The 276292-nt window shown below is 39.7% G+C and overlaps 9 protein-coding genes, 2 long non-coding RNA genes, 9 other non-coding genes and 3 pseudogenes across 26 annotated transcripts; 5 read left to right on the forward strand and 18 right to left on the reverse strand.

Moving 5' to 3' along the window:
- Positions 1-5515: 5515 nt before the first annotated feature.
- LOC122641690 lies at positions 5516-17213 on the reverse strand (annotated as a pseudogene).
- Positions 17214-22776: 5563 nt separating this feature from the next.
- On the forward strand, positions 22777-126029 carry LOC122641852 (structural maintenance of chromosomes protein 5). 3 transcript variants are annotated; one of them, XM_043835166.1, is made up of 31 exons: positions 22777-22935; positions 23190-23367; positions 23447-23600; positions 39645-39718; positions 40924-41073; positions 41281-41385; positions 41452-41597; positions 62138-62246; positions 62386-62541; positions 75475-75596; positions 75682-75826; positions 75914-75979; positions 84927-85055; positions 85137-85235; positions 85387-85552; positions 85633-85778; positions 85907-85970; positions 86072-86196; positions 86376-86453; positions 91128-91205; positions 94972-95073; positions 116900-117016; positions 117093-117170; positions 117624-117723; positions 117810-117864; positions 121723-121771; positions 121861-121948; positions 122031-122103; positions 125549-125652; positions 125764-125917; positions 125961-126029. In XM_043835166.1, the coding sequence occupies exons 1-30, from the start codon at positions 22901-22903 to the stop codon at positions 125817-125819; spliced, it is 3147 nt and encodes a 1048-aa protein (XP_043691101.1). In that variant the 5' UTR covers positions 22777-22900; the 3' UTR covers positions 125820-125917; positions 125961-126029. The 3 variants fall into 3 exon arrangements, with proteins under 3 accessions (XP_043691101.1, XP_043691102.1, XP_043691103.1); XM_043835167.1 differs by having other exon boundaries at positions 91128-91200; positions 94970-95073; XM_043835168.1 differs by having other exon boundaries at positions 62138-62222.
- On the reverse strand, positions 121471-136383 carry LOC122641854. Its single transcript, XR_006329973.1, has 3 exons — positions 136204-136383; positions 135474-135475; positions 121471-121484 (listed from the first exon to the last, which is right to left on the reverse strand). It is a non-coding gene; the product is annotated as an uncharacterized LOC122641854 (long non-coding RNA).
- Positions 134314-142117, forward strand: LOC122641853 (C-type lectin receptor-like tyrosine-protein kinase At1g52310). The gene is made up of 5 exons (XM_043835169.1): positions 134314-134416; positions 134537-134683; positions 137702-138127; positions 138328-138898; positions 141435-142117. Exons 2-5 carry the CDS (start codon positions 134608-134610, stop codon positions 142021-142023), a joined length of 1662 nt encoding a protein of 553 aa, XP_043691104.1. The 5' UTR covers positions 134314-134416; positions 134537-134607; the 3' UTR covers positions 142024-142117.
- Positions 142118-145656: 3539 nt separating this feature from the next.
- LOC122644344 lies at positions 145657-145817 on the reverse strand. Its single transcript, XR_006330283.1, has one exon. It is a non-coding gene; the product is annotated as a U1 spliceosomal RNA (small nuclear RNA).
- A 1654-nt stretch (positions 145818-147471) lies between these two features.
- On the reverse strand, positions 147472-147668 carry LOC122644373. The gene has a single exon (XR_006330309.1). It is a non-coding gene; the product is annotated as a U2 spliceosomal RNA (small nuclear RNA).
- An 8694-nt stretch (positions 147669-156362) lies between these two features.
- On the reverse strand, positions 156363-156523 carry LOC122644342. Its single transcript, XR_006330281.1, has one exon. It is a non-coding gene; the product is annotated as a U1 spliceosomal RNA (small nuclear RNA).
- A 2249-nt stretch (positions 156524-158772) lies between these two features.
- LOC122644372 lies at positions 158773-158968 on the reverse strand. Its single transcript, XR_006330308.1, has one exon. It is a non-coding gene; the product is annotated as a U2 spliceosomal RNA (small nuclear RNA).
- A 2647-nt stretch (positions 158969-161615) lies between these two features.
- On the reverse strand, positions 161616-161776 carry LOC122644360. Its single transcript, XR_006330298.1, has one exon. It is a non-coding gene; the product is annotated as a U1 spliceosomal RNA (small nuclear RNA).
- A 1752-nt stretch (positions 161777-163528) lies between these two features.
- On the reverse strand, positions 163529-163667 carry LOC122644385 (annotated as a pseudogene).
- Positions 163668-165357: 1690 nt separating this feature from the next.
- LOC122644384 lies at positions 165358-165489 on the reverse strand (annotated as a pseudogene).
- A 954-nt stretch (positions 165490-166443) lies between these two features.
- Positions 166444-166604, reverse strand: LOC122644341. The gene has a single exon (XR_006330280.1). It is a non-coding gene; the product is annotated as a U1 spliceosomal RNA (small nuclear RNA).
- Positions 166605-168556: 1952 nt separating this feature from the next.
- LOC122644378 lies at positions 168557-168754 on the reverse strand. Its single transcript, XR_006330314.1, has one exon. It is a non-coding gene; the product is annotated as a U2 spliceosomal RNA (small nuclear RNA).
- Positions 168755-184957: 16203 nt separating this feature from the next.
- LOC122644450 lies at positions 184958-185107 on the forward strand. Its single transcript, XR_006330379.1, has one exon. It is a non-coding gene; the product is annotated as a small nucleolar RNA snoR137 (small nucleolar RNA).
- A 1804-nt stretch (positions 185108-186911) lies between these two features.
- Positions 186912-187063, forward strand: LOC122644449. The gene has a single exon (XR_006330378.1). It is a non-coding gene; the product is annotated as a small nucleolar RNA snoR137 (small nucleolar RNA).
- A 3935-nt stretch (positions 187064-190998) lies between these two features.
- LOC122642652 lies at positions 190999-192121 on the reverse strand. Its single transcript, XM_043836189.1, has 2 exons — positions 192006-192121; positions 190999-191909 (listed from the first exon to the last, which is right to left on the reverse strand). The coding sequence occupies exons 1-2, from the start codon at positions 192078-192080 to the stop codon at positions 191205-191207; spliced, it is 780 nt and encodes a 259-aa protein (XP_043692124.1). The 5' UTR covers positions 192081-192121; the 3' UTR covers positions 190999-191204.
- Positions 192096-193037, reverse strand: LOC122642355 (disease resistance protein RPV1-like; the record flags this gene model as incomplete). Its single annotated transcript, XM_043835794.1, has 1 exon — positions 192096-193037. A coding segment is annotated over one exon (942 nt), but the record flags the coding sequence as incomplete, so codon positions are not given.
- Positions 192972-196007, reverse strand: LOC122642651 (disease resistance protein RPV1-like). The gene is made up of 4 exons (XM_043836188.1): positions 195507-196007; positions 194116-195214; positions 193196-193471; positions 192972-193112 (listed from the first exon to the last, which is right to left on the reverse strand). Exons 1-4 carry the CDS (start codon positions 195968-195970, stop codon positions 193041-193043), a joined length of 1911 nt encoding a protein of 636 aa, XP_043692123.1. The 5' UTR covers positions 195971-196007; the 3' UTR covers positions 192972-193040.
- A 1800-nt stretch (positions 196008-197807) lies between these two features.
- On the reverse strand, positions 197808-201170 carry LOC122642649 (disease resistance protein RPV1-like). Of its 2 annotated transcripts, XM_043836187.1 has the most exons (4): positions 200918-201170; positions 200002-200277; positions 198803-199918; positions 197808-198727 (listed from the first exon to the last, which is right to left on the reverse strand). In XM_043836187.1, exons 1-4 carry the CDS (start codon positions 201017-201019, stop codon positions 198011-198013), a joined length of 2211 nt encoding a protein of 736 aa, XP_043692122.1. In that variant the 5' UTR covers positions 201020-201170; the 3' UTR covers positions 197808-198010. The 2 variants fall into 2 exon arrangements, with proteins under 2 accessions (XP_043692122.1, XP_043692121.1); XM_043836186.1 differs by lacking the exon at positions 200918-201170 and having other exon boundaries at positions 200002-200717.
- LOC122642356 (disease resistance protein RPV1-like) lies at positions 201023-202773 on the reverse strand. The gene is made up of 2 exons (XM_043835795.1): positions 202310-202773; positions 201023-202016 (listed from the first exon to the last, which is right to left on the reverse strand). The coding sequence occupies exons 1-2, from the start codon at positions 202771-202773 to the stop codon at positions 201023-201025; spliced, it is 1458 nt and encodes a 485-aa protein (XP_043691730.1).
- Positions 202774-224806: 22033 nt separating this feature from the next.
- LOC122642239 (disease resistance protein RUN1-like) lies at positions 224807-272009 on the reverse strand. 3 transcript variants are annotated; one of them, XM_043835681.1, is made up of 5 exons: positions 271498-272009; positions 268310-269393; positions 267310-267579; positions 266346-267200; positions 224807-225546 (listed from the first exon to the last, which is right to left on the reverse strand). In XM_043835681.1, exons 1-5 carry the CDS (start codon positions 272004-272006, stop codon positions 225280-225282), a joined length of 2985 nt encoding a protein of 994 aa, XP_043691616.1. In that variant the 5' UTR covers positions 272007-272009; the 3' UTR covers positions 224807-225279. The 3 variants fall into 3 exon arrangements, with proteins under 3 accessions (XP_043691616.1, XP_043691615.1, XP_043691614.1); XM_043835680.1 differs by lacking the exon at positions 224807-225546 and adding an exon at positions 265519-266264 and having other exon boundaries at positions 266346-267197; positions 267307-267579; XM_043835679.1 differs by lacking the exon at positions 224807-225546 and adding an exon at positions 265520-266264.
- Positions 239068-241536, forward strand: LOC122642255. The gene is made up of 3 exons (XR_006330025.1): positions 239068-239082; positions 241239-241241; positions 241400-241536. It is a non-coding gene; the product is annotated as an uncharacterized LOC122642255 (long non-coding RNA).
- On the reverse strand, positions 245690-259562 carry LOC122642238 (disease resistance protein RPV1-like). Of its 2 annotated transcripts, XM_043835678.1 has the most exons (6): positions 259071-259562; positions 248122-249217; positions 247710-247997; positions 247424-247584; positions 246871-247216; positions 245690-246771 (listed from the first exon to the last, which is right to left on the reverse strand). In XM_043835678.1, exons 1-6 carry the CDS (start codon positions 259553-259555, stop codon positions 245692-245694), a joined length of 3456 nt encoding a protein of 1151 aa, XP_043691613.1. In that variant the 5' UTR covers positions 259556-259562; the 3' UTR covers positions 245690-245691. The 2 variants fall into 2 exon arrangements, with proteins under 2 accessions (XP_043691613.1, XP_043691612.1); XM_043835677.1 differs by having other exon boundaries at positions 245690-247216.
- Positions 272010-276292: the final 4283 nt, after the last annotated feature.

A 276292-nucleotide genomic window follows, 5' to 3' on the forward strand; every position in this document is an offset into this window, starting at 1 on the left:
CATAATCTCTCTCTCTCTCTCTCTCTCTCTCTCTCTCTCTCTCACTAGTAATATAGATTAAAACATACAAGGTAGACCAATTCCAAAGAACCGTAATGACCGAATCCTCTGGCCTCGAGACCTTCAACCCTTTGGAATCAGCCAACTTATGCAAACGACAGAATACGAGACATCAAACCCTCAACACCCTATTATAGTCTCTTGGTAATCCCTGATTTTTCCAATACCTTATTTTATAAACTCAAGATTGGACATTAAATAAGCGAGCAGAGGACTTTTAGATCCATCTTACACACATTTTCAACCCCCATCGTAACAATCATATGAAAGTTATTGAAAGATTACCTTCTGATAAGGGCGTTTTGGGACAACCGGCCCACACTCCAACTCCCTTACGTTTACAAAAAAAAGTACATAATATGTTGAAAGTTACTTTCATTCATGGTTCTAAGTAACGGTATCGTATCGCCCATATTGGGCGATATGTATCGGTTTTGCTAGTCATCGATACTGATATTGCATCGATAGTACGGTACAGACAAGGGATAAAATGGTCAAAAAACTCATTTGTTTAAGGAATTTCAGAGATAATTTTATCCAATACAACTGATCCAGACCGATACCGTATCAATTTTACATATTACCGATACATATTCCGATACTATGCACTAAAACCATGCTTTCATTGCTGTGTCAATATTAATTTTTATCCCCAAATAATTGCAACATTGCCGGCCATTTTTTGCTTTGGGAAATTGACAATCGGCCCATTCTCCCCCACACAAAATAAAATTAGCTTAGCTGCAAGAGTGGTAGGTACTAGGTACTATTGGTTGGATTTTTCAACTTCTAGTCCTTTCTTCATTTTTATTTTTTCTTCTCCTTATTGATGCTACCATTGTTGTCAAATTACATTCTCATTATTTTAATTCATCCATGAGACCCTATTGCGTGAGAAGGAATTACAAAATACAAAATGAGCATCAACATAGCCAGAGAACAATTAAAATAACAAAGGGAGAATGTTCTGTGCCGCAGCGCAGGCTGCGCCCAGGCACATGGGCAGCCTGTGCATGGAAGCAGGGTGATTATTGCGCCTAACCCCATGTACCTGAGCTGCACTGCCGCAGAGAGAACAGCACCACATCTCAACCCAACTAGTTTTTTTTTTAAGGGAGTGTTGTGGGAGGGAAGCTACTCTAAGGTCTTAGTTATGATTTAGATTTCAAAATAGAGTTTTAGAACTCAAAATTGGACACAAATTCAGCCCCAGTTGATTCCAATCCGGGTCGGTGGGATCGCACAATTCTGCCTCGCTGATCCACTTAATTGGATCGGGATCAAATTAGCCATAAAAAAAATTTTGAAATTTTAGAAAGGATCTAATTATATATGATCTAGCTAATGACAAGGAGTTGGGTTGAGAATTTGTTGAGTTTAGCTGAGCCCATCTCAGAAGATGGTTCATTCATTATATAATTGCAACAAGGTATATTCCTATTCCTAACGTCACACTAAGGCTGTGTTTGGTATTGCATTTTCAGAATATCAGAATATATTCTAGATCTAAAATATATTCTGAAATCCAATGCTTCTCTCATTTCTCACTTCAAAATGTGATCTAAGCATAGAATCTATTCTGAGAATGCATACCAAACATAATTTAAATATTCCGAACAGCAAATTAAATTGTAGCATGCTAATTTGGTGGAACTAACACTTTTATAATCCTGAATGATGGTGTTGGAAAATATTAACCATTGGACTGGTGAACTCCATCTATCTTCTTTTTTCTGGTTCTTTTGTTTTGAAAGAATTGGGATATGTGCTAACAGGTCATTTGGACAAATTCTACATCTCCAAAGCAATTGGATCCTCTCTTGTCAAGTTATCCAACAGGATCATGCTGTCAAGACACAATGAGACGTGCAATGACCGTCTTAACTGAACCGGACAGATATCAATGTCCATGGAACTCTTTCTTCATCTTTTTGAAAATTTCTTGATTGTTTTCTAGTAATATTTTTTGTAATCAGAGCCTACTGATCTGGTTTTTCTTTTAGCGCATGGCTAAAAAGGCTCCGAAGGAAAAGTCAAATTTATCGACTTCAAGCTCGCTGGAAAACATTCTCGTTTTATTATTTGTGTTTTCTTTATTTTTCACTTAAAAAGATAATAGTCATAGTTAATTTAGTCAAGTCAATCAATAATTAATGGATAAATCAAAAAAGTTCTCAATTATAGTTTCCACCATTTCACTGGACCCATTTTATTCCTTTGAGATAGAAACCTGAGGTGGTGCTACTAAATCTGCAATCAGCTAGAACACTACATGTGACTGTAAGGAGATACACTTTCCTCACTACATCAAAAGAAATCTTTAATCTCACATTATTTAGTATAATCAAGTCAAATCAAATATCTCATTTAGTGCTCTCCATTGGACTTGTTCTTTTTCCTTTTTGGATGAATAAAAAATTCTATTATCAAAAGGAGAAAGAGGGGGTGGGGGGAAGGATACAAGCAAACCCGACACAAATCCCTACCAAGAGCAACGACAATACAAAGGATTAAAGTCCAACCCAAATAAAAACTCAAAAATAAAAAACTCGGAAGACAAGACAGGCAACCAAAGAACCAAGCCCGGTTCGCAAAGGGCAACAGCCATTCAAACCAAGCAATCTCAAGCACTAGCTAGCCCGGGTCAATCGACTCACCTCTTAGAGCAAAATTTCTGAAATCTAAATTGAGCGATGAATGCAACTCCGGAGCTGGCAGGGAGTAAGAAAAGTAGGGACGCTTCTTAGGGAAAGGAGGGGAGGCCGGGTAGAAATAATGGTTGAGAGAGGAGGGGGGACTGTCCCATTAGAACTAGATGGGCCAAGGAGAAAGGAGCAACGAGTTGGCTGGGTCGAAGAGAAAAAGGGAATGGGAGAGGAGGCTGGCCCATCTGGTGCAGGGACCAGTGGGATGGGCTATAGAGGGAAACTGGGGGGGCCCACCATGAGAATCGAGGAGGGAGAAGGCGAAAGGGAGATAAAACTCTTAGTTATTGATTTGAGAAAAGAGGATATCCCGAGGTGAGGGACTTCTTCTTAGTACAAGCTGAAGAGATTCTTACCAGGTCGTTTGCGCCTAACTACAACTATTCATATCACCTAAATATCTAATCATAAGAAGAATAAAAAAGGATAGGTTTTTTTTTTGGGTCACCTAAATATCTAATCATAAGAAGAATAAAAAAGGATAGGTTTTTTTATTGGGTGAATAAAAAAAAAGAAACTCTCTCTCTCTCTCTCTCTCTCTCTCTCTCCTTTGAGCCAAAAAGGATAGGTTTTTTTTTGGGTGAATCAAAATAAAATAGAACCATCCTTTTTGGCTCAGAAAAGGATAGCAAAGAACTGTTTAATTTTTTTGTTTCAAACACTTACTATCAGTTGCCTAATGCCTAACTGACTTGCTATAAGCAAATGAGAGCTTTTGTTTTTTTTCCAACCTTAGTTATTGCTTTCAGGTGGGTTTATCAATTGGTCATGTAGGTATATTCCAGAATATATTTGGTTAGCTCCTGGCCTTCCACCACAAGTCCACTAAGTCAATTATCCAATGTTCACATCCCACTGTCACCAAAAGCACCTTCTCAGCTTGTAAATTAAGGATCCTTTTTTGAACTGTAAGTCTGTAACCTAATATGCCCATGCAAGTAGAAAGCGATGTCTCAATGCATGTATCAGTAATTTTAGTACACCAACATGATTATGACAATTACAAGAACAAGAAAAGTGGAGATTGAACATCAACTTTTCCAGATAGGAATAACAATAAAGACAATGTTTGGTAGTCCAACAAATCACTGTTAAGCCAATTATGATAGTGGGTTTTGGTGGCTGTCCTAACCCTGTAAGTTCTTAATTATGGCTTCCATGGTTATTAAGGCCTATCGAGAGAATCGTTTTAGCCAATTCCAAGTAGTTGGGTCTGAAAGTGTCTTCTGTTTGTTGAGCTTTGTATTGTATGATATGAAGTTTACAACTGATTTCCTGAATCATAAAAGATCTTAAACATCAAAATCTGATGTGATCAAGCTAAGTAACAATGGGCACAACTGGATTGTTATCCATAAAAGCTTTTCTGTGGATTTCTGCTCTGTTCAACCTGAACTTGAAGCATTTTAAAGTTTGTAGCAAACTAGAATATTAAATGCATCATCCCTCTACTCTTGTTATTAAGAGGATTAATTGCAGAAACAGACAATGAATGTGGGAATTTCCTTTTCAAATACATTAAAACATTGAGCTAGTCATCTGGGTTCACTGTAACTTTCACCAACAATCAAAGACAGAAGGTGATTTCAGACTTCAAGATTATTTTAGCTAGGTTAAGGCATCTCATTCAAGCCTGAAATTCTAGGTAGGAATGTGATTCATCATCACTGGTTAGATCTTTTATTGCCTCTATTACATGGAAAACTACACACTTTCAGGGAAACTAATGGAGTGACAGACATCCTTACTAAAGAGGCAGCTATTCATGGAACATCTGACACTTTTTCTAATCTAACTCCTCGTGTGTGGAATGAGCTGATTTGAGACACTCAATCTCGTCCCAGATTTTAATTTGTCTATTTAATTTTGATAGTTTTGTTGGGGTCTGAGTTCCTGTTGATGGCAATACCAAAGGTGAGATCTCAGATTTCTTTGTGATACTTCTTGTATACGTCTGAGTATGCCTAGACATTAATAGACCAAGTTGGGTTGATGCTTGGGCTGAACTGATAACCACAAATTTGAGCTGGGGGGGGGGGGGGAGGGGGGGAAGGAAATGGCAGATTGAGCTAGATTGATGACCTAGTTTTTCGGCAATGTTTGGGCTGCAATATAAGCAGGCAACCCTGAGGAACAGATAAGAGACAGGTAATTGGTTGTTTGCTTTTTGGCCTGCAGAGGAGCTCAGGGATGATAATAGATAATGGTTTTGTGTACCAAATCATGTTTTGCTTGCAAAGATCTTAAAGCAGTCAAAAAGGGAAGCGAGGGGAAGAAATCCACTAACCAAGATGAGACTCAAAAACTTCAAAAGCCTGAGATTCCCTCCCACTATCTTTACAGCTAGGAATGCAGAGTGAAAGCAAATCCTATTCGTAGATTTGCTATCTGAATTTGATTTGACAGCAGATAGATATTTCATCTCAGTATGCAATTAATTGAGGCTCTTTTAAGCAAAAAATAAATAAATAAAATTGATGCTCTATTTTTAACGGAAAACGATTTTTTGTTTGAAGTAAGAACATATATCATCTTATCCAAAAAAACAGAACACATCTTCTCACTCTAGCGAACTTTTGATCTTTAGGTCTTGTTTGTTTTCCACAAGTAGGACTCTGCTCACCATTCTAAGCAAATCCTGATACCACTGAAAATTGGAAAAAATGGGGGGGGGTGATGGAAATGAAAGGACAGAATGAACAGAGAATTTAGAAAAGAATCATATCATCCAAATGCCAAAAGCCGCAGTGTCAAAAGATTCTGCAAACCTAATCGACTTCCATATCAGAAATGGCTTCATTGAGAATCTTCTGGAGCTCCTTCACTCTATGCCTTGCAAGCGCAATGCAATCCTACAAAGATTGGATGATTTTACCAGTCAGAACCAACAAACAAATCAGTTTTCAATTTAAATGGATAAAATTATATTGGTGTCCCAAGAACATAACTAATGATGTACTGTAGACTCTAGTATGGTGCTTCACATGGTTCTTTACTCGCAATCCATCCACTCGGAAAATATCAATTGCAAGTCCAGAGGCATTATTACAAAGTAACTGTATTAAATCAGCACACGGTTCTTTCATAAAAATTACTACAGAAGCAATCTATCAATTAAAAACGCTATGCATTTGGAACCAGGGCAACTCTAAAGCAATCCAAGGTTTTTCTTGGGACGTCATGATTACCAAAACGGTGCAGGCTAGAACTGACCTAAGGCATGGCTGCCTCCTCAGTATTTATCTGCATCTTTCCTGCTATTTACGGTCATGGATCAACAAAGTAGTATGGAGGTCCACTTGTTTTTCCCCTAAACCAAATGAGCCTTCTAGTTTCTCAGCAACCACTAAGTACTGATTCATGAGATTTAACGACCCTGAAGAGCTGATGTATAGGCCAGAACTGGTCCCCCTGGCCTGTAAAAGGACACAAGCCGACTAGATGAATCCATAACCACTGTCACAAGAGTTTCCATGACAGACTCTTCCTCTGCAGTAGGAATCCATAACCAAGATGTACTTCTTGTGAAGAATGCATGTTAACGAAATGGAATGCAGCTCAGAGTTAGTTTCCTCTTTGCTTTATTAACTGGATCTTGTGCTAGCTTGGCATCCCCATCCTCTCCAGAAAGAGTGACTACCCTTCCATCTTCATTGATTGAAACAGCCGGAATTTGTACTGCAGGAGAAAAAGGTATTAGGTTAAAAAAAAATACATTTTGGTGCAAAGTAACAATTTAATGATTTGAAACATTTTTAGGAGATAAGCTGCTGTAAATCACAGACAAACCCAATCCAATTAATAAAAAAAAACTATTAGCACCATCACCATGTTCTCAGGGGGAGTAAACCTCAAGAAATAGGCCAAATACAAAAGTTTCTGTGTACAAGCCAAGAAAAATTACTACTCACATGTTGAAGAGTTTCTATTCAAGCAAAAGATTTCTATGCTCCAACAAAGTCACATAGTCAATGGATAATCATGAGATACCAAAAATCCAATGGCCCCATTGACCATGATAGAGGTGAACAGTATTCAAATATCAACAAGAAGGGGTTCTGTATTACGAAGAAATTTTCCACAGATGAATAAAAATAGTGAATTAGTCAGCTCAATGCCAAAAATGCCTCTCACCATGAACTTATTCCAAGACTAAATCATCCAAAATAGAAGTTAAAGCCTTCTACTAGATGGTCCAAAAAAATATCCCCAACCCAAACATGCAGGCCAACTGATTGACGGCCAACTGATTGACAACAAAGAATGGTTGCTGATACTACAAACTGTGATACTCCAAAGATCAAAGCTGCACATAAAACTGGACTAGCAATTTCATTTTGTTTCCCCCTTGTAAAACTGGACTAGCAGTTTCATTTTGTTTCCCCCTTGCATGATAAATGCATATTGAATCTAAAGGCCTAGGGCACATCATACCCTACAAGGGGTCTCAACTCAACTCAGCCTTGTCCCAACTAAATGGGTTGGCTACATGGATCCATTTTCCCCAATCAGTTCTATTCAAAGCCATACTCGTTACTAGTCCTAAGCTATGAACATCTTTCCTCACCACTTCTCCTGGTATCATTTTAGGCCTACTCCTAGCTCTTTTAGGTCCTTCAATCTGAATCAAATCACCACTCCGTACTGCAGCATTCAAAGGTATCTATTGCACATGTCCATGCCACCTCAAACAACTTTCTCACAACACATCATATATCAAAGCTATTCCCAAATTAGCTTTAATTTGCACATTCCTTATTTTATCTTTTCTAGTTTTACCACTCATCTATCTCAACATCCTCATTTCAGCCACACTAAGTTTGTTTGTATGTTGTTTCTTCACTGCCCAACATTCAGTCCCATATATCATTGTTGGTCATGTAACTATCTTACAAAATTTTTCTTCAAGTTCTAAAGGAATACGTCAATTACACAACACTCCAGACGCACCCCTCCACTTCATTCACCTTATTTTAATTCGGTGTGCAACATTTATCCTCTATTTTCTCCTTCTTCATTTATGATTGAACCTAGGTATCTTAAATTTCCACTTTGCAGTCTCCCTATCACCAATTTTCACCACCTCACTTTCAGTCATATTGTTCTAAAGTTACACACCATATAATCTTTTTTTTTTTTCTACGTATCTAAAACCTTTTGATTCCAAGATTGATCTCCATCATTTCAACTTTGTATTTATCCCTGCTTTTGTTTCATCCACCTAAACATTATCATCAGCAAAAGAATACACCAAGGAATCTAATCATGAATGTCTCTAGTCAGCTTGCCTATGATTAGCGCAAACAAATATAGGCTTAAAGTTGATCTTTGATATAATCCAATTGTAATTGGGAATTCATAACCCTGCCCCCAGTCATTAAACTAGTCACTGCACCATTATGCATATCATTGACAATGTCCACATAGTCACTCGGAACACTTATCTTCTCTAATACTTACAAATTAACTCTCTTGAGACTCTATTATAAGCCTTTTCTAGATCAATAAAGACCATATAGATATCCTTCTTATATTCTCTAAATCTATTTATTAGTCTCCTGAGCAAATATATAGCTTTTGTGGTTGATCTTCCTGGCATAAAACCAAATTTGCTATCCAAAATATTACTTTCTTGTCTCAGGCAGGTTTCAACAATTCTCTCCCATAATTTCATAGTATGGCTCATAAGTTATATTCCACTATAGTTATTACAGATTAGAATATCACATTTATTTTTATACTTAGAACCACAGTACTTCTCCTCCATTCATCTGGCATTATTCTTGTGCTCATAATTTTATTAAACAACTTAGTTAGCAAAGATATTCCACAAATTCCTAAGCCCTTCCAAACCTCTATTGGAATACCATCCGGACCTATTGCTTTACCTTTTTTTCACCCTCTCTAAAGCTTCCTTCACTTCAAACACTGTAATTTTTTGTATTTATCTAAGAGTTGTGATTTCTTGATGGTTCTTACAACCTTCTAAAACACTATTACTTGTATTGTTTTCATTTAGTAAGTCGTAGAAATAGTTTTTCCATCTCTCTTTAATATCCTCATCATTTATTAATACTTTCAGCTTCACTTATAATGCATCTAATATGGTCGAAATCCCGACCAAGTGGTCATAGGTTCAAATATCTGGAAACAGCCTCTCTGCGAAGTGGGGGTAAGGCTGCGTACATTATGACCCTCCCCAGGCCCCACAGTGGCAGGAGCCTCATGCACTGTGTATGCCCTTTTATGGTTGAAATCTCGACCATAGTTATCAAGGCGTCCAGGCAGAAATCTGGGGGTATGGCGATGGGGCGCCTTATGGTATGTAAGAAAGGCGACCGCCTTGGTCACCAAGGTGTCTCCTAGGTGACGCCTTAGGACGCCTTGTGAGCAAGGCAGTCGCTTTTTGGTGTTTTTTTTTATATTTTTGTTTTTTAACTTTTTTTTATGTACTTTTAAGTTATTCTAATTGAAAATATGTCATTGGTTGTACATTTTTGGTTCCATGCTGTGAGATGCATGGAATCATCTGTTAAACTAAAAAAAAAACAAACAAAACCTAAATACCAATGCCAAACTCGATTCACCTAATCACCTTCGCGGGAAATACCAAAATCAAAAAGAAAAAAACGAAAGAGAAAAGAAGCAGCGCAGCAGCGACTCCGACGGAGCTCAGCTCAGACCTCAGTCCTTCAAGGCTTCGACTCCTTCTCAGACCTCCCTCTCAGTCCCCATCCTCCACCGGCGTCCGGCGAGGCGGCGACTTGCAGCGACTCTGTCAGAGTTCAGACCTCAGTCCTTCGACTCCTTCTCAAGTTCTCAGTCCTCCCTCTCAGTCTCCATCCTCCACCGGCGTCTGGCGAGGCTAATTGTAAGTTCCGTGTGTTTTTTTTCCCTTTTTCCTTCTAAAATCTAAACCCCTTTCCCCTTTTTAAGTTCTAACTTCTAACCTCTCCTCCACCGACACCCCCATCTCCAGCATCCACCCCCACCGGCGAGAGAAGCAACCTCCACCCCACCGGCGACGTCTCCAGCAGTCAGCTTCCACGGTCCCTCTCAGTCCCAGAAGGTTCCACCGGCGTCCGGTGAGGCAGCGACATCTCCCGCCTTGTAAGTATTGTGCTTTTTTCTTTTTTTCTTTTTTTCCTTCTATACCTAAACCCCTTCTAACCTCTCCACTCTCCATCGACGTCTCCATCTCCTCCAGCCTTAACCTCCACTGGTGTCCGGCGTCCGGCGTCCGGCGTCCGGGGTCCGGCGAGGCGGCAACATCTCCAGCCTTGTAAGTATTGTGCTTTTTTCCTTCTAAACCTAAACCCCTTCTAACCTCTCCACTCTCCATCGACATCTCCAGCCTTGTATGTTCTTTTGTTTGTTTCTAAAGAGGACCGTGGACTGTGGAGTAACAAACAGTTCCTTTAACTTCATTCAATCTTGTCTTTCTTTCTTTTCCTCCTTTTTTTATCACAGAATTGAATGATTTCTTTATTGGACTAAAATGAAGTGATCACAAGACCAGAACTTGTAAATATTTCATATTTATGAATGGTTTTGAACTTTTGATTGGGCCGCTCTCTTGGCTGCATTTGGATGGACTTAGGAGAGAGGTCTTTTCATTTTGTTTTATCTTTCCCTCTTTTCCATGGAGGTCTTTAAGGTGTTTGTAGATATGCCCTACCCTTAGCCGACATGTCATGATTATGCTACTTTGCAATTCCTTGATTATGTACTTCAATTCTTTCATATTTATTTAGGATACAAGTAGAATTATATAAAAATTAATATGCTATTTATGCCTAATAAAATGGTTATATAAAAAAAAACACTAGAACGCCTTGTTCGCCAAGGCGACGCCTTGAGGCCGCCCTATCGCCAAGGCGCTTAGGAAGGCCCTCAAACGCCATGGTCGCCTTGCCACCTTGATAACTATATGATCTCGACACTTCCTTTCCCTCATTTTACCTATAGATACATTTTTCCCCTTCCTTTGTGCTCAAATCGTTATAGATATCCTCATATTTCTTAGTCCTTGCTTTCCCTACTATCTTCCTAGCTTCATTTCTAGAAAATCTATACCTTTTTAAATCCTCTACATCCTTAGTCCTTTGCCAAATTTAAAAACAAGATTTATTAGCCTTGCTGGCTGCTTGAACTTCATCATTTCATCACCATGGTATTTCTCTAGATGAATGTTGTTTTCCTTTAAATTCTCCTAGAACTTCTTTACATCCTACGAGGGGTCTAATTTAAGTTCTAAATCAATGCACAGACCTAACTACAAAAAGATTGTGTAATGGAGCCATTTGAATCCCATCTGCAGAGCAACCAAGAAGAATAAAATTTCAATCCCCTACAAAACAATACATTAGCCAGTTGATACATTGAAATCATAGAGAAGGGAATCTTGAGACAAAGAATCAAAATGGAACATAAACAAGACAAAAATAGGGAAAAGTTAAGCAAAAGCTCTTACAATGAGAGAATGCAGCATCAAAAAGAGTACCATCCGCATAAAGGCAGTATATGTCCTGCAAGATAAGGATTCTTTGTCATCCAAAACAAAGGAAAGAAATAGGCACTGGTGCTGCTTTTTTCCCTGTTTTTATTTTTGGATAAGTAGTGGATCTGTGGTCAAAGCTTAGTAGATGAAGCCAGGTTTCATACCCAGATATAGGGTACAAATCTCCCTACACGTTACCAACTTAGCTAGCTGGCATATTATTTTCTCAGCCATTGGCTAGAAATCAACTTTTGAGCAACCAACACATTTTGAAAAGAAACACAAGGTAGGCGAAAATAAGAACCAAAGAAAGAGCTTTAAATTTAGACAATAAGTAAGAGCAAAGCTCAAACATGGAGTGCATTGAAGCAATGCTTAGAGAATTTTTACATAAGGAATTGAAGAATAACAATATTAGAACCCATTACCAGGTATGCCATCCAAGCAGCCTTGCCATTGATTAAGGATAGTTCCTTTAAATTGATCATTCCAGAACTGCAAGCAATAACTAGTCCATCAGAATATGTACAGCTAACGCAGAAATTAACTGGCAGGGAAAGTTTTCTAAATTGTACATCGAGCAACCAAGGAATCATCACAAAGATTAGGTCACAAGACCCAGGCAAGTGTAAGAAAAATATCTGCTTTAATATTCCATTGGATTATAATTAAATTGAAAAATTAATATTAAATAAGGATTGAATTTATTTTTTAGTAAAATTTCCAAATGATAATGAGTAGCCCAGGATTTGAACCTGCAACAAATCAGATGGTATAGATAACTTCCTTTTTGAAATAAGATAAAACCCTCCCCAAACCATGCTTGCATTTTCCATTGCACACAAACGCAGTTCCCTAGACAAACCTGTAAAATGCTGAATGAGTATTTCAGAAAGGAAATGAATGCAATCTTTTTATTATTTGTTCATCTTTTCAATCATTATTGAAATATTGAGATAAACTCAAATTCCTCATGAAATGTTTTAGTTTTTATTCCACAACAATCAAAGAAACCTCACTGGATATGGTAAATATCAAAGTCCACAGGCTGTGAAAAAGAAATTCAGAAATTCACTAAGAGGTAAATAAATTAATAGATTGCATACAGAATGGATTTTTATCCTCTCAAGTGCGGTGCACTGCCAGTGCACCTCACTTGAGAACCCAACAGTACACCCAACACTTAAGAAGATAAAAAGACGCCACTGCCCATGTTTTAATGGTTGGATTCTCAAGTGTGGTGCACTGGGCAGTGCACCGCACTTGAGAGGATAAAAATCCATACTGAATCATGTTCTTTCCGATGAACATTAAGTGTTTCGATCGAAAAGCATACCGTGTTCAAACGATTTATTACTAAAAAAAATCAAAAGGTTCAAAAATATACCTCAATGGAAAAAAAAATTGTTACGTCCTGCCTAGCTTCTTCCCCCCATATGATTGGAAAAGAAAAAGAACACTTGTAGCATATAGGTGCATTTCATTCCATTGTTCTGACTTTTAGCTTCTGCACCTATCTGATTGACAATTATTCAACTTCTCCTAATTTACTTTTCCTTTTAGTCTGTAAAAGCAGTAAAGATTGAAGAGCTCTGAGAAAATATCCTATCTACATAATTGATCAGAGAACTCAATGAAGTGAGAGTCCAGTGAGGATATAAATAACACACAAACAATGTTGTCTCACCATCACCATTCTTATCCTGAAAATCTAGGTTTAGCTTGTTTCACCAAGCACTTTATCCAAAGTTGTTTCTTTTGTTAAAGCATATAGTCTTGAAATCTTTTCCCACCAGTCCACATTCTCCCAGGCCTTTCTTTTGTACTTGAAGAGCCCTCAACTTGCACCGCACAAAGCCACTCCTCATAGGAGCAATCACATGTTAATATACTTTGCTCTGAGCTTAATAAAACCATATTGAACCACCATCCCCAAATCCTATCTAAGTGAATACACGCATCCTGATTTTCTAAAACTCTGCTCTACAGTGCATAACCTCTCCTAGTAGCTATTTGATAAAGTTTTCCCTTCTAAGTCACATCTCACTTCAAGAGCAGATTCATCGACCAAACATTCATTTTATAGGCACCATCCTCCTTAAGTCACAAGGAGATCGAGATATGATACCATCAAGTTTTCTAATGACTACTTTCTACAGTACTACTGATGTTCTCACCGAAGTTGTCGCCTTAGGTTGGCTATCTTAAATCCTTTAAACACCAGACAAGGAGACCATCGTCTAATTTTGCGTTATTCCCTTGTCATGTCAATCAAAACTGAATCATCTAGAGATGAGATGAAAGGAATCAGTTCCAGCCCGAAGGTGCAAGGCAGACCCTTATTGGTTTTAAAATGCACTTAAGGGCTGGTACTCCTTGAGAGAGGCCTTTATCCAAACTCAACCATGCCGCTTTCTCAGACAAGCAGCCAGGATCCCATCTTTCCATAAAGTCTACCATAACTTCTTTTCGATCCTTCGATGGATTTTGAATTTGCAAGAAGCCTGCAGTACTTTTTACCCATAAAATCTCTCTTTTCCACAGTAAGCCAACATATTGTCATAATAGCCTAACCACAGATTCCCTCGCGTAGTTCTATCATCCTAGACCCTTATTTAATACTTCGACAGTCCAAAACTTGAAGATCTTGCATATGTGATTGTTCTTTTTTCTTTGCTTTGGGTGGTTCAGGCCCAACCCGTTTGGATTTGTACTACTACTTCATTATGTACCAAGAGATACACCAAGGGATCCACAACCAATACAATAGTATGACCCTAATCCACCTCCCAAAGCAAACCAACTGTTACTGTAAACTCATTTACCCCTTCTCATATTCTTAAACAAACCAGTTCGCCTCCATAAATACATTTAAAAATGCTTCCACAATATTTAACCCTCCCCCCCCAAAAAAAAAGTTCCTCAGTATAAATGCCATGTGTGGAGATTTTTTTCCCATTTTTTATCTCATCGTTGATATTTATTTTACGTAAAATAAAAAGATAGCCTCACAATGGCCGATTTCGCTGTTATAAAAGCCAAACTAGTATTCTTATTCTCTCGTTCTTTTTCAGTATTAATTTAGCTCCATCAGTTACCAATCTCCCCCATGTTTTTGCAGTTTGGACTAAATGCCATATTCTTTGGCTTTAATCTTTCTGGACAGCCTACTCAACAAAGACAATCCCATTTATACCGTACATTTCCTATCTCTACAAGGATGTCATCTGACTCCCAAGCCTTCCCACTTTACATTTTTGGGCACTTGATTTAGCCTACTCAGATTCAATCGCGTATCTCTGCTCTTTTGTGTTAATACAACCTTTAAGTGTATATGGATCGTACAATCAAGTTTCCCTAACTATTTTAAAGGGATATTACTAATGCGGTTGGAGGATAATTCTTTACTCGGGGCCAGGTCTGATCAAGAAAATATGCACTTAAATAAGGACAAATGGGAACAATTATAAATTTACATTGTGCGATTGAATCTCTGGATTTACATGAGTTCTAGAAAAACTTACAAAGAACAAATTTAGAGAAACATTCTTTTTGCTCAATTTGTGGGCAAATTTGACATGTAAAGGAATAAACTGAAGCTGAACTGAGTTTATGAAGCATAGAAAATCTTTCTTCCTTGCTACAGTTGTGCAAGGAGTTGGACGGTGTTCTACTACTATTTCTCTCTACCCATATAGAAGCATGAGCTGCCAGAAGGATTTGTTTATTTTGGAGTTATCACTTCTGCTCTTTAAACAACAAACTCAGTCTTGTCCCAACTAAATGGGGTCGGCATCAGTCCTGCTCTTTCAATGAGGTAAATTAGAACTCTATGTCGAATTTTCGATAGACAAATGAGTAGAATGTTGGATTTGAACTGTAGTCCTATACTGGTTTGCCTTATCCAAACCAATTTCATTCAAAAACAAGTCAGAACTAAAGCTTATAAGGCTAGCAGCCCAAGTTGAGTTTAGGCCAGGCAGTAGGCCCTGCCTAGCCTGTCCCTATGTATCACCACAATTGCAATTTTGAATCCACCTCTTGCAAAAACTCCTTCACACTCTCCTATAACCCTCCTTGAGAAGCTGCACTACTCCATAGCACAATCTTAATGAATATTAGCCAATCACTACTTTGTCAAACCCTGCAGCTACATCTGTCAAATACTTATTGTTACTAACCCTGCCTACTTTCCATTATTGTCCTTCACTAGGTAATAAAGTTCTAAATCTAGACCACCTTATTTTGTGTATCCATCTTTTTGGCCTACCGTTAACAAGCTATTTTTATCTGTAGTTGTATCCACCAATTCCATGCGTGTATCTACCAAGGTTTCTATAGTGCAGTTTTAACAAGGAAAATCATCTCCCATAGCGGCTTCTCCATTAGCAGCAATAAAAAATGCCATGGAAGCTTTGGTCATCTTTTGCATCAACCTGGATTAGTGAGTAACAACCTCAACATTACCCTTGAAGATTCTAAGTATGGAGAGAGGGTACATAGACATTCATAGGAGGATGTGTCATTACATACGAGGGAACATGATTGAATCTGAGCCTAAAATTTGATATGTGGCTAATTCACACCTAAGCGTGGAGAGGGGGTACATAGACATTCATAGGAGGATGTGTCATTACATAGGAGGGTATATGATTGAAAAGTCTAAAATTTGATGTGTGCCTAATTCACACCATTACCTAGATAACCATATGGTGCCACATAACCTTCCAAGTAGCAAAATTCAGGCGCTGGTGTAGATATACCCTTTACACCCGCTGGTGTGGAGAAACTTTTCACTTTACTTCTTGATAAGAAGGATTCAGTCGAAATCTTCCACACAAGGCCTGTAAAATGAAATTTCCATTCATTATGGATGGCAAAAGCCCGACACTAGCAGAGATAAGCACAAATAAACATCAAGCATGTAACAAAACCAAAACTATGCATTTGCACACATAACAATAGTTGCTTCAACAGACACATATCCACACTAGTAAAAATAATGGTGATGAATCTTCAATAAGGATTCGCCAAGGATAATTCCATTTGTACCTAATTCCGATACTAGATCAACAGTAGAAAGAAACTAAATCAAAATACCAAGTCACATAGAGATTAACATGCCTGGATATAGCATCAGACAACTGCTTTGCGATGACTGGTGCCACCTCAGCCGGCCTTCCAGGCCTAACTAGTGGAGAGCAAATCGGAGGCATGTGGAAATCAATAGCTGTAACGAACTGCACTTCAGAAACGATTGCAAGGGGGAAAGAAAGAACCAGATTACAAAGGGTAAGTCAAAAGACAATCAACCTAAGGCCTAACTAGTGGATAGCAAATCGGAGGCATGTGGAAATCAATAGCAGGAACGAACTGCACTTCAGAAACGATCGCAAGGGGGAAAGAAAGAACCAGATTACAAAGGGTAAGTCAAAAGACAATCAACCTAAGCAGCCTTCATCTGGGGATTCCATTAAGGGAGTCATTACTTCCATCTTGATAGCAGCCAACATGGTCTGCACAAGAAACAAGCAATCAAACACTTCAAATAAAACCACAAAAATAATAATAATAACAATGTCAGATATTTAGGAACTTGGGATAACAAGAAAATACAGCACTTACAGCGTGACCAACTTTTGCCAATGCTGATCCATCAGCAGATGCAACCGCCCCTGAAAATAAACAACAAATGGTTATCCATTTGAACTAAAACATGAGATTATACGTGAAACATAGAATGATAATGGATTGGGAAAATTGTAAGACAAAACAAGGTCAAACGAACCAAAAGCCACACTGGTCTCCCTAGCTCTTCCCAGTGGTCTGGCATCAAGGCGTATGGACTCGAGGAGATGGCGTTCTTGGAAGCGAAGTGGGAAGAGGCGCCTGAAAGCGTCCACCTCCATCTCCCCTGCCAAGTCTCCCGAAGCACCAAACGATTCCATTCTGCCTCCTCTTCTTTCTTTTCCGAATAACTGAAGCAGCGAAGCTCCTTACTACACCCTGATGGAAAGAAACTGCAACTATCACATGTATTTTAATCCTCTGCAGTTTCTAAAAGTGTGCAGTGCGACAGTGCTAGGTGGAGATGTCGACACCTGACCGCTCGGATATCCAACGATAGATATCAATGATGGAATAAATAGAAAAAACAGTTACAGACCTTTTACAGTAGTTTTACACCTCAATGCTCTGTGCTGTACATAAAACTGCTCGAGGATTTCTTTCGTTTTGTTCTTGTGAGAATGTTCTTCTTTAAACAGTTACAAGTTTATTTTTATTTTTTTGGTAAAACTACGTTACAACCATGGTACAAAATTTCGTGATATATCGCAAAATTTCAGTAATTTCGATAGGATCAAGATGAGATGTGAAGGCAAAATCAAAAAAGACAAAATTTTAACGATATTTCGTAATATTTTGGGACATTTCGGCGATATACCGAAATATCGTCGAAATGTGACAAAAGACCTCACGTGACTCATTAAACCATGGTTATAAATACCATATTTCACTAGCTAACAGTCGAAATATCGACCAAGAGCTAGGCAGAAGCTGTTTTTGGCCAGCTACACTGGTTTCTTCTCCGAAATAATACCATGGTCCACATATGTCCTTCAAACAGAGAGCAATCGACGTAGACTACAGCGGACCATGAGTGGGATTGAGCCAGGAAGGCACAGCAACTATTATTAGCACTTGTGACTTGTGACTTGTGACTTGTGAGTGTTGTGAGTCTTATCTCTTGTATCTCTTGTAAGTTGTAAGTTGTGATTTTACTGATTTGTGAACTTGTGAGTTGTGACTTTGTGTATTGCCTATTAAAGTATTGACTATTGAACTATTGAGTATTAACTATTGAGTCATTGACTATTATGGAGTTTATGAGAATATGATTTATGAATTATGTCTTATGAGTTTTAATTAGTTTGGTTAAATTTCTTTTATGTCTTTAACTGCCTAATCAATGTGTATTTAACTATTTCTTTACATTAGGATCGGCAACCGTATACTGTCAATCAAGGGTGCAAGCCCAAAACACCACTTTGAGTTCATTTTTTTGCAATATGAAGGCTTAAATGTGTTTATTTAGCTTTAATACGGATGTCCATGAAGTATTAGGCCTAGATATGGCAAAAAAAACCCACCAAGATGGACTCCAGAAATATTGCAGAAAAAATGCAATATTTCGGTGAAAATTCCCCATATTTCTGATATTTCAGATATCTCAGTAGGCCCGAGATACCGATATATCGCAAAATTTAATACCTTGGTTACAACCACAAGTCCCCAAACTCTCAATCCAGTAATTTGTAAACAGATCGAATTCGATCGGGTAATGATTATATTCGAACAGATTCGGGTAGTGAATTTATTTTTTTTTAAGGGAAAATTACATTATTAGCTACTTTTGGGTTTTCATTTACAAAACTATCCACCCTATGTTTGAGTTAACAAAAATAGACAAAAACAAGTTAAGGTTTACAAAACTGGACAAAATAGTATCTGTCCCACACTTTACTTTTTTGGACATTTTTATCCCTGTCATTGCCTTCTCGCCCAGGCATCCTCCATTCCCTGCAACCCTACCCTTGTCCCATCCACCGACATTCTCTGCTACCCCAAGTAATAGAGGGAAAAAAAGGAGAATTTTTCAGAGGGTAACTGCCGAGGAAGGAAGGAGAGTCACTGTTTTGTCTAGTTTTGTAAAACTAAACTTGTTTTTGTCTATTTTTGTTAACTCAAACATAGGGTGGACAGTTTTGTAAATGAAAACCCAAAAGTAGCTAATCATGTAATTTTCCTTTTTTTAATATGGATTCTCCTAAGTGAATATGAACGCAGATCAACAAATTTCCGACTATCCATTGACATCTTTGTCGTTTTGTTGATGAGGGTTAGGGTTGAGACTAAAGAGTTCAGCAACTACCTTTTCTTTTAAGATATGTGATTCCATGTATCAAAATGCATAAAACAATATATATAAACCAATAAAAATCTAAAAAAAGAATCATGTTATGTATGCTTTAACTTTCAGTATATTAACGTTGCAGGTAAAGCTGGATCAAGGAACGTCATCCCTCTGTCCTTCCTTTTATGAGTGTAAAATTTCAGGATATTTGTTTCCATTATTATTTTGGCTCATTCACAACACATTAACATGGGGTAGAAGTCTGGTTTCTATCAAAAACCCTAACGCAACTTGCTGCCGCAGCCTCTGTTTGTTGTCTCCGCCCTTGTGGCGTGTTCTCTCTCCATCTATGTGACGTGCTACCTTTAGCCATGACTCTTGGAGGTTCATCGGACGTCGATGCTACCGACGACGATGATGACTCACGTGTGCAACTTCGCCCCTCCTGTGCCCTTCTCCCTTACCCTCACCGGCGTCGCTGCTTTCATCGCCACCCCCTCCTTGTCCCTTACTGCCCTGCTAATCACCAGCGTCACAGCCTCCCCCTTCCTCACCGGCGTCACCGCCCTCACCGGCGTCGCCACCCTCACCACCACCCCCTGCCCCTCCTCCTCACCTATTCCATCTTCCCTTTTCCCCATCCCTTCTCCCCTCACCATATCTCTCCCCTTTTCCCGGTCCATGTCCCCTCCCCCTTCCACCCTTTCCCGATCATGTTATCTGTCCTTTTTTATTTTCTTTTTTAGTTTCTAGTTTTGCAGGTTACGCCGGTTCTGGCGTTGGTGTCGCTATGGAAATGGCCGGCTCCGTTACCCCTCTCGTCGTTCAGATCTTGTGGCCCTGTCACCGTTCACCGAAGCTCCTCTCGGCGCGGCAACGTGCCGGCTCGCGTGGGCATGATGGCGCAGATCTTCTCGGCACTTATGGGGTCCTTTCTTTTGGCACGAGAGTGCATGCGCTTATCAGTTGCTGTGTTGACAACACTTTATCTGGGGCAATGGCTTTCACCCATCCCCCTCTCCGGAGGACTCAGTCTATGGCATGCGAGACCGGGTCACTTTTCGCTTCGTCGGTCTAGGTTCTGTATATCCAAACCTTCTGTTGGTCATGCTATCTATCTTTTTTTAGTATCGTTTTATGTATCCTATTTTTCTGTTGGCGTTGGGCGCGCATGAATGAATAGCCCGATTATCTACAAAAAAAAAGAAAAAGAAGTATGGTTTCTATCGGGTGGACTGGGGTGCCTAACACATTCCTTGTACCATAACCTGACATGGACCCTAACCTTTGGACTAAATCAGTTCAAATGGAGTATTCTTTATTTATTTCTTAGTAAGGGTCTTAGACCATAATCTAGGTGGCGAATGTCGACTTTTTTTCAATAGAGACCTTGATGGCAGTTTTACCTGAAAACCCATTATCCTCACAATGTGCCAACGATGTTCAAAAGAGGCATTTGGATGCTCCAATACAGAGGAATGATTTGATTCAAATTGAAAGAACTAAAAAAACCAAGGACTAACCTAAAATGAGCCCGGATTAAGTACATGTACTTGAACCATCATTGAAACCCGATCTCCAGCCACATGGGATCCACTAACCCCTATGTGGAACTCTTGGATCCCATGTGGGTGGAGATCTGATCTCAAGGACGGTTTACATACGTGGAGCTGATCTGTACTCACCTAAAATGTGTAGGTGAACTACAGTCCATGGGATCAATAACACATGAATCAATTATGGATCATGTTGGATTCACAACTATTTGAAATTCCAGGGTTACCCCATGGTTGCCCCATGGGCACCCTATTTAAATTTTAGGGTTTCCCATGGTCTCTCATGGGAATCCTACTGTGACCCTATTAGGGTTTTGGTATAAACTATCTTACTAAAACTACTCTTTCTTGTCCCGTAAAATAAAATTATGGGATCCACAAGAGAGAGAAAATTCATATTTTTTCCATCCCATGGAAAGAGGGATCCATATCATACCCGAATGCTCAGCGGAAAGAGATTAATTCGGGTTTCTTTCACATCCCAAGATTATCAAAATAATTATAACACTTATCCGAATCAATCAACCAAACCCTAATCCGGATCTCCTTGATGTAGTAGAAGATCCCAAAACCAAACCAAAATCTTTTCTCAGAACCTTGGATCCAATCCAAAAAATCAGGTTTCCAAAAGCCTAACCAGATCTCAAAACCCTAGAGAGCAATAGATCAAAAGAGAAGAACGATAGAGGAGAGAGAGTGTCTGCTGTTTTTTCAAAGAGGGGGCTGAAAATTTCGTCCAAGCTTGAGTGCTCAAAAAAAAAATCGTTGCCCCCTTTAGTCCTTGTTGTGTTTAAATAGGAGAAGCTCTTATGAGCTTCCCCATTCCTTATGAGAGCCTGACACTCTCTCTCCTGGTTTGACCTGAAACACTAATGGGCTTAAGTTGTGGGCTTCTAATTAGTGAAGAAGCATAATCTAAAAGAGAAAAATTATAATTAATAAATTTAAACACTAATGGGCCTTAAATAATTAGTATCAAACCCCATACTTGTTTAAATAAATTTACTAATTAGCAAATCCTAGAAATACCCCTGCATATCAAATATGCACCAACCCTCCACTAAATAACATATCCACAATGGAATCTAGGGCATGTACACTAATACTGCCAAACCTCATTCCATGGTACATGTCCACCTCGGAGTATCTGTGTACATGATTAGAATCTGCAAAAATACGTTTTTGCAAAAACCATTTATCAAAACGGTACAGGGTCCTGTTCATCTCTGACCAACCACTAGATTAACTCCCCGTGATGTTTCTCAATCGAGTAGTGGAAACCATGTTGAGTGACTCTTTCACTCAGATAATATTTATGTATTTCCAAAATACCGGTTAGTTCTCTTGAACCGCAGTCATTGGTAAACCAAAGAATACACTCACATCATGCACTGACAAGGCCCTCTCAAGTACTAGGTCTCGGTGACACATGTCTATCTCAAACATACATCTGATAGTAATACATGAAGGAATCGACTAAGTAAGATTCTTCACCAATACACACATCAACACGTGAGTATTCAGATTCGTACCCTGACATCAAACATGTCTATGCATACCCAATGCGACAACTATATGATAAGGGTTGTCTAACCCAAACCCTAGTCATAACTACTAGTTTAAAGTAAAACTTATGGACATGCATTGCTCATAATTTTATATCGCATGTGATCATATTAAATAAAAATATATGAAATATTTAATACATAATAAATTGGGTTGAGCCGAATTGAACTGGATTTGATGGACACACATATCCAACAAAATGACCTTAGGAGAAGTGGTGAGAAAAGACACGCATAGTTTAGACATGTTTCAAATATGAGCCGAATAGAGTTGATCGGAGGGCAAATATCCGTGTCTACGGATAAGGCTGAGTTGTTCTTGTTGATCCTAAAACAAAAAAGATTCCAATCCAATGGGTTGAGCTACGAAGAACAATCTTTGTTCTGCTGCTGGTGCACAACCCGAAACTTGAAAGCCTCCCAATCAGACTGACCCAAACGGGACGGAAATTATCTTACATATGAGTACCGCTTTCCCGCCATTTTAATACCAGTTGTCACTTCCCTTCCGCAGAAAATTTTGCTCTTCGTTCATCCTAATGTCGTACGAACCTAGGGTTCCGCTAAGATCTTAGACCTCCATCGTCGAAACATCTTCAATGGAGCCTTCTGCTAAACGCATCAAACTCAGCAGGTATGAACATCTATTCGCCTGCACCCGAAAAGGAAAATAGAACCTTCCGCCTTTTGTGTCCTCATTGTGGGGGGTTTTGTGGAATTTTCTCTCCACATCTACGTTAGGGTTTGATAATATGATCGAAGAAGATATTTTTGATCTTTCATCTTGCTGCATCAGCATGCTGGAACATTTTTATGTTGTTTTTAAATTTCTCTCTTTTTTTGGGGTTTAAATGAAAAATTTCAACCATCGTTTGCTGGATTCTTCAGAGGCCAGGATGATTACTTGCCGGGAAACATTATCGAGATCGAGCTCTGTAATTTCATGACATTTGATGAACTGATAGTCAAACCCGGTTCGCGTCTCAACCTAGTAGTGGGACCCAATGGATCGGGGAAGAGTTCTGTGGTATGCGCGATCGCCCTTGGTCTTGGCGGCGAGCCTCAGGTTGGAACACTGATCTCCTTAATTTCAATGATTCAGTGGTTTAGGGCTGTAACTAAGTCGGAAGTTTGCCTCTTTGCAGCTACTTGGAAGGGCTTCCAGTGTTGGTGCTTATGTGAAACGCGGAGAGGAGTCTGGTTATATTAGGATTTCTTTGAGAGGTGAAGCTTTAGAGGAGCAGATTAGTATCAAGCGAAAGATAGACAGGCATAACAAGTCTGAGTGGATGTTGAATGGTATGATATGTAACTCCCAATGTTGAACTTATCTTTTTCGTGTTCAAGGACTAAATGTTTGGATGAACTATTGTTTTCCGCAACTGGATGCTGCAAATTTGACATTCTCACTAGACATAGTTAAAGAGTGAAAGGAAATGACACGAAAGAAAAGAAAGAAAAAGGAAATACTACAAGATAAAAATCGCATTGTATCTGTAAAAGAAGGGGTTAGAACTTAGAAGGGCTGAACACTGGGAGGATCAACATTGCTTATAAGCCAGAACATTAGAAACTACTCTTAGCGTGTCTATGAAAAAGCCCTGTATGAGAAGCAACCACTAGGCTAAGTATATGAATAATTTAATTGAACTTTCTACTACTCTGCCAATGCAGCACCAGAGTTCATTAATTGATTTCTGTTGACTTTCAAGATAAGACCAGCATTCAACTATTGTGCCTTGCACAATTTTGGTTTCCATCGAATCATGAACTGCTTACCAAGAATGAAAAAAAAAATCATAAATTAAATCCTCATTTTAAATCTAAATGCCTTTTCAGAAAAACAGTTCAATCATGATCTGAATTTATGTTTCTGTTGCATCTTCCAACCAACGTTCAACAAACCGATCTGTGCATTTTGGTGCTTAAACTGTTGAATTTTGCCTTGAAACTTCAGGGCAAGCCTATTTAAGCATGATTACACATATTCAAACCATTAGATTGAATAAAACACACTAAAACTAGTAGTTTAGCTTCAGACCTAGGTTGCTATTGTACGTTGTATCCTACTGATGCAGATTTATCACCAAACTGGGCTTATTTTATTAGGAATAAGTCTAAGGTTGGGTTATATACATGTTGGGCCTTTGATCCCATGGGTTTTAAATGTAATAGGCCAATTTTATGGGCCTAAACTATAGGTAATAAGATTAAATACGGGATTAGTTAGTAGATTTATTTTTATTTGGTTAGTGGTCATGTGACTTGGTTAAGTGATCATGTGACAATTTAATTGTTATTTAAGTTGGGCTGGATTAGAATTCTATAAGTCCAGCCATGTTTTGAGTCTATTTCCTTTGTTATTTCAGTTTCCTAGTCAATTTAAGTTACCTAATAGGTTAAGGATTGGGTTAGGCCTTTCCTTTTTAATGTAGGAGTCTATTTTTGAGTCTTTTATATAAGGTTGTAAGGTGGGCAAGCATTGAACACGAATTTTGATATTAATGAAAAGCTTTTGCTGCTCTTCTTCTCCATTGAAGATTTTTGTCTTGTGTTTGTCTGGTGAGATGGGTGTTTGATCCGATTGACACCTTGCGGTGGGAAGCCTGGGTGGTTCGTTGGTAGGATTGGTGTATGATCCAATCGATACCTTGCGGTGTGAAGCCCAGGTGGTTCTTTTGAAGATTTCCTTCGAGTTCTAGTTAAAGATTCATTTTATTCAAGTTTCTCAATCAAACAAGCTGCTGCCAAGGAATTTCTGCGACAATAGTGAGTTTGATTCATCCCAACCCTAACCTTTCTTCATCTAATCCTCTAAACTACCTAAACCCTAAAATCCCCTCCATCACTGAACAACATTCCCATTACCTAAATTCTTCCCAGACCAAACCAGCCAGCAAAATCCTACCTTTTTTAGATCAAACTCTCTACCCTGCCCCTATAGCACTCGATCCAAACCCTAGCGCCATCCTCCCTCTTCAAACCCTAGATCCCCTATTTTACTCTTTTCAAAAACCCGAAACCCTAACCCTATATTGCTGTTAATTCAAATCAGCATACTTCCCTCCATTAAAATATCTCACGATCTTCACTGATAGACTCCCCTACCTCAACTTGACATAACCCTAACATCAAACCCTAATCCTTATTTCACCAAAAACCCTATTTTGACTTAGTCGATTCACCTGTTCATAACAGATCCTAGTTTACTGGCTCCTAGTTGGTCTTCTACCAATCTAGGACTACATTACCTACTATATCCTTTCTCTTAGATAACCTATTCTACACATAATTTAGTACTAGAAAACATAACATTTAATAAAAGTAATTGAAATATGTGTTAAGAATGAAGAAAAGCCATTTAATAGTACACCAATTTCAAAAAGTGTCATCGTAGACACTAGACAATAAGTACAACTGTGAACTGTACAAGTACCACTATTGATGCTTCTACGCCTATGTCAGTACCACATAGAGTTCTGGGGAGTCTCAAAACTACTTGAAGATTGTTGTTGTTAATGGTACCATTCCTCCAACTATATGACAAATGATGCTCATGTCATTGCTTGCTTGAAAAAGCGCTCGAAGTCCAACACAACAACCTTATAAGTGTCATTGTCAACATATTCTAGGTAAGCCAACCAAGGATATATATCATCGGTTCGTGAAGGTGATTCAAAGGTTTTCTCACCGTAGTTACTAGGTGGACTAAGTTGATATGGTTAGGGGGCGGGGTAGTCCTAGAGCTCCTCTTTGATGGGGGCAAATAGACATTCAGAAGCTCATATCCTGTGGGCCCCTTCATTCCTGGGCTGACTTCCCTACAATGTCTAATATGTTTTGATAGTATGATCTCTTAGTGGCGTTTGCTGGGATACTATGGTAGAAGAACCACTTGGACATAATGTCACCAGCTTTGCCCTTTTAGTCAGCCCACAACCTCTTATGCTTCGTGTGTCCTGAAGATGGTAGGATCCTGCTCAAGGATGTCATTGACACCCTCTTTTACTGCGGTCTGATATTTTGTGATCGATGGTAGGGAATTCTATTTGCTTCTGCTTCTGCCTACTTCTCTACCCTATGTAGAGCAACTACTACTAGGTTTGGTACAAGTGGTCTAGAGTAACCATGGTTTTTGGAATCGTTATCGGATCAGCCATATCGGTCGATCTGTATCGGCGATACAGGGCCGGTATCGGATCGGTGTTACCATGGTTTTGGGGGTTAAAATAGTAAAAAAAAGATATCGGAATGTAATGGGCAAAATCGTCTGATCCAGCCCAATACGGTCGATACTGATACAATACTGTGACCCTAGCAAGTCGTATATGTCTCGTTTTTGCTTCTGTTTCCACATCAACAGGCATATGCTTCTCACTACTACCATTTACATCCACTGGTGCTGGGTGTCTCTCAAGAATTGCCTCCTCAAACTACTTTAAAGCCTTCTGCCTGTCCAATGTCCTCTGTCTTCCTCCCTTCATGAGGGCAGTAATGTAGTTCTAGATTTGATTTATTCAAACTAGAAACCAAACCAAATCTGTCTTCAAAGGATGACTCAATTTAGGGCTTAAAACCAGGAAAAAAGCTAAATTGGTTTAGGGTTTTATGGGATTTAAGGTATGGCGGTTAGGGTTAATGCTAGGTTTTAATTTATTAATTTAGTGATGTAATAAACTGAATTCAGCAAACCAGTGAGGTGTAAAACAGAATCGGCAGCAGGGTTTTTTGGAGAAATGGGATTTCCTAGGGTTCGGCTGGTCAGAACCAGCCACAAATTGGATCGAGTTCTCCAATGGGGCAAGGGAGCACTTGATCAAAATATGGGATGATTCCCATGGCTGGTTTGGGCTGGAATGAATGTTGGACTTGGGAATAAAAGGGGAATCTCGGGTTTGGAAATTTGAACTTATTTGCTGGTGATAAATAAACCTTGAGATCAGATTGCTGGACTGCAGAACAGTAATGGAGATGCAAAAGAGAACCAAACGAACCACCCGGGCTTCCCACCGCAAGGTGTCAATCGGTTCAAACACTGATTCTGTCAGCCTTGATCAAACACAGGACAAATCTTCAGCAAGGAAGACAAAGTTGCAGAGTTGCAGCTTGAAGATGTTCTTTCTAAATTCTGTGAGGTAAAGAAGGCCATGTCCTAATCAGACTAGGAGTGGAAAAGATCCTCTAGCCGACTTATCTAAGCACCACACTCCCTCTTAAAAATTGTGGAGAGGAGTGGACCCAAATTTAAAACATAAAAAGACATAACTAAAATCTACTAAAATCACTTAAATTGAATCACTTGTTGGACCAGCTTGGACCCGGTTCAATTTAAGAACATAAATTACATAAAAAATAAAAAAATAAACCGAGTATGGAACTAACTCAAGACTAAACAGCTACTTGGACTTCTTCTTCTACAAGGTGTCGATTGGATCAAATACCAATACCACCAACGAACCACTCGGGCTTCACACCGCAAGGTGTCAATTGGATCACACACCAATCCCACCAGCTTTGATTACACATAAAGCAGATCTTCAATAGAAGAAAGGTTGCAGCAGCTTGCAAGAGCAGATTTCATAAAACAGTGAGATAAAGAGGAGCCCCACGGTTGTTCTTTATTTATATTTGTCACACCCCGGCCCGGTTAATAAGGGCCAAGTGTGACTGGATGTCTCAGACACCCAATCAATCTCACCAGGATCGCAAATGCAGTGTTGTATTCGCAATTTCATCCATAATTATCAGAATTAAAATGCAGCGGAAGCAATAATAGAGCATTAAAACAATAAATAAGGAAAAACTAGTGATAGCATTATATTCATATGAACTTGTATGTACATCAGTTACGTTGTGTTTCCCAAAAAGACAGTAACTCAAGAACCCAAAAAGTTATATATACTATCACATTTACAAAAGTGTTATACACAAAAAAAGAAAGAAAGTAGCCTGATCAGTCTAGACGTTCAGGAGAACGCGCAGTCGTCGCAGGAGCACGAAGTAGCGTGCTCTAACAAAGATAGGAGTATCAATTCCAGCAGTAGGAGAAGCATCCTGATCAGGAGCAGTCCCCACAGAACCAGCAACAACAACGGTAGCAATTTCATCTGTAAAAGAAGGACATCCACGGGGGTGGGCTCTCTACTGAGCCCAATAAGGGGGGTACAAGCATACAAACACAATAATTCCATGATGCATGCCCTAAACTAACATGTTCCTAGCACAAGTACTAAGTCTCATGAGGTCTAAGTACTACTGGTGATAGATGCTAACCTCGGTCCCGGAATTAACATATCGGTCACCCGAGTAAAACCACCACGGTGAGGACCCGCTAGATCGGCATAACACCAAGCAGCGGATCCGACAGACCCCCAAAGACCAACCCTGTCTGTTTATTCCCACAGGGAGCGGACACGCTAATATGGGACAGAAGATGGCACCACGGCATGTCCCTTCGGCTGTACCATGGGTTGTCCAACACCTCTCCCTCTGTTGGTAAGGGGCGTAGTACTGGGTAATGAATATCAACCTAACCCAGTGCAGTCTAATTATGATGATACAAGCATGGATTGAGTTATAGAGTATTGATTTCCACCATCAACAATTCCACATAAATAAAATATCAATGCAATGCAATGTAGCATGCCCATATGCAGCCTAGCTCACGTGCATTCTAATGCATTAAATCAAAGCTAGAAAACTATATGCATCAGATATAGTTGTAATGGTGCATGGCATGGCAATCAGCACAACATTGAAATTAAAATGATAAACACACAGAAATTAAGGTCAAGGTCCCCTTACCTGTAGCGTAGCCTATCCCTAGTCAACCAAATCTCCAATAAACCAGCAAAGCAGACAAAAACAGCAAAAAACAGACCTAATCAACATGTAAAAATAGCATTTATTAGGTCCCACTAGAAGTTAGGGCATTTCCTAACATAATAGGGCAGCAGGGACACCAAAAAGGACCAGCCGGATGCAGGGAGCTTCAGGGCCGGATCATCCGACTTGGGCTTGCAACTCCATCCGGGAGCTTGTCCGAATCTGGGGTTTTTGCTTCATTTGGGCAGATCCTTACATGCATGGCCCAAATTTGGGGTTTTAGCATCATTTCAAGGTGGGTCAGCCTAAATGGGGGTTCAATTTAATGTTTGGTTTCCAAATTTGGAAATCTCATCATTAAATCCTAAATTAGTTAGCTTAGGGTTCATGTTTTGGCCATTAGAAACAGCAATTAGGCTCATTAGAGGTACAGCCATGAAGATTCAGGCATGGCTGAATCCCAATAGCAGTAAAACAGGTTTAAACTTATAAAATTTCTATTTTTTAAAGCTTGGTTTACATGCTACAATGGCTGCCATGGTTAGGACTGCAGCTAGATAGGTTTGAGAGGAGAATTTAGATAAGTATAGGTGAGGGCAGCAGGAGTTGGGGCTTACCTAATTAGTACAGCAGCAGAGATGGATGAGATAGCTTGGAATTTCTGCTCCAAGGGCTCTAATGGAGACTTCTCAGCTTCAAAATCAACTAGGATCGAATTCCTTTAGGTAAGCTCCCTCCTTCTCCCTTCACTTGTTCTCTTTTCCTCTTTCTTCTTTCTTGTTCTCCAAGAGAGAAATTCGTTTCTGATTTCTAAGCTTAGAGTTGTAAATAGTGTTGATTTTAGAATAGGTTTGATATATATATTTAGCTTAAACACTAGAAGGCAATTCTGTCCTTTGGACAGAAATTAGATTTAAACTAATTTCTAAAATAGTTTATAAACCTGAATTTGTATTTATTGGTCTATTCTATCCATAACTTGATGCCGGGCGACATTAAAGGTCATCCGAACACGGGTAATTGTCTGGAACAGCATTCCCCACTAGGGAAATAGGTCCCACGGGGGCAATTTGACTAAAATGCCCCTGAATTTCTATTTGGTCGTACAAACAATATATATAAATTACACTTACAATAATTTTAATTGAGGGAGAGCCTCTGCATAGTCTCCAGGCAACAGATCCGGCACAGGTAACTCTGGTGCGGGGTCTCACTGGGGTCCTCTGACTCCAGAAGGGCAAATTGGGAAAGATCCTTGGAGTCCTCCATAGGTGTGTCGAGTATTTCTTCTGTGTCCTCGACCGATGCAGCCTATAGCATCAATGCTATCATAGACTGAGAGCTGGAACCTGTAATCACACAAGTTCCAAAAGTTCAAATTTATTCAGAAATTTGACCGGGTTTCACAATATTGGCCAAAGGCCTAAATTCCTATGCAGCCTAGGCTGAGTTTAAATACAAAACACTCCCTCTCTAAAATTTGTGTAGAGGTGTGGACCCAGAAATATAACTTGAAGTTAAAAAGATTCTATTCTAAAAGAATATTCTAAAATCACATAAATTGGACCAATGGTTCAACCGGTTCAATTTAGAACACTAAAACATGAAAATAAACTAAGTATAAGGCTAATCCAGCATGCAACTTATGTATCCCTACTTTAGGTCCATAAAAGTGACTTATTACATTGAAAACCCATGGGCCGAAAGGCCCAACATGTCTATAACCCAACCTAGACTTATTTCTAAGGAAAGAAGCCCAGTTTGGTGATAAACCTGCATCACTTCGAAAGTAGCAAGAAACCTGATACAAACCAGGACCTAACTAATCAGTAGAGAAGAGAAGATAGGAGTAGAAGAAGAGAGGGGAGGGCACACATTGCCGATGGAAGAAGGGAGAAGGCAGCCTGCGATAGAAAGGTTGGAGTACAATATTGCTGGCCCTTCTCTCAACTATATATAAGTTTAATACAAAAAAGAGTGTAAATAAGTTAGAGGTTTACAATATTATCCCTAACCTATTACAAGTACAACCTTATAACTAAGGACAAGAAAATACTTAAAATACATAAAAGACCCAAAGCCCAAAGTTGTAGGACTAAAATACCCCTAATTTTCAATACTTCCCCTCAAGCTGGAGCATATAGGTTACCCATGCTCAGCTTGTTACCACAAGTGCGAAAACTAGGAGCAAACAACGGCTTGGTGAACACGTCAGTGAGCTGATATGAAGAGGAAACAAACGGAGTCTCAACAAGCTTCTTTATGACTGCATCACGAGCAAAATGACAATCCACTTCAATATGTTTAGTCCGTTCATGGTAGATAGGAGTACTAGCAATATATATGGCTGCCGATTATCACAATACATCTTCATTGGAGTGGGTACAGAAAACCCATCTCAAGAAGGAGAGACCTGAGCCACATTAACTCTGCTGTAGTATGGGCCATAGCTCTATACTCAGCCTCAGTGTTGGATTTAACAATAGTAGTCTGCTTCTTACTACGCCATGACACTAAATTGCCCCCAACAAACGTACAATAGCCTGTGGTAGAAAGACGATCTCCTGCGGAGCCAGCCGAATCAGCATCAGAATATGCAACCAGATCCATGTGCCGATTGGGACGATAAATCAATCCTCTACCAAGAGCACCCTTCAAGTAATGAAGAACGCGGGTAGCAGCATTCCAATGTGCTTTTTGTGGAGTCTGCATGAACTGACTAAGGACTCCCACAATAAAAGAAATATCTAGTCTGGTAACAGTAAGGGAAATCAGCTTCCCAACCAAGCTTCTGTACTGGTGAACATCCTTAAGAGGACGACCATCATCTACCCTAAACTTCTTGTGAGGATCCGTGGGAATATCCATTGGCTTTGATGCAAGCATATTAGTGTCAAACAAAAGATCTAAAACATACTTCCTCTGGGATAGACCGATACCTTTCCTGCTTCTCACAACCTCAATACCAAGAAAGTAGTGAAGAGCACTTAGATCCTTGGTCTGAAAGTGCTGCTATAAATAACACTTTACCTCTGCAATGCCTGCTACATCATCACCCGAGGCAATAATATCATCCACATAAACTACTAAGACAACCAACTTGCCATCACGAAGACGAACAAACACAGAGTGATCAGAGTAGCATTGTGAAAACCCACACAACACCACTATGGTACTAAACTTCTCAAACCATGCTCTGGGAGACTGTTTGAGTCCATAGATAGCCTTCTGCAATTTACATACTCGAGTACCATTCTCCCCCTGCGTAAGGTTTCTCCTTATAAACCTCCTCATGAAGATCACCATATAAAAAACATTCTTAATATCCAACTGAAACAACGGTCAATCAAAGTTAACAGCTAGAGAAATAAGTAGACCAACAGAATTCAACTAAGCAACAGGGCTGAAGGTCTCGAAATAGTCAACATTATAAGTTTGGGTATACCCTTTGGCAACTAGACGGGCTTTGAGCCGCTCAACAGATCCATCGGGAAGGTACTTGACAGTGTACACCCAACGACACTTAACAAGGTCCTTACCAGGAGGTAAATTTACCAAACTCCAAGTATTACGGGACAAAAGAACCACCACTTCCACATTCATAGCCGTTTTCCAATCAGGAAGACAAAGAGCCCCAGTATGATTTTTGGGTATGATAGTTGCCGATAAGAACAGCGCAAAGTTGTGAATAGAAGACAGAAGGTGGGAAAGAGAAATATACTTATCAATGGAATAGACAACATTAGACCTTTGAGTGCAAGAACGAGTACCTTTGCGCTGGGCAATCGGCAAGTCATCAGAGGATGAGAAAGTTTGAGCTTCACCAGGAGGAGTTGGTGGAGGTAGAGAAACGGTTGGAGCTGGGGGAATCTCATCCTGCGGAACTACTCGTTCTTGCCACTGATAAAACTGTAATGGTGCTCCGGAAGCACCAGGGAAGTGAACTAAGATAGGGACAGGAGGAGGAGTAACAACATGCCAATCAACTATAGATATTGAGGGAGGCGATGGATAATAAGAACTCCCCTCAAAGAAGGTAACATCAGCACTGATAAAATACCTATGGCCACAAGGTCGTTACACTTATACCCTTTCTGGGTATTGGAATAACCAAGAACAATACACTTAGTGGACCTAGGTAACAGTTTGTCAGTGGTAACATGCAAATTATGGACAAAACAAACACAGTCAAAGACACGAGGTGGTCACCGAAAAGTGGTTGCCCGGGAAACACAACAGAAAATGGTGATTTCTCGTCAAGAATTGACAAGGGCATTCGATTAATCAAGTCACATGCAGTGAGCACTCCTTTACACCAAAATTGCTTTGGAACATGCATATGCATCATTATAGTACGAGCAACCTCAAGTAAATGCCTATTCTTGCGTTCGGCCACCCCATTCTGTTGTGGAGTGTACGAACAACTAGTTTGATGAATAATACCACGGGCAAAACAAAATTCAAAAATCTCATTTTGCACAAATTCTAGGGCATTATCAGAATGAAAAACTTTAATAAACATGGCAAACTGAGTTTTTATTGTGGTAACAAAATTTTGGAATATAGAGGGAAACTCAGAACGATCCTTCAAGAGGTACAACCATGTAAGACGAGAGTGATTGTCCACAAAAGTAACAAAGTATGCAAACCTACTCTTATTCCTGACTCGACAAGGACCCCAAATGTCCGAATGGACCAAGGAAAATAAAGATGAACTACGACCCACAGAGCGAGAAGGGAAAGAAGCATGATGATGCTTACCCAACTCACAGGCTTCACGCTCAATCTTAGACAAAGACTTAAAAGAAGGAAATAATAATTAACCTATCTAAGGACAAATGACCTAACCGACAGTGCCACTGGAAAGGAGTAACACCACCAACAGAAGCAGCAACAGTAGAAGAAATAGCAGCACCATAATCAAGATAGTACAGTCCATCCTTTTCACCCCCTCCGCCAATCGTCTTCCTCGTGTGAAGATCCTAAAAAATAGTGAGTTGGAAAAAATGTCACGGAGCAATGTAAAGGCTTAGTTAATGCACTTATAGATAGAAGATTCAATGGTAATTGAGGAACATGTAACACAGAGGAGAGAGTAAGGGAGGAAGAAGGCGATACTGTACCATGCCCAGACACTGGGGTAGAAGAACCATTAGCTAGGATAGCTGGTAAAGACTGAGTATTATGGGAAGAAGATTTAAACAACGAAGACTCACCTGTCATATGAGAGAAAGCCCCAGAGTCAATGATCCAAGGCGAAGTAGTAGTGGAAAAGAAGGTTGGTGTACCTGCATGGGTTAGAGTAGCAGAGGAAGACGGTCCAGTGGATGTATGAGTGGAGGCCTCTAGACTCTGTAACTGCCATAGTAATTGAGAAAATTCATCACGAGTAGGAATTGTAGTGGAGCTGCCACCTGTTATTGGACCTTATGGAGAATCACCAGGAGAGACACCATCATGACCACCATCTGTCAATGCATGATTGGCTGTCTGAGATGCCCAATCTGGCTTACCATGTTTGTCCCAACAATAATCAACAGTGTGGCCATTCTTCCCACAATGAGTACACTTCCGAGGGGGTTTGTAACCTGAGAAACCACCAGAGCCACTATTACCTCGACCACCACCACTACGGCCTCCACCTGAGCCACGGCCACAGCCTCGACCATGACTGGCAGTAAAGGCAGAATTGTCTTTGGGAGAGGAATCGTGCTTCACAGGAAAAGCTATATGCTGAAGTCGAGAAAAAGTATCTGTAAGGGTAAGCACGGTTTCACCAGCAAGAATATGGCCCTTAACCTTTTGCAGATCAGAATCCTGGCCAGCTAGGAACTTGGAAACGAAGAACTCATTCCACTGTGCCTTGAGTTTTTCAATGTCAGTTGTGAGGGGCTGAAAGATATTTAACTCCTCAACAAGACCTTTAAAGGTACTGTAGTAGTCTTGGAGAGGTTAACCAGATGGACGTAGCTGAAACAATTTCTCATAAAGGTCATATACCCGATTCATGTTTTTCTCTTGAGAATAGGCGTCTTTCAAATCATCCCAGACACCCTTGGCAGTAGTATGAAACATCACATTTGCAGCAATATCAGGTTCCATGCTGTTCCACAATCATATCAAAATAACTGCATTTTCTTGCGTTCAATCCTCAGAATCACGAGAATCAGAGGTAGGAGGATCGGTGGTAATATATTTGAGCTTCTTTTTGGCCATGATATACACCCTCACAGCCTGAGCCCATAACAAATAATTGGAACTGCCCTTCAGTTTGATGGAATTAATGGTAACATTCACAGTATCGGTCGAAGGAGTAGCTGCAGAGGTAGCTACAGTCGAAACTTTATCCCCAGTCATGGTAACGATAACAAAACAGCAGCAAAAAAGGAATGTCTTCCAACAATCATTAACAAAAAATCCCAACACCAAGTAAATCGATTTGATCACAGTATTGAAGAGATCTAAATCGAGAAGAATGACAATAGGTAGAACACTACCAAATCAGCAACCAATAATCCTTAGGACAGACACCACCACCAATTCTGGGACAGGAAGATTGTAAAAACAGTAGCAAGGGCTTCCACAAACCACCCAGAAGCAGCAACAATTGATTTTCACAATAAAAAAAATAAAATTGATTACAGGGTTGGAAAAAAATCCTGACAATAATCGTTCTCTAAATTTGGGAAACAAAACTTGAATCTGACCTGAGTTCAAACCACCATTAATCAGACATGAGGAACTCCTTCAACAACACTCGAACCAGCAGCAATTATCAAGCATACGAGTGGCATCCCACCCAGCAGCAGCAACCATCGAAAAACAGAGCATAAAAAATATCGATCTCAAGAGAAGAAGAGTCCCTTGATGCTTCAACCATAAATCTCCATAGCAACAGCAGGAACATAGAAGAGGATTAATTTAGTACTCCATCCATCAAAAAGGGGTCTCTAATCCATCAGAACAATAACCACAGCAACAGTGGCTGCACACCACAAAACAAAAGAACTGGAAAACGAAAAAGTAGATCAGCAGAAGAGGATTTGTGGGGATCTCTTCTACTGATTAGTATGGCTCTGATACCATGATAAAAACCAGAACCTAACTAATCAGTAGAGAAGAGAAGAAAGAAGTAAAAGAAGAGAGGGGACAGCACACACTGCCGATGGAAGAAGGGAGAAGGCAGCCTGCAATAGAAAGGTTGGAATACCCTATCGCAGGCCCTTCTCTCAACTATATATAAGTTTAATATGAAAAAGAGTGTAAATAAGTTAGAGGTTTACAATATTACCCCTAATCTATTACACATTACAGGCTTATAACTAAGGACAAGAAAATACTGAAAATACATAAAAAAACCCCAAATCCCAAAGTTGTAAGACTAAATACCCCTAATTCTCAACAAAACCTATTTGTTAATTTTTTTTCATAATTAAAAATTGAAAGTAATTACATAATTAACAAAGATTAATAAAGGAACAACACAATAATAATTATCAGTTCAAAATACATGAACAATATTTTCACAAAATTTCCTAATTTTTCAAGCCAAATTAGAAAAAATTTTCATATTTTTTTGGATTTTTAAAACCCAAAATTTTAAAATTATTTTTTATAGAAAATAAATTCAGACTCCATGGTCATAGATCGGGCAATGGTGTCTAACATATAAAAATTAAAGGCCTACCAATACATATTGATCTTATTTTTCGCAAAAATTGATTTTGGGGAAAAGGGTTTACTTTCAAATTTGAATTTTACACAAATCTTCACTCAAATCCAGCAAATGATCTATTGAGATGCTCCAAAGTAGTCTACACGGTCACGATTCACCAAGAGATTGAATTTTTTTATTTATTATTTTTTTTGGGGGGGGGGGGGATCCAGTTTTCTGGGAATTTCTTGGGGTTTCTGTCGAGACAGGGAGTTTGATTGATATAGTGTATTTTATATACATGTAACATTTTCAATGGTAATATCGAAACATATTGCGGTAATGAACATTTCGGTCCAAAATTTCACCAAAATTCTGTATTCCTATAGAGTTGTACTTGGTTTAGTTTCGACCTTCGACAAAACCGAAATAAGTCGTCGAAATTTTGGTATTTCGACTGAAAGTTCCAACATTGCTTACATGGTTTTGGTGAAATCATTTCACCCAATGTACTAAATAGAAAAGCGATTTCATATTGAAGTTAATTGAGGCTTTGTCGATTTAAAAAAAAAAAAAACCCCTTAAATTGATTCTTTATGCCTCAATGAACTTTCCTCCAACCGGATTTACATACAGATCCTCTGTGCTTTTGTTTTTGCTCTGGGTTTTTTGGAAGTGATTGGACAGTTATTTTGGAGATTGGATTCTTCACTGCCTACATAAATTTTTGAATTACTTTTCTATATGATGTATAAAGACTAAAAAGGGCGTACCCAGTCATGAGCCTCCCGCCATTGCGGGGTCTGTGGAGGGTCATAATGTACGCAGCCTTATCCCCACTTTGCGGAGAGGGTGTTCCCCTGCTGTATATAGACTGCATAGTTTATTTTTGTTCTCTTGGATATGTATTTTTTCTGTGTCTTTTGCTAAGCAGCGATACCTTTCGATCATAAGTTAAAAAAATGGTGTTTCTTCTGCGAAACACTGTTTTCAACTCAAGAAAGGTCATGCATGCATGGAGCTGCATGTGCACGTTTTTTAACAATTTCGAGCCATTATTTGGATTATCTCTTTCACTATAAATTGGGCCTATTATTGAAATGTTGAAACTTTTCTATTTAGTGTGATTTTGGTGCTGTATGAAATTTGTTAGTTATATTTCCAACAATACCATAATCTTGGCCTTGTGAGCTGATTTGGATAAATATGATTAATTTACTGGCAGAATTTTAGGATTTTGATTATGAGTTTGATTTAAATTCTTTTTCTTAAATTATTATTTTTTGTTTGTTTGTTGGGAAAGGGATTAAGCACTCATGGGAGTTATTAGAATTGTAAATATGATCAAGTTGGCATGTTGCCCCTGCCTTGGCCCAGCAGGCTCACCCCACTGTAGCCCATTTGTCTCTCATCTCCCGGCAGCCCTCCCCTTCTGCAGAAGCCCAAGTCCATCATTGTGCCACTTCTCCCCTCCCTCGTCCTGATGCTGCCCCTTCCCCGCTATGTGCTTTGAGTGGCTCAACCCCTAATCCTCTCTTGTACTCTATTACCCCTAAGCCCTCCATTTGTGTCTACCACCGGCGATACAAAAGTTCCCTTCCCTATCCCAAGATGCGGTCCCACCTGGACTTTTCTTTGGCCATGAATGAGAAGGTTTTACCTCTAGTATGGATATCTGTAGTCATATCCTTTGCCGAGACAACTAGTTGTGATCCTTGCATTTTTACGGCTTCTCTATCTCATGATTCGTGCGATCTTAGTCTATTGTGGTGAATTTGGGGTTCTTCCCCTTCTTTCTTTCAGGCCCATGCCTTCTTATTTGTAAAGGCAGGGTCTTGCATTCGGTTTGCGGATTGTTTGTTCTCTCCCCCCTTTCTTTCCTTTGGTATTGAATTTTTTATTCATCCAAAAAAAAAATTGGGATGTTTATTCTTAGGTTAAAAATTAGAAAGGTGTTTTAGAGATTGTTTTTTAGTAGTGGTGTAATGTGATTGCTTTTGTTGAACTTCTCATTTGGTTTGCCAGTTGTTTGTTTTTGACTGGGTGGACTTTTATTCAGAAATGGGCCCTGTTGGGCTTGGCCTTTGATTTGAGAAGTGGATTTGGATTTCTATAAGATGTTAGGAGAACTTTATAAATAGCTCTTTGACCATTCAATGGAGGCATATGAGAGGAGAGGTGGGTTTGTGAAGTTTTCTAGGATTTGAAACCGGAAAGGGAAGGTGAGATAACGCATTTAAGTGGGGAATCTTCATTTGCTTCAAGCCACAAGGCATAAGTTCATGCTTTTGAATCTATATATGTGTGCGATCTCTCAGGTTTTACTGGAGGATCATCTTCTCTCCCATGTGGACATGACTAGTTTTCTGAACCACGTCAAATTTTTAATTTTTCTCGTGATTGTTTATTTGGATATTATTATTCTTTATCCAATTGTGTTTGGGTGTGCTAGCAAGCGCAACAGCTTTAGCAAATTGAAACGGAGTTATTGCTGCTCTTCTGGTTAGTGTCTTTTGTATTTCTTCTGTGCTAATTTTAGCTTGCACTGGACCCTAAGGTTAGATGTAGCATCTCTCTCTTCTTTACTTATTATCTTTTTGTACAAGTAATAATTTTGCTTAGTGAATTCGCTCTTTGGTGTTTGGGAAATTTCAACTACTCAAGAGGGATAAAAGAAAGTACAGAAAGCAGATAATGATTCCATTGTCATTCAACTTAAATTTTGCTGCTCATACGTTGTTTAAGTTGTTTTTCTTTTCCTAACTATTTTGTGTTCTTCAGTTCGTTTGCAGAGGTTTTAAAAGAAGGAATGTTAAGTGTAAACTGATTTTAGCATTTATATATTACGTGGTTTACCATTTCAGGCAAAGTAGTGCCAAAAAAGGATGTAGTTGAAATAATTCAAAGGTTCAATATCCAAGTCAACAATTTGACACAGGTAACTTTAATCTTTTCCTCCAAAGGGTCAGCTTCTTACCTTCTTCAAAAAAGAAAGAAAATGATCCTTTCTTCCAAATGATAATACTGCAATTATTTAGAACTTCCAGATTGGAGTTGCTGACTAACAGTATGTGCTTGAAAATATTGCTTCTTAATACATTTATATTTTTTTGATATTCTTGATTCTATGGATTACCGTACTGTGTTACATGCATGTTATTGAAGTGGAGTCAAATAGTTGTTGCATCATGGGACTAAAGTATGCAGCAAACTTCTTACTTTTTGTGTAGATCATATTTTTAGTCATTTTTACATTTGGCTAAAGAGTGTAGTTTTCTCTGTAAGTAGTTTCTTTAATATGATAAATATGTGACGTTTTATGGACCTGGAATAATGGCTTACTACTTTTCTGGATATGATTTGGAAAATGCAGTAAGATATATGGAGTGATGACTACCTTTTGCGAAACCTCCTGGACGTAAAAGGGCATACCCAGTGCATGAGGCTCCCGCCACTGCAGGGTCTGGGGAGGGTCATAATGTACGCACCTTATGCCCTTACCCCTGCTTTTGCAGAGAGGCTGTTTCCAGATTTGAACCCATGACCACTTGGTCACAATCGACTTTTGAAGGAGGACCTTTGTTAGTGAGATGTAAAGTATATTAATGGTGAATACAACTATTGACTTGATGTAGATCAGCTTGATTTACATCAGCACTATACTATTATAACTTAGACCTGCGAGTACATGACAGGGGAGAACCCAATACCTGCACTTTTTGGGTTGTTTCCCAGATTGTTGGTCATGGTATGCCCTTCCCATGCCCAAGGCTGTAAGAAAGAATTGTTAAAGAGCTTCCCAATTCTGTAATCAAACTAGCAGCATAAAGCACCACTGCTGCAGATGTGAACTCTGGAGAACTGATATAATCAAGTTTAAGTGTGGTGGCACTAGACAATACATTGGCTTCAAGCTTAGGGAGAATTTTCACTGCTTGCGTTACCTAATTTGGAAGCTGATGTTCTAATGCCAGTAAGCTAAAATCTTCGTTTCTGATATAGATTCTGTTATTAGGTCTGATTATTTGTGATTAATGGAAAGTTTTGACTTTATATTACCGTCTAACTGGATTTTTTAATGCTATTAATGAAGAGCCCCTCAGACTGTTCATTTTAACTTCTTTTTGTTTGTTTGTTTGTTAGTTCTTACCACAAGATCGTGTCTGTGAGTTTGCTAAGCTAACTCCTGTACAACTTCTAGAAGAGACCGAAAGGGCAGTTGGTGATCCACAACTACCAATTCAACATCATTCTCTTGTTGACAAAAGTCATGAATTGAAGAGACTTGAAGTTGTGAGTTTCTAAATTCTACTAGACATTATTGTGTTTTTTTGCCTAGCAGATAATGTTCTAAGGATCTATGATCTGGCATAAAATTTGTTCCACTCTTTTGTTTATTGCTCATATTTAACAAAAGACATCCATTTGCTTTAGCTTCCTTGGAAAAAAAATGGTATGAACTTTCTTTATAGTGTTTAAAACTCTTCAATTGTTTTGTAGACTGTCAAGCAAAATGGAGATACCTTGAATCAGCTTAAAGCACTTAATGCTGAGCAAGAAAAAGATGTAAAGCGTGTCCGTCAAAGAGAAGAACTTCTGGCAAAGGTTTGTCACGAGGTCATTAAACTAGTTTCAAACCAGTACTTTTGATTCCTTTTCCTTCTCTTGCAGGTTGAGTCTATGAGAAAGAAATTACCATGGCTTAAGTATGATAAGAAGCAAGATGAATGGAAGAAAGCAAAAGAGAATGCGGATAATGCCAAAAGAGAACTGGCTGAAGCTGCTAGGGTTGCGAATGATCACAAAGAACGTTTAGAGTATGATAGCTTGGTTGATTCCGCTGCTCTTTTCAATCTCAAGCATGATCCTTAACAATATATTTAATTAGTCTTGCATTGTCTTCTAATTATTTATTGTTTTCAACATTAGTTGTGACTTGTGAGCATTTTCACTATATATTCTACCTTTTGCTTTACAAAGCCACTTCACTTCTTTTTTTGAGGTGAATCTCTCAATTCTTAAATAAAAGGTTCTTAGCTTGGGATATATGGACTTGTGAATTTCATGTGAATTCTATTGTCCTTTAATCGTTGTGGCTGGCTCTCCGATTCATTTATATTAATGGTGAGTGTAGCTGTTGACTTGATGCATTGTACAGATCATTGGGCTGTGATTTTTTAAAATTAATGGGTCTGTGATTGTTGAATTTGAACTGAAAAAAGTTTATATTATATTATATGGAAAGAGAATGCCACCCGGTCATGCCAGACACGCCGGCCCTGACACAGGGGCACGCAAAATGACTTCTGTACCCCCTGGAACCCCGGAAATGACCAGGGGTGCGATGGTCATTTCGCACGCCTGTGTCAGGGGCAGCGTGTCTGGCGCGACTGAGTGGCGTTCTTTCTCCTTGCATGATATTTCTTGGATTCTGTTTAATGTTTTGATTACTTGAAGTCAAGAATCAAGTTGCCTATCTTGTGATGCAATGAGGTTGAAGACATCACTAGTCTATTTTTGGGTTCTTGGCTGAAGTCACAGTAGGTGTTCCAACGTTAGCAGGAAAAGTTAAATTTCACCAAATTAATTCTTGTGAGAGTATCATGCCTTGGTGCTATTCTTTTGTAAGATGCAGCAATTGCTTCGGCTGTTGAGATGTTCTACTGTATTATTTGATCAAGCACATGCATATCCAATTTAGCTGACATAGGAGCCAAGTACATAGCATTAACATAAGAATAAGTGGAAGAGTGTATCCATGAAATTACATGTATAGTTGGTTCTTCCGGGACAGTTACCTTGGTTGTTTTTGTTTGTTTTTTTAAATGCAACCCTTCAGGGGAACAAGCTGGACCTTCTGGTGTTTTGTGGCCTTTCTATGTACTGAAATAAAAATAAGTTCTTTATGATGGCTATGGTTGTTGATTTCTCAAGTATGCTAGTATATTGGGTTGTAAGGTGGGATTGGGAAAGCTCCAAGCTTTGTTGCGGTTTCCTTGATTGCTTGCTATTGCCGCCTGTCCAAGGCTATTAGAGTTGCGGCTACTGAGTCTTTGAGAAATAGATCTGCAAAATAAAAAAAAAATTTTATATTTTAGGGCTGGAAAGATTGCTCCTTATTTAAGCATGTTTTTAGCCCTGCCTATCTCACATATTGCTTTCATCTAAGCCAGTATTGGCACTAGAGATACTTGAAGAGCTTGACCATGATCTTCTGTCGCTAAAAGATCCATTTAGTATATGTACGCAGTTGGTGTGTGTCAAGGGACCTAGATGGTTCACTTTTCAGCCTTTTGAAGGTTTCAGTTTCTTGAGTTCTTGGAAAAGCAGTGTTCTTTTAGATATTGATAGGACTAGTCAGTCAGACTGGCAGACCATCTCATGGCCATGCTTGCGGGTGGATTTACTACTTCTCCTGAAGTTTTTCAAAACCCGGTAGAACAGTTAAAATTGTTCAGTCTTTATGGTTAAGTGTTTGAACTAGGTCTGCGGATATGAGGTTGGCTTCCACTCGCATGTTGACAATGGTATGGAATGCTATAGAATCCTCATCATGCGGTTACGTACCCTTCTGCCAAAAAAGAGGAGCTTTCTTTATCAGTCCACTGGAGAAGAAAGTTAGACTAGCCAAGTTGGATTTAAAACTTAACCTTGTCATCAAGACCATAATCGTTGTCATCATCTGGATCAGGAGGATGAGGATCATAATAATACACATCATCCTTCTTGTATCTCACCTACGTTCACATGGCACTCTAGTAGGGACACCTGTTATCGAGTGACCTATCTTGCCACAATTGCGACACTCTAATGTTTTTGAGCCACTTATTGCCCTTGGAGACCTCGGAGTTCTTTTCCTCAACCTTGAATGTCTCAAATTTCTTCTTTTATTCCTGGGTGTGGGCTTGTAAGCTGAAGAAGTCTTGAGCATCTTCTTCAAGTAGCTGTACTTTTCTTTGGTTGTCTTAGCATATGCAGTTGCCACATAGACTCGTCCAAAATCCCCATTAACAAGCTCTAATCAGAATTCTCTGTTCAGCCTACTGATGTACCTGAATACATTGCTGATCAGCCTGATCTGTCTCTTGGAGTTGCATCTGGAAGACAATTTGTGGAACTCCATGGTGTAGGTATCCACATCTTTACTGTCTGGATGGAAGTTGACCATCTTGTGGAAGAGAACCTTCTCAAAATTAGGAGAAATAAACTTCTCTCTTTTTTTTTTAATAACAATTACATTGCAGCTCCCTGGTGGTTCCCGGTTCCGGCTTGCCTGGCCGGCCTGAACTTCTTCCCCTTTCTGTACTCCTCCCTCCTGGGGTATGCCGACATCACCTAGACCTTCTCCTCTGCCTTCTCCCTTTCCCTCTTCCCCTGTTAACCAACCTCTCACTTCTTGGAGTTCCCTGTTCGGTTCGATCTCTGGTTCTCGTTCTGATGGCCTTCCTCCCCACTTTGTCTTTCCTGCTTTTGTTGGCTCAACAAAGGTGCTCATTGCTCTCCGGATATCCTTGAGGCTGAAGCCAAACTGTGGGAGAATTGCCTTGTTGGCCATTTTCTTGGCTCTAGACCTCCCTTTCTTACTGTCAAGTTTTGCCTCACCAAGCAATGGTGTGCTCAAGGAAGTGTGGATATTTACCTCCTTGATAACGGGTTTTTTATTTTCAAGTTCTCTTTTGCTCCTGATAAGGTTTGTGCCCTTGAGGGAGGTCCTTGGCTTGTTGGGAAGAAGCCCATTTTCCTGCGACAGGGGCACCGTCATTTGCAGCTCAGGCGAGTGGATCCTTCCTTTATTCCTCTATGGGTTTCTCTCCCCAGGTTGCCGCTCCACTATTCGTGTACTGAGGGCCTCAATGCTGTTGGCTCTGTGCTTGGTCAACCTTTATTCTCTGATGTGAGAACTATGAGAAAGGATCATCTGGCTTATGCGAGGATCTGTATTGAAGTTTCAGCACAAGACCCTCTCCCCTCCTTTATCGTGGTGAAGGAGGGCGATGATTTCTCCTTTGAGCAAGAGGTGCATTATGAATGAAAACCTCCACAGTGTTCTGTTTGCAAATCCTTCGGCCATAACTCTAGCCTCTATAAGCCATTGGAGCAACCCACTGAAGCTCAAAATATCCCTACTCGCAACACGGGTTCTAGCCGTGAGGAAGGGGTGACTGAACATCGCCGATTTGCCAATCGCTCTCAGTCTCGAGGCAGGCCACACTCCAGATTCTGTCATCCGAACCATCGCCGGAATAAAGCCCAGCCTGTTGCGACTCCAGCGGACTTGCTGCAGTCGAACCATCACCTTTCCCCTGTTGTTCAGAACAGGTGCAGTCTGTTGGCTGCTGCCGAAGACTCTGTCCTTATCTCTTGCCCCGAGAAGCTTCAGTTTGAGGCTCTTCCTCGTAGCAGGTCTCGGATGTCAGAAAGTCCATCAGCTGACCCTTCAATTCTTGGCACTCTTGGTAAAGCTCTTGGCGAAGCTCTTGGTGAAGCTCCTTCTGACGTCGCATTGATGTCGAGATCTGTCCAGGAAACCAGCTCTTGTGCTTTTGGTTCGCTTCTTCCCCAGGTCTCGACTGAGAGAAGAAAAAGTGCCTTTATCCCTGTTGTTGTGGGTCTATCACCTTGCTCATCTCTTGTGGCTCCCTCGCTTGAGTCAACCGTGAGAAATTTGAACTCTTCTACCCCTGTGTTAGATTCTCTCTCTCACAACTCCTCTCTTGTCCTTGAACCAACGGGTCTTCGGGTCAATCTTCTTGCGGGTTTTGTTTCTAACATATTTTCCACTTCTAACCCGAATTCTACGACGTCTAGGCCAACATTTTGCTAAGATCCCCTCCCAAATAGCCAAGGATAATGGGCAAGCAAAGAAAAGGTGCTCAGTGTCTTCCACATAGTTCCAGCAAAGGCAGCATGAAGGAGAAGCAACAATCTGGTGTTGGCGAAGGAAGGACTGAGTTGGAAGGCAGTTGGAGAGCGCTCGCTAGGCAGTGAAGCAGTGACGGGGGATGTGATGCTTGAACCAAAGAAGCTTTCTCAAAGGAGCAGGAGAATTTTGATGCGAATATAATCCCAGGCAGCTTTTGCGGAGAAGGAACCGTCTTGGAAGGCGACCACATGACATAATCACCTCTCCCAAGATTGATTGTTGGAAGAGCAGACCAAATGTTGGAGAGAGTTTGATGCGAAGGAGGCAGGTCCCAACTAGAGGCGTCGAGGATATCGGCAACCTGAGCATTTCTGGGGATGCTTGACCTGTAGATAACTCTGGGGCTAACAAGATGGAGAAGGATGCCCATAGGATGCCAATAATCCAGCCTGAGGGAAGTAGTGGAACCATCACCAATGCGGGAGCATATAGCTCCTTGAACGAGTGGCTAAAATCTTCCGCCAGATCCAAGAGGCATCAGTGGAAGGGGAGACAGTCCAAATAGAGTCTTGCTGAAGGTGCCTTGAGTAGATCCAATCAACCCAAATACTTCTTTTTTTTGAGGATATCTTCCAAATCAATTTGATGATGCCGACCAAGGTAACCTCCTTGATTCTTCGGATACCCAAGCCACCCTCTTCTTTTGGGTGGCAGACTAAAGCCCAGTTGATTGGATGGAGGAATCTAGAGGAGTCAGTGCCCTTCCAAAGGAAGGAGGCCATAAGGGATTCTAATGCCTTGATAGTAGAATGAGGCAATCCATAAATACCCGACCAGTAGATGTAGGAAGATTCCAACACTTATTTGATAAGAACTAGCCGACCTGCATAAGATAGAAGCTTTCCTTTCTAGAGTTGAAGTCTTTTCCTGATAAGATCCAGCATAGGAGTGCAATGGTGAGCTGAGAGCCTAGCATGGATCAGAGGAAGCCCTAAATATTTGACAGGGAGCTGGCCAACTAGAAAGCCCACTTTCTCAATCAGGGCTGCTCTGTCTAAGTCAGGAACTCCAGCAAGGAAAAGAAGGGATTTAGAAGAATTGAAGCGATGCAGACAAGCCATAATGGTTTCAAAGGAACTGATGGAGGCCTTGGAGAAGATCATGAGGTCGTCAGCAAAAGCCAAGTGGGAGAGCTTGAGAGCTTTGCACTTGGGAATGGGAGATATAAGATTCTGGTTCGTGCATATTTGAATGTCTCTTGAAAGAACTTCTAAAGCCAAAGTGAAGATGTAAGGGGAGAGGGGGCACCCTTGTTTGATTCCTTTTGATGTTGAGAAGTTACCTGCTGGGCTGCCATTGACTAGAACTGAGAGCCTTGTAGTGGAGATACAAACATGGATCCAGTGAATAAAAGCAGGAGGAAAGCCCATCTTATTCATCACATTGATACTGAAGTCCCTTCTTAGAGAGTCAAAAGCCTTGTGAATATCTATCTTCATTAGGGCTGCTTGGCAGTGACTAGATCTTTCAAAACCTCTAACAATCTCATTACAAAGGAGGATATTGTCCGAAAGACATCTACTTGGGATGAAAGCCGACTGGTTTTCGTTGACAAGCAAATCCACAACACCTATGAGTCTGATGGCAAGAATTTTGGCAATAAACTTGTATATCAGATTGCAAAGGGCAATGGGCCTGAAATCTGACATCACAAAGGCCTCTTCCTTTTTGGGAATCAGACAAAGAAAGGTGTGGTTTACCCCTTTGATTTGACATGGATTGAAGAAGAAGCTCTGAACAGCTTTGATGAGGTCTGTCTTAATAATATCCCAAGCTGCTAAGTAAAACCCCATGCTGAAACCATCTGGGCCAGGAGCCCCATTGACCTTAAGAGAACGAATAGCAGCTTCAATTTCTGATTCATCAGGAATAGCCCGAAGAGAAGGGAGCAGCTCCTCAGGGATGAACTTGTTAAGCAGGCTATTGGGGAAAGAGCCCAGATCATCTAATGGACTATTGAAGATATCCTTGAAGTGATTGACAGCCAAGTCTTTAATATCTTTCACAGTAGTAATAGCCGAACCATCAGGAGCCCTTAGCATGAGGATACAATTTGCATTTGTCCTGGCTTTCAAGGGCCGATGAAAATAAGCTGAATTTGAGTCACCCAACTCCAGCCATTTGATCCTGGATTTTTGCTTAAGGAAGCATTTTTCTTGAGAGAGGAGGGATGAGAGCTCAAGGGAAACCTCCTTTTCTTCTTCAGCCCATAGTATAAAATCTCGCGAAATATCGGCGATATATCGCCATATTTCGTGAATCTCGATATGTCCGAGATACGAAACACTTCCGAAACATAAAAATACAATATCTCGTCGATATATCGTGGATCTCACGATATATCGCGAGATATTGTAAAAGTGACAAATAGTGTCACATTAAGAGCCTTATAATTCCATATTTCGCAGCTCTTGGTCGATATTTCGACCGAGAGCTGCTGAAATTCAAATTTTTCTCTTCTTCCTCCCTTCCAAGCCTCATCCAAGCATTGTTGAAGCTCCTTGTCACGGGAAGACATCGGAGGGTCATCTAAGCTCATCATCCAAGCCTATTTTCATTATTTAAGGTAAATTCTATTTCTCTAAAACTATTTTTTTAAAAAATTTGTACAAATGTTGTTGGATGTTGATGATATTAATATATGTTAGACACAGGAGGCCGATCTACGACCTCACGGTGTCGAAATTTTTTCCCATATGTATTTTTTTCGGTTTTAAAAATTCATTTTCCTACAACTAAAATAGGAAATAATTAGGGGTAATATGACTTAGATGGTAATGAATTAAATATATGTTAGACACCAATGGCCGATCTACGGCTTCAGTGTCGGATTTATTTTTCTGCTCTTAAATAATTCTTTTAATTTTCAAAATTAAGAAAAATATATAAAAAATAAAAAAACAGAAATAAATAAGGAAAAATATGAGTTTTAAGTTTAAAAATAATGAAAAATATGAAAGTTATTTCTTTATGTTTTGAGATGCATTACATGTATATTATGTTTACTAATTTTTGGTTTTTGTTGTGTTAGGTCAATACTTATATTAACATTATATATAAAAATTAGTTTTAATTATGTGAAAAGTATAAGGGTTAGGGAAAAATATTAAATAACTATACAAGTGTATTAGTAATCTAAAAGTGCCGATTGAAGTGCATCTACATTAAGTTTTTTAATTATTTGTGTTATTTACATTGCGTTAAACAAGTATCATTATGGCGGATCGTGATAGACAACGTGCAAAGGGCAAGCAAAAGGTGGGGAAAGTAGTCAACAAAAGGGGCAGAGGGAACAAAGAGAACAGAGGGAACAAGAGAGACCAGCCCCAAAGATGGGGTGACATTGCGTGGTTACATGGTACTCCCATTGATGGGGATAAGAGAAAATCTATATGTAACTATTGTCACATGCAATTTATGGGAGGTGGGTCCAGTGAGACTTAAACAACATCTCGATGGAGGATCTAAAGATGTTGTAGGTTGTCATATGGTCCCCTCGCAAGTAGCCAGGAGATTGGTGATAGTTTGAGGGGAAGAAAGAAGAGGAAGGCCGACAAGCAAAGGATAAGAGAACAACTTGAGGATACGAGTGAGGAGTTCGATGGGAGGAGGAAGACGATACAATGATGATGATGATGATGATGATGATGATGACTCTCTCGATGATGACATTGCGATGACGATGACATACAAACAAGCAGAGGAGGCAGGGATTTTAAGGCGGACTGTTTCAAGGAGCGAGTAAGTTTTCAAGATGATCCAGAGACAAAGAGTAGGGGGTAGTGGAGGAGCGGCGCCTGGAGGTCCTAGAACTTTGAATCCTTTTAAAAGATCACAAAGTGTGAGGGCAACCCCAACACCTCTACCACAGTTCAAGACCACCATCAACATCGATCCTAAATTGCATAAGAAGAAAGGAAGCAAGCCAACCCAGAATCGAAAGGAGCATGGAAGGGGATGAAGGGATTGGTTAAAGAATCGATAGCTAAGTGGATGCTATACCATACCATCCCGTGAAACATCGCACAAGGCCCCCATTATGATACCATGATAGATACCATTGCAGGTGGCCCAGGATTCAAGGGCCCCACCCCTATGAGGTAATGAATGTTTATCTACCTCAACAAAAGAGTGAGATTGATGAGTACATTAGTGAGATGAGGAATATGGGGAGACATATGGGGTGACTATAATGGCAGATGGATGGGACTGGGCCTCAAGAAAGTCCATCATAAATTTCATGGTTTATGTGATGGGAGGACGTGTTCCTCAATCGTGGATGCATCCAAAGAGATAAAGGATGCAAAATATATTTCTGATTGTTAAAGGAAGTAGTGGAAAAAGATGTGGGTATTGAGAATGTTGTCAGTTATTGTAACTGACAATGGAAGTAACTTTGGCGGTGAGAAGATGATGAACAATAGTAAGTACCGCTCTTCTGGACTCCTTGTGCAGCCCATCGTTGACTTAATGCTAAAAGATATGGGAAAGTTAAAGTTGGTGAAGAGCGTGGTTGAAAGTGCAAGACAAGTCACCAACTTTGTATACAACCACTCCTATGCACTCAATCTATTGAGGGAAAAATGTGGGGAGTGACTTGGTTAGGCCTGGCATCACAAGATTTGCCACCAACTACATTGCTCTCAAAAGCATTGAAACAAAGAAGGCCGGGTTGAGAAGCATGTTTGCTTCGAGGAGTGGTTTGAATGGAAGGGTTCCAAGACTCGCAAATGGGAGGGAAGCACAAACAACGATGTCATCGAGGACTTGGACCAAACTAAGCAAAGTGGTGAAAGTTTTAGAGCCGTAGTTAAAGTTCTACACGTTGCCGACTCCGCTCCGAAGGGCCCAACCACGCCACAGTCCTATATGCTTTGCCAATAGACTTGATGAAAGATAGTGTCTATAGTGTGGCTCCTCGCAGATGCAAACACTTCTTAGATATCATAAATGCTCATTGGGAGAATCAACTTATGCATCCACCGCATAAGGTGGTGAGTAAATTTGTTTTATGTTTACTAATTCATAGTATTATTATTTACTAATTACCTATGCATTTGATAATACCTCTATTCTATATGTCATATTTCAGCATACTACTTGAACCCTAAGTATCAATATAACAATAGGCTTGGGTTGGAAACTCAACTTATTGATCTTTGTGAAACAAGTAGTGAAGAAGTTGGAGCGGATGGCACTACAAGCAATTTGCAACAAGAAGTGAGTTCATTTGGAAACTCAACTTATTCATGCTTTCAAATAAGTAGTGAAGAAGTACTTACTAATTTTCCCACGTGGGTGTAGATCAAGGTATTTAGGGATGCGTTGGGAAGTTTTGGAACCGAGGTCTGCGATCTGGCAGCAGCGTGGCGATGCTGGTAATTCTTTTAAGTTTTAAATTACATATGTATTGAAATTTGAAATTTGAAAGTTGAACGACATTTGACACGTCTTTTTGTTGTAAACTTGTAATGCAATTGAATGGTGGGTGTTGTATGGGAATCGGCTGAAAACTTAAGAAGAATAGCAATTAAAGTCCTCGCCCAAACATGTTCTCGCATCCGGTTGTGAGAGGAACTCGGAGTACCTTTGCCTCATCCACTCAAGAGGCGCAAGCAGATTGGGGTCTCAACGTTTATCCGAATGGTGTATGTGCACTACAACTCGAGGCTGAACCGCAACACATACGCATGGGACATATGGGACAGAGGGCACCATTGATCTGCCTGACATCTTTCAAGTTGACTCGACCGATGAGGACCCTATTGTGGATTGGGTGAGGGATAGAGGTGAGCCAGTGTTGGATAAGGAGGGAGGTAGGCCCGACCCATGATAACTTCGAGATTGGTGCGATGTGGACGAGTATATGGGCGACGAGGGTCGGATACATGCGAGGAAGCCTCACCCATACCATTCCAGCCCAGCTGGTGGCAATGTTCGGCGATGATGAAGACTGGTCTAAGTCCTCAAATGATGATGATGATGATGATGATGGTGATCTTGGTGGTGGTGATGTTGGTGGTGGTGATCTTGGTGAAGAATTTGACGACATGCGAGAGCGTTATGTGGTAGGCCAGGAGGCCCGAGGATACGGCACTGTAGAGCCGCTCCGATTCAGCTGAGAGGCAGTTTGATCATGCCACACAAGATACGGACCACGAGCACGTGCCCCGCACCCCCACCCTCGAGAGGCCCCCTACATACATACAACAGAAGCGTAGGGGTCGACAAACACAGCTTGCAACCTCGATCACTGGACATTGATAACCTATCTAGCTCTGTTGGTGGTTTGAGTATGGGTGATAGGGAGGGAGGACCGATGGACATTGGCGTGCCCCATCTTTTGACGCACATGCCACTCCATTGGCCCGGATTATGGTGCATCACAACCTTACGGTGGATATGGATATGGATCATCATCATATGGGCGTTTAGTGGGGTAGGGAACTATGACTACCTACCCCGACCCCAGGGACATCTTGGATCATCTTTTGTAGATAACATCTTTGCATACCTAGCGGACCTAGCTACCAACCTCACCGGCCATACATGCGCCAATGCCATCGCCTCTTTGCGCCGGCGCCAACATCATATCATAGTGGATCATCTTCTTCACGGATGGATCGATTGGTAACCCTAGTTTATATCCTAGGATAGGTTATCTACGTATGTTGATGATTCCATTTACTCAACACTTGTGGATGACTACACTCGCTTCTTCTCCGATTCTATACCGTGGTCCCATATGTCCTTCAAACAGAGCAATGGACGTCGACTCCGAGAGGCATGAGTGGGATTGATCCAGGAGGCAGAGAATTACTATTAGCGGTTTAGCACTTGTAATTTGTAACTTAAGTTGTGATTTCATTAATCCATGTGTATTTAACTATTTATACATTAGGGTCGGCGACCGTATGTCAATCAAGGGTGCAAGCCCAAAACACCAATTTGAATTCACGCACTTTACAATTTTATGGTTTAAATGTGTTTATTAAGCTTAAATAAGGCTGTCCATGAAGTTTCAGTGCCTAGATATGGCCAAATACCCCCGAGATGGACCCCCGAAATATTGCAGAAAAATGCAATATCTCGGGCATATTTTCGCGATATCTCGGATATTTCAGATATCTCGGTAGGCACGAGATACCGATATATCGCGAGATATAGTACTATGCTTCAGCCAAGGAGACATTGAGAGTATCATATTGTAACTGCAGCTGAATAGTAGAGAGCTTATCTTTGCAAAGCAAGACCTACTGGGAGATGTTTCCAAAAGAGCTCTTGTTCGAACTTTTGAGGGCATCCTTTACATTGCGAAGTTTCCTGGCAAAAGCAACAAGAGGGGAGGAGAAGGCATTTACATTTTTGTTCCAAGCCTCCTGAACTGTGGGCAAAAAAGAGGAATTTGATGTCCACATGTCAAAGAACTTGAAAGGCTTAGGACTAAAGGAAATGCAAGGTTGGATGGTAAGAGTGATAGGGGAGTGATCCGAGATCCCTGGAGTATCAAAAGTGGCAAGAGATGAAGGGTGGGAAGACAGCCACTCTTCATTGACCAGAATTCTGTCCAACTTACAGGTTATACGAGCAGAGCTTGATCTTTTGTTATTCCAAGTGTAAGGAGGACCAGTCCATCTTAGATCATTAACCCCAATGTTTTCAATGCAGTCATTGAAAGAATTAATAGCATCCATGTGAAGATGAACTCCACCCTGCTTCTCATGACTGAATCTAATAACATTAAAATCACCCCCAAGCCCCCAAGGGGCAGTTCCAATCAGATTTGCAATGGAGCGCAAGTCAGTCCAAAGAGAGAGTCTTTGAGAGGGGCAGTTTGAAGCATAGATAACAGTGAAAAAAGAAAGGATTGGCTAAGGATATCATAGAATTTAAGGTGCAGGAATTGAGAGGAAGAGGAGAAGTGGGAGACAACAAACTTTGAAGGATCCCATAAAACCCAAATTCTGCCATTTGGGTGGGGAGAATAGTTGGAGAGAGAGGACCAACCAGGGGCAATGGTGGCCATGATACTAGCAGAATTGGACTCCTTGATATGAGTTTCAATTAAACAACAGAAGCTTGCATCAGAAAGCTTAAAACGAACCGCAGCTTGTTTAGCCAAAGAATTTAAGCCCCTAGTATTCCAGAGGAGGCCTTGATTTATTTGGACAGAGGTGGAAAGGGCATCACAGGCTCACAAAGCCTGGAGAGGACAGATAGGGGCTGAGAAGAGCTTCGTTGCCTCCTCTAGTAAGAGCAAGCAGGGGAAGAAATGGCCAAGGGGGAAGGGAGGTTTTGGTTCACAGGGTTTGAAAGGGAGATGGAGTGAACCGGGGTTAGGTGGTTCGATGGAGGGTCATTTGGGTTAAGAAGGTTTAAGTGAATATGGGAGGATACCCGAGAACCCGGAAGGGGATTAGGAGGTCCAGGTCCAAGAATAGAAGGGTTTGAGAAGTAGTGGGGACCACAGGTTGACAGGTGGAGGGGAGAGAAGAGGGGGTTGAGCCAAAAGGGGGAAAAGGCGAAGGACTTTTTGGTAAAGTACCTAGTCGAGAAGAAAGAGGTAAGAGATTGGAACTCGCAGAGGGGAAACCATCGAGAGGACCTACGCCATCGCCAGTCTGAAACGCCGACAGGGGCTTAGTAGTACTAGGATCAGATGAAGCTTCAGCAGAGGGGATGGCGTGAGGATTCGGTGACATGCGAGATCGACTGCGATTCGATATCTGGAACTGGAGCACCTTGGGGCAGGCATTAATTTCAGCTGCATCGTCAGAAGAGGCTAGTAGAGAGAACCTGTTGTGACCAACGTGTAAAGACCAGGAGAAGCATCAGCTAGAGAACTTTTTCGATGAGGATTCCGGCGCCTGATCTTGTTTCGAGTCCTACCACGAGAAGGAGCACGAACCGCAGATGGTAGAGGAAGGCTGAGAGGGCTAAACTTCACGATGAGGGCTTACAGCTTTTGGGGTGCAAATCTTGGAGTCGTGACCAAAGGATTTGCAGAAGAGACATTGAGGTGGCTTCCAGTCGAAGTGGACCTCTTGCTCAAAAGTGTAATCGTCACCTTCATGAACCGTGACGAAAGAAGGACGTGGATCAGCAGCAGAGACTTCTATGCAGATACGAGCATAGGCAAGTCGATCTTTTCTGGAGGTTCGAAGGTCAGAAAAGAGAGGGGTTCCTAGAACTGAACCCACAGTGCTAAGGCCTTCTGAACACCAGTAATGCAAGGGAAGTTTGGGAAGAGAGACCTAAAGAGGAAGAGAAGAGATGTCCAGCCGCCAGAGCCGAAGATGCCGGTGCCATTACCTAAGAAAAATTGGCTTCTTTGCCACTAGCCAAGGACCTCCCTCCAGAGCACGCAGCTTGTCAAGTTCATCAGAGAACTTAAAAATAAAGAAACCATTGTCCAGAAGTGAAGTCTCCATATTTCCTTTTGGTCTCCATTGCCTGAAGAGCGAGAGCTTAACAGTGTGGAAAGGTGGCCTAGAGCCAAGGAAATTGCCAACCAGACAATTTTCCCAAAGCTTCGCCTCATCTTTAAGGAAGCCCACAGGGCAAAGGGCTACTTGTGTTAAACCAACAGTTGAAGGGGCGATAAAGTGCAAAGGCAGGCCATCGTGAGAGGATGAGGGGGCACTGAACAGAGCTGACCAGGTCGAAGAGGCCTTAGGTAAGGTTTGAGTTTGGGGAGCTGTTGGTAACAGCGGAGGTGGAGACTGGGTGGCTTGCGGTGGTGGTGGTGACGGAGAGGTAGGGGGTGGAAGGTTCTGGGGGATGACTGCATACCCCCAGCAAGGCACGACACAGAGAGGAGGAGGGACAGGCAGGCAGGTTGAAAGGAAAGAAGGAGGTTAACGCCGGAGACTGAAGGTCCAACCTATAAACTTATTCCCAAGTGGTTTCAATTTCAACTGGCATATATCTCATTATCCAATATATCTTTTCTTGTAATCTGCAAAGATATATTGGATAATCCTTATTAAAGAGAGCCCAATTCTGGAAAAATCCTTTGTTCTATTGCTCCCGGCTGGTCTTTCCTCTCCAATTACCCGCACCATCCTAACGGACGTATATGGATTTTTTGGGATCCCAGTAAAATTTCTATTTCCCTTTTATCCTCCTCCTCCCAGTACATTCATCTCTCTTTCTCGGACAACCTGGGCCATTTCTCCTTTTTCTTCACTGTGATTTATGCCCATAATTGTCATACTCAAAGGATTTCTTTATGGGAAGATCTCTGCTACATTGCCAGCCAAGTTGGGTCCCATCCTTGGGGCTTGGGAGGTGATTTTAATGTCATAAGGTACAGTTATGAAAAACAAGGAGGGGACCATGTTGACATGGAAGCAATGGATTCTTTCAATGAATGTATTGAGGACATCAAAGTTAATGATCTAAGATTGTCTGGATTTCCTCTAACTTGGAGCAACAAAAGAGCTGGTTGCCATTTTATCTCTTGTAAACTTGATAGACTGATTGTTAACGAATCTTGGCTTTCAACCTTCCCATCTCCTCATGCTTCTTTTGATAACCCAGACATTTCTGACCATTCCCCTATCTCTCTTGCTATGCAGCCCTTCACTTCTTTTGGTCCTAAGCCATTCAAATATTTCGACATGTGGTCCTCCCATTCCTCCTTTCTTCCCACGGTTAAGGATGCTTGGGACAAGCTTGTTTTTGCTTCCTCTACCCCTCTCATTGCCTTCTCCAAAAAGCACTGAAATATTAAGGCAGCTCTCAAAGATTGGAATTTAAATACCTTTGGCAACATCACTGAGCAAGTCAAGGATTGTAAAGACAGGTTAGCTTCTATTCAGTTCTGGCTGCAGACTGATAATCTCAATGTCCTTCTTGCTGATGAGGAAAAAGAGACTTCCCTTGAGCTCTCCACTTTACTTACTCGGGAAGAAAGTTTCCTCAAACAGAAATCCAGAATTAAATTGCTGGACTTGGGTGACTCGAATACTGCCTAATTCCACAGATCTGTGAAAGCTAGAGTTAATTCTAACTCCATTATTCAGCTCACTTCCTAGGATGGTTCTGTTGCCACCACAGTTATGGACATTAAAGGCTTGGCTGTTTAGCATTTCAAGGACATTTTTAGTGGAACTCTTCAGGATTTCAACTCCATTCCTAATATCTTAATCAGCAAGTTAATTCCCTCTGATTACTTGGACACTCTGAGCTCCATACCTAAGGAAAACGAGATCGTGGCTGCTATTCATTCCCTTAAGGTAATTGGTGCCCCTGGCCCTGATGGTTTTAGTATGGGATTTTTTCTTGCTCCTTGGGAAATCATCAAAGTGGCTTTAATTGCTGCCATTGAGAGTTTCTTCGTCAACCCAAGAGATTAAAGGTATCAACCATATCTTCCTCTGCCTTATCCATAAAAAGGATGGTGCTTCTTCTATGAATGATTTTAGACCCATAGCTCTTTGCAACCTGCTATTCAAGTTCATTGCTAAGATCCTTGCTCAAAGACTTAAAAGTGTTGTGGACCTCCTTGTCAGTGACAACCCATTGGCCTTCATTCCTGGCAGAAACATTTCTGACAATATTCTTCTCTGCAATGATATAGTCAGAGGGTTTGACCGGAAAAACCATCGCCCTCCTATTCTGCTGAAGATTGATATCCACTAGCCGTCTGACTCTCTGAGATGGGATTATATAGTTCAAGTGATGACCAAGATGGGATTTCCTTTGGTTTTTGTCAACTGAATTGGCTCATGCATATCCCCTCCGATGTTCTCTGTTTTGGTTAATGAAAGCCCGGTAGGTTACTTTGGTGCTTAGGTGGGAATTCGTCAAGGGTGCCCCCTTTCCCTGTATTTGTTTACTTTGGCTTTGGAAGTGCTCTCTGGGGAAATCCAAACCTACATTGATCAACAACTCATCTCTCCTATGCCAAAGTGTAAGGCTCTCAAGCCAACTCACTTGGCTTTTGCAGATGACCTTATGATTTTTTCTAAGGCCTCCATTGCCTCGCTCGAGTCCATTCTGCTCTGTCTTTAGCACTTTCATGAGCTCTCAGGCCTCCGTATCAATCCATCTAAGTCTCTTCTATTCTTTGCTGGGGTTTTTGATATGGACAAAGTTGCTTTCCTTGATAAATCGGGCTTCCAAGAAGGGAAGCTGCAAGTCAAATATCTGGGGCTTCCTTTGATTCTTACTAGGCTCTTAGCTCACCATTGCACCCCGATGTCGGATCTTATTCGAACAAGGTTTCAATTGTGGAAAGGTAAACTGCTATGCTATACAGGTATGTTGGTTCTCATCAAATCAGTATTGGGATCATCTTATATCTATTGGTTTGGCACCTATGGTCTCCCGCAATCTACTATCAAGTCCTTGGAATCTCTCCTGGCCTCATTCCGTTGGAAGGCTAATGATTCTTCTAGATTCCTTCATCCTCTAAGGTGGGCTGCTGTATGTCTGCCTAAGAAGGAAGGTGGATTGGGTATCAGAAGGATTAAAGAAGTTAACACTGCCGGCATCATCAGGCTAGTCTGGAAGATTGTTACAAAAAAGAAAAACATTTGGGTTGATTGGATTTACTCGGGTCTTCTTCGTTAGGACTCCATCTGGACTGCTTCAGCCTTGTCAAATACTTTTTGGGTTTGGCGCACGATCCTTGACTCTCGCTGCCTGGTTCTTCACTCCATTCACTCTCAGATTGGTGATGGTCTCTCCACTTTTCTTTGGCTGAACCACTATAGCACCCTGAGGGGATCCTCCTCCATTTAGTCACCCCTAGGATCATTCATGCTACGGGCCTTCATAGACTCTCCTTGGTGGCATAGTTCAATATCTCGTGATATATCGGTATCTCGGGCCTACCAAGATATCTGAAATATCCGAAATATACTGAAATTTTGCCGAAATATGGTATTTTTTCTACCATATTTCGGCACTCCATCTCGATGGGTTTTTGGCCATATTAAGGCCTGATACTTCATGTACACCCTTATTTAAGCTAAATAAACACATTTAAACCTTCATATTGCAAAAAAATGAACTCAAAGTGGTGTTTTGGGTTTGCACCCTTGATCGACTGTATACGGTTGGACCCTGATGTATAAAATAGTTAAATACATATTGTTTAAGTACGAAAAGACATAATAAGAAATTTAAACAAAGTAAGGAAACAAAAATAAAGTCAAATGTAGCCTTCAGTTTAAACTCATAAAGTCATAAGTGCATAAGTCATAACTCATAAACTTCATAATAGTCAATAGTTCAATACCCAATACACAAAGTATTTCTACGAAATTTACTGAAATATACCGAAATTTATCAAAATATATTGCTCTGTACACAGTATTTCTACGAAATATACCGAAATATATTGAAATTTCTACGAAATTTGAACTTTTTTCATTTCGAAAGCCCATCTCGTCTCAGTAGTGTTGGAATTACTGAAATTTACCAAAATTTCGGCGATATATTGCGAAATTTGGTACCATGCTTGGTGGCTGATGTTATTGATCAGTATGGCTGGACTCCACCTCCCTCTCCTTCCCATGTACTGAACCTTATTTGGAATGACCTTTATTCCATCTCCAGAAGACCAGCTGGCAGAGGTGATTGTGTTTTTTGGTTGTCTAACAATTCAAGCTCCTTCTCCTCTAAAGCAGCCTGAGATTTCGTCCGGCCGGAAGGTCCTTTGGTCCCTTGGAGAAATCTTCTTTGGTTCAAGCATCACATTCCTAGACACTGTTTTACGGCTTGGAGGATCTTCAACAACTGTCTTCCAACTCAAGCTTTTTTTCGCCAACGCCAGATTACAGTGCCCCCTTTATGCTGCCTCTGTTGGAACAATGTTGAAGATGCTGATCATTTCTTCTCTGGGTGTCCTACTGCGACTGCCATTTGGAAAGGCATTTTGATCAATTGTTGGCCTGCCCCTAGAAGAATCCTCCCTTTCTCTAGAGAGTGGATCTGGATTGATATGACTTTTGCGGGATCCTCTATTTGTGATGTTGTCGGAAAGTTGGCTTTTTGTGCAACTCTAAACCATATTTGGACGGAGCGTAATAACAAGAAATGGACCTCCAACTCTCGGTCCTATTAGCAGAATTGGGATTCCATTTCCTTCCAAATTAAAGCCAAGTTGTTGTCAGCTCCCCCTTCTTGCTCTGACACCCCAAGGAACAGGCTTTATGTTGTCTCTTGGGGTCTCTCTTCTATCTCTCTTATTGATCCAGCCCCTCTTCCCTGAGGATTAGGCTTTTCTTTTTGTTGTTGCTCCCTAAAGGGGATCCCTGTATATTCTTTCTCTCTCTTTGGTAATGAAATTCTTATTCACCCCCCAAAAAAAAAACTTCTCTTTTAGTATCTGCTTCATGGTCTTCAAATTAGTGACGGGTTCAAGTCGCTTGATGAACTTTGATTGTAGCACATCATCCCACCGTGAACATGCATATCTAGTGAATTTGGTGAGGATAAGCTCACACTTGTCATCTAGAATGGACTTGTAGGCGAAATCCCCTTGACTTTAGTTAACAAGTCAGGAAAATCAGTGGGTCTCTTCCACTGTTGAACTTTGGAATCTCGACCTTGACGCCATAATCCCTATCTTAGAACTGTTGTATGACGTCCTGGGGAATAATTGGATCTGGTGATGGTCTTGGAGGCATATTTGTAAGTCCTAGAGTACCAAATTGAGGAACTGTTTTAGATGGCCTTGGATCATCTCACTTGTCGAACCTTCCCACAAAATCAAGAATCTCAGCAAGTTCTGTGAGTCTTTTCCTGCTCAGTCAAAAAGTCTCTGCTATGAACTTGTCAAGTTTCGTTTCGATCCTCTGCTAGTTTTCTTGTAATTCTTTGTGCAACTTGTGGAGCTCAAGGCTGATGTGAGAGGGTCTTGTCATGGTTAGAATAACTGAGAGTAAAAACCCTAAATTTGGGTCACTATGGCCCACCAAAGTGATAAACAAGTCAAATTAAAGGGGTAGTGGCAATTCTGTAAATTCTCAGAAAGTCTAGGACCACTTTTTGATCAAGAAAGGGAGTTAGGGACATGAAAGTAATTTAAGTTTGAAGAAAAGGACGAATCTGGAAATTTAAATGCAGATTGGGATAAGTTAGAAACAAAATTCAGAAAGAGGGGTTTTGCGAAATAACCAAACATTCAGGCCTTACTTGCAAGTATAAGTAGTCTTCTTCTACCTCTTGTTAGAACCCAAATCAGCGGTAAAGCCAGATTTGTTTTGAATAATAGATCTCTCTCATATGATCACCCATCGAACTGTAGCTTTTGAACCCAAAGAGGATTATGGTCAACCCTCTGCTATAACTTGTAGTATTCCTTTTATCAAGACCAATACCTAATAAAAATAGGCGGGGTTTTCCTGGTGTATTTTATACGACTGCTCTCTAATAGAACTTGTTGAATTATTTTTATAATAAGTATCTAATAATAGTAGATTGGAGTTAGTATGTGTGCTTTGTATGTGGCTCCTTTTCATGTTATATAGTCCTCTTTGAGGTCCCCCAAGTTCCCAACCTGGTTTGGGGTTGGCTTGCTGCTGTTGTTGTCGTATAGCCGTTTTTGTCCTTTTTTTTCAATAAAATTCTGTTGTCAAAAAAAAAAGCGGGCTGGGTTTTTCTGGTGAGCACATATTATCTACCACATGGCAGGTTGGATGGGGGTGGAATTTTGTAAAGATGTAGACCCTATTGTCTGCTGCTCACATGCCAAATTTCAACCTAGCAGGAATTTGTTAAGTCGCAAAATAAGGCATTGATAAACTCAGGACTACAAAGAGGTGCGTGGACACACATCTGGGTAATATGATTGAATCTGAGGTTGAAATTTGACACATGGAAACACTGGCATCTCTTAAATATTCAACAGTTGGAATTGCCAAATGACCCTTGCACAGATGTGCATACCATAAAGCCTTTCATCATAATTTATTTAAAATGCTAAAAGAAAACTTATATACCTCTGAGCCCTCAAATCTTGTGGTTTTGGGGTTTGTTGAGTCTCATACCCTTTGTCCGTTTTGGACTCCAGCACCTGCATATGGATTCGTGTGACATAGGTTCATATTTTTGTGTCATAATTTCAGCATGTTTGTTTTACAGGACAGGGGCTTTACCTACTTTTCTATTCTGGTTCTGTTGCTAACTGTGGAACATTATTGAATTTGATTTAGTATTCTTATTTCCAAGTCATATGGGTGCTTATAGTGAAACTACTTGGGCTACTCTTGCCCTAGTTCTACTTGAGGTTTTTTTTTTTTTTTTTGGTGTGTGTCAATTTTTGTGATGCATAGTAGTTGTATGGTTTCACTTAATTTTTACTTGTTGGTGAGTAGTGTGAATCAAGTTTCTTTGCACATTTGGACTTTTCTTGGTCATTGTTCCATCTGTTGATATTCTAGGTATCAAGGATGGCCACTGATAAGTTAGTTCTTGTAGGGAACAGCAAAGGAAATTAAAAGAAGATGGCAACTGTAAGAAAGAAAGAAATCTACTTGATGCTAACATTGAGAATCGTAAGATGGTCCTTGATAAAGAAAGCAGTTTGGTATGTCAGCTAAATCACTTTCATTTTTAGTTCTTTTCAAGTTTTGCTATTTGTTACTGCAGTTCTTGGAAAATCCTTTGTTTTTATCAGATTGGTGTGCTTTGCAAATTTATATTTCTATGTTTTGTTTGTTTTGTAGGGGGTTCATGTAAGAGGAAAATATAATCGTATTGTAGAGTTGAGGAGGGAAGAAGAATCTCGTCAGGAAACAATTTTAAAAGAGAAAGAAGATCTAGCTGTTGATAAATTACAACTTGCAAACTGGCCTACGCATGATGATCGTAAAGATAAAATTGTATGTTCTAGGTGCTTTATGTCTTGGCTTATATTTTGAGTTTTAGGTTATGATGTTCAAATTTGATGACTATTTTGAAGCATCACTATGGAGTTACATTGGCAACTTATCTGTCTTCTAATGCATATCAATATAGGTCTAGGATAACTTGTGACTAATTGACTGAGTGAAGTAGAAACTTTACATGGTTTCTTATTTCGGCAGATCAATTGAGCTATTTAATATTGGATGTCCTATTGAAGTATAATCATTGTTTTTTTTTCCAGAAAAATCTTTGATCTTGTTGAAACTGCAAAAATTATGATTCTATCCACCATCACCGCTTATTACCCGATGCTGGTAACACTGCAGTTGTTGTGGTCATGTTTTTGTGATATACTTTGTCTCTTTACAAGTGGTTTATGAGGCATGTGAGGTTTACTCCTTGAACCACACCTTGAGACAAATTACTACTTTACTAGGAGAATGCCTCGAGGCTCACACATCACGTGTCGGGCACATTCCCTTGTCATGAGATATTGGGGATGTACTTGATTTAAAATATGTTTTTGCAACAATGTTGAGATTTAAAGCTCAGATTTTTAAAATGTCTTTTTGTTTATTATTTAGTTTCTTGAAAATTACTTACTTTTATATTTGTCCTGTATTTCCTTTTTGTTTTTTTATTTTTCTTGCTTATTCAACATTTAGACATCTCATATTTTTTGGGTTCATTAAAAAGCTCTGCATGTGGGGCTTATGCTTTATGCACCAAGTCTTATGCCTTGCATTTTAGGGTGTGGAATGCTCATGACATGATGTAACCATTGAGAATATTTTTTGTAGCTGGTCATGCATGGGAGGTGCAGCATGCTTTTTGGAAGAAAACATACCTTTGGCATGAATTTTTGAAACATATCAAACTGTACCAGGAATTTAAGGAAAGGTGTCGACTGTTTTAGTAACCTAATGGCTGATATCTAACTGGAAATCATCTTACATAAGCATATATTAACTTCTTAGGCCTCTCTCAGAAAGTAGCTAGGTGGTGAATTTAACTAATCATAGATCCCATGAGAGTGATGTGGGACCTAATGTCATAATTCATTAGGCAGGCCCTGGTGCCATGAATGTCCGACATTTACTATTTGTTACTATTTCACTTGCCTGTTTGAAAAGGTAAAATCTAGTGAACTGATTTTAATGGGTATTTTTTTAGAATTTCCAGAATTCCGTGAGGCATTTGTCATAAGCTTGTAGCATCCTTACGTGTTTAATTGTGTCATTATGTTGATATATGAGTTTAGGGGCAGACAGGTCTTTTTACTTTGGTTTGTTTTAGTCTTTTATTATGTCAGTTTGATGTAGGGGCATTACTGTCCTAAAGTCTTTTTTATTTTGTTGTAAATACTAAAGTGGCTTACCTGCGTGAGAACATTTTGTTCTGCCGCAGGACCCTTTTTCTCTTGGGATTTGCGTGTCTCCTCTCCATTCTTCTTTTCTTCTCTCTTCTTCTTCTTCCTCTAGTCTGGTTATTAATTGATATTATAACATGGTATCAGAGTTCTTATAATCAGATTGGAGTGTTTCCATGATTCTCTTCTGATCTCCCTTTTTCGATTTCTTCTTGTGGTGTGGAGCCACCCATAGCTGCCCTTACTGTGGTTTAAATCCACTCATATCAATAATTAATGGAGTGTTTTTATTACTATGTACCTACTATTGATTGCTGATTGGATGTCTACATCAACCACAGTCAAGATTGCAAGTATCGATTTCAGGAGAAAACCCTGACAAATATCGATCTCATCTGGGAAGTACTTTTTTGGAGTTCTGTGATTAAGGTCTGCGATTATATGGCTTTTAATTGCTTCTGGTGATCGATTGCAACTGAACTTTGCTGGTTATGCTGCGTAATTGAAGGCTTTGATATTCTTCCCAGAAATCCTTACATCGATTTTTCTTGGTTGGCTCCTTCGGTTGTGGGTTTGCTGCTGGTTGGTTCCTTCTTATTTTTCTCTGTAGATTACATATATCTATTTTTTTATCCTTTGAAGCTGGTACTCTTGCTGCTATCCTCTTCCCTCTCTTCAGAATCGATTGCTGCTGCCCTGGGATTTTGCTTGTTTTCATTATCGATTCTTGGAGTGTTTCTACTATGGCTGATACGAAGGCTCCCAATGATAATGTGAATGTTCAGATCACCTCTATAAGATTGAAGGGGAACTCCAACTATTTGCTTTGGGCACAAGCTGTCCGTGTCTACATTATGGCTAAGGATAAACTTAGCTATATTACTTCTGCTCCTCCAACATCCGATTCTAAGGTCTATAGTACCTGGGTGAAGGAGAATGCAGTTATCTTAATTTGGTTATGGAATAGCATGGAGCTTAATATTGCTGCTAGTGTCATGTTCCACACCACTGCAAAGGGAGTGTGGCATGAGTTAAAGGAGACATACTCTCAAGAGATGAGTATGACACGTATTTATGACCTCTATGAGAAGCTGTTCCAATTCCAACAATCTGACAAATCTCTCCATGAGTATTACAATGCCTTTAAGGGCATGGTTGAAGAATTAAATGTGTTTCAGCCACTACTACTGATATTGAGAAGTTGAAGGCCCAAAGAAACGAATTTTTTGTCTCTATATTCTTGGCTGGTTTGAATCCTAGTCTGAAGACTGTAAAAGGGCATCTACTTGCTGGTGAATCAGTTCCTACTTTGAATGATGCCTACTCTAGACTGCAGCGTATTATTTCTCCCAGTTCCAAGCCTGACACCAACCCCAAGGAGAATTCAGCTTTTACTATTACTAGAGGCTGTGGTTCAGGGGGAGGACGTGGCTTTGGTGGTCGTGGTTCAGGTGGACAGCATATTGATAAAGCTGCCGGGCTGTGTTCTTATTGTGGGAAAACAAATCATACTGTCGAGACATGCTGGTCCAAGCATGGGAAACCCAAATGGACCCAAAACTTGGCCAATCACGCAACTCCTGAAGATGGTTCTGACTTAGTTGCACATAGTGATACTAAATCTGGTTCAGCCATGGGAGATTCATCTTCCAACCTTCGTGATGAGGTTCATCAATTGATGAGCCTTATAAAGAGTCTAGAGTCATCCACTTCCACTACTAGGGCACCTACTTCCACTGCCACGTTGGCTCATCAGGTACACTACACCTGCTTTCTTTTCCACCACTTCTATACCCTGAATCATTAATTCGGGTGCTTTGGCTCATATGATTGGGAAGTCATCCATTTTTAGTTCTATTTCATCTAACTCTTACACTCCTGTTATTGTGGCCAATGGTTCCTCATACCTGTTACTATGCATGGCACTACTTATCTTTATTCTAACCTTTCTCTCTCTTCTGTATTACATGTTCCTCAGTTTCCTTTAAGTCTTCTTTCAGTTAGCTAACTTATTAAATATTTGAACTGCTCAGTAACATTCGTCCCTTCTCACTGTATTTTTCAGGATCTTCACACGAGGAAGACGATTGGTGGAGGGTGTGAGAAAGATGGGCTGTATTACCTGTATGGTGCTGCTCCGTCTGCTTCGGCTGCAACTACTACTATTGGTGGAGAGTCCCCTTTCCATTGGCAGTGTAGGATAGGGCATTTATCTTTGTATAGACTAAAGATTTTGTTTTTGTAGTTTAAATCTTTAGATTGGTTAGAGTGTGAGGGTTGTGAGTTGAGTAAGCATCATCGTGCTACTTATCCATCTCGTCCTATGCCTCGTAGTACGTCTTTATTTTCTTTAGTACATTCAGACGTGTGGGGTCTTTGGTGTGCAAGCAATAGACATGGTTTTCGGTATTTTGTCACCTTTGTGGATGACCATTCCAAAACTACATGGTTGTATCTTTTAAAGGATTGGTCTGAATTTTTACATGTATTTCAAAGTTAAAGACCCAGTTTAATGCTTCCATTAAAATTTTTCGGTCTGATAATGCTTTGAAATTTGTTCAAAATGAGATTTCTTTTTGTGTTGCTAACGGAATGATTCACCAAACTAGTTGTTCCTATACCCTTCAACAAAATGGGGTAGCGGAACAGAAGAATAGGCATTTCCTTTAGGTAGCCTGGGCTCTTATGCTGCATATGCAGGTGCCTAAACTTTTTTAGTGCGATGCAGTCCTTATTGCTTGTTTTTTGATTAACCGAATGCCTTCATCTGTCCTTGCAGATAAATATCCTTTTTCTATTTTATTTCTTGACTTATCGATTTCAGCTTGCCTCCTCTGGTTTTTGGGTGTGTCTATTTTGTTCATAACCTTCATCTTCTTGGTGATAAGTTAGACCCTAGGTCAACCAAATGCATCTTCTTGGGTTACTCTCGGACCCATAAGGGATATAGGTGTTATAACCCTCTGACTCGAAGGCAATTTGTTGGTGCGGATGTCACCTTCTTTGAAGGTACATCTTATTTTTCTGGTTAGTCCACCTTGTCAGGTGATCCGTTAGCTGTGTCTAATCCTCCTCCCATTCCTGCTGTTGTTCCTATCTCTACCTCTCCACTACAGGTGTATCGGCGCAAAAGGCATATTGAGCAGCTCAATACAGATAATACTGGTCCACCTACATCGCTTCCTGTACCGTCTTCAACTTCTGGTGGAGATCCTAGCTTACCTGCTTGTCCTGACTTACCAGCTAATCCGGATCCTGATGACTTACCTATTGCCACTCGGAAAGGTAAACGTTCATGCACTCAAAAATCTTTAGTTGCCTATCTCATTGATGAGTTTGTTTCTTTGTCTCATCTTACATCGTGCAATCATAGTCTTGCTACTTTCCTGTCTACTTATACCATTCCTCGCACCCTTACTGAAGCTCTTGTTATCCCTGCTTGGAAGAAAGCTATGGATGTGGAAATGGATGCCTTAGTGACTCGGCATACATGGGAGTTGGTGGATTTACCTCATGGTAAAGACTTGGTCAAGTGCCGATGGGTGTATACTATTAAGTGTCATTCTGATAGTTCTGTTGAGCAGCTAAAAGCCCGCTTGATTGCTAGGGATACACCCAGACCTATGGTGTTGATTGTTTTGAGACCACCTCTCCTGTGGCTTGGTTGAATTCAATCCATCTCATTATTTCTATGGCTGTAAATTTTGATTGGCCCTTATACCAGTTGGATATGAAAAATGCTTTTCTTTATGGTGAGTTACTCGAAGAGGTCTATATGGAGCAACCTCCCGGGTATGTTGCTTAGGGGGAGAATAGTGGACGTGTGTGTAGGCTGCAGAGGCCATTTATGGGCTGAAACAGTCTCCTCGGGCATGGTTTGAGAAGTTTAGTTCCATTGTGACTGGTTATGATTTTTTCTCAGTGTTTCTCAGACCATTTTGTGTTTGTTCGTCGTCAAGGAAAAAAATTGGTTGTTCTTGTTGTCTATATAGATGACATCATTATGTCAGCAAATGATGAGAGTGGGATTAAGGAGGTGAAAGATTACTTACAACAACTTTTTTAGACTAAAGACTTGGGCTAGCTTCACTACTTTTTTGGGATTGAGGTCATTAGAAGCACAAAGGGGATCAGTTTGTCTCAAAGAAAGTATGTGTTAGATCTCTTGACCGAAACTGGTATGCTTGCTGCAAAACCAGTAGATATTCCTATGGATCCTAATAAAAAATTTGGCACTGATGATGGTGAGTACCTTAAGGATGTACACTCCTACAAAAGCTTAGTTGGAAAGCTATTATACTTGACTGTCAATAGACCGGATATATCTTATGCTGTTGGGGTTCTTAGCTAGTTCATCCAATCCCCATGTAAGTCTCATTGGGATGTCACTATTCGGGTCCTTCGGTATTTGAAGGGTGCTCTTGGGAAGGGGCTTATTTATCGTTCCAATAGACATATGGACCTTGTTGCCTACTCTGATGCAGATTGGGCAGGTTCGGCTAGTGATCGTCGGTCTAGCACAGGGTATTTTATGTTTGTTGGAGTAAATCTGGTTATGTGGCAAAGCAAGAAACAGACCACAGTTGCCAGATCCAATGCTGAAGCAGAGTATAGAGCTATGGCTCATACTACTGCAGGGTTGATGTGGGTTAGATCTCTCCTACTTGAGATGGGTTTCCAGTTCCAACTCCTATGAAGATGTTTTGTGACAGCCAGGCAACCATCTATATCGCTAGTAATCTGGTCTTTCATGAGAGGACCAAGCATATTGAGGTGGATTGTCACTTTGTTTGAAGTGTCTTTTTGGAGAAATTGATTGAGACACCATTTGTGACTTCCTCTGATCAGTTAGCTGATGTATTTACCAAATCTTTATTTGCTCCTAGGGAGTGTTGAAATATGAGTCTAGGGGCAGAGGTCTTTTTACTTTGGTTTGTTTTAGTCTTTTATTATGTCAGTTTGATGTAGGGGCATTGTCCTAAAGTCTTTCCTATTTTTGTTATAAATACTAAAGTGGCTGTTGAAATAGGTTACTTATCCCCTATCCGATTGGGGTAATAAGCAGTCCTAATAGAATTAGGACTGCTTCCTAACCGATTGGGGAAGTACCCCTAGTTAGATTAGGATGTTTCCTCTTTATTCCCTTTTATTTTTGTCCTTTTTTATTGTTTATCTCCCTCAACCGAATCCTAGTTTGGTATTCCTAGTTGTACTAGGAATCCCTAATATGATTAGGACTGAGGTTGATTCCTATTTGTACTTGGATCCTTATCATTCTACTTAATATAAATACAAGGCCTGTGTGATCTAAGGATCTACAGAGTCTTACCCTAATTCAATTATCTCTACTTGGTATCAGAGCTAATCTCGAATTAGGGACCATCTCCCACGATATTTCAGTTTTTTTTTTTTTTTTTTTTTTTCTCTTTCTCTCTCGGTCTCTCCTTTCTCTTCTCCCTTGTTCTCTATTGTCACATAGGGCAGCACTGATGAGGTGATCTTTCGATCCAGTTGCTGCCCCCATTACCTCATGGATGCTACTACATAATTCTGCTCGATAGGAACCAGCACTTCGAGCTTGCGCAAATTGGAGCTTCAGTTCTTTGAGGATTGCTTCTACTTCTAATACAAGGAATCATCTCCTTTTTTTGAAGACCAGAAACTGCAGCAGGAATATCTTATTATTGCTTCATGTTCCTATCTCAGATCTGATCACAGTTTCAAGACCTCCTTGAGATCGATATTTACCAAATCAGGGTTTTTTTCCAAACCCTGACAATTGTCGATCTAGGAGTTTGAGCTCACTACTGTATCTGATTTTTTGAAGGCTTCTTCTCCACCTATTTGGACCCACTCGACAGCAATTTGGGCTCCCACAGTTCATTTTTATTGAAGAGGACCTCCTTGAGATCGATATTAGCAAAATTAGGGTTTTTTAAAACCCTACCTCTATCAGATTGGGAGCTACTGCAGTTTTTTTTGGAATCTGATTTCAGGAAGATTTTTCTCCCATTCTTAAGGGCTCCTTATCCTCAGTTCAAGTCCATTCACTGCAGGTTTTTTTTCAGCCCCTTGGATCCTTCATCGATTTCATCAAATTCAGGGTTTTTTCAAAACCCTAACCATATCGATATAGGGTTCTTATTGGCTGCTGGTTTTCATATTTGGGATATCACTTGAAGATATTTTTTGGCATTCTGTGCTGCTAGTATGGGTGACTCTACCAACTCTATAGCTACCTCGGATCATGATAGCAACAACAAGACAGATTATTACAGTTTTTCACCTAACCCTATCAAACTAAATGGCTCTAATTACCTTCTATGGTCCAGATCAGCCTCCTTTGCCATTGCTGGCCGTGGTCTCATAAACCATATTGATGGCACTAGTGTGAAGCCCAGTGATAAAGGCTCTGCTCAGACTAAGTGGCTTGCCAATAATGGTGTTCTCATGTCATACCTCTTAGGCTCTATGACTTCAGAACTACGACATAATTTTCTTCTTCTGAATACTGCCGACCAAATTTGGGCTGCTTGCAAGGAAACCTACGGGCAACTTGGTAATGATGCCCAAGTTTATGAACTTCGAAAAAAGGTACTTCACACTACTCAGGGAGACCTTTCTGTTTCGAAATACTATGCTACTCTCCGCAGCCCGTGGCAACATTGGACCACTTCTCTGATTTTCACCCTACTACAGTTGATGACATTGCTTCCTATAAAAAGCATATGGACAAGATTAGGGTCTATGACTTCTTGGCTGGCTTAAATGTGGAATATGATCAGATTCGTGTTCAAGTGTTGGGCCATAAACCTTTTCCCACACTTGAACAATCTTATGCCCTGGTGTCCTCTGAGGAAAATCGTAGGGCTGCCATGTTGCACCCTCCTACTACAGATAGATCAGCTCTCAGGACTGCTGCCCCAGCCTCTTATGCACCTAGTGGCACTGCTTCTCTTGGTGATTCTACTACAGGGAATGTTGTTTGTGAGCACTGTCACAAAACCCTATCACACCAAAGAGAGGTGCTGGAAACTTCATGGGAAACCGGCAGATTTTGAAGCTAAGCGGGCTGCCAAGACAAAGATAAAGACAAATCCCAAGGCACATCAGACTGCGATTGTTACTGCAGCCCCTGCTACTGAAACTGGTCTATCCCAGGATGATATACAGGCACTCCTACGTATGCTCAGGTCTTATGCTGCTACTGCCTCTACTACATTAGCTACTGCCAATTCTTCGGCTCCTTTAGGTTCACACTTTGCCCGGTCAGGTATTCCTTTTGGAGGTCATTGTGCTTCTGTGGCTTCCCATCCTTGGATCATAGATTCTGGAGCCACAGATCATATGACTGGTTCCTCTAGTCTGTTTCACAGATATTCTCCCATTTCTGGGAAAGATAAGGTCAAAGTGGCTGATGGTTCCCTTTCCTCCATATCTGGAACAGGAATCATACAATGCACTTCTTCTCTTCCCTTGACTTCTGTTTTGCACATACCTAATTTTACTACTAACCTCCTTTCCATTAGTAGTATTACTCGTGATCTTAACTATAAAGTCACTTTTTTTCCTTCTCATTGTGTATTTTAGGATCTGGACTCTGGGAAGACGATTGGATTGGGTAAAGTGCATGGTGTCCTGTATCTGCTTGATGATGGTCGCTTCTCTCCATCATCCCTACCATCTCCGCTGCATCAGAACTCCTTGGTCTCTTCTGAACTCTACCAGTGGCATTCTCGGTTAGGTCACCCCCCTTTAGGCATTTTAGCTCATTTATTTCCTAATTTGGTCACCCTACGTACTGAGGATGACTTTTTTTGTGAGGCCTGTGTTCTGGCCAAACAGACACGTTCAAATCATCCTATTTCAAATAAAAGAAGTTCTACTTGTTTTAATTTGGTACACTCTGATGTTTGGGGCCCTAGTCGTAAACCATCTATTTTTGGTCATCGTTGGTTTGTGTCTTTCATTGATTGCCATTCTAGGAACACTTGGGTTTATCTTTTGCACACTAAAAATCAGGTTTTCTCCTGTTTTCAACATTTTCATAAAATGATACAAACTCAGTTCCAGGCTACTCTCCAAATATTGAAAAGTGATAATGGAACTGAGTATATTGAGTCCCAATTTCAGAAGTATTTGGCTAACCATGGCATTATTCACCGGACTAGCTGTGTTGATACCCCTGCCCAGAATGGCGTGGCAGAAAGAAAAAATCGTCACCTACTGGAAATGGCCAGGGCTTTGATGTTTGCGAGGAATGTTCCCTCTCAATATTGGGGGGATGCAGTCCTCACTGCTGCCTATCTTATCACTAGGTTACCTTCTCGGGTTCTTGGTTCCCGTACTCCCTCTGATATTTTATTGGGCCATTCCTCCTTTATTGTGCCTCCCAAAGTCTTTGGGTGTGTGTGCTATGCTAGGAATACTAGCTCCCCTGGCAAACTTGAGCCTAGGGGGCTCCGTTGTATTTTCTTGGGTTATTCTCCGACCCAGAAAGGTTATAAGTGTTACCATCCCCCTTCCCACCGTACCTTGGTTAGTATGGATGTGGTTTTTCATTAGACGCTTTCTTATTATTCTTCACTACCTCTTCAGAGGGAGAGTACAAGTGAAGATATGCCTTTTGAGATTCCTCCACTGGAGGTTCCTCTAGCTGCTGCCCAGCCACCCACGGCTGCTGCCCAGCCTCCCACGGCTGCTGCCCAGCCTCTCACAGCTGCTGCCCAGCTTCCTTTGACTGCTGCCCAGTCACCTTTGGACATTGCCCCACCTTCTCTGACTGTTCCTCCCTCACCTACTGGGAATCCTTTACAGGGTGAGACCATAGAAAATAGTGATGTTAATGTTCCTATTTAGGGGGAGCTGACTCCAGTGCAAAGAACTATTGGTGAATTTCAGAAGAGAATTGACAACTCCAACATACTCGCCTATACAAGGGGCAGAACCAACAGAGGGCAGATGCAATCCACTTTAGCACCAATACCCATTGAATTGCCGGCTCCAGATCCAGATCCTCCATCTCTTGGTAATCCCTCCTCCTTCGACCTACCTATTGCTCATTGCAAAGGTACTAGGACTTGTACTTTACACCCTATATCTTATGTTGTCTCTTATGGTTCTCTTTCTCCTTCTTCTCGTGCCTTTGTATCTTCTCTCTTTTCTGTTTCGATTCCTAAAAATTGGCAGGAAGCTTGTACAGATGGAAAGTGGAAGGCAGCGATGTTGGAAGAAATGGGAGCACTGAATAAAAATAATACATGGGAACTTGTGAATCTTCCTCCAGGGAAAAAACTAGTTGGATGTAAATGGGTCTTTGTGGTTAACAAGAAGGCTGATGGTTCTGTGGATCGATATAAGGCACGTCTGGTTGCAAAGGGGTTCACTCAGACTTATGGAGTTGATTATCAGGAGACCTTTGCACCCGTGGCAAAGCTCAACACCGTCAGGGTGCTATTATCCTGTGCTGTAAATCTTGGGTGGGGTCTTTAGCAGTTAGATGTCAAAAATGCCTTCCTCCATGGAGAGCTTGAGGAGGAGGTATACATGGACATTCCACCAGGATTCTCTAATGAAAGGACTAAGGGCAGGGTTTGTAAATTGAAGCGTGCCCTTTATGGTTTAAAGCAGTCACCTAGGGCTTGGTTTGGCAGATTTCATGAGGCTATGATCTCAGCAGGTTACAAGCAAAGCAATGCTGATCACACTTTGTTTATCAGACGACTTGGTAACAAGGTTACTCTTCTCATAGTCTATGTGGATGATATTGTGGTCACTGGTAATGATGATGCTGCAATCAGGGATTTGAAAATTCTTCTTGGCCGTGAGTTTGAGGTCAAAGATCTTGGTTCCCTAAAATATTTTCTAGGGATAGAAGTTGCTCGATCTTCAAAGGGCATCTTTCTTTCCCAAAGGAAATATGTCCTTGATCTATTGACTGAGACAGGGTTGCTTGGCTGTCATCCTTCAGATACTCCTATGGAAGCTACTACAAAACTTAGGGAGAAAGAGGGTGAACCTGTTGACAAGGGTGCTTATCAGCGGTTAGTGGGCAAACTAATCTACCTTTCTCACACACGTCCCGACATTGCGATTCTTGTAAGTTTGGTGAGTCGGTTCATGCATGATCCCTATTCCTCTCATCTGGATGTGGTCCGTCGTATTTTGAGGTATTTGAAGTCGGCTCCAGGAAAGGGAATTCTTCTATCTTCCAATGGTCACTTGAAGATTGAAGCCTATACTGATGCCGATTGGGCTGGTTCCCCTGACAGGAAATCTATCTCTGGCTACTGTTCCTTTGTGGGTGGGAACCTTGTCACATGGCGTAGCAAAAAGCAGAATGTTGTGGCAAGGTCTAGTGCTGAATCCGAGTTCCGTGCGATGGCACAAGGCATTTGTGAACTTCTGTGGCTTAGAGGATTATTGCAGGATATCAGTGTTGCTGTCCATCTTCCTATGATGCTTAATTGTGACAATAAAGCTGCCATTAGCATTGCTCATAACCCTATCCAGTATGATCGTATTAAACACGTGGAGGTTGACCGACATTTCATTAAGGAGAAGCTTGAAGCTGGCCTCATTTGTGTTCCCTTTGTGAAGTCTACTGATCAACTAGCTGATGTGTTCACTAAGGCACTGAGTAGCAAGCTGTTTCATCCTATATTAGTCAAGTTGGGCATGCATGATATATATGCTCCAACTTAAGGGGGAGTGTTGAAATAGGTTACTTATCCCCTATCCGATTGGGGTAAGCAGTCCTAATTCTATTAGGACTGTTTCCTAACCGGTTAGATTAGGATGTTTCCTCTTTATTCCCTTTTATTTTTCTCTTTTATGTTTCTCCTTTTTTATTGTTTATCTCCCTCAACCGAATCCTAGTTTGGTATTGCTAGTTGTACTAGGAATCCCTAATATGATCATGGTACTAAATCTCGTTTCATTTCGGTGTTTCGGTCTGACCGAAATTTCTGAGATACCGAAATTTCGTCGAAATATGGTATTTTTCCATTTTGGATTGGTATCGTATCTCGGACAGTTCGAGATATATGAAATTTGGCGAAATATCGCCGAAATTTTGCGAGATTTTGAACCTTGAATATGATTAGGACTGAGGTTGATTCCTATTTGTAATTGGATCCTTATCATTCTACTTAATATAAATACAAGGCCTGTGTGATCTAAGGATCTACAGAGTCTTACCGTAATTCAATTATCTCTACAGTGGCTGACCTGCGTGAGAACATTCTGTTCTGCTGCAGGTCCCTTTCTCTCTTGGGATTTGCGTGTCTCCTCTGCATTCTTCTTTTCTTCTCTCTTCTTCTTCTTCCTCTAGTCTGGTTATTAGTTCTTGAGATTATGATAATTATGATTGTGGTTTTTGAACCACCATGGCTGTTGCGAGGGAGCATTTTTCCATTAAAACAGGAAGCACTTTTTAAATCTGTGATGGAATTTAAGACATGTTTTCTTGCCTTGGTTGTTATTAAGGGGGTCTGTTTATCATTTATGCAAGGTTTTAACTAACTCGTTCTGTTAATAGAGAAGTCTAAACCTTCAAATACGGGAACGGGACTGTTCTCATAACGAAAAGAAGTTGAATATATCGGGCAAGGAAAAGGCTTTAAATGAGAAGAGAGAGGAACTGAGGAAGTGCCTAAACAGGTCAAGTTCTTTAGGTTAAACAAATTCTATATGGATTTCTAATTTTTCTGTTTTTTCATTGACCTTTTCTATTCATGCTGTGCAGTCTGAGGGACATGGAAAGTGCAAATAATAAACTTTTACAGGCTTTGAAAAATACTGGAGGTGATTATATATTTCAGGCTTATCACTGGGTACAGGAACACCGCCATGAGTTAAATAAGGAGATCTATGGTCCTGTCCTCCTTGAGGTGCTTTTATTTGTATGCAGACACTTCTTTTGTATTCATCCTTTCATTGGCTGCTGTGCTTTATTTAACTGGGTGTTGCATTCTCAGGTTAAAGTTCAACAACCTGTATTTGCAAACTACTTGGAAGCACATGTGCCTAAATATATCTGGAAGGTATTTTCTCCAAATATCAATGTGATTCAACCATCTCCATCCCCACCCCAAAAACAGGAAAATATTCTCACTTTTTAAAAATTTTGATTGGAAGTAGAATTTTATTTGATGAATCCATATTTTATTTTCTAATATGCAAACTACTTAGAAGAACAAAATAGAGTTTGCTATGAGAAAACATAAGCGGAAAAGAAGGGGGAAAAAGTAACAGTCATAGGAGGGGGGAAGAGCAGATAATGAGAGGGAGGGAGAGAGAAATGCCAGCTAGGCCATTGCCTAAGTAAATAAATCAATCATTAGCCTTAATCAATTGAGGGGGAAGGGGGGAGGTGTTACAATGCTTATTTATAGAAAGCAGGAAAAATATCCTAGATCAACTTAACTACTAATAGAATAAAATATCTTGTGACATTAACAGAACCCGAATCAGTAGATGCACAAGAGGAATAGAGAAGAGAAGAGAGGAGAAGCGATAAGTTGAAAAGAAAATGTGAGAAGAGAGAACACAGCCCATGGTTTGAGTAATGAGCACAATACTCAAACTGCAGGGTGAGGGGATCTATTTATAATAAATAAAGAAGCAATTACAACCTAAACCTGGGTGCACAACCCATAACCAACTTAATAACTTAAGAACATAATAAATAAAGACAATGACAACACTGCCCTTGGCTTAAAGAACCGACACACATACAACCCCATGTCGACAATATATGACACTCCCCCTCAAGCTGGAGCATAGATATCACCCATGCCTAGCTTGAAACACCCTTGGAGAAACACACTTCGAAACAAAACTTTGGTCAACAAGTTTCCAAGTTGATTACTCAAGCTAACAAACAGAGTGGAAATCAACTTCTTCATTATTACATTATGAACAAAATGATAGTCCGCTTCAATATGCTTAGTCCTCTCATGAAAGATCGGATTACTAGCAATGTGAATAACTCCCTGTTATCACAGAACATGTCCATAGGTTTGTAATGTAAGGCTAGGTCAAAGAAGTCCTAACCTACAGTAGGATCATAGGTATTGTCAAAACAGCAAGTTATAACACTTAACCAAACACCAGATTGGTGCAACTCTCAATTCGGCTCTGATACAATCATTCCTTCATCTCTCCTAGTCTTGTCGCATATCCTCCTCAACATCTTCATCTCCGCTACACTCATATTATCTATTTCTCTTCTTAACAGCCCAACATTCCGCCCCATATATCATCGCTGGTCTTATTACTGTCTTGTAGAATTTCCCCTTAAGCTTAATAGGCATGCGTTTGTCACATAAAACTCCTGATGCACCTCTCCACTTCATCCATCCTACTTTAATTCTATGGGAAACATCATCCTCTATATCACCCTCTTTGTTAATGGTTGACCCCAGGTATCTAAAGTATTCATTATGTGGTAGCTCTCACTCCTCGAGTTTCACCACTTCATCACCTCTCTTAGTTTGACTGAAGTTACACATCATATATTCTGTCTTTGTTCTGCTTAACTGAAAACCTTTTGATTCCAAGCAAGATCTCCATAACTTCAGCTTCGCATTAATCCCTTCCACTATCTCGTCTATCAAAACAATATCATGAGCCAAAAGCATACATCAAGGGACCTCATCTTGGATGTGCCTGGTTAAATAATCCATGATGAGTGCAAACAAATAAGGGCTTAGAGCTGATCCTTGGTGTAACCCAATTGTAATAGGGAATTCACTACTTTGGCCCTCTGCAGTTTTGACACTTGTCACTATACCCTCATACATGTCCTTAATTATATCCACATAGTTACATGAGCTCATTCTCTTCCCTAGGACATCCCAAATGAGCTCTTTAGGAACTCTATCATAGGCCTTTTCTAGGTTGATGAAGACCATATAGAGATTCCTTTTGTAAGCTATAAAAATTTCTATAAACCTCTTTAGGAGGTAAATAGCTTCAGTTGTGGATCTCCCTAGTAATCTTCAAGAAATCAATGTGACAATCAGTTGAAAGAAAACCCAGCAGTTTGTAGCACTCTTGAGAATAATTTGAAAAAAAAAATAGGGTTTGGATTCAAGAACCAATGGAAGGGGATGGGGGAATGGAATGTGCATCTCACCCTAGGCCTCTCACTTATCCTATCTCAGGATTTCAACATTGCATAAACAACTTATATAAAATTCAAATTCATGTACAATGCTGGCCTCCCTTACAAACTTATATAAAAGACTAAAAAATAAACTTAGACACCAAAAAGGAAAGACCTAACCCTATCATTAACTAATAAGGTAACCTAAATTGACTAGGAAAGTGAAATAATAAAGAAAACAGACTCAAAATAGGACTCTAACTAAACTAATGAAGTAAATCCCATTTTCCTATTTTTCTACCCATTATTTAGGCTTATTAAATTGGCCAATTACAACCAAGCATCTATGTATCACTCAACGGTATTTCTTGGGAATTGAGGTTGCCTATTCAGCCAATGGCATATCTCTTTCTCAGAGACATATACTCTTGACCTGTTGAGTAATACAAGGATGCTTGGTTGTAAACCCGCAGATACTCCTCTTGAGCTCAACACACTCTTGAAGAGCAAGGAAGGTGACCTTGTGGATAAGGGTAGTTATCAGAGATTAGTTGGTCGATTGATATTCTCTCTCCCATACCCGACCAGACATTACATTTGCTATGAGTGTCGTGAGTCAATTCATGCATGACCCTCACTCCTCTCACTTGGAGGCAGCATATAGAATACTGCGGTACCTAAAGTCATCTCCTGGAAAAGGAGTCTTATATTCTCCACATAGTCATTCGGATAGAGGCCTACACTGATGCAAGTTGTGCAGGCAGCCTTGATGATAGAAAGTCAACATCCAGATATTGCACCTTTGTTGGAGAAAATTTAACTACATGGAGAAGCAAGAAACAAGCAGTGGTAGCTCGATCCAGTGCTGATGCTGAGTGTAGAGCTATGACACAAGGTATATGTGAACTTCTCTAGCTCAAGGGTCTCCTTCAAGATTTGGATCTAGGTGCTGATCTTCTGATGCGACTCAACTGTGACAGCAAGTCCACAATCAGTATTGCCCATAACTTGGTCCAACATGACCGTACAAAACATGTTGAGATTGACCGGCATTTTATCATGGAAAAATTGGAGCAAGGAGTAATTTGCATTCCATTTATCCAGTCTTGTGAGCAGCGGGCTGATATTCTCACCAAAGCTCTTAGTAGCAAGTTGGGCATGTTTGACATGTATGCACCAACTTGAGGGGGGGGGTATATTGTAAACTTGTAATATGGGTTCAGGGGTAAAATTGTCCTAGGGGTAATTATGTCCTTGTATCTATTCTAGAATGTTTTCTATTCTATTATAAATAAAGCTTGGTTGTAGTCACAAAGACTAAGCCAGTATTCATGGAATTCAACAGTTATTCTTATCCCCAATTGAAGAAGGGGGGGGGGCAGAAAGAAAAAAAGGTATATGGAGTAAAAATCTTCAGGGACTCGACACCATTCTCGCTGTTTCTGATCTCTTTTAACCTATAAATCAGATCCCCACCATTCATAAAACTTACATTTAGCAGCCAAATATGGACCCACTACTCCTGTGCTGGATCATGGGCATCTAGGCTCAGTATGATGCAATCCTGGGGTTCGGAAACCCTGATTGGGTTCACTGTGGGCCCAATAGAATAATAGGAAACTCAATTTAAGTGCATAGTGGCAAAACAGTAATTATTCCTAGACTTGGGGAATTGACAATCTGGTCAATGACCAGAAATTTTAAGGTGCTACTTGGTAGACAAGGATATAAAAGGGTGTATTTATTGAATGAAGGTAAAGCTTGGAAGACAAACAAAAATAAGGATAAAGAAGAATAAGAGGAAAAACGAGGGGCAGTAAGGTAAATAAAGGGGTAAAAGTTTAATATATTGGGGGGGGGGTGTCTTCAACCTCCCAACCTGTGCTAGTGGCGGAAACCAGCACAATTAGAAGGGAAGAACTCCTTCGTTAGGGCACAGTTGGGTCTGAAATTTTGAAGCAAGGGTCAAAACCTCAAGCCCTCTTTAATGCTGCTACTAATTAACCAAATAATACGTGAAAAGTAAGATACAACTTGTACAATCCAAACCTGGCTGTAGGATCAGTTTCAACAAAGGTCTGCGTCTCATTCTCCTAAAGAGGAAGTTGGTTTGGGCTGAAACTCTAGGGCCTAGGTCACCCTAAGGTTTATAACTTCCTCAGAAAGTTTAGGTTGAAAGAGGAAATGATGAAAGAGATTCGAAACCAAGTTGTCACTAGTCTTGTTAGCGCCAGAACATGGGAGAACTAAAGGCTATACGAAAAGAGGAAAAGAAGAAAAAGAATGGAAGTAATAAACTCCATTTTTTGCACAAATAAGATGAAAGGAATAGAGGAGATCTTACCAGAAGGAAGGAGAAATAAGGAAAATAGGAGAACCAACAATGTGGATCTCTCTGTTAGCTAGTCATGTAAACCATCTCACAACAATCTACCAAAACTTAATACAATATTTTCTATCTAATCGATGAGTACATCAAAGGGGTGTACACAATGTACGAGGCTTCCGCCACTGGGGGTCTGGGGAGGGTCACAATGTACTCAGTCTTATCCCCGCTTTGCGGAGAGGCTGTTTCTTGAATCAAACCTGCAACCAATGGGTCGCAATAGGGTTTACAAGAGATGTTACTGCAGGAGGAAATCTTCTGGAAGCAGAAGTCCAGGGTGTCTTGGCTTAAGGAGGGGGACCGTAACACGAAGTTCTTTCACTCTTTGGTTAACATCAGAAGGAGGCAGGCCAATATTCTGAGAATTAAAGGGGGGGATGGTGCTTGGGTCACGGACACGGAGGGGATACAGGCGGAGGCGGTGAGGCACTTCTCGGACATTTTTACCACTCAGGGTTGTTTGGTGGACGAGGGCCTGCTTACTTTGATTCCCAAGGTAGTCTCTGATGCTGACAATGCTGCTCTTCTCGGGATGCCGTCAATGGATGAGGTCAAGGGGGCGGTCTTCTCATTGTCTTGTGATAGTGCGTCGGGACCGGATGGTTTCTCTGGTTACTTTTTCACCTCTTGCTGGGACGTGGTTGGTAAGGATGTTTTGGCTGCTATCCAGGAATTCTTTGAGGGAGGAGAGCTGCCCAGGAGCTTCACTTCTGCCAATCTGCTGCTCATCCCCAAGAAGGAGAACCCTGAGGTAATGTCGGATCTTTGGCCCATAAGCCCGTGCAACTTTGCTTATAAGATTATTGCGAAGATTTTTGCAACCAGGCTTGTAGGCATCCTCCCTTCTATCATTGCAGAGGAGCAAGGGGCTTTTGTGCAAGGCAGAAGTATACATGATAATATCCCCATTGTCCAAGAGATGGCCCATGACATCAACAGAAAAACCAGGGGAGGCAATTTGCTTCTTAAGCTTGATATGGCTAAGGCCTATGACAGGCTGGAGTGGGTCTTTCTTTGGAAGGTCCTTTCTGGTTTTGGGTTTAGTGATGTTTGGATCAGCTTGATCAAGAAGATGGTGGTTAACTGCTGGTTCTCTATAGTTCTGGGGGGCAGACAGTCTGGTTGTTTCAAGTCGACTAGAGGGGTGAGGCAAGGGGATCCCCTATCCCCTGCTCTCTTTATCATTGCAGAGGAGGTTCTAAGCAGGGGAATTAGAAAGTTGTTTGCAGAAGGGCATTCCCCCTACTTTAAACTGCCAAGAGGATGTCCTGGGGTTACACATTGTCTCTTCGCGGACGATACTATTATCTTCTCTAGGGTGCTGCTCTCAAGCAGATAATGGGGTTCCTTACCAGATATGAAGGTTTTTTGGGTCAGCTGATAAATAGGCAGAAGAGCTGTTTTGTGTTGTGTGACTGGGCGTCTTCTGCAAAGGCTCGAGTTGTAGGGGAGATCATTGGGTTCGCACGAAAGTCTTTTCCGCTCACCTACTTGGGAGCTCCGCTGCATTCGGGAAGGCTCAAAATCTGTTTGTTTGATGGGCTGGTTGAGAAGATTCGGAACAAAGTATCAGGCTGGCAAGGAAAGTTATTGTCGGCAGGTGGCAGAATTACTCTCTTAAAGCATGTGCTCTCGTCGATCCCCATTCACGTTCTCGCTACGCTGGCGCCGCCTAATGCAGTATTACGCAGAATTTATGGGATCTTTGCTGATTTTCTTTGGGGCAGTTCAGAATGGGGTAAGTGGAAGCACTGGGTTAGCTGGCAAAAGATTTGCAGGCCGCAGGAGGAAGGTGGGTTGGGGATTAGACTGCTGGAGGATGTAGGTCTCTCCCTTAGGCTAAAGGGGCTGTGGAGGATTCTTACGGAAAGGTCGTTATGGAGTGAGTTTTTTAAGGCAAAGTTCTGTAAGAATCAGCATGTGGAATTAGCAGGGTCGATGGGGGCTGGTTCGAAATCCTGGAGGGAAACACTAGCCTATAAGGACCTCCTGTTGAGCAACTCCAGATAGTTGCTGGGCAGTGGCAACATCTCATTTTGGCTGGATAATTGGACGGGGTTAGGTTCGTTGGTAGACACTGTGGACAATGGGCTCCTGGTGGACTTGGGGTTATGTGTAAGGGATGCAGTGTGTGGGGATGGCTCTTGGAGGCAGGGCGTGTTGGACAGCATTGACTCTGCGGCTGCGAGAGATAGTATCGCTTCAGGCTCTTTTGTCCTATCGGAAGGCGAGGATGTGTTGGCTTGGACCCCCTCTAGCAATGGTTTATTCACCACAAAGGCTATTTGGAATAAAGTGCGGGGTGGGGCCCCATCGGTAGCATATGCGAAATGGATATGGAATCAAGCTCTCCCGGTGAAAATAGGTTATTTTTCTTGGCAGTTGTTGAATGGGAGGATTCCAACTGACGACGCCGTAATGGCAATGGGCATACCCCTGGCTTCAAAGTGCTCTTGTTGTGGAAGACCACAGATGGAAACGACAGATCACTGCCTGGTTGATGGTGGAACAGCCACCAAAGTCTGGCGACACTTCTCCCGTATGTTTGACATCGCCATTCTCCCTGGTTAGGGTGCCAGACATAGAATTTTGCTTTGGCAGAGATTGGCGGGCGGCCACTGGCTCAGCGCGTATATGACAGGGCTTCTGCCATCTCTAATCGTTTGGGAACTTTGGAAGGAAAGAAATAACAGAAGGCATGGAGAACAGAGGAGGACAGATAACACTTTAATCGAGTGCGTTAAGAGATGGGTTAGGGAGCTTTCCTACCCATCCATGGTTGGTGGTCATGCTTCAGCTAAGGATAGTTTATTGCTGCAGTGCTTTGGTTTATTGGAGCCAATCCGCAGGAGGAAACGTCCATGTCCTGTGTATTGGTGCCCCCCTTTTGCGTTGGTAAATCTGAATGTGGATGGTGCCTGCCGAGGCAACCCTGGCCCGGGTGGTGGGGGAGGGATAATAAGGGACCGGAATGGGGATGTGCTGGCTGCCTTTTCTAGTTTTTATGGACCCTGTACGAACTCCTTGGCAGAGCTGAGGGCGTTGAGGGATGGCCTGAAAATATGCAAAGAGATGGGTTTGTGGGATGTGGTTGTAAATTCGGACTCCGAGACAACGGTAAGGGTTGTTAATATGAGGAGGTGCAAGTTGTGGGAGGGTTGGTACTACTTTAAGGAGATTTTGGAGCTGGTTGATTACACACGGGCACATGTGTCTTTTACTTTCAGGGAGAGCAACAGGGCGGCAGACTGGCTGGCCAATTTGTCTTGTGTTATTGAGGCCTCTGCCAGGTTTCGGCCTGGGAGCATACCCACGGGACCCCTGCAAAGTATCCTTCGTGAGGACAAAGCAGGACTGCCTGTTCTTAGATGCTAGGCTTTTGTGCTATTTCTGCTTGTAAGGGCTGCTTAGGCTGTCTTGAGTGGAGTGAATACTTAGAGGTGTGGGTTGGGGTAAGGTGGCACGTCCCCCCCCTGCATTCTTTATTTTTTCTGATATCTAATAAAAGCTCAAGGGCCAGCCCGGGTCCTAGGTAATATTCGGGATAAAAAAAGAAAAAAAAAACTGGGTCGCAATGGAGCAACCTTACCGTTACACTGAGGCCTGCCCTCTTAATCGATGAATGCGTCCCAACGTATAAAGAAAATTAAAAAAAGACTCTTAACTTGATTGTAAAACTGAAACTAACGTGAACTCAAACTCTTATCTCCTATGTCCTGTATAATCTAGTCCCAAACAAAAGAAAACAAAATAAAATTAAATATAAAATTATACGATTAGCACCAAGACAATTAAATGAGTCACTACCAGTCAGTCCAGTCTCTTGTTAGACCAAAATCCCAAGTTGGCTCGTTTCCATTAGGGTTTGGGTTTCCAAAGCCAGTCGTATCGGTCCAACCACTCTTGAGCCACTGCATCACACTAGGAATCCCGATTGGATAATATATTGTCGTTGCTGAGTGAATATTTATATTTATCAATGGGTCTGTTTACTAGATTTTTGAGGTGCTGGTTTCATTCAACTCCCCCCTACATGAAATGAGAACTCAAAGTCCATGACTCATGTACTCTTGCTTGACAAAGTGAAGGGAATTTGACTGTTGAGAGCTTCATTATGAGGACATTCTGAATCTGTCGAAAGCAAAGTTGCTGAAGGATACATATATGAGTTTTTCTTTCCAATTGGTATAGCTATAGCAATTCTACTCATTTTCCTTGGTTTTGAAATTAAAACAAATGAGCATGGAAATGCATTTTGTGTTAATATCCTTTTTATGTTAAAAAAAAAAAAAAAGAACCTTAGGAAACTTTGATACCATTTCCCCCCATTCTCATGTTGTTTTTTTTTTAATCTTTTCATTTTATTTTGCAGCAATATGTTAACAACTTTTAACCTGGTTGTACAGTTTTTTAAATTAGACATTGTTTGTAAATTATGAAATTTTTTGAATCTGTAAAATTTTTCATTGTCAATACTTATGCTTCTGATTGGCAGGCCTTCATAACTCAGGATTGTGCTGATCGGGACCTCTTGGTTAGAAACTTGACAAAATTTGACGTTGCTGTTATTAATTATGATATGGCCGAGTGCAGTAATAAAGTTCCATTTGCAGTTTCTGAGGAGGTATTTATGATGTAGTTGACAACTTGGTTATGAGGCATTATGTTCATACTTCAAATTTGATTTGCCTCTTATGTTTGGCAGATGCGTAAGCTTGGCATCTACTGCAGACTTGACCAAGTTTTTGATGCTCCTAATGCTGTGAAGGAGGTCTTGACTAGTCTCAGTGGGCTGGAACATGCAGTATGTTTACTCTTTAACTTATTTGTTAATTTAGTTCTTTCTGTCTGGTACATTTAGGCAATCTTTGAGATCTATTTCAAGATGACTGGGGTGTTGTAGATATGTTTTCCAAGTTACAGCTTCTTTATTTTTACACATTATATTTCCACAGTTTGTTGGGACCAAGGAGACAGATAGAAAGGCCAATGAAGTTCAACGGCTTGGAATTTTTGATCTTTGGACTCCTGAAAATCACTATCGATGGATTCGCTCTAGATATGGTGGCCATGTTTCAGCAAGTGTTGAGCATGTGCCTGGTTCACGTTTGTTTCAATCTAGTATGTTTCTGGTAACCTTTGCTTCCACATACATTGTAATCCCACATATATGCTTATTGTTATCCTGCCATCTTTTTCAGGTGCAAATGTTATGGAAATTGAAAAGTGTAGGTCCAAGAAAAAGGAGCTGGAAGAGATCATTGTTACTCTAGAGGAACGTTGTAAAAAGCTTCGGTCTGAATCTAAATATCTGGATGAAGATACTGCTGAACTTAGAAAACAGTGTGTATGTGTAAATCAAAATGAATTGCACAATTTCACCCAAAAAAAAAGAAAGAATTACACAATGAATAAGGATTTTTTTGTATTATAAGTATACCCGACTGTTGAGCATTCTATTCATTTGATTTGTAGGAAGAACTATTTCTCGCTAGTCAGCATGATAATAAAAAGCGGCGTGACTTGGAGAACCGTATTTGTAGGTGTCCACAAGTGGCTATCCCCTTTCTAACTAGTTTTGTATTATCAGGTGTTAGAATACATTTTCTTTTAATATATTTACTTGCTGATGAGTTCCAGCTCAAAGGGAAAGGAAAATAAGGTCTCTAGAGGAGGGGGAGGACATGGATACAATTACAAAAAAGCTACTTGATGAAGCTGCTGAATTGAACCTGCAGAGGTTCCAAACTGCAATTGATCTTAAGGTAAGTTTGGGGTTGGATCAAGAATTCCATCTAATTGTATGTGTGCTTGCATGGATTTTGTTAACGAATATGTGTTCGTTGAAGTGGATGAATTTTCTGCAGTAGAAGTACTTGTTGGTTGACTGTGTATGCAGTAATTATTTTCTCAGAAAGTCTTTTGATTGGTTTTTGTTGGCCAGAAATCACTTGTTGAAGCTGTTTCCCACAAATGGAGCTACACCATAAAGCACATGTCATCCATTGAGCTTGAAACAAAGGTATTCAGTTGAGTTGTATTTATCATTTAAGAGAAGATCTTGTTTCTTCTTCTTCTGTTTTTTTAGTAAGTTTACTCATCCTCCAGCAAGTTATTTTGTCTTTTGGGATAAAGTTTCTTGTAGAGGAGGATGCAAACTTTGCTACATCAGCTCACACCCTTATCTGTGTCAATAATCATGATATAGCTAAATTATTTGCACACTATATTTCCTACATCCCTGGATACGACAAAAAGTCATGTTGTGCTTTCCATGGTGTGCCTTCACCTTATGTTTTCTTCATAATCTACAAGAATTGCCTTGCATCAAACCCCTTGGTATCTCTATATCTGATCTTTTTGTTTCTAGTATTTGCACATCCTATTCATTTACTTGAATTGTTGCTGATGTCTCCTTAAAGCCCTTAAAATCATCTTCTTCTTCTCTATATCTGATCTTTTTGTTTCAAGTATTTGCTCGTCCTAAAGCCCTTAAAGTATTTTGGAGGGTTGATTTTAAGAGATGTATCATATCGTTTTGAGAAGACGTAAGATATGCTAAAGATACATGTGGAAATGCTCAAGAAATGCATGGAAATGCCAAGGATACATGCAAAATACATAATATACTTTTGAAGCATAAAACATGGGTAACTCCTGAGGTTTCCTAGTCTTGAAAAAACTCCCACCAGCAGCCCCCATGACAACGTTGTAGTTTAGACTTTAGAGTTGCAGCAAGAAATGGGCAACTCCTTATCTAGTTCCTCACTGTTATGAGATCTCTCTATCGTTTTGTATCTTCTTCGGATTACCCTTATAGCTTGATTCAACTATAGGGATTGGTCATTGTGTTTGTTGTGTAGTTCCTCCACTTTTTTCTTTTTTCTTTTAATTCTTTCCTTCTTTTTTTTTTAGGGGGGGGGGGGGAGGGAGAATTTGGGCTTCATTGAATATATTAAACATTCACCCAAAAAGAAGCATAAGACACTATGAATGAGCGATATGTAAAATATATCATGTAGCATAACTAAAAAGGAGAACAAAGTCCAATGAGACTAGTGCATTCAATTGGTTGTTTTGGTTGGTAGAGCTTTGTTCCACAGTTTGGCTGCCCAGCTAACTGATTGATTTTGATTACGGCCTCCTATCGGGCCTTTGTTTCCTCTTTATCCTATGTGTCTATTCCATAGGATTGGAAAGAAGCCATCAAAGATCCAAAGTAGAAGGCTGCCATGCCAGAAGAAATGCAGGCCACAGGCTATACATCTATATATAGAAATCATAATCTTACTCTTCAATACTCCTAAACTTACTTTGAACCAAGGTTTAAAGTATCAGTATTGTGTATTGTATCGGTGGGGATGATGTCAAGATACGTATCGTATTGTATTACATCATATCGGAGATACGTATTTCACATTATAGATATGCATGGAAATGGTCAAGATACTCAGAAATACACTTTCGGAGCAAAAAACAATATAAATAAGCAATATTGTAGTTTGTTTCCTTGATACAACCAAATTTGTTTGCTTGACTTGATTTGTTTTTCAGTAAGGAATCAAAGCCCCAAGCATGAAATTTGAACGAAGAGGAAGAAGAGGCCACAAAATTGTTGTTTTGGGTGAAAACTTGTCCCTTCAGGTGTTGTTGGTGCTTTCTGGTTTCTGGAGTCAAGATTTTGAAGTCACATGTGCCTTTTAATGTGCATATCGCATTGTATTCCACTGTATTGGCCGATAGGATACTATTCGTACCGATACTTAAATTTTTTTTAACCCCTAAATCAATCGTACTGAGAGTATTGGTACGTATAGATCGTATTGCGTTGTATCCGATTCAATGCTATACTGATCGATATCATTTTTTTCTCAAAAATAAGATATGTATCTCACTGTATCGTAGTGATACTCTGCGATAGCGATACGCATCGGCCAATAAGATACAATATGGTGCGATACTTTAAACCATGCTTGGAACTCAATTTACTACTGGGAATAGCTAAAACAGACATGTATTTAATACTCCTAATCAAACTAGGACTCTAAAATTCATAGAATAAGCTGAAAAATAAAAACAACCAATAATCCTAAAACTCTAGGATTTCTAGCATAAAAAGGAGAGTAAAGACTGACTCAAATTTTCCCATGAATTTGGACTAAATTCATTCTACTTGACTATCTCGTATTCCAAGCTCCTACCTACACTGTAGGCCTATGTTAACTAAACCAGAAACTGAGGAATGCTTGAATGATCGATGTGATCAGCCAAGCCATATATTTATAACTTCAATAAATATACTATAGTGACAATTATACCCCTGCCATAGCCGACATAGCTAGGCAGTACATAAAACATAAAAATAAAACACCAAAAAGACCAGAATACCCCCACGGTATTCAGGGTTACATTATTCAACACGCCCCCTCAAGTTGGAGCAAAGATGTTGATCATGCCCAACTTGACTAGATTAGGATGAAATAATTTTTCAGGCAACCCCTTGGTGAAGATATCAGCAAGTTGATCAGTAGATGTTACAAAGGGAATACAAATCAGCCCATCTTCTAATTTCTCCTTGATGAAATGCCTATCCACCTCAACATGCTTGGTGCGATCATGCTGTACTGGGTCGTGTGCTATGCTGATTGCAGCCTTGTTGTCACAGTACAACATCATAGGAACACCAAGATCTTGTAGCAAACTTTTAAGCCAAAGTAACTCACAAATACCTTATGCCATAGCTCAAAACTCAGCTTCGCCACTAGAACGAGCAACTACATTTTGCTTCTTGCTACGCCAAGTGACAAGATTTTCACCTACAAAGGAGCAATACCCAGAAATAAACTTGCGATCTGCAGAACCAGTCCAATCAGCATCAGTGTATCCCTTTATCCGTAGGTGACCATGTGCATACAATAGAATGCATTTTCCAGGAGCTGACTTCAAATAGTGCAAAATACGAAGAACAACCTCCATATGGGAAGTGTAGGGATCATGCATAAACTGATTCACAGTATTCACGGCGACAACAATGTCAGGACGAGTGTGTGAAAGATAAATCAGCTTCCCTACAAGTCTTTGGTACCGGCCTTTATCAACAGGCTCACCCTCATTTTCCTTGAGCCGAATAGTGGGATCCATAGGAGTATCTGAAGGATGGCAGCCTAACAATCCGGTTTCAGCCAACAAGTCTAGGACATACTTTCTTTGGGAGAGAAAAATGCCTTTAGAAGATCTGGCCACTTTAATCCCAAGGAAGTATCTTAATTTCCCTAGATCTTTAATCTCAAATTCATGTCCAAGGAAGGTCTTCAACCGTCTGATCTCATCACCATCATTGCCAGTAACCACTATGTCATCAACGTAGACTATAAGAACAATGAGTTTTTTACCAACCCTCTTTATAAAGAGTGTGTGATCAGCATTACTCTGCTTATAGCCCATACAAATCATGGCCTTGTGGAATCGACCAAACCATGCTCGAGGTGACTGCTTCAGCCTACACACTTTTCCTTTGTTTCTGTCACAAGAGAACCCTGGTGGAATGTCCATATACACCTCCTCATCCAGTGCTCCATTTAGGAAGACATTTTTGACATCTAGCTGCTGCAAATCCTATCTAAGGTTGACTGCACATGATAACAACACACGAACTATATTTAACTTTGCAATAGGTGCAAAGGTTTCTTGGTAATCAATGCTGTATGTTTGAGTGAACCCCTTGGTCACGAGCCGTGCCTTATACCTATCCATAGTGTCATCCATCTTCTGTTTCACACAAACACCCATTTACATCCAACGGTTTTCTTCCCAGGTAGAAGAACCACAAGCTCCCATGTGTTCTTTTTCTTCAAAGCCTCCATTTCTTCCATCATTGCTGCCTTCCACTTTCCATCTGATAGAGCTTCCTGCCAATTGTTAGGAATACAAACAGAAGAAAGTGAAGAAACAAAAGCACGGAAAAATGGAGAAAGAGAGTCATAAGAAACAACATGAGATATGGGATGCTGAGTGCAAGTCCTGACACCTTTGCGAAGAGCAATAGGTAACTTAGGAGAAGGAACATTACCAGGTGGAGAGGCAGGTTCTGGATCCAGGGTCGGCAATTGGATGGGTACTGGAGCAACAGTTGATTGAACCTGCTTAACATGTTAACAAAACCAGAAACTGAGGAATGCTTGAATGATTGATGTGATCAGCCAAGCCATCTATTTATAACTTCAATAAATACACTATAGTGACAATTATACCCCTGCCATATCCGACATAGCTAGGCAGTACATAAAACATAAAAATAAAACACCAAAAAGACCAGAATACCCCCACGGTATTCTGGTTTACATTATTCAACAGCCTATTAAAGTGGCCAATTGCAAAGAAAGCCCCTTGGACTAAAGACCCAACATATATGTAACCCAACCCATGGCTTATTTCCTCTAAAATATGCCCATTTTTGTTATTTTCCTGCATCATCAGTTGCTGTTGGTTTTGAAAGAACAGTCACCTGTTTTTTTTGAGAATTTTTGAAATTGCTATTTACTTTTTAGGAGCAACACTAACGTGAACTCTGTTTTAGAATTTCAATCTATATCTTTAATTATTTTGAATTTTATTTTTATACTTCATAAATGTAACTTCCAAGCCATTATGTTTTCAAGTTCGTGATCTTTTACTTTGCGCTTGGACAATATTTTAGATTAGGGAATTGGAAATTGATTTCAAGCAGAAAGAGAGGTTTGCTCGCGAAGCATCACAGCACTACAACTTCTGTAAGTGGACATTTGAATGTGAAGTGCAATTATTAATATTATTATTATGTTTTTGACTTAAGTTGCATTATAACTTTTCCCGCTTGCCAAATGCTGATTAAAAAAGATGAAAAAAGGGACGTCGCATATTAGTTGCTTGCAATAATGTATTTCTCTAGTTTGATTTAACAGAGTTCTTATGTTTCAAAAAAAGGTTTTTTTTGGTAGAATAAGCATAGCTATGTTGTAATGCACTGCCAAGAGTACAATGAGAAACTAGAGAAGAGTAGATATGGAGAAGGCTGAAAGTATTCTAGCAGGGAAAAATTTAGGTTAAGAAAGAGACTAGAACCTAAAGAAGGTGATATAGGGGCATGTCCAACTCTTTTTCTTCTCTTCAGGAGTGGAGATGCACAAGCATGGAAGGAAGAATGAAAATAGCTCTGTAGCTATATATTTGCTGAAGAGCATTGCATTAGTTTTTTTTTTCCTGAAACTTTTCTTAGAAGTTTTTCTCACCAACAACAAGAACAACAACCTAGCGTTACCCCACTAAATGGGGTCGTCTACATGGATCCTTGTTCTCCAATCAGATTTGTTTGAAGTCATACAACATACGAGAGCTAAGTTATCCAAGATACTAGAAATTTCTCTAATAGTAAAAAAAGTTCCATTTTGGTGTGCTTTTGGTGCTATTTGAAAGCTTATGCAGTTATCTTTCTAGGAAGGCCAAGATCTTGCAATTCCAGCCTCTTTTAGGATAATTATGGGCAATTTATTCATATGGTGTCAGTTTGTGGTGGAAATTCTAGTTTTCAACTCGAATTTAGTTTAGACTTAATTCTGGGTTTGTTATTGTTGTAATATGGGTTCAAGGGTATTTTAGTTATAGAGGGTATTTTAGTCCTTGTATCTATTCTAGAATGTTCTCTCCATTATTATAAATAAAGAGGGGCTGATGTCTATCGACATAAGCTCAATTCCCCAAAACAACATGGTATCAGAACTAGGATCAACATCAGGATCCTAACCCTTATTCCATCAATCACAAAACCCTACAACCACCACCACCACCACCACCCTCTCTCTCTCTCTCGCCTCTATCGTTTCCCCTCCTTTCTCTCTGTTTTTCCACCGCCAGTCACTACTGCTGTCCCTCTACCTCTCGGTTTCTCTCGTCGGCAGCTAGCGCCACCATCTTTCTCTCTCTCTCTCTCGCCCTCTCGCTAGTGCTGTCACCTCTCTCGCCTCTCTTCTAGCCGACAGCCCCACCGTCTCTTCTCTTCACCTTTGGTGGTGAGTTTCTCCCACCAAGGGTCTATTACCCACCTATGACCTAAATCTCTCTTCACTGGTTCATGCCTTTTTTGATGATTATTCTCCTGGATCTGTTGTGCAGAGTTTTAAGATTCCGGCTGTTTTCTACATGTGGTAGGATCTTCTTCTTGTGAATCATATTTGACCAACAACCCTGTCTGACATATCGACCGCATCCACTAGATAGGAAGGAGTCAATCAGCGTGACTTTCCTACATTCCCTATCAGCTCCATCAAATTAGATGGGAGCAACTATCTGATATGATCTCGTTTGTGCTTCCTTGCTATTGGTTCCCGTGGCTATTCTGGCTACCTTTAAGGGGAATCCATCAAGCCTTCTGGTGCTGGTCCTCATAAAAAAATGGGATACACAACTGTCTTGTCATGTCCTATCTCATCAACTCCATGGATCCCACCATAGCTTGGGGCTATCTCCTTGTAGACACTGCTGTTAATATCTGGAAGGCTGCCAAGGATACCTATTCTCAGGTTGGCAATGATGCACAATGCTAGCAGATTCATGAGACCAAACAAAAGGAGTTGTCCTTATCCCAATGCTACTCAACTTTGTGAGGTATGTGGCAAGAGTTGGATTTCTATGGTAGTTTTGCTTCTACCTATGATACAGATGCAGAACAGTCAGAAGATAGTCGATGCACTGATATGCTCCTCCCTGTGATATAGGAACGATCAGCCCTATACTCTGGCTTGGGTACTTCATCTCGTGGGGGCCTTTCTCATGGTACCAGTGATCGTCCTGCATCTGATAGAGTACCTGTGAAGTGTGATTACTGTGGGAAGGAATGCATACCAGAGACCGGTGCTGGAAACTACGTGGACGCCCTACCTATACTCGCGGTTGTGGACAGGGTCGAACCAACTCTGCTGCTGCTAACCACACCACATCTGATGATGCTCTTATAGATTCATCACTTTCGCAGGTGGAGTTACGGACTCTGCATTGTCTGATTACCAGTCTGGACTCATTCTCTTCATTAGCGCCATCTGCAGCCTCCGCCATATCCTTGCTAGTGAGATCTGATCCACCTCCTGCTCATTCAGGTATTTCTTTCGGTGACCATTGTGCCTCAGTTGTATCCGTTCCTTGGATAATCAACTTAGGTACCCCGATCATATGACTGGGTCCTCCAATCAATTTTTTTCTTAATATTTTCCTTTGTTAGGTAACAATAAAGTCAGTGTTGCTGATGGTTCCCTCTCCTCTGTTTCGGGAAAAGGCTCCATCTTGAGTGATGGTGACCAACTCTTAAGAGATGTTCCTTCAGTCTATCTTTTGAGAGAGAGAGAGATCCACACTGTTGGCAGTGTTGTGGTTGCTTATGGAAGGAGAGTAATGCGGATTTTATGAGATCAGTTTCTCATTGGAAGGGATGTTATTCAGACAAATATGGTTAAGGAGGTCATTGAGTGATGGTGACCAACTCTTATAGAGATGTTCCTTCAGTGCATCTTTTCTAAGAGTAGGAGCATGTTTCCCTCCAATCCTCCTAGGGAGAGGATGTTCGAGTTGTATTCTTCATTTCTTCCCGTCCAGAGAGATTTTATCCAGGCCCATCTGGTGTTGGTGGTGTAATCTAGACAAGTATCATTTGTATCTGTTTGGGTCCAATTCTTTAAGGATGGAGATTCTATTCCTATGCATTTGGTTGGGTCTTGTATGAAAGATGGATGGTCACAATCATGTGGGAGTCTTCTTCCTTGGAGATCTTCACATATTATTTGTTGCACTAGACCCTTGGCTTCCATGGTGAACACTTTCCATTGGAAGCCTACGACAGCAAATGCGCAGACCTTATGACTACAGTGGGTTTTTAGACCTTGATTGCGTTGAGGCCCTTCATTTCCGTTGTGAGATTGTAGTTCGTATTAGTTCCTTTTCTACTTCTCTGGGAGGTTTTTGCGTTTCCTTTTATGTTATTCTTTTTTCATCAACCCCCCACTAAAAAAAAAAAGAAAGAAGAAAAAGAAATATTACATTCTCTTGTTTTTTAAATATTTATGGTTTCCGTTTGGTATGGTATTGATCTAGTTATGAATAACGCTGCATTTCACAATGGTCTTCTGTTCTCTCTCTCTCTCTCTCTCTCTATATATATATATATATATATATATATATTGAGGGGTTCTTTGGTGGGATGTTGTTTAGTGGAATCCAAGAAGTAGAATTCTTTGTTTTGTAGTTTTTTTTAGAGATTTCTTTCTTTTTATTCCCTCTGACATTTGTTGACTTTGGAAATAATTTTTTTCCCTTTGAACCTTTGTCATATTAACCATTAAAGTGTGGTTGTAGATCCCTCTACTTATCTTTTCCTTCTTGTCTACTTTACTTTCTTTTCCAAAATGTGATTTGACCAGTTATATTTATGGTTCAACATTTCAATATTGGTTTAAGTTTCAAGGCTTTTATTATAATGACTGTTTTTCTCTTTGTGATTTTTGGTTATCATGATAGGCAAGGAGTCATCGGAAAATCATAGACGGGTGTTGGTAGCTCTTAAGAGAGAAGCTGAATCAATTGCTGTCATTACTCCAGAACTTGAGCAGGAATTTCTCAAGGTTTAATTTTAGTTTCTTTGTGAAGTTCTAAATATACTAATATTCTTCTTGTATGTAAGATTGCAATTTTGAAATATCTCATTGTGTCAGTATGTATTTGAAGGGCAATAAACTAGCACTCCGCTATTTGGCGTTGGACTTGGTAAGGAAGGCAGGTTGGTAGAAGCTATACACGTACATGTTTATTCTTTGTGGGGTCCACCTTTTAAATAGGGATGGGAACAAAGATATTTGAACCATCTGATGCCAATGAGGATTTGCTTTTGGGAACACAAGGCCATGCTTTTAAGCTCTCTCTTCCTTTCATTGGGGATGATGGGGTTCTTTTTGGTTGATTGGTATACTTTGCCCTGTTGTTTTCTGTATCTTATTAGAACAGGAAGAAGGCAAAGGTAGGAAGTGTTGAGAAGTGTACCACGATAGGGGGAGTGTCCCTATTGTGGTTGAGTCCATTATGGTTTCCTTTATTGTTTTATGTCTTTAATTGTTAGGAGTTAGGAGTCAATTTCCTAGTCTAAGTTAGTTACCTATGTTAGATTAGGTTTAGTTTCCTTTTCCTTTTATGATTGTATTGGTTTTATTATAAATAAGATACTTGAGGGAGGAAGCAACTCAAGACATACGGCTCCTCCCCTTGCAGCTACTCTTCTCTTCTTTCTTCTCTCTTTTCTCCTCTATAAGGTTATTGGTTACAGGTCCTAGGTTTTCTACATGGTATCAGAGCAATGAGGAAGAAGAAGAAGAAGAAGAAAAAAAATAAAAAAATTCTGCTGACCGATCATACCTGTTACCGCTGATCGATTAATCATCGTTTACTGCTATTGTGTCTGTTACTGTCGTTTCTTGTTTTCTTCTATTGCTGGTTCTTGAGGATTGATTCGTTGGTTAAACCACTGCTGTATCGAAGCATCGAAAAACAAGGGGTTCTTCAACCGCCTTGCAATTTCCTTGCAATTTTCTGGGTTTGGTTTTCTTCAAATCTGTTGTGTCTGCTACTAGTTGTTGCCATCTGCTGATCGCTGGAGTTGGTTGTGTGGCGTCTGCTAGTGTTTGCTGTTCTTGGTATCGATTTTCGGAGAAGAAGACATATTGTTGATTCTATTGCTTTTTTGTACATGAAACCATATATGCTACTATTTGCTGGTGTTGGCGCTCGGTTGGAGACGAAGGGTTTCGATGGTTCAAGACGACCATTGATTCTCTTGGTTCATTCAATTTGCTGCTGAATCCTTTGTGCAGATGACTTTGATTCATTGGTTTTCGCCTCTGTTTTCATTCTTGGTTAATGGTTACCGCCCCACTTGTTTCTTGATTAAAAAAAAAAAAGGTGATTTCTTAGTTGGGGAGATGGGGAGACGGTTGTCTTTTTCTTTCTTTAGTTTCCACTAAAATCCATCCACGATTAAAGACACCCTCATAGTTGTGTGGTCCTTTAATTTTTTTTCTTCTTCCAGTTTTACCCTTTTGTTTCTTGGAAGACAACTCCAATCATCTTTAACCTTTTCATGTCATCATGTGTCACCATTACCTTATTTGAGTTTCCTCTTTTGCCCTTATCATCTTCCTTTATTCAGCTTATAATCTTATATCCATATTTTTTGTTATTACCTAGTCTATCCCCAACTAATAATTTTAATTCCCATTATGACCCACTGCTTCCTCAATAACCCATAGCCCCCTTGCAAATTCTGGTTTATTACCAGATTGCCACTCCTCCCTTAAATTTGGCCTTGCTTATGCATATATATGGATTTCACTTAAATTACAGTTCTGCCATTACCTCTTGTTATTCCTATTGTATACTTGGATGGGTCCATCCCGAACGAAATTGGGTATTTTGACCCGGGTTCCACATCAATTGGAGACTGCATGATGTGATTACAGAATTACCATTGGGTATACATATATGCCATATTATTGCTTTTGTGGGCCCAGATCAGATCAATTTGTTTTTTTGGCAAATTGGTACTTAAATGATATTGAGGTTGGAGTTTGTTTTAAGGGGGAGATTGAAAATTATTGAGATACTGGTCATATACCAAACTGCCATTGCCCTTTTAATTCCGACATTTCTTTAAAATTCTTGAAGTATAGTTGCCCAGGTGGGCCCCGAACACATGTGGGATTTGTACTTCTTTGAAGGTTGGACCTTGCATTGTGGTTGTTGGCTTCAGTGAGGGGAGGTTAGAAACTGCTATATATTGGGATTCTATCTACAACTGTTATTTGCGGTGCTCTTGTTTATGAAATTTTTTCATGATGCCCGTGCTTTGAGAAGTTGATTATTGGCCGTTATTTGTTCACGTGTACTATTACACGTGAGGGGGAGATTGGAATTGGATATTATTATTTGCATATCTGCTCTGCACAAGTCATCAATTGGAGAGTTTAGAGAGTCTTACCTTTCTCAATTGGAGTCTTATCTTTTCAAGAATATTTCGGTGAAGATTTCTCAAGATTTATTTCAATGAAGATTTTTACTTTACTTTTGAAGGGATACTCCGAAGTTGCTGCCCTCCATTTTTTAAGCATGCTATGGTGTTTTTTGAAGATTGGCAGGAAAATTTCACTTTGTGCGATTGAATTGATTCTTATTTTGAAGATTGAGTTCTTTCCTTATATTGAAGATCGCGTCTTCTCTTATTAGCAATCAAATTCTGCAATTATTGGAGAACATCTGTCATTGTTACCTATCTGCTGTTTTTGGATCGCAGTTGATGTTATCTATCGTCCAGTGCTTGGGCTGATATTTCTATTGATTTTATTGGAGTTTCCTTTGTGCTCACTGAAGTCTACAACTACTATTCAAGACTGGTGTTGAGTTTGATTTTCTATACTTTTTAGTCCAAGCTGGAGTCTTTCTTTTAATATCTGTATACTCCAGCTTGAGGGGGAGTGTTGAGAAGTGTACCACGATAGGGGGAGTGTCCCTATTGTGGTTGAGTCCATTATGGTTTCCTTTATTGTTTTATGTCTTTAATTGTTAGGAGTTAGGAATCAGTTTCTTAGTCTAAGTTAGTTACCTATTTTAGATTAGGTTTAGTTTCCTTTTCCTTTTATGATTGTAATGGTTTTATTATAAATAAGATACTTGAGGGAGGAAGCAACTCAAGACATACGGCTCCTCCCCTTGTAGCTACTCTTCTCTTCTTTCTTCTCTCTTTTCTCCTCTATAAGGTTATTGGTTACAGGTCCTAGGTTTTCTACAGGAAGCATGCGGTGTTCTTAATTGCGTACTATGAACTTTCCCGGGCTAAATTCTTGTAGGCCTGGGATTTGACTATTGAGTTCATGTTGGATTTAGAGTTAGACTTTAGCAAAGCCCAGTCAATATTGACACATTCAAGTAAGAGAACACTTCTTGCCTGATAATGCCTGGGCAAATTATCCACAAAACTAGAGGCCAAAGGAGCTGCCAAGTGGCAAATATCTGGATATCTAGGCTGTTAACAAAGGCTTCTCTTTTGGGTCTTCAGGTAAGTTATTATAATTAATACCCCAAGTAAATACAGCATATTCCATTATTAATAATACAATCTTTGTTGTATTAGAGATATTATAATAGGTTATTATTCTTCTTAAAAATATTATTAATATATGATGATATGTGCATTACATATGCACATTAAGTAGTTAATGTAGTCAAGACTGCCCAATTGGGCCTAGGAGGACTTTATGTTGGGCTTTGGATGGGTTTGGCCTTGGGTGACTTGTTTATGGTTAATTGTTGTCTGGGGCCTTAAGATAAGCGTTTTGAGTTAGATTAGGATTTTTAATGCCTTTTAAGAGTTCTGTTTTGAGTCATCATGTGCTGTTTTTGAAGTTGAAGCTATCTTCGACCATTGTCCGAGAACTCGTTTCGTTTCAGTATTTCGGGCTGACCGAAATATTGTATTTTTCTGGTATGTTTCGGTAGGTCATTTCAGTGGGTTTTAGGCCAAGTTAAGGCCTGAAACTTCATGGAAACCCTATTTTAGGCTATATAAACACATTTAAATGTTCAAATTGCAAAAATAGTCACCCAAAATGGTGTTTTCGACACCGTGAAGTTGTAGATCGGCTTTCAGTGTCTAACATATATTTATTTCATCACAAACAAACATATTGATCATGCATTTCCCTAAAAAAAACCAATTTTGAGAATATGGTTTTACCTGGAATAGTGGAAAGGCTTCACAGATGTGCTAAGAAGTTTGAATCTTGTGTTCTCCAAGTGGTTCCGGCGTAGATGCGGCAATGATTCAAATGGGAAGTGGAAGAATGGAGAAGAAATGAGCAAAAACAAAAAAACCAGAGCTGTTTTGAAGTCTCGTTTCGACCGAGACTGACGAAATGTGGTCTTTTATATAAAGGGGTTTGACGAAAAATTTAAAATCTCGAGATATCATGAAATTTCGAGAATTTCGCTCGAGATATTGTATTTTTTCGATTCGAAGTAGCATTTCGTTTCGAGCAGCTCGAAATATCCGAAATTTCTGAAATCAATCGAGATTTCGCGAGATTTTGAACTATGTCTTCGACGACAGCTCTTGTAACGCCCCCAAAACCACCCTAGCGGTTTAGGGACATTGACGGTCCACAAGATCGTTTATGTCAAGGAGATATGAATAGGAGTAGAACCAAAACACAAACACATTTCTAAAATGTATAGATTAAGACTTCAACTAAAGTAGGGTAGTCAAACTAAGCTATTACAACTTTTAAATTAAACTTAAAATTCTTAAATAAAGGTTACAATCTCCAAAATTAAATTAAACTCAAACAAACTATGAGTTCTTCTAAAATTTAAAGAAAGTATAAAGTTTCTAATAGTAGTTATCCTCTTCTAATCTAAACGCTTCGTCCCCTTGGACTTCCTCTGCTAGTACATCCTCACATCCAGGTTCGCATTCATAAAGTTGTTTATCTGAAAAGTGGTGAGGGTAAGCTTCGGGAAAAGCTTAGCAAGTAAATCCACAACAACTAAACAGGTGTGAAAGCATGTACAAGTCATACAAAATGTAAAGACATACAGTAATATGTATATATAGATTCGAGAAAAATAAACAAAACAAAATGATCATAACCATATTTGCTTATCACTACTACCACAATGAAAAATGTATATGACAACAATCAACAAAAGATATATTGAAAGAACGTAAAATAATAAACACATCACTCCTTAATGGATTAGTGTGAACTAGTTACCATACACTGGTCAAGGTTCTCATGATAGCGGCGTATGAACTCCAGCTATGATCAACTACAACACCATTGTCCCCTCTCAACATCAAGAAACTAATGGAGAAACTAGTGACCAAACTTGCTCCAGACCGAGTCAAAGCCCCCGAAGGTTTTATCAGCAGTACCCTCCTGTAGAGTTTTTGATCATCTCCCTCTTTCTAGTAGTCCATATAGCTCCAATAAGGGTAAGCCCATAACTCAAAAACTCGCCAACTTATCCTTACCCCAACATATTCACCAATGTCGGTAAGGTAAACAACAAAATAACAATCAAGGGTTTGCTTATAATTTAAAGCTATACATCCAAGTTTGGAACTTAGGGGTCATAACTCCCCAATTCCACCCTAACACATGCTATTGAAAAGAATGAAAATAAGGTGTGAAAATAAAAACTTTCATCAACGTATCAATGCATAAAATGAAGAACAATAATAAGGAAGATTGGGCAAAATTTTTGGAATCACTTATCCAACAATAACATCAATGAAAATTAAAAGGTAAACCCTAAACAAAATCAGATTTTTATGCATCATCCAAAAACATCATGCGTTAGGTTATAATCATGAAAAGTCATTCATAGACCTTCATCATATTATCAACAAATGAGCATTGGATTCATTAGTCTATAAACATGACATTATTAAAATTCTGCACACACATATGTGAATTAAATTATAAGGAAATCACCATTCCTTGCAAACAATCGTGTGTGAACAATTTAATTGAGTAAAAGCATGAATGAAATATGTTTTTGGCATGATAAATCTCAATCTAAAACTAAATTCCAGATTTAAAACAATGTTTCAAAACAAATTTTATATGTAAGGAAAATATCAAGTAAAATGATTGAAGATCTACTCACCTTGTGTGAAGCGACTAGGGTTTCTATAGGTGACCTCAAATCAATGCTTCAATGATGTTGATCTACCTCTTCCTAGTTCAGAATCACTTTAATGGAGTCCTAAGAGTAAGGTAATGATGAAATCAACTTTAAGGTATTGCTTAAACTCGGATTTGGGAAACACAGATTTTTGGCAGAATGACCTACCTTCAGTAAATTAGCGATATCTCTCTGTTCAGATTTCCGTTTGAGATGATTCAAGTTGGGTTGTGGAGATAAGAGATGAGGCTACGTTTTATCGTGAAATAAGATGTTCTTAATTCGACTCCGAAAATGGTCGAAATTGGACGTCAAGTGACTGGTTATGCACAGTCCGAATATCCTTCTCCTCCTTCTTCTTCTTCTTCTTCTCCTCTCTATAGTCCACGAATTTTCCTCTCTCTCTCTCTCTCTCTCTCTCTCTCTCTCTCTCTTAAATTTATGATAAAGGGAATGGGGTTTGGGATTTAGTTATTGGAATTTAATCCTAACAAAAAAGAGGTGGAAAGAATTCTATTTAGTCTCTAACTAGAGCTCTTTACTTTTCCTCCAATGAAAATTTTTTAAAAAGAATTTTGACTTTAGATTTTTAAATTAAAATTTTAGATTAGGTAGTTTAATTTTAGCTAAATTCTTTTTTTTGTTGGGATTTTATTTTATGAAGACTTTCTTTCTCCATGATTGAGTTTCCAGCCAATTGGAGATTGCCACCTCACCTTTCCTTATCAATCCATAATACTTCCCTAACTAAATTCTTACAAAATTCAAAGACCTCCCAAGCTAAAATCGTGGAAGCCTCTTTTTAAGCCTTATAAAATTATAAAAAATAAAAATTTAATTGCACCTCTAAAGAATAGAACCTTAGACTCCTAACAAATTGAATTAAATGTCTAAGCACTAGGCTAGGTTACTAACTATGAATTATTTTTCAAATAAATTATAAATGTTATAAATAAAACCCTAATTCTACACTTAGGCAAGCAATAATTCAAATTAAGGGTGTTACACTAGGGCACACTACTTACCATCATGTGTATACCCCAGCAAGTTCAAGATCCACACTTCAACTTGTGCCAATCCTGTATTAGGTAAAAAGACCAAATTACCCCTAGTCCAAAATTAGGGTATTATAGCTCCGCTCTTGGAATAGGGGTGTTTGAAAACATACATCAAAATGTCAGGAATGCCGAATATATGGTCAGTAGAGCAGAGGTTGATTATAACTAGAACCAAACTGATTTTGCTAGGGGTGCTCTTTTTGATACAAGAAAACACCTGCAAGATGTCCTCCTTCAAGAGGAAATTTTCTAGAGGTAGAAATCAAGGGTTAAGTGGCTCGAGGAAGGGGAAAGAAATACCAAGTTTTTCCACTAGATTGTTAATGTGAGAAGAAAAAGAGCTGGGATTGAGGAAATTAGATATGTTGATGGTGCTTGGATTTCAATTGCGGAGGAGGTGAAGGCTGAACCAATGAGGCACTTCTCTTCTATTTTCTTTTCTCAAGGCTATCAGTATGATGAGGAATTGCTAGAGTATATCCCTAATCTGGCTGCCCAGGAAGATAATAATTTTCTCCTCCATTCCCCGACCCTAGAGGAGGTAAAAGATGCGGTTTTCTCCCTTTCCGTTGACAGTGCATTGGGTTCTTATGGCTTCTCGGGCCATTTTTTCACAGCTTGTTGGGATGTGGTTGGTGGCAATGTTTGGGCGGCGTCAGTAGAATTTTTCTCTGGTCGTTTCCTACTTAGAAGTTATACGTCTGCCCATCTTGTTCTTGTGCCAAAGAAAGAGAACCCAGAGGTATTGATTGACTTTAGACCAATTAGTCTTTGTAATTTTTCTTATAAAATATTTGCTAAAATTCTTTCCTCGAGATTGGCATCTATTCTGCCTAGTTTGTTATCGGAAGAGCATGGTGCTTATTTTTAAGGCAGATGTATTCATGACAATATTGCTCTAGTCCAAGAGGTGGTGCAGCATCTCAATAGGAAAACCAGAGATGGCAATGTTATTTTAAATCTTGATATGGCAAAACCCTATGACTGTTTGGAATCGGATTTCCTCTATGTGGTGCTGTCCAAATTCGGGTTTGCTAGTACCTGGATTGATTTAATCAAGAAAACCATTAAAAATTGTTGATTTTCTGTGGTGTTGGAGGGCGGTCCATCTGGATTTTTCAAGTCTTCCAAGGGCTTGTGTCAAGGAGATCCTTTATCTCCTCCTTTATTTATCTTAGCAGAAGAAGTGCTTAGCAGAGGGTTAAAGTCTCTGTTTGTTGAGGGCAGAGCAGCCTATTTTCAGCTTCCCAGAGGTTGTCCAGGTATTTCAAATAGTCTAGTTTTAGGTCGGACGGCATCCAAAGTCTGGGGTTACTTCTCCAGTATTTTTGACATTGAAGCGCCTCCCTACCAGGATGTCAGGAATCGCATATCTCTCTGGCAGGGATTGGTAGCTTGCCACTATCACAGTGCTTTTATCACAGGAATTCTTCCAACTCTGATTGTTTGGGAACTTTGGAAGGAACAAAACAATAGAAGACATGGGGAAAAAAAGCGTTCTGCTAGCTTCATCATCCAGTGCATTAAAACCTGGGTGAAAGATCTTCCGTTACCTACTAAGGTTGGTAGATAGGGATCTGCCAGAGATTGTTTGATTCTGCAGTGCTTTGGTCTCTTGGCTCCGATACCCAAGCTGAAATATCCACTCCCTGTCTATTGGTGTCCTTCTTTTGCCTCCGTTAAGCTTAATGTGGATGGTGCTTGTCGAGGTAACCCTGGGCTTGGTGGGGGAGGAGGTATCATCAAAGATTCGAGTAGAGTGGTTTTGCCAGCATTCTCTAATTGTTATGGGCTTTGCACTAATTCCATTGCTGACCTGAGAGCACTTAGGGATGGCTTATCTTTGTGCCAGGAGCTTGGTTTTTCTAATGTGGTGGTTAACTCTGACTCTGCTTCCATTGTCAGGATGGTTAACAAAAGGAGGTGTAACCTGTGGAAGGGGTGGTATTGGTTTCAGGAGGTTCTGGTTCTTGTTGCTTCTTCAAGGGCTTTGGTGTCTTTCACGTATCGTGAGAGCAATAGGACTGCTGATTGGTTGGCTAATCTGGCATGTGACTCTGGATCTTCATCCAATTTCCAGCTTGCTAATTTGCCTTTGGGAACTCTGAAAGAGATTCTTAAGGAGGACATGGTAGGTCTGCTGATCCTTAGAAAGTAGTGCAGGTTTGTAATTTTTCCTGTGTATGGGTTTGGTAAGGCTTGGTTTGAGAGATTCCGAGAGTTTAGTTGTTCAGGTTGGGGTAAGGTGGAATGTCCCCCCCCCCTTGTATTCTTTATTATTTTTGGATATTAATAAAATCTCAGGGGCTGGCCCGGGTCCTAGATAATATTCGGGGAAAAAAAAAGAAGGTATTTCGCATAGTCTGTTTGCAGATGATACTATTATTTTCATCAAGGGATTGAAAAACTCTTTGAAGCAAATTTTGGGATTTATTGGTAGATATGAAGGTTTCTCTGGCCAACTTGTTAATGGACAAAAAGCTTTTATGTCATGAGCTCTAAGTCTTTAGAGGCTAGGGCCGGTTTGGTGGAGATTACTACAGGTCTTTTAAGGAAATCTCTTCTGATTACCTATTTGGGGGCGCCTCTATATACGAGAAGGCTCATGATTTGTTTTTTTAATGATTTTTTTAAGGAAATCTCTTCCGATTACTTACTCCTGAAAATGTTGAGGTTTTGGTGTTTTGACTTCTGATGATGGACTCGTTGGACCCTCTTCGGACTATCGCGAGTTACAGAGGGGGTTCGGTGGCGGTAGCCCTCGAGGAAATTTTTTTTAAGGACTATATGGGTATTTCGGTACATTTCTTGTATAGGGTTTCGCTATAAATCTGTAGCGAGAGTTCTTTCTCTGTATTGAAAATCCGAAAGAGGTGTGAGGAACGAGCGACTGTAACCCTATTCTCCATTGATAGTGAAACAGATCTCATCTCACCGTGGACGTAGGCAACCTTGCCGAACCACGTAAATCTTTATGCGCATTGTGTGATTGTGTTTGTGATTTCCATTCTTCTCTGCATCGTGTTAGGTTTTACAAATGTTCTCTCCTCTATGCCTATTCATGTGCTATCTATGCTGGACTTTCCCAAATCGGTAATGGTGAAGTTTTATAGTATATGTGCTGATTTTCTGTGGGAGCATTTAGAGTGGGCAAGCGTCATCATTGGGTGAGATGGAAAAAGCTTTGTAAACCTTTGAAGGAAGGGGGTCTCAGAATTAGACTTCTAGAGGACATTGGCCTCTCTTTAAGGTTGAAGGGTTTGTGTCGTATCATCTCTGAACAGTCTCTCTGGTCTTCATTTTTTAGAGCCAAATTTTTAAAGAATGAGCATATTGTGTTGGCAGGAATGAGATTTATTGGTTCGAAATCTTAGATACATGCCATGTAGCTCAAGGAATTCATGCTTGCTAGAGCTAGGTGGTTGATTGGTGTTAGCGATTAACTTTCGGCTGGACAACTGGCTAGGGAGGGGCTCGCTTATTGACTTTGTTGATGGTGCTCTTCAAATGGACCTCTCCATCCGTGTTAGGGACGTTCTCAATAACGAAGGGATGTGGGACCAGGCTGTTTTATATCAAATTGATTTTCCAGAGGTGCGTGAAAGTATCCTTGAGGGTAATTTTTCCCTTTCCCACAAAATGGACAGGTTGGTGTGGACTCCTGCCAATGATGGTTTGTTCTTGTCAAAGTTGGCTTGGAATGAAGTTAGGCTGCATTCTCCTATAGGGCCTTATGCGCACTGGATTTGGAACCAAACTCTGCCTCCTAAAATTGTTTTTTCTCTTGGCGGCTCCTTAATGGTAAAATCCCAACTAATGACTCCTTAATGTCCATTGGTATACTGTTGGCTTCTAAATGTGTTTGTTGCAGGATCCCCAGAGGAGATTCGGCGACCCATGTAGTTTTTGGTGAAACGATAGCTAAGGTATGGACTTTCTTTGCTAGATTATTTGATGTGAAAATAGTGTAATCTCAGGATACGTGGAGTAGAATTGTATTATGTCAATATGTGACTGGTTTGTTACCTTCTATCATTGTTTGGGAGCTATGGCGTGAAAGGAATAATAGAAGGCACGGAGCCGGCGTACGGCAGCAACGATAGTTGAGAAGGTTAAGAATTGAGTTAGAGAAATCCCATACCCTTTAAAGTTAAGCATGTGCCTGCCTTAAGAGAGCAGCTCATACTTAATTTTTTTGACTTGGTTCTCTCTGCTATTAAACGGAAACCCCCCCCCCCTTCCTATTTATTGGTGTCCGCCATTTAACTCAGTTAAACTCAATGTGGATGGTGCATGCCAAGGAAATCCAGGACTGGGAGGTGGTGGCGGAATCATATGGTCCAGTGATGTTAGTGTTCTGGCAGCATTCTCAAGTTTTTACGGTGAATTTACTAATTCGGTGGCTGAATTAAGGGTGCATAGAGATAGTTTGAGGTTGTGTGCGGAGCTAGGATTATCTGATTTTCATATAATCTCCGACTCCTTTACAACTGTAAGTTTCATCACCCGTAAGGCTTTCAATATCTGGTCTTGCTGGTACAGGTTTCAGGAGGTCTTCCTTCTCTGTGATTCTCTTCGTCCTCTCATCTCATTCTCATATAGAGAAAGTAATAGAGCAGCGGATTGGTTAGCAAATATGGCCTGTGAAACGGCTTCCAACTCTTTGTTTTGGGCTGTAGATGAATCCCTGTGGCTATTCGTTGTATTGTTCGGGAAGACATAGCGGGTCTTCCGGTTCTTAGACAGTAGTTTCTTTGGCTTTGGTTTCAGTGTATGGGTTTGGTTTGTTTTCTGTTTGAGATAGTGAGAGATTTATTGCTTTTGGGTTGGGGTAAGGTGGGTATGTCCCCCCCCCCCCCCACCAGTGTATTATTTTTTTCCTCTGAGCATTAATAAAATTTTAGGGGCTTCCCCAGGTCCTAGATAATATTCGGGTTAATATATATATAATCCCATCAGTTAGACATGATTTGAATAATAGAAATTGAGATTTTTCAAGAGTTTTGAAGCTGTTGAGATTTGCATAAGGGATTGGTATTCTAGACCTGGTTTCTTCCTTTTTCTTCTGATCTGCTCTTATCAGGTGTGGTCTTTCTCTACATCTTCTTCTTGTTTTTCTTAGTCTGGCTGCTGCTATTGATCTTTAACTCTCCTCCTTATTCTTCCATTGATCTGCTGATACTTCGTGTTGTTATCTAGCTTCTTCTACTATACTTTTTTTATTACGACATGTGATTTGCTATACTGAACATTTGTTATGCAATCAAATCATTCCATATTTATTTCTTAGACCTGATCATCAATTTCTCTACTGTTTCTCAGTTCTTACTTGTGGCTTGAAATTTAAGCTATTTGGGTTTCAACTTTTCTGACATCTGATTTTGAAGATTTTAATATCAATTGATAGGACTATTAGACTGTTACACTCAACCAGACTTGCAGAGTATTCTGGACATTAGTTTGAGAGTTGTATAGTTTCTCCTTCCATTCTTCTATTCTGGTCCTATATTAGTTCTATTGATTCTTCATTTATCCTGGACTGTTAGCAATTTTTTGGTTTCAGATTCTTTCTAGAACCTTGAGCGGCATTGCTAGTATACACACATGCGCCAGGCCTAATGAGAAGCCTCAACACTGGAAATTTTCCGCTGGGTTTTGTATTTTCAATCCAGCTTGCACCCTCTAGATAGGAAGGATAAAAAGAGAACTGAACGCAAGTGAGATGTTCAGGAGTAGTGTTTTTGTTTTTTGGTAAATGAATATATTACCGAACCCCAAGAGGGGAAAGGGAAGGGGGAACCAATATACAAGAGAAGAAATAAACCGGGGGGGGGAAGGAGCGGCCAGCCAGCCTACGCAGAGGAGGGAGGCCGCAAGAGGGTGATATCAAGGCCCCAAAAAGTCAAAATATGCCCGTTTCTACAGTTGTCCCTACAATATCTGTGGCGGATACATCTAAGCTTGGAAGATACATCAGAGGAGATGGCTTTCCAAATCACATCAAAGGATCTAGATTTGGAAGTCCATCTCCTGATATTTCTTTCCAACTAGATACGGTGAATTGCAGCGCTGAAAACTAGCTTCCCAATAGTGTCACATATTGAGTTCCCCTGAAAAGTCTTGAGCAACCAGAACCATTCGCGGTCAAAACTCCGGGCCCTTCTGTTCCGCGGCCAGATGGAAGACAAGGCCTTGTTGCCGATGGTGGAGGTGAAGGGGCAGTCAAAGAAGAGGTGGGAGATGTCTTCTCGGCCAATCCAACAAAGGTTACAAGAGGGGGGGGGCAGGGATGGTGCGGTGAATGAGGAAGGCTTGAGTGCGCAGGCAAAGTCTTAGGGCTCTCCAAACAGTGAGGCTATGGCGGGGGATGTTGCCAGAAAACCAGACAAGGTTGTGCCAGGGCACGGGAGGGCTAGGGTCTCTAGAAAGGTTCCAAGCAGAGGAGGAGGTGAAGATACCATTAGGGGAGGGAAGCCAGTTAACCCGATCCGCTCGAAGGGGAGAGGTGGACTGCAGGGGGGAGAGTTGGCCAGATCTGAGAGATAATGATGGGGTTAAGAGAAGGGGGGGAGACCAGGAGCCAGAGGAGATGAGGGCGGAGACAGGGGCATCCCTTGGGAGCCCAGAGGAATAGATTGCTCTGGGGCCGAGTAGGTTGTAGAGGATCCCCAGAGGGTGCCAAGGGTCAAAGCCAGAGGGAGGTAGAGGTACCATCAGGAATGGAAAAGGATATGCCCTGAAGAGCCAGGGGACAGAGGGAGAGAATCTTGCGCCAGATCCAAGAGGAATCAGCTGGGGTTTTGACGATCCAAATGGAGTCAGATTTAAGGAGGTGAGATTTGACCCAGGTGACCAAGATTGAATCCTGATGGGAAGAGATTTTCCAGAGAAGTTTAAGAATGCCTGCCGTATTAGAGTCGCGGATGCAACGGAGGCCTAGACCGCCCTCCGATTTAGGGAGATAGATAGACTTCCAGCTGGCCGGATGAAGAAATCTGGGGGTGTCTTTTCATTTCCAAAGGAAGGCACAAAAGATGCGTTCTATGGCCTTAATGGTTGAGATAGGGATGCTGAAGATACCGGTCCAGTAGAGGTAGGAAGCTTCGAGGACCGAGCAGATACATTCGAGTCTTCCAGCATAGGAAAGAAGCTTGCCTTTCCAAAGCTGAAGGCGCTTGCGGATGTTATCCAACATGGGAGTGCAATGGTGGCTAGAGAGCTTGGCAGGGATCAGGGGAAGGCCTAGGTAAATGACTGGAAGGGTACCAATGGAGAAGCCAGTGAGTTGACGGAGAGTCTCTTTGGTAGTATCCGAGATACCAGAGAGAAAGATTTTGGATTTGAGGAGGTTGACACGGAGGCCGGAGAGAGATTCAAAAAGATGGAGAGTCCATGATAGCGGAGATAGAGGAGTGGGAGGCCTTGGAGAAGATCATAAGATCATCGCAAAAGCTAGATGAGAGAGCTTAATGCGCTTGCATTTGGGGAGGGGAGATATGAAATGGAGGTCAGTCTTGGTTTGAAGGCTCCTGGAGAGGACTTCCAGAGCAAGAGAGAACAGGAAAGGAGAGAGGGGGCAGCCTTGTCGAATGCCGACCTTGGATTGGAAGAAGCCAACGGGGGTGCCATTAATTAGCACGGAGAAAGAGGGGGAAGAGATGCAGGCATAGTTCAGGAGTAGTGTCATTAAGTGATAAGATTAGGAATGGGGATTGAAATGGTTTGGCCATTAGTGATGAAGACCAATTGACACACCAGTAAGGAGTGATACAGAATTGGGATAAGATGGATTGAAATTCTGTGGGAACTGACATGGTTGTGTACAAGTTAACAAATGAAATGGCCCTTAGTTGATCCCAATGCTTCAACAGGATTTGTGTAGTTGAGATAAGTCTTAGTTAATCATGTCGAGGTTAACAGGACAACATATCTGCACATATGTTCCATATGCATAGTTGTTTTTCCCATTTTTATTTGATTCTATTATTCTTTTCTTTATGTTCTTTATTAGTGATGTAATGGTAATTGTGGAATTTTTACCTTTATTCCTGTTGAAATAGGCTGCTTACACAATTGGGGTAAGCAGTCCTAGTTTGATTAGGATTAGTCCTACTAGTTCTAGCTGATTAGGATTAGTCCTAGTCATGTTAGGAGTAGTATTAGTTAGATTAGATTCTTTTCTTTTATTTTATTTTTATTGTTTTACCCTCAGCTGAGTTCTATTCTGGCATTCCTAGTTGTATTAGGAATTCCTAGTAGGACTACGACTGAGGTGTTATTATTCGCATTTGTACTTTGATCAGATTTACTTCAAGTTATTATAAATAAAGGGGCTTGGGTGATCGATTCTAATCACTCAAGCATTCATATCAAAGCTGTTTACATGGTATCAGAGCCATCTCTGATCTGAAGAGCAGCCTCCCCCTCGATTTTTTCTTGTTTTCTTCTCAAACTCTCTCAGCTATTGGTTTCCTTCTTCTCCAACTCTCTCGGACTCTCTATTTCATTCAGGGCAGCATCTTTGAGGTGATTCAATGAAGAATTAGCTGCTGCCCTCAATGACACCACACTGAAGATTATACAAACACTTGTGTGATCTGAAACTGCCGCAGGTTCCCTCCAACCCTTCGAGATCAAGCTGCTACATTATTCAAGCTGGATTTCTGTTTTTCTTGGAGATTGATCCCTGCACTTGCTGATCTACACCTTACATATTTAAGATTGCAGATCTGAATCCAATCCACATCTGATTCGAACCTGCAATTACCTACATTCAGATATACCTAAATTTTTTTAACATTTAGGGCTTTTTATTGGCTCATCCAAAGGGGCTAATTTTTTAAGGGAATCTTCTCCACGACAAAGGAGATACTCGATCCTTGTTTCAGCCTATTCTGACAGCTGAAACTCATACAGTTTCAAAACCCAGGGTTTCACTCGATACTGTAACCAACCCTATTAGGGTTTCTTATTGCATCGTCAGAATTTTTTGATTTTTTGCAGGCTTATTCTCCACCACTTGCAGGGCATTCGATCCAAGTTTCAGCCTATTAATTGCAGCCACTTCAAAACCCATACTTCAGACTGATTCAGTTTTTTGAAGATTTTTTTTTTTGTTCAAATTTGTGGATCGGTTTCTACCTGAACTATGGGAGATTCAGAGACAACTACTGCTACTTCTGGAGGGGATGGTCAGACTAGGAATGACTTCCTTCCTTATGCTGCTGCTGCCATCAAGCTTGATGGTACGAATTATTTAATCTGGGCTAGATCACTATCCTTGACTGTGGCTGGTAGGGGATTCACTGGCCATCTTACTGGCACCACCAAACAACCAGCTGAAGAAGGTGCTATCCATACTAAATGGGCTGCGAACGATGCTATGGTGATGTCATTTGTTTTAAATTCTATGACCACTGATCTATCCAGTCAATATCTCCTCTTTGACACTGCTACTCAGATATGGACTGCTGTCAAGAGAACTTATGGTCGATCAGGAAGTGGTGCTCAGGTTTATGAAATCAGGAAGACACTCCAAGCCACTACTCAGAAGGAGATGTCTGTTACTAAATACTATGCTGCCCTCAAGTGTTTATGGCAGCAATTGGATCATTATGCTCGATTCCAGCCTACCACACCTATGTAGACCAATTCCGTGTCTATGATTTTCTGGCTGGCCTCAATGATGACTATGACCCTATTCGGGTTCAAGTCCTTGGACGGGTTCCTTTCCCCACTTTAGAGGAGACTTTTTCTTATGTTCACAGTGAAGAGACACGAAGGGCTGCCATGATGATGACTCCTAAAGTTGAGAGATCAGCCTTACAGACTGCTGGTCCCACTCCTGTTGCTTCTTATGATAGTGTTGCTACTTCCACTACTACTACCAAGAGCCTGTTAAGTGTGAGCATTGTCACAAACCATATCACACTAAGGCTCAGTGTTGGAAATTATATGGGAAGCCAGCTGATTTTGAGGCAAAACGTAGTCGTGCTAAGTCTAAAAGCAAAGCCAATCATACTGAAAGTGTAGCTCTAACTTCCACTGCTGACATTGGTTTCTCCCAGGAAGAACTCCAGGCTTTGCGTCGTATGTTGAACACATCAACTGCCTCTACTACGTCTGCTGCCAATTCAGGTTCCTTCTTTGCCCGTACAGGTATTTCTTTTGCTGGTCATTGTGCATCAGTAGTATCCACTCCATGGATCATAGACTCCGGTGCTACTGATCACATGACAGGTTCTTCTAGCCTTTTTAATACATATTCTCCTGCCTTTGGTAAGGATAAAGTCAAAATTGTTGATGGGTCCCTCTCCTCCATCTCAGGGAAATGATCCATTAGTTGTTCTCCTTCCCTTACACTGTCATTTGTGTTGCATATTCCCAAATTTACAACTAACCTTCTTTCCATTAGCAGTATCACTAAATCCCTGAATTGTAAGTGATCTTTTTCCCCCTCACTGTGTTTTTCAGGAACTGGACTCGGGGAAGACAATTGGATCGGGTAAAGTGCATGGCGGATTGTACCTGCTTGATGGCGATCCTACTCATGCTTTACCTTCAGCATCTTTCTCTTCTGATTTACATAAATGGCACTCTAGACTAGGCCATCCCCCCTTAGGTACTTCATCAAATTTACTTCCAGCATTAGTTAAAGATTGTAATAAGGAAGAATTTTTTTGTGAGCCTTGTGTCTTGGCTAAACAGACGCGTTCAACTTATCCTATTTCTAATAAAAGATCCTCTTCCTTATTTCATATTGTTCATACTGATGTGTGGGGGCCTAGTAGGAAACCTTCCCTGACTGGCCATCGGTGTTATATCACTTTCATTAACTGCTATTCTAGGTTCACTTGGGTATACCTTATGCACACAAAGAGTGAAGTTTTTTTATGTTTTCAACACTTTCATCAACTGATTAAGACCCAGTTTAAGGCCACTCTTCAAATTTTGAGGAGTGATAATGGGAAAGAGTATATGGAAGGTCAGTTCCAAAAATACCTTGTTGCACATGGAATCCTCCATCAGACCAACTGTGTCGATACTCCAGCCCAAAATGGTGTGGCTGAGAGAAAAAACCGCCACCTCCTGGAGGTGGCTAGGGCCCTTATATTTGCTCGCAATGTCCCTTCCCTTTATTTGGGGGATGCTGTCCTTACTGCAGCCTATTTAATTAATAGGCTGCCCAGTCCGGTTCTTCTTTCAAAAGCCCCTATTGAGCTATTACTTGGCTCTTTTTCCTTTATAGTCCCACCTAAGGTGTTTGGCTGCGTTTGTTATACTAGGGATACAAGGTCCCCTGGTAAACTTGACCCACGTAGCTTCCGCTGCATTTTCTTGGGTTATTCTGCTACCCAAAAGGGGTACAAATGTTACTACCCTCCATCCCGTAGGACTTTTGTCAGCATGGATGTTATCTTTTATGAAAATGTTCCATATTATGTGTCCCCACCTCTTCAGGGGGAGAGTGTTAGTGAAGATGTGCTTACTATTGACTCTCCACCTCCACTTCAGTCTGTTTACCATGAGTCTGAACCAGTTCGGCCTGCCCCTAGTACTCCCCCTGAGTCAGGGGGAGAGGTTCCTATACAGGGGGAGACCATTTCTATTCAAGGGGAGCAATCTACCCCGGTCCAGACTCCTATCCAGAGGCCTATTAGTGAATTTCAGAGGAGGATTGATGCCAGTAATGTGAAGACCTATGCAAGGAAACATAAGTAGGTTCAATCAACTGTTGCTCCAGTACCCATCCAATTGCCGAACCCGGATCCAGAACCTGCCTCTCCACCTGGTAATGATCCTGACTTACCTATTGCTCTTCGCAAAGGTGTCAGAACTTGCACTCTGCATCCCATATCTCATGTTTTGCACTCAGCATCCCATATCTCATGTTGTTTCTTATGATTCCCTTTCCCCATCCTTTCGTGCCTTTGTTTCCTCTCTTTCTTCTGTTCGTATTCCTAACAATTGGCAGGAAGCTTTATCAGACGGAAAGTGGAAGGCAGCTATGCTAGAAGAAATGGACGCCTTGAAGAAAAATAACACATGGGAGCTTGTGGTTCTTCCACCTAGGAAGAAAAACGTTGGATGTAAATGGGTGTTTGTGGTGAAACAGAAGGTTGGTTTGGCTGGTTCCACAAGGCCATGATTTCTGTGGGCTATAAGCAGAGTAATGCTGATCACACACTCTTTATAAAGAGGGTTGGTGAAAAACTCACTGTTCTTATAGTCTACGTTGATGATATAGTGGTTACTGGCAATGATGGTGATGAGATCAGACGGTTGAAGACCTTCCTTGGACAAGAATTTGAGATTAAAGATCTGGGGAAACTACGATACTTTCTTGGGATTGAAGTAGCTAGATCTTCTAAAGGCATTTTTCTCTCCCAAAGGAAGTATGTCCTAGACTTATTGGCTGAGACCGGGTTGCTAGGCTGTCATCCTTCAGATACTCCTATGGACCCTACTGTTCGACTCAAGGAGAAAGAGGGTGAGCCTGTTGATAAAGGCCGGTACCAAAGACTTGTAGGGAAGTTGATTTATCTTTCACACACGCGTCCTGACATTGCTGTCGCCGTGAGTACTGTGAGCCAGTTTATGCATGATCCCTACTCTTCTCATACGGAGGCTGTTCTTCGTATCTTGCCCTATTTGAAGTCAGCTTCTGGAAAAGGAATTCTTTTGTCTACTCATGGTCATCTACGGATAGAAGCATACACTGATGCTGATTGGGCTGCTTCTGCAGATCGGAAGTTTATTTCTGGGTATTGCTCCTTTGTAGGTGGAAATCTTGTCACATGGCGTAGCAAGAAGCAAAATGTGGTTGCTCGTTCTAGTGCCGAAGCTGAGTTTCGAGCTATGGCACAAGGTATTTGTGAGTTACTATGGCTTAAAGGTTTGCTACAAGATCTTGGTGTTCCTATTCGTCTTCTTATGATGCTGTACTGCGACAACAAGGCTGCCATCAGCATAGCACACAACCCAGTACAACATGATTGTACCAAGCATGTTGAGGTGGATAGGCATTTCATCAAAGAGAAGTTAGAAGTTGGGCTGATTTGTATTCCCTTTGTGACATCTGCGGATCAACTTGCTGATATCTTCACCAAGGGATTGTTTGGAAAATTGTTTCATCCCAATCTAATCAAGTTGGGCATGATCGACATCTTTGCTCCAACTTGAGGGGGAGTGTTGAAATAGGCTACTTACACGATTGGGGTAAGCAGTTCTAGTTTGATTAGGATTAGTCCTACTAGTCCTAGCTGATTAGGATTAGTCCTAGTCATGTTAGGAGTAGTACTAGTCAGATTAGATTCTTTTCTTTTCTATTATTTTTATTGTTTTACCCTCAGCCAAGTCCTATTGTGGCATTCCTAGTTGTATTAGGAATTCCTAGTAGGACTAGGACTGAGGTGTTATTATTTCTATTTGTACTTTGATCAGATTTACTTCAAGTTATTATAAATAAAGGAGCTTGGGTGATCGATTCTAATCACTCAAGCATTCATATCAAAGCTGTTTACAATTCCTTTACTTCCATTACGTTAATTGTAGGATAATTAATTTTGCATCGGTAAGCAAGAAAAATAATTATCTGGGATACTGGGTTTGTTAGGGTGCTTCCTTAATAGCTATGCATGGTGTTGAGGTAACATGTAACCCATATAATCATATCCAAATTTTTGTGTACAGAAGGCCATTGGTATCTGTAAATCTTGGGTTGTACTTTTTCATGCAAAGCACATGCTTGCTCGCCCTGTGGCAGTTAACAGTCCATACTCATACATATAGTAGATCTTTAGTGTATTTATAAAAATATTATGTGGCAACTCAATGGGAAAGTAGTGTAAAACACAATTTTTTCTGGCTCTATTGGGAAAGGGGACTCCACTCAAAGCCGAATTGGTGTCATTAAAATTGGTTTGAACTTTGTTTTAGCTGTGCCGTTTAGATAGATCGATTGGGAATTAGATATCTAGAATGTTATTTCTTGGTTGGCTTCCTTTGGAGGAGCTTTGGAGATTTACGATCCTCACTAGGCATATTGGGTTTGTCTCTAGTTTGATTTGCTCTTTTAATGGAATATTGGGACTAATCGTACTACTAATGAATTAGCCAAATAGGGGGTAGTTCATCCTGGGTTATGGGAGTGGTATTCTATGTAAATGTGGGTAGTTATTGTTTTGCTTCTTTTTTAAGGGGTTTTTTTTTTTTTTTTTTTAATCTTTTTCAGTTTGCAGTAAAAGTACTGTTATTTACCCCTCCCCCCAAATAAAGGTAGTGGCACTCTTATTTATATTGGAATGGTGTAGTTATTTTAATTTTTGAATGGATATAATGAAATCTCTGTCTTCTGTTTCTGTAAGTTTGCTCTGAATACTGACTGCTACCATGAAATTGGTATAAGCGTAATTCTTAGTGCAATTCTTATACCTTGCCGTTGAATGAAAGATCCACTAAGAAACAATTCTACCTGTAATACTTTGATAAATTAAACACTTATCTGTTAAGACAGTTTATTGAGGCTTAAAAAATGGAATTGCGAAACATTTGCGATTTCAAAGTATTAGTCTGCCTTGAAGGCTGAAATATTTCCCTAAAATTTTTAGCTCCTCTTGCTGTTATCTTAAATATTTTCATGTTGTGTTTGTTGTCGAATCAGATGCCTAGTACTATCGAGGATTTGGAAACAGCTATTGAAGATAATATTTCTCAAGCCAATTCTATTCTTTTTCTAAACCAAAACATTCTGGAGGAATATGAAAGCCGTCAGCGCAAGGTAATCCTTGTTATTTTCCCTTTTTGTTATACTTAATCCTTTAATAGTCATCTAGCGTCTTCATATTATCCTACAGATAGAAGCCATTTCTAGGAAACTTGAAGCTGATGACATGGAGCTAAAAAGGTGTTTAGCCGAAATTGATGCCCTGAAGGTGAGTGACTAGTCTAATTGCTTCCTTATGTTGGAATATATATATATTCTTTTTTTGGGGGTGGTGGGGGGGGGGGGTTCAACGAAACTTGAAGCTGATGACATGGAGCTAAAAAGGTGTTTAGCTGAAATTGATGCCCCGAAGGTGAGTGACTAGTCTAATTGCTTCCTTATGTTGGAATATATATATATTCTTTTTTTTGGGGTGGTGGGGGGGGGGGGGGTTCAACGGCATCCTTGTAGTTTGGCTGGTTCTGTGCTTATGAACACACTGAATCAGTTCGTATTATTTTTATTTACTTTCTAATGATTATGGGTTTTGAGCTAGTGAGTTGGTTATGTTTCTTTTCTAGCACACATTATTAGCTTGTTATTGCATTGCTTTATCTCCTCATCCGTTGAAGTGGCTTTAGTGTCACTCAGAAACAGAGATCTTATCAAGGCATTTATGCAGGGAAAGTGGCTCCCAAGATTAAGAAACCTTGTTGCAAAGATAAATGAGACGTTTAGTCGCAATTTTCAAGAAATGGCAGTTGCTGGGGAAGTTTCATTAGGTATTTTATTGTCATTTTCCAGGTCTGAACAATTTCAATAAGAGAAAGTTCTGCTGATCTTTTGTTTTTGTTGTTTTGGATTTCAGATGAGCATGACATGGACTATGATAAATTTGGTATAGTTATAAAAGTAAAGTTCAGGTCAGTACAGTTCTACAAAATTTGGTCTGCAATGTTTGATGCAACTGTTGTGGCATAGAATGTTACAGTGCATGCTTTTCCAGGCTTCCCTAGATGCATGCACTAACAGTATCCACACCATACTTATGCCCTATCTTAGTGATCCTCCATTTCTAGACCAAGTATTTCAAGATTTGTACTTGGATTGGACAATCTGAACAATGAATCAGTTCATCCAGGGAGAACTCCCATACTGGTAGTGGATTGATCAACTACACTGATGATTGAATCGGTCCCATCAATACCAGTATTGATCAGATGATCTGTGGCATCCACCTGATCTAATAATGAGTTTTAAAAAATATGGTCATCAGCTTTTTTTCAATGCCATGTGCCTGAGGTCGCAAATTGCAATTGGTGTGTGCATCTCTAGAAGGGTTCAAATCAGTCTTACTAGCCACTTTCTGATTATTTCAGATTAAATTGTCAGGTGTGGTTATTGTGCACATCTGAATATTTGGCTGGTGTTGCTACATTTAATATAATTTCAAAACTTAAAATTACATGCTTCCATTTGGGTGGAGGGAAGGTTGTTATTAAAGGGCGTACAAAGTGCTCGAGGCTCCCGCCACTGCGGGGTCTGGGGGGTGTTATGACCTGCACAAATTTTGTCACTTCGATTAATCAAGAAAATGTACAGCTATTTACATATCTGATGACTGTGTAACTCCATTAAAAAAGTTGTATATTATATAATTAATCTTCAATGGAGGACAGTACTCTTGTCCACAAGAGATCTATATGAACACCCTGAACTCTTTTGTTATATATGCCCAGGACATAATATAAGAAATGATGTCTGCACTCTGCACAAAGTTTGAAAATATTCTGTGACTTGCTATAGAACAATATTGTAATAATACCAGAGCTTAGTAAACCAGCAAACTAAAGAGGGAGAAGATGAAGATGTAGAAAGAGAGAGAGAGAAAAGAGCTAGAGGCGATATAAATGTGTGTACTTCTACCGCACCAACCACAATATATAATATTCAGATTACATAACCTTAGTAGGAATCTTACTAAGGAAAGAAGTTTAGTTACAATGAACATAAACAACTTGCTAAGCCTAAGTCTTAATTACAAAAGGAAATAATGAAAGAGATAAAAGATAAGAACTAGGCTAATAGATAAAGACTAAACTTACTAAGCTGAGATATCTCATGGTACACTGGTCCATGAACCAGCAGCCCATGCTACACACTCTAATACTCCCCCTCAAGCTAGAGTATATATATATAAGTACCCAGCTTGGAAACATCCACTAAGAAAAGCAGGCCGAAACAACGCCTTTGTGAACAAATCACCAAGTTGATTGTTGGAGTTGACAAACAGAGTCAAATTCAGTCCTTGCATAACTGCATTCAGCACAAAATGACAATTGACCTCAATGTGTTTAGTCCTCTCATGAAAAACTGGATTACTGACAATATAGATCGCAACTTGCTTATCACAATATATAATGCAGAATCGTCCTCGAACCAAGGAAACCAGAGGGAGATCGATTGCAGCAGGATCGATACAATTAAAAGAACAAAAATAAAAACTGTAACAACTCTTCTTTTTTTTTTTGTTGGTACTTTTCTGTCACATGAAGAAGAACAAAAAAAATGGGTAAGAAGAAGATATAGAGAAGATAGAAGAGACGGGGGGTAGTAGGGGAATGGATTTCTCAGCCTGGATATCTCATCCACAGCTATCCCAGCTGTTGAAATATGGAATTTCTCCTATAACCAATGGCAACAAGGCCTGAAAATTCTTTTCTCCAAATCTGATCATTCCTTATAATAGGGGGTCTATTAAAAGCTTAGGCAAGCTTACAAAATAGAAGATAGAAAATAGAAACTTCCTAAAACCAAATAGAAGGTAGTAAAATAGCAACTAATGAAAAATAGAAACTAGATGAAAATAGAAACTGCTAAGGCTTTATAGATCCAGCCTTCTAAACAAGCAAGGAAACAAAAATAGAAACAAACTGAAATTAGAAGCTACCTAAATGAAATAAAATAAATTTTCTAAAACTGAAAATAGAAACTAAACTTTTGCAGCATTAGGATGGAATCTTTCTCCACTTGATGGGCCCACATAATCCTCTAAAAGATATCTCCACACAAGGAAAATATGGGTTGTGACACTGTTCACAAGAACAGTACCGTGAACAGTGTTTTTGGTCTTTTATTTTCTACATGCTTCACTTTGGGCTTGGGTGAGGTTGCCTTAGGTGATGCTCCATCGAACCAGCAAAAACTTGCCACATCATCAGACCAGGCTGCTTCTCACAGCAGTCAAATCCAAAACCTTGCTGGGCTGGTTTTGGGGCTTGTTCCTGTGGGTTCATATGGACTTGTGATCTACATCAATACATCTTCATTGGCTTTAAAATTGAGAACCCCAACTCTTGAATGATAGATTTCAACCACATCAATTCTCCTGCGGTATGTGTCATAGCTCTATACTCGGCCGCCGCACTAGACCAAGCAACAGTGGTTTGTTTCTTATTCCAAGTCTCAAGGTTCCCTCCAACAAAGGTGCAATATCCAATAGTTGACCGACGATCATCTACAACACCAGCCCAACCAGCATCAAAATACCCACAATATCTGTTTGACTATGACGTCGATAGATAAGACCTTTCTCGGGCGCCCCTTTAAGATATCTTAGAATGCGGCAAGCAGTGTATGGAAATGTCTATAAAGGCTCACTGGGAGGCAGTCTGCTGTATTTTGTGTTATCTCAATGGTGCTCCAAGGATGGGTCTCATTTATAGGCCCAGTAAACATCTTGATTTGGTTGGATATTCTGATGTTGAAAGTAATGGGAGGTCAACCACTAGTTATTGTACATTTGTTGGTGGCAACCTTGTCACATGGCAAAGCAAGAAGCAAACTATTGTGGCAAGATCTAGTGCTGAGGCCGAGTATTGAGGTATGGTTCATACTGCAGCTGAGTTGATGTGGTTGAGATTTCTTCTCCATGAGCTTGGGTCTCTGGTTACTAAACCTATCGCAATGTTTTATGATAATCAAGCTGGTAGTTATATTGTCAATAATCCAGTTTTTCACAAGAGAACTAAACACGTTGAGGTTGACTTGTTACTTTGTGAGGGATGCATTGATGAGGAAACTAATTTTTGCTCGGTTTATCACTTCTAGGAATCACCTAAGTGATATGTTTACCAAAGCCTTGTTTCGTCCAGCTTTTCTTGAGGGTTGTTCCAAGTTGGGCATGGGTGTGATATATATACTCCAGCTTGAGGGGGAGTGTTAAGAGTATTGATATTATGTTAATGCTACCGAAGGGGGAGTGTTTTGGGTATATAATTCTGGGTTCAAGAGTCTTTGATGTAATATTTAGTAGTCAGGAACATACTTGTAATTAGTTGAAGTTGCTATGTTATGTAATACATCATAGTGGTTACAGTTGGTATTGTTTCAATCTTCAGTAGGATACTAAATTGTTCACATTTATATATGTTAAGGCTATCAGTCCTTGTCTTCGCTCCTCCCCATTGCTTTTTAATTGCCTCAATGAGAGTAAAGTTTTTTATCTCCCTCTATTTAAGGCATGACCTTTGAGATGCAATGGCTTCACTGAAGAAATATCAGCTGCATACTAGCAGTGGACTTTCTTCCTGTTATTACCAAACTAAAATGGCCTAAGGTTACATAATTCTTGCCAATGCATTTTTGTGCCAGAAACACCCCTTCCAGGGGGAGGGGGTAGGGTTGACATTACCACCACATTCTTTTTCCTCAAACTAGGTAGATGCTACAAAACTTCTCTTGTGGATGTGGTTAATGTAATATGGTATTGTTATTATCAGGCAAACAGGGCAGCTTCAAGTACTGAGTGCTCACCATCAGTCTGGCGGGGTAATGACAGAAATTTTTGTTACTTGTAGTCCTAAACTTGCATCATGATGATTTTATCTCAGTGCAACTGGTAATTTTGTTTGTCCTAGGAGCGGTCAGTTTCTACTATTCTCTATCTAGTTTCTCTGCAAGACCTTACGCATTGCCCATTCCGTGTGGTTGATGAGATAAATCAAGGTATTTTATCATACATACTGCCATGCTCTTTTTTGACAAATGTGTGCAGGAAACTTTAGTTTCTGAACGTTTCCTATTGCAGGAATGGACCCTATAAATGAAAGGAAGATGTTTCAGCAGCTAGTTCGAGCAGCTAGCCAACCCAATACCCCACAGTAAGAGCCAATTTCATCTTCTTTTACTATACAGTTACTCCCCACTGCCAACTCCCATGGAATAAACTTCAGTTTGCAAGGAAGAGTTATTATCATGGAAGTTTATGAACATATATGAAGTGGTGGAATCCGGGTTAGATTAATCCTTATTGGATCGCTTGTGGGCCCATCCAAACAAGGAAACACTCAAGGCCAAAGTTCAGTGGAAACACCGTAAATAAATCTGTCTACAAAGAGGGTGGCAATTCTGTAAATAAGTTGAAGTCCATTAGTGAGTGACAAAGTTGTAATTTCTTAGAACTCCAAAACATAAGCAAAGGATTATATCGGGAGAGTAGAAATGGTAAACTTGGAATTAAAAATAAAATAAGGATGTAAGAGATTAAGGGAGAAAGGGGAGGGCAAAAGAGGAAACCAATCTAAAAGTGAATTTCATGAGGGAGGGGACAGAACGAGTTTGTCTTCGACTCCTAGAACTCGACCAGAAACAAAAAGGGTGGAAACTGGATTTGGGTTCAGGTGCTGGAATCATTCTCATATGGCAAATTTCAGGTATAAAGTCACAACGAAGAGCCCTACTGAACTCAACTGGAATCAGTCCCAACAATCAACCTGGGAGGTACCAAAGTCTACCGGAAATTGCTTCTGGTGATTGAAAAGCTGGCAGACTCGATCTCAGTTGGATAATCCACAACAGAGAGGACTTTTAAGGCCAATGCTCTTGAATTAGGATCGCTGGAGGGTAATAACTCTATTCCAGAAATTTCAGGTTAAACCACACTCCCACTGGATGGTTCAAAGCAACTATATGAAGCCGGTATTATTTTCAGTTGCTGAGCAGGGTAAATAGGACAATCATACGACATGAAAGAAGGATTAAAGGATTAACAGAAAAGAAGAGGAAGATAAGAACAATAAAGAACAAAGGAATGAACAGAAAGAAAAGGGAGATTTCCGTACTTTAGATAAGGAGAAGAGAGAGAAGGAAAAGGAGAGAAACACACAATAGCCAGCAAGCCAAGCAACACCACAGTAGTTCGAAACTTCAATTCATTCTCATTCTAAAACTGTAATCTCCAACGTAATACATCAATATAAAGAAAACACCCTTGCCTAATAATAGTAACCTACTCAAAAGTTGAAACTAAATAAAGTAGGCAATGACTCGAGCAAAGAAACTACCAAAAGAAATCCTATGTAATCTACCTGACCTTGTAAAACAAAGAGAATTAAATAAACATTGTGCTGATGTTCTCTGTGCCGCAGCGCAGCCTGCGCCCAGACACATGGGCCTGCCATTCAGGGGGGCAGGGTGGTCATTTCGCCCACTCCCATGTGTCTGGGTGCAGCCTGCACCCCCGGCACAGAGAACATTTGGCCATAAACATTACATGGAAATAAATCTCTTATGTAGTCTACCAACCCTCGCCAGACCAGAAAACTGGTTTCGGACCGGTTCTTGGTTTGGGCCTCGGAAGTGGGTCATGTTTGTACAGCAAGGCTAGAGCAAGTGCATCATGGGCATATTGTGGAACCTACAGAAACTGTGCAAACTTCAAGGAAACGCTAGATATTGAGTCAAAACTTCAGAAATGATAAGAATAATTAACACATAATGATCTTTGTTGAGAAAAATTTTCATTATAGCCGATTAAAGGGATTAGTAACCAAACACTCTGTTGTTATGCATGTTGAGAATGACAAAGCAAATAAGTGATACATTTTCAGCAGAAAAGATCTGACAAGGATTTGATTTTAATAACAATACTGAGTATATAAATCCTAAATCACAAAATTTTAGCTTCCAATAATTATATATAGATACAACAAAAAAAGAAAAAGAAATTCCCACATATCTACAGTAGCCTGTGCGTGTGTGTGTTAGGGTTGGGGGGGGGGCATGGTACTAAAACTCGGGTCTCGGTACCAACTCGATTCTTGGAAAAACCGAGACGAGTCAAAATCTCGCCGAGTTGGTGCATTTTTTTTTTTTCAACTCGAAGCCTCAACTTTGGGTCAACCTGAGATCTCGCCGAGATATGTCGAGTTTTGTCCAATTAGGTAAGGTATTTAAGTGGTAGGTGGGTTAAAATAATGGGTCGAAACAGAGATCCAACCGAGATCCGAGATCTCGCCGAGATATTGCACTTTTGAGACTCGTAGGCAGTCTCATCTCGGCTTTTCCAAAAACCAAGAAACTCGGCGACGAGTTCTCGAACTATGGGGGGGGGATATGAATCCAGCCAAGTGGTAGTTCAGGACCGTGAAATGTTTTAGATCATAACATGTAACTTGTTTCCCACGAAAGACTAAAAAAAAGAAAGTAGGAATGGTTGTATTCATGCTTACTTGGCAATCGTCCCTTAATATGGCATATTTTGTAAATTTTAAATATTTTTTTTGGGGAAAGATTACCTGGTATTGTATTATGGCATATAATCTTCAGGGACATAATATACATATTTTTCAAAAAATATAAAGAAAGAAAGAGTTTCCTCTAATTTTTTCCACCAATTTCATCCATTACCAAAATCGATGAAACATGATGCACATGCATGGTTTTTGATGTTGATGCATTTGACGTGTTCTTGAAATGCATTTGAGCTTCAAGTTACACATGTGAAAATATATTTCAAAGAGGAATCTGTGTAAATTAATTTTCAGACTTTCCAGGTTTGTCTCAGAATCTTTGGGGTTCTGGCTTTCCATTGTTCATCTGAAACCCAAATAGAGCAAGTCTTTGTCAGTTCACTTGTCTACAGCTCCTAAATCAAGGATTTGTTTTCTTTTCTTTCTTGTTCTTTTTTTTTTGGGGGGGGGGGAGGGGGGGTTGGTACACAAAATTACAGTCTGAATAAAATTGTACTGAATTTAAGTTGATTTGACGATTTTATTCCAAGTATTGGTGAGATTGAACATATTGGTTGATCCATTTTGGGATTTGCAGACCGATACCCATACAGATGACTAGGATAGGCTACCCACATTTAAACCTTGGATCAGGTGTTATTGGCTGATCTGGATCGGAGTCGGCGGACTCTGATCTGGATCGGAGTCGGCGGACTCTGATCTGGATCGGAGTCGGCAGACTCAGATCTGATTCAGGATGGATGAGTTTTAAATCCTTGGTAATATTTTAGTTTAAGTGACATTTTGATGAAAATTTGAATAGTTTGGTCAGAATCACGTATATTTATGTTTAATTTTGTTGCTTGTTAACTTTGCCTTGGCGGCTTCAGAGACCTAAACATTGTGATCACTTTTGACATAAGCAGTGGTTTCTCCAATGCTATCCCAGCTGGCCGAAAGAGTTCAGTTACATAACTGATACTGATCAACAAATAATTATGCTGACAAGTTTGATATTTCTATTTGTTATTGTGTTTGTTCTGCTGAATACAAATCAACCTTCAGTGTTTATTTTGGGCATGTCATTTCTGTGCAGATGTTTCTTACTTACACCAAAGTTGCTATCAAACCTGCAATACAGTGAAGCATGTTGTGTCTTGCATATTATGAATGGACCTTGGATTGAGGAGCCTGCCAAAGGTAGCAAAGCCACTGAAAATTGAAGCCAGAAGTGATTTTATGGATTGACTTGTTTATTTGTCTTCTGGTTTATGCATGCTTGATTTTAATTGTTTGTTGTGTGTCCATCAGTGTGGCACAATGGCGAAAGTTGGAAAACAGCTATTGGCATGGCTAGTGGGGGTTAATGTTTAGAGGCTCACCACACAGCAGCATCACTAAGTTGAGGACTACAGTTCCAAAGTAGTAGTCCAAATGATGTGGTTTCTTCTAGACAATAGATGTTCTAGATTTAATCTTCTCCCCCCCCCCCCCCCTAATCCCTAAAAGAAACCCCCTTTGTAATATATGTGAAGCTCATGTTAATTATGATGCCCAACCATGGAAAAGTGTATGCTTTCATCACTAATCTAAGATATTGATATTGGCTCGTGAAACAAATAGAACAATGATGGGAAATTGTTAATTATGATGCCCAACCATGGAAAAGTGTATGCTTTCATCACTAATCTAAGATATTGATATTGGCTCTTGAAGCAAATAGAACAATGATGGGAAATTGGACTTCATTTGTTTTGATAGGTAATATCAGGTTTAGAAACTATTTGGACGACCAGTTTTGGGACCAGAGACACATTGTTTGTATTCTTTTAACTTGGGTTTTTCTGAGTCCTTAGTTCACCGTGGGAACAGTCACCATGTCTAGTTTATTAATCACTGATTTTGCTCTGACTCTCGGGACCTATCTGGTTACATCTTGTTGCCAGGATGGGCTATCCTTTTGGTTTCGTTCTCTCTCCAGGAAGAGAATAACTATGCAGAGAGACTGCTTTACTGCATTTCCTGTGTTGTATTGCATTTCAATGTTATTTGGTCTTCTACCAAAAAAAAGTGTCGTTTGGTCCTACAAGGAACAGTTGGAAAGAGGTAAATAATGCAATATTGTAATGATCTCGGAACTGTCTTTTTTTTTTTTTTTTTTTTTAATGAAGCATCAACACTGTTAATTTGGAAAGTAAGGAGCAAACTTGATTTTTATAAATCATGTAAACATGTATTATTTTAGACAAAAACTTGTTTTAACCAATTTTGGTGAGAACAAAGTTTGCCTTTTTAAGTCAACTTTTTTTTGTTTCCTTTCAATGAGGGTAAATCTAGGGCTGTAAATGGATCGGATTCGGCTTTGATAGTGCTATATCTACATCTGCATCCGATTAGCTATCGGATGGATTCGGATAGTGCTAAACGGATACAGATACGGATACGGATACAAATTGGATATTTTATCCGTTTACATGTAAATATAATTTTTTTGATAGCTATAACCTATCGGTATCCGCATTCGTTTAGCTTTCGGACGGATTCGAATAGTGCTCAATGGATACCGACATGGATACGGAAATGGTTTTCGGCTATTCATTTACACCCCTAGGTAAATCCTCTCATTTCACTTAAATTTTATAGTAAAGAACTTTTAATTTTTGAAAACTTTTTTCATAACTTCTAACATTAAATATTGTATTAAATAACTCTTGAGAATAAGAAAAGGGCCAGGTTATTATATTTTTAGTTCACCACTTTGTTGCAACATGTTACATCAATTATCTTACTAGGAAATTTCAAACTTTGGCGCACCAAGGTTTTTAGTATTATTGGTATTACCTGTTATTTTAGCTAGAATCATAAAATCCAGGTTGGTTGCCTTGAGCCTAAATTGAATCCTGATGTTGTTATGTAAAACATTGCTAGGTGGATTTCTGATCTTTGGTTGTCTGATTTGTCTCCATCCTTCTCTTCATCCCTAGGGATGTAAATGGACACCCAAGAATCCTAATTTGATTCACATCCGTATTCGTTTAGGGGTATTCGAATAACGGATCAAAAGACAGTTAGTTTTCAAATGAAACAATTAGGTGTTAAACCAAAAGAGGAAACAAGACAGGTCTATAATGCAAATTAAAACCAACCAAACGGATGGGCTATAGCCAAACATTGTTGATATCCCCTTGACCACAAGAATGACTTCCAAAATATAAATAAGTTTGAAAATAAAATGTTTATTTTAATTGACTTCGGACTAGGGATGAGAAGACGATTTCAATTTAGTGTGTGCAGTTTCTAATTCTGCAATGGTTCCCCTTTGTATTCAGTAACTTCTTCACAATTCTGGAGATTCTAAATTCTCTCGGTATCTTACTCTTCAAAAAACTACTATTTCAGTGAAAATATTATACTTCCAATGGATTTCAGTCTTTCTCCAATGGTTTCCAGTTATTCATTGAAATTCAAGATATCTCTATGGATTTCACTGCATCTCTGGAGTAAAAAATGTAATAGGGGTAACCCTATTTATAGGTTTGGCTTTTCCAAAAATTACCCCAAATGCCCATGCATGCAGCACCAGATCGTGTCGTCCCGGCACCACTGCGGCATCTGATGATGCCGCAATGCCTCAGCATGCCACAAGGCAGTTGGCTGAGTCAGGTGCAGATCGGATATGAGTTGAATCGTGGGTTAACTCGGTTTCCCAAATTTCTTTTATTTTTCCTTTAAAACTGTGGGTTTTTAACAAATGCCTCCTTGAAAATGCTCAGTTGTTTAAATGCCCTTTTACTACTTTCCAAGGAATCTAATGATCAAAATGCCCCTTTGATTAAAACCCATCAAAATTAAAGAATAAAATGACCAAATTACCGTCATCTTCCTCAAATGATTTAGGGTTTAAAACTGAAATTATTTTCTCCAAATCGGTTAGGGTTTGAACCCAACAATTCGAAAGCAAGAGGTTAGATTAAGGAATTACCTCGAGCTAGTCACCGAGGTTGATAGCATAGGTTCTCGTGTTGTGTGTTTATTTGGATATTTCGGGGTTTACATTAGATTGTTAAACAATGTTCTTTTCTACTGTAAATAAATTCCTAATTTTAAAACCGTTTTCAGTTAAAGAAAAAGGTCTAAAAGAAGTTGGGATTGGACAGTAGTTCCCCTGTATTTCGCTTCTGTTTTACAGGAGAAATGCCAAATGAGTCGTTCCGATTCCATCAAATGAGAAAAACCAATTTTTCTGTTTTTTTTCTGATTGTTTGTTTAAATTCAGAGGAGCTCCGGAAGTTCGATTATGGCTTCTGATTTGATTATTGAAGCTGGTGACCGAACTGAAGGAGAAGAAGAAGATGCTAGGTACCCTAAGATTGCGGATATCAGGGTTTCAGATAGAACTGAGATCAGCGCATTGTCACGGCCTTAGACCTTACTAAGCAACCGCCGGCACTTAGCACTCACTCTAGCACTAAGTCGCCTTTCACCAACTCTAGCAAGGGACTTGGGAAGAGAACTTAGAGAACACTAGAGAGACTTTGAAAGAATGCACTTGAATTGCTTAAAAGCTTTGAGAACAAGACTTGGTAGCTTGCTTGCTTGATTGGGTGGTTGGTTGGTTGGTTGGTTAGTTGGTGCCTTGGCAAATGAGGCCACCTCTATTTATAGGCAACCAAGAACCCAAAGAATACCTAAGATATTTACAAGTGTCTTCCATCCAATGGTGGAGAACTTTTTAGCCTAAGAGACTAGAACCTTCCCACCTCCTTTGTGGAGGATTCTAGCTACTTGGAGAACTCTAGAAGTCTCCTCCTTCCTTAGCTATTTACAAGGTTTTTCTAGAAGCTTCTCTAGAAACTTCCTTGACCATCCTTGCTTCTAGAGGTTCTAGAATATATATAGACTCTCTTCTAGTATAGAGAGTTCTAGGCCATGGACTTGGTCTTAGCCCAAGTTCCAAGTCCATGGGCTTGCAAGTTAGGCCCGTGGGCCTTTGTTGGGGGGGCCGTGACAGCATGGTCAAGTTCCTTCCACGCAAGGTCCCACTCTACAACTCCAAGAAGCAAGCAAAGCTCTCCGAGAAGTCCCGTTGGATTCCGAGAGTCTGCCTTCGAGCCTAGCTATGGATCTTCTCCTAGTTGATTCTCTAATGCTCAGAGATCTAATTATTCATATCGGTCTCCTTTTCATTGTTGGGTACAATCTAGGGCTGTAAACGGTTCAGATTCGGGTCGGACAGTGCTATATCCGCATCCGCATCCGATTAGCTATCAGACGGATTTGGATAGTGCTAAACGGATACAGACGCAGATTCAGATCGAATATTTTATCCGTTTACATGTAAATATAGCTTTCGAATAGCTATAGCCTATCTGTATCCGCATCGGTTTAGCTTTCGTACGGATTCTGATAGTGCTAAACGGATACGGACACGGATACGAAAACGGATTTTGGCTATTCATTTACTCCCCTAGTACAAACCCTAACTGATTTGGGGAAAATTTTTTCAATTTCAAACCCTAAACCATTTGGGGAAGATGAGGGCAATTTGGTAATTTTATTCTTTAATTTTGATGGTTTTAATCAGAGGGGTATTTTGGTCATTAGATACCCTGAAACTAACGTTTAACATCCCCAATTAACGGACTGGACCAAAATGCTACAATGTTTTGAAGTTAGAGATCATTTACAATTAGAAAAGTTGTAAGGAGGCATTTGGACAAATGGGCATTTTGAGGGGAGCATTTGTTAAAAACCCTTACAACTTTGAAGTTTGAAAATTCATATTTCTAATATATAAGTCTGACTTCACGAATTGAGTGTCATCTAAAATCTTATTCCGAGCACTATCCAATGTGATATTAAGAGACAGACTCCCCTGTTGAAGCTGTATAAACTATATCTTAATGAGGCCAGGAAGTATTTCTTGCAGAAGGCGGCCAAGAATCATTCCCCTGTAACCTGCTGACCCGTGAGGACACGTCGGGTCATCTCTCACCATTGGTGGACATCTCCCTGTAAGATGAAGTTGTCACAGGAAAGCTCCTATCCTACAGTGGCGGGAGCTGGAGCGTCTAGGCTAGCTAAACGACAGGAAAAGTAGGGGTGAGGTGGTCATTTCACATGTGGGGCCCACCTAATGACCACCCCACCCTTGCTTTTCCAGTCGTTTAGCTGGGCTGGACGCTCCAGCTCCCGCCACTGCAAGACAGGAGCAGAACCCCCTTCTGCTCGTCAATACCACTCAAAGACACAAAATATCGGATCATATCCAATTCTACAACCCATAACTCGGCTGCAAAAAAGTCTGTATGTTAAACTAGCTTCGATGTTAAAAAATTAAAGGATAAATTAGATGTCACCTCTTGGTTTACAAACAAAACTCAAATCATCCCCTAGTTTTTTTAAATACTCAAATCATCCTCTGTATTAGACCCCAATATGACAAATTAGTTCCTACCATTAGTTTTATGTTGTTAAGTGATGATGTCAGCCAGTTAAATAAATTTAATTCCCTAAACTACCCTTGACCATTGTTGATTTATGATTTAACCCTATAACTAAAAACCCCAAATTCATCCTCTTCCTCACACCTGCAACTTTATCTCAAACAGAAGTTTAGCAGAGAGAAGAAAAAGGAGAAGAGCTTTAACTTTTGAGATCTGAAAAGGCTTTATGTTTCAGTTGTTTTGTTCGTTCAAGTCTGCTCTTTTGTCTGATTTCATTAGATTTCTTCCAGGTCTGTTTCTCTCTTCTAATCTTATGTTATGTTTTTTCTTTCTGTTCTTGATCTTCTTTCCTGAATTCCTGTTCTTAATTTTTGAAGTTTCTTACCGTTACTAGTTCTTATTGTTTGGCGACACCCTTGGGTCTCTGAGAAGAAGCCCTGCGGATCCAACAGTTCAGCCCCTTTAAGCCTGAGATTTTGGGGTGTGAAACCCTCCACCTTATGCGACCCTAGCCCTTGTTTCTCATGCTCTAAATCCAACCCTGCTGCAATATATCTCACTGAACCCAAATCCTGAACCTGTGAAATTACCCTTAAATTTCCAAGAGAATTGAAGCCCTGGGTGGAGGGTAGGGGTGTCAATTCCAAGCCCGGCCCGCCAGGCCTGATCGAGCACGCCCGGTTAAAGCCCGGCCCGACCCGATTACTAAATATGTCGGGCTTAAGCCCGACACGTTTAGTAATCGGGCGATCTCGGTGTGGGTTTCTAGCCCGTTGGGCGCCCGACTGAACCAACCGATTCCAGGCCCAACCTAGACCGCCCGGTTATAGTCCGACCCAATCGACCCTTTAACTTATAAACTTCCCCTTCCCTTCCCTCCAAATTTCCTTTTTTATAATTTGTTTCTTTATTAGTCTTTGACATTTATTGGTTAGATACACTTAACGTAGGTGAGATGAGGTTTAGTTTTAATTTTTAGATCTTACTTTGTTAGATGTCAATTAGTAAGCCCACACCGTTTAGAGTTAAACGACTAATTAGCTTGTTTTAGACCCGGTTTATGCCCATTTAACCCGAATAAGACTGCCTCGATTAAAGACCGAACACCGATCGACCGAAATGAAACCGTACCATGCCCGCCCAAGGCAAGCCCGAATGCCTAAATGGTCGGACACGGTGCAGCTTGTAAAATTGATGAAGCCCGGCTAGGCCCGACCGTGATCGACCGACCCTGACCGGTTGACACCCCTAGTGGAGGGCCATAGAAATCACATGCGAGCAAGCTCCTTCCGCCTTTGCTATTTCATCATGGGAAAGAAGTAAATCTTCTTGGGACAATTACACTTGAGCCTGATTATTTTATATTACAAAAAGGCCCTAATTCTTAAACTCTGAATGGAGATACGAATGGACCACAGGGCTAGGGCGAAGCAAAGGAGGCAGCGGTGGTGATGATGCCAGCGCAGTTGGAGGAAAGGGATGGGGTATTTAAAGTTGAAGATGAAGGAAGTGTAGTATTGTAAATTTAATTCTAATATTTTAGTACGAGGGTAAAATAGTTCTTTCAGACCAATAACTAACAGTAAACTAACATCGTTACTATAGAGGGGGATGGATGAGTATTTTCAAAAATCAAGGGGTGATTTGAGATTCATTTGAAAACCAATGGGTGACGTGTAATTTACCCAAAAAATAGAGAGATGGCTTTATTGCATTATTCGTTGTTTCTCTCACTAGTCCTTCTAGTCAGTAAGAAAGATCCTAACCCATTGTGCCATATGGAGGGGTGATATAACAATTCAAATTTGTGGATATAAAGTAATTATTTGAATTAGTCATCTGTCAAATTTTATATTTAAATTTAGAGAATAAGAACAATTCAGATCCTCTACGGCACGTTGCTCGTAGTGGCCATAGCGGCCCAGACACACTGTCGCATGCAATGTCTGCCTTACCCCTACTCGGGCAAGGTGCTCGGGTAAGGATAAGACGGACATTGTGCAAGGTGGTGTGTCTGGGCTGCTACAGGCAGCGCGCCATAAACGATCATAATCCGAATAAGAACACTAACCGGTTGCATGTTAGCGTGGTTTCTACGTCTAGACACAAACCAATGCCTTTATGTGCGAAAAAGACTGTTGAGCCCCCAATGAAATGAAAATTGCATCCAAATCAATGTCTATGTGCACATTTTCATTGGTTACCATGATGGTAAAGAGGCTACACGATCGATTAGCATTCTCTTGCCCTTAAATTTAATACTTTATCTCTCTCATCTTTGTATTTCAGCCATTTATTTATTTTTACTAAGGTTTCAAAGCTTGATCCTTTCAAGTGATTGACTTCGTTTGTGCTAGACGACTTGGCATGGGAGTAGGGTCTATATATGTTCATAAAATTTGAGTCACCCAAGCTGCCACATGGCAGATATTTGTTTTACGTCACTTTTTTCTATCTATGGAAGAACAAAGAGCTCTTCTTGGCTTTGAGCCATGGATTTGAACTCGAATTGGAATCAATCAATTCAACTCAGAATCATTGGGTTTGATTTCAATTAACCTCAGACTCTAGGGGTACTAACTTTGATCAAATCTCGGTGAATCCGACTCCTCTCCAGGGAGCCTAGTGCCCAGGGAGTATCTATGGGTGCTGGGTGCATCCAAGGGCTGGGCTGTGCCACAGAAATCTCAACACACACCTAGTCAGCCATCGGCATGTGTGCAGCACAATTCAATGGCTGGATGCCCCCTAGGCAATCCCTAGGCGCTGGGCTCTCTAAAGTGGAGCTCAAGAGCTCAACCTCTTCTAGCTAAGGATGTAAATGAATAGTCGAAATCCGTTTTCATATCTGTGTCCGTATCCGTTTAGCACTATACAAATCCGTCCAAAAGCTAAACGGATATGGATACGGATAGGCTATAGCTATCCGAAAAGCTTTATTTACATGTAAACGGATAAAATATCCGATCCGTATCCGTGTCTGTATCCGTTTAGCTCTATCCGAATCCGTCCGAAAGCTAATCGGATGTGGACGTGGATGCGGATATAACACTATCCGAGCTGAATCCGATCTGTTTACATCCCTACTGCTAGCCTATTCTAGGATGTTTCAGATTGGAATCGGCAGAGACAACCTACCGATTCTGATTCCGATTCTGAGTGTTGGTGTTTTGTCTAACCGATTCCCACTTTTTAAACCTTCATTTGAGTTGACTGAGACTTGTCAGTGATACATTGCATAACAACTCAGTAGCTCGCTGCAAGACCCATCCACCAAACCTCCCCTTAGTAAAGCGAAGTTAATGCCATCGCTTCTGAATGGAATAAATTCGCCGGAAATAGTGGGTACAGACACAGCTCTCTTTCTCTCTCCCTCTCCACTGGGAGTGTCTCTGTATGCGCGTATGCTCATCGCTCGGTCACTCGTCTGCTTCTCCTCCATTAAAACCAAGGACCTTCGTCGACGATGATGGAGTGGTAAATAAGCATGGCCGTGGGGCCTTCTAACTCTTTTAACGGTACTTGAAAGCTCTCTTTCTCTCTCTCGCTCGCTCTTCTCTATTGGGCTGTGATTATTTAATTTCAGTTAAAATTTTATTTGATCTCCCTAATATATGGACATTTATATGTAGGAGAAGGAGGAGGTAGAGGGCTATGAGGTTAATTCTGGGCAGTTTCTTCTTCAGGAGTTAGCAACGTGGCTGCTGTAATGAAAACCTCGACAACTTACCACCTCCTGGCTTTCACCTTCTGCTGTCTCACAGTTTTGGTTAGGGCACAAAACGGTGGGTTCTTCTGCTCTTCCCAATTTATCTTCTCCATTTCTTAATACATGCTCATCCATCCATCCACCCAATCCTGTGCTCCAATAAAAATAGAGAGAGGAAAAAACAAGCTTAGTTCTCTTGGATGTTTTAGTGATGCTACCCTTAATCGCCAATGAGTGTGACTGTATCTTCTTGAAGTTGGATTTTGTATCCAACTTGTCTGAGAGATGATAAAAGCCCTAAAAGATTTATTTTTTGTGATTAAACCATTTGCATTCTTCAGTCCCTCCCGATTTTGTTGTTCTTTTACTTTTTCGAATCTAATTCTTTTTGGTGAAGGAAAAACAAGTTCTGTTATCTTGGACTTTTTAGTGATGTTACTCTCAATCGCCAATATGTGTGACTGTGTCTCCTTGAAGTTGGATGATAAAGGCCCTAAATTTTTTATTCTTGTGATTAAATCATTTGCATTCTTCAGTCCCTCCTGATTTTTTTGTTCTTTCCTTTTATCGTTTTGCACATTTAGACATTTTTGTAATGTACCTAATTTTTCATGTTGGTCATATACTTGGTAAATGGTTCATTTTAGATAATATTTCTTCTTCTAGTGCTGTATCTCCTCTTTCTTGCCCTTTCCCTGTTATATAATTAAAATTTTGCCATATCGTCACCTTCTTCTAGATTGTGGGTAAAGGCTAAAGTGAAGTAAATTAGCAGCTGAAAAAGCTTCATCTAAGCATTGTTGGAAAACAAGGTTTTCTGACTTGACTCGTGCTCCTCAAAACCTGGTGACTTGGACGAGTCAAACGACTCTCAAACCTGTTCAGGGTGAGTCAGGTTTTCCTAATTTGTTAAGACCTGGCCTTCTTCTCCTTCTCTGATATAGCTTCCCACTGTCAGTCGATTCAGTCCCGACAACAATTGCTTTTCTTCTAGAAATTGTAGAAGTATCCACTTATCTGTGAAGATCAGAGCGAGAATGAAACTACAAAGAGCTTCAGTTCTGAATTCAGGATACCAATGAATCTGAGAGAAAACCTACAAATGAGTAAATTGAAAAATTCAAGTTTCATTTCTTAAATTTGAGAGTAATCTGTCACAAAATGGAGTTTCAGGCTAGATTGTGGAGGCTTTGAATGAAAACAATCAAAAAACAAGAATAGAGTTGGAAATCGTAAAGGAATTCTTTGATATGTGAAGACAAGAATAAACTATGAAAAGCTCCATTTTTGAATTCATGGAAGCTAACTATCTCTATCTAACAGATAATTCAGGAAACGAAGAAGATCTGAAGTTTTTATTTTTATTTTTATTTTTTTAACAGGAGCTTATATATTATATTACCAGGATAGGCCCCAAGGTGGTTTGAACTCATGACCTCTTATTTGAGGAGAGATCTGAAGTTCTTGAAGCATGTATCAGTTGTCATTTCTTTCTAAGGATTTGAAGGGATTGGAGAACTCGAATTTCACCTTTATTTCTTCAATCATCTGCTGAATATGAACTTCTAACAAACAATGAAACAATCCATGATCAACAGTCGAAAATGGGTTTTCTCCTCATTCTCCTCCGCTTCTCAGTTCCCTCTGCAAATAACTATGATTCTGTCCAAACCCATAAAAGTATTGAAGGAGAAAAACCCAATTCAAGAGCTATCATGGATATGAAAGGTGGCCAGTTTCCATAATCTGGGTGGTTCAGCTCTCTGATCTCCATTTCAGTGTGCTAGTATGTAGTTATTTACTTATGAAGTGTATTAATTATTTCAATAAATTTACCAACAAAAGGAGAGTAGTTTTCCCATACTAAAAATTTTGGCATACAATACAAAATTTTGTTAAAGACTATGTGGTGCGATCACTAGGTCTGGAAACCCTATTTGAAGTCACTATGGGCCCACACGAACAGTGGAGTAATCAAATCAAAAGTTTGGTGGCAGAACTGTAAATGTCCAGATTTTGAGAGGTTTACTAAGGTAGAGGCTAAAGAAAGGACAAGATGGAGTAGTTATGTCATTTGGGGCAGGGGGGCGTTGGGGGGAGGAAGACAGGAGGTTGTCTGCAACCTCTGGTCGATAACATAGTCAATGGTAACCCAACTCGATTCAGGTGGAAGAACTCACCTGAATGGAACCCTAAAGCTCTAAAATTTTAGGCTAAGGTTGGCAACGAGAGCAACCAGTATCGGGTCCAAAGATCAAATGGAAGAATCAGGAGATTTTCTGCAACTAGATCCTGGCGGTAGGGAAGAGGGCAGATTTGAAATCTGGATGAAACTCCCAACTATGATCAGCCAGATTTAGATCCCCAAAATACACGATGGATTGTTTTTAATACCAGAATCACCTCCTAAAATCTTGAACTGATCCAATGAGAATCAAAGGAAGTCCTCCTCAATATTTGAGGCTGCAAGTACCGTTAGAAACAGGGTGGGGAAAAGAAAACAGAAAAGTAAGAAGGAGAAGAATAACAGAAGAGAAGGGGAACCAGATCGCAGGGAAGAGGGAGAGAGGAGGGAGAGAGCACGCAATCACAAGCTGCGCAGGTACACCCAAATCAATTTTCTATTCCATATTCAACTTACTTCTCCAACGTATAACAAGCATATTTAAAAGAAAAGAAATTACATCTAATAAGGAAACTACTCAAATATGGAAACTGGAAAGCACAATCTAATCTCCTACATGACCTACCCAAATAAAAAGATTACATGATAATCCCAATAAAAATAAATAAAATCCTAAAATATCCTAGTACCAAAGACCCAAATTTGGACCTGGTTTTTGGTCTGGGTTCTGGGGCTCTAGCCGGTTCAACTACAAATCCTCTTCACTATGCATTGTCATATAAGTACTATCCAAAACCAATGGGATTAATAAATAAGATATTACCTTAATTTATGCATGTACAAGATACACTCCGTAAAAATGAGAATTTCTTTTACATGGATCCAGGGATCTTAGATGGTATGCCTATATTATTTTTTTCCTAACCAACATAGCCATTGTTCTAACATGTTGCAGTACCTTGAAAACAGCACTATGCCCTTCTGGTTGGAAGATTGGACCAAGTAAGAATAAGTGTTTTGAATTTGTAGCAAGCTCCCGATCTTGGGACAAATCAGAGTCTCAATGTGGGTATAACCATGGGCACTTGGCAGCATTGACATCGACCGAAGAACTATACTTCGCAAGAAAGCTATGCCCTGAAACTGTCAATGGCTGCTGGGTTGGAGGAAGAGGCTTCAGTTCTACATCTGGTTTTGGTTGGAAGTGGTCGGACAATATGTCACTTTGGAATGCGTCAATCTTCCCTGAGGCACCATTTCGTTCCAATTGCTTGAATTCATCATGTCAGAACATTACCCCAATTGATTCCTGTACTTTGGTGACCAATGGCCACGTGCCCCTTGTGATCGAGAAATGCAACATATCTCATGATTTCATATGCATGCTTGATGTAGGTGAGCCAATACATATCCTTACTATCTTCTCCATCCTGTTTCCACTTCCTGTCCTTTCCCCTTCCCTTTTTTTTTTTAATTTATTGAAATGAGTGTAGTGTTTATACATTTTATTTTTTTGGCTCTCCATATTGTTATCTGTCTGATTGTTACTTAATGCACTTTTCTCATCCCTAACTAAAGCTTCTATGTTTCACCAGACACAAAATGTCACCACAAGCTCTGCCATGTGGAATATTTTATCATCCTTGCAACTGTTAGTGGGTTGATACTCTGCACGACATTGGTTGTCGTGATTTGGCTCCTCGCATGTAGGCGGAGCAAGAGACGTAGAAGGTCACGCAAAGGATCTAATCCTTCAACATCTGCATTAGTTCCACCATCATGGAGAGTCTTCACAATTGAGGAACTAAGGTCACTTACAAAGAATTTTAGTGAAGGAAATCGTCTTCTTGGGGATGCCAAGACAGGTGGCACATATAGTGGGCTTCTAACTGATGGTTCAAGAGTAGCAGTCAAGAGATTGAAGAGGTCTAGTTTTCAGAGAAAGAAGGAATTTTATTCTGAGATTGGAAGAGTTGCAAGGCTTCGTCATCCTAATCTTGTCGCAGTGAAAGGATGCTGCTATAATCATGGTGACCGCTATATTGTTTATGAGTTTGTTGTGAATGGACCCCTGGATAGATGGTTACACCACATACCGAGAGGAGGGAGGAGCTTGGATTGGTCTATGAGGATGAAAATTGCTACAACACTTGCACAAGGAATTGCGTAAGTCTACTTTACACCTATATTTGGTAAAAATGAAGTGTGCATCCAAACTGCTGCTGTTCGTTTAATTTGCTATCTACATATTTGTAGTTTTACTATGAGTTATGAATTTTTATATGCATAGCTTGCAAGGATCATTCATTATCTCCATTCTGTTCCAGTTAACCATCAGGAAGTACATCTATATATCCAATACTGAATGTCAACAAGGTAAGTGGTATTATTCCCTTGGTGTGTACTAAAACAACCAGCAATGGTTAGGAACCCTCAATGCAGTATGCAATGGGATAAGGCCCAAGTTCATAGATTCCCTAGTAATCCTCGACATAGCCAGCTCACCAGCGCATGAATTGGATGAATACATCCTCCTTACAAAAAATAACACTCTTTATTACATAAGGTCTAGTTTCCGCATGAGATGCGTATATCTCCATAAACCTCCTGGCCTTGCTTAATACGTGAACTGTCTCCGTGTAATCTCTAAACTCACCTCTCACCATGCCGGGACCTGGATTTCCAATGTTGCTGCCATCAGCATTGAGATTTAGCATAACCTCCTGGCATTGCTTTGAGTCTAGTAGCCAATGAATCATAGATTTAGAATCACCTCCTATGATCAATTATACCTACCCCTGTTGAAGGGAAATATCAATACCCATGGTGGCTGCTTTCCACTCTTCTGTGGTTGATTCACAAATACTGACAGGAGCAGAAAACACTAGCAGAACTGTTCCATTGTAATCTAAACACACCTCTCACCCTGCTGGGACCTGGATTGCCAATGTTGCTGCCATCGATACTGAGCTTTAACATATTTTTCCAGGGAGGGTGAGGGTGGGGGTGGGGATTCCCAGTTTCACAAGAGGTCATCAATTGATGCCCCGAAAACCTTTAGAGTAACAGCCCACTTAGCTGTTCTCACTGTGATGAGCGCAACAACCTGCTGGACTGATCTCTGCCGTGGTCTTAAAGCCCTTTTATTTCTCTCTTCCCAAATGGTTCAAATGGAGGCTAGGAACACAAAGCGCCACTAGATTTTCTCTAATTTGCCACACTGAGCTGATTATCAAAAACTCCATTACATCTTAACCCCCCTCCCCCCTTTTTTTTTTTTCGGTGGGGGGGGGTGTTTCCAGTTTTTTTACCAAAGAGAGACAAAGCAAGCCCAAATAGCTCTAGCAAAACTACATTGGACAGTGAGATGACTCACTATTCCCCATCAACATGCCAGTTCGTGCTTATTATTCACTCTGGCACTTCTCCCTTTTATGGCGTATCAAACACACATATAGCTTCTAATGTGGGAGGCAACCTGCATCAGATTTTTTTAAACTGAAAAGTGAAAACTCAGAAGGAGTTGAAGAAGAAAAACTGAGGAGCTGAAATTGCTTTACTGTTGTAAAATTCGTATACAGTGCTACACTGCTACTGGCCCTGTTTTGGGTCCTCTTGTAGACCTGAAATATGTAAATTCCTATTCTAACTACATCTGTAACCTAATACACCAAAATGAACTCTGAAAACATTCGAAGAAACAGATCAAATAATCTTGAATAAACAAGGATAAGAACAGAAATGAAACAATACAGTATTCTTGTTTCCAGAAATGATGGAACTCCTAGTCCTGCTAGGAGTTGCTGTAAACTCTTCAAACTTGATTCCTATCTGAATTAGGAGAGCAGTCAGAAACAACACTAACTTATTTGGTTTGAGGACAGGGAGCCCTGTTCCCTTGTAGTGGGAGTCCTGTTCAGTCTGATCAATTTGTAAATTCTTTCTCACAAGAATGGAAACCCATTCCATAAAAGAAATCCAGCATCCCTAAAGTTGCAGTAGTATCTAAATCTGTTCTGAGGTCTGACTACACTGTTCTGAGGAATTACGGCCTTTCGTACTTCAGTTGACTCCAAGAAAGATTAGTCTCCCAATATTATTCCTGCGTTTTGACAAGAAATAGAATGACATACCCCGAAAAGTAAGGTAAAAAAAGCTTATATTTTTCTAGACATTGGCAGAAAAAATGCATTGAAAATCCAGGACTACCAAGAGGGTGCATGGATCACCAAGATGAGGCAAATTTAACATGGTCAATTCAGACCATTTCCTAGATATCCAAATGGTTCAAATTGCTACATCACGCTTCCATATGGAAAAATCTTGTGTTTATTATGTGGGTGTGGAACTGATGAGTGTTACTTTTTATATTAATATCTACTCTAGAAATGATTATGTAGTTGTAAGATTTAGATGCAGTTATGAAGTATAATACCATGTTCAGTTATTCCAAGAGAAAAAAATATACAGTTTGGAGATTGTTTCCTTGTTTAGTTTATCGGTGATTGACTTTTAGCTGTAGGATTCCGTTTACAATTAATAAAATAAAATAAGTTTACCTATTGTTTTCATTTACTTTAAGAAGACTGTCACTATCGTAGTTGTTGGTTTCAATTGTTATGATTAAACAGAGACCTTTCTTGCTCAGTTCTCCATGAGTTTTTGACTCATCTTTTGATTCCTATATATATTTGCATTACAGATTTTTGCATGACAAGGTGAAGCCACATGTTGTGCACCGGGATATCCGTGCCAGCAATGTATTGCTGGATGAAGAGTTTGGAGCACATATAATGGGGGTTGGTCTCTCAAAGTTTGTTCCCTGGGAAGTGATGCATGAAAGGACAGTGATGGCTGGTACATGTGGATACCTAGCACCAGAATTTGTTTACAGAAATGAGCTCACAACGAAGAGTGATGTTTATAGCTTTGGAGTGCTTCTGCTTGAACTCATTAGTGGTCGTAGGCCCGCCCAGGCAGTTGATTCTGTCAATTGGCAGAGTATATTTGAGTGGGCCACCCCTCTTGTGCAGGCCCACCGATACCCAGAGCTTCTGGACCCTCTCATAACTGACATTCCTGAAGTTGGGGTTGTACAAAAGGTGGTGGACCTTGTATATGCTTGCACTCAGCATGTGCCATCAGTGCGGCCAAGGATGTCACATGTTGTCCATCAGTTGCAACAATTAGGATTAAAAACTGCCTCTGAAAAGTCTAGGATTGGAACAAGCACAAGCTCTAGCACTACCTCTCGGATGCATGTTTTTGAGATGGAGGGAAACAATGCGTAAGAGACAAACTTCTTTACTTAGGACTTAGGATTAGCTCATACTTGTTTGTACTCTTTTTTATGGAAGTGTAGTGAATTATTCTAGTGCTTATTAATTTCAGTTGTTAGCAGAAACCGGAGGAGAGTTTGTTGAAAACACTGTTAAATGTTAGGTTGCTTTTATATCCTCTCTACCGATTTCTCTGTTTTTCAGTATTGTTAAACTGTGTGGACCTGCATAGTTGTATAGCACCATGATAGAGGTAGTCCCCCTATCGTGGACTACTAGTGATCTGTGACATCTGTCCCAGCGGTAGTAGGTGCATATTGTTTTTCTATTTTCTTCTTAATTAGCTTCTTTATTAATCTAGAACTCTATATCTCTTCCCTGCTGGTTTACTTTTCTAATTCTATTAGGAAACCTTGTAATCTGATTCTATATATTGATACGAAGGGGAGGCTAAATCTATTGATTGCTAGCCTTCTCAGCAGTCTTTTCTTCTTCTTCTTCCATCGTTCTTCTCCTCTTTTTTTCTCTTGTATGGTTTCTGGTTAATACATTCTGATATTGTTACAAGTTATGCACAACGGCTTGATTTTTTCTTTTTCGTTTTTATCCTTACTTTTAAGGGAGGACTATAATAGATGCTTCTTTGTCTAAGTTTGTTTGTCTTGAGTTTCTTGACTTGACAGGGATGGACAAACTCTTCCAATGGTTCACCCTTCTGTTGAGGGTTTGTCGAGGTGTGCTTTTCATGATATATGGAGTGACCCTTCTATATTGAAGATTCTACTTATCCTAAGCAACCACTGTTGTATGCATCTAATTTCATGTAATCTCTGTTTGGATTGTTGGAGTTGAAACTGCGTTAGTCACCGGGGAAGGTGATACGTGGTTCGGACTTGTAAGTTTATGATGCCAATGGTTCAGAATCAGTCAATGACTGATCCTGCACTTCAAAATCAAGTTTTAGATGGTGCAGCCTTGTTACTGCTATTAGTCATGGGAGTTAAGACTGAAGAGATTGAAGAATGCTCATTGTGATCAGGTAATGCCCACTTGAAATCTTGGTTTGCTCTGTTAGAATCTGGGGAGCCAATGAGTACACCCATTCGTGGTTCGTTGCATAAGTATCAAATAGTGAAACTCACAGCTTCTTGTCTCTCTGGTGTGTCAAGCTTCTAAATTTACCTGAGGTTAGTAACTAAGATTTCCAGTAAAAGGTCAGTATAGAGTAACATTGACAATATCATTTCATACTCTGATGCAATATCATAGGATAATTCTGTTGGTTTTCTGTATTGTCCACAACAATTGCTTTACTGGGATTCAATGCTGTCAATACTGTATATGTTGAGATGAGACAGACAATAAATCTAGATTTCTACTGTGGAGATTTGAGAGGTAAGATTCTGGGTTTGGGACATTCATCATTGGCATTATGGCATACAAAAGAATGATAGATAGACATGAAGATTTTTTCCACATTCTGCACCAATGGCATGTAATGATTTTATTTTTGGGTAGAAGTAATGATTTTGTTGATGTCCCTCTTAAACAGGCTTTCCGATTTTGTTGTCTAAGATACAGGATATATATGCTTTTGAATGTATTTATTTCAGCTTGTTAGCTGAAGTGAGTGAAGGTTTGCCTAACCCCAGATTATGCTTCCTTCCCAATCTGGTAACTGTAATTCTTAAAATCTGCACTGATTTGATATTGGCCAGGTATCAGCTGGCATATCTAGATCTCTCTCAAATTTCTCTTTTTTTCTTTTTTGTTTCAGTAGTTTTATTAAAATGTGATGGTTATTTGATTAAGGGTGCTTCTAGGCGTCACTATGTCTATTGAAGTATGACACTTCACTATTTTTCTACTTGGCAGTACATGGGTTAGCCCATGTGATATAGGACTCCACATACATCTCAATGGCCAAACTTTGGCCAAAGTAAGGAAAGTTGCTCAAACCCCAGATTCAAAATTCTAGTAAAATTATCAAAATGCTATTAAATGGAGATGAATAACATGCAAAATGATGCCTTTTGTAACTTTAGCTACTTCCTCTACTCATTTTAAGCTGAAATTATACTTCCCTAACCATAGTGATGGGAAGAAAACCCTTTTGATTAAACTAATTATGTATGCTTGAAATAATAGTTGATTGAAATAGGTCTAGATATGCCTTTTCCGCAAAAATAATTGGGATCAAGATTCCATAGAGTGTTGTCTACTCACCTTAACAATTTACCTCTAATTGGATCAAGGTTCCATAGTTCTTGTCACCCATGGAAATTTTCTTGCACTGACCACCTAATGTGCCAAATGGAAAAATGATTTGATGAAGAATGGTTTATTTTGCGACTGTTCAAGGACTTCCAGAAGCAATATGTTTCAGATCGAGGTTGGGATTTCACTTGTTACACAGTTATTTGAAAGAAACTGAAACACCAAATTTTGCAGCAGATCATCTTTGCTCACCGGGATAGGACTAGAAAATTGATTCTTAGAGAGATCCAGTAAGTCAATCCCGACCGGTCTAAAGAGGAATGGGTTCTTTCAAGAGGTTGGATCTGAAATATTTTGTCGTGCTTGGTATGTATTCTTAGAATGCATTCTATGTCAATTTTGCATTCTCGGACAATAACAACTAGTTTTTTCATCCGAGAATGGGAAAACGATCTAGAATGCATACCAAACGCAGCCTGTCTGCAAAGGATTCAACTGGAAGAGGGTTTGGTAGTTGGCCTTGTACCTGATTGAAAGATGCATTCAATAGAGAGATTAGAAGAAAGATCCCAAAACCAGTTTGGTATAGGACCTGAAATGCTTGCACTTGAAATATACAGATAAGGTTTCCTTTTGAGTTTCAAGCCAATCGGAAAAGGAGGGACCTAGTTGACAAGACCTCATGTTGCGATTATTGATCAGGAATGGAGGAAACCACTTGGAGCCAAGGTTCAAAATCAAGGGATCGGACTCTGGATTGGTCATGGGCGATACCCTTCCAGATCAATACAAATCAGTCCGGATTGATCAAAAACACCTAAAATTAGTTTTTGTGTGGATCGGCTCATGTATCAGCCAGGATTGGTAGCTGTTATGATATCGGATCAGATTGACCGATGTTATCCGGATTGGATCGGAATGAAATTGGTCAGTATTGGTCATAATAATATAAATAAAATAAAAAACCTTAAAAAAAATTGAAAAAATCCAAAAAAAAAGAAAAGAAAAAGAAAAAGAAAAATCCCAAAAAATATAATAGAGCAAAATAGTTTTTGACAAACCTTTTATTAAGTGAAAAAATATACCCATCCCATCGACATTTAAGTGTGTCATTTTCTTCATTAGTCCCTTGAGAAGAAAGCAATGGATGCCATGTAGCGAGTAGATTCTAGCAGAAGAGGTTTAGTGGGTGGGATTCTAATCCAATGGGAGGGTCATAAGTCCAATCGGTTCCAGACTGTGTCTAACGAGATTGATGAGGGACGAGACCTCCTATCCCAGCTTATTTACTGTAGGCCGCTCCAAATGACATGAAAATGATCACTCTAATCTCGGGATAGGTCATGGCCAAACTGATCGGATACAAAATTAAAAAGCATGAGATATTAACTACTATGCTATGTTCAAGATTTTGAACTACAAAATTGGGTAGGGGCCGCGCGAACGCGTACCCCCGCTGCCACAAATTATGACGTACACTCTCCCACTTGGGGAGATGTTAGGCAGGCACCCTTCCCAAGTGCAATGGAAGTCACCAACCTAGGCAATGGGCCTTCTTGATCACCCATAAACCCCGTCCAGGTAAGTATGTTTTAATCTCATTGCTTTCCCTATTTATACAATTGTTTTCCTTTCTCTCTTCTACTACCTGAACCGATGTGGGACTAAATATGGGATCTATCAATGGTTTTGGACCTTTGGGGACTGTTTGGTTTGGGCAATCCCTCAAAGGTAGGTGTGTGTGTTAATTAAGGTGTTAAGTATTGGGATCAGATCAGATAAATCTCATCTCTGACGAGGTTTCTTTTCGTTTTATAATGGCTCTACTTCCACCAAATTAATTGCTCACACTCTTCAATGAAGAAAGCACCAATTAATAGAAACTTCAAACTCCATATAAAGTGTTTTTACTTGTCATCACCCTTCTTCAATCTATAAATTTGTACAGTTTTAAGTAATAGGCAGAAGTTTATATACACGGCCGAGCACACACACGGTCTACATTAATTATTGTTCGATGTGCATTTATATCCATTCAAATTGACCATAAAACCCCCACACCTTCCTATTGAATGAATGATGCATGGAATCTACCGTGCATGAACTCCTTTCCCTAATAGCTCCTTCAGCCTCTGGCTACAAAATTTTTAAAAGGATATCTAGTATCCCCCAATGAGAGTTGAACTGATGACCCCTTAATTGTGAACTGTTCTTCCTTGCAAACTAAGCTATCCCCTTGATATTAATATCCGAATTTGAAAATATTCACCTTCTTTCCCTCTTATCTATGGACTCCTATTCTCCAATTTTCTTCTTAAGTTTCAAATTTGAGACTAAAATTGAGTGCATTCCCTTAGTCCTCTCTCTTCTCCCGGAGCATTTTTTGTTTCAAATTTCAAACTCAAGAGAATAGATAGAGAATGTGATGGCTATAAATAAAGCTAGACACCCCACATCATTTACTCAGGTCCAAGCCAGTGTCTAAGAATTTGAACTCTAACCTGCTCTACGGGGTTAAAAGCCCAACCCAGGGTGGGCTTTGGGCTCATCAGGCCAAACTTGCACTCCCAAGTACAATGTGAGAATAGTTAAAACTTAAGTTTTGAAACTAGGCTCTTCTCCTACCCTGGGATGATAACAAAGATCACCCAATCGCAAGGTTTTAAGAATCGGTGAATCGGCAGATATGGATCGGAATCGACCATGATTGATTCTAATTTCAACTGATCAACAAAGCTGATTCACACCCAAAAACCCTAGAAATTCTCTGTTTTTGAATTTGAGATCAATTCTAGGGTTCTTAGCACCGATTCGGGCCAATTCCGATCCCAATATGACCGATTCCAAATCTGATTCTGTGTTTTAAAGAACAAATTAAAATGGGTAATGTAATATTATCAAAGAAAAACAAATGGAAAATCTCGATCGAGCCTGGAATCAATGCTTTTGATGTTTATCCCCCAGGGTTGTTGACAAGAGAGAGCTTCTCTTGGATCCTTCAACTCGACCCAAGTGAGAAACCATTGGATTATTGAAAACTCTGGATGGATTGAATCTTTGTGGCTCATTCATTCATTAGTGGGACCCATGGATGCTTCTTACACGCCAAGTTTTAAGTATAGAAAACAACCATTTGATAAGTATCAGTGGGGCCAGGGTCATTAACAAATTGTTTATTACATGTTTGTGTAACTCTAAACCGCCAGATATGGATCTAGAAAATTTTTTTGAAATTAGTTTTGGTAGGGGTGCGCCAGGCTCGTGCAGTAGTGCAACACATGAGCGACGCTTGAAGACCCCAGTAGCAAGCTACTGTAGTGGGCCCATCCCCAAAGAAAAATTAATTTAATATCATGTGGATCGATGATCCACGTATCAGATATTAAACTGATAAGAACAGATACTACACTTGATCTTAGCCAAAAGGCCGAGAAAGGTATGCTTTCTATATTATCTTAATTTCCATTTTATATCCAATCTCTAGTTATCCTTGTTTCCTCTCTAGCCGATGTGGGATTATTGATCATTTTTCCCCCCTTGCTTTGACCTCCTTACATGAGCATATGAGAACTATTGCAAGACATGCATTCACAAATTATGGACCAAGTTTCCCTCCATCCAACGTGAACGGGTCTCATTCACCGTAGGACGGGAGAGGACAAGAACGGGTATCGAGAGGGCATTTTGGAACATACTAAAACCCTTAGGATGGTGGGTGAACCATCCACTATGATTGGAGGGAGACTTAGTCCACAAGTACTCATAAGCGCTTATACCTGTAAGCCTACCTCCGTTCGCTAACCCATAAGATGGTTTGTTTTCTACGTTTTTTAACATCCCTCGCTTAAGTCTAAATTCAGGCAATACTTTCACATAGAATGATAGGAGTTGTGGAGTTTTTAATGGGTTGATGAGGCTATTTACTTGTCTTCTCAAGAATATGGGTCGGGTGAGTCTCTGGTGCGAATAATCTAATCATGCGTTGATTTGAGATCTGGTTTGATTTTATTTATTTGTTTTATTTTTTTGCATTAAACCATTGTATATCATTTTGTTACAGCCGGTTGAAACACTTGTTAATTGCGTTGACAAGATTGTGACAATTAGTATGGATCTTTGATCCAAAACCTAGATCCTCCATGTCTGCCCTACCTTTCTTCATTTTCAATATTTAAACTTTTCATGATGTTGGATTTATAATGTTCATATATCTTGGAAATTTTAATCATGTATTGATTAGAGAGATCTGGTTCGATTTTGTTTATTTGTTTTATTTTTTTCTTTTAATACAAATTTTTTTCTGCTGGTTTAAACCACTTGTGAATTGCATTGACAATGTTGTGGCAATCAGTGTGGGTCTTTGATCCAAAACTCAGATCCTCTATGCTTACCCTTCCTTTCCTCGTTTTAAATATTTTACCATTTTCTAATATATATATATATATATATATATATATTAGAAAAATTCAATCGTGCAATAATTGGAGATTTGATTCGGTTTTTTTATTCGTTTTATACTCTTAAGTTTTGGGCTTAGGGTTTACGGTTTAGGATTTAGGGTTTAGAGATTAGGGTATAGTGTTTAGTGTTTAGTGCTTAGGGTTTAGGGTATAGGGTTTAGGGGTTAGGGTTTAAAATTTAGGGTATAGGGTATAGGGTTTAGAGTTTAGGGTTTAGGGTTTAGAGTATAGGGTTTAGGATTTAGGGTTCAAGGGATAAGGTTTAGGGTTTAGGTTTTAGGGCTCAGGATTTAGGGTCTAGGATTTTATGTTTAGGGTTTAGGGTATAGGGTATAGGGTTTAAGATTTAGGGTTTAGGGTTCAGGATTTAGGGTTTAGGGTGTAGGGTGTAGGATTTAGGGTATAGGGTAGTTTAGGGTTTAGGGTTTAGGGTTTAGGGTATAGAGTTTAGGGTTTAGGATTTAGGGTTTGGGCTTTAGGGTTTTGGGTTTAAGGTACAAAGTTTAAGGTTTAGGGTATAGCGTGTAAGGTTTAGAGTATAGGGTATAGTGTTTATGGTTTTGGGTGTAGGGTTTGGGGTTTAGGGTTCAGGGTATAGGGTTTAGTATTTTTTGGGCCCTAAGCTTACTTAGAGGTAAATTCATGAGTTCTATTCGATTATTCTTTCCTATTCCTAGTCTTAAAAACCATCTGAACCTTGAATTGTCTAGTGACTCGTCAATAAGATAAATTTCTTGAAAAAATTATTGAAGGAACAGATGATCCCCTCTCTCGCCACTTGTGGCTTCCTAGACTTATCCCTACCGTTCCATCAACTAATCTTATTCTTGAATCTTGTTAGTGATATTGAGACAAAATATCTCTATGAATTTTTCAACTTTCTGTGTATACTAAATTACTATAGTATCATATAAATAATGATATATTTATATGATAGTATCATAAATAAAATAATAAATCTTAACCTTAACTTACATAATACGATTCTGTTAGTAGCTGGGAGCAAGAGCGAAAGCGAATTGGGGGTTTTCAAAAAAGGAAAGACGAAGCTTCATTTCAAAGCAAGCGAAGAAAACTACAAGGGTGGTCCTAGAGCAGCTCGACCGCAGGGTGGTCGTAGATCAGGGCTTTCTTCGTATTTTTCTTTTTTGCCAGGTTTCAGTCGATTTGTTGTGGATTGGACGATAGAAAAAACACCAAGCAGCGAGTAGGGCTTAGTCAAGGGTTTAGGCTTTAGGTTTTAGGATTTAGGGTTTACAATTTAAGGTTTAGGGTTAAGGGTTAAGGGTTAAGGGTTTAGGGCATAGGGTTTTGGGTTTCGAGAATAGGGTATAGGGTTTAGGGTTTAGGGTATAAGATTTAGGGTTTAAGGTTTACAGTTTAGGGTATATGGTTTAGGGTTTAGAGTTTAGGGTTTAGGGTTTAGGGTTTAGGATTTTAGGGTTTAGGATTTAGGGTTTAGGGTATAGGGGTTTAGGGTTTAGGGTTTAGGGTTTAGAAATAGGGTTTATGGTTTAGGGTATAGGGGTTTAGGGTTTAGGGTTTAGAAATAGGGTTTATGGTTTAGGGTATAGGGGTTTAGGGTTTAGGGTTTTGGATTTAGGGTTTAGGTTTAAGGTTTTTGGTTTAGGATTTAGAGTTTAGGGTTTAGGGTATAAGGTTTATGGGTTTAGAGTTTAGGGTTTAGAGTTTAGGATTTAGAGTTTAGGGTTTAGGGTTTGGAGTTTAGGGTATAGGATTGGGTAAAGCGTTTAGGGTTTCGGATTCAGGGTTTAGGGTTTAGAGTTTAGGATTTAGAGTATAGGGTTTAGGGTTTAAGGTTTAGCTTTTAGGGTTTATGGTTTAGGATGTAGGGTTTATGGTTTGTGTATAGGGTTTAAGGTTTAGGGTTGGGGAGTTAGGGTTTAGGGTTTAGGGTTTAGGGTTTAGGGTATAGGGTTAGGTGTTTAGGGTTTAAGTTATAGGGTTTAGTGTTGAGTGTTTTGTGTTTAGTGTTTAGGGTTTTTGTTTTGTGTTTAGTGTTTAGGGTTTTTGTTTTGGGTTTTGGTTTTAGGGTTTAGGGTAGGTTTTATTGTTTAGGGTTTACTACATGTTGAGAATAAAAATCATCTTCAAATTCAGCCAACAAAACAAGTGTGCTTTTCACCACTCGGTAAAGAATCCCTTGTTTCAGAAATTAGATCTATAAGTCAGAAACAAAAGATGTGTTGATGAGATTGATTTGTAATTAGATTTCGAAGTATGAAAGAGAAACAGAACCACATGCACACACCAGCTATATTCATGGTCCTATCCTACAAAACCTGTTTTGTGTAGAAACCAACTGCGTATCCAACTTGATATAATAAAAAGCATTATATTTTAATTTTGGGGGAGGAATCTACACACCACTGGCATATGTCGGAATCTCCAACGCCAACGAAATAGGGGGAGAAGATGCTGCACAGTTTGTATACGAGGCGTCCAACATGGTCAGGGAGGAGAGATTGCAAAAGAAATGTATATGTAGGCTTTTCCGTTTGTATAAATATCAATCATTTTCTTAATGAGGACGGTACCTCTAATATTTTATTAATAGAAGTAAAAATGTTTACAAGTACTTTGATGTGAAAAAAATAAAATATCAAAGAATGTAAAATCAAAGGAAATACAAGAATAGAAAGAAACAGAACTCCACAGTCCACGCTCGATCCAACCTGATCAGGTCCCCTAACCAACAATTGAAGAAGATGATTTTCTACGTTTCTTTATCACGCAAATCATCAATTCTGGAGACTGTAATTGCAGAATAAAGCATGTGGTTAATACTATGGACCATTTCCATGGATAAATTAGAGACAATTTTATTATGTAAGAAAGAAAACCATATATTAAGTTTCAATTAAAACAACTGATGATGGAATTAAAACTAATTAATTAATTACCTTGGTAAGTCTATACTCGTGCATAATCCAATCAGTCTTCTTCCCCTTATTGGATGTACGGTTATCATTAGTATAAATTAGATACGTCAACTGTTTAAAATAACCGATGATCACCACCAGCCTTTGACTTTGATGAAGGTGGTTATCTCTAACCAGTCTATCTCCCGTACTCGCTCTCCAAAAACCATTACCAGCTCTACGCTCAGCTCTGGAACTGTTCTCCGATAACTTTCTCCAAGGAACAAAGAAGTAGAGAGCTTTTTTGGCACCATTGTTAATCATGTCAGCCCCTATATATATATAATTGCATCACCATTAGTAGTGAATCTAACAAAAACTTAATAGAAAGACAAAAAAAGAAGAAGAAGAATTGAAGAAATAAAATAGGTAAAGTAAGTAAGTACCTGGAAGTAACCATGGCTCCTTGGTGTAAACATCAAAATCCTTCACTGCATTTGAAGGGAGGTTTCTGCCACTCAATCTGTTTCCGAGATAATCGACCAATAGAACTTTGTCGGTCGGAGTGAATCGAAACCCCATGGCAATCCCTTTTCTTCTTTTGATCGTTCATCAGATATGTAATTAACAGCATTAACCGACTCTGATGAGGGGAGCATTAATGCGCTGCTTATCTCTTCTTTTTCTTCTTCAGTAAAGCCCAAAAGTTCATCCACACTGAAGAACATTTGATCCATATTGTTAAATTCGTCTGGTATCAACCATTTCTCGGGGGCCACCTCAAGGCTAATGGCAGCCGAAGGGAGCATTTGACTGCTCATCATCAGAGAAGACTGAAATCCGTCGTTCAGTGGTTCCATCTCTTCTTCTTCTTCTACTGCTGCTTTTAACAAAAAAATATAAAAAAGAGGGGAAAATGGTGAACACCACAAACTCTCGATCGATCGATCGATCACCTGTCACTGTTTAGAAAGTGGAAGAAAACAAAGGAGCGAATTAAGGTTGAATGCAGTAGCGGCCAGGGAGTGAATTAAGTGGGAGTGAACCCTAAGATTGAATGTTAATAAATGTTATATACATATAGTTGATCAGTTTAGCAACTATCTAGGAATTAGACAACAACTAGGAATCCTAGTAGAACTCCATTTATTTGTGTATTCGGACAACAAAATTAAATTAAGCGGTACAATTGTGTCGGAGTAGTAGGTTAGTGATTCCAAAGATTTAGGAAATGACTTGGGCACATGGGTCCCATCCTGATCCTGGGATAAAACATTACAGAAAATTATCCTCTCCAATTCCTTAAAGTGTAGCAGTACAACAGTGCTATGTGGAGATCGATGTTGACACCTGGCAGCTGTTGCATCCAATGATTCGAGCTCATTGATATGGAAGGTTGGATGTGGCAACTGCCAGGTGTCAACATCTCCACCTAACACTGCCACACTTTAGGAATTGGCCGGAGAGGATTTCGATATATATATATATATATATATATAACCTTTATATTTTTCAAGTATCCTAGTTATTTGCCGAGCCCACTGTCTAATTTCCACATAAGATAGCCTCATACGTGGAGGACCACAAGAATAGTGCCGGGAATCACAAGCTTTGTTTATTATTATGGAAAAAAAAAATTACACTCACATTAGAGTAATTCTTATATGACTCTAAATTCTATTTTTTTTTTTTTTTTCTCTCTTTATTCCATATCAGATGATACCCGTGACCGTTCTCGATTTGTACATGCATATATGCCGTGAGAGAAAAAAAAGTCAAAAATATTGAGCCATCCGATTGGACATATTGTTAATTTTATTTTGTACCATTCAAATGAATATGATGAAAATGCTCAACTCAAGATACAAACTATACTACCCAATAATTAATGCTCTGTCATTCACATTATTTATGTTCTCTCTTGTATAATTAGTTTTGCATGATAAGTGCCACCGTTATGCCTATCTATTTAAAGAAAAGTTATTTGTAGTTTTTTGAGTATCAAATCCTTTTTCAGATTGTAAAGAGCTAGGGTGATTGAATTTTTTATTTTTTTTTTAAATGTTGAGATTTTTTTGGGGGACCATTGCTAATGGGACGTTGGAGGAAATCAATTTTTTTTTCTGTTGTCGCACACAATGAGCAACTGACCCTGTTAAGATGCTAAGGTGAGAGATGTTATATGTTCTCATTTTCCTATATATGCCCATGAGAAAAGATACGCTTAAAATGAACATCGATCAAAATCAGCCCTTATTTTGGGTGAGGGAGAGGTGGGGGTGGGAGAAGCTTCATGGGAGGGGGAGGGGGAGGGGGAGGGGGGAGGGGAGGTACAATGTGCGCCAACCGATCGGGCACCTCTCGTGTGGGAGGAAAATATTTGGCTGCAACCCGGATTGCAGTCATGTTCTTGCTGCCCAAAGGTAGGCACCAACTTGAAATAATTCCAAAGATTTAGAAACTTGGGCATGTGGATCCATCCTGGGATAAGATTAGACACTTTAATTACGGGGTTAGGATTTCAAATCCCAAATCGATCCCCTAATAACTGTTTATATGATATTTAATAATATATAAGCTTTATATTTTTAAGTGTCCTAGTTATTGCCAAGGCCACTGTCTAGGTTCCACATAAGATAGCCTCATACGTGGAGGACTACAAGAATAGTGCCGTGAATCACAAGCTTTGTTTATTATTATTGCAAGAAAAAAAAATACCATCAAATTAGAGTAATTCTTATATGATTCTAAATTCTATTTTCCTTTTTTTTTTTTTTTTTTTCTTTTTCTTTTTTCCATATCAGATGACATACCCGTGCCTAGATTGTTCTCAATTTGTACATGCATATATGGCTCAAGAGAAAGAAAAAGTCGAAAAGACATGACAGTGGCTTTAGTGCAAATCTAATCTGCATACAAACACAAGCGATTAAGATTACTGCTGGAGAATTTGGATTGTGAAAGTTAGATGTCAAATTTGGGAATTAGCATTTCTAATAAGAGAAGAGTAATGGAGAATTGAACATATTTATGTACTTACAAGGGTTAAGGTTAGGACAGGTCACATAAAATCAGTTTGTCTATTTTTTAGGGAGGGGGGTTGACCATAAATTTTTAGGGTTTTCGGAATTGGTAAGTGTATTCCTATTTAGCTCTTTAAAACCTTGTGATAGGATGATGGTTTAAGTAAGTCTCAATTTGGTTTGGATTATGAAGGGGCATCGGCCAAGTCTGAATTGATAGGAATGGGGATAAAAACATGCATTGTGGGTTTCAGAGGAAATTTTTTTTTTCCCATCCATATCTCCTAAGGCCCAGCTGCCCGTAGCAGCCTGTGCGCCCTGATAGGGCCGCGCACGCAATGATCGCCTTACCCCCACTCAGACAAGTCTGTGCCGCACAACCTACTACGGGCAGCTGGGCCATAGACGATCCGCATTGTTATATATATCATCACATAAGTTATAGCTATTTATTGTGCCATCCGATTGGACCTATTGTTAATTTTATTTTGTACCATTCAAATGAATATGATGAAAATGCTGAACTTATGATACAAACTATATGTTAGAGTACAATGCTACCCATTAATGCTCCGTCATTCACATTATTTATGTTCTCTCTTGTCTAATTAATTTTGCATGAGTCCCACCGTTATGCTGATCTATTTAAAGAAAAGTTATTTATAGATTTTTGAGTATCAAATCCGTTTTCAAATTGTAAAGAGTTAGGGTGATTGAATGTTTTTAAAAAAAATTTAAATGTTGAGATTTTTTTTTTCAAATGTCCCCATGTTTGGTACATTTTGTTGTAACCAAAGTGGTGAACTTAAAAAGTAACGTTTGTATTGCTCTTTGTTTTATTCTTAAAAGTTTGTTAAGTTAAGGAAGGGGGAAATTCAAAATAATTTGAAAACGATTTGTCATTATTATTTTCAAGAGTTGTTATTGTCATGCACGTTTTTTGAGAATACATGTAAACAAAAATTATTTTACCCTCATTCAAAGAAGAATTAGTATATTAAAACAAAGGTAAAAAAACACTAACAGGTTGCATTGTTTCTTAGCCCAGAGACAAGACCGCATGAAACTACTGTTAAGTCCCAGTGAAGTAAAATATCTCATTTAGAAAAATCTTCAATATACACTCTCATTGTCTCCCGCACTAATGCAGATGCCATATGACCAAACATCGATCTCTTAACCCAAAAACAAAATAAGGTTACAATTTTTTTTATCGACTTTAACAACAAATTTTCTCATCATTAAAAAAAGTATATTCGGTTAAACAAAAGTGGATGGACAATTTGGTATGGATATCCATTTTTGAATAATTGAATAATTTCATATCTATGCCAAAAGAATCCCTTCAATTCAAATGGGCCAAGCGGCCAACCAGTGCTATCAAATTCCGAGCACTTTGATTGAAATAGCATTCAAAATGTGCATTGATGGTTGCATTTGCTTCACGCCCCCTGAAAATGCCCATTTGTCCAAATGCCCCCTTATAACATTTCTAATTGCAAATTCTCTCTTATTTTCAAAAAATGCTCATTTGTTCAAAATGTCCCCCACAACATTTCTAATTGCAAATTCTCTCCCATTTTCAAAACATTATAGCAGTTTTGTCCCTACCGTTTAGTTGGGACAATCAATTAGGATTGAAACTGAAAAAATATTCTCCAAATTAGTTAGGGTTTGAACCTATCTAGAAAGCTAACAACTGCATACTCACCAAACATCCAATATTACTTAAGCTTGAAGTCACATTAATATATTTAAGTTAGAGTTGGGTAGGGGCCGCGCGAACGCGTACCCCCACTGCCACAAATTATGACATACACTCTCCCACTTGGGGAGATGTTAGGCGGGCACCCCTCCCAAGTGCAATGGAGGTCACCAACCTAGGCAATGGGCCTTCTTGATCACCCATAAACCCCGTCCAGGTAAGTATTTTTCACCCTCATTGCTTTCCCTTATATATACATTAGTCTGCTTTCTCTTCTCTACTAGCTGACCGGTGTGGGACTAAAAACCCACCTCCTTTCCCATATTATCTTATTTTTGTATGTGTATCTGCAAGTGATTTTGGTCCTCTAGCTAGCTGCTTAAATGACTTATTTACCCAAAAAAAAAAAAATACATAAATGACTTATTTATTCATTCACGAAGTGAGATATAATGAAAGCCTAGCTGAAACTTCAATTGTGAAATTGAAATTGCACTTTTGGTCTGTTGAATATTTAAGAAATAATATAGATTAACCACATGGTAAATTACAGATTCAAATCAATTTGTATGCCCTCCCACATGTTTTTTGATTGAGCATCTCCACTATTCTAAATTTTATAATACTTTAGGGAAAAACGGCTGTCCAAGAGTGAAGATATTGCGCCTAGAAACAGATGGCGTGAAATGACCACCTTCCCCCCTCCCCCCAAGAAAGACAAAAATCTCACCCCTATTGATGATTTTTCAGGCATTTTCATTGGCTTCTGCGACAGAAACTCTTCTCCAATATTTTATTTTGTCACTTGGGCAAACTCCATTTGGATTGAAACTTAAAATGTGAAGAGGGTCTTTAATGAACAAATGCTTGCTCAGTTGGTCGATGGTTTGCCAGTAGAATGCATGCTCCCAGGAGGTCACGGGATTGACTCTCCTGCTTCACATTTGTGCCATGAGGCACTCCTCCCTCCCCCTGCAATATTCATCAGGATGTATTTGATATGCTATCGATCTTAGCCAATACTGATCTAGATTAGACCCATGATCAGCTGCGATCATGATTTAAAGATTCGATGTCGATTTGTGTTGGCTCAGTATCGGCCCAGACTGGTCTGTGTCGGATCCATATCGGCTTAGATCAGTTCGGATCAGATTGTACTTTTTTGAAATTTTTTGAACCGGGTCGGCCAAATAACCAATCCAAGAACTGATAGGTAGCCCCTGACAAGAATCGGCCAAGAACAGGTATTGACCTGATCCGATTGATTCCATTGATTTGATACCAATTCCTCAGTTCCTTGCTTACCACGGGAAGATAATTCAGATCACCCAATCGTAAATCAAGATTTAAGAAAAAGAACAAAATTGATAAAATGTAATTATGAAAGAAAAAAACAAAGAAAAAAGAAATGAAGAATGCTAACACACCAGAACTAGATTGATCGATCCGCCATCTTGATGAGCCCCTCGATCGATCGAGCCTAGAATCAATGCTTTTGATGTTTATCACTCAGGTGGAATTGGATCCGATCCGATCCAATTCAATGGGGCCAGGGTAGAGTTGCAGTTAGGGCGGGGTTGGGTTGGGCCAGGCTTTTTTAAGACCCCGGTCCAACCCTAAGTCACCTTAGTTGGGCCCAGGTCCGACCTGACCTGACTCAGGGCCTGGAAAATTCAACTCTGACCCGCCCTCAGGGTCAAGTTGGGTGACTTTGATTGGCCCCGATCATGGAGTGGGGGAAGGGAGAGATGCATGGACTAGATTGAGTTGGGCTGGGTTTTGGAGAAAATTATCAATTTTATATAAAATAACACTATAATAAAATATATTATCACTTATTATATTTATATATATATATATATATATATATATATATATATATAAAAGAAAATATGTGTGATATTTAAAGTTTATAATATATATAGTATATCAATATATATTTTATAGTATAACTTAAAATAGGGTCGGACTAGGCCAGGCCGGACTCAAACCGAAGCCTCAACCCTAGCCCGACCTGACCATAACTCAGGGCTAGAAATTCTTAACCCTGACCTGCCCTCAGGATCAGATATCTCAACTCAGGCCCTGTTCAGGCTCACGGCGTGCCAGGGAACAAAGCATCTATTGGTACCTGCAATTCAATCCAGTGAGCCCAAAATACTCTTCTTCCAGTATCAAAGCAACTATTTGGATTTCTTTATTGAATGAAACCTTGGTTCTTTGTTATAATGTGAAGGTTTATTAGTAGGCAGAAGGGACCCGCCATACATACATGATACATGGATGGAGTGGTTTAATGAATCACAGCCGTTTGATAAGGTACCAATGGGGGCCAGGGAAATTAGAAGCTATTACTATATGTTTTTCAATCCAGAGTCTAGAATCGTTTTCCCAACCAAACCTTAAGATTAATGGTTACCTGTTCATTTAAGCCGTCAGATTTGGATATTTGCAAAACTTTTAATTAGTTTTGGTAGGGGTGCGCCAGGCCCGTGTACTAGTGCAACACATGGTCGACGCACGAAGATCCCAGTAGCAAGCTACTATTGTGGACCCTCCCCCAAGAAAAATTAATTTAATATCATGTGAGTCGATGACCCACGTATCAGATATTAAACTGATAAGAACAGATACTACACTTGATCTTAGCCAAAAGGCCGAGAAAGGTATGCTTTGAAACTCGTTTCGATTCCCATTTTATTGAGGGTCACCACCTATCCTTATTCTCTCTTTAACCGATGTGGGAGTATTGACCATTCTCTTTTCTAGCTTTAACCTCCTTACATGAGTATATGAGAACTATTGCAAGAGACTCTATTCATAGGTCACTAAGTATTAAGCGTCTATGCCAGTAAGCCTACCTCGATGCTCTTCACCCATAAAAGGAGGTGTGAAGTTTTTAATGGGTTAAGGCTGTTGTCTTGTTTTCCTAGAAATAAGTCTAGGTGAGTGAGTTATTGGTGATTCTTTAATGGGTTGTTTTGTTTTCGAAACATGCCAGAATGGCTTAAAAGTGCATACATCATTGCATCAACATCGTAGATTTGTCTCCTGTAGAGTTCCTCGTGATCTTCGATTTGATATATATTTTGACCATATATTAGTTCAGGTCCGAACTAAACCAAGTGGTTCTCTAAGGGTAGCTCTGTACTTTTTAGGTTAGGGTTTTCTTATATAATGTTGTTATCTCTTTGAGAGATGTGAGATTGAGGGTTTGTATTTTTGCTTTACAGAAGTAGTAGAATCGTTCTATCGGTCGGCTGTGGATGTAACCTTCTCTTTCTCTTCGATTTTCTTCTGCAAAATCACCATTCTAGGGTTTGTTTTTCTAATCGAGTGCCTGTTGCAAAAAACAAGACAATGGTTGTAATCATCCAAGTCTGAGGAAAATGGGATCAAAGAGAAAAACGATAAATCTCTTCAGATCATAAATGTTTCGAGCTGAAATATTGCATACAAATTCCGAATGGCTCCCAAGTCTCCTTCTTCCCTTCCTCTTCAATTTCATCTCCCTCATCTTCATCTTCTTCGGTAAATATAATCCATGTCAGATCCCTCAAGACAGCACTTCCCCCCATTTCCTAATCGGCTCACTACCTCAACCACCCATACTCCAAGCCTTAGCCCATCCCCTCCACATGAGATCATGGAAACCCATACCCAAAACCTATCCCCTCCCCTCAAACCTTCTTCTCCCATTCGTTCAGATGGTCTTCTTGGAATTTCTCCAACCTCTGGTTCTTCATTTAAGAAGAAGGGTACAAGTTCAAATTTATCCTTCCAACACAATTAGATGGTAAACCGGCTAGTTGCCTTTTTCCTACCTAAACATTTTGAATTAGGGACTCCGTTATAGGATCATATGGATTTCACCATACTAGAGTACAACAACAACAACAACTATAACCTTATCCCAACTAAATGGGATCGGCTAGATGGATCCGAAGAGGATATGACAATAAAAGAAATAAGAGAAGTAAAAAAGAAGTACAAGAAGTAAAAGAAAGAAGAATAGAAAATAAGTAAATGAAAAAAGTCAAAACAGCATTCCAGGAACATTCCCTTACAAGGGGTCGACTACATGGGTCCTAGTCCTCCAAACAACTCTATCTACGGTCATACTAGGATCGAGCCCTACCACATGCATATCCTTTCTTACCACTTCTCCAATAGTCATCTTAGGCCTGTCCCTACTTCTTTTAGCTCCGTCAAACTGAATCTGGGCACTCTTCCTTACCGATGCTTCCATAGGTCTCCGTTGGACATGACCATACTACCTTTAGCGGCTCTCACGAAGCTTGTCCTGAATTGGTGCAACTCCCAATTTGATTCTAATACAATCATTCCTTACTCAACATTCTAGAGTAATAATTGAAAATAAAGATTTGGGCAAAACAAATAGTTTCTCCACTTTTCTTTGTTCCAGGTGATCAAAAGAAGAGAACCTAACAACTAGAAAGTGAGATTTTCTTACCTTTCTAACTCACCCATTTTTTGTTGTACAGAATTATCCTCCATCAATTCCAATTTAGATTCCAATTCAAATTTTAATAGCAATGTTTGGCATTATGTAAATATCTTGTCCAATTATGTTGGTGATTGATGAGGCCGAAATGAACCATATTTTCATTGTTTAGAAAATCTTATTTGTTTGGCTACTCATCTTAATCCATACAAAGTTAATGGTATTAGGATACAAGGAATATTGTGTAATATTTTGTTGTTCTGTGTTTGTACACAAGGTCTTTGATGAGATGATTGCCGTTAACATGATCCAGTAAGAAACCAATGATCAAGGTCATGTGTATCTCAATGTTGCATTATTTGTTCTTTTGATAAGACTGTTTTGTAATTTAGAACCAAGCCCATGGACATGGCTTTGTAACTATGGGATCAGATAACTTAGGCATTTTATCAGAAAATTAATTTGTATAATAGTTCAAGACATTCAAAACAGAACTGATTGGAGGGTAAGGATCCGTGTAGCCAAACCCCATTTAGTTGGAATAATGCTGAGTTGAGTTGTAATAGCTCTTGACACCCAAAACGTCCATATAAACCACAAACCAAAGTCGAATCCAAAAAGTATAAATTAATTATGTCATTTGTAGAATGCTATCACATTCCTAGCTGTTAGATTGGAATAATACTCAAATGTGCATTCATGTTGGTTTTTTTTTTTTTTTTTAAATGGCTGTGGAGCTTCTTCAATTGGGCCATCATGGCCATGGATTTTTGTCTAACCGTTCTTAATTGGTTAAGAACAGAACACTCACCTAAAACTTAAGTGACATTAAAATATTTAAGTTAGAGTTGGGTAGGGGCCGTGCAAACGCGTACCCCCGCTGCCACAAATTATGACGTACACTCTCCCACTTGGGGAGATGTTAGGCGGGCACCCCTCTCAAGTGCAATGGAGGTCACCAACCTAGGCAATGGGCCTTCTTGATCACCCATAGACCCCATCCAAGTAAGTATGTTGCACAATCATTGCTTTCTCTTATTTGTACTCTAAGTCTCCTTTCTATCTTCTACTGGCTGTCCTATATCGGATTAAAAAAAAACCCCACCTTCCTTTCAATTCTATATTACTTTTGTATCCATGTATGCAAATGATCTTGGTTCTCCGCAACACAAATGACTTATTTGATCATTAAAGAAGTATTTATCAAAAAAGATAAAAAATTATTAAAGAAGTGAGGGTTACAGTGAAAGACTAGCTGAAACTTCAATTTTGAATCGATGAATATTTAAAATTTGAGAAAAGGAACGTTAACTGGTCTCGTGGTTCTTACGCCCAGACATAAGAGTGCACAAAAAGACTATTCAGCCCTAGTGAAATAAAAAATCTCAACCAAACCAATGCATTTGGGCGCACCCCTTCATTGGTCTCCGTGCTGATACAGTCCACAAGGGCTACATGACCATTTTCCACTGGTTAGCATTTTGCTCTTAAGAAATAATATAGATTAACCACATGGCAAATTTTAGACTCGAATCAATTTGTATGTCTTCCCACATTTGTCGATATACCATATCCTCACGGTTCTAAATTTTATAATATTTTATTGGGTAAGAGATTTGCCCAACGGCAGGTTAATTTCATAATTGTATGCTGACACCCCTCATAAGACTCAATCACTGTAGCATATCCTTGTAAAATGTCTCATATACCCCCCTATTATTAATGTTTTTCCATAATATCCCTCTTCCAAGGCATGAAACTACACATTAGCTGTGTACCAAACCCTCTCCCTACTTTATTTTGTCACTTTTTTTTTGGTAAAATTATTTTGTCGCTTGACAAACTCCATTTATATTGAATCTTAACATGTGAAGAGGGACCTTAGTGAACAACTACTTGCTAAGTTGGCTTACCAACCGATTGCATGCCCCTAGAAGGTCACAGGATCGACTATCTTGCTTCACATTTGTGCCGACTATCTTGCTTCACATTTGTGCCATAAGGCACCCCTTCCTTCTACTCGGATATCAATATCAAACACATACCAATTTGGATCGATCTATATCGGCCTTAAATTGGGTTGGAGTCAGGAAAAAGGTAATGTTTCAAGATCGGACCCTGATTCGCCACTGTCATGGTTTTAAGATTCAGTATCCACCCGAGCCGTTTCCACCAATTCGATATCGATTCCTCGTTCTTTGCCTACCCTGGGAAGATAATGCAGAGGATCAGGATCGTCTCCAGGAAGCTTAGTGCCCATGGTGCTGCCAGGGGGCATCCAACGGTTGAGCTATGCCGCACACATCTCGGCAACGCCTAAAGATGTGTGTGGCACAGCCCAACAACTGGCAGCACCCTGGGTGTGCTGGGCTCCCTGGAGATGAGTTAAATTCTAATGCACATCACCCAATCGTATAGAAAGAACAAATTAAAATGAACAACCTGTAATATTATCAATGAAAAAGAAATGGAGAATGCTAACACATCAGATGTTTTATGAAGCGTTTGGTTGCGTAAATCTTTTGGATGTGATCTGATTGTGGATGATTAGAGTTGCAGCTCCATTAGATGTTTTTATCACACCATACATGACTTAGGGGCCATTAGTGGGACCCATGGATGTACATGAAGTGTTGGAATTGTTGAATGATACCAACCGTTTGATAAGTATCACTGGGTCCAGGGCTTATTTACCCTAGAAGTTATTATTCTCCCCAACTTCAAGATTGATGAGATCTTCCAAAAAATTTTGAAGTTAGTATTGGTAGGGGTGCGCCAGGCCCGTGCAGTAGTGCAACACATGGGCGACGCTTGAAGACCCAATAGCAAGCTATTATAGTGGGCCCTCTCTCAAAGAAAAATTAATTTAATATCATGTGGATCGATGATCCATGTATCAGATATGGGTTTTTTATAATTACCACCCCAAAATTTTTGATACTGTTACCCTCCTAAAAACTTTCAAACAACCATTACCCTCCTCTGCTGCATACTAATAACTAACTGGTCCCGTTACATTTTCGTAACGGAGAGGATTAGTCGTGACAGTGTACCGTTGTCACGGATTTTTTAAGACAAAAATACCCTTTTGGGGTGGTAATTGTAAAAAAACCCCACCCCATCACCGTTTCTATGTTGATAAAAAAACCTGCAACCCATCTTCCCTAAATCGATTGGGGAAGATGAGTTGCAGCAAGGTTGTTTCGATCTTCCTAGTCCCTCCCCCCCCCCCCCCCCTCTTTTCTATTCAGATCTGGGCTGTAAGTTTCCTTCCCTTAGGCGACCCTAACCCTTGAAGTATCTCAGCCTCATGATTCTCTTATCCTAAACTATGCTTCTATGCATTTCTCTGTTTTTCTTCAACAAAATTTCCATTCTGATTTTTAGTGTTCTCGTGTGCATCAATTGTCTCAGCATAAAAAAATGCCATTACAGTTCTTACATTCTGATTATGTTCCTCTTCTACACCCGCTATCTCCAAAAAAGAAAAAAAAACAGAACCCTTACTTTTTCTCTTCCATCACCGATTGCCGCAAGCCCTGACTGGTCTCCATTTTGGGCTTTGCAGACCAACTAGTTAAATGGTTCCCCCCTCTTTTCTTTTCAGATCTAGGCTGTAAGTTACCTTCCTTTAGGCGACCCTAACCCTTGAATATCAAACCCAAAAACCTTCTCAGTCCTGAGAACCAAGTGGAAAACAAACCTGCAACTTCCCTGTGTCCGCCAGGTTTTGATTTCAGCAGTTCAGTCCTGCTTGTTAAAAGGAATCGTTGCATCTGTTGACGATATATGTGGTTGTGAATTCTTCGTTACCATTTCATTCAAACATTTTTCGGTATTGATTATTTGATTCAGATCCATTCCACCTTGTTTGATATACTCCTAATTTCAATTGGACAATAAACAATAGAAAACCTAAAGAAATTAGGGCCTGCTTAAATCTAAAACCCTTTTTTTTTGTGTGAGAGAGAGGGTTTTTACAAGAAGTCAAAGCTAGTTGTTTCTAAGCTTTGGTTTTGCTTCCCATCGTTATTATAAATTTTTGTTTAAAAACCTGATTCTTCTGGGTTTTGGTTAAAGCAAACGATTTGGGAAAGAAGAATTCCCACTACACCAGTACACTACAACAACAGTCCGATGTTGAGAGCTTCCTTTTCTTCCAATCTTCCTTTTCTTCTTCTTCCCTGAGTTCTCAGATGGGTTGCAGGTCGGGAAGATTTTTAGAATAAACATCGGACTGCAATTAAAGAAGAAGGAGAAGGAGGAAGAGGAGAAGGGACGGTGATGGGGTGGGGTTTTTTTTTATAATTATCACCCCAAAAGGACATTTTGGACCTAGAAAATCCGTAACAACAGCACACTATCACAATTAACCCTCTCCGTTACGGAAATATAATGGTGGGGGTCAGTTAGTTATTAGTATGCAACAGGGGAGGGTAATAGTTGTTTGAAAGTTTTTAGGGGGGTAATGGTAGATATCAAAGTTTTTTGGATGGTAATTATAAAAAACCCTATTATTAATATTAAGGGAGAATATCCTCGGTGCCGCAGCACAGGCTGCGCCCAAGCACATGGGCAGCCTATGCAGGGGGCAGGGTGGTCATTGCACCCACCCCCATGTGCCTGGGTGCAACCTAGGCTGCGGCACAGAGAACAACGCCCTTAATATTAAACTGATAAGAACAGATACTACACTTAGTCTTAGCCAAAAGGCCGAGAAAGGTATGCTTTTTTTACTATCTTAATTTCTATTTTATAACCTATCTCTAGTTATCCTTTTTCCTCTCTAACCAATGTGGGATTATTCATCTTTCACTTCTTTTCTTGTTCAATGATTTCTTAAATTTTTCCTCTAAAAAATACCCTAATTTTTTTTTTGGGGGTTGAGAAAAATACCTTAATTCACTGCTTATTCTATTCACACAGTGGATATTATTCAAAAACATAACATCAACTTATGCCTTAAGGACTAGAATACATTGCTACATGCCTTTCCAAGTCCAAGGTGCATTTGAAGGACACTTGGCATCAAATAATCTTCAACGGGTTAGTATCTAGCTTTGAGAACTTGGACCCATAATACTTTATCTGATGGAAGTAAACAACTAATCACTTTTGTTAGGATGTGTATAGGATGATTTTATCTGGAACCCCGGTCCCTTCGATCCATACGCTCTCAAATTTGATCCTAAAAAATATTGGCACTCAAACATAGATTGGTTGGTTGATTAGAATTCGCTAACTCAAATAAAGGATTTGTCAATTATAAAAGAAGAAATATTCACACTCAAACATCTGCTAAAAAGATTTACACACCTTATGCCTTGGGACTAGAAATACATATAGAACCTCACGGGCTTTGAGATATCATTTTAGAATTCAGCAGGAACAATTGAAATTAAAAGCCACTAGACAGTAGACACCCATGATGTAGTTCTTTGTCCATATCAACCTTCAGCCTTATGCATGGTAGGGTAGGGAGAAGAAGAAGACAAGGTCGAGCTAGGCTCAGCCCAAAGCCTCAACTTTGGCCCGCCCAAGCCCTCAGTCAGAGCCAAAAATAATCACCCTACCCTTGCCCAAAAGCACTGCATAGAACGGGAAGGAAATGAAGCAAATAAAAATTCAATGCACTCGTATAGAATGACAATCAAAAAGGAAATATTTAACTGAGAATTTGGTAGGGGCCGCGCGAACGCGTACCCCCGCTGCCACAAATTATGACGTACACTCTCCCACTTGGGGAGATGTTAGGCGGGCACCCCTCCCAAGTGCAATGGAGGTCACCAACCTAGGCAATGGGCCTTCTTGATCACCCATAAACCCCGTCCAGGTAAGTATGTATTACTTTATTGTTGTCCCTTAGTTATACGGTAGTCTCCTTTCTCTTCTTTACTAGCTCACCAATGTGGGACTAAAAACCCACTTCCTTTCCCATATTATCTTATTTTTATTTGTGTATCTACAAATGATTTTGGTCCTCTAGTTACATAAATGACTTATTTGGACGTTAAAGAAGTGAGGGGTACACTGAGAGATTAGCTTTCAACTTTGAAAATGAAATGCAATTGTGGGCAGTTGAATATTTAAGAAAATGGTCAGTTGAATATTTAAGAAAAAGGAAAAGAGAATGCCACTTGGTTGCACAACGGATGTCGTCCCTACACCCAAACACATGGGAGCCCAAAATGACCATTGCACCCCTTCATTTCCATCCTTTCAGGGGATGTGGCAATCATTATATGTCCCACATAAGTTGATTGAGGATTTCCACTATTCTAAATTTTATAATACTTTAGGGAAAACCGACTATGTTCCGGACTGTAGATCCTGCACATAGACATAGATAGCATGAAATGACCACCCCACCCCCTATGAAAGATAGAAATCTCATCCATATTGATGCTTCTCAAGTGCTCTCGTCAACACAAGGGCCACACTCCCGGATAAAAAAACTCTTCCCCAATACTTAATTTTATCACTTGGCAAACTCCATTTTGGTTGAAACTTAACATGTGAAGAGGAACCTTACCGAACAACTGCTTGCTCAGTTGATCGGTGGTTTGCAAGTAGAATGCATGCCCTTGGGACGTCACGGGATCGACCCTCCTGCTTCACATTTGTGTCATTCGGCACCACTCCGGTATCGGCCCAGATTTGTTTGTATTGGACCCATATCGGCTTAGATAGTGTGTACTTTTTCAAAAGGTTTTGAACCAGGTCGGCCAAGAATCAGTATCAACCCAATCCAATCCCTCTCGATCGATCGATCGAGCTTGGAATATGCTTTTGATGTTTTATCAAACAGGTGGAACTGGATCCGATCCCATCGGCCCAAGGTGGAGTTGCAGCTCTATTAGATGCTTTTATCTTTGTCATTGTAAAAAACACATCAACCCCGGAAAGAAAGAAAGATGAGAGAGAGAGAGAGAGAAAGAAGCGGTTACAATGTTCGCTGGATTGGTTGATCCGATCCAATGCGATCTTGATTGATCTTACTGAATAATTTTTTATTTTTTTAAAGTTTGTAAGTTTTTTTATTTGTTTATATTATCTTGATCAATATTCATCGATACCAACCGATATTGATTGATCCGATTCAGATAACATCGGGCAATCCAATACCGAGATCAAAATACTCACAAACTTTGGCCGATACATGACCTAGTCCATAAAAAAAAAATAAAAATGATTTTAGGGGTTTTTTAACCGATCCTGACCGTCTTGTATTGATCCGATCCCAATCCAAAAAGGTTCGGATGCCTAGATTTTGAACCCTGCTCGACCCAAGAGAGCCCAAACTCTTTCTTGTTAATTTTAATAAAGGAAACCATTGGATTCTTGAAACCATGCATTCTTGAAAACCTAGATGGATCGAATCTATTGTGAAGCTTTATTAGTAGGTGGGGGACCCGCCATGCATGACTTAGGGCATTAGTGGAACCAATGATCAGAACCGTTTGATTAGTATGGTATAATATCTATTTCTTTTTTTTTTTTTTGGTTGGAATTGGAGATCTTTAATAGGGTGATAGGGGATGAGAATAGGCCCCAAAGTGGTTTAAACCATGGTTTGTGATTTGGGTATTCGTTGGATCAGCCGATGATCGCTCAAACTCATGCACCTATGCCATATTTGTCCCTGTGTTTTTTATAAAAATGTAATTTTTTTTTACATTTTTAGCCGTGTTCATACTAGTATAAGTATAACATCTAACTTCTCAAGATTTAGGATCGCCTGATTGAACCGACCGATGGATCTGAATATTGCAAAATCTTTTAACTAGTTTTGATAGGGGTGCGCCGGGCCCGTGCAGTAGTGCAACGCATGAGCGACGCTTAAAGACCCCAGTAGCAAGCCACTGTTAGTGGGCCTTTCCCCAAAGAAAAATTAATTTAATATCATGTGGATCGATGAACCACGTATCACATATTAAACTGATAAGAACAGATACTACACTTGATCTTAGCCAAAAGGCCGAGAAAGGTATGCTTTATTTAATATCTTGATTCTCCTTTTATAACCAGACTCCATCCATCCCTATTCTCTCTCTAGCCGATGTGGGATTATTCACCTTTCACTTTCCTTGCTTTTGGCCTCTTCACATGATAGAGCATATATATATGCCTATTACAAGAGAGTGCAATCACAAGTCACAAGTGCTAAGAGCCTATGCCAAGAGCATATATATATGCCTATTACAAGAGAGTGCAATCACAAGTCACAAGTGCTAAGAGCCTATGCCAATACCTCCGATACTCTAACCCATAAAATGATTTGTTTTCTACAGAATGAAAGGAGGTGTGAAGTTTTTGATGGTCTGAGGCTCTTGTCTTGTCTTCCCATAAATAAGCTTGGGTGGGTGGGTTGTAATTGTTCAAGTTTGAAGAAAATGGGATTAAAGAGAAAAAGGATAAATCTCTTTAGATCTTAAATGTTTCGAACTGAAGTACTGCAAACAAATTGCGGATGGCTCCTGAGTCTACTTCTTCTTCAACTTCTTGGAATTTCTCCTACAACTTGGTCTGGTTTGTTTGCTGGTTTTCATTTAAAGAAGAAGGGTACAAGCTCAAATTTATCCTTCCTACATCATTAGATGGTAAATCAATTGCCTTTTTTCCTACCCAAACTTTGGATTTAGGTGGTGATACATCCAAGATTCACCGGACCAATCAATGGCCGCCACGTGTCACAAGACGACCCGCTCCATAACCAAGGGGAACGAACCGGGGTCCCACCACCCGGGCACAGCCAGCACCCAGGCGCGGCCACACCCAGGCACGGCCTGGACCAGGCACGGCCACACCTAGGCACGGCCTCACCCAAAGGCCACCACCCAGGCTCGGCCACACCCAGGCGGCCTCTCACCCAGGCACGGCCCCACCCAGGCGGCCACACCCTGGCGCGGCCTCTCACCCAGGCGCGGCCTATACCCAGGCACGGTATCGTGGACGCAGACGTGAGGTGCACAGACATCGGGGCTACTCATCTATGACCCAATCGTATCACTATAGACTCATGTCACCACCAGGACTCTAGGCCACCGCTTAGAAGTCACGTCACCCAGACGGATTCAAGCACCAATGACGTTATCACCACACGCGGGTATCTATCCACCAAGGATCTTGATACCACCAGGACACTCCCTCCCGCGGGGAGATGGTCAATCAGGATAGAGCCCCGTTACCCAGGGCCTCTATCCACTCAACGGCACAATCGCCATCAAACTGGGACTCTCCACACCGCCATACACTACTATAAAAGGCAAGGTACACAACCCCATAGAGGGACATCTAAACTCATACTAAATAATCACTATTCATCTGTTTGCTCAAGAGATCTAACTTTGGCATCGGAGAGCCCCAGGCTGGGACCACACCGGTTCTCTCTGTTGACCCCTTGGTCCACTTGTAGGTGACGGCACTCGCAGGACCGCTCGACGATTTCTTGACGCAAAGATTGGCGCCGTCTGTGGGAACGACGCTAGCCATTACTGACTACTAGCTCGCTTCCATATTCATTCAATGGCACGAAGAAAGACTACCACCACCAACAACGGAGCAAGGAATGGATCACCACCCCGAGTGCTCTCGCCGCAGAGCCAACGACCAGGACCATGTCCCTCTGGAGGAAGAGACCCCCCTTAATGACCAGTTTGTGGTCGACGAGCCCAACAATGACGAGGCAGACGATGTGGTGGTGGAGGTGATACCTGACCCCAATGCTCCAGCCACTGTGGGTCAGATCAATGACCTGCAACGATAGATCCTCGATGAACAACGACTCTTTCGAGAATACTTGACACAGCGTGCGACTTCTCACCGCCGAAGGACGTTGCCATTAGCAAGGGTGGAGTCCGTACCTCGACAAGAGCCGAACCCTAGGAGATCATCTCCCAGGGGTGTGGGATCAGAGAGACTTGCACAATGGGCAACCCCCACTCCGCAGCGGGGGGAGCCTTCCCAGCGTCCCAGGAGAACAAGAGACCTCTCGCCACGGTCAGAACGCGGGAGGACGCCAACACCCAGGCCGAGGGTGCCTAGCCCGCAGAGATCGGTCCGGAGGTCTGTGTTCGATGGACGACTTGAAGAAGGTCACATACCACGACGAAGCCGGACCTACAGAGAGGAAAGCCCCTCACCTTCACGACAGGGATCATCACGGTGTGACCATTCACCATCCCGCCAACACTCAAGGCGGGAGGGGACATCCAAGAGAGAGCGTGAACGGGGTCACAGCGAATGTCCGGCCAGGCGTGAGGGACAGACATGGGACGAGGAGCTCGATCGAAGACTCCGCGATCTGGATGAGAAGCTGGAAGGGTTGAAGAAGCAGACCAAAGGCGAGACACATTCTATACCTGGACAACACCCATTCTCGACGGAGATCATGTCAGCCACGCTACCTTCCAGGTTTCGACTACCCACCTTTGAACTTTACAGCGGTACCACTGACCCTAATGACCACATCAACTACTTTAATGGCATGATGATGCTGTATGGTGGGTCGGACGTGGTCTCCTGTCGGGCATTCCCTGTATCCCTCAAGGGAGCAGCCACATCATGGTTCTCCAGACTACGACCGAGATCTATATGCTCGTTCGTAGAGCTATGCGAATAGTTCATCACCCGCTTCCAAAGCAGCGTCAAGCAGAAGAAGACCACCGTCAATCTACTGAACGTGGTACAGAACCCTGGGGAATCTCTCAGGGAATACGTTAGCAGGTTCACCAAGGAGTCCCTGGAGGTTCGAGACTTGGATGACCAGACACAACATGCAGCCCTAGCAGGAGGCATCAGGGATCTGGACATGATCAAGGATCTGGCACGTCATGAGACCAGGACTATGAAAGAGCTCCTAGAGCGGTGTAACGAGTTTGCAAATATGGCCGAGGTACTACAAGCTAGAACAAAAATAATCGAGGCTAAGCCACAGGACAACAAGAGGTCAGCACCTGATGACCGCAAAGAGGGTAAGAGGTTGAAGACAGAGCGTCGACAAGAGAAGAGCGACCGCCCATCTAGGAGGACAAACCGTCGCCCAGAGAGAAGTGAGAGGGAAGCACCCCTAAGTTCACACCACTGAACACCCCCAGGTCCCAGATACTCATGCAGATCCAAGACCGTGACCTACTCCATTGGCCACGACCCATGCTAGCAAGACCAGAGAAGCGAAACCCTAACAAATATTGTCTCTTCCACAAAGAGAATGGGCACGACACAGAGGAGTGCTATCAATTAAAGAGAGAGATAGAACAACTGGTAAGAGTAGGAAGCTTGAACAAGTATGTGAAGGGGAGACATGACAACTGCTCAGGCCAAGGAGATAGAGGTCGCGAAGGAGACAGACTGAAACCGAGACGAGAAGAAAGAAGAACAGATCGAGAGAGAGACCGCCCAGAAGAGCAGAGAGATGCAACAGAACCTAGTGGCACCAAGGGACCTCCTATCCTCACCATATTTGGAGGACCGGGGCAAGAGTCCACCAGAAAAGCTAAAGCTCATGCCAGGTTCGTGGGAGTGGCAGAGAAGCCAAGCAAGATAGCCAAGACCGAGGCGGTGATCTCCTTCTCGGATGAAGACCTGGAAGGACTAAACTTCCCGCATGAAGATGCCCTGGTAGTACAAGTGGAGGTAGCCAACCGGCCTGTACACAGGGTACTGATAGACACAGGGGCGTCTGTTGACGCACTCTCCTTGGACGCCTATCAACAGTTCGGGTTCGGGGACGACCAGCTCAAACCAGAGCCCACTTACCTCCATGGATTCTCAGGTGCCACCGCCTCCATCAGAGGTACCATAGAACTACCCGTCACCTTCGGGGTACACCCTCAACAAGTAACCATCATGGTGAATTTCATGGTAGTTAAGTCCGTGGTATCCTTCAACGGCCTCTTAGGGCGACCATCACTGACAGCCCTTAGAGGAGTCATATCGCCACTTCACCTGAAGATGAAGTTCCCCACTGAGAATGGGGTAGGCGAAGTCCGAGGAGATCAGAAGAAAGCAAGGGAGTGCTACGCCACCTTCATGAAAAAGAACAATGGTAACACCCGTGGAATGGCACTCTGCCTAGAGAGCATGGTCAGTGACCAGAGAGAAGGGGAAGGCCAGTGGAAGACCTCATCCTATGGCCCCTCAGCCGGGATGACCCCTCCAAGGTCGTTCAGGTAGGCTCGCTGCTAAGCAAGGAACAGAAAGAAGGGCTTGGACACCTCCTCCAAGCGAACATGGATGTCTTCGCATGGTCGACCTCCGACATGTCGGGAATACCACATTCCATAGAGGAACATCGACTACATGTCGACCCAACTAGGAAGTCCGTTCAACAGAAGCAGTGTAACGTAGCCCTCGACCGACAAGCAGCAATTAAGGAAGAGGTCGAGAAGTTAAGCCAATCAGGGTTCATCAGAAAGGAGAAGTTCCCAACCTGGCTCACAAATGTGGTCCTGATACCAAAGCCAAGTGGGAAGTGGAGGATGTGCGTCGACTACACCGACCTAAACAAGGCATGCCCAAAAGATGAGTACCTACTGCCCAGGATCGACCTACTGATCGACGCCACCGCCGGCCATGAGATGCTGAGTTTCATGGATGCCTACTCCGGATATAACCAGATCCTCATGCATGAGGGTGATGAGTCCTACACCGCGTTTCTGACGGACAAAGAGAACTACTGCTACAACGTCATGCCGTTTGGGTTGAAGAATGTAGGGGCCACCTATCAGAGGATGGTCAACAAGATGTTCGAGGAGCAGATTGGGCGCAACATGGAGGTATATGTGGATGACATGCTCGTGAAAAGCATCCACGCCAACCAACACCTAACCGACCTAGAGGAAGCATTCACAGTACTGAGGAGGAACCAGATGAAGCTAAACCCTACAAAGTGCCCCTTCGGTGTAACGTCAGGAAAATTCCTGGGGTTCATGGTCTCAGTTCGTGGAATAGAAGCCAACCCATCCAAGAGATGGCACCTCCTCGGACGGTCAGGGAAGTGCAGAGGTTGAATGGAAGGGTCGCCGCCCTTTCCAGGTTCGTGTCACGATCAGGTGATAAGTGCTTACCATTCTTTAAAACGTTGAAGAACCTCCGAAGCCCTAAAGATTTCATATGGATGGAAGAGTGCCAGAAGGCGTTCAGAGAATTGAAGGAGTACCTAGAGAGCCCACCACTACTTGGGCGACCAGAACCTAACGAAGAGTTGCAGCTCTACCTGGCCGCCACCCCTGTCACGGTCAGCGCAGTACTGCTGAAGGAAGAAGACAAAGTCTAGAGACCTATCTACTACGTCAGCCATGTTCTGATCGATGCAGAGACCAGGTACACTATGATCAAGAAGGTAGCCTATGCATTGGTAATAGCAGCCAGGAAGCTATGACCATACTTTCAAGCCCATGCCATCATAGTCCTCACAGACCTACCTCTGAAGAAGATACTGCACAAGCCAGACGTCTCCGGATGATTGATAGCATGGGCGATGGAGTTAAGTGAGCATGACATCAGGTTCCAACCAAGGACACCCATCAAAGGCCAGGCTCTTGCAGATTTTATTGCAGAGTGTATCCTGTCTGAGATAGAATAAAAAATAGGGGAGCCTGAGGAGAAGGATCACGGATCGTGGGACATGTTCGTGGATGGGTCGAGTAATGCGTCGGGAAGCGGTGCTAGTCTCATATTAACCAGCCTCGAAGGATTTCGTATCCAATATGCTCTCCGATTCACCTTCCAAGCATCCAATAATGAAGCAAAATACGAGGCACTACTAGCTGGACTTCGGGTGGCCAGAGCCATCCAAGTCACACACCTATCCACTCGGAGCGACTCCCAGCTCGTGGTGAATCAGGTGAATGGAGAGTATGAGGCGAAAGATGATAGGATGGCATCATACCTAGCACATGCTCAAGCATTGATCGAGGGTTTTGTGAAGTTCGAGATGGTTCGAGTTCCCAGGGATGAGAACGCCGCCGCCGATGCCCTATCCAGGCTAGCCAATGAGAAACTCTGAAATTTGGCTAGCGCAGTCTATGTTGAGATCCTGCATGAGCCAACGTATAAGGAAAAGCAGGTTAACGAAATCGAGGAGGGACCTAGCTAGATGGACCCTCTACTCAACTACCTCTAGAACGACGTCTTACCAGAAGACAAGGCCGAGGCAAGGAAGATCAGGATGAGAGCTGCAAAGTACACCGTCCTAGACGGGGTACTGTACAAGCGGGGGGCAACAGTACCATTACTCCGGTGCCTAGGACCCAAGGGGGCAGAGTACGCCCTAGCCGAAGTCCATGAGGGGATATGTGGAAACCACATGGGGGGACGAGCCCTAGCCTACAAAATCCTCCGCCAGGGACTATACTGGCCATGAATGCAAGAGGAGGCCATCCAATATGCCAAGAAATGTGAGCAATGTCAGTTGTTCGCCCCAGTACCCCATCTACCCGCCACCAAGCTGACATCAATCCTCAACCCCATACCTTTTGCCATGTGGGGACTGGACATCTTAGGCAACTTCACCGCAGCACCGGGAAACAGAAAGTACCTGGTCGTCGCGATTGACTACTTCACCAAGTGGTTCAAAGCTAAACCCTTGGCCAAGATAACAGAAACAGAGATGGAGAAGTTCGTCCGCGACGACGTAATCTATAGGTTTGGGGTACCACAGATCCTTGTCTCAGACAACGGCAAACAATTCAACAACCCTAAATTCCAAGCATTCTGTCACAGCTACAACATCGACTATCGGCCTGTATCGGTAGCATACCCACAGGCTAATGGTCAGGTGGAGGTCACCAACAAAACACTACTGGAAGGAGTCAAGAAAAGGCAAGAGGGAGCCAAAGGAAAATGGGTCGAAGAGTTACCAAGTGTCCTGTGGGCATACCGAACTACAGTACGACCTCCCACAGGAGAGAGCCCATTCCGCCTAGCATATGGCACTGAAGCATTGGCGCCAGTAGAGGTCTGCGCCATGTCCCATAGGGTTCTGCACTTCAACGAACGTACCTATATCGACGGACTATGGGCGAACCTAGACTTTATAGATGAGGTCCGTGAGAGAGCACTATTAAGGAACGTCGCCTACCAGCAACGTACTGCCAGGTACTATAATGCCAGGGTCAAGGAAAGGCTATTCCACCAGGGAGATCTAGTCCTACGGAGGGCAAGTGCATCACACCCACGAATGCGGGGAAGGCGTACGCCCAATCGGGAAGGACCCTACATAGTCTCCAAGCAGATACGTCCAGGGACCTACCGTTTGAAGACTCCAGGGGGCAAGAAGGTAGACCGTACTTGGAACTCAGAACACCTGAAGAAGTATTACCAGTAGAAGCAAACAGCCCCATCAATAGTAGCAGTCAAGTAGTAGCAGTAGTGGTAGTAGTAACAGCAGCAGTAGACGACCTCACTATTTCAAGGTCAATTTGAATTTCATTCAAAATAAAGAGATGTTTCAGGAATACTTGTCTTCTTCTACCACTCAATCAAATCACTGCCACTACACCAAGGCGTCACGCCATCTCGGAGGCTTTAGGCCTAAGGCAACACGCCACCACAGAGGCTTCATGCCTAAGGCGTCATGCCACCACTGAGGCTTCATGCCTAAGGCGTCATGCCACCACTGAGGCTTCATGCCTAAGGCAACATGCCAACACTGAGGCTTTATGCTAAGGCGTCATGCCACCACTGAGGCTTTATGCCTAAGGCAACATGCCACCACTGAGGCTCTATGCCTAAGGCATCATGCCACCACTGAGGCTTCATGCCTAAGGCGTCATGCCACCACTGAGGCTTCATGCCTAAGGCAACATGCCACCACTGAGGCTCTATGCCTAAGGCGTTATTCCACTCCTGAGGCTTCATGCCTAAGGCTTTATGCCACCACAGAGGCTTTATGCCTAAGGCGTCATGCCACCACTGAGGCTTTATGCCTAAGGCGCCATGCCACCATTGAGGCTATACGCCTAAGGCGTTAACCCACCAAGGTCTGATGATCACCAAGGCGCAACGCCACTACCAAAATCCTATGACTATCAAGGGTCAGAGAGCATCAATGCGCAAACAATCACCAAGAGACAATGCAATCAAAGAAAAGCAAAAACGATCACATAGAAAAGTCATAATAGTTATAACTCAAGTTCAAAAAGAAAAAAGGTTGAGACGTCTACAGGATCGGTACGGCCATAGGGTCAAGGGACCACAGAGGGGTGGGTCACCTCCGACCCAGCAGGAGACATCATGTCCACCTCAAGAAGACGCGCAGCAGTACCCCCCTCAGGCAGGGCAGCCCCCACCTCTGACACTGGAACGCTCTCCACCACCGCTACACCCAGAAGCGTCGTAGCAAACTCAGAGAACCCCAAGACAGAGAAGTCATAATCGGGGGTCACCTCCAGGACACAAGCGGCTAAGTCCCGGACCCCTCCCTCATAGGCAGGCTGAAGCTGCGCTTGATACAGTGTCTAGAACGCAGAGGATGCCTGGAACTCAGCCACAGCTCGCTCACCTGCAGATGCCAGCTCCGCCTCATGCCTTCCCCTCAACGAATGAAGCTCCTCCTCCAAGGCAAGAACCCTAGCCGAGCTCTCGGCCGCACCAGCAGAGGTCACACGTAGCTCCTTAGACACCTCCAGGAGCTTCCCGGACGCCACCGCGAGCTCCCCCGACGCTCTCTAAGCGTCCGCCTCGGCCCTCTCATGGGCATCTATCTGTCCCTGGAGCTCCCTCTCCATGTCACGCAGGGTGCGCTGTATCTGCACCTCACGAGAAGCGTGGCTCTCCAATCGAAGCACCGCCTCAGCAACACGGTGATGGACCTACAATCAATATGGCAAGCTATAAAACAATCTAAGAATAAATGGAGCAACGAACATGACGAGACAAAAAAGGGATAACTCACCGAAGCCATATCATGGAAGAGAGTCTGGGCCAGACAAGTATCGCTAAGCCTCTGCAAGGCCACCCTCGCAGTAGGGAGCCTACCCCTATCTACCCACTCCCGCGCCACGCCGGCTCCGCCCAAGGTCGAGCCCTCCGGCACGCCCAAGGTGATCACCAGGGACTCATCCAGCGTGGGAAGATCAATGGCAGTACCACCAGAGGAACTCACACCTTTCCCCTTGGAGAGGGGCAATACAGAAGACCCAGAAGGGGCAACAGAGGGAGGCAGAGGCACATAGCCCAAAACACCATCATCATCAGGAGAAGTACGGGGAAGGAGGACTCGCACACTAGAGCTCGTCACTTGGGTATGTCTTGGACCACCCTTCCGCTTCGCTTCGACAGCCATAGGCGCAGAAGCACCACCAATATCGGTCACTCCAGTAGATGGACCACCCTGAGAAGAGGCCTTCCTTCGCAGATTGCCACGGAGCCAACTGAAGTCCGGACGCATATCCACTGCATAGACCGCCAAACCAGTCAGATGACATATACATTCAAATACCAACATGCCAATCAAGTACAAAAGACAATGCTCTTACCAGGACTCAGCTTCTAGAGGGACAGGAAGGCCTCCGAGTCCAACTCCTGGACGTGGAACGGATCGCGACCCAGGCACAGCTTGAGGGAGTCACCCTCAAAATCACTCAGCTCAAGCCCCTGATTGACCCTCTTGAGGTCAATGACTTCCCTAACAGTCCGTAGTGGGCATCGGGGGACCGTGGCAAAAAAGAAGCGATCCCTCCAATACTTCACGTTGCTAGTGATCCCCGTGAGAAGCTCCACAGAGGCATAGGGCCTCTTGAGCACGCGGCGAGCAAAGTGATAACATCCATGGTTCCCCTTCTTCAACAAATAAAAGTGGGAGAACAGGGGAACAATGGCGACACGCCCCAGGCGGGCAAAAAAGACATAGAAACCCAAGATCACCCTCCAAGAATTGGGCAACACCTGCCCAGGGGTGAGGTGCCAATGCTCTAACACCAACTCGACAAAGCGAGGGATAGGAAGACGAAGGCCCTAGAGAAAAAAGGAATGGTAGAGACAGATCTCATCCGCACGGTGAGAGAAGGCATACTCGCCAGGCCCAGGAGTACGCAACATGACCTCAGCGGGAATATGGAACTCCTCACGGAGGGAGACCAAGTCAAAAGGTGACAGAATGCTAGCAACATGGCCCAACCAATCAGCAGGGCCGGTGACTGAGGATGCCGCCCCATAAGGCCTACAATCCCTACTGGGACCAGAGACACTAGAAGGTCCCACACCTCCATCAATAACACTGGGGGAGGGTATAGAGGATGGAGTACCCACAGAAGAAGGCGATCCTGGGGAACGCTCCTCTGAAGATCCAACCCCGACTGAAGCAGGGCCACGATCACCCGAAAATGACATGAACGACAAGAGATGAATGGACTACGTACTCGAGAAAGTGATCTCCCAGAAGCTAGCAAGAAAAATGAAATGAAGGCCACCTGCAAAGTATAAACAGCAGATCCATCACAGACAAGAAGAAGAAAAGTGAAGAAGCATGGGGGTCCATCGCACCCACGCCGCGGCCACCTGCAAAGTATAAACAGTAGATCCATCACAGACAAGAAGAAGAAAAGTGAAGAAGCATGAGGGTCCATCGCACCCACGCCGCGGCCACCATAGGCTCGGCCTCACACCCGTAGGCGGCGGCCACCCGGGCGCGACCTCACGCAGGCGCGGCCTGCACGCCCCATAGGCACGGCCACCCAGGCACGGCCTACACGCCACATAGGCAAGGCCACTCAGGCGCGGCCTCACGTCCCACAGGCGCGGCCTCACGCCCTACAAGAGCGGCAACCCAGGTTCGGCCTCACCTAGGCGCCGCCCTACAAAAAAAAAAAAAAAAAAAAAAAAAAAAGAAAAGAAAGAAAGAAAGAAAAGGGATCGAACTTACCTCAGGGGGAAGGCGATCGCACGGGGAGGCAGGCACACGACGACGCGACCACACCACTAGCATGATCAAGTGAGAGAGACCACCAGAGGTAAAGCCCTCAAGCCAAGCACCACCCAAGCCCTCTAAGCAAACAAGACACCAAGTGAGCACAAAGCAAACACATGGACCCAAAATCAAGCAAAATGGATACTAGTCTAGGTGACCCAAAGACAAATACATGGTGGGCACCAAAAAGAGGGCAAAAGGCAAAAAGTGGAATGCAAAGGAAAAATTAAAGAAGAGCAAGATGGGAGACAAAAAGTAAGAAAGAGAAATGAGAAGTGAAAGAAGAGAAAGTGAAGGAGAGGAACATATATCTACAAAAAACAAAAGAAGAAAAAGTGCAGGAGGAAAGGTTTGAACCCCCAACCTCTCCTACCTCATTACTAGATTTACAGGCAAGCCCCGCAAAGAAAGTTTATTCGTAGCGGACCCCTCACTATGTAAAGGCATCTACTCTCTTGGACATCCTATCCCAAGAGAGTGGGGGGCAAATGATACATCCAAGATTCACCGGACCAATCAGTGGCCGCCACATATCACAGGGCGACCCGCTCCAGAACCAAGGGGAACGAACCGGGGTCCCACCACCCGGGCGCGCGGCCTCACCCAGGCTCTGCCTGCACTAGGTGCGGCCACACCCAGGCGCGGCCTCACCCAGCGGCCACTACTCAGGCGCGGCCTCCCCTATGCGTGGCCACACCCAGGCGGCCTCTCACCCAGGCGCGGCCCCACCCAGGCGGCCACACCCAGGCGCGGCCTATACCCAAGCACGGCATCGTGGATGCAGACGTGAGGTGCAGGACATCGAGGCTACTCATCTATGACCTGATCGTATCACTACAGACTCATGTCACTACCAGGACTCTAGGCCACCGCTTAGAAGTCACGTCACCCAGACGGATTCAAGCACCAATGACGTAATCACCACATGCGGGTATCTATCCACCAAGGATCTTGATACCACCAGGACACTCCCTCCCGCGGGGAGATGGCCAATCAGGATAGAGCCCCGTTACCCAGGGCCTCTATCCACTCAACGGCACAATCGCCATCAAACTGAGACTCTCCACACCGCCATACACTACTATAAAAGGCAAGGTACACAACCCCATAGAGGGACATCTAAACTCATACTGAATAATCACTATTCATCTATTTGCTCAGGAGATCTAACTTTGGCATCGGAGAGCCCCAGGCCGGGACCACATCGATTCTCTCTGTTGACCCCTTGGTCCACTTGCAGGTGACGGCACTCGTAGGACTGCTCGACAATTTCTTAACGCAACAAGTGGGACTGCATTATGGGATTGTATAGATTTCAACATACTTGGGAGGGATAATTGAAAGTGAAGAAGATGAACAATCCATTTGTCAAGTATGTTGAATTTTACCTCCTTACATGCAATGTTTCCATTTCCATTGGCAAGATAAAGATGCCTTCACAGACAACCAAAAAAGGGCCCACCGAAATTCAAACTTGGGTGTCAACCCCTAACCAGTCTCTTCTCAAGGCCATTTCCTAGCCCACCTTTGTTGGACTACCTATCTTCTTCTCTAAACCAACATGCTTCTCAGCCCATGTCTGTGGAAGAACTTCCAAGCTCAACTATCTATATGATCCCAAATCATTTAAGCTCAACCCACATAAGCCCATTACAACCATGGTTCTAAGTATCGGTATCATATCACTTGTATCGGGCGATACATATCGATTTTGCTAGTCACCGATACCGTATCAATAGCACGTTACAGACAAGGGGTAAAATGGTCTGAAAAATCATTTTTTAAGGAAATCAAGGGGTAATTTTGTCCGATCCAAGCTGATAGTGTATCGGTATTATATCGGTTTTTCATATTGCTGATAACCGTTCCGATACCGTGCACTAAAACCATGATTACAACCCCATCAACAAGGCCCATAATTGGAGAAAGTTTAGGAGGTTTGGTGTTTGATGAGGGAGTGCATGGTGCTAAGGATAAGGATGATGATGTGGTGAATCAAATTCAAAATTTTAATGTGTTGATCACAATTATCATTTAACCCAGCTTCTCTCCAAAGAATGGGAAACTTAATTTGTGGTTGTCTATTTGGTTCCTATATTTTCTTTTTATTTGTCTTGCATAAGGCTTTGTGGTTCCTTTTAGCATCACACTAATTTGTCTTCTCTCCTGCCTTTTGTTTTTTTTTTTTTTACTTTTAATAAATTATTTTAGGGAGAATGTTCTCTGTGCCACAGCGCAGGCTGTGCCCAGGCACATGGGCCTGCCACTCAGGGGGCAGGGTGGTCATTGTGCCCACCCCCATGTGTCTAGGCGCAGCCTGCGCTGCGGCATAGAGAACAACACCCCATTATTTTATTCACCCAAAAATAGTTTTGAGCTTTTGTTCCAAGAAAATTATAGATTTGGGCGAAACGACGAGTTTTCTCCACTTTTCTATGTTTTCTGGTGATTAAAAGAACCTAACAACCAGGAAGTGAGATTTTCTTACCTTTCTAATTGAGCCATTTTTTGTTGTACAGAATCAGCCTCCATCAATTCCAATTCTGATTCTGATCCAATTTTTAAAACCATGTTTGACATTATGTAAACACCTTGTCCAACTATGCCACTGACTGAAGAGGCCAAAGTGAACCATATGATTAACTTTGTTTTCATTGTTTGGAAAATCTTACTTTTGGTATTCATCTTAATCCATACAAAGTTAATGGTATAGGGATACAAGGAGTATTGTGTAATGTATTGATGTTCTATGAATTAAACAGGTGACGTGAGCATAGAAGTTTTCCCAAAAAAAAAAAGAAGAAAAAATTGGATCAGGAGGAGCCAATAGGAGCGAACACAGAAGCATAAAGAGGGTGTCATTTTGCATTTCATGGGGGGCAGGATGGTCATTTTGCCCCCATGTATTTGGGCGCAGGGGCTACACTCCCCCACATAGAACATTTCTCCATTCAATTATTTGCCCATTTCTTTTCTTCTCATAGGTGAAGCAATCGTAGCATATGTGAAGCACTCGTAGTGATGCGGGTGAAAAGTGTTATTTTTGGTATTTCATGTAGCCTTAGTCCCTTTTCACTGAGAGAACGGGAAGAAGAAAATTATTAAAAAAAAGAGAAAAAAAAAAAAAAAACCCCTCTACTCGGTGGTGTTTCCTTCGCCCTCTCATAGGGCACCATGAAATGCCGCCTGTGCCTCCTGGGTAGATACCTAGGCATGCTCCCCCATTGGGCTAGATGCTTTTGTAGAGACCTTGCGACCAAGTAGAGATCTTTTGCCCAAAAACAAAAAAAGTAAGAAGAACAACATGACTCTCCGTGACCAGGTTTTGCTTGCCTAATTCTCCAGATTTTGAATGAGACAAACTAAATTAAAAAACCTAGTTTTCCAACTATTGTCTAATTTCCTCTAAATTAATAGCCAAAATTAATTCTCTAAGTGCTTGGGCCACAGGAAGAAGTCCCCAAAACATGGTTTGAGGTATCGATAACGTAACGCCCATATCAATTTTGCTATTCGTCGACTCTGGTACAATGCGCTAGTACTATATTTGTGACATGATACAAACAAGGGGGTAAAGTAGTCAAAAAATTCTTTCTTTTTTTTTTTTACGAAAAATTATGGGCAAATATGTCCGCTACGGCTATTCCATGTCGATACCGTATCGATATTGTATCGATTTAATGTGATAGATACCCAATCCAATACTGTGCACTAAAACCATGCCCCAAAAACCTCTCTTATTTTTTTGATCGAGTTTCCCTCTATCCACAATCAATGGGATCCCATTCACCGCAGGGTGGGAGTGGGCAGAAAAAGGTATTGAGAGGGTATTTCGAAACATACAAAAGCCCTAGGAGGGGTTTGTAACCCTAGGATGGTGGGTGAACAGTCTCCTATGGGTAGAGGGAAACTGTAAAACTGTAGTCCCTTTTTTTTTTTTTTTGATGAAAGTGTAATCACATAAATCACACACCAATCTCAAAAGGTTAATCGACTTTTAGGACCGTGGAATAGCAGATGTACACAACACACACCACACTCACACACCCGATGTGGGACTACTATAGTCTCTTTTTGTCTCTTTTTGTAAATAGAGATATCACACACCAATCCCTCTTTACAGAATTGTACAGAATTTGATCTTCCATTTCATGCACGTTTAGGTAGTTTTTTAATAATTTTCTCTTTTATTTCACGTCTTAGTTACATTTAATTAAAAATTTTAAAATTTTCCTAATTTCCGTGAATAGCCGAATAGTTTCATAGTTCGCGCGAGGAAGAGGAAATTAGATTCAGATGTTGACCAGCGTGCCCAGCGCATATCGGACGGCTGCAGACGTACGCATCCCACGGACCGCTTCCAGCCGTCCGATATGCGCTAGGGTACTGGTGAGGATCCGATTCCAGGAAAATTAGGGCTTTTGAATAAGGCGTGCAACTATATATAGAGGCGTAGAGGCAGCACCTAGGTGCTTCTGTGATCTAGGGTTTATTCGCAGAACAGAGGAGTCCCTCACCACTTCTCTCATAATTCCATCTCAGTCGCTAACATTCTGCAGTTTTGATTCTCCATCTCCCTCAGTTTCTCGTCCATGCTCTCTTTCTTTCTCTTGTTCACACCCTTTGCTACTGAAACTTATTGTCTGTGCTGGCAGGAAATGAAGATTTCTTCCAAAGAGTACATCATCTGCAATTTGAGGTTATTAGATTTGGCCATTTCTGGGCTCAAATTACATTATGTTATGAAGTGATTTGTAATTCTTTCTGGGTTTGTTCGTATTATTATATCACAGCTCTGCTTAGCTGGATGAATGTTGCTTGGAAGTTTTCATTTGGTTCGAAATTTTATCCCTTTAAATGTTTGGTTCTCTCTTACGTTTAATGGTGTACTGCCTCTGGAGTATTTTGAAATTCTCTCACTTTTGTGTGTTTTAGTTCAAATATGTGGATTATTACTTAGAACGCTTTTGATAGGCGTTGCGTTCATTGGTATTATTTTTTATACCAATGGACGCGTCAACAAAAGCGAAGAGCAACAATTTTGTGCAATGCAGACCCTTTTTTTTTTTTCCTATCGAAAAGTAACCATTTCTGCCATTTATGCACCTTGCAGGTGTTACTGGTCTGCTTGTGACATTCCCCTTCCTCATTGAACCTCATTGGTTGCCTTTTTTTTTTTTTAATTTCTATACCTAAATTTGGCATTTTGGAAATTGATATTATATATCTCTCAATTTAATTTCTTATTTTCAAAATTAAAATGTATTGTTTGTGATGGAAAGTGATTGCTTCTTACTGGTGAACTCTCTTTGATTTAGTATGGGGGATGTTCATGTTTCCGAAGCATAAACTAACTCATGTTATATCTTGCCAGTATTAAACAGCATGGTGTGTTCCATATGTTGCACTGTGTTACCTATAAACTGGTATACATTTTTTTTGTTTGTTAATGATACAGTGGTATAACATAAGATTATCTGTTGTTCATAATCCCGGAATCTGTGTCAACTCTTCTTTGTTAATTTAAATCAGAATTTGTCAACATTTGTGGGAAATGGGGTGATCTCTTTAGTTTTTTATGGATCAGAAGGTTCTAGTCTGTACTGTTTCTTCTGATGTGTTTCCCTCACTCCCCCAGCAATGTATTTCAAGTGATATATGAGTTTTCTTGTGTAATTTGCTTATTGATCATTGATGCTTGCTTTCTTTAATCTTTTCCATATGCTGGCATTTTATTTACTATGATTTCATTTTTTGTAAGTTCTATTTCAAATCATGTTGCAGATTCCCATCTTTTGGTATATTATAAAGATAATAGGCCTTGCTTGTTTGATGGATTAAAAAAGTGGAGTGATAATAAAGGAGTTGGATAGTTAAAAGGTTTCCATAAAATTTTAAAAACTAAAGTTTGGTTGTATGAGGGTGGTAAAATGTGGTGATGCATTATCCTTTATTACTATTTCCTTTTTATATCTTTGTTGTATTTTGATCCCATTACATGTGGGACCCACAAATTTTCTTTTCCTACTCAGTTTTTTCTTTCTGCAAATGGGGCCTTAGTATTTTTGTTATGGCCTCTTTTCATAGAAAAAAAGGGGGTGTCATGGTTGGAAGTGTGGGACCAATGTGTAGTAGGATTGAAGAACATGAAAGAGGACTAAAGGAAGTAAAGGTAAATAATGGATAGAGAGGAATTTGGTTAATGCATTTTGTCTCCTTAGTTTTTCACCCTAGGCAACCAACCACATCAATATTTTTGGAAAACTATGGAAAACTATATAATTCTCCCACTCCATTATTTTTCATCAAACAAATGGAGCTTTAATGCAGTTAATGAAGGAAATTATAGAAAATACATTTATTTTAGTGGGCATAAGCCTTAGGTTTGGTTTGCTATGTATTGGGTTTGACTAAGGTTTGGTTTTCCATGTGTTGGGTTTGGTTCTATAGATTTTCTTTGTAATAAACCAGTAGTTAAGATTACAACATAATCAATTAGAATTAATTTACAGTATTTCTTATGTTAGCAGTTTAGCTAAATCAAGTCCTACAACCATTAGGATTTTGAGTCCATGTTCTATTGTAAGTATATGATTATTCCAAGTTATGTTTTGAACTCTAGATCACATTAAGATTATTGAACTGATTCTATATATAGCCATACTTATTAAACCCTACACTTTAATTTATGAAATATGACATTTCATTTCTATATTCTATATAGTTTTTAGTTTATGAAACTTTGGTAGTTGGGGATATATTTGTTTCTGTTGTGGATTCAATTGTCTAATAGGTGGATTCCAAATCGTGCTTGGGTCAAATTTATTCAATTTCTTAACCCTTCTGTTACTCTAGTTGTGTCAAATTTATGATCTTCTACTGATTATAAAATCCTGCAGTATTCTTATTGAATTGGGTTCAGATTGTTTTTTTAATATCTGGTTTTATTCTCTCTGGGATTATTGTTTACCATTCTGAATCTCTTGCTCAATCACCTCAGTTCTCATCCTACTATTAACAATCCTCAATTTAGGACTCTTCAGAGAGTTACTGTTCTTTTGATAGAATCAATTCAGACTTTTTAGGTTAGTTATACTAGCATAATAGACCCATTTATTGAAAATTTGGACTATTCTGATTTGTTTTATTGAAGCAACATAATTTTCTCTTTAATCTGGTTGCAATACTGCTATTGAAGATATGAATACTTCAGGATTATCTATGTGATTGAAGAGGGTGTTGCTTCTTACAGGTGAACTCTCTCAGTTTCAGAATTGGGGATGTTCTTGTTTCAGAAGCATATATTAATTGAAGATAATATCTTGCCAGTATTAAACAGCACTGTGTGTTATTTCATGTTGCACTGTGTTACCTGTCTCCTGGTATATATATATTTTTTAATTTTCTTTTACCTCATTCATTATGGTGAAAAGCCTGACAGGTTGATCAAACTAATGAACATCTAGTGGTGTACTCAGTAAAATTTTTGAAGTTTTGGGCTTTTATTTATTTTAGGCTGAGCATCGCGGTTGTATAATTTTCCCCATTTTTAGTGATGTACTCATCACCACGTGTGCTCAGAAATTTTTTGAAGTTTTGGGTTTTTATTTGTTTTAGGCAGAGTATAGGGGTTTATGCATAATTTTTCTTATTTTTAGTGTTTTACCATATTTTTTAGTGTTGTACTGTGTTCACCTGTTAAATTTTCTGATTCTGTTTTTGTATTGTGCATTATTTCATTACACGCAGGAAACATAAGTTGATTTTTTTTTCAAATTGGAATTAAATTTTCATCCTTCCCTAACCAGAAATGTTATGGATTCAAGATGTTGGAATGTGTGTTTTCAAAAATTTTCAAAGTTTCTTTTTGAAAAGATTTTTTGAAATGTTACAGTTTCAGATATGAAAAAAACTATTTGTTTTTGGTAAAAAAAACCTATTCCTTTCACTTTTTGTTTATTTGGAACATTTGTGTGTTTGTGTATATGGTGATTTATACCATAAACCATTTGTGTAAATTTGGAAAGGCTCGAGTACTTCTTTAAATTTAGTGTCACATTGTTTACTTATGTGTAATGGTGAGCTAATAAAAGTTTATGTAGTTTACAAGGGACATAAGGTTTTAAAAGAAATCTCTTTTGTTATATGTGTGAGGTTAGGTTTTGGGTTGTCTTTTACACACGAGTGTAACTGAGCTGTTGTCGTGCCCATGCTCGTTCTCTAAATATTCTTTTTGGTCAAAGATGGTGGAAGAGATGCATGAACCATATACATGAATTCTTATCCAAGTAGGCATCATTCACGGGCATATATACATGTGAGAGAGTGTTCAATATACGCACAACAATACAAGTGAGAGGTTGTTCACACATCGACGTTTGTACCCGTCCTGCTTAGACTTAAACCATGGCCATGGTTCGGTTTGGCTCGGGCGTTTGCGAAAAGCATTTTTGGTCTTAAACCTCACAAATGGGATAATGGAGACTTCCATTAGAATTTTATTTCTTTTGTTAGTAACATGAATTTTTATTAGTTCACTATTTCATTAGTCCATAAACAATGTGGCATTAAATTTAAAGAGGTATTCAAGTCTTTTTAAATTTCTTTATAAGTTTATACAAGAGGTGCATGGTTTAAGTTATTGTATATATAAACATACAAGTGTTCTAAATGTGGACATTTCAAAAAGAAACTTTGAAAATTACTTCTGAAAACACAAATTCCAACACAAGATTAAAAATAATAAGACAATAAAAATTATTTTCTCTTGAAAATGCTGCTATACAAATTATGTCTCTTGTGAGTTTTTGAACATATTAGATCGGATTAGGGAGTTGTTCGATCATTGATAAACCATGAGAGTCGTTGAAGGTGGTATGGATTCAACGGAGATCGAACAATGCCTTAGTAAGGATGAGTGATATGATATTGAAATGGCTAAAAGAATTAGGGGGAGATTTAAAAATGATCATAGGAGAATTGTGGAAAGACATGCATAGACTAAGGTTTGTTCTGTGACCTCGGACAAAGCCTATTGGAGGTCAAGTATCTATGTTGCAGACTTCATTTTGTGGAGATTATTTTGATGTGCTGGCCTCTGTCTACTATCTTTCATCTTTAGTCATTCATTTTTTGTATTTGTTTTCTATAATTTTTTTTGTCTTGTTCTTTTTTCATCCATTCTCTTTTTCTTTTTATTTTTTGGTTCAAAACTGTTTTTTTTATATTTTGTTTTGTTTGGATCCTTGTAGCCGACGCCAATAAATTAGGATACGGTTGAGTTTGTTGTTGTTGTGAGCTTTTGAAAATTAATCTTTATTCTCACCATTTTTAAGATATTTTCTAATGTTAAAGTATTTTATATGATGGGATCAGATTGTCTTATCAACCATGTATTTACATGCTTAAATGAAACTCTATATACGTTGAAAATAGGGTTTCATTTAATTACAAAGCATTTAAGTAATATTACTCACTAATCAATTAGAGATATTTTGCAGAAAGGTATTTTTGTTAAACAAATGAGTTGATTTATGGTTGAGAGTGATTCCATTTTTTTCTTTTTAAGTATAAGGATACTGAAACTAAAGATTAATATTTAAAAATTTATTGAAAAGGATGAGATTACTCTTGACCAAAGATTCTATTATCTACTATTGATCAGAAAACCTTTCTCCATATAGGAGAAAGTAAAGTTAGAATTACTTTAGGGTTTCACAGAGAGTACTTGTTTTCATTGATGGGAGTAGATTGCATGATTGGGGATTGAGACTCACGTACGAATAATTGGGTTGATCAACACCTCCCCCATGGGTGGTTTGGAATTGAGATTTTGGAAGAACAACTACAGGAGCTGTGAGGCTAATCTAAGTTGCCTCCGAATATTCAATGTCTTTTCTGCCTAGTTATTAATCTTCATGTAGGTGGCCCCTACCTTTGATAGTTGTTTTGAAGTTCCTCAGATATTTGTTTGAATTGTCGAGTTTCAGGTTATCCAAGAATCATAATGGCTCTATTTGGTTGCAAGAGGTATTAAAGGGAAGGGAAATTTTTATACTAAAAAACAGAATTTTTATAATCATTAGCCCATGTGATATCATGTGATCATGGCAATAACTTAAAATCATTTCATATTTGGTTATTAAATGCCACTTTACTTTGCATTCAATTCTCTTTGGTTTGTTTACAAAAAAAAAAAATAATTCTCTTTGATTTGAAATGTAAAATAAATATTACAGGTAAAATGTATATTTACTATACATGATAAGAATATAAATTGAAGGAATTTATACAATTACATAGGGTATTGATTACAAAAGGGTTTTTTTTAAGGTTTGAAAAATTTCGCTTCCTCTTTAATTCTCTTAACTATGCATCCAATTCCTTTTGATTTAAAATGTAAAATATATATTACATGTAAAATGTATATTTACTATACATGATAAGAAATTGAAGTAATTTATACAATCACATAGGGTATTGATTACAAAAGTTTGAAAAATTTCCCTTCTCCATTAATTCCCCTTGCAACAAAACGGAACCAATGGAATTGACAAAGAAAGGGTTTTTAAATGGTTAACCATAACATTCTAACCAACCTGATTTTCGAAACTCTCTTTTAACTCAAGGCGTAGGAAGAAGAAAAGTGCTTCAATAATTATAATAATTTTAAGGGGTAAATTACATGTAACCCCCTGGTTTTCAAACGAAACTCAAATAATCTCTTGGGTTTTGAAAATACTTAAATCACACCTGAATTAGACCCTAATTTGACAAATTAGTTTCTACTGTTTAGTGATGATGTCAGTTAGTTAAATAAATGTAAATTCTTAAATTACTTTTGGATATCTAAACATAGATTTTAAAGGGTTAGCATTGTAAATTTAATTTAAATGTTGTAGTACAAGGGTAAAATAGTCATTTTCTACACCAATAACTAATAGTAGGGTAACATTTGTAGAGGGGGCAGAATGAGTATTTTCAAAAAGCAAGAGGTGATGTGAATTTCATTTGAAAAACAGGGGGTTATGTGTAATTTACCCTAATTCCAAATGTAAATTACTTGTGCATCCCCTGGCATAAGGGTTTTTGGCACACACCTGATAAAGTGAATGGACGTTTAGGTTTAATTGGTTTAAATCAATGGTTTATTGAAGGTCGATTCCATTCAGAATTTTTCTGACTCATTACGTCAATAGTTTCAAACTTTGGGCCTAAAGTTTTGGGGTGTGATGCAATCGGGCTATAAGACAAGGGTGTATAAGTAATAAAAAATTCAAATAGGCTACAAAAGGTAACCCCAGTCAATAGAAGCTTTTCCCCCTCTTCTATTTTCCCCTTCTTTGTAGCTTAATCATGTAAATCAAAAACAAAGAGGAAAGTCATTGGAATAAAAATATGAGGTCCATCGTATAACAAAAATAAGTTTACTTACAACCAATGCTTCACTATCTATTTTGTCTCACTAAACAGATAAACTCTTAGTCAAGATTGGAGATTATATGATTGTAGGACTAGTTTCAAATTTTCTTTTAACTTGATCCTTCACCATATAGTTTCTTCAAGAATCCTTTAGGGAAGAGCTTAAAATAACTACTGTAGCCTCCCTCTCCCTTTCTCTCTCCCTCATCAGTCAGCCATTTAGGATCTTGCTCTTCATCAGACCAGGAGCTACTCGGACCTATCTCATCACGGCTTCTCTTCACCCCTCTGTGATCTACCATTGATACATTTCCATCCATATCAAAAACATCGTCTTCTGAAGAATAGTTGTATTGGATCATCACTTGATCATCTGACTCAGAACACTCTTCATATGGACCAATAGCTAGATGGATGCCACACTTCTTCACTTTAATTGGTTTCTCCATTTCTATTGAAACCTCTACCTCATCCCCACCCCCCAACAGATTCCCAAACTCAGTAGTTGGTATGCCGCCAACCCACATGTGATCTTGAGGGAGTATTGGGATTTCATCTGATGTTGGACAGTATCTCCACTTAATACTCTTGGTTTTGTTATTGACATTAAGGAAAGGAGCAGATGCAAACTCATAGTCTTCTCTGTAAAATTCCTCTGCCGCGTAAACAGCATATACTAATAGCTTTTGAATCTTATAATCTGAAAGTGGAGGTACCTCAAAAGATATTGAAGACCCTGGACTCTGATGGCTGAACCACTCTGGTATTGCACTTCCAGGAAGAAAGACGTTGAGCTCACCACCTTTGGGCAATGCCTGTTCCATGGAAATCATGATGCTTAACAATTTGAGAGAGAGAGAGAGAGAGAAAGAGAGACAGAGCGAAAGATAAAAAAAAGAGAGAGAGAGAACCTGTAGGACTCTCTGTTTAAAAGCATTTGACAGATTCTTGCACCCTTCAAGATGAATGGCTCCAACAGATTCCATTTTCTCCAAGTCTTGAATCTCAACTATCTTGTCACAATCCCTGACCATTAAGACGTATAGATTTGACAAATTCGATAATCTCTCGATTGATGTGCAACCTTCTAGGTTCAAATTCGTTAAGCTTGATGGAAGTTCTGGAAGTGCTTGGAGCCTAGTACAGTTCTTTAGCGTAAGGTAAACAAGCTCAGAGAGACCACTGATACTGGATGGTAGGCTAAAAAATTCATTAGAGCTTAAATCCAATTCAACCAATGATGATAAGCTACCAAGATCTGGCAAACTTTGCAATGATGTGCAACCGCTCGCATACAGTACCTCTAAATTTGAGGGAAGCTCTGGAAGTGATTGAAGCATTCTGCATTCACGCAACCGAAGATTCTGGAGATGAGAAAGACAACTGATGTTGGCAGGTAGGCTACAAAAATTGTTGTGACCAAGATCTAACACTTCCAATGAGGACATGGTCCCAAGATCACTAGGAATCGCCCCTTCTGATAAATTGCAGTCCTTCAAAATTAAGGATTTTAAGGACCGTAACAGCGAGAAAGAAGCTGGTAGTATGTTGATAGGATCTGGAACCTTACTTGTTGAACCCCAAGATGAGAAGAAAGAGTACCAAGATTTAGGTGGTGATCCTTTAAACCCACCTAACGATAATGATTTTAGGTCCCTGCAATGTCCCATGGAGAAGGGTAGTTGTTTTATAGCAGTTCTATCTGCTAGAAGCTCTTTTAAGCTCCCCATATTCCCCAACTCCTCTGGTAACTTGTCAAGTTTTGAGCAACCAGAAAGAGTAAGATTTTCAAGAGAAGTCAGATTACAAATGGTGACAGGAAGACTCTTTAGGCTTCTACAATCTTGCAGATCCAGCAAAACAAGTTTGTGCAAATTTCCAATGGACTGGTGAACCTCAACCAAATTGTTGCAATCTTCTAGGATTAACTTTTCAAGATTGGGGAGTCATACGAAGTTTGGGGTTCTCTGTAGGAGCAAAGAGTGACTAAGATTGAGAACTTTCAATTTCTTGAGTAGCTGCAAGAAAAAAGAGTGTAACATCAGTTGCTATGAAAAATAAAACAAATTTAAAGAGTACAAAATATGGAAACTATACTTACTTTGCTTTCCTTTGAGAATTCTCTGATGTGGCTATGTTGCATGTCAAGAAAAACAAGGTTCTCCATATGAAAATTGGTTGGTATTGATTTTAAGGGAAATCCATGCCAACAGAGCCATCTCAACTCTTTAGAAAGATGATTATAGTCTCCTAGAAGGTGTACATAATTGACCTGGAGTAGTCTCAATTTGGACATCTCTGCAAATGCTTCAGTATCGAAGTTAACAATTTCTAGTTTTGATAAATCCAGGGCAAGGCCTTCAACTGCTTTTGTTCCCTGATAACAAAGAGAATTGGACAAGTATATAAATAAGAACACATACCAACACAAAAACATATAGTGAGAAAAAGCTTCCCAGTCATCAAGGAAAAACGAAAAAGAAGAATTATTATATTGGATTCGCTTCACATCTCTGTTCTTTTCCTATTGCGTCAAGGAAACAAAGAAATGTGAACTTCCAGATTCGAAAACAGCCAAAGGGATAGGAGTAAAAAAATGATGAGAGAGACAGTGAGAGACAGAGAGGAAATGTGAAGGGGAAAGGTAAAGATGTAGATTTCTCTTCACATGGATATGTGCATACATACAAACATGCCCCATTACACTGTTTTTTGGAGTAAAACAATATGGCCCTTGGAATTTTCCTCTCATAATATCTACACATAGAAGTTATTATTTTTATAAAGTAAAAGACCTAATCAATATGATTTTTGGGGTTTAATTCTCATGTTCATTTCAATCTTATGGGGCATACATATGATGGGTTTGTTGGATGAGTCAACTAAGAAAGAACTCTAGCTGCTAGGTGTTCAACAAGGCAATTTAGTTGGTAGCACCAATGGAGTTCCAATAGAGGTCATTGATCAATGTTATCTGTTGAACTGTATGTACTAACATAAAATCAAACATTTAGCTCTTACCATGCATTTTGTCAATACATCAAACGTATCTTGACGAAACCACAATCTGCTTCTCTTGCCAGGAATTTCTATGGATTCTTCACGAACAATTTGCCTTCCCATCTCTCGTAGTACACTATGCATCCAAAGCCCATTGTTTTCAGTGATTTCTATAAGTGATTGATGAATGAGATCATTGATTCCAATTTCTGCAAAGAAACCACAACCCTCTAGTATTCCTATCACATCATCTTTGTTCATTCCAACAAAGAAACATGCAACATCAAGGAATATGTCCTTTTCTGTATCATCTAGTGCATCAAAACTTATTCGAAGTTTTTCTTGGATTGCATTGTTCGGAATTCCCTTTAATTTCTCTATTGCAGTTCTCCATTCTTGTTTACTTCTGCCAAATAGAAAAGAACCCAAAACCTTTAGAGCTAATGGGATCCCTCCAACGTAATCTACCACTTCAAGTGAAATCCTGACATAATCTTCTACTGGCCGTTTTGTTCTAAAGGCATTCCAGCTGAAAAGCTGAAGAGACTCAATGGAATCCAGTGCTTCAACATTATACACTTCATCCGCTTCTAACACATTTAGTAGGTGCTCATCTCGGGTAGTTATAATGATTCTACTTCCTGCACCAAACCAAGCATGCTTTCTGACTAATGCATTTATTTGATTCAATTGATCAACATCGTCGAGAATGACAAGAACTTTTTTATTTTGTAGTCTTTTCTGAATCAACATGACTCCTCTATCAACATTACTTATCCTAATGTTCTTTTTCATCAAGACATCAGAGATAAATTGTTCTTGCAAATGGATTAAACCATTAGGCTGTTCTGAAACTTCTCTAACATTTGCAAGAAAACTACTACCAGCAAATCTGTGAAAGCTCAAGTTATAAACAGCCTTAGCTATGGTTGTTTTACCGATTCCACCAACACCACAAATTCCAATAATGCGGATATCACTTGATCCAATACTTAACAACGAACTAACTTTTTCTACATGAGAATCCATGCCGACTAAGAAGGTATCAACATCCAACTGCTTTTGATTCAGTCTAGCTACAACTTCTTCAATTATTTTCTCTATAAACTTGGAAAAATGCCTGCCAAATACAATATAAGCAAACATAAAAGCATGATCAGCATGTAGTCATCAGTAAAGAAAGAATCACCAAAGTGATCCTTCATTTTCCATTCTATCTCAGTCTCTCTAATTTGATGAAATCACTCATTCCCTTCTAAAGGTTACTGGGAAAATTCAACTTTTTTTTTTAGAAGTTATGCTCACAGAAACACAAACAATGTCTAATAATCATTATCAGTCTCCATTTTCCACTCCAAAACTAAAATTGGATAAAATCACAAGGAGATTTCGCTAAGGTGCTAAGAAATTACCCATGAGCTACAAATCGTAAATCCCATCCGGACAGATTTGCTACAAAAGTAAGAGCTTCTCTCCACCTCTGCACCTTCCCTGTCTCCAACTTGAAACTTTCTTCAAATTCTGCAAATGCTTCTGCTAAACTCCCATTCTGTTTTCGAACATCAGATGGATCCACATCATAAAATATCGGCAGAATGGTCTGGCCGATCATATTCCTGTATTCAAGGATTTTGACGAGTTCATCCAAGTACCATGTGGAACATACATATCTCACCGAGAAAATGATGATTGCAACCTTTGATTTTTCAAGGGCTTTCAGTCGTTCTGGGCCGATTTCTCCATTTCTGAAGGTGCGTACCTTGGCTTGCACCAGAGCGGTGTAGAGGAGGTCCGTGAAGCTCTTGCTTGTGTAATCTTCAATCGATGATATGAACACGCCATGAAACCAAGAACAAGAAGATCCTGTTTCTTCCATCACGGAAGAAGAAGAAGAAGACAAAGACAAGAGGCAGGTTGGATGAAGGGCGGATGAGTTATGGAATGTAGTGAATCCGGAAGGTTTCCCAAACTCGTTGCTGCAGAACTGCACAAGTTTGCGTATGAATAACGAGGCTGACTGATGCTTAAGTTCTTCGAAATCCGTTTACCCAAACCAAAAAAACAAAGGGTATGGTTCAATCGGGCGGTTCAGTGCGGGTTTGGTTTTTTTTTTTGGTTTTGGTGTGAGTTTTAGGGAAACCGAGTCTGGACCGTTAAGGACTTTCGTTTTGGTTTGAGTTGGTTCGGCTTAAAAAACCGTATATGGACTGGTTTTCGGTAGGATTCTATAAGGTTTGGTTCTACCGGTTGGGCTCATAGGTGGCCCGTTAATTTAGCCCAAACCAAGCCGAAACCGAATGATATCCTTAACCATAAACCAGTCCGGTCCGATAAGGGCTTGGTCCGATTTGGATCAAGCTCAATCGGGTCAGATCAGATCAGGCCAATTTGATAGGTTCGATTTATAGTTTGACACCCATAGACTTTAATCTATCGGGATTGGTATAAGGCAATACCAATTCGAACCTGATCCGGATCGCCTTGAATCGGTTTGAATAAGACGGAATTGCGTATATTTTTTAATAAAAATAATTTTGTATTACTTTTATTCTTGGATCATACCAACAGATCGGACAGTGTCTGATCTGTCAAGATTCGGGATTGGTCTTGACCGATATTGGTCCGATCTAGGCGAATCAAACCAATCCGATCCTAAGATTACGGACCATGAAAGGGGTTCGGGGACAAGGAAGGGAAGGAACTGAGGACATATTGGTCTCGGATCAGTCAATAGCTTTCCTTCTTTGTACACTCTTCAACGTGCCAAAAACCAAAGACCTAAAGACCTAAAGACCAAACATATAAAATCCCTCTTAAAACCCAAAAGTCGGTTAACCTTTTGGGATTGGTGTGTGGTTTGTGTGATTATACTTTATTGTTTTATCAAATAATTAAAAAAAACCCTCTCAAAAGTCAGAACGTGAGGAGACGTCTACTTAAAGATTTGGAAGGCTTCTTTAGCCTTACAAGTTACAATGGCATGGAGGTTCAATCCCACCGCAGAACCGTTGATCATACGTGAAAGCATTAGGCTATTCGAGAAAAGTGACCCAAAAATAGGGAAAAATTATTTTGCCAACGAAAGTGGCTCAGAAGGCTAGGACTGTTGATCTTAGGTGAAAACTAAAAAAAAAACTTTTATAATCATTATCCCATGTGATTGTATAAATTACTTAAATTTCTTACCATATCTAGTAAAGATACATTTTACATGTAATATTTATTTTACATTTTAAACCAAGGGAAAATAGATGCAAAGTAAAATGAAATTTAATAACCAAATATGAATGATTTGGGCTTAGATATATTGTCACATGGTGTCACATGGGATAATGATTAAAAAAATTCATTTTTTAAGTATGAAAATTTCACTTCCCTTCCGTTTAACTTGCAACCAAACGGAGCCTTGTACATCCCTCGCAACAGGTTTTTTGGCACACCCGGTAAAGTGAATGAACGTTTAGGTTTAATTGATTTAAATCAATGGTTTATTGAAGGCCGATTCCATTCAGAATTTTTCTGACTCATTACGTCAATAGTTTCAAACTTTGGGCCCTAAAGTTTTGGGGTATGATGCAATCGGGCTATAATACAAGGGGTGTATAAGCAATTTATCCTAATTCACTCAACCAATTTGAATTTGAACACAAATTCAAATAGGCCACAAAAGGTATCCCCAGTCAATAGAAGCTTATCTTGAATTCTTGACGCCATTTCCCCCTCTTTTATTTTTCCCTTCTTTCTAGCTTAATCATGTAAATCAAAAACAAAGAGGAAAGTCATTGGACAAGAAATATGAGGTACATGTATCACAAAATAAGCTTACTTACAACCAATGCTCACTCTCTATTCTGTCTCACTAAACAGTTAAACTCTTTAGTCAAGATTGGAGATTCTATAGATTGTAGGACTTGCTTCAAATTTTCTTTATACTTGATCCTTCACCATATAGTTTCTTCAAGAATCCTTTAGGGAAGAGCTTAAAATAACTACTGTAGCCTCCCTCTCCCTCTCTCTCTCCCTCATCAGTCAGCCATTTAGGATCTTGCTCTTCATCAGACCAGGAGCTACTCGGACCTATCTCATCATGGCTTCTCTTCACCCCTCTGTGATCTACCATTGATACATTTCCATCCGTATCAAAAACATCGTCTTCTGAAGAATAGTTGTATTGGATCATCACTTGATCATCTGACTCAGAACACTCTTCATATGGACCAATCGCTAGATGTATGCCACACTTCTTCACTTTAATTTGTTTCTCCATTTCTATTGAAACCTCTACCTCATCCCCACCCCCCAACAGATTCCCAAACTCAGTAGCTGGTATACAGCCAACCCACATGTGATCCTGAGGGAGTATTGGGATTCTAACAGATGTTGGACAGTATCTCCACTTAATACTCCTGGTTTTGTTATTGACATTAAGGAAAGGAGCATCTGCAAACTCATAGTCCTCTCTGTAAACTTCCTCCGCCGCGTAAACAGCACATACTAATAGTTTTTGAATCTTATCATCTGAAAGTGGAGGTACCTTAAAAGACATTGAAGACCCTGGACTCTTATGGCTGAACCACTCTGGTATTGCACTCGCAGGAAGAAAGATGTTGAGCTCACCACCTTTTGACAATGCCTGTTCCATGGACATCATGTTGTTTAACAATTTGAGAGAGAGAGAGAGAGAGAGAAAGAAAGAAAGAGAGAGAACCTGTAGGACACTCTCCTTAAAAGCATTTGACAGATTGTTGCACCCTTCAAGGTGAATGGCTCGAACAGATTCCATTTTCTCCAAGTCTTGAATCTCAACTATCTTGTCACAATCCCTGAGCATCAAGGTTGGTAAGTCCTCTAGATTTGACAAATTTGATAATCTGTCTATTGATGTGCAACCTTCTAGGTTCAATTTCCTTAAGCTTGATGGAAGTTCTGGAAGTGATTGGAGCCTAGTACAGTTGTTTAACGTAAGGTAAACAAGCTCAGAAAGACCACTGATACTGGATGGTAGGCTAAAAAATTCATTAGAGCCTAAATCCAATTCAACCAATGATGATAAGCTACCAAGATCTGGCAAACTTTGCAATGATGTGCATCCGTTCGCATACAATATCTCTAAACTTGATGGAAGCTCTGGAAGTGATTGAAGCATTCTGCATTCACGCAACTGAAGACTCCGGAGATGAGAAAGACAACTAATGTTGGCAGGTAGGCTACAAAAATTGTTGTAACCAAGATTTAACACTTCCAATGAGGACATGGTCCCAAGATCACTAGGAATCGCCCCTTCTGATAAATTGCAGCCCTTCAAAATTAAGGATTTTAAGGACCGTAAAAGCGAGAACGAAGCTGGTAGTATGTTGAAGGAATCTGGAACCTTACTTGGTGAACCCCAAGATGAGAAGAAAGAGTGCCAAGATTTAGGTGGTGATCCTTTAAACCAACCTAAGGATAACGATTTTAGGTCCCTGCAATGTCCCATGGAGAAGGGTACTTGTTTTATAGCAGTTCTATCTGCGAGAAGCTCTTTTAAGCTCCCCATATTCCCCAACTCCTCTGGTAACTTGTCAAGTTTTGAGCAACCAGAAAGAGTAAGATTTTCAAGAGAAGTCAGATTACAAATGGTGACAGGAAGATTCTTTAGGCTTCTACAATCTTGCAGATTCAGCAAAACAAGTTTGTGCAAATTTCCAATGGACTGGTGAACCTCAACCAAATTGTTGCAATCTTTTAGGATTAGCTTTTCAAGATTGGGGAGTCTTATGAAGTTTGGGGTTCTCTGTAGGAGCAAAGAGTGACTAAGATTGAGAACTTTCAATTTCTTGAGTAGCTGCAAGAAAAAAGAGTGTAACATCAGTTGCTATGAAAAATAAAACAAATTTAAAGAGTACAAAATATGGAAACTATACTTACTTTGCTTTCCTTTGAGAATTCTCTGATGTTGCTATGTTGCATGTCAAGAAAAACAAGGTTCTCCATATGAAAATTGGTTGGTATTGATTTTAAGGGAAATCCATGCCAACAGAGCCATCTCAACTCTTTAGAAAGATGCTTATAGTCTCCTAGAAGGTGTACATAATTGACCTGGAGTAGTCTCAATTTGGACATCTCTGCAAATGCTTCAGTATCAAAGTTAACAGTTTCTAGTTTTGATAAATCTAGGGCAATGCCTTCAACTGCTTTTGTTCCCTGATAACAAAGAGAATTGGACAAGTATATAAATAAGAACACATACCAACACAAAAACATATCACTTGTGAGAAAAAGCTTCCCAGTCATCAAGGAAAAACGAAAAAGGCGAATTCTTATATTGGATTTGCTTCTCATCTCTGTTCTTTTCCTATTGTGTCAAGGAAACAAAGAAATGTGAACTTCCAGATTCGAAAACAGCTAAAGGGATAGGAGTGAAAAAATGATGAGAGAGAGAGAGAGAGGAAATGTGAAGGGGAAAGGTAAAGATGCAGATTTCTCTTCACATGGATATGTGCATACATACAAACATGCCCCATTACACTGTTTTTTGGAGTAAAACAATATGGCCCTTGGAATTTTCCTCTCATAATATCTACACATAGAAGTTATTATTTTTATAAAGTAAAAGACCTAATCAATATGATTTTTGGGGTTTAATTCTCATGTTCATTTCAATCTTATGGGGCATACACATGATGGGCTTGTTGGATGAGTCAACTAAGAAAGAACTCTAGCTGATAGGTGTTCAACAAGTCAATTTAGTTGGTAGCACCAATGGAGTTCCAATAGAGGTCATTGATCAATGTTATCTGTTGAACTGTATGCACTAACATAAAATCAAACATTTAGCTCTTACCATGCATTTTGTCAATACATCAAACGTATCTTGACGAAACCACAATCTGCTTCTCTTGCCAGGAATTTCTATGGATTCTTCACGAACAATTTGCGTTCCCATCTCTCATAGTACACTATGCATCCAAAGCCCATTGTTTACAGTGATTTCTATAAGAGATCGATGAATGAGATCATTGATTCCAATTTCTGCAAAGAAACCACAACCCTCTAGTATTCTTATCACATCATCTTTGTTCATTTCAACAAAGAAACATGCAACATCAAGGAATATGTCCTTTTCTGTATCATCTAGTGCATCAAAACTTATTCGAAGTTTTTCTTGGATTTCATTTTTCGGAATTCCCTTTATTTTCTCTATTGCAGTTCTCCATTCTTGTTTACTTCTGCCAAATAGATAAGAACCCAAAATCTTTAGAGCTAATGGGATCCCTCCAACGTAATCTACCACTTCAAGTGAAATCCCGACATAATCTTCTACCGGCCGTTTTGTTCTAAAAGCATTCCAACTGAAAAGCTGAAGAGACTCAATGGTATTCAGTTCTTCAACATTATACACTTCATCTGCTTCTAACACATTTAGTAGGTGTTCATCTCGGGTAGTAATGATGATTCTACTTCCCGCACCAAACCAAGCACGCTTTCTGACTAATGCATTTATTTGATTCAATTGATCAACATCGTCGAGAATGACAAGAACTTTTTTATTTTGTAGTCTTTTCTGAATCAACATGATTCCCCTATCAACATTACTTATCCTAATGTTTTTTTTCATCAAGACATCAGAGATAAATTGTTCTTGCAAACGAATTAAACCATTGGGCTGTTCTGAAACTTCTCTAACATTTGCAAGAAAGCTACTACCAGCAAATCTGTGAAAGATCAAGTTATAAACAGCCTTAACAATGCTTGTTTTACCGATTCCACCCACACCACAAATTCCAATAATGCGGGTATCACCTGATCCAATACTTAACAACGAACTAACTTTTTCTACATGAGAATCCATGCCAACTAAGTCGGTATCAACATCCAACTGCTTTTGATTCAATCTAGCCACAACTTCTTCAATAATTTTCTCTATAAACTTGGAATAATGCCTGCCAAATACAATATAAGCAAAAATAAAAGCATGATCAGCATGTAGTCATCAGTAAAGAAAGAATCACCAAAGTGATCCTTCATTTTCCATTCTATCTCAGTCTCTCTAATTTGATGAAATCACTCATTCCCTTCTAAAGGTTACTGGGAAAATTCAACTTTTTTTTTTAGAAGTTATGCTCACAGAAACACAAACAATGTCCAATATCGTAATCATTGTCTCCATTTTCCATTCCCAGACTAAAATTGGATAAAATCACAAGGAGATTTCGCTGAGATGCTAAGAAATTACCCATGGGCTACAAATCGTAAATCCCATCCGGACAGATTTGCTACAAAAGTAAGAGCTTCTCTCCACCTTTGTACCTTCCCTGTGTCCAACTGGAAACTTTCTTCAAATTCTGCAAATGCTTCTGCTAAACTCCCTTTCTGTTTTCTAACATCAGATGGATCCACATCATAAAATATCGGAAGAATGGTCTGGCCGATCGTATTCCTGTATTCAAGGATTTTGGCCAATTCATCCAAGTACCATGTAGAACATACATAGCTCACCGAGAAAATGATGATTGCAACCTTTGATTTTTCAAGGGCTTTCAGTCGTTCTGAGCCGATTTCTCCATTTCTGAAGGTGCGTACCTTGGCTTGCACCAGAGCAGTGTAGAGGAGGTCCGTGAAGCTCTTGCTTGTGGATTCTTCAATCGATGATATGAACACGCCATGAAACCAAGAACGAGAATATCCTGGTTCTTCCATCACGGAAGAAGAAGAAGAAGACAAGAGGCAGGTTGGATGAAGGGCTGATGAGTTATGGATTGTAGTGAATCCGGAAGGGTTCCCAAACTCGTTGCTGCAGAACTGCAGAAGAGGATAGTTTGCGTGTTTGACTAACGAGGCTGACTGATTCTAAGTTCTGCGAAATCCGTTTATCCAAATTAAAAAAAAAAAAAAAAAAGGGGTAAATTACACCATTATTCCCTGATTTTCAAACGAAACTCAGATCACCCCCTGATTTTTTTAAAAACCCAAATCATCTCATCTACAGTAACGATTTTAATCAGCTGCTAGTTATTGATGTGAAAAGACTATTTTACCCCTATATTAAAACATTAAAATTAAATTTACAATACTAACCTTCCTTCATCTTCAACATTGATCAAGGATAGTTTAGGGATTTAAATTTATTTAACTGGCTGACGTCATAACTTAACAACATAAAACTAACGGTTGGGACTAATTTATCATATTGGGGTCTAAACTAAGGGGTGATTTGAGTTTTTTCAAAAATTAGGAGGTGATTTGAGTTTCGTTGGAAAACCAGGGGGTGACATGTAATTTACCCACAAAAAAAGTTCTTAGAAATCTAAAGGGGTATGGTTTAATCTAAGGGTGTCAATCGGGCCGTTCAGTTCGGGTTTGGTTCGATTTTTCAGCTTTGGTGTGAGTTTTAGGGAAATCGAATCTGGACCGTTAAGGACTTTCGTTTCGGTTTGGGTTGGTTCGGCTTAAAAAATCGGATATGAACTGGTTTTCAGTAGGAATTAGGTAGGATTCTGTAAGGTCCAGTTCTACTGGTTGGGCTCATAGGTAGCCCAGCCCATCAATTTAGCCCGAATCGAGCCGAAAACGAATGATTCCCTTAACCATAAATCAGTCCGATCCGATGAGGGCTTAGTCCGATTTGGATCAGGCTCAATCGGATCAGACCAGGTCAGGCCAATTTGATCGGTTCGGTTTAGAGTTTGACACCTATAGACTTTAATCTATAGGGATTGGTATAACGCAATACCAATTCAAAACTGATCCGGATTCTTGAATCGGGTTGAATAAGATGGAATTGTGTTTATAAATTTTTATTACTTTTATCCTTGGATCATATCAATAGATTGGTATCAAATCAGTCAAGATTCGGGATTGGTCTTGATCGATATTGATTCGATCTAGGCGAATCGGCCAATCCGATCCTAAAATTACAGACCATGGAAAGGGTTCGAGCACAAGGAATTGAAGTTAAGGAACTGAGGATATATTGGTCTCGGATCAGTCAATAGCTTTCTCTGTACACACTTCAACTTGCCAAAAACCAAAGACCTAAGGCCAAACATCTAAAAACCCTCTTAAAACGTGAGGAGAGGTCTATTTAAAGACTTGGAAGGCTCCTTTAACCTTACAAGTTACAATGGCATGGAGGCTCAATCCTACCCCAGAACCAGTGGCCCAAAAATAGGGAAAAATCCTTTTGCTAATGAAAATGCAGTGAAAACGTGATTAATTACCTTAATGGGAAATTCCTTTAGGGCCAGGGAATGAACCTAGACAAGTTCTAGCCTCCCAATGGTTGCCCATAACTCGTCATAACGGCAGCGTTCAATGCATGTTGACAAATTTTTTTCGGGAACTGGATTCTGTTCGACATATGATAAAGCTCATTCGACATCAAGCGCACGTCGAAAAACATACACTTGACATATATTTGAACTTTGAACATCCATATCCTCGGCTCCAAATGTTTAAATTGGATGATTCTAAAATCATTTTGTATCATATCTCCTATACTTTTATTTGTTATGAAAAAAAATGATAATTATTATTATTTTTTAAAAGAAAGACAATATTATTGGAAAACAGTTCTGACACACTAGTTATAGGAATATAGGAATCTTTCCACATGCCCTACCATGCGAATAGCTGATGTTGCTATTTTGACCATTGGATTGAGAGGTCATGATATGATATAGGTTAGTCACATGTCAAATTATAGAATCTAATTCATTCAAATGTCCAACCATATATTGACAAGTATTTCATGTAAATGTATGCATAACTATGATACTGTGACAACTACTATACACTCTCACATGGTCGTAGATTTTCAATGTTTTTCCAGGTGAAAAACTCCAACATGGCTGAAACTTGACATGTGAATATCCTGTCCACAAAATTTGGACCTCGATTGATCTAGCACACAAGCTTTTAATATGGGCTTGCAAAAAAAGGTTTCTACCATGGGCATATACGAACCAACTTCCCCATATTATATTACAACATCACTCCAACTTACCCCGTCCGGCCCCAGTGTGAAAGGTTTGATTCAATCCAAAGACATTTCAATGGATCTTTATCCCCTAACAAGGGGGGGTGGACCAACTAGGCCAGGCAGGAACTGGAGGAGATAATTTTCCACCTTTCAATACAATTATTGCAACAATATTCTAGTCTAAATGAAGAAATTATAAACCAAATTAGGTTGCAATGCATGGATATAATTAAATTCCAATCTTCTACCCAAAAAAAAACAAAACCTCAATCTTGATCGATGTTGTCGATTAGGTCATCGACTCAACACAGTAAAGCGTAGATTACGAAGCCTAGGTCCCAACAGAACCCAACTTTCTCACCCACTTGCAGCTCTCTCCTCCTGACAAAGTAAGGTGCCCACCCACTAGCCAATACGTAAATAGAGCTATTTTTCTTCCGCAAATACATCTGGTGTTCAGTGTGAGTATCCATATCTCTCATTGTAATATGTAGTTGTTGCTTGCGGTTTACAACTTCTCTTTCTTCGGGAAGTAAAAGATGAATAATGTGTTCCTCAATTAGATCCCTAAGGATCACAATTTGAGCTTTATATATATCAGTTGCGTTTCTTCACTGGCCATTGCTTCATGAGGTCATAAGATTGCATGTTTCCATCGATCCTGATGTTAACAGTTTGTGGTTCTGAGTTTGGATAAAAAAAATTGTAGTAATCACCTTGGAAAAAAGAAAGAGAAGTGTAAAAAAAAGATAGTGTCATAAAGTTGTAATTTTTAGGAGGTGATGATATGATTAATATCTCAAATCAATCAAGAGAGAAAAACTAATACAAGGTGAGCCATATAGTTGAGTTAAGCCACTCATTTTGATGCAAAATAGATCTACGATATCTCTACATTTTCAATGGTTAGTCTGCAAAATCATATAAGTAAAAAAAGGTATAGTGACTGTTTTTGTTTTTGGACTATCCTAATCAAGGGTCCCATAAGCCAATTACAAACTAAGGGGGGAAGGCTAAGACAAGCCAACAGAAGCCTACAACTACCAAGGGGAGGGGGGATAGAGGGGGTGCCTTTTTGGCACAAATATGCAACTGAGAGAGTTGATTAATAGTGTGATAAAGTCGTAATTTTAGGAGGCGATGATATGATTAATATTTCAGACCAATCTAATAGCTACAACTATCATTATATAAAAGATGTTTTGCATGCTTCATGAAATATGTTTAAAAAATAGAAGTGCCGAAAACCAAGAGACAGAAAAACTCATACAAGGTGAACCATATAGTTGAGGTAGACCACTCATTTCGATGCATAACAGATCAAAGATACCTCCACATTTCCAATGGTTAGCTTGCCAATCATTCACCCAAGAGGTAAAAAATCACATAGAAGCCTACAACTACCAAAAGGAGGGGGAGGGGGAGGGGGAGGGGGGGATGCCTTTTTTACACAAATATGCAACCAAGAGAGTCAATCACTTGACCTCATGGGAGGACTTGCACTCCAACAGACAAGTTACCAACCAATCGACCAAGCGATTGTTTGTTAGTGACTATTTCTTGAGTAGTTAGGACTAAGTAATAACAAGAGTATTTGATCCCAATTTCTCTCCCAAAAGATAGAGATGCCATAGGTTAAGGTTCTCTTACCACAAAAAAAAAAAAAAAGGTTACGGTTCACAACTAAGGGTATGGACCCAAACTAAAAAGTAGGTATTTTAGAGTTGTTCCCAATGAAGATTGATCATAATACCTATTGTGGAAGGAAGACAAGGACTCAAATGGATTAAAAGTTATGGATTTTGCTTTTGGGGGAAAAACAAATATTTTTAAATTTTGATATTTTTCAAAATTATTTTTTAGTACTTTATTTGGATTAACATTTTCTAAAAAACAATCCAAATTATTCCAAATGGTGGTTTGTGTGATTACACTTTTATTAAAAAAAAATAAAAATTATTCCAAATGGAATTTTATTTTTGAAATTTCCATAAAATTTGGTGTTATTTGTAATTTATTTAGTTTCAATTAAAAATGTATTAAATAATAATAAAATGAGAAATTGTACATTCTATATTAACAATGCATGTAAAATCGTAATACCAATTTTTAGGAGCTACCTTGAATTAAAGAGAAACAAAAGGACTTTGCAGTTTTTAGCCATTTAACATGTAAAATGTATTCCGTGTTGTTGATAATCGTTTCGATACCGTGTACTAAAACCATGATGCCTACGGTGGGAGAAGTTGGCTGTTTTTTTTGTTGTTGTATCTGGCTTAGCCCAATGTGTATTTGTAAACTTCTTTTCTTTCATTCATTAATACAATTGACCTTTTAACAGGAAAAAAAAAAAAAAAAAAGCATTCTCCCTCCGCAATTGGCATTTATCTCCTTTTTGTTGCCACTTCCCACCATGATGACAACAAAGCTCATCCATCATTGCCAACGATGAATATACTTCCAAGGTTTCTATTACTAACAAGGACTTCCTAAGGTTTTTCCCTTCTCCATCCGATTTTTCATATGATGAAGCAAAGAACAAAGATTCACACTTACAAAGGCTTTGCCTAACCTAATCTGTAAAGAATTATAACATGGTAGTGGGCTTTAAAGAAAGATACTCAAAGGGTTTGCCTCTCTTTGGTAAGATTTTTTTGAAAACCCAATTAGGACATTCACCATTCGAAAGATAGGCAATAGCTATCAACCAAAAACTCAAATAAGGAGCCACTCCTCAACATTGCACAAATCACAATACAAAGGATCCAAATCACATTCAATATGGCTCCATATATATGGTTGCATGTAAAAGGAAGGGAAGTGAAAATGGTTTAAATTTTTTTTTAAAAAAAATAAAGTTTTGTAATCAAGATTGCGGAACCAATTTAATACTCTTTCTATACTTGGTTTTATATTTTCAAATGTAATATTTAGTTTCTTTTTCAAATCTCGAAGATTTGGTCGTGTATTAGATTTTTTTCTTTCACTAAAAGGATTCATTGATAAAAAAAGAAAAAGAAAAGGGGAAATACATAACAAGAGAACCTAGGCATTCTCAAGAGAGAAGCTAGAAGAGGAGCAGCCCCACTTACGGCGAAACCCTCAGCAACAACTGCTCCCCCCCCACCCCCCAATTAATCAAATCTGAATCTAGGCCTGGTCATTGCATCAATTCCAAGCTCATCAGCAATGTGATTCGGGAATTGAACCAAATTCCCTGAAGCCCCTGATTTTGCAGCATCTTTCGCCATGAAGTCTACAATGTGATTTGCCTCTCTATAGTAGTGTGTAATCTTCCAAGGAATTGAGCACAAGAAAGGTTGAAGATATGTTCAGTCTTGAAGAACGAACCAAGAGATTGATCTGGATTAAATTGAAAGAACAATAGATGCAGAGTTTGATATATCCACAAGATGGGCATGTTCAGCTCCTTCGCTTTGAGAAGTCCTTCCAAAAGGCCAGCAAATGCAGCTTCATAGATAGTTTTGACACCCAAAAAAATCTTGAAGGAAAAAACCACATTGCCATTATGATGACGAAGAACACCGCTAGCACCAGATCTGCCTGGGTTACCTAAGTAACTCCCATCAACATTAAACTAAAGCCAAGAGGGCGGAGGTTTGCACCAAATCACCTCAATATATAATTTGCTTGGAGTAAGAAGGAATAATATGAAGACTCAATCTTCTGCAGCACAAGTCCACCAATTTGACAAAATCTTTCAAATTAAGATTTGTCTCTAGCAGATTCCTTTTGGTTGTTTCAAAGAGTTGATCCGTGGACTTGGCTTTGTCCTCATGTTGCTTTCTATTCCTTTCCCTACCAACTGTTCTAAGCAATCAAGATCAAATCCACCGCCAAAGGAGATTTAAGGTTCATACCACACGACTTCCTCATCCACCATGTAATCATGTCATAGAAAGAACCATATTGATGCCAAGTAAAGCCAAAGCAACCCATGAAAAGCTGCCAAAGGGTGGTCGAATAGTAAATATAAACCCTAATTGGACAAATTTTTTTTTATACCTCATTAATGAAAAAGTAAGGAGAAGTCCTTATCAATATCACCTTCATAAAACATTTCCATGTTATTCCTGAGCGTTTCTTAGTATGTCATCATCAATTGTCTACTCATAGGCTTCATCTCTGTTTTATTTGCTACAATATTAAAGTCACCTTTCAACTCTTAAACTAGATGAGTCCTCTCAAATCCAGCTTCATGGATAGTCTTCTTTCTTTCATTTTGTTTGATTTATTTTTTTATTCTTTATTTCTATTTTGTTTTGCTCTCTTTTTTTTTTTACTTTTTATTCCCTCACATCCTTCATTAAGTCCCATAGGTTTGATCTGATCCTATAGAATCTAAAAGTTGTTACTAACCACTATCCAACTTCAATCGGTAAACTTTTATTTCACATAGCCACTTGATAGTTCGATAAGCCAAAGAAAGATAGGAATGCTTTCTCCAATTGTAGTTTCTTTTATTAGCTGCTTTATTCTTATGTTTAGGGGGGGGGGGGGGTCCTTCTCACCTCCATGTTTTTCAGTTTCTTGGGGAGATTTCGAGTGGAAGAAAATATTTAAAGAAATATATGTTGGTAGATTTAGAGTTATTGCCTTCTCAAACGAGTGTAATGTTGGATAAATGTGACCTGTCTTTCTGATTTCTAACGATTTCTCTCTGTATCATTCCTTTCTCACAAACTGAAATGGAGTTCAAATAAGACACAGATGTAAGCAAATATAATCTATTTACAAGAGAATGGAAACATAGATCACAATAATTTAACTAAAAAAAGAAAAAGAAAATCATGTATGCTTTTTCTCTAGAACGAAATGCAGTCTCTCAAATTCAAAGAACAGCAAGAGCACATTGTGAGGTTGTCACCCCCTTACTTCATTGGGGACAATCCACTGGAGAGACTAGAAGAAATGAAATAGTAGTCCGTCTACTCTTTGTAGTGTTTTAATGTTTTGTTTTGTTAGTGCTAGACCCTTACAGTTGGTGCATCAGAAGTACTATTTTCTTTCTTAGAGACGATAGTTGTTGTAAGATAAACGAAGCAGTTGTGAAATTCCAAAAAGTCTAGAAGATACACTACGTAGAGGTAGCTGTACATGGATCACCAGTGATCCGCAAAAGACTTATTTTATGACCCTTCCTTGGTTAACAGACATATGATCGATGTTTGCTCAAACTCACAATTTGAAGGGTCAACAGCAATCAAAATCTAAAAGAGTAATAACATGAGAAGTGAAAGGTCTTCATAAATATAGGAATCAAGGTTTCTCTCCCTTTTCCCTTTTGGATCCTTCTTTTCCTCTTTTACAATAAGAATCGTTAAATGGATTTCACATATCTCATGCATACTGTCTGAATCACGCCATGTGATTTGGTTATCTATCACAACAGTCGGTGAATATTTTGATTTTCATAACAAATGGGTTTGCTAAGGATTCTCATATTTGCCTTCCAATGTTTTAGTGGTCACAATGCACTCTGATAATGGTTCCCACAGTCTTGACACCCAAGTAGTTGGCTTGATTAGGGTTTTGTTCGTTAAAATGAGGTGGAGATCCTCCTCTAAAATGAGACCAATAGTCCGGTGGTGCGAGTCTGAGTTCCTGAGTAACTAGATTTAATGGGGCTTGCTACATAATCATGTTGTTATGTGCCTAGCTAATGGGGGTTGATCTAGTATATGGGCGTTAGATTGGGCCAGCCTGGTATGGGATGGGTTAAAAAGATTGATTTAATATGTTCCATCAGCTCTGGAGCTTTTGGCATATCTGTCAAGTACTTAACATTTGGTGTCAGAACCAGACATTACGTACGTTACAGATTTGAGTCATAGAAAGGGCTACCTGGAGTAGAGTGAAAGCTGTCAAGAAATGGCTATCTACTGTTAGGCAAAACCCTGGGGCAGATTGGACCCACAAGGTGCCTAGTAACTCTTTATGGCACTAGCCTTGTTGCCCTGTCTACAAACCCCATCAGTGCCTCAACCTTGTTGCCCTGTTTACAAGTCCCATCAGTGCCTCAGCCTTGCTACAACACAAGATCAGTTGTCACCCCAACCCTGCGGGAATTTAGCTTGTCTCCAGGGAGGCGTGCGCCCAAGGTGCTGCCAAGGCGCATCTAGCAGTTGAGCTGTGCCACACACATCTCAGTGCATGCCTAGGGATGTGTGCCGCACAACCCAATGACTGGCAGCGCCCTGAGCATTCCCCGTTCCCTGGAGACGATCCTGATCCACCCTACGACCCCATCTATAGGACCCACCACAACCAGCCCACATATACCTTTCTTCAGCCCTGCAACACCCAAGCCCTATCCTTCGAACACCCCTTTGCGTATCATCACCTTTGTAAACATCAACACCCAAATCTGAACCTCCACCAACCCCCATAAGGCCTGCTCCATTGTCGGCCTACAACCTTCATCTGCAACCTCTCCCTAAACCTCCATTAACCCCTGCCCTGAACCTCCGTCAACCCCCGCACGCCCTTCACCATCGTCAACCTTCCTTCGAGTGCCATACCAGCCCCCCCATGCGCAACCTGTTCCACCTTCTCCGCAAGCACAACCGCCCCTATTACCCTTCTCTCTCTCTCCTGCAACACCGACTCGAATCGATAGCACCCCTTTTTCCTCGCTGGAAAACCCCTTTTTTCCTTATCCCCTCTCCTCCACTATCCAAACTTCAAATGGTTTTCACCATCTTGATTTTGAAGGGGGAGCGTTAACTGTAATATTGTGTAAATATTCTCTATATGAAGTTATAGGAAGCTCTACTCATTTTCTTTTCACTAATAGCAGTAAAGCTTCTTTCATATATAATAAAAAGAGGATATAAAAAGTTGTTATTTACTATTTTATTCTAAAAGAGTGAGAAGTATGGCAAAGGGATTCCCCCCCCCCCCAAAAGATGACATGTAATAAACAACCAACAAGCAATTAATTCATTTATACACAATATACTAGTAGAAATAAAAAAGAGAACCTTAAGTGAGTAGACATAGATACCTCGATTCCTCTGGTTCCAAGGATCTAGCTCTCCTTCTGCTCATCCTTTCTATGTGCAACAAGATTCAGAGAAGATGGCAAAGAAACCTAAATTTATAGGGTTCTAACTAACCAAAAAAGAAAAGAAAAAAAATAATGAATGTTAGTCTAGCATGCTATATGTGATACAATTCAATGATTTATTTCACACAATTTTGATTTAGAAAGAAGTAGCATTAAGAAGTCACAAACATTTACTATTAGAATTTCAATTCAAATTGATATTGAGGGTGTCAAATCCATAATAGATATTCATTTCATATATGATACAGAACTAGAAAATTTAAATTAAGTGGAGAAATGGCTTGTTATTCCTTAATTTAGTTCTGTTCTATGTAATGGAGGAAGGTCGTGCTTGGTGCGTTGGTCAAGTGCTCACTCGTTGAATGCTTGGTCACGGGTTCAAGTCCTGGAAACAGCCTCTCTGGAAATAGGGGTAAGGCTACGTACATTTGACCTTCCTCAGACCCTGCTAAACACGGGAGCCTTGTGCATTAGGTACGGTCTTTCTATGTAATGGAGGATTGATGCCATGTTATCTAATGAAATGACCTATTTGATTGAAAGAGATAGAGCAGATTTAATTGAGACTTGAGAACCCTTATAGCAGACTACTAGACCAAAGGATACATAAAATTGAGTTCCCCTCAAATCATCACGAAAGCAGTTCCTGACAATCCCACTTGATTAATTACTAGGTAAGAGATTCGTAGTAAGATTGGTAATGGAAATGGTTTTTCTTTCTTATATAATTTTGTTATGGCTCCATTCGTATACAAAAGAAACCACATAGAAGAAAATTTGCAAATACTCTTTTACACATATTTATGTGGATATACCTTAGATTTTTAAGAAAAAAATTCCTGATTAGGATTTTAATTAGGCAAGTAAAAAAATTCATGTCATATATTCCAATAAAGAGCCACATTTTCCTCCATGCATAAGCTTTGGAAATTAAGAAAAACCTAGTCCTTCCAGCAGCAAGTATGAATGGCTAACTACTCTCTCATAGAGCTTGCTTAATGTTCCTTGAGGGTGTCAAGAATGTGTTTGATGATCAAAGGTTTCTATCTTTTGTCTATTTTAATGGCACCAACAAACGAAAAAAAAAAAAACATCATTGCCCTTGTAATTATATCAAATTACATTTACAAGCATTTTTTGCAAAACTTGGAGTAAGGTTGTAAACCTTAGGAATGTCATCCCTGATGAATGTGATCCAATCCTATTAGCACCGGTTCTTTTACTCAGTAAGTCTTAATCTGAGATTCAATCCTCTCAACCAAGACAGCCAAGAAGACAAATAGAAACTAAGACAACCAAGAGAAAAAGAAGGCAAAGAAGAAAGCCTCTGAACAACTCGCAATATGCAAGTTGGCAAGAAATCCCAAGTATATAGGTTAATATTTTTATAGGTCCATTTCTGACAAATATTTAAGAACATTCCAAGAATGTTCTTAAATAATGCATGTTGTACACTTGTAAATAATCTAGTGGCTCCTAGCTATCCAAATAAGGAAATTGTTAAAATCATAAATGCTAATAAAGTACATGAAAAATACCATATATAAAAAGAGAAAACTTTGCGTATATAGCCATTATTCTAGAAGCAGTTGTCCTATTTTTTTTTTAATGGACTTGTTATTTGATACATGGAAATAGGGGTGTCAAAGCCGGCTCACACTGGTAGGCTCGATCTAAACCGACCAGCTATAGCCCGAGACCGGTCCGATCAATTATTAAATGCACCAACCGATTATTAATCAGACATTCACGATGAAAGGTAGTAGCCCAAAGATCTTCAAACTGGGACCGACCAAAACCTGTAACTGTTAAGCCTGCCTTCTGAATTCGTTCAACTCATAACTATTAGAAACTTGGATAGGACTCATCCTTAATAACTAGCCGCTAAGGATGAGTTCTATCCAAATTCCTAACATGTGGTATCAAAACCAAGGTTGTGGCAGGGACAAATTTGGGTGCTTAGTTCCTTCTTAATAAGATTGATCCTTTAGTCAGAAAAAAAATATACAAATGGACTCAAGCCCATTAACTAATTTAATTAAACATAAAGCCCAACCTTTAATTTACCCAATCCCATACCTAACATGACTCCTTCTTCGTAATTTCTTGCCCCCATCCATGTTTTGAGGTAGATCTTTGTCAAGGTCAAATCAATTGCCTAGGAGGCCAGCTTTTCAGTGGTGAAAAATTCGCTAAATTCTGGGGATCATAATGTCGGAATTAGATCTCTTAAAAACCCTAAGCCCCATAATGGGTTCATCATTAATGGTAGCCTTGACTGATTTTTTAATTTTAAACACTAGCCTCTGCAGATCCGAAGATCCACAGAAGCAGTGACAATAGCCTGCTAAGGTAGGGATCTGCATGTTGGGGGGCAGCTAGTCTGGGCTGCAATACTTAGGCACTCATTATTCAAAGAAAACAAGCCATAATGCTCTGATATTGTGTTAGTGTGTGCACCTTCATGTGCACTTCTCTCTTTTATTATTATTTTTCATAATGAAATTTCATTTCTTGATCCGTATCTTCAATTATAAAGTTCTTCCTTCAAACCCTGATAAATGAAACTACAAAATTCCTTAAATTGTATCTGACTAAACCCAGGTATTATAGGCTCACTTCTATCCTGGAGCATCTTAAGTCTCTCATTTTTCAAAAAAAATTCCTTTATTGGTTCATTCTTCATCGAACCCTTCAGAGCGATTTAGCCACAATGGAATGCATATTCTGTTTACTTTACTAAATCACATGAAATTTGACACATTACCAAAGTGATCGACAAGAGGACAAAGAAGGTCTAATGGCCACCGTCCAACGCATACAAGACGATTACGAGAATTACAAACCAGAAGCACTTAACTGAGACTCAAATATAATACAAATTTTTTTAAAGTACGCAACCAGTTTGCCAACTTCATTGTACGATTTAAATAATACATGACACAACTTAATGCTTTGATACCACGTGTGGGATTAAAATCCCCATTCATTCAAATATAAAACGGATCTTGCATATGTGTTCATGAATAAAAAACATAATGGGGAAACGATACGTATCGTTCACCGCTGATTGAAAAGAAACCACCGCTTAAGTTAAACTAGCAATGGTTTCTTGTTCGTCCTTGTTCATTGTCCGTCTCTTTGCAACAAACAATAAATCTCAAGGTTTCACCTTTTTCTTCTTCGTCAATATCTTTCAATGACAGTGTCAATATAAAACTCACGAGTAAAAGGGAGGACTTAGAGTCATATTTATAGATAGCAATGCACCTTCCCATCAAGGTGTGCAGACATAGTAGGACTCTACTCAGTTAACTAGGATCGAGTTTTCAAATATACATTCAAATATAATATAATGGAGGTATACATAGTCTTTTTTTTCTTTTTCTTTTTGGGTAAAAAAGGTATACATAGTCAATATCTACATTGCTCATTGGGACAAAATAGGAAACTAATTTCCAGCATATAGTGCATGAATTGCAAATGGTTTAAACAAAATATTTTTAAATATTCTTAAGATACGAAGCATTGATATATAAAAGAGGGAGGGGGAGGGGCAGGAGAACCATAAAATGGTGACTCCTAAAATTAACCATCAAACTTTTAATAGATTACATATATATCTTGGGTTACACTCCTTCAAAACCTAAAATGACAAGCCACAAAATGCTAATAATTCTCATCAATCTATTACACCTTTAAAGGTGTCTCAATCCCTACATGTGGCCAACCATAACGTCTCCACAATGATTATAACCACACAGTAATGAAGACCTACAGTTTTAACCATTTATGACATTAATCATTCAGCTGGTTACTCTATAAATTCCTCAAACAAACAGCGGATTCATCGCCTCAATTAATACAACTTCTAGTGCCAATGATTATCTTCAATTTCACCCATTTATGGCTTTTCAGGTCCACAAAACCGTTGCACCACTTAATGCTCATTACTCACTACAAATACCAAGTTGTTACAACTCTTCGATATCAATAACTCTATATTGGTAGTGATTGTCTTCAAGCAGTTGCACCTCCTAATATTATGAATTATAATGATCATTAATCCAAAACATCATTGGACCAGGACCGAGAAAAAGGTAGGCATTTGTAGTAATGTATTCTTTAGAGGTGTAACAAATTGATGAGGATTATTAACATTTAGTGGCTTGTCATTCTAGTTGCTAGAGGACTGTAACTCCCAAGATATGTAATATATTAAAAGTTTGATGGCTAACTTTAGGAATCACCATTTTAATTATGGTTCTCCCTCCCCTTCTTCACCCCCTTTATATATCAACACTCCCTATCTTAAAAATATTTATAGAATTTTTGTTTAAACCATTTGCCATTCATGCGCTATATATAGGAAATTTAGTTTTCTATTTTGTCCCAATGACCAATTTAGATTTTAACTATGTATATCTCCATTATATTATGTTTGGATTTATAATTGGAAACTTAATCCTAGCTAACTAAGAAGAAGAGTCCTACCTTTTTCGCACACCTTGATGAGAGGGGTGCATTGCTATCTATAAATAGGACTCTAGGTCCCCCCTTTTTCTTGCACATTTCATATCAGCATTATCACTGAGAGACATTGACGGAGAAGAAGAGGGAGAAAACTTGAGATCCATTGTTCGTTACAGAGAGACGAACAACGAACAAGGAAATATTTCTCTATTATATTGTGTTTGTTATTACCAACCCAGTTATCCTAATTTATTTTTTAAATAGACTTGTCATTAGATACATGGAAATAGGGACGTCAAAGCTGCCTTGCACCGGTAGGCCTGACCTAAATCGACCAGCTATAGCCCTAGCCTGGCCCAATCGATTATTAAACGTACCGGGTTTATGCATCAACCGATTATTAATCAAATGTTCACAGTAAAAGGTAGTAGCCCAATGATCATTAAACCGGGACAGACCAAAACCTATGACTAATAGGCCTGCCTTCTGATTTTGTTCAATTCACAACTATTAGGAACTTAGGTAGAATTCATCCTTAAAATCTAGCCGTTAAGGATGAGTTCTATCCAAGTTCCTAACAAGTGATATTAGATCTAAGGTTATGGCATGGCCAAGATCCTGGTAGAGTCAAGGCATGGGAACTCGTTGTGCTACGAAGATGAAGTCAAAGAAGATCTCGAATGCTCCCATGTGGAGAAGAATATGGGGAAGATCTTGGAAGCTTCCGCATGGACGGAGAGATTGTTGAGTTCTACACAGAAGATGAAAGTAATAATTCCACCTCGGAAATGAATAGTCCGATGTGGAGACATAGGTATTTGAGCACCCTCTCCTTAATGGCTAGCTTTTAAGGATGAATTATATGCAAGTTCCTGACAATTCCTTCGTAGTTTCTTGCCTTCATCCATGGTCTGAGCTAGATAGATCTCTAACGTGGTCAAATCACTCGCCTAGGAAACCAGTTTTCCACTGATGGAAAATTTACTAAATTCTGGTGATAATAATGTCGGAATCAGAACTCTTGAAAAACCTAAGCCTCATGATGGGTTCATCACTAATAGTAGCTTTAGTTGTCCGTTAATGGTGGCCTTGAATACCCCTTTTTTTTTTTTTTTTTTTTTTTCCTTAAACACTAGCCTCTGTAGATCCAAAGACCCACAGAAGTAACGACAACAACCTACTAAGGCAGGGACTTGCATGTTTGGGTGGTAACCAGCCTGAGCTATAACATTTAGGTGCTTATTATTGGAAGAAAACTCTAACACTCCAAAGATGAAAATCATTATAATATTCTGAACCATTCATGACCATCACAGCAAATATGATTAAAACATTTATGGCTCCCATAACATGTCATAATGCAGCGGTCTTAGTGTGATCACCTTTGTGTGTAATTTTTTTTTTTAATTGTTTTTAATAACAATTCATATCACAAATTGACAAGAGGAGAAAGAAGGCTAATGGCCACTGTCCAACATACAAGGCGGCTGCCAGGAATACAAACCGCAAGCACTTAACCAAGACACAAATATAATACAAAATTTTTTATAGCATGCAATCAGTCTCCCAACTTCATTACACAATTCAAAGAATGCACGACACAACCTAATACTCCGATACCATGTGTGGGATTAAAATCCTGATTCACACAAATATAAAATGGATCTTGCTTATATGTACATAAATAAAATAAAAAACATAATAGGGAAATGATGCGTACCGTTCACTATCGCTTAAGAAAAAGCCGCCGCTTAAGTTGTATTGCAATGGTTTCTTTTCCGTCCTTGTTCGTTGTCCGTCTCTTTGCAATGACCAATGGACCTCAAGGTTTCTCCCTTTTTTTCTCTATCAATGTTTCTTTGTGATAGTATTGAAATGAAAAATGCAAGAAAAAGGGGAGGACCTAGAGTCTTATTTATAGATAGCAATGCACTCTCTCATCAAAGTGTGTGAAACATTGTAGGATTCTACTCCTTAGTTAGCTAAGATTGAGTTTCCAATTATAAATCCAAACATAATATAATGAAGATATACATGTCAATATCTAAATTGTTTCTTGGGACAAAATAGAAAACTAAATTTTCTACTTATAGGTGCATGAATTGCAAATGATTTAAAAAAAAAATTTCTTTAAATATTTTTAAGATAGGGAGAACCATAAAATGGTGACTCGTAAAGTTAGCCATCAAACTTTTAATATAGTACATATCTTGAGAGTACAAACCAATAAACTGTGAAGGTGTTTCAATCCCTACATGTGGTAAACTGTAACGCCTCCACAGTAACTATAACTCCTTGCAGTAATAAAGGTTTACAGTTTCAATTATCTACGGTGTTTATATATTAATCATCTAGCGGTTACTTCTCAAATTCCTCAAGTAGACAGCGGTTACTCCTTAGTCACCCATTTATGGCTCTTTAGGTCCACGCAAGCGTTGTACCACTTAATGCTCATTATTTGCTACAAATGCCAACCTGTCACATCTCTTCGATTTCAATAACTCCTATTGGTAGTGATTGTCTTCAAATGGTTACACCTCTTAGTATTTTGAGTCATAATGACCATTAATCACTTGGTAATGAAGCAGTATTATCGGTTTCGGAACATCCAGGTAGCATTCAAAATTATCCAAAGTTGTTATGGGAATTGTCAACAACAAGTAATGCTGTCACAAATTTGGCAGTTCTAACTCATCAAAATGCAATGGCGATTCAAACAGGGATCCTTTCAGGCTATTGAAGATAGTTGGAATCCTCTTATTATTGAATCTCACAATAAAATACTAATCTCGACACTCTTTGGCAAGCACACCGACCCACCAATTGTAGTGACTCCTATTATTAAGAATATTACTCATCTGACATTTTATTTAGAATCATGTACTTTTGAATTTATTCCAAGGGAGAAAAACAGTTTAACCGACTCCTTTTCCACGAGGGCCCAATCCTTGATATTTAGGACTGTTTGGCCTATTTTCACTCCATGACTTCTAGATGCTTGTAATTTAGAATCCATGTCTTCCTGGTTAATGTGTCAGGAAATTATGCACTTTCTTATTTCTCCAGTACCCATTTGGTTAGACATGAAGTGAACTAAAATAAAATTAAATATATAATCTTTTTTTCAATCTAAGATGTGTAATAAACTCAAAGATATAGTAAGTGAGGTAGTTAAAATTTACTTCACTTTTCAAATAAAATAGTATAAAAATAGAAGAAAGTTCTCTATAGAGAAGTGTATCTCCCACACCCAGACATAGAGGGGGACAAAATGACTGCCCCACCCCATGAAAGGCGAAAATCCTGCCCCCTATGATGCTAACGTGTGTGCTCTCATTGGCTTCCACATGCATGCAGGGGCCACACTACTCCACAGAGAACACCGACCCATTAAAATTCATGCGAATATGGTAATCTAAGAAAAGGATTTTTCTTTTAGTCATTTTGGGGGTTTTAAGGAAGCAAAGGTAGATAGAGGCAAAGGAGGTGGACCACACAAAGGACTACAGATTGAAATCAGTGGTCATGGCTCTATTTTCTTTCTTAATTTAGAGAACTTGTAGCTGATATGAGGTTTTGGATGATGTCACCAGGGTTTCAAAAATTAGGAATTAGATTGGTGAATTGGCTGATTTGTAATAGAATTGGTTGACATCGATCCCAATTTCCACCGATCTTAATCGTTGTACCTTGAATCGAAATCAGAATGGCAATTCTATGATCGATTTTCAATTCCTTAATCGATTCCTTTGTATTTTCAATTGATTTAGACCAATTCTTTAACTGATCCCGATTCTAAGGCTGATCCCAATTCATGCCCTATATGATAATAACAAGTTAGATGGACCGATTCAGATATGAGTTGGCTATGATGGACACCACCGGCCATCAATTGTAAGTTTTAAAACCCTAAATGTACTAAAAGAGATCAGTCGATCTAAGTAATGGAGCAGTAGATTATGTTGTTGTTAAAGGTTCCTGATTGATAATAACAAATAACATACAATAGGTTTGTTCTCTTAATCTCATTGTGTTGAGGGTATCTTCAATGATGATAATGCAAAAGGACTTTATCTATTCTAATGGCATCAAGAAATGAAAAAAAAAAAGGTACCATTGCCCTTATAATTATATCAAATCACATACAAGCATTTTATGCAGAACTCCGGGTAAGGTTACAAACCTTAAGAATGCATGTCACCCTTGATGAATGTGATCTAACCCTATTAGCACCGGTTCTTTTATTCAATAAGTCTTAATATGAGATTCAATCCTCTCAACCAAGACAGCAAAGAAGACTAGTAGAAACTGAGACAACCAAAGAAGGTAAGGAACTGAACAACTCGCAATATGCAAGTTGGCAGTAAATCCCAAATATTTATAGGTGGATATTTCTGAAGGTCCATCTTTGACAAATATTTAAGAACATTCCAAGAATGCTCTTAAATAATAAATGCATGCTTTATACTTGTAAATAATCTACTGGCTCCTAGTGACTCAAATAAGGAAACTTTTAAAATCATAAATGATAATAAAGTATATGAAAATACCATAAATAAAAAGAGTAAAAACTCTGCATGCATAGCCATTATTCTAGAAGCAGCTTCCCTAATTTATTTATTTTTAAATAGACTTGTCATTTGATATAGGGGTGTCAAAGTTGGCTCGCACTGGTAGGCCCGACCTAAACCGACCAACGATAGCCCTATATCGGTCTGACTAATTATTAAACGTGTCAGGTTTACGCACCAACCAAATTTATTTTTTTGGGTGAATGATTAATATATTCAAAGAAGCCCAAGAATTCTCCTCCCCCTCCCCCCTGCCAAAAAAATAGGGAAAAGAATAATAAATAAAAATGAAAAATGAAAAAACTAGAGAATTATCCACAACAAAACAACAGCCTATCCCTATAGCTGAATCAAACTATACGGGAAATCCAGAGATACAAAGGAAAGAGAGAACTCAAACCACTAGGCACCAAGGCCAACACCCTTGCAATCCCTATCCACTTCTACTTCTTCAAGAAACTAGGGACAACCCAAGACAAGCAGTCACTTAAGCCTATTCCTAGTGATTTTAGTTGACTGAGGTGGGCTTGGCCTTCTTCCCTCCCTGTTTCTTAGAAAGACTGGGAAGAATCGCCCATATCCCGTGACTATTCTTTGAAACAACGAAAGGACTCACCCGGTCCACATGTAGAACTTTAGAGGAGGGAGAAATATTCACAAAAGAAACCACAAGCACGAGCTACTGGTGAGGTTGGCATCCACTGTTACATTGAAGGACCACAGAGGTCTCGCCAGAATAGGACAATGGTCCAACATGGACCGGACCTGCTATGGAGACCCATCACCACTAATTAAATCAATATTTACTTCTACCTCATTTTCAACCCTTCCTAATAAAACTATATTCAACTCCGAAGTATTACCAACCACCCCATTGCTAATAACATTATTATTAGAATCAAAGGCATTGTCAACTCCCCTGCTCGTTGATTAGATCAACAAATATTGAACCCCCACTACTAGCATAACCAACAACCTACACTAATAACATTATTCAACTTAAATGGACTACCATCCTTCCCACCAAAGATGAAAAGATTAACTTTATCTTCATTAGAATTTCTATTTATAAGTTCTTTAGCATGGTTAAAGCATCAAATTTTATTTAGACATCACCCCACCGAGCCCATCCTCAACCCTGCAAGTTCATGTTGGAAGGTAGTATCTTTATCGGAACCGATCAAAACTTGTACTAATAGGCCTGCCTTCTTAATTCGTTCAACTCACAACTGTTAGGAACTTGGATAGAATTCATCCTTAAAATGCACGTCGTTAAGGATGAATTCTATCAAAGTTCCTAACAAGTGGTATTAGAGCCAACGTTGTGGCAAGGCCCAGAGATTGACAATGTCCAAGAGTGGGAAGGCATGTGCCTACGAGGATGGTCGAAGAAGATTTCAAATGCTCCCTTGTGGAGAAGGAGATGTGGAGGATATCGATAGCTCCCGCATGTAGGGGGAGATTGTTGGGGTTCTACATAGAAGAAGTAATAATCCCACATCGAAAGTGTATAGCCGGATGTGGAGAATTCTAGGTACTTGCGCACCTCTTCTTAACGGCTAGCTTTTAAGGATGAATACTATGCAAGTTCCTAACAAGTGGTATCAGAGTCAAGGTTGTGCTAGGGCCAAGATCCTTGTGCATAGTTAGGGCGTAGGAACCCGGTGTTCCTTCGAGGATGAAGTCGAAGAAGATCCCAGATGCTCTTGCAAAGAGGGGGAGAAGATCTCAGTGGCTCCCACATGGAGAGGGAGATTATTGGGGTTCCACACAGAAGGCAGAAATAATATCCCACATTGAAAGTGAATAGCCTGATGTGGCGACTTATGGGTACTTGGGCATCCTCTACTTAATGATTAGCTTTTAAGGATGAGTTATACCCAAGTTCCTAACAACCATGTCTTCATCATGTGTTGCTTTTAGACATAGGAAGTATGAAAATATTCAGTCTTCCACAGGCCATGCTAGGAAAGTTGTTTCTAGAATAGTGGCTATACATGTAAAGTTCTTTTTTTTCATTTTTGTTAATCTTAATGTACTATATTAGCATTTATGAATTTAATTGTTTCATTATTTGGGTAGCTAGGAGCCACTAGATTGTGTACAAGTACAAAGCATGTATATAACCATTATAGTTGTAAATTCCATAGCACTAGAGACATTCTTGGTATGTTATTAAACATTTGGGTTTTCTTGGCAACCTACATATTGCATGTTTCTTAGAGCCTGCCTTCTTTGCCTCATTCTTCTCTTGATTGTCTTAGTTTATAGAAAGAGCGCTAACCGGTGCTGTGTGTGGGTGTGGGTACATGCCCCCACATAGCCTGGTGTGCAAAAGACTGCCACACCCCTTAGAAAGGTGGTACAGTCCAGGGGTGCGATAGTCTTTTTGCATCGGGCTGTGTGTGGGCCACACACAACACCTGTTAGCGTTCCTTTCTCGTAAAAATAATTTTATAAAAGCACCCAAAATAAGATATAACATTAAATCTCTTAGAAAAATAGTTTCTTTATGGTTTAGTCCTTCCATTTTATAATGTCATATAAATGGACTTATGGTCATCGAATTTATTATTGTCTCCACCAAAATCTCTTGGGTCGTCACAGTTCAGACAGAGAGAATCTGAACCATCGATTGGACATAGTTTCTAAATCCTTTATAAAATAAATATTAATTAAATAAAATATTTATAAAACATGTCACTGGCCCCAAAAATTTCATCAGATCATGATCAAATATCTCTCCTTTGATATTCTCCCAATAAGGGTCGTGGATTCCTTATTGAGCATCTCTTTCCGTCAGAGGTAAACTGTAAACATCATATATTCATATTCACCAATATATATAACGCACATTCAATGTATTGATATGGAACCAATCACATCAACTATTAGTATACCAAAATTCATAATATTTAATTGTAATGATACAGATCTCTCAATTTTAGGGATCAATCACAAACTAATAAAAATAATCTTATTAAACAATCGACAATAGTCTATTCAAGATTCCCAAGTGATCAAGTAATATGTACACAAATATGTACACTCACACTTGTGTCCAGCACCATTCCCAATAATACACAATGTCAAAACCATGTGAACAGAATGTCAAGTTATGTTCCTGATTATGAACAATCCAAGGTATAAACCTAAGGACAATCAAACACCCAATAATATAAATGTAAATTAATTATTATCTATACTGTTCAAATTGGGTTTGGTGGATACATAAATCCAACAATAGGAATAGTTTCTGATACAATTTATATTAACGGAGTCCATCTAGACCTTCTTATTGCTATAATTAGCCTGAGGAGTATGCAACAACTTGATTGCTGTCTTTTCTTATCATTTCTAGAAATGTGGTACCTGGCTAGCAAAAAAGCAGGGTTAATAGAATGGCTCTTATCCTCTTTTAATGATTGTAGAGGCTTTCATCTTCCAATCTCATTCTCTTATTATTATCGAATAATGAAAGTAATACTTGAAAAAATGTTAATAGAAGCTGATAGCAAAATGAGCAACCATATTCACTCTAGAGAACAGCCCTATTTTCCTGCATAAGCATGAACTGACATTAAATTAAATGACATAATTCTGAGCAAGCTAAATTCAAGGTTTGCATGCCTTATTGAAATCAATGCAGTTTCTTCAAAGTCAGTTGAATAACTGGAACACCTTCCTCCCCCTTCATACTCCACTGAACCAAGCTCAATACAAAGTTGGACCAAATTCAGTCCTCAACTGTCAGGTTGCTTGGTCATTAAGTGTGCCATTGCTGGGTCCTGACTCAGTGTCACTACGGCCTCTCTTAGTTTTACTGTTGAGTTTAGCTACTGTTGATCTATCTCCGTCAACAACACCGGCATATTGAATTTCTTCTACATTGCTTGATTGGGTTACCTTCCTATTTATTTCCTGGTATTGAAGATACACACCCCCCACTTCTTCACCTTGAGTGGCACCCTTATTTCTACTGAAACCTCAATGCCAACTCCACCTGCCAATTGATTCCCACATTCAGTGCATGGAATATGGTACACCCAGAAGTGATCTTCATGGGTTATAGGAATATATTTGACTTTTGGTTAATAGTAGGCAACGTCATTGTTGCTTCCAACATTGATTTTAGCAGAAGGTGGACTAGTGTGATTGTCTCCATCAAAAAGAGGAGTGAGCTTATCAGCTTCTTTATTGGCTGCATATACAGCACAAAGTGTCAACCCTAGGATCTTATGATTACAAAGTGGAAGTACAAATGATATTAAAGACCTCCGGCGCTGATAGGCGAACCAGTCCCGAACCTCATCCCCTGGAAGAAAGATGTCAAGCCTCATACCACGTTCCAACAGTCCCTGTTCCATGTAGATTGTGATATTTAAAAACACAAACACAAACACAAACACACACACACACAGGAGAGAGAGTACCTGAAGGAAATTCCTTCTAGAGTTTTTGTTTGAATCTCACTAAGCTTGTGACAATTAATAAACACCAAGGATGAAAAGTTATGCAAGTTTGATAAATCTGGCAATCTTTCCATACAAATACAACTGCTTGCATTCAAGATACTTAAACTTGAAGGAAGCTCTAGGAGTGATTGTAGTCTGGTACATTTTTCTAGGTCAACTAAACGAAGTTGAGAAAGCTGATTGATGCTGGTTGATAGACGACAAAAATTGTTTTTGCCAAGAAAAACTCTTGCAATGAGGATAATCTTTGAAGATCAATGGGAATTGCATCTTCTGACAGCAAGAATTAGTTTTTTCAATGAATATAAACCTGGGAAAGAAGCTGACACTAGAGTGATGGAATCAGGCCTTTTCGAGATCCCCAGGCCCAGAAAAATGAGAGCTGTGACTTAGATGGTGATCCTTTACATCCTCTTAAAGATAAGCTTCTCAAGTTCTTCAAAAGTCCGATTGAGGAGGATAGTTTCTGTATAGTACTTTCATCTGCAAAAAGCTTTGTCAAAGAATCCATCTCCCCTAAATCCTCTGGTAGCTTATAAAGCTTTAAGCAGCCCGTGAGAATAAGACTTTCAAGAGATTTCAATTTACAAATGTTACTTGGAAGATTCTTGAGAATTTTGCAGTCCTTTAGATTCAAGAGAAGAAGTCTGTTGAGATCTCCAATGGATTGGTGAACCTTAACCAAACTTGTACAACCTTCAAGCATCAGTTTCTCCAAACTTGGAAGTCCTGCAAAGTCAGGTGTTCTGGCTAGATGATTGGAATGGCTGAGATTGAGAATCCCAACCTTTTGAGGATCTGTATGCCACCGCCAACACCCAAAAGAAAAAAAATTAGCATCAATGAAATATAAACTTGATCTAAAGAAGGGGGGGGAGGATTTCATACTTTAGTTTCCTTCTAGACCTGTTTGAGACTACCATACTCAATACTGCATATCAAGAACAACAAGATTGTCTATACGAAAATTGATTGGTATATATTTTGAAGGAGGTGAACAGAGCCATCTTAGTTCTTCAGAGAAATGCTCATAGCTTCCCATGAGCTTGACATCATTAAGTTGGAGCAATCTTAGTTTGGACATCTTTGCAAATGCATTAGTACTCAATTGCACCTCGCCAGGATAGTTTTGGATAACTGCTTCAGTTCCCTGTCACCAAAAGGCCAAGTAAAAAAGGCAAATAGATGTAAATTCTTTGTAGGTGGTCACTTTCCCTCAACTCCTTTATCTTTATGATATGTCACACAGTTGCATCGATAGTTGGATAGTGAACAGCCTGCACCCCTTGCGGTTTTCCCAGCTGGTGCCACTCAGTTAAAATAAGTCTATTGTAAAGGCAAGAGGAGTTCAAATTCACCCAAACATTTACAGGATGGAAAAGACCATCCAATATAGAAGGCCCATGCATGCCTTCAAAAAATGTCGATAGAGGCAAGGGATCTTAACTAAAAGGAAAAGGAATTGTGTTTACAAAATGAATTAGGGTATATATACTGACAGTTAGACAGGGCCTAATTTGAAGACTATATATCCGACAATCTGCTATAGATCACAAAATTTTGTACCATCAGATCTATGTACCATTTTCAAAGCTCCCTACTGAAATTCTTTATGACTTTTCAAGTGGATATGGGAAAAATGTATAATAGGTGTCACACTTACAGGCTGATTTATGGTTTTTTTTTGTCTCTTGGGGTTGTCTAATTATCATGGAAAACATTACAAGGGATTTATGACATACAAAGAGTGGATGCATATAATTCCTAACAATGCATGGTCACCAATAACAATACCAAACCACGATGATGCCAACTGTACCAGCTCTACTGCCAGCTCTACTGCCAGCTATACCAACTAAGCCATCACTCTCACTGACACTGACAACTGTACATGTGCCTTGCCAACTGTACCAGCTCAACTATGTCAGTCCATACACATTCAGCTCTGCTCTTCCATAATAAACTTCCCTTGAGCCCAGAAGCTTCCAGCTAGTCAATTCACCTTCATCAAGCTGCTCACCTCACACTGGTAAACCTCTCAATGCCCTTGCATGCTTGGGTAACTCACTGTACTGCTTGCTCAGACAAACTTATGCATGCTCTGCTCTTAACTGAGTGTGTTGACAACAATTACAACTTCTAGCACAATGCATCCTGTGCTCAACAGGGACCCCCTAGGTCCACATCTTGCACTTACAGAGGAAAAGGTCGGAAAGGCTTGATTGAATGTGCATCAAAGAAGGAAAAGGAAATGGAGGTTCCAATGACTAATAAGGATGAAATATGCTTCTATTCAATAGCACGACTCCCTAAGATTTTACCAGTCTGCTTATATAGGACAAGTGAAGGATAAGTGACAGCAAATGGGCCGAGGTATCCACAATGATGCATCTTCTAAACCTAAACCAAACTTACCAGTGACAAGTCACATCCTCAAATCAAATTCTCATCCCCCTTAAAGGGGAGAATTTAATGGTCTTAACATGCCACACAACATCGTTCTCAAGAAACTGTGTGCAAAAAGGTTGCTTACTCAAATCAGTCTGTCCCCAATTTCGAATATATCTCTGAAGTGGTACAAACAGGACCAATGTTGTGATTACCACACTTAGCAGGGCACACAACAGACAATTTCTGGAATTTGAGACGCGATATCTAGGATCTCGAATATCAGAAAATGATCACCATTTGATCGAGGCAACAATAAGAGGCAATCAAAGTGAATAAGCTTGAATAAATGACCAGTCATGGGAGGGTTAGAAAATTGATTCCTACTGTATTCATTTCAGGAATCTTATTTCAAAAGATCATTAAAGGTTTATTTTCTTCCAATTCCAATGTGCCAACTCCATTATTTCTTCATCCATAGTAGTCTTATATGTTGAATCTTTGATGATGAAAGGTTCTTGATCTTTCTACACATTTGATCCCCTTCTACTGAGCTTTGAATCTTAAAAGGAGGTCTCAGGAAGAGTTGATCATTGTGGATTTTGTGGATAGACCCATCCAGATATATAATGATAACAGCTCTGCTATGTTGTTTATAAATAACAATAAAGGACTTAGAGGGTCTAAGTACATGGAGGTTAAGTACTTGACCATAAAGGAGACAATAAAGAAAGGTGACATTGCAGTGGAGCAAATTGGTACAAATGATATGGTTGCAGATCCTCTAACTAAAGGACTTCACCCATGCGTTTTGGAAAGAAATGTCATGAGCATGGGCTTAGGTGCATCATGGGATGCAGTTGTTTAGTGGGAGTTTGTTTTATTTTGCTTCATTGTAATTTAAAGATTCTTTTTTATCTGTAATTTTTACCTTATGGTAAACTTTGGCTTTAAATGTATCATTTGTCTTTGCATGCAAATTTCTTTTGAACACATGGGTGTTTTATTTATTGACATGATATATATATCTGGTTTTAAAGACTTAAGGAATGTGTTAACCTTAAGCACAGGCTTAGGCATTAAATTATTAGCCTAAAGGTATGTCTTATAACACAAAGTATAACTCGAGTTATTTAAGATGAGACATACAGATTCGTTGGAATCATAAAGATTATTTCTCTAGTGTGCTTGTGCCACTTAAAGGAGAGAAATTTTGGATTGACAAATGGATGATACATAAGGTGTGAAACCCAGTCAAATTTCTGAGTAAATTTGAACTTTTGGAACTTGTGTGATTACAGGTTCCAGTTCCCAGTCTATGGTAGCATCGATGCTATGGGCTGCATCGGTCGAGGACACAGTTGAGTTGCTCGACACACCTATGGAGGACTCCAAGGATCCTTCCCAATTTGCCCTTCAGGAGTCAAAGAACCTCTGTGAGACCCCGCACTGGAGTTACCTGTGCCGAGTCTGTTGCCTGGATGCAATGCAGAGGCTTTCCCTCAATTAAAATTATTGTAAGTATGAATTAAATGAATTTATATATATTGTTGTATAACCAAATAGGGTTAGAAGGGTATTTTAGTGAAATTGACTCGGTGGGACCCAGTTCCCTAGTGGGGAATGCTGTTCCGGACAATTACCCGTATCCGAATCACCCCTGATGTCGCATGACATCATTCTATGGATGAAATAAGGTAATAAATACAAAAGAATCAATTTTAGAAATAAATTATGGTCAAAAGACCATTCTGCCCCTTAGTGGTTAAGTATCCTATATATATATATATATATATATATATAACTTCTCTTAAGTTATTTACAAACCACATTACAAGTTAGAGAAGCTAAAAAAATCCGTTCCAGCTTGGAGAAGGAAAAAAGAAAAGGAAAAAGAGAAGAGAAGAAGAGGGATTAGAAGCTGTTCTTGAAGGCTTACCTCCTACAACTGAACTTGAACTTGAATCTCCATTAGAAGTGATTCCAGCACCTGTTCAGTTGGATTTTAGTTTAAGGATGTAGGTAAGAGAAGAGGAGGAAGATGGTGGAGAGGAAGAGAAGAAGAAGAGAGCAAGAGAATGGAAGAGTAATATTTCGGTTGTAATGGTTGTGTGTGTGAGAGAGATCTCCACACATCTATATTACTTCAAAGTCATAAATTAAAGTATTACAACTCACTCCCTAGGGAGGTAAAAGGTAAAAGAGAAGAAAATACAGAATTACATAATAAGGTAACTAGTAACAAGACTAGTACCAGAACTACCCTTATTACAACTCTATACACATCTAACACTCCCCCTCAAGCTGGAGAATATATATCATGCATTCCCAGCTTGCTTAGGAGAGTACTAAACTGAGGAGAGGCGAGAGCCTTGGTGAAGATGTCTGCAACCTGATCACCGGTCTTCACAAAAGGAGTACAAATACAGCCAGAGTCTATCTTCTCCTTAATGAAGTGTCTATCAACCTCAATGTGCTTAGTTTGGTCATGTTGGACAGGATTGTGAGCGATACTGATGGCAGCCTTGTTGTCATAGTATAGCCTCATAGGCCCTTCAATGCCAAATCCCAATTCTTGAACTAGTCTCTTCAACCAAATGAGCTCACACACTCCATGAGCCATAGCTCTAAATTCTGCCTCTGCACTAGATCTGGCCACAACATGTTGCTTTTTGCCTCTCCATGTAACTAAGTTACCTCCTACAAAGGTACAATAACCCGAGGTAGATCTCCTGTCTGTAATGGATCCAGCCCAATCGGCATCAGTAAAACCTTCCATTCTTAAGTGACTGTGTTTTACATACAACAGTCCTTTCCCTGGAGAAGACTTCAAATATCTGAGAATACGATACACTGCATCCAAGTGGCCACTCTTGGGGGCATGCATGAATTGGCTCACAACTCCCACTGCGTAAGAGATATCTGGGCGTGTCATAGAAAGATAGATAAGTTTCCCCACAAACCTTTAGTATTTTCCCGCATCAACAAGAGAAGGACCACAATCTTCTCTTAGTTTGTGATTCTGTTCAATAGGAGAATTTGCCGGTTTGCATCCTAACATCCCTGTCTCTGTCAACAAATCAAGAACAAATTTCCGCTGACATATGTTGATTCCTCTCTTGGTCCTTGATACCTCAATGCCTAAGAAGTACTTCAAGGGACCTAGATCTTTGATTTCAAACTGTTGAGCCAAGTAGATTTTCAGTCTTTTAATCTCAACCAGATCATCTCCAGTGACTACAATATCATCAACATACACTATGAGGGCTGTAATGGTACCATCTCCTCGCTTGGTAAAGAGAGTGTGATCAGCTTGACTCTGGGAATACCCATCCTTTAGAATAGCCTGTCGGAAGCGCTCAAACCATGCCTTTGGTGACTGTTTGAGACCATATAGAGCCTTTTTGAGGAGACACACTTTCCCTTCAGCTGAAGGCATTTTGAAGCCTGGTGGAGTTTGCATGTACATTTCCTTTTCCAAGTCCCCATGAAGGAAGGCATTCTTCACATCTAACTGATATAGTGGCCAATCTTTATTGGCAGCCAAGGATAATAGGACTCTTATAGAGTTGTGCTTAGCCACAGGAGCAAATGTCTCCTGATAGTCAATCCCATAAACTTGACTATACCCCTTGGCTACTAACCTTGCTTTGTATCTCTCAACTGTCCCATCTGACTTATACTTGATTGTGTAGACCCATCTACATCCAACTGGGACACGTCCCCTTGGAAGGTCTACCAATTGCCAAGTACCATTCTTTTCAAGGGCCATCATCTCCTCGGACATGACTTGTCTCCACTTTGGGTCAGACATAGCATCAACAACATTCCTGGGAATAGAAGCAGTAGAGAGAGCAATAACAAAGGCAAGACCTGTAGGAGAAAGAGCATCATAGGAAACAAACTGGGCTATAGGATTAGTACAGGCTCTTTTCCCTTTTCTAACAGCAATGGGAAGGTCTAAGTCAGATGGAAGGGAAGGAATATCACCTGATTGAGGAGGCTCAGGATGTGGATCTGGATCCAAAGAGGACTCTTGGTAGGTCTTCTTTCTTTCATTATGCAAGCCTTCACCTCTCTTGTAGGTAATATGGTAATCCTTATCCTTACCAGTATCATTGTCAACATCCGGATCTGTATTCACATCTACACCCACAGCCCTGTGCTTACCAATGTCAAGTATAAAGGGAGAGATAGGTAGGGAGGAATGAAGGAGATCAACAGCCTGTTCACTACCACAATTCTCCCCCTGAAGAGGATGCTAAGAGGGTGCAAAGAAAGGGGCAGACTCAAGGAAAGTCACATCTTTGGAGATGAAACACTTGCGAGAAGAGGGATGATAGCACTTGTAACCTTTGGTAGTAGAGGAGTACCCAAGAAAGAGAGACTTGAGAGCCTTGGGATCAAGTTTAGTGCGATGTGATTTATTAACATGCACATAACAAACACATCCAAAGACTTTAGGAGGAAGAGAGAAAGCATAGACTATAGGAGATAGAATGTCCAAGGGAGATTTGTAGTCAAGAAGTTTAGTAGGCATGCGATTGATGAGGAAGGAGGCCGTAAGAAGAGCCGCAGACCAGAAAGTTTTGGGGACATGCATGCCAAACAAGAGACTACGAGTGACCTCCAATAGATGGCGATTTTTCCTTTCAGCAACCCCATTTTGTTGGGGGGTGTCAACACACGCAAGTTGACGGATAATGCCATGATCAGTAAAGAAGGTTTGAAGGCCACCAAACATGTATTCCCCCCCTTTATCAAACCGAACAATTTTGATCCGAGTTTCAAACTGGGTAAGGATCATCTGATAAAAATGTTGAAATGCATCACAAACATCACTTTTATGTTTCAGAAGAACAGTCTATGTAGCACGAGAAAAATCATCAACAAATGACACGAAATAACGAAAGCCAAATAAAGAAGTAGTAGGGGAAGGTCCCCAAACATCAGTATGCACAATGTGAAAAGGGGCTGCAGTTCTATTACCATGATATGGATAAGAAGAACAACAATGTTTGGTTAACATACATGATTCACATTGAAAAACATGAGAAGAAGCAACAGAAGAAAATAAGTGAGGCAATTGTTTCCTCATTACAACAAAAGAAGGGTGGCTAAGACGACGATGCCATAACAAAACAGCTGCCACAGAACTACTATCATTACGGCCACACACATAAGACTAAGCTGTAGACACAAAAGGATAAAAAAGATAAAGGCCTTGCTCTTCACGTCCACTACCAATAATCCTCTTCGTCACCAAATCCTGAAAAAGACAGTGACGAGGGAAAAAGGTGATGCAGCAATTCAAAGATTTTGTCAAGTGACTCACAGATAAAAGATAAACTGTAAGGTTAGGAACATGAAGAACTGAAGTAAGAGAAATAGATGAAGTGACAGGAATGCTACCCTTACCAGATATGGAGGATAGGGAGCCATCAGCTATTCTAACCTTATCCTTACCAGAGCAAATGGTATAGGAATCATAATTATGGGACGTACCAGTCATATGGTCAATGGCACCAGAATCAATGACCCAAGACTGGGCTGTAGTAGAGGCTGAAGTAGAGACCTGTAAAGCGGAGGATGATGAGGAACTGGCTACAGAAGGTATAGAAGATGTGCTAAGTTGTGATATGACCCGGCGAACTACTGTATCCATAAAGGCAGAGTCATCCTGTGTAGTATCTGCCTCAGTCATCACAAAGTGAGCTCGAGCTCCCCCTCTACGGCCACCACGACCACGTGTGCCAGGAGGACGGCCATCAAGAGACCAACACCTATCCTTGGTGTGGCCAGTTCTCCCACAATGATCACATTTAAACCGGTCACGACCAACTCCACTAGCACCTACAGTCTCCACTGTATTGGCTACCTCTCGGTTAGGCCCTTGGCCTCTACCACCTCCACGGGTGTCTCGGGAAGAACTAAAGTTGAGGGCTGACCTCTCAATAGAAGATACAGAAGCGGGCTCCATAGCAACACGCCGAGTCTCCTCACTCTGTAAGTAACTACAGACCTCACTAAGAGATGGAAAGGGAGACCGGCCTAAGATCTGAAGCCTGATGGGCTCATAGTCAGGGTTCAGACCACCAAGTAAAGTAAAGACACGCTCTTTTTCAAGAGTCTGATATACCTTGGCCTCATCCTCTGGGTCCTTCAAGTAGAGATCCATGTAGTGGTCATATTCTTCCAAAAGGCTAAGGAAGGCATTGTAGTACTCAGAAATGGTCCTATCACCCTGCCTCATGGAGTTAATCTTTTGGTGAAGCTGGTAGACCTTGGCAGAGTCACCCACTCGATCAAAAGTTTGTGCAACACTGTCCTAGATGGCCTTGGTAGTCTCCTTTCTTATAAACCTTCGCCCAATCTCAGGTGTCATAGAGAAGATCAGCCATGTCATGACTGTAGAATTGTCGGCCTCCCATTGGTCAAAGCCAGGTGAACTAGGCTCTGGAGCCTTAATGGTACTTGTAATGTACCCAAGTTTCCGTTTGCTTCTTAGTGACAGCCTCACGGAGTGTGACCAATCCAAATAATTGGTGCCATCAAGTTTTACAAAGGAGATCTGTGTAGGCACACTCTCATAAACAACTTGAGGTGCAGTGGGAAGAGGTCGTGAGGTAGCCGAACCAAGTTCAGATGCAGATGTATCACCCATAGTGTATGGGAAAGAGTACTTGACCATAAACAGTAACAACCAGCAAGGGAGTGCACACTCAACCCAAGGAAATTATCCCAACACACAAAAACAGAGCTGCCAGCTTAAAGACAAAGATTCCAGCACAACAAAGCTTCACTCCTACACTCTTCAAGAGATAAAACAGTTTAAACAAGCCCCAATATTTCAAATGCAGATATTCATCATCACTTTTCAATCAAACAACAGGTCCAATATACCCTAAATGCAAGAACAAGGAAAATGCAGCATTATCGGGTTTACCTGGGCAGAGAACAACACCACGAAACTGAGTAGAACTCAAAGAGGAGTCTCATCCATTAAAGGAGAACACAAAGACTATAACTAGGGTCCTTATACGATCCTAGTAGGCTGGTCCAACAGCCAAACCCATGCTGAAATGGACCTGATCCATGGATTCAACTCGAACGCGAAATCGGGCGTAAGAGCAGATCCACAAAACGAGCTATGCTTGGACAAGACCTTCATTCATCAAGGAGGCACACTTGGAGCATATAGAGGACCCTTATACGATTTTGTTGAGCTATTCCAAGCTCCAAAAACATGCCGAGAATGAGAGAAACATGGCCTTCACTCTTGAGCTGGCGGAAACCCTAACTGCTGCTTGGTTCACTTCAAAACAGCTTCAATGGAGCTCCAAAGTAGCTCAAGAATCATCCTCAATCACCTAAATAGGTTATAGAGAACCTACTTCATACCTCTTTTGCAAAGGATTTCCATAGGAACCTCTTCTTTGACATCCCTTGAGTTCTAAGATCTCAAAGAGAGGGAAAAAGATAAGGAAAATAGAGATGATACGACTCTCAAACCTTTGGCTCTGATACCAAGTTGGATTTTAGTTTAAGGATGTAGGTAAGAGAAGAGGAGGAAGATGGTGGAGAGGAAGAGAAGAAGAAGAGAGCAAGAGAATGGAAGAGTAATATTTCGGTTGTAATGGTTGTGTGTGAGAGAGATCTCCACACATCTATATTACTTCAAAGTCATAAATTAAAGTATTACAACTCACTCCCTAGGGAGGTAAAAGGTAAAAGAGGAAGAAAATACAGAATTACATAATAAGGTAACTAGTAACAAGACTAGTACCAGAACTACCCTTATTACAACTCTATACACATCTAACATGTTCTGCCTCTAATTTCTGGTAAGCCATGAAAACCCTTGCTGTATCCTTCTCCTTCTCCTCTTAATTTACCTGATTTCAGTCCAAGTATACCTGAAATAAAATTCTGCCATTAAAGCTCTAAGTTTGAGCTCAAGTAATAAGAACCCTACCCAATTGCTTGCTGTCCTAATGCTATTTAGGCTCAGTTATGCCTGAATCTCCATGGCAGTACCTTTAATAAGCCCAATTTTTGTCCCAAATGACTAGTTCATGAACCCTAGCTAAAAAATTTAGGTTTAAATTATGAAATTCCTAAATTAACTAAACAAATTATGAAATTGGAACCCCTACATGGTCTGACCCACCTTGTACTAACCTAAAAACTCAAATTGGGCCTATGCATGCAAGAATCTGCCCAAGGGGAGCAAAAGCCCCAATTTCGGATAGACTCCCGGATGGAGTTGCAGGCCAAGGCCGGTCAACCGGCCCTGAACCCCTCTGCATCTGGCTGGTCCAAATTGGACTCCAGCTGCCCTGACACCTTGGACTTTGACCTAGTTTCCAAGGGGACTTAACTTATGTTATTTTCATATACTGTATAGGCCTATTTCTGCTATTCTTTGGTTGTTGTGCGACTGCCATGCCATGCATCATTATAATTGCACTTATGCATATAGTTTTCTAGCTTACTGTTTAATGCACTAGAATGCATGTGAATAGGGCTGCATATGAGCATGTTGCATTGCATTGATATCTTATATTTGTGAACTGTTGATGGTGAAACTCAAAATCCTATAACTTAAACTATACTTGTATCATTACATTTAGACTGCACTGGGTTAGGTTGATATCTCATTACCCAGTACTACGCCCCTTACCAACAGGGGGAGAGGTATTGGACAACCCGTGGCAGAGACCGATGTGTTAGTTCCGAGATGCCATCTTCTGTCCCATGTTGCGTGTGTACTCCGCGGTGGGAATATACAGATCAGGGTTGGTCATTTGGAGGTCTGTCGGGGTCCGATGTGTTAGTTCCGGAACTGGCGGGTCCTCACCATGGTAGAATGGTTTCACTCGGGTGACCGAGGGTTAGTTCCGGGACCGAGGTTAGCATCTACCACCAGTGGTACTTATACCTCATAAGACTTAGTGTTTGTGCTAGGAACATTTAGTTTAGAACATGCATCATGATTTATTGTGTTTGTATGCTTCCCCCTCCCCTTACTGAGCTCAGTGGAGAGCTCCCCTGTGGATATCCTTTTTTTTTTCAGATGAAATTACTACCGTTTCTGTTGTTGGTTCTGTGGGGGTTACTCCTCCTTAGGATGCTTCTCTTACTTCTGGAAGTGATACTTCTTTCCTTGTTGTGCATGACGCTACGTGCACCTGCGACAACTGCACGTTCTCCTGATCGTCCAGATTGATCAGGCCACTTCTTCCCCTTTTTGTTTATAACACTTTTGTATATCTATAGTTTATAACTTTTTGGGTTAACACTTACAACTTAACTTTTTGGAAACTACAATGTAAATGATGTACATACAAGTTCTTTTGAATATAATACTATCACTAGTCTTTCCTTACTTATTGTTTTACTGCTCTATTATTGCTTCCGCTACATTTAGATTCTGATAATTGTGAATAGAACACTGCATTTGCGATCCTACTGGGATTGATTAGGTGTCTGAGACATCCAGTCACACTTGGCCCTTATTAACCGGGCCGGGGTGTGACATAAGGAATCACTATGTGAGTGTCATCTAGCTGTTATACTAGCACATTGCATCCATATTAGTAGAGTTGAGGGCTCTCGTGACCATGGAAGGCTTTATCACTTGATAGATGCAGTTACCGCCATGATTCAGTGTCTAAAACTCTATGGGACAGGATTGACTTTCTAATACGATCTCTAGACCAATTCCCTTTTTTTTTTAAATGTGCACATAAAGTTTTCTTAAAGAGTTGTTAGCCTATGATTTGTTTTGGTCAAAACTATTTTTTAAATCCCTTAAAAATAAGGAATTTAATATAAGTCCAAGTTGGAGAATGTTAGGATTCTATTTAATTAATGACTAATATTCTATCTAATTATGGACTCTTATTAAGTCTCCTAAACTAGGCTAACCTATTATTGGTCTAATAAAGGGACATTGCGTTATATTAGGAGTCTTACGTTAACTGGCTTAGTGTGGGCCGGGTAAATTCCTACTGGGACTATGATGAGGGAGGCCCTATAGGAACTACTATATAAAGAGAGCTAGGTCCCCCCCCCTCTAGCCCTTCACAATTATTATTCTCAATCAGAGATAAAGGAGTGCATTCTGGAAAGAGAGGAAGATATTTTGTGTTCATCATCCCTATTGCATACGGTATTCTCATCAAGCAAGTGATCTTTGGGAATAGAGGTGAAGCACTTTGGTATTTATTTTCCACTACTATTATCATCACTATGGATTCGAAACAAGGTTAGTGGTTCAATCTCTGACCCTTTATTATTTGTTTGATTTTGTTCTTGAACGGCCTATGGAGATCCTGTTTATTTGGTTTTTGTCTCTATTTGGGATAAATTAATCTAACACTTGAATACTAGAAACTTAGAAGTGTGAACAGACTCACAAAAGACAAGTTGATTTAAGAGGAATTTGATGCATGGCCATGAAACCTCTATCGGCTATTCCTAAAAATAGGTTGCTTTGTGGTAGCTCTAACAGTGTCGCATATCTTTCATATGCACCAAGAAGACAGAATGGGAAGCAACGAAAACTGCAGGAAAGGAACCTGATGCAGACGACATAGATTCCAAAATTTCCAAAATGTTGACCCTAGAAATAGGTTGCTTTGTGGTAGCTCTAACAGTGTCGTATTTTTTTCATATGCACCAAGAAGTCAGAATTGGAAGCAACGACAGCTTCAGGAAAGGAACCTGATGCAGACGACATGGGTTACAAAATTTTCAAAATGTTTAACTCATTCCACAAAACAATTTGTACGTATCCCTTAAATAAAGCAGGGTATGAAAGATTTGTGGAAGATAAACAACCTATCTGATTTTTCTTTCACTGTTAATCCTAATCATATCGGCCAAAAGAAATACTATATATGGGTTTGGATTTAGGCACTAACCTCTAATAGAATGACACAAGTAAAATGGAACAGCCCACCAATAAACTGCAATTATAGACATGTACGTTACAAAACAAAATGCTCTAAATTAAAAAAAATGACTGTCCTGCATGTCACAAGCAAGGTATAAAATCTCGCGATATATCGCCACATTTCGTATATCTCGACATGTCCGAGATACGAAACACATCCGAAACCAAAAAATACAATATCTCGTCGATATATCGTGAGATATCGACGAAATATCGTGGATCTCACGATATATCGCGAGATATTGAAAAAGTGACAAATAGTGTCACACTAGGGCCCCTTTTATACCATATTTCGCAGCTCTTGGTCGATATTTAAACCGAGAGCTGCTGAAACTCTATTTTTCTCTCTTCTTCCTCATTTTTTTCTTTTCTTCCTCCCTTCCAAGCCTCATCCAAGCATTGTTGAAGCTCCTTGTCGCCGGGAAGATGTCGGAGGGTCATCTAAGCTCATCATCCAAGCCTATTTTCATTATTTAAGGTAAATTCTATTTCTCTAAAACTATTTTTTTTAAAAATATTTTGTACAAATGTTGTTGGATATTGATGATATTAATATATGTTAGACACCGGAGGCCGATCTACAGCCTCACGGTGTCGAAATTTTTTTCCCATATGTATTTTTTTTATTTTTTTTCTGGTTTTAAAAATTCATTTTCCTACAACTAAAATAGGAAATAATTATGGGTAATATGACTTAGATGGTAATGAATTAAATATATGTTAGACACCAATGGCCGATCTACGGCTTCACAGTGTCGGATTTATTTTTATGCTCTTAAATAATTCTTTTAATTTTTGAAAATTAAGAAAAATATATAAAAAATTAAAAAAACAGAAATAAATGAGGAAAAATATGAGTTTTAAGTTCAAAAAATAATGAAAAAATATGAAAGTTATTTCTATATGTTTTGAGATGCATTACATGCATATTATGTTTACTAATTTTTGGTTTTGTTGTGGTAGGTCAATACTTATATTAACATTATATATAAAAAATTGGTTTTAATTATGTGAAAAATATAAGGGTTAGGGGAAAAATATTAAATAACTATACAAGTGTATTAGTAATCTAAAAGTGTCAATTGAAATGCATCTACATTAAGTTTTTTAATTATTTGTGTTACTTACATTGCAGTAAACAAGTATCATTATGGCGAATCGTGATAGACAACGTGCCCCCGCACCCCCACCCTCGAGAGGCCCCCTACATACATACAACAGGAAGCGTAGGGGTCGACAAACACAGCTGCAACCTGATCACATGGACGTTGATAACCTATCTAGCTCTGTTGGTGGTTTGAGTATGGGTGATAGGGAGGGAGGACCGACTGGACATTGGCGTGCCCCATCTTTTGACGCACATACCACTCCATTGGCATCGGATTATGGTGCATCACAACCTTACGGTGGATATGGATATGGATCATCATCATATGGGCAGTTTAGTGGGGTAGGGGACTATGACTACGATCCCGATCCCAGGGGACATCTTGGATCATCTTTTGTAGATAACATCTTTGCATACCCTAGCGGACCTAGCTACCAACCTCACCAGCCATACATGCAGCCAATGCCATCGCCTCTTGCGCCGGCGCCAACATCATATCACAGTGGATCATCTTCTTCACGGACTGGATCGATTGGTAACCCTAGTTTATATCCTAGGATAGGTTACCTACAGTATGTTGATGATTCCGTTTACGTGACACTTGTGGATGACTGCACTCGTTTCTTCTCCGATTCTATACCGTGGTCCACATATGTCCTTCAAACAGAGAGCAATGGACGTCGACTCCAGCGAGGCATGAGTGGGATTGATCCAGGGAGGCACAACAACTACTATTAGCAGTTTAGCACTTGTAATTTGTAACTTAAGTTGTGATTTCATTGATCTATGAACTTGTGAGTTGTGACTTGCGAGTTGCGAGTCTTGTGACTTACTAACTTTGACACTTAGTGTATTGCCTTTAAGGCTTTAAGCGAGTTATTGAATATTATGGAGTTTATGAGAATCATGGTACTCATCAATGTGTATTGGCTTTAACTTGATATGTGATGAAGTTAAATACTACTATTAAATATTAACTGCCTAATCTATGTGTATTTAACTATTTATACATTAGGGTCGGCGACCGTATGTCAATCAAGGGTGCAAGCCCAAAACACTAATTTGAATTCACATTTTTACAATTTTATGGTTTAAATGTGTTTATTAAGCTTAAATAAGGCTGTCCATGAAGTTTCAGGCCTAGATATGGCCAAATACCCCCCGAGATGGACCCCCGAAATATTGCAGAAAAAATGCAATATTTCGGTCATATTTCGCGATATCTCGGATATTTCGGATATCTCGGTAGGCCCGAGATACCAATATATCGCGAGATATAGTACTATGGTCACAAGTTCATTCAAGACCCAAACAGCCCAAAATTAGCTAAAAGCATATTTGTAGTAGAGATGTGGTAGCTCAATAAATGTTACAAACCAAAAAACATTCCAATTTATCTTCACGGAAGACTAGGGAAAGAATACAAATCCTTCAAGGAACCATTACATAGAAATCACTAGCAACAATTGTCTTGTCAATGTAGCAATCCCCATCTGAACATCTGATATAGATCAAAACATGAAGAAGAGACAAAAACACTGTTCACGTGAATAGTGTCACAGCCCCTTAATTTGGCTTGGTGAGAAGAGTACTAGAAGATCGTGGGGGCAGAATAGTCATTATTTCATTATCATCTTTCAAGTACAGCTGCTGGTCGATATTTACTTATGGAGTGGGGTCCATATGACTTCAGTCCCTTGACAAATAATCATGGAGGGGTCCACAAGGGAGCAAGAGCTGGCTGGAGGAGTTGAAGAGTATCTTATTTAGTTACCATTCTTATGCAATATTTAGTTTCTAAAAATTAGTTTCTATTTATGTCAAGTTTCTATATCTGTTGTTACTTGAGGTGCAAGTATGGCTCTCTATATATTGTAAAGGCTTTTAGAAGCCTCCCACGATTTTACAGTTGAATGAAGTTTGCTTTGCTGCAATTATGAGTGTTTCTCAAGTTATGTGTGACTTGAAGTGCTGAAGGAATCTGGCCGGGGGAGCCAAATCCATCTATCCCAACCTTCTAATTTCTATATTCTCCATCTCTCTATTCCACCATCGATTCCTGTGTGCTGCTGTGACATTGAGACTGCCCCAACCATTGAGAAGACCATCCGAGTGCTACTGCTGCTGCTGACTGTTGCTGCTTCTGGAGACATCATTCGAAGACTGCTGTGATCTTTCCTTCACTCCTGAATTCTATTGCTGTTGCTGAGTTGACAAACCAGAGGCTGTACCACCTTGCGGATTCCAGTTCTACCTGGATTTTCTACTGTCATCTTCAAGGCTGCAAAACTCCTTAGCCCTCCATCCAAAGTTGCTAAATTTTGGAGCACATATCCGCTCCATCATCCACTCCACTCGACCTTACTTCCATTCCATTCCAGTGGCTGGAATAGCCTGCATCATAAAACCTTCTATTTTCATACTCCCTTTCTTATCTCCACTTCTACCCATCAATATTGATCCAGACTTGTAGGTTAAGCTTCAATCATCAAGACCTACACTCGGTTACTACTGGAGTTCCTAGAACAGCACTGTTTGAGGGATTCTCTTAACCTTCTATTTTGGTGTCTCACTGCTATCGCCACATCAGGCCATCAGAACTGGACCAAATTTGGAGTCAAGCATCCCCTTAACATCATCTACACTCGATCCAAGTTGGCTGTTCATCACTTGGCTGGTTTGACTAGAAACCCTAGCTTTCTATTTCTGAGTTTGTTCTAAATTCAAATTTCTGTGGGTTTTTGGGACTAGTATTCTAGTCTTACATTAACATTGCATAAAAATGGATCCAGTGTAAGTAATAAATCTGAATGCATATGAGCCATGTCATTGTGAATGCAGTACCTAATTGGCATTGTACAATAATCATGGACGTAAATAATGGAAGGTGAAAACATGTTATTTTTTGCCTAAATAGTAAACATAATGCTAACAATACCAGAATATGAAAACAGATCAAGGAGCCAAAGCGTGAGCTACAAGATTCTTAATTTAGAGCCATGCAACCATAGTTGTCAAGGCACCAAGGCGAACCAAGGCAATTGAGGGGGCCAAAAACCAAGTCGACACCAGAAATCAAGGCATGACAAAGGCGCCTGGACACCTAGGTGTCACCTAGGCAACACCTTGACAACTATGAATGCAACATGAATCAATGTTTCTCACTGAAATTTGATTTGGTCCCGGTAGAAGTTAGGTTTATGAAGTAGGTTTGTCATGAAACCATTTTTCCTTGCTTTGGGTTTCCTTATTTTCATTCTGACATGATCATGAACTAAGAGTGGAGTAAAATCTTCATGCTAAAGCTCAGTTTGTTTTGCTGTAAAATTTTTCATTCAAATGACATTTTACATTAAAATATTCCACGAAGTAAAATTTTCTACACTTCCAATGCCTTTTTTGACATTTTACGTTAAAATAAATAGTTGAAAATCCTATTTTTTAGGAATATTTCCATTTTTTATTTTTTTTTACATGGAAACAAACGGAGCCTAAAAGGAGTAATCTATAAATGGGGATTTTATTGAAGTGCATGAATACAAGGCAAACTGTGTAGATAGTAAGGTCTATGAAACAAAGTCCATACCTTAGATAATACTTGACTTGCAAGCTACACCTTCAACTAATCTGAATAGGAGGTGTCTTTTGGGAAGGGCCTTGCCACTTGAGCAGCCAATCAAAGGAAGATGAGCTCACCCAGCAGTTTTGCACTGACTGGTCTCTCCTACTTGCCCTTTTCCAAAGCAAAACCTCTGAAGGATCTGATTTCCTTAAGGAATAATCACAGATGACTAACCTACAATACTTTATTTTTGTTGAGAAAATTAGTTGATATCAATTTTTTAAGGAAAGAAGAATTTATTAGAGTTAAAAAGAGAAGAGCAGAGAGCCAAAAAGTGCAAGAAAATTATGGAGTTAATGGAGTCTTAACAACAAAAAACAGAGAAGGAAAAAAAATAAAAGCTATATACCATGCAAACAGAGGCTACTCAAATCGAAAAATAAAAACAAAAAAGTCTGTAAGTAATTAGTCAGCACAGTACACAACATAAACGCACACAAACACATGAAAACAGAGAGAGAGAGAGAGAGACCGAGAAATAATTTTGAATCTCTTCCTGATGGAAGGTTGAACCTGTAATAACTTTGACGATTAGTTGATTACATCTTCAAGCACAACGAAAAAATTAACAGGAAAAGTACTGATAAGTCCACTGCTCGTATTTTTTGGACTTTTTTGTCTCAACCAAATATTTCATATGATCTTTCTCCCCTTAGCTAAAGGTCCCAAAAACTAGGTTATCCAATTTCACATCACCTATTCTGCCACATCATCAAGTATCCACTTCAGTGGACATGTTGAGGTAGGGCATAAATGAAAATTTTAAAAATGGAGCGGGCTTCCTACAACTGACTAAATGCTTGAAATTGTTAGAGATGTTGTCCAAATCTGAACCTAACCATATATTAAATTTCACATTATCTGACATTTGGACTTATCATTATAATGCTATGAAAAGTTGTATGAGAAGAGGGGACTACTTGAAAATGAAAGATCAAGGAATAAGCTTTATATACGGTGGGTAGTGCAATTGAGTGGACCGCCAAATTTCACTTATAACATATCTAGGAGATTTATTACCTATGCAACAATGAGACTAACAGATAAACATGTATACATTGCAAAAAATTGAGTGTGTTGAAAACAAAATTCTCAAATGTAAGAACATTTTTTCCTCTTAAAAGTGTATGCTTGCTGATAGGGGGGGGGGAAGATATGATGTTGGTCAACTTAGTTTTGAGACGTGTTTGTCTCAATTTTTTTAGACTGAAGGAGACCCTCTTGGGAAATGAATACGTCTAAAGAATCCTAACAATTTGAGAAGTGTGCTTATTCGTACTTTTACTATATTTTAAAGGCAAAAATATCTATGGGCTGACACCTAGAGAGAATTCGGGATGAGCATGGCTAATTTGCCATGTGGAAGCGTAATTTGACAATTATGACTGTCAGATATATAGGGAATAGTATGGATTGATCACGTGTGAAATTTCAGACCCAAATTTAATCATTTAATAATGAGATTACCTTTCATGTATGTACATTCTCTTGGTGGTCTTTTTATGGTCCTTAAGTCAATACCTTATTTTGCAATTTAGCAAACACCCTTTTGGGTTAAAACTTGACATGTGAGGATGGTTTGGGTTTACCTATCCACACTATTTTCACCCTATTTAATATTTGGGAAAAGGTTCTTAGGGTACACTAGCACCTTTGTGTCTATCTCTCTCCTCCTCACACGAAATGACTTCGTTTCCCTCCCATGTACGATACTATTTCGTCGCACCTCATTGGTGATCCCCTAAGCCGCTTGCTCAGAGAACCCTCTCCCTTAATTTTTTTCACATGGCAAAAATACCACAACCAGGAAAACCGAACTCAATTTTCAAAAGCAACAAAATTTAAGATTCATTTGAAGAGAGAGAGAGTAGTACCTTGAATAAATTTGTCCTGTAGAACAAAGATATGATTCTACATGTGCCGTCAGGAATAGATGTGTACAATTGCGCCCTAGCGGTACAGACCATATCGTTTATGCAATTTCTTTGACTTTGTGAGATCTGGTACTTTTTCCAAGGATATACACTCCGTAACATCCAAGAGTTCCAAAGATACCAATCCATTACCTGCTTGAATCTCAGTTAGCTTCTTGCAGCCATTAGTTCTTAGCTCCTTTAAAATTTTTAAGTTCAACAGATCCGGTAATCTTTCCAAGGACTCACACCCACTAATATTCAAATACTCTAAGAACTCCAATCTGTCAATACCATGAATCTCAGTTAGATTCTTGCAGCCTTCAATCTTTAGATCATTCAACTTGTTCAAGTTTGACAGATCCGATAATCTTCGAATGGATACGCATCCTGCTATTTTCAATTTTTGCAAGGACTTCAATCTGTCAAGGCCTGGAATGTCAATTAACCTCCGCAAACTTTCAATTTCTAATTGCCGCAACTCTTTTAAGTTTGAAAGATCAGGTAATCTTTTCATCGAGTAGCATCGACTGATTCCTAAATAGGTCAGGTTCTTCAGAGCTGAGATATCCGGTAATGTTTTTAATGATGTGGCATCACTAATTGATAATTTTTGTAAGGATTCATAGTCCTCAAGATGCTCAATCTTGGATAGTTCAGGACATTTATTGATTTTTAGTTTCCTCAGCCTTTTTGAATCTCGCAAATATGGTATTTTTATTAATGATTGGCAATACTCTATTTCCAACACCTCCAGAGAGTCCATCCCCTCACCTTCAAAATCATATAAGTCATTCCGATAGAGCTCTAAAGTACTTAGATTTTTTGAGCCTGTCAATTTTGGTAATTTTTTTAATGATCTGCAACATGGGGTGGATAAGAGCACCAGGTAGTCCAATTTCTCATCAACGCCTTCAATTTCTTCTAGGCTGGTGCAATAATCAAGACATAATGTCCTTAAATTTCTCAAGCCTCGTGATGTACTTGATATCTTTACCATTGACTCACAAAAGCGAGCATCTAGGCTAGTCAAACTTGAGGGTAGACCTGAGATGTATTGAATTGAATCACAGTGACTAACATCAAGGCTGGTCAAACTTGAGGGAAGACCTGAGATCTCTCGAATTGAAGAGCAGCAACCAACATCAAGCCTGGTCAAACTTACGGGAAGATTTGATACATGTAGAAGCTTCTCACATCTCCGAAGGCACAATACCTCTAGATTTTTCAGGCTTGAAAGCATTGGGAGTGATCTTAACAATATGCATCCAGAAGCATCAAAAGATTTTAACCTAGAGGGCAGATTTGGAAGCGATTCAAGTTTTTTGCAGTCATATAAATCAAGTCTTTCCAGAGAAGTCAACTGAAAAAATTCAATTGGGAGATCCACTAGACTCATGCACCAACTTAAATTAAGTTCTGTCAAGGAGATCATGTGGCCCAATTTCTCCGGCAGCTTCTTCAGATTTCCACATTGCTCTAAATCGAGTCTTTTCAGAGAACTCAACTGGGAAATTTCACTAGGGAGATCCACTAGTCTCCTGCAACCCCTCATATCTAATGTGACCAAGTCCCTGAGATAGCCAATGGATGTATCGATCCCAACCAAATTTCGACAGCCACTAAGAATCAATACCTCCAAGTGTCGAGGAAGATTTCGAAGCAATTCAAGTTTAACACAGCCACTCAAATCAAGGGTTGCCAATTTGATCATGAGGTCCAATTTCTCCGGTAGCTCAATTAGACTTTTACACCCACTCAGATCTAATATGACCAAGTTCATGAGACAACAAATGGATGTATCAATCTCATCCAAATTTATACAGTCTTTAAGAATCAATACCTCCAAGAGCTGATTTGCTGAAACATCAGGAGTACTAGATAGTTGATGACAAGATGTGAGAATTAGAACTTTTAGATTTTCTGCCATCTACAAAATAGAATATACATAGTAACTTGTCTACTTCGCTTAAGAAATAAGAACTAAAATAAAATTTGGATGTTTTTAAGATTTTTAATACAAACAAATTAAACAAAAGAGAAGTTCTTACAGACCTTGATGTAGTTCCAACCCATCCAGTTTTCTGTGATCTCACTACATGACAGATCAAGGACTGCTAGTTTCCATGGACGAAAATTAGTTTGCATATATTGTTCAGGGCATCCTTTCCAACTAAGCCATCTCAGTTCTGAAAAAGAATGGGTGAAGTTCCCGGAAAATTGTGCATAATCGACTTGGAGTAACCTTAGTCTTGTCATTGCAGTAAATCCTTCACTCATCAAACATTGACTCCTTGATATATGTCTGAAGTCAATACTGAGTCCTTTAACATTACTTGTTCCCTACAAAATAGAGAATCTCAATTAAGTACCCTTCCAAGGTTGTCGCAATTTACCATAAAAATGCCATCAAAGACCTAATTCACAAACTCCTCACAAAAAATAACAAATGTATATCAATACCTACCGTTTGTGTATTCAGGACAGCCAAGACTTCCTCTTGAGACCATATTCGAGTACGCTTCCCTGGCTCATCAATTTTCTCTTGACGAACAATTTGCCTTCCAAGATCACGAAGCTGGTCATGCATCTTTAACTCACCTTTTTCACTAATAGTTACCAAAGACCTTACACAGAGAGCATCAAGTCCTACTTGAGGAGAAAAACCACATCTATCCCATATGTGACATGCAATATCTTTATTCATTTCAATGAAAAAGCAAGCAGTATCAAGAAACATTTGTTGCTCCTCGTCATCTAATCCATCATAACTTATTTTCAAACTTTTCATGACATCATTATTGGGAACTTGTTGCAACTTCTTTAACATGTCTTCCCATACTGATTGTTTCTTTAAATATAAAGACGAACCTATAATTTGAAGAGCCAAGGGAAGTCCTCCAGTAGTTTTTACCATAGCTTCTGAGAGACCCAAATAATCTTCTAGAGGTTTGTCTCTTCCAAATGCATAATGACTAAATAGTTCAAGAGAATCATCTAAATCCATTACAGTATGCTCATAAATCTCATCTGCTTTTTGAGCAATTAAAATATCCTTATTTCTGCTTGTGATAATGATTTTACTTCCAATACCAAACCATTCGCGGTCCCCGGCCAAAGACTTTGCTTGAATATCTTGATCCACATCATCAAGAACAATAAGAACTTTTTTTTGGCAAAATCTTTGTTTTATCACTTTAATTCCAGCATCCACATCAGTAATATAATGATTTTCTTGTTTCAGGATATCATTGATAAGTTGGTTCTGCAAATAATGAATCCCATGATTTCGAGCATTCTCTCGAACATTTTCAATAAACATATATCCTTCAAAGTGACTAAAGACTGCATCACATACAGCCCTAGCAATTGTTGTCTTTCCAATGCCACCAAGGCCATGTATCCCCACAATTTTTCTGTCGTTAGATTCAATATCTAATAGCATCAGCATTTTTTTTATATGAGATTGGATTCCAACTAGCTTGTTAGAAACAGTCAAGAGTCTCTTGTTCAATGTACTCCAAACTGTTTTAACAATTTCTTTTACTAACTTCCCTTCATACCTGCATAATTCAAACAAACAAAAAAAAAGGATAAATATTTTGGGTGATTAATAATGTACTCAAGGAATAAAAAATTTACATGGAAGAAACAACAAGTGAATTATGTGAATGGAAACAGATTATGCAAGTCTTACTATGTGTTTGTGTCTTATTTTTCTATTTCTTTTTGTTCTATTGATTCTCCATCAAACACATTCACAACTGACCAAATAGAGTAGCAAGCTGGACGAAGCAAAATGATAACCAAGATATCACATTTTGCTGGCCTTTAACCCAATTAGTTTTTCCTCGGGTACCCCTAAACCCAAAGTATTCTTCCTAAAAATGAATTCATATTAAAAACTATTGGAAAATTCCTATCAAAACAGAAAGGAGAAGAGGACAACAACAAATATTTTTTTCTGTAATAACATTAATGAAATTTTAAATGTTATTAACTTAAAAGAAATTGAAATTAAATGTCATTCTATTAAAAAAATTATAATTAATAAATGGACTTTAAAGTTTAAACCTATTTTATCATAGACCTTACTATGATCAGTTTTTTCTCTCTTTTAATTTTTCCTCCCCTGTATGGTTGGACATTAAGTGTGTCAATCCTAATCACTTGAAGTCCTAAAGGCAAACCTAATGTAACTTGGTTTGAACTTCACCAATCAAGCGCATGTCAAGAAGAATTGTTCGAGCCCATAGCTAAGCTCAGCTTTTACCAAATCGGACTTTGTTGTTGAAATTTATGTAATAATGGATGCAAGTAAGGAAGAAGAAAGAAGATGAGAGAACAAGGAGTAGAAGAAGACAAGGAAATGGAGAGAAAAAGAATTTGGTGGAAAGTTGTATGTTGGAGTATTGTCTCCACCACACCTATATTACTTCACTAATGAGATAAAAACGAATTATATACACCTCCCTAGGGAGGTAAAAGATAAACAGAAAAATACAATAAAAGGCAACTAGTTAACTAACTAAATCCTAAAGTACCCCTACATATAAACTCTAACATTTGTTGGGTATGAGTAAGCTGTCCAAGTGTCTACATGAGTACATGTACTTCTTCTACTCTAAAAACCTCAGTCTGTATTACATATTAAGAGAATGAACAATCTCGCTTTTCCATTTTAAAAGGACATGACACCACAGCACATTGTAAATATTTTGAAAGGGACGTCTCGGATGCCATTCAGTGTTCCTTTTCAAAATGCTGATGAGCATGTTATAACATTGCAAATCTGAATCTACAATGGGGACACGTTAAGATAGAGAGAGAAGGCAAGGATTTGCAAACGGATGGATTCACCATTGCTACAAGGGACGACTGAGTGACTGACCGGAGATGGGATTTTTAGTTTCATCTATTTAATCTGTCTAATTGTCTGGGGTGGAATAAACAGCCATTCCATTGACTTTTATAAAAAAAAACAATATGGTCGACAAGGTTTACAACTCTGCACCAATCAAAAAGGGACCATCTGGGCTGCAGTCAAGTATCCTGTCCCAGATGGCATCTCGAACATCCCTTCAAAACACTAATAATTATGGGATTTTTATTAACACAACAAGAAAGGTCAAAATTAATCAATCATTCCAACCGTCTTCTTAACTTGACAGCAAATTTGCTTTTTTGATGTCATCCCTTTTATTCCACCTTTGCTTATTCATCCTTTTATGTTAGATGTTGTGAAACACAAGGAGGCAGATGTTGTTGATGCTCTTGATCATTTAGGGGGAAGTGGTAATGAGAAGAAGTTACTAGTTTACAAAAGAAAGGAAAAGAAGACCTGCCAAGAGTCCTCTTTGAATCCACATCCTGAGATTCACCTTCCTCAATCAGGTAACACACCTTCTTCTCCTTTTGAGTTAGATCTTCCCATTGCTATTCGTAAGGGGATGAGAGCTTGTACTAATCTGATAGCCCATTTCTTATGATGCTATTATCCTAGAAGTGTTGCCTTTTCTGTTGCTCTTTCCTCCTCTTCCATTCCCAAGAATGTAACTAAGGCCATGTTTGACCCAAAATGGAAGGAAACCATGTCTGAGCAAATGATGGCACTTGAGAAAAACTGTACATGGTTGATCATCCCAAGGGGAGAGTTTTCCGGTTGGGTGTAGATGGGTTTACCCAATCAAGTACCTATCTAATGGCACTGTTGAGAGGTATAAGGACAAGTTGGTGGCCAAAGGATATAGTCAAGTGTATGGGATTGACTATCTGGAGACATTTGCTGACTATCAAGAGACATTTGTTCCTATGGCTAAAAACAATTCCATAAGAGTCCTATTATCATTGGCGGCCAATAAAGATTGGCCATTGTACCAGCTTGATCTGAAGAATGCATTCCTCCATGGTAACTTGGAAGAAGAAGTGTATATGCATACTCCTCCAGGCTTCGAGTTTCCCTCAACTGAAAGGAAAGTATGTCTCCTCAAGAAAGCTTTATATGACCTCAAACAGACTCCTAAGGCATGGTTTGAGAGGTTTAGGCAATCTATCTTGAAGAACGGATATTCCCAGAGCCAAGATGACCCTATCTTATTTACCCAACGAGGTAATGGTACTATCACAACCCTGATTGGTTATGTGGATGAGATTGTGGTGACGAGGAATGATAGGGCTGAGATAAATAGGTTAAAGTCATACTTGGCCCAACAATTTGAGATCAAGTATCTTGGACCTTGAAATACTTCCTGTGGATTTCATAGTCACCAAAGGAAATAAATACCTGTTAAAGGAAGTTTGTATTGGACATGTTAAAGGAGACAGGAATGCTAGGTTGTAAACCAACAAACTCTCCTATTGAGCAAAATCACAAGCTGGGAGAATACTGTGGTCCATCTCTTAATGATGCAGTGAAGTACCAGAGACTTGTGGGGAAGCTGATCTACCTCTCTTTGACTCGCCCAGACATCACCTATGTCATAAGCTAGTTTATGCATGCCTCCATCAGTGGGCACCTGAAAGTTGTTTATTGCATCCTTAGATACTTGAAGTCCTTCCCAGCGAAAGGATTTTTATATGCCAGACACAACCATCTGAAGATAGAGTGCTACACTGATACTGATTGGGCTGGTTCAGTTTCTGACAAATGATCTACATCATCAAGCTATTGCACATTTGTGGGTGGTAACCTGGTTATATGGAGAAGCAAGAAACAACCTATGGTAGCCCGATCCAGTGCAGAGGCAGAGTTTAGGGTCATCACTCATGGAGTATATGAACACATGTGGTTAAAACGGCTGGTCCAAGAGTTAGTGTTTGATACTGAGCCACCTATGCGGCTCTATTGCGACAACAAGGCCGTCATCAGTATAGCTCACAATCTTGTGTAACATGATCGGACCAAAAATGTTGAGGTGGATCGAAACTTCATTAAGGAGAAGATTGACTTTGGCTATATCTACACCCCTTTTGTGAACAAAGGGGGGGGGGCTATATCTACACCCCTAAGGTAAGCTTTTAACCCTAAGTGTTAAGTGTGCGTACCCTCCTTGAAATCCTTGAAGTGCGGGCCAAGGCCCAAAAGCCTTGCCTTGTGATTTGTCCCTTTTCAGCAAGGGTGAAGGCATGGGCGGTTTCAGCTGTTGATGCAACTGCCCGTAAATCCACCTGAGCTATAAAACCTCAAATGAGGTGAATCTCATGTGGGACCCACTTGTCCCGTGTCCCGGACATTGTATTGGTGTCCCCAAGCACTATGGAGCCCATCCACAACCTTCCTTTCCATGTGGGGTCAAGTTAGTGGGCCCACATGGCCTAACTTAGATGTAAATTGGTTTGGACCTGAAAGTTGGTCAACCAAACGGGCCCTAAGTGCCTCATTATCTTGTAAAATGGGCATGAGCTTCTTTTCTCAGCCATTTCATCTCTCCTCAAGACAAAAACATGGGAAGAAGGGAAAAAGAGAAGGGGGAAGGGAGAAAGGGGAAATCCTTGTTGTCCTCACCTCTTGGCATTACCCTCTTCCTCCCCACTTGAAGGCCAAGCCAAACGAAGAAGGCGAAGAAGAAAAGGAAGGAAAGGAAGAGAAGGAAAAGAGGAGAAGGAAAGAGACGAAGGGGGCTCACCTAGCCTTGGTTCTTGCTCCCTCTATTGGTGGTGAGTGCACTTCCCATCTCTCCCTCTCCATTTCTCTATTTTCTTTATTTTGGGTTTTGGAGAAAACCTTTTGGGTTGGGAAAAGCTTTGGGTTCCACTTGGAACCCAAGGGTTGGCTGTGCTCATGAATGTACACCCATTGTGGGGCTAATGCCACCCCCTAGATGGACCTTAGAACTCCTCCTAAACCTAATGGTGAAACCTAGGGTTTCAAATACACAAAAGCCCTAATTTTGTCTGAGGAAGATTCAATCCCTTAAATCCACTAAGTCCATGGTTTAGGTAGGTTACTTTGACCATTAGGGACCCTAGGACATCCACCCCTAGGCCTTTGGGGCATTAAAACCCAAGAGGATTGGATTGGGGAAGTGAAGACCTTAGATTCTTGGGTTTGAAGCCGGGCGGAATCAGGGGTGGATTTAGTTGTTGATGCATCCGCCCGTAAATCTGTTCGCTCCTATATCGCGGGCAGACACAGAGCCGGATGCAATTATAATGCATCCACCCATAAATCCGCCCCTCCCCAAAACTATTGTTAACCACTCGACCCCTGCCCACTGTTTTGTCCATAACTCGGTCAATACATAACGGAACGACGCGATTCAAAATGTGTTGTAAACTAGACTTCAAAGGATACATTTCATATAAAGAAACCTTTGACCAAATTGGAGTGTATGGTCCTCTAAAGTGGGCCCCAACCTTGCTGATGTGTTTTGACAGCAACTTTAGAATTGAATTTTTATCCCGGTGACCTTGCTTACTTCGAGGGTGTTTATGTATTGAAGGGTTTTAATGGGGGTTACCTACAGCCGTTAATGACTTCTAAACATGCTAATTAGGTAACCCAGTGTGGTGCTAAGGTCCACCTATTGGTGCCCCTTTGACCTCCCCCCAACCTTATTTGGAAACCCTAGGGCTTCAATCACTTAAACCCTAGATTTGGACTCATGGAGGGATCAACCCTTGTATTGAAGGGTTTTAATGGGGGTTACCTACAGCCGTTAATGACTTCTAAACATGCTAATTAGATAACCCAATGTGGTGCTAAAGTCCACCTATTGGTGCCCCTTTGACCTCCCCCTAACCTTATTTGGAAACCCTAGGGCTTCAATCACTTAAACCCTAGATTTGGACTCATGGAGGGATCAACCCTTGAATCCCTCGATCCCTTGGAATAGATAGGTATTTAACACCCCCAAAGACCCTAGGACACTTCCCTTCAAGCCCTTTAATCCTTAGAACCCAAGGAGTTTAACGGATTTGGGGAGGTCAAAACCTCAAACTCTCGGTTCAGTTCAGGCAGTAGCACTTGCTGATGCAACTGCTCGTGCAACCGCCCTTTCTCTCAAAGCCTATATTCATGGACATTGTAAGAGGGACCTTATGGGACCCTTCTTAACACCTACTCTCACGCATCCTTAAGTAACTATACAACTACGGTGAGGCTTATTGGGTGACACACAGGGTGAAGAACCTTGGCTCCATTCTTCAAGATACTATACTAGGTGAGTGGGGATTTGATGTTTGATCTTCAGTGTTTCTATGCTTAAATGTATGTACGGTGCATTCATGTTACATGTTATACTTCATGCACAAATACATGCTTATATTATTTAACTATGAATGTGTTCAAGCGTATGCTAGTTGATGTTGCGAATGTGGTTGGAAATGAATGAGATGATAATGTGGTTTATTTAATGCTCTGCCATCATGTTTTATAATTGGTCTGTCAAGTGTCGTGTCATGCTGGTTACCGGGTACTAGATGGTATGGGATGTTGATGCATCCGGAATACCTCTCGACACGATAGTTCATATAGTAATTTTGTGGTTAGGGTTGTACAATGAGATGTCAATGTGGATCTTAGTTTTGAAGTAAATGTGGATTAAAGGGGTATAGGTAGATGTGTAAATTCCTACACTGTGATCACCTTATTAAAGGGATTAGGTGGTCAATGTGTATATTTTAACACTGTAATTGCCTTATTAATTGATACGGGTAGTAGATGTGTAAGTTCCTACACAGTGATCACCTAATTTGTTAAATGCGATAAAAGGGATACGAGTGGTAGATGTGTACGTTCCTACACCGTAATTGCCTTATTGATAAACCAACCCGGGTGTTTGATGAGTATGTTCCGGAACCGTGGTTAGGTTTATCAAAGGCTTGCCGAGACACCGATGCGTATCCATGATCGGCAGGCTTCCATGCAATTAGGACCACTATCGTTGGGTGTTTGACGAGTGAGTTCCAGGACCAGGGATAATGCCTACTATGTTGTAGATAATATCATAGCATGCATGCCCTGCATCATAATTCATTGTGCATAATATATCATAATGCATTGTATATAATACATCATGATTCATATTGCATATTGAACTGTTGTGTATGTTGCATGACTGTAATTTGGATCTGATGTGCGAGTCATCATTGGTGGTATAGGATGTTAATGATGTTCGTTCATCAGGTTCGGCTTGCAATCAAATAATTGTTGTTGTGTGTGTGGTTAAATTTTCTGCTCAGTGGGCTCAATGGAGCTCACGCCTCGTGTAACCCTTCTTTTTAGAATGTGATGCAGGTGGTATTGTACTAGGAGATGATGGAGGGCATGGTGAAGGATGCGTATGCCAAAGTTGTTTTGGATCGTTGATGCGACTATTGCTCTTTTACTTTAGTTGTACTTTGACATCGTACATCGTTCTTGATGTATTGTTTTACTTTTCTGTAATTATGAAACGACTTCTATTGTATTAACTTTTAAATTTGAGGATAATCCACCTTATGCATTTATTATCACTCTAGTTTTCCCGTTATGAGAATCAATGGCTTTATTTTAAAAAGTCTTTCGCTACCCTAACGTTGTTTTTTATTCTCGATTGTGTGACTGTAAGGTAAGCCATTGGATCCGCGATCCTGGTGGTGGTTTAGGATGATGGTAAGCATCCTAGTTACATCAAAACTCTAAGGTGGGTCTGGGGTGTGACATCTTCTTCAGACAATCTGCCGGAAACCTCCCCACAGGCTCCTACTTCCGCAAGAGGTGCAGCCGCATTGGCAACTGCTCTCCTACTCCCAGATGACCGGCATCAAGCCATTAGGTCCAGCCAGGGATGTAGATCGAAGCATGAAGAACAAAGTGACAGAAATAAATTTTGGGAAAAGTTACTGTTTACGTAAACAGAACCACGGAACAGTACTATGGCCTATGGGTCCATACACCTTGCATGGAGAAGGAAGTCCAAGGAAATATTCGAAATTCTGTGGGCCCCATTGAAGATAGCAAGAGAAGGAAGCTTTTATTGCTGATTTAGTAAGTTACTATTTACTTTAGTTTCTATTTTCAGAATTATTCCCTTAAATATTTGTGGTTGTCTATTAAGCAACCTTAGTTTAGTTTCTAATTTCAGATTTAGAAGGTAGGCTTAAATTTCTATTTTCAGTTTGTTTCCTTTTCTTGTAAGTTTCTAATTTTCTCTTGCTTGTAACTTAAGGCAAACAATAGCTGCCCATAAATATGTATGAGCTCTTAGGAGCCTCCCAACCATTTGAATAGATGAATGAAGTTGATTTTGTGCAACGTTAGTGTCCTGGTGAGAGGATGAAGAGCTTAGAGAGCCTGGCTGAGAGAGCAAAAACCCCTATACCTTTCTATCTTCTTCTTTTATCTTCTCCTTCAACTCCCACTCGATCTCTACTGTTCCAGCTATTGTGTGACTGCAACCAACTGTTGCTGGTACCTTTGTGAAGATCTAGGACATATTCTAAACATCAACAAAGCCTGCTGTTGCTGCACAGAAACATAAAAGTGTATCTCCACACATACGGTTGCATCACCTTCTATGCCCTGATTCCTGATTTGAAGCTTCTGATCTCAGTACCCTTCTCCCCAACAGGGCTGAGATTTGGAGAGTTGTTTCAGGGCCCCAAGGACCTCACTCAATCAGCCTTGGAGGCTTCCAGAATACAGTTCTGAGAGAATAATAAATCTTCCAAACCAGTTACCGACTGCCTTGTCTATCAGTCTTATTGCTGCTGCAAGTTGTGGAATCTCTGCAGTCATTGATCAGACCTGACCGGAATTTCGGGAGGTTTCTTATTGCTGCCAGACCTTCCTTCAATCCCAATTTGACACTAAACTGTTGGCTGGTATCTAGTATACATTTAATTTTGGTGTTTACCTTCTAATTCTGATTTGCTTCTCATATTAAGGACAACTATCAATCTTAATGTAGAGTGGTTCTTAGATGAACCTCTTCTACATCAGCCAGATTCAGGAAAGACTACAAGAGCTGGATCTGGACACACTTCACAATACAATAACAGAGCACCAGCCGAGAACCTTCTTACCTCTCTCACTGCAATCTCATTTGGTCTATCTAAAGGTTCAACCAATAAAGGAAAAAAAAAGGTTCAAAACCCTTTAAATTTTATTTTAATACATGTTGTAGAAATTACCAATAATTTGAATTAATGACACGTTAACATATGTCCATCATCCAATGGTCAAAGTACAAAATATAACAATCAATTAAGGTCATTTAGCTCTTCTAGAAAACTAACATCCGTAAAAGACAAATATGGAAAGAACTAAAGGATTTTCTCCTGTGCACGGATTCCTAGATAAAAAGTATTACTTAAGTAAACAATATATCAATTAAATGAGTGTCATAAAATCACAAATAAAGTGGAGAAATGGTAAACTAGTAACTTATCAAAATAAAAATAATTTTCTAGTTAGAAAATCTTTAAAACTGGGATATCTACATCTGCATCGTATATACCATAATACGGAAAATCTAAATAAAATTTATATGAATATTTGAATATGCATGGTTCCAGATGTCTTATTGGAGCAAAGGGTCAGAGGACAGAGTCAATCACAAAAAGAGAGAGAGAGAGAGGTGTTATCAGAAAAGGAAGGAAAGGTAGAAGGACGGGCTTGTTGGCCAAGACATAAATGAGCAATGAAGTTTGGTAATTATTGTTGTTATAAAGGTAGAAGATTTCTTCGACCAGCAGATCGAGGAAAATTTTCTGGTTTGTTCATCTACTTGCACTATGTGGAAATGTGTTGGATATTTATGGAAGTGTCTGGATTGCCCCATGTCAAATTACAGTCTCAAATTCAATAATTAGCTTCAACTTTCATGTCAATTCATCCTATCAGCAATCCTATAACCCTCTTGATAGTACAGAATTTTAGTACTTTATTTTGACACATGGAAAATTCTTATTACGATGAAACTTGACATATGAAAATGGGACCTTGGGGTCTCTACCTGTTTACAAAATTTCAACCTCATCCCACCAACCACATGGCATATATGAGTGTGCAAACCAAAATTTTTTCCTCTGCCACTGAACCATTAACATTGCTTCAGTTATTAATCAAATATTGTATTTGATACTTATTCAAGTATTATATCTTATAACAAAAGCAAACCAATCACAGGAATAGCAATAAACAGGATTGCATATTTGATCAAACGAGTGAAACAAAAGTTACATTTTATTGATGGATATATATTGAGTCTGATTCAACTACTCAATCAAATTCAATCCAAGAATATAGGCGACATATGACCTTAGATGACAACAAGCGATTGGACAGCAAGTAATTCCAACTTTATGACTTAATGGTGGAGAAATATAGAAGACATTAACCATTAAATATGGAACCAAATAGAAACTGTGATGGAGAAATATAGAAGACATTAACCCTTAAATATGAAACCAAAAAGAAAATGTTGGACTTACGTGTCCTCCTTCGAATGCCATCCATCCAATTTTCCAACCTCTTTCAGAGAATTTTGCCATTTTTGCACAATTGTCTCGTCGAAGCGCTTCTGGTGTTCCTCAAATGCCTTCGCGTATCCCCCAGTCTGGTTTCGCACATCCCTTGGTTCAACTTTATAGAAAATGGGAAAGGAGATTTGATTCATTGTTTTTTTGCATTCAGATATCTCAGTTAGCTCATTGAGACACCAGATGCTTGAAGCATAGTTTACAGAGAAAATGGGAATGGAGATTCTTGACTGCTGGATTGCCGCAAGTAGCTCCGACCCAATCTCGTTTCCCTTCTGGAGTTCCTCCTCATCCCTGAAAGTTCGAATTCCAGCCCCAACCAAAGCATAGTAGAGGTGGTCAGCGAAATTGGTGCGAACATCTTTGCCATGAAAGCTCAAAAACACTTCATAACCCAAACCAGAAGAAGATGAAGAAGAACCCTGATGAGTTCCCATTCGATCAAATTGCTTGTTATCCTTTCAAATGTCAATGGTGTTAATATGATATAATTCAATCTTTGATATTTATCCCATCAACAATTTCGTAGCAAGTTCACCAAAACAAAACAAAAAGCAAAAAAAAAAACACACAACTTGCTAGCAAGGAATGGCTCATTTGTTGATCCTAGAAAAATTAAAGTCAATGGTGGCGTCTGTATAATTCGGGAAGGATTGGGGAAACCCTTCTCCCACTTGGCCTATCATCAATGATGTCAATGGATATTGAAAAATTCATATCCCATTTGCGTTTATCTTTCTTCAGGAGAAATCGAATCCGCGGTCATATAAACCGTGTATGTGAGAGGGTGGGAGTTTCAAGGCATTAATTAATGGATAGGGATTTATGACTTTTTCAACTCTTTGTGAAAGACCCTCTCACATACACGGCTATGGTGTATGAAAACTTTTCCATTAAAATAATGTAGTTCTTTTTTTAGATTTTCTATTAGTTTATACATATTATTTTATGCATTGTGATATATAGAATCACATATCTATTAAAATAAATACAAGATAAAATCAAAAGTAAAAAAACGTAAAAAAATCATAGACTAAGATGAGTAGAAGAAAAGGTATTTGCTGAACACTAAAATCTCAACCCTAACCCTTATCAACAAAACAATAAAAATGTCAATGAATAGGATACTATTCGAATTCGTCTGAATGTAATCGGATATGAATATGATAATACCACTATCCCACCAAATTTGATCCGTTTGCATCCTTAATCACAATTCCATTTTTCATTGGAGTCCGGTAAGGTTGCTCCATTGTGACCAAGTGGTCACGAGTTCAAGCATGGAAACAGCGTCTCTGTGAAACCAGGGGTAACCCTGCATACATTATGACCCTCCATAGATCTCATAGTGGTGGGAGCCTCGGGCGTTGTATACACCCTTTACATCCTATTGGAATTCATTTTTTTGGATGAGCATATTCCAAAAACATTCTAGACGAGCATGTAGTTTTGTAACTCGGACAATCGCAAGAATTGCTGGTCAGAGGTCAAATTTCAGCAAAACAGAGTTTGCTAAAAGTAGCAAAATGAAGCATTGAAAAATAAGGATCTCCAAAAGGGTGCATGTACTACCAAAAGAAGGGTATGTCAAAACAACGGAGATGAATGAATTTGGTCTAAAAATTTATGTGTGATCAATCCAGACCATCCCCTACAAATGCAACGGTTACAATTGCCCAAGCACCCCTTCTATGTGGCAAAATTAATTATGCATATCTTGAAAGTTTCTCTAAACATGCTCATCAGGACAAACTTTTGCCATTTTATTGGGCTAATTTGTTTCTCACTCATTTCTTTAACTATATTTTAAACATCTTTGAAGTATTTTTTTTCGTAAAATTTTTTCCTAGGTTTTTACCCATGCCATTAGATCTATTTGTTTTTTCACTAATAATCTTAATATTATATGAAGGAAAAATCTTGTTTTAACCAAGATTGGTAGTAATGGATTTTCAAATAAAACTTTACCTATGTCAATGTGTCGAAATATAGAGTCAAAATCAATCATATACTCAACCTCGTTATATTTACATGCTCCCTCAATATACTATTGGTAGTTATGAATTTTCGAAACTTTATTTTGACACTTGGCCAATTCCAATATAGCTAAAAGTTGATATGTAAAGAATGCACCTTGGGATTTACTAATCATAGAAATACCTGCCCTCATCCAACCTAATATGCCTATGGATTACATGATAGCCACTCCCACTATTATGTAAAACACTAGGAAAAAAATCTAATACAAATTTAAACATATTTAATTCTTTTTTTTTTTGTTGAAAAACATATTTAATTCGTTGAGACAGTTTTTTTAGACACAACACATCTAGAAAAATTCAAGGCACAACTAAATCTTCCATGCGCTGGTTGAAACTTGAAAGGGTGAAAATATTTTCTGATCAGTTTTTTTTTGTTCGATCAATTGAAACATATTTAATTCGTTGGACATCTGTTCACGGTCAACATAATTAATACAAAAAATTACTTGGACATCCCTTAAACTATGGTCATTTTGTTTACTATCACCAACATTTCAAACAATTACTTGACACTCCCTGAAATGTGATGGTGTTAGTTTGTTGTTAGTGTTTCAATGGACAAGTCTATTTTACCCTTATAACCTATTCAATAGAAAACAATAAAATTAAAATTACCTATTTACCCTTCCTCTTCTTTTTCTTCTTCCTATTGCAACCCACCCCTTTTATTGTTGAACCATTTACTGCTGCTATGGCGATTTGCAAACGTCGGAGAAAAAACAAAGCCATTGTTACCCTAATAGATTGGGAGTCGGTTACACCATTAGACCCTTCTAGTGGAAAACTGGCATGTTGCCTCGGTGAATATCGGACTGAATCTGAACAATCTACAGCCCAACCCCCAACCTGTGTAAGTGTAGAATCCCGACCTAAAGGAGCAAATACATCATACTACAATGCAAAAGCGCTTGATTTTGAGATTACAAGTGAGTTCATAACAAAAGAAAGAAAATCAATGGGTACAGTACGATTCAAATCCTTCAAATCTATTTATTCCTGTCTCTATTTTTTCTAATTATATAAATTCTAACTTAATTCATTCAAGAACTGCTCAGCACTCGACAAAACAGATCCACAAGCTTAAGTGAGGTACTTGCCCCCACACTCTCCCCTCCTTTTGTTTTCAAACACAAGACCAAACAATTAAATCTGCACATGTACTCTTAACGCCCTCAACTATTATTCCTAAAAATTTCACAGTGGGATGCCGAAGGAGGAATCACAAAGCTACACAAAGAGATCATAACCTGAATCAGCCATGAAAGAGATTTATTAGGGTTAGAATCTAAAAGCAGTTAAGAGTTTGCGGTTATTTTGATTTGAAATTTGTTTAAGAAAAGAGAGTTTTTCCGAAATTGACTAGGGTTTGAATCTGAAATCAGTGGGTTGCCAGAAGAAGAAGGATTTGGGTTATTTTGATTTGAAATTTGTTTAAGAACAGAGAATTTTTTTTGAAATCGATTAGGGTTTTTTAAATCGGTGGTTTGTAGGAACAAGAAGAATGAGGAAGATGGTAAAAGGGTCACTTCACTATCCTTTAAGGGTAGTTTAGGCATTACAAAAAAATTAACTGATGACATCATCATTAAACTAACGGACATGATCTACTTGAAAGAAATGGTAAACTACAAAGGGTGTTCAAATAATTGCTTGAAAAATTAGGGAGAATAAGTAATTAGGCCATAGTTTAGGGGGTGTCCAAGTAATTTTTTGTAATTAATAACTAAATTAGTTTCAACAAATCTGGCTCTTTGCATGACAAATTACCATTTAGGGGATCAATGCGTTTAAATAGATAACTCTCTACACTTGGAGCTGAAGGAGTTTTTGAGAAAGAAACAAAAAAAATTTGGTAAGGAGAATTCTATTGATGTTCACGTATGAGGCACGTAACTGGTGAAATACATGATTCCATCAACCATATAATGGAAGACGGTCAAACTGTCGTACACAACATAGACCGGGTCTCGAGCATTAGACTCCCTACGAAAATAAGAAAATTTACATGAACAAAACTAGGACGACAAGTGGATAATGTTGTATTATTATTTCAAAAAGCATTTTTTTGAGTTAATGTACTATTTCAAAAAAATACTTTTAGAGTCATGTGGTACAAAGTTTCAAAATGTGTCTTTTGTTTATTCCTTCCTTTTTACTTTCCCTCTATTTTTTTGTTTGAATTTGTTATGCTCTCTTGTGTGCAATAGGCAATATTGAGCTCAAGAATAGTCCCCCATTGATTGTGGGAGAATAACTTGAGGGGTATATATATATGATTGGTTCCTTAAGGTGTGAGCCCTTTGGAGAAGTGGTCACCCTACTCTCTAGTGTGTGGAGGGTCTTTGGGGTGCTTTTGAATCATGCGTGCCGGGCCGTGGCCGAGGTCGGGGTCTGAGCAAAACCTTATTTTTAATAAGTAGAATTTTACACTTTTGAGTTTTAATTTTATTTAAAACTCGGTTTGGTTCACCTATGGTTCATCTATATGGTTGAACCGTATGTGTCTATTCATATATGTATACGAATAGATACACCCCATCCTTGTACGTGAAGAAAATACGTACTATCTGTATGTACGCCTCTTGTATTTGTATGGATATATCCCTTCATGAAAGGGTACTCCATTACTATATATATACAGAGTCTTGCCTGCATTTCACAGACACAATAGACGAATTGTCTCTGCAACAGTCCGTTCCAGAGACCAGTCTTACTATATTTTCTTTAGTAGTAGAGGGCTAGTACAACCGTTTGGTATCCTCAGTACTCGTATCTGGTTTTGCAACCAATACGTTTAGGATTTGTTTTATCCTGGAGGGTTAGATGCAAGGTCAACCCCGTTGCAGAAGTAGGGGCATCTAAAACCTTAAGGAGAGTATCTGTCAAGATACGACTCAACTCACCCTGTTCGTGACTGTTCCTGTTTTAGCTATTGAAGTTCTCCTCTCTGGTTCATATCTCGGTACTAATAACAGGTATTTTTCTATTACAGTGTTACAGTTTAGTCTTACAGTATATGCCTTGAATAACAGGTAATGTCTTCAATAATATGCTTGATGGGGAGGGAACAGCTCTTGTGAAGCCTAGAGGTAAGAGATGATGTTCCTGGAGGTTAGCTGATCCCATCCTCTTGTTACTCCATGTGTAAATGGGCCCATGAGCAACCAAGCCAAGAAGACGATAGGATTCCACCATAATTTTTGGATTGATGGACATCTCTAGCACCCCTTACAGTTGCCACCATCCTTCTCTTGCCATGAGAGGAAGGATTTGAAATCTTCAAGACATAACCATTTTTCTTGCCTACCTTGATTGAGCCCAATGATTTTATCTCACACTAGTTGGTTCTTGGTTCTAACAGGGTTCTGTAGACAAAGGTAAGATAGAAGGTGGGTTGATTAGCTGAGATGTAACAGTCAAACAGCAGATCCAATTGGAAGAACTAAGAAGCAGCCATTAAAATACATCCTCTTTTGCAATCCGTCCATTTATTTTTCCCAAACTTAGTTTCCATCAAGAACAAAATATCAGGCTTTTCTAATTTGAGGAGATTCAGCAGTGAACAAACTGTTAGAAGCCTCCCCAACCCTCTACAATTCACTTAGTGACCGTCATTTCAACCCGTCGGGCTGTGACTCTCCAGCCTCCATGAATTTCAACATTAAAAAAAATTCTCCTCTACTATAATAGGCTCAGTCTAAATGTTGTTTTCTGTTATGTGTCTAATGAGACCCTATCTAGTGTATGAGAGCTTTTGGCGTATCGTTCCATCAGCTCTGGAGCCTTAAACTAGTGCTGAGACACAGGGTGAGAGGTTGGATCGGGGCATAATGTTGGGGAGTGGGTATGGGGCAACTGTTGAGATTCAGGGAGGGAAGGACAATCAAACACTCAATAATATAATGTAAATTAATTATACTGTTCAAATTGGGTTTGGTGGACACATAAATCAAACAATAGAAACAGTTTCTGATACAATTTAAATTAACCCAGTCCATCTAGACCACCTTATTGCTATAATTAGCCTGCAGAGTATCCAACAACTTGATTGCTGTCTTTTCTTATCACTGCTAGAAATGTGGTACCTGGTTAGCAAAAAAGCAGGGTTAAAAGAAAGGTTCTTATCCTCTTTTAATGATTGTGGAGGCTTTCATCTTCCAATCTAATTCTATTATTATTATTGAATAATGAAAGTAATACTTGGAAAAATGTTAATAGAAGCTTCAACCATATGCTTATCATGAATACCTCTCTGATAGCAAAATGAGCAACCATATTCACTCTAAGAACAGTCCTATTTTCCCGCATTAGAGCATGAACTGACATCAAATTAAATGGCATAACTTGGAGCAAGCTAAATTCAAGGGTTGCATGCCTTGTTGAAATCAATGCAGTTTCTTCGAAGTCAGTTGAGTTACAGGAACAGCTTCCTCACCCTTCATACTCCATTGAACCAAGCTCAATACATGGATGGACCGAATTCAGTCCTCAACCGTCTGGTTTCTTGGTCCTCATTAGGTGTGCCATTACTGGGTCCTGACTCAGTGTCACTACGGCCTCTCTTAGTTTTACTGTTGAGTTTAGCTACTGCTGATCTATCTCCATCAAAAACACCGGCATATTGAATTGCTTCACCATTGCTTGATTGCGTTACCTTGCCATTTATTTCCTGGTATTGAAGATACACCCCACATTTCTTCACCTTGAGTGGCTCCCTTATTTCTACTGAAACTTCAATATCAACCCCACCTTCCAATTGCTTCCCAAATTCAGTGCATGGAACATGGCACACCCAGATGTGATCTTCATGGGTTATACGAATATCTTTGACTTTTGGATAATAGTAGGCCACGTCATTGTTGCTTCCAACATTGATTTTAGCAGAAGGTGGACTAGTGTGCTCGTCTCCATCAAAAACAGGAGTGAGATTATCAGCTTCTTTGTTGGCTGCATATACAGCACAGAGTGTCAACCCTAGGATCTCATGATTACAAAGTGGAAGCACAAATGATATTGAAGACCCCTCGCACTGATCGGTGAACCAGTCTGGAACCTCATCCCCTGGAAGAAAGATGTCAAGCTTCATACCACGTTCCGACAGTCCCTGTTCCATGTGGATTGTGATGTTTAAAAACACAAACACACACACAGGAGAAAGAGAAAGAGACAGAGAGACAGAGAATACCTGAAGGAGATTCCTTCTAGAAGTTTTTGTTCGAATCTCAATAAGCTTGTGGCAATTAATGAACACCAAGGATGGAAGGTTATGCAAGTTTGATAAATCTGGCAATCTTTCCATACAAATGCAACTGGTTGCATTCAAGATACTTAAACTTGAAGGAAGCTCTGGGAGTGCTTGTAGTCTGGTGCATTTTTCCAGATCAAGTAAACGAAGTTGAGAAAGCTGATTGATGCTGGTTGATAGACTACAAAAATTGTTTTTGCCAAGAAATAACTCTTGCAATGAGGATAATCTTTGAAAATCAATGGGAATTGCATCTTCTGACAGATTGCAATCCTCAAGAATTAGTTTTTTCAATGAATATAAACCTGGGAAAGAAGCTGGCAAAAGAGTGATGGAATCAGGGATTCTTCGACATCCCCAGGCCCGGAAAAATGAGACTCGTGACTTAGATGGTGATCCTTTACATCCTCTTAACGATAAGCTTCTCAAGTTCTTCAAGAGTCCAATTGAGGAGGGTAGTTTCTGTATAGTACTTTCGTCTGCAAAAAGCTCTGTCAAAGAATCCATCTCCCCTAAATCCTCTGGTAGCTTATCAAGCTTTGAGCAGCCCGTGAGAATAAGACTTTCTAGAGATTTCAATCTACAAATGCTACTTGGAAGATTCTTCAGAATTTTGCAGTCCTTTAGATTCAAGAGAACAAGTCTGTTGAGATGTCCAATGGATTGGTGAACCTCAACCAAACTTGTACAACCTTCAAGCATCAATTTCTCCAAACTTGGAAGTCCTGAAAAGTCAGGTGTTCTGTTTAGATGATTGGAATGGCTGAGATTGAGGATCTTCAACCTGTTGAGGATCTGTATGCCCCGCCAATACCCCACCCCCAAAAGAAAAAAAAGAATTAGCATCAGTGAAATATAAACTTGATCTAAAGAAAGAATAAACAACAATTTTTTTTTATCATACCTTAGTTTCCTTCCAGACCTGTTTGAGACTACCATACTGCATGTCAAGAACAAGAAGGTTGTCTAGACAGAAATTGTTTGGTATATTTTTCAAAGGAGATCCTTGCCAACAGAGCCATCTTAGTTCTTCAGAGAAATGCTCATAGTTTCCTGTGAGCTCTACATCATTAAGTTGGAGCAATCTTAGTTTGGACATCTTTGCAAATGCTTCAGTACTCAATTGCACCTTGCCAGGATAGTTTAGGATGAGGCCATCAACTGCTTCAGTTCCCTGTCACCAAAAAGCTAAGTAAAAAGGCAAATAGATGTAGATACTTTGTAGGTGGCCAGTTGCCCTCACACCTTTATTTTTATGATATGTCACAGTTGCATCAATAGTCGGATAGTGAACACCCTGCAGGCCTGCACCCCTTGAGGTTTTCCCAGCTGGTGTCACTCAGTAAAAATAAGTCTATTGTAAAGGCAAGAGGAGTTCAAATTCACCCAAACATTTACTGGATGGAAAGACCATCCAGTATAAAATGCCCATGCATGCCTTCACAAAATGTCAATAGAGGCAAGGGATCTTAACTACAGGGAAAAGGAATTGTGTTCTCAAAATGTATTAGGGTATATTACCTACAGTTGGACAGCCCTAATTTGAAGACTATATCCAACAATCTGCTAGATCAAAATTTGTACCATCAGATCTATGTACCATTTTCAAAGCTCCCTATTGAAATTCTTTAGGACTGTTGAAGTGGATATAGGAAAAATATATATTAGAGGCTGATTTATGGGTTTTTTTCTCTCGGGTAAGGCCCCTCTAACAGCGGTTATCTAATTACCATGAAAAACATTACAAAGGATTTATGAGATATAAAGAGTGCATGCATATAATTCCTAACAATGCATGGTAGTCAATTACAGGAACATTAACATAAGAATAAAAATGACTATGAAAATGACAATAACAATAATAATAGCAATACTAATAATAATAATAATCTTGAAGCTCGTACCGTGCCTCTCGCCAATACATCATATGCATCATCATGAGACCATAATCTGCTTCGTTTTCCAGGTTCTTTAGGGGATTCTTCACGGACAATTTCCCTTGCTATGTCTCGAAGCAGATCATACATTCTAAATTCGTTGTTTTCATTGATTGTTACAAGAGAACTTCGAATGAGAGCACTCATTCCAGCTTCCAAATTGGAATGACAACCATCTAGTATTTTCATGACATAATCTTTATCCATTCCAATAAAGAAACAGGCAATGTCGAGGAATATATCCATTTCTTTGACATCATATAGAAGTCTATCCTTAAGCTTCTTATCAGGACGTACTTTCAATTTCTCTAATGCATTTTTCCATTCAGATATGCTCTTTTTGTCATACAAAAACGAACCCAACACTTCAAGGGCTAATGGAAGCCCTCCAATATATCTTACAACACCATTTGAAAGTTCCCCATAATCTTTCACAGGTTTGTCTTTTCTGAAGGCATGCCAACTAAACAGTTCAAGAGATTGCTCAGCATTTAATTCTCTAGCCTCATACTTCTCATTCACTCCAAGCTTATTTAGCAGTTCCTCATCCCTAGTTGTTATAATGATTCTACTTCCTGGGCTGAAACTGTCATGCATGCTAGCTAAGGCATCGAATTGTTCTGCTTGATCTATATCATCAAGAACAATAAGAACCCTTTTATTGCAGAGCCTTTCTTCGATCAACTTGATTCCCCTATCAACAAAGAATATCTTTTGGTTCCTGTTCATTAGAATATCAGAAAGAAGTTGTTCTTGTAACTGAGCTAGACCATTGGTTTGTTTTGAAGCTTCTCTCACATTTGCAAGAAAACTGCTGCCTTCAAATTTATGAAAGACTTCATTATAGATGGCCTTAGCTATTGTTGTCTTACCCCTTCCTCCCATACCATAAATCCCTATGCAACGAACATCATTTGACCCAACACTTAACAGAAAATGCATATCTTTTACACGAGAGTCGATACCAACTGGGTAGACAGCAATATTCAAGTGCATTTGATTCAGTTTAGTGAAAACCTCTTCAACAATACACTGGATAAAAGTTGCATCCCTGCCAATTGTTTAAAAATTAAAAAAAAAAAAAAGAAAGAAATCAAAGAAATAAGCACAGTAAACATGAAATGATTGGAAATAATTAATGAAGACAATGAAGCATGAAGCCAATTTGATGATGTTTGGTCTGGTCATTGCTCGTTTAGTGGAGTCTTTTAGAATGCTATGCTGAACAAAAGCTAAAGGATAACATAGTTAAATAATGTACTATCAAGTTGAGTATGGTCAGAAAGAAGAATATCTACATAAAATCTAAAAATTTTGGTTTAGATTTCAGTTACACTTTCCTACATATGACACCATATTATACTAGATTTCTGGTTTTTTCCCCTAACTTTTAATGGGATAATATCTTTAATTTATTTTCTCCACTTAAAATTGACTGTCCCAACACATTCTTTGCCCTTTAATTTAAGTCTCACTCAAGTTTTTTTGTAAATAGTTAAATAAGATGTAGATTGTGAAACTCTTATATTGTCACCAAAAGAACAACCATGCACATTAATCCATTCCATTCACATGAGAATCTAAAGCTATTTATGAAGAGAAAAATAATAGTTTCATATGCCATTTACTTTGCATTACGGAAACATAACATTTTAAGGGGAAAAAAAAAAGAGTGCAGAAAATTCCCAACAATTATATGAACCCCATTTTGGTTATCAGCAATTGGAAACCTTGTAAAAACACAAAAAAATAGTATTTCCTCATCCTATATACCAAGGGTCAAAGGTGTCTGGCAACTAGTAAACATACGGCCATAGTTGTTATGGCTGCAACAGTAAGTTTGCTCCATTGCGATCTACTGGTCGCGGCTTCGAGTCGGGAAACAGCCTCTCCACAAAGCGAGGGTTAAGACTGCGTACATTATGACCCTCCCCAGACCCCACACTGGCGGAAGCCTTGTGCACTGAATACGCTTTTTTTTATTATGGAGGCAAGGTGAGCCAAGACTGTGGAAAGCCGCCTTGGCACTTGGGCACCCACCTAGGCCATGCCAAATTGTACAAGGCACCCCACTAAAAAAAGGTTATTTTATATATAAAACTGCTATTACTTTAAGATGATTCTATATGGATGGATCTTAGCTAGGGTCTATGTTTTTAGCCATGTTCCTCGACTCCATTAATACTGATGTTCTGTCTCTCTTTTACCCTCCCTTCCCCACCTTCCCCCTCCCTCTCTCTTCGAGATCTCTACTCTTCACCCCTTGGCTCCCCTGCTCACACTGCCTTTGATAGAAGAAGATGAACATGAAAGAAACACACAGGACCAAAAAATACATTCCCTCCCCTTAAATATCTGTCATGTGAAGGTTTTGTTGATGCTCAAACTTTGTGGACATGTTGTCCGCATGACCACTGAAAACCCTATTTCTGTAAATGTTTAGTTATATGGTTAAGATAGATCCCAAACTTGACATGTGACTCATCAAAATAGTGAATCACCCACGGATCTTCTGCTGCCACTGCCTGTGCCAGCATGCAGCTTCACACAAGCAGGAACAAAATGACCACCCTACCCACTGGCCACTGCTCGAACACCCTGCCTGGGTGAGGCTGCACGCCGACCACACGGGCAGCGGCAGCAGAGGATCAAAATTGACCAAATGATCCATTTGAGTGGAACGACTCTTTGTGTATCTAAAAATAATCGTGGAGGAAGGCATCATTTAAGGGTCGTATAAATGATTAGTAGGGTCTAGGGAGAAAGGTGTTGTACATTGGTGAACGCCGCTGGCCTGCGGCAAGTGGGCGGCTTGCAAAACCCTTGCCTTCAAAAAACAAAACGTAAAAAATTGAATAGGATTTATTGTATTTTAATCATCCCATTAACAAAAAACAAAAACCAGAGGAAGGAATTGCCAGTTCGCCACCACACGTCAAGAGTACTATTTTTCTCACACCCGCAATTCCTTCCTCTTTTCGATTTCTTCCAAAGCTCGAACTCCTAATGATACAAATTTCCAGATTCTATACTAATAAATTTCTTTAACTTCTCACTAAAATCCTTAATTTCTTCAAATTAGATCAGATTAAACAAACAAAAAAAGCAGATATTTCATTTGGATTTCGAAATCAAATGGAGATGAGGAGAAATACCCGGCGGAAAAATCTTGGGACCTAAACCCCGAGAGACTCGCAGATTCAGCAAGAACTGATCTCCATCTCTTCACCCTCTCCATATCTCCTGCAAAACGCACTTCGTGACTCACAAAAGCCTCTCCATAGCTTCCAGTCTGGTTCTGCACATCCACAGGATCGACCTTATAGAAAACAGGCAAAACGAGTTGTCCGTTCGTCTCTCTGCATTCCATGATCTTGACGAGCTCGTCAAGGCACCATCTTGAATTGCCGTAGTTCTCGGAGAAGATAATGACGGCGATCCTCGAACTTTCGATGGCTCTGATGAGCTCTGAAGCAATATCTTCTCCTCTACGGAGTTCATCGTCGTCTCTGAAAGTGTGGATGCCTTTTTGAATTAAGGCTGTATAGAGATGGCCGGTGAAGTTGTGGCGCGTATCTTCGCCTCTGAAACTGAGGAAGACGTCGAAATTCCAGCGAGTGGCGGGGGTGGGGGTTGGGGTGGAGGTGGAGGAGGAAGACGCCATGGAAGAAGGGAGAAGAAATAGAAGATGGAGATCGGATGGGGAGTTCGGTTAGGATTGGGATCCTCTGCTACCGCCTGCCCGTGGTTATGCGTTGCTTTGACGTTCGACTGGTTGGAGTGAAAGGAAATGAAGTCCTCTTGGGTAGTCTTTACCTGTAGTGGGGAATGGCATTTTTCTTTTTTTCTTGTAAAATGGGTAAATTACACGTGACCTCTGATTTTCAAATGAAACTCAAATCACGCCTCGATTTTTTAAATACTCATCCCCCTCTATTACAATAAGGATGTTAGTCTGTTTTTAGTTATTATTATGGAAGATTATTTTATATTTATATTAAAACATTAGAATTAAATTTACAATAATTCCTTTCAAAATCTATATTCGGATGTCAAGAGTAGTTTAAAGATTTAAATTTATTTAACTGACCGACATCATCACTTAAAAGAATAAAACTAACGATAGGGACTAATTTGTTATACTGGGTCTAATACAAAGGTGATTTGAGTATTTTCAAAAAATAAAGGTTAATTTGAATTTCATTTGAAAATCACGGGGTGACATGTAATTTACCTTTTCTTTTTTCGTTTTTGTTTGTGTTTTTATCTTCTGGTTGTCTTGTGCAGAATATTGTTTTTAATGCATGGTATCGGAACTGTATTGGTCAACTCAGAAACTGAATATGGCATCGAATCAGTATTGGTATGGATCATCTGTATCAGACAAATTTGCCCCTTATTTTTATTTAAAAATGGATTTTTTTGATCATTTTACCCTTTGTCTGTATTATGTCACCGATACAGTATCAAGATCGATCACTTGCAAAATCGGTACGTATCACCCGATACAAGCGATACAATGATGATACCTCAAAGGCTCAAACCGTGGTGCAGAAGAAAACAGACACTCAAGTACTCATTTGGATTGAGGTATCGGTATCGGTATCAGATTTGTTGGATTGTATCACAATTGATCGAGGCCGATACCAATACCTGACCATTCCTGGATCAAATATCGGTATTAGATGAAGGGTAAAATCAATAAAACAAACTCAATTTTTAATGAAAACTAAGAGTAAAATTGATTGATTTAAGTTAATACTGTTCGATCCTATCAGATCAATACCGGCAGAGAACGATACCGATACCGATATCTCAATTCCAATGACTCAACTGACAGCTAATTGTGATGGAATATATCTGAGCCCACAATCCCAAACTCTATAACTTGGACAGCAAGAAATTCTCATGGGGGCCATGGAGGAATATTTTTCTACGCGGTAACCATGGCAAGAGTTTGTGTGGAATTTTTTCTTTCGGACGCAATTTCCCTTCACCCACAAGAGGTATTCTTACACGCGGTGAGGATTGAGGAAGGTAGGAGTGTCAGATCCTAAATCAAATCAGTCAAACTGATTGAACCGGTCATATTGAATAAACCCGAATCAAATCAAACTTGATTTTCTATTGGATCGGCTTCCATTTGGACCAGAACCAATAAAAACCCATGTTTTTTTCATAAGTTTTAAAATAGGATTGAGTTTCCCTCCACCCATGGTGAATAGGATCTCCTCACCACGGGGTGGGAAAGGGTGTTTGCAAGGATATTTTGGAATTTACCAAAACCTTAGGAGGGATTTGTGAGTCCTAAAATGATGGGTGAACCATCCTATATGGGTGGAGGGATAGTTAGTCCTAAAAATAGTATATCCTTTTCTATAAGAATCTAGAGAACGTCTCCAAGGAACCAACTTGAATATGTTACCACAAAAAAAAAAAAAGAACCAACTTGGATACATGGAACCATAGAGGAGACTTTCTTGTAATTTAAAAGTGTCCATGTTGCAGCCCTTGAGTTGACTCTTTTTTTGTTCTAATCATATTTTGTTTGGGAATCTTCTCTTTATAATTTAAAGGGTAAATTACACGTCATCCTCTGGTTTTCAAACGAAATTCAAATCACCCCCTGATTTTTTTTAAAATTCAAATCACCACCTCCTCTACAGTAACGGTGTTAATTTGTTGTTAGTTATTAGTATGAAAGGACTATTTTACCCTTATACTAAAACATTAGAATTGAATTTACAATACACTACTAAAGGGTAGTTTAGGGATTTAAATTTATTTAACTAAGTGACATCATCACTTAACAGCATAAAACTAACGTTAAGGACTAATTTGTCATATTGGGGTCTAAACCAGGGGATGATTTGAGTTTTTTCAAAAATCATGGGGTGATCTGAGTTTTTTCAAAAACCAGGGGATGACATGTAATTTACCCTAATTTAAATATGGGAAAAGGCTCTCTGGGACTGAGGCGTAAGAGACAAATATAATGATTTGAAAAAAGAACACTATAGTAGTGTATCCTGTTTGTTGAGAGAGCCCTCTCCTTTTATATATTTTTAAAAGAGATTTTCTTATAGGAAGAGGTTTTGTGCACAGTTGTGTATGGTACATGATCATGCACACATTCATTGGATGGAGGTGAGGGGATGCACTGAAGATCCTCATCTCTCATCCAATTGTTGTGTGTATGGTTGTGCATCATGCACGGTTGTGCACAAAACCTTTTTCCTTTCCGTATTAACATCCCTTAAGGTATCAAATAAATTGTAACCTTAATTTTTTGCTCTCTAGTAGCATATAATTTTTTCCAAGGAGGATAAATACTGTCATTTCACGTATGTACTTGAAAGATGTGCATGACGATGACCCCTTTTGATAATGGCATAATGATGTGTCACTTTCAATTTATTTTTGAATAACTTTTTGTATCGTTAATTTAAAAAAACTTTTGAAAATAAGACAAGCGGTAATTAAAATGGGTAGTTAATTATCACAATGGAAGGTGATGTTTTCAAAAACCAAAAGATAAATCAGAGTCATTTGTTTTTACAATTTTTTTTAATTTATACCGTCTATTCCTACTCAGAATTGGAAGAATGCATAGTAATATTTAGAGTATTGATACACATGCATTGACATGCACGAGATGTGTGCCACTACAAAAGGATGTCTATAATTGAATTAATGGGAAATTACATTACGATCCCCTGAGGTTTATCCTAAATACAGAACGATCCCCTGTGTTTCTAAATTATATAATCGCACCCCCTGAGTTTAGGTTAGTTGCTGCAGTCAGCCCCACTCCATTAGTTAGGTGATACAATGTTGGTTAAGTTTGCCTTCAAATGACTAATATACCCCTTTCAAGGTGTGAGCTTACCATTTTGCCCATAGGGCATTCCTAACTTCACACCCCTTACCCAACCCCTTCGCCTGTTACCCGAATCAGAAAGAGGATTTAGGGTTCTGGCACTCCTTCCTTTGCTACTTGAAGGCATGATAAGGAAGCAACTACATTAAGATGGCGATCTACTTAAGACCCAAATCTATTTTCAGGTATGGCAGAATAATCAACAGATTCACCAAGATTCTTATCCTCTTTTCGAATTGGCTTAGGTAGCTGAGTCCGGCGATGCAGGAACCAAACCAGACAACCGGAGAGGGCCAAAAGAGCTAAACCAGCTACAATCCCAATGCCGACAAAGACCCATTTCTTCGATGAAAAGTACTAGTGGTATATCTAGTCGGAGGAGAGTTCACTGGAACTCCATCTCTAAACTCAGATCCAGCTGAAAATGGGAATTGATTCTCTTCCCTACGGTGACCTAAACCCTAGAGTTTCAGCACGAACCAATTTCCCTGCTGAGAGATATACCAACTTGAAACTAAATCTGGTTCTATAACTACTGCCTCCCTCTGGTTCCACAAATTATTAATTATATATTCTTTAAATTTTGGGGGTTTTGTTTGCTTGGAATCAATAGAGCAGGGGATTATAAACCAGGAGATTCAACGATGAATCTTTCAATAAAAATTGCGATTCTGTCTTTTTTTCTCATTTGCAGCTGATAGGCAATTAAAACGGCAATGACGATTAAACTCGAAATTGAAAAAAAAATTTGAATTTGGATAAGAATTCAGAACTCAGGAAACAAACCAATTAATTCACTAATTCTGGGCGGTGGAGTGGCGGTGGTTAAGGGAACGATATGAGCAGATGGAAATGCTGAGAATTTAAGAAAGTAAAAATAGAAGATCGATCATTCCCATTAATTATTGCAACTAGCCACTGTTAACAACGTTTAAGAAGGTGTTGGGGTCTGTGAAATTGAATTTCCAATTTTCCATTCCTTCTGGGTTTGGGGTTTTGTCATCTCGTGGCATCTGTTGATTGTTTGTCCAACTCCCACAACCACGAATTCAACGCGCGTCAATCTTGTT

The sequence above is a fragment of the Telopea speciosissima genome, chromosome 10 (genome assembly GCF_018873765.1).
Source record: "Telopea speciosissima isolate NSW1024214 ecotype Mountain lineage chromosome 10, Tspe_v1, whole genome shotgun sequence".
Classification (NCBI taxonomy): Eukaryota; Viridiplantae; Streptophyta; class Magnoliopsida; order Proteales; family Proteaceae; genus Telopea; species Telopea speciosissima.

Bases quoted from the DNA above. Each gene is read 5' to 3' on its own strand.
- LOC122641853 (XM_043835169.1), top strand. From the start codon at position 134,608: ATGAAAACCTCGACAACTTACCACCTCCTGGCTTTCACCTTCTGCTGT. The intron at 138,128-138,327 runs GTGAGCCAATAC...ATGTTTCACCAG, and splicing joins CATATGCATGCTTGATGTAG to ACACAAAATGTCACCACAAG. The intron at 138,899-141,434 runs GTAAGTCTACTT...TTTGCATTACAG, and splicing joins ACACTTGCACAAGGAATTGC to ATTTTTGCATGACAAGGTGA.
- LOC122642238 (XM_043835677.1), bottom strand. From the start codon at position 259,555: ATGGGAACTCATCAGGGTTCTTCTTCATCTTCTTCTGGTTTGGGTTAT. The intron at 249,218-259,070 runs GTAAGTCCAACA...TGAATTATGCAG, and splicing joins TGGCATTCGAAGGAGGACAC to GTATGAAGGGAAGTTAGTAA. The intron at 247,217-247,423 runs ATTAGATCTGAG...GGACTTGGTCAC, and splicing joins TGTCTCATGAACTTGGTCAT to ATTAGATATGAGGGGTTGCA.
- LOC122642649 (XM_043836186.1), bottom strand. From the start codon at position 200,415: ATGAGAAGCAAATCCAATATAAGAATTCGCCTTTTTCGTTTTTCCTTG. The intron at 199,919-200,001 runs GTAAGTATAGTT...TTTTTCTTGCAG, and splicing joins AATTCTCAAAGGAAAGCAAA to CTACTCAAGAAATTGAAAGT. The intron at 198,728-198,802 runs GTTCTCTCTCTT...TCCATGGAACAG, and splicing joins TTAAGGAGAGTGTCCTACAG to GCATTGTCAAAAGGTGGTGA.
- LOC122642239 (XM_043835680.1), bottom strand. From the start codon at position 272,006: ATGGCGTCTTCCTCCTCCACCTCCACCCCAACCCCCACCCCCGCCACT. The intron at 269,394-271,497 runs GTATTTCTCCTC...AACAATTGGCAG, and splicing joins TCCCAAGATTTTTCCGCCGG to GGATGCAACTTTTATCCAGT. The intron at 267,198-267,306 runs TGATAAAAAAAA...GGCATACAGATC, and splicing joins TCTGGAAGGAAACTAAGGTA to CTCAACAGGTTGAAGATCCT.
- LOC122642652 (XM_043836189.1), bottom strand. From the start codon at position 192,080: ATGGAATCTGTTGGAGCCATTCATCTTGAAGGGTGCAAGAATCTGTCA. The intron at 191,910-192,005 runs GTTCTCTCTCTC...TCCATGGAACAG, and splicing joins TTAAACAGAGAGTCCTACAG to GCATTGCCCAAAGGTGGTGA.
- LOC122641852 (XM_043835166.1), top strand. From the start codon at position 22,901: ATGGAGCCTTCTGCTAAACGCATCAAACTCAGCAG. The intron at 117,017-117,092 runs GTAATCCTTGTT...ATTATCCTACAG, and splicing joins ATGAAAGCCGTCAGCGCAAG to ATAGAAGCCATTTCTAGGAA. The intron at 117,171-117,623 runs GTGAGTGACTAG...GCATTTATGCAG, and splicing joins CCGAAATTGATGCCCTGAAG to GGAAAGTGGCTCCCAAGATT.
- LOC122642356 (XM_043835795.1), bottom strand. From the start codon at position 202,773: ATGGAAGAACCAGGATATTCTCGTTCTTGGTTTCATGGCGTGTTCATA. The intron at 202,017-202,309 runs GTAATTTCTTAG...TGTATTTGGCAG, and splicing joins TTACGATTTGTAGCCCATGG to GCATTATTCCAAGTTTATAG.
- LOC122642651 (XM_043836188.1), bottom strand. From the start codon at position 195,970: ATGGAAGAAACAGGATCTTCTTGTTCTTGGTTTCATGGCGTGTTCATA. The intron at 193,472-194,115 runs GTAAGAGCTAAA...CTTTGTTATCAG, and splicing joins ATGTATTGACAAAATGCATG to GGAACAAAAGCAGTTGAAGG. The intron at 193,113-193,195 runs GTAAGTATAGTT...TTTTTCTTGCAG, and splicing joins AATTCTCAAAGGAAAGCAAA to CTACTCAAGAAATTGAAAGT.